The 266,305-nt window shown below is 40.8% G+C and overlaps 26 protein-coding genes across 39 annotated transcripts; 16 read left to right on the top strand and 10 right to left on the bottom strand.

Annotated features, from left to right (window-relative positions):
* Positions 1-4,600: 4,600 nt before the first annotated feature.
* RB195_005120 (uncharacterized protein) lies at positions 4,601-4,954 on the top strand (the record flags this gene model as incomplete). Its single annotated transcript, XM_064177424.1, has 1 exon — positions 4,601-4,954. One exon carries the CDS (start codon positions 4,601-4,603, stop codon positions 4,952-4,954), a length of 354 nt encoding a protein of 117 aa, XP_064034549.1.
* A 12,676-nt stretch (positions 4,955-17,630) lies between these two features.
* RB195_005119 (uncharacterized protein) lies at positions 17,631-17,918 on the top strand (the record flags this gene model as incomplete). Its single annotated transcript, XM_064177423.1, has 1 exon — positions 17,631-17,918. One exon carries the CDS (start codon positions 17,631-17,633, stop codon positions 17,916-17,918), a length of 288 nt encoding a protein of 95 aa, XP_064034548.1.
* Positions 17,919-35,378: 17,460 nt separating this feature from the next.
* Positions 35,379-46,402, top strand: RB195_005117 (uncharacterized protein; the record flags this gene model as incomplete). Of its 2 annotated transcripts, none has more annotated exons than XM_064177420.1 (10): positions 35,379-35,526; positions 36,383-36,457; positions 37,435-37,567; positions 37,631-37,869; positions 41,924-42,105; positions 42,165-42,317; positions 43,555-43,622; positions 44,617-44,788; positions 44,855-44,965; positions 46,313-46,402. In XM_064177420.1, the coding sequence occupies 10 exons, from the start codon at positions 35,379-35,381 to the stop codon at positions 46,400-46,402; spliced, it is 1,371 nt and encodes a 456-aa protein (XP_064034545.1). The 2 variants fall into 2 exon arrangements, with proteins under 2 accessions (XP_064034545.1, XP_064034546.1); XM_064177421.1 differs by having other exon boundaries at positions 35,454-35,526.
* Positions 40,461-40,769, bottom strand: RB195_005118 (uncharacterized protein; the record flags this gene model as incomplete). Its single annotated transcript, XM_064177422.1, has 1 exon — positions 40,461-40,769. One exon carries the CDS (start codon positions 40,767-40,769, stop codon positions 40,461-40,463), a length of 309 nt encoding a protein of 102 aa, XP_064034547.1.
* A 7,059-nt stretch (positions 46,403-53,461) lies between the features above and the next one.
* On the bottom strand, positions 53,462-59,793 carry RB195_005116 (uncharacterized protein; the record flags this gene model as incomplete). The annotated part of the gene is made up of 21 exons (XM_064177419.1): positions 53,462-53,552; positions 53,610-53,743; positions 53,801-53,899; positions 54,007-54,119; positions 54,185-54,287; positions 54,352-54,435; positions 54,504-54,677; positions 55,122-55,256; positions 55,330-55,440; positions 55,497-55,568; positions 55,644-55,784; positions 55,871-55,927; positions 56,000-56,126; positions 56,183-56,261; positions 56,344-56,474; positions 57,101-57,215; positions 58,146-58,263; positions 58,333-58,466; positions 59,302-59,380; positions 59,474-59,579; positions 59,645-59,793. 21 exons carry the CDS (start codon positions 59,791-59,793, stop codon positions 53,462-53,464), a joined length of 2,352 nt encoding a protein of 783 aa, XP_064034544.1.
* Positions 59,794-62,394: 2,601 nt separating this feature from the next.
* On the bottom strand, positions 62,395-66,575 carry RB195_005115 (uncharacterized protein; the record flags this gene model as incomplete). Its single annotated transcript, XM_064177418.1, has 7 exons — positions 62,395-62,458; positions 62,510-62,640; positions 63,715-63,810; positions 63,935-64,083; positions 64,172-64,247; positions 65,185-65,281; positions 66,415-66,575. The coding sequence occupies 7 exons, from the start codon at positions 66,573-66,575 to the stop codon at positions 62,395-62,397; spliced, it is 774 nt and encodes a 257-aa protein (XP_064034543.1).
* Positions 66,576-66,902: 327 nt separating this feature from the next.
* RB195_005114 (uncharacterized protein) lies at positions 66,903-81,131 on the top strand (the record flags this gene model as incomplete). 3 transcript variants are annotated; one of them, XM_064177417.1, is made up of 9 exons in its annotated part: positions 66,903-66,921; positions 68,189-68,346; positions 74,478-74,689; positions 76,447-76,575; positions 77,518-77,731; positions 78,566-78,679; positions 80,304-80,411; positions 80,717-80,827; positions 80,952-81,131. In XM_064177417.1, 9 exons carry the CDS (start codon positions 66,903-66,905, stop codon positions 81,129-81,131), a joined length of 1,245 nt encoding a protein of 414 aa, XP_064034540.1. The 3 variants fall into 3 exon arrangements, with proteins under 3 accessions (XP_064034540.1, XP_064034542.1, XP_064034541.1); XM_064177415.1 differs by lacking the exons at positions 66,903-66,921; positions 68,189-68,346 and having other exon boundaries at positions 74,481-74,689; XM_064177416.1 differs by lacking the exons at positions 66,903-66,921; positions 74,478-74,689; positions 76,447-76,575; ... (3 more) ...; positions 80,717-80,827; positions 80,952-81,131 and adding exons at positions 67,437-67,605; positions 68,400-68,417.
* An 842-nt stretch (positions 81,132-81,973) lies between these two features.
* On the bottom strand, positions 81,974-93,537 carry RB195_005113 (uncharacterized protein; the record flags this gene model as incomplete). 2 transcript variants are annotated; one of them, XM_064177413.1, is made up of 12 exons in its annotated part: positions 81,974-82,044; positions 82,101-82,278; positions 82,401-82,546; positions 82,608-82,687; positions 84,988-85,139; positions 85,352-85,448; positions 85,520-85,670; positions 85,793-85,918; positions 88,385-88,556; positions 88,894-89,039; positions 89,119-89,259; positions 93,489-93,537. In XM_064177413.1, 12 exons carry the CDS (start codon positions 93,535-93,537, stop codon positions 81,974-81,976), a joined length of 1,509 nt encoding a protein of 502 aa, XP_064034538.1. The 2 variants fall into 2 exon arrangements, with proteins under 2 accessions (XP_064034538.1, XP_064034539.1); XM_064177414.1 differs by lacking the exon at positions 93,489-93,537 and having other exon boundaries at positions 89,119-89,257.
* Positions 93,538-97,901: 4,364 nt separating this feature from the next.
* Positions 97,902-107,093, top strand: RB195_005112 (uncharacterized protein; the record flags this gene model as incomplete). 3 transcript variants are annotated; one of them, XM_064177412.1, is made up of 27 exons in its annotated part: positions 97,902-98,028; positions 98,332-98,421; positions 98,709-98,819; positions 98,881-98,992; positions 99,080-99,140; positions 99,775-99,853; positions 99,949-100,085; positions 100,396-100,480; positions 100,572-100,705; positions 101,084-101,203; positions 101,260-101,406; positions 101,482-101,613; positions 102,186-102,295; positions 102,351-102,410; positions 104,104-104,118; positions 104,629-104,785; positions 104,857-104,933; positions 104,997-105,102; positions 105,157-105,276; positions 105,337-105,480; positions 105,917-106,043; positions 106,102-106,220; positions 106,316-106,408; positions 106,511-106,634; positions 106,688-106,785; positions 106,840-106,985; positions 107,048-107,093. In XM_064177412.1, the coding sequence occupies 27 exons, from the start codon at positions 97,902-97,904 to the stop codon at positions 107,091-107,093; spliced, it is 2,877 nt and encodes a 958-aa protein (XP_064034535.1). The 3 variants fall into 3 exon arrangements, with proteins under 3 accessions (XP_064034535.1, XP_064034537.1, XP_064034536.1); XM_064177411.1 differs by lacking the exons at positions 104,104-104,118; positions 104,629-104,785; positions 104,857-104,933; ... (8 more) ...; positions 106,840-106,985; positions 107,048-107,093 and having other exon boundaries at positions 102,351-102,561; XM_064177410.1 differs by lacking the exons at positions 97,902-98,028; positions 98,332-98,421; positions 98,709-98,819; ... (10 more) ...; positions 102,351-102,410; positions 104,104-104,118 and having other exon boundaries at positions 104,594-104,785.
* Positions 107,094-108,402: 1,309 nt separating this feature from the next.
* RB195_005111 (uncharacterized protein) lies at positions 108,403-114,132 on the bottom strand (the record flags this gene model as incomplete). Of its 2 annotated transcripts, XM_064177408.1 has the most annotated exons (10): positions 108,403-108,417; positions 108,474-108,537; positions 108,605-108,757; positions 108,815-108,882; positions 109,956-110,062; positions 110,484-110,561; positions 111,082-111,184; positions 111,353-111,456; positions 113,712-113,798; positions 114,015-114,132. In XM_064177408.1, 10 exons carry the CDS (start codon positions 114,130-114,132, stop codon positions 108,403-108,405), a joined length of 897 nt encoding a protein of 298 aa, XP_064034533.1. The 2 variants fall into 2 exon arrangements, with proteins under 2 accessions (XP_064034533.1, XP_064034534.1); XM_064177409.1 differs by lacking the exon at positions 110,484-110,561.
* A 14,174-nt stretch (positions 114,133-128,306) lies between these two features.
* Positions 128,307-156,974, top strand: RB195_005110 (uncharacterized protein; the record flags this gene model as incomplete). Of its 3 annotated transcripts, XM_064177407.1 has the most annotated exons (82): positions 128,307-128,418; positions 128,475-128,613; positions 130,199-130,279; positions 130,373-130,445; positions 132,373-132,564; positions 132,674-132,784; positions 132,844-132,959; positions 133,027-133,117; positions 133,320-133,437; positions 133,642-133,760; positions 133,999-134,072; positions 134,147-134,237; positions 134,295-134,440; positions 135,476-135,629; positions 135,691-135,849; positions 136,101-136,193; positions 136,323-136,402; positions 136,470-136,598; positions 136,683-136,842; positions 137,392-137,514; positions 137,716-137,779; positions 137,837-137,916; positions 137,974-138,062; positions 138,133-138,292; positions 139,755-139,910; positions 139,970-140,092; positions 140,157-140,252; positions 140,346-140,453; positions 141,147-141,291; positions 141,479-141,678; positions 142,133-142,300; positions 142,445-142,545; positions 142,608-142,728; positions 142,782-142,898; positions 142,972-143,046; positions 143,114-143,188; positions 143,244-143,399; positions 143,455-143,600; positions 143,810-143,836; positions 144,000-144,105; positions 144,163-144,290; positions 144,348-144,431; positions 145,056-145,249; positions 145,310-145,444; positions 145,765-145,868; positions 146,023-146,166; positions 146,374-146,504; positions 146,562-146,672; positions 146,728-146,815; positions 146,889-146,978; positions 147,495-147,589; positions 147,652-147,859; positions 147,911-148,013; positions 148,065-148,193; positions 148,257-148,375; positions 148,788-148,862; positions 148,920-149,075; positions 149,135-149,323; positions 149,381-149,564; positions 149,627-149,778; positions 150,228-150,358; positions 150,424-150,589; positions 150,645-150,755; positions 150,824-151,003; positions 151,966-152,123; positions 152,303-152,417; positions 152,624-152,677; positions 153,238-153,335; positions 153,411-153,508; positions 153,599-153,689; positions 153,745-153,827; positions 154,107-154,187; positions 154,660-154,718; positions 154,791-154,936; positions 155,116-155,239; positions 155,296-155,409; positions 155,474-155,623; positions 155,680-155,788; positions 156,222-156,373; positions 156,443-156,583; positions 156,684-156,771; positions 156,838-156,974. In XM_064177407.1, the coding sequence occupies 82 exons, from the start codon at positions 128,307-128,309 to the stop codon at positions 156,972-156,974; spliced, it is 9,879 nt and encodes a 3,292-aa protein (XP_064034532.1). The 3 variants fall into 3 exon arrangements, with proteins under 3 accessions (XP_064034532.1, XP_064034531.1, XP_064034530.1); XM_064177405.1 differs by lacking the exon at positions 143,810-143,836; XM_064177406.1 differs by lacking the exons at positions 143,810-143,836; positions 154,107-154,187.
* Positions 156,975-168,182: 11,208 nt separating this feature from the next.
* Positions 168,183-170,959, top strand: RB195_005109 (uncharacterized protein; the record flags this gene model as incomplete). The annotated part of the gene is made up of 8 exons (XM_064177404.1): positions 168,183-168,200; positions 168,252-168,288; positions 170,069-170,150; positions 170,210-170,285; positions 170,342-170,479; positions 170,528-170,632; positions 170,707-170,792; positions 170,857-170,959. The coding sequence occupies 8 exons, from the start codon at positions 168,183-168,185 to the stop codon at positions 170,957-170,959; spliced, it is 645 nt and encodes a 214-aa protein (XP_064034529.1).
* Positions 170,960-178,829: 7,870 nt separating this feature from the next.
* Positions 178,830-181,501, bottom strand: RB195_005108 (uncharacterized protein; the record flags this gene model as incomplete). The annotated part of the gene is made up of 7 exons (XM_013448459.2): positions 178,830-178,953; positions 179,970-180,067; positions 180,135-180,282; positions 180,582-180,685; positions 181,131-181,315; positions 181,376-181,412; positions 181,472-181,501. The coding sequence occupies 7 exons, from the start codon at positions 181,499-181,501 to the stop codon at positions 178,830-178,832; spliced, it is 726 nt and encodes a 241-aa protein (XP_013303913.2).
* Positions 181,502-185,778: 4,277 nt separating this feature from the next.
* On the top strand, positions 185,779-188,450 carry RB195_005107 (uncharacterized protein; the record flags this gene model as incomplete). Its single annotated transcript, XM_064177403.1, has 7 exons — positions 185,779-185,808; positions 185,868-185,904; positions 185,965-186,149; positions 186,594-186,697; positions 186,997-187,144; positions 187,212-187,309; positions 188,327-188,450. The coding sequence occupies 7 exons, from the start codon at positions 185,779-185,781 to the stop codon at positions 188,448-188,450; spliced, it is 726 nt and encodes a 241-aa protein (XP_064034528.1).
* A 2,675-nt stretch (positions 188,451-191,125) lies between these two features.
* On the bottom strand, positions 191,126-192,013 carry RB195_005106 (uncharacterized protein; the record flags this gene model as incomplete). The annotated part of the gene is made up of 1 exon (XM_064177402.1): positions 191,126-192,013. One exon carries the CDS (start codon positions 192,011-192,013, stop codon positions 191,126-191,128), a length of 888 nt encoding a protein of 295 aa, XP_064034527.1.
* A 1,163-nt stretch (positions 192,014-193,176) lies between these two features.
* RB195_005105 (uncharacterized protein) lies at positions 193,177-193,722 on the top strand (the record flags this gene model as incomplete). The annotated part of the gene is made up of 1 exon (XM_064177401.1): positions 193,177-193,722. The coding sequence occupies one exon, from the start codon at positions 193,177-193,179 to the stop codon at positions 193,720-193,722; it is 546 nt and encodes a 181-aa protein (XP_064034526.1).
* A 266-nt stretch (positions 193,723-193,988) lies between these two features.
* RB195_005104 (uncharacterized protein) lies at positions 193,989-194,378 on the top strand (the record flags this gene model as incomplete). Its single annotated transcript, XM_064177400.1, has 1 exon — positions 193,989-194,378. The coding sequence occupies one exon, from the start codon at positions 193,989-193,991 to the stop codon at positions 194,376-194,378; it is 390 nt and encodes a 129-aa protein (XP_064034525.1).
* Positions 194,379-195,075: 697 nt separating this feature from the next.
* RB195_005103 (uncharacterized protein) lies at positions 195,076-195,399 on the top strand (the record flags this gene model as incomplete). The annotated part of the gene is made up of 1 exon (XM_064177399.1): positions 195,076-195,399. One exon carries the CDS (start codon positions 195,076-195,078, stop codon positions 195,397-195,399), a length of 324 nt encoding a protein of 107 aa, XP_064034524.1.
* A 72-nt stretch (positions 195,400-195,471) lies between these two features.
* Positions 195,472-196,264, top strand: RB195_005102 (uncharacterized protein; the record flags this gene model as incomplete). Of its 2 annotated transcripts, none has more annotated exons than XM_064177398.1 (2): positions 195,472-195,849; positions 196,076-196,264. In XM_064177398.1, the coding sequence occupies 2 exons, from the start codon at positions 195,472-195,474 to the stop codon at positions 196,262-196,264; spliced, it is 567 nt and encodes a 188-aa protein (XP_064034522.1). The 2 variants fall into 2 exon arrangements, with proteins under 2 accessions (XP_064034522.1, XP_064034523.1); XM_064177397.1 differs by having other exon boundaries at positions 195,472-195,854; positions 196,066-196,264.
* Positions 196,265-197,565: 1,301 nt separating this feature from the next.
* RB195_005101 (uncharacterized protein) lies at positions 197,566-197,989 on the bottom strand (the record flags this gene model as incomplete). The annotated part of the gene is made up of 4 exons (XM_064177396.1): positions 197,566-197,580; positions 197,637-197,709; positions 197,796-197,833; positions 197,900-197,989. The coding sequence occupies 4 exons, from the start codon at positions 197,987-197,989 to the stop codon at positions 197,566-197,568; spliced, it is 216 nt and encodes a 71-aa protein (XP_064034521.1).
* A 1,729-nt stretch (positions 197,990-199,718) lies between these two features.
* RB195_005100 (uncharacterized protein) lies at positions 199,719-200,252 on the top strand (the record flags this gene model as incomplete). Its single annotated transcript, XM_064177395.1, has 1 exon — positions 199,719-200,252. The coding sequence occupies one exon, from the start codon at positions 199,719-199,721 to the stop codon at positions 200,250-200,252; it is 534 nt and encodes a 177-aa protein (XP_064034520.1).
* A 6,112-nt stretch (positions 200,253-206,364) lies between these two features.
* Positions 206,365-229,123, top strand: RB195_005099 (uncharacterized protein; the record flags this gene model as incomplete). 3 transcript variants are annotated; one of them, XM_013442699.2, is made up of 14 exons in its annotated part: positions 206,365-206,424; positions 216,176-216,272; positions 216,388-216,563; positions 217,088-217,173; positions 225,234-225,429; positions 225,523-225,696; positions 225,760-225,957; positions 226,304-226,494; positions 226,561-226,783; positions 226,904-227,055; positions 227,155-227,326; positions 227,397-227,530; positions 228,648-228,892; positions 228,951-229,123. In XM_013442699.2, 14 exons carry the CDS (start codon positions 206,365-206,367, stop codon positions 229,121-229,123), a joined length of 2,277 nt encoding a protein of 758 aa, XP_013298153.2. The 3 variants fall into 3 exon arrangements, with proteins under 3 accessions (XP_013298153.2, XP_064034519.1, XP_064034518.1); XM_064177393.1 differs by lacking the exons at positions 206,365-206,424; positions 216,176-216,272; positions 216,388-216,563; ... (2 more) ...; positions 225,523-225,696; positions 225,760-225,957 and having other exon boundaries at positions 226,331-226,494; XM_064177394.1 differs by lacking the exons at positions 206,365-206,424; positions 225,760-225,957; positions 226,304-226,494; ... (4 more) ...; positions 228,648-228,892; positions 228,951-229,123 and adding an exon at positions 215,246-215,323 and having other exon boundaries at positions 225,234-225,714.
* A 2,303-nt stretch (positions 229,124-231,426) lies between these two features.
* Positions 231,427-237,279, bottom strand: RB195_005098 (uncharacterized protein; the record flags this gene model as incomplete). Of its 2 annotated transcripts, XM_064177392.1 has the most annotated exons (6): positions 231,427-231,561; positions 232,524-232,592; positions 232,662-232,757; positions 232,875-233,000; positions 233,082-233,141; positions 237,226-237,279. In XM_064177392.1, 6 exons carry the CDS (start codon positions 237,277-237,279, stop codon positions 231,427-231,429), a joined length of 540 nt encoding a protein of 179 aa, XP_064034517.1. The 2 variants fall into 2 exon arrangements, with proteins under 2 accessions (XP_064034517.1, XP_013298152.1); XM_013442698.2 differs by lacking the exon at positions 237,226-237,279.
* Positions 237,280-237,357: 78 nt separating this feature from the next.
* On the top strand, positions 237,358-238,494 carry RB195_005097 (uncharacterized protein; the record flags this gene model as incomplete). Its single annotated transcript, XM_013442697.2, has 4 exons — positions 237,358-237,471; positions 237,776-237,880; positions 237,972-238,064; positions 238,429-238,494. 4 exons carry the CDS (start codon positions 237,358-237,360, stop codon positions 238,492-238,494), a joined length of 378 nt encoding a protein of 125 aa, XP_013298151.1.
* A 193-nt stretch (positions 238,495-238,687) lies between these two features.
* RB195_005096 (uncharacterized protein) lies at positions 238,688-244,827 on the top strand (the record flags this gene model as incomplete). Its single annotated transcript, XM_064177391.1, has 15 exons — positions 238,688-238,744; positions 239,657-239,748; positions 240,150-240,273; positions 240,412-240,497; positions 240,557-240,678; positions 240,747-240,848; positions 241,616-241,746; positions 241,808-241,969; positions 242,538-242,609; positions 242,715-242,840; positions 242,897-242,989; positions 244,087-244,173; positions 244,231-244,416; positions 244,513-244,707; positions 244,762-244,827. The coding sequence occupies 15 exons, from the start codon at positions 238,688-238,690 to the stop codon at positions 244,825-244,827; spliced, it is 1,701 nt and encodes a 566-aa protein (XP_064034516.1).
* Positions 244,828-245,594: 767 nt separating this feature from the next.
* On the bottom strand, positions 245,595-265,076 carry RB195_005095 (uncharacterized protein; the record flags this gene model as incomplete). The annotated part of the gene is made up of 35 exons (XM_064177390.1): positions 245,595-245,740; positions 245,900-246,025; positions 246,113-246,188; positions 246,267-246,419; positions 246,538-246,629; positions 247,705-247,816; positions 247,912-248,022; positions 248,172-248,327; positions 248,547-248,651; positions 248,730-248,831; positions 248,910-248,993; positions 249,095-249,201; positions 249,258-249,348; positions 249,672-249,824; positions 249,932-250,028; positions 250,363-250,468; positions 250,557-250,638; positions 251,127-251,225; positions 251,283-251,361; positions 251,457-251,601; positions 251,752-251,816; positions 251,893-252,025; positions 252,621-252,750; positions 252,813-252,879; positions 254,378-254,533; positions 254,616-254,715; positions 255,906-256,019; positions 256,087-256,228; positions 256,299-256,429; positions 256,892-257,021; positions 257,505-257,581; positions 257,665-257,821; positions 259,961-260,154; positions 264,888-264,908; positions 264,977-265,076. 35 exons carry the CDS (start codon positions 265,074-265,076, stop codon positions 245,595-245,597), a joined length of 3,939 nt encoding a protein of 1,312 aa, XP_064034515.1.
* Positions 265,077-266,305: the final 1,229 nt, after the last annotated feature.

Below are 266,305 nucleotides of genomic sequence, written 5' to 3'. Positions count from 1 at the left end.
CCCTGAGCCAATGAGGCTAATGCCAGTCATTTTCCAACAAGTTCAACGAGTTCACCGACATGACCTCCGTCTTTATGAATTACTTGATAAACCTACGTGATAGCTGATGTAAAACAATGCCTCATGCTGGAATCGAACCAGCGACCTTCTGTTTACGAGACAGACGCTCTGCCCCTGAGCCAATGAGGCTAATGCCAGTCATTTTCCAACAAGTTCAGCGAGTTCACCGGCATGACCTCCGTCTTTATGAATTACTTGATAAACCTACGAGATAGCTGATGTAAAACAATGCCTCATGCTGGAATCGAACCAGCGACCTTCTGTTTACTAGACAGACGCTCTGCCCCTGAGCCAATGAGGCTGCTTTGGGATTCTAACCATTTTCCACTAGAAGTTCACCTCGTCTACATAGGGCCTGCAAGTCTTTAACAAATAGTTTGATAAACAGATGACGGTCCACAAAAGGATGCCTCATGCTGGAATCGAACCAGCGACCTTCTGTTTACTAGACAGACGCTCTGCCCCTGAGCCAATGAGGCTGCTTTGGGATTCTAACATATGCCACTAGAATTTCACCTCGTCTACACAGGGTCTGCAAGAACAAATAGTTTGAAGAGAAGATGACGGTCCACAAAAGGATGCCTCATGCTGGAATCGAACCAGCGACCTTCTGTTTACTAGACAGACGCTCTGCCCCTGAGCCAATGAGGCTGCTTTGGGATTCTAACATATGCCACTAGAATTTCACCTCGTCTACACAGGGTCTGCAAGAACAAATAGTTTGAAGAGAAGATGACGGTCCACAAAAGGATGCCTCATGCTGGAATCGAACCAGCGACCTTCTGTTTACAAGACAGACGCTCTGCCCCTGAGCCAATGAGGCTGCTTTGGGATTCTAACATATGCCACTAGAATTTCACCTCGTCTACACAGGGTCTGCAAGAACAAATAGTTTGAAGAGAAGATGACGGTCCACAAAAGGATGCCTCATGCTGGAATCGAACCAGCGACCTTCTGTTTACTAGACAGACGCTCTGCCCCTGAGCCAATGAGGCTAATGCCAGTCATTTTCCAACAAGTTCAACGAGTTCACCGACATGACCTCCGTCTTTATGAATTACTTGATAAACCTACGTGATAGCTGATGTAAAACAATGCCTCATGCTGGAATCGAACCAGCGACCTTCTGTTTACTAGACAGACGCTCTGCCCCTGAGCCAATGAGGCTGCTTTGGGATTCTAACATATGCCACTAGAATTTCACCTCGTCTACACAGGGTCTGCAAGAACAAATAGTTTGAAGAGAAGATGACGGTCCACAAAAGGATGCCTCATGCTGGAATCGAACCAGCGACCTTCTGTTTACTAGACAGACGCTCTGCCCCTGAGCCAATGAGGCTAATCCCAGCCATTTTCCAACAAGTTCAACGAGTTCACCGGAATGACATCCGTCTTTATGAATTACTTGATAAACCTACGAGATAGCTGATGTAAAACAATGCCTCATGCTGGAATCGAACCAGCGGCCTTCTGTTTACTAGACAGACGCTCTGCCCCTGAGCCAATGAGGCTAATGCCAGTCATTTTCCAACAAGTTCAACGAGTTCACCGACATGACCTCCGTCTTTATGAATTACTTGATAAACCTACGTGATAGCTGATGTAAAACCATGCCTCATGCTGGAATCGAACCAGCGACCTTCTGTTTACTAGACAGACGCTCTGCCCCTGAGCCAATGAGGCTGCTTTGGGATTCTAACATATGCCACTAGAATTTCACCTCGTCTACACAGGGTCTGCAAGAACAAATAGTTTGAAGAGAAGATGACGGTCCACAAAAGGATGCCTCATGCTGGAATCGAACCAGCGACCTTCTGTTTACAAGACAGACGCTCTGCCCCTGAGCCAATGAGGCTGCTTTGGGATTCTAACATATGCCACTAGAATTTCACCTCGTCTACACAGGGTCTGCAAGAACAAATAGTTTGAAGAGAAGATGACGGTCCACAAAAGGATGCCTCATGCTGGAATCGAACCAGCGACCTTCTGTTTACAAGACAGACGCTCTGCCCCTGAGCCAATGAGGCTGCTTTGGGATTCTAACATATGCCACTAGAATTTCACCTCGTCTACACAGGGTCTGCAAGAACAAATAGTTTGAAGAGAAGATGACGGTCCACAAAAGGATGCCTCATGCTGGAATCGAACCAGCGACCTTCTGTTTACTAGACAGACGCTCTGCCCCTGAGCCAATGAGGCTAATGCCAGTCATTTTCCAACAAGTTCAACGAGAATTCACCGACATGACCTCCGTCTTTATGAATTACTTGATAAACCTACGAGATAGCTGATGTAAAACAATGCCTCATGCTGGAATCGAACCAGCGACCTTCTGTTTACTAGACAGACGCTCTGCCCCTGAGCCAATGAGGCTAATGCCAGTCATTTTCCAACAAGTTCAACGAGTTCACCGGCATGACCTCCGTCTTTATGAATTACTTGATAAACCTACGAGATAGCTGATGTAAAACCATGCCTCATGCTGGAATCAAACCAGCGACCTTCTGTTTACTAGACAGACGCTCTGCCCCTGAGCCAATGAGGCTGCTTTGGGATTCTAACATATGCCACTAGAATTTCACCTCGTCTACACAGGGTCTGCAAGAACAAATAGTTTGAAGAGAAGATGACGGTCCACAAAAGGATGCCTCATGCTGGAATCGAACCAGCGACCTTCTGTTTACTAGACAGACGCTCTGCCCCTGAGCCAATGAGGCTGCTTTGGGATTCTAACATATGCCACTAGAATTTCACCTCGTCTACACAGGGTCTGCAAGAACAAATAGTTTGAAGAGAAGATGACGGTCCACAAAAGGATGCCTCATGCTGGAATCGAACCAGCGACCTTCTGTTTACTAGACAGACGCTCTGCCCTGAGCCAATGAGGCTACTGCCAAACATATCCACAGTTCACCGTCCACAGGTCTCAATAACAATTAGTTGATAAAGAAGATGACGGTCACACAATGCCTCATGCTGGAATCGAACCAGCGACCTTCTGTTTACAAGACAGACGCTCTGCCCCTGAGCCAATGAGGCTGCTTTGGGATTCTAACATATGCCACTAGAATTTCACCTCGTCTACACAGGGTCTGCAAGAACAAATAGTTTGAAGAGAAGATGACGGTCCACAAAAGGATGCCTCATGCTGGAATCGAACCAGCGACCTTCTGTTTACTAGACAGACGCTCTGCCCCTGAGCCAATGAGGCTAATGCCAGTCATTTTCCAACAAGTTCAACGAGTTCACCGGCATGACCTCCGTCTTTATGAATTACTTGATAAACCTACGAGATAGCTGATGGTAAAACTATGCCTCATGCTGGAATCGAACCAGCGACCTTCTGTTTACGAGACAGACGCTCTGCCCCTGAGCCAATGAGGCTAATGCCAGTCATTTTCCAACAAGTTCAGCGAGTTCACCGGCATGACCTCCGTCTTTATCGATTACTTGATAAACCTACGTGATAGCTGATGTAAAACCATGCCTCATGCTGGAATCGAACCAGCGACCTTCTGTTTACTAGACAGACGCTCTGCCCCTGAGCCAATGAGGCTGCTTTGGGATTCTAACATATGCCACTAGAATTTCACCTCGTCTACACAGGGTCTGCAAGAACAAATAGTTTGAAGAGAAGATGACGGTCCACAAAAGGATGCCTCATGCTGGAATCGAACCAGCGACCTTCTGTTTACTAGACAGACGCTCTGCCCCTGAGCCAATGAGGCTAATGCTTTGTGGATTTTCTAACATATGTCCACTAGAATTTCACCTCGTCATACACAGGGTCTGTCAAGAACAAATAGTTTGAATAGACGAACGATGAGCGGTGCCACTGAAAAGGATGCCTCATGCTTTGGGAATCGAACCAGCGACCTTCTGGATTTCACCTCGTAGACAGACGCTCTGCCCCTGAGCCAATGAGGCTACTGTCGGGCATTTTCCAACAAGTTCAACGAGTTCACCGGGACATGACCTCCGTCTTTATGAATTACTTGATAAACCTACGTGATAGCTGATGTAAAACTATGCCTCATGCTGGAATCGAACCAGCGACCTTCTGTTTACAAGACAGACGCTCTGCCCCTGAGCCAATGAGGCTGCTTTGGGATTCTAACATATGCCACTAGAATTTCACCTCGTCTACACAGGGTCTGCAAGAACAAATAGTTTGAAGAGAAGATGACGGTCCACAAAAGGATGCCTCATGCTGGAATCGAACCAGCGACCTTCTGTTTACTAGACAGACGCTCTGCCCCTGAGCCAATGAGGCTAATGCCAGTCATTTTCCAACAAGTTCAACGAGTTCACCATGACCTCCGTCTTTATAATTACTTGATAAACCTACGTGATAGCTGATGTAAAACGATGCCTCATGCTGGAATCGAACCAGCGACCTTCTGTTTACTAGACAGACGCTCTGCCCCTGAGCCAATGAGGCTAATGCCAGTCATTTTCCAACAAGTTCAACGAGTTCACCGACATGACCTCCGTCTTTATGAATTACTTGATAAACCTACGAGATAGCTGATGTAAAACAATGCCTCATGCTGGAATCGAACCAGCGACCTTCTGTTTACGAGACAGACGCTCTGCCCCTGAGCCAATGGAATGCACATTTCCAACAAGTTCAGCAGTCAAGACTTCAGAAGCTGATCAAAACAATGCCTCATTGGAATCGAACCAGCGGCCTTCTGTTTACAACAGACGCTCTGCCCCTGAGCCAATGAGGCTAATGCTAGCCATTTTCCAACAAGTTCAGCGAGTCTCACCCAACCCAGGGTCTGCAAGAACAAATAGTTGTAAACCAGAAGATGACTGTCCACAAAAGCATGCCTCATGCTGGAATCAAACCAGCGACCTTCTGTTTACTAGACAGACGCTCTGCCCCTGAGCCAATGAGGCTGCTTTGGGATTCTAACATATGCCACTAGAATTTCACCTCGTCTACACAAGGTCTGCAAGAACAAATAGTTTGAAGAGAAGATGACGGTCCACAAAAGGATGCCTCATGCTGGAATCGAACCAGCGACCTTCTGTTTACTAGACAGACGCTCTGCCCCTGAGCCAATGAGGCTGCTTTGGGATTCTAACATTGCCACTAAATTTCACCTCCAACAAGTTCAGCAGAGTTCACCCGCATGACACTCCGTCTTTATGAATTACTTAGTTTGAAAAGAGAACGGTCCACAAACCAAACGATGTAAAACGATGCCTCATGCTGGAATCGAACCAGCGACCTTCTGTTTACTAGACAGACGCTCTGCCCCTGAGCCAATGAGGCTAATGCCAGTCATTTTCCAACAAGTTCAACGAGTTCACCGACATGACCTCCGTCTTTATGAATTACTTGATAAACCTACGTGATAGCTGATGTAAAACTATGCCTCATGCTGGAATCGAACCAGCGACCTTCTGTTTACAAGACAGACGCTCTGCCCCTGAGCCAATGAGGCTGCTTTGGGATTCTAAACATATGCCACTAGAATTTCACCTCGTCTACACAGGCTCTTACAAGAACAAATAGTTTGAAGAGAAGATGACGGTCCACAAAAAGGATGCCTCATGCTGGAATCGAACCAGCGACCTTCTGTTTACTAGACAGACGCTCTGCCCCTGAGCCAATGAGGCTGCTTTGGGATTCTAACATATGCCACTAGAATTTCACCTCGTCTACACAGGGTCTGCAAGAACAAATAGTTTGAAGAGAAGATGACGGTCCACAAAAGGATGCCTCATGCTGGAATCGAACCAGCGACCTTCTGTTTACTAGACAGACGCTCTGCCCCTGAGCCAATGAGGCTAATGCCAGTCATTTTCCAACAAGTTCAACGAGTTCACCGGAATGAACTCCGTCTTTATGAATTACTTGATAAACCTACGAGATGGCTTAGCTGATGTAAAACTATGCCTCATGCTGGAATCGAACCAGCGGCCTTCTGTTTACGAGACAGACGCTCTGCCCCTGAGCCAATGAGGCTAATTGGGATTCTAACAAGTGCCACGAGAATTTCACCGTCATACACTCGGTCTTTGAGAATAGATTGTTTAACCAGAGAAGATCCACGGTAAAAAGGATGCCTCATGCTGGAATCGAACCAGCGACCTTCTGTTTACTAGACAGACGCTCTGCCCCTGAGCCAATGAGGCTAATGCCAGTCATTTTCCAACAAGTTCAACGAGTTCACCGACATGACCTCCGTCTTTATGAATTACTTGATAAACCTACGAGATAGCTGATGTAAAACCATGCCTCATGCTGGAATCGAACCAGCGACCTTCTGTTTACAAGACAGACGCTCTGCCCCTGAGCCAATGAGGCTGCTTTGGGATTCTAACATATGCCACTAGAATTTCACCTCGTCTACACAGGGTCTGCAAGAACAAATAGTTTGAAGAGAAGATGACGGTCCACAAAAGGATGCCTCATGCTGGAATCGAACCAGCGACCTTCTGTTTACAAGACAGACGCTCTGCCCCTGAGCCAATGAGGCTGCTTTGGGATTCTAACATATGCCACTAGAATTTCACCTCGTCTACACAGGGTCTGCAAGAACAAATAGTTTGAAGAGAAGATGACGGTCCACAAAAGGATGCCTCATGCTGGAATCGAACCAGCGACCTTCTGTTTACTAGACAGACGCTCTGCCCCTGAGCCAATGAGGCTAATGCCAGTCATTTTCCAACAAGTTGAGCGAGTTCACCGGCATGACCTCCGTCTTTATGAATTACTTGATAAACCTACGTGATAGCTGATGTAAAACTATGCCTCATGCTGGAATCGAACCAGCGACCTTCTGTTTACTAGACAGACGCTCTGCCCCTGAGCCAATGAGGCTAATGCCAGTCATTTTCCAACAAGTTCAACGAGTTCACCGGCATGACCTCCGTCTTTATGAATTACTTGATAAACCTACGAGATAGCTGATGTAAAACCATGCCTCATGCTGGAATCGAACCAGCGACCTTCTGTTTACAAGACAGACGCTCTGCCCCTGAGCCAATGAGGCTGCTTTGGGATTCTAACATATGCCACTAGAATTTCACCTCGTCTACACAGGGTCTGCAAGAACAAATAGTTTGAAGAGAAGATGACGGTCCACAAAAGGATGCCTCATGCTGGAATCGAACCAGCGACCTTCTGTTTACAAGACAGACGCTCTGCCCCTGAGCCAATGAGGCTAGTGCCAGTCATTTTCCAACAAGTTGAACGAGTTCACCGACATGAGATCTTGGGATTCAACATATGGAATTTACCTCCGTCTCCAGTCTGCAAGAACAATACTTTGGATAAGATGACGGTCCACAAGATCTAGGATACCATCCTCATGCTGGAATCGAACCAGCGACCTTCTGTTTACAGACAGACGCTCTGCCCCTGAGCCAATGAGGCTGCTTTGGGATTCTAACATATGCCACTAGAATTTCACCTCGTCTACACAGGGTCTGCAAGAACAAATAGTTTGAAGAGAAGATGACGGTCCACAAAAGGATGCCTCATGCTGGAATCGAACCAGCGACCTTCTGTTTACAAGACAGACGCTCTGCCCCTGAGCCAATGAGGCTGCTTTGGGATTCTAACATATGCCACTAGAATTTCACCTCGTCTACACAGGGTCTGCAAGAACAAATAGTTGAAGAGAAGATGACGTTTCAAAAAGGATGCCTCATGCTGGAATCGAACCAGCGACCTTCTGTTTACAAGACAGACGCTCTGCCCCTGAGCCAATGAGGCTAGTGCCAGTCATTTTCCAACAAGTTGAACGAGTTCACCGACATGACCTCCGTCTTTATGAATTACTTGATAAACCTACGAGATGGCTTATGTAAAACTATGCCTCATGCTGGAATCGAACCAGCGACCTTCTGTTTACGAGACAGACGCTCTGCCCCTGAGCCAATGAGGCTGCTTTGGGATTCTAACATATGCCACTAGAATTTCACCTCGTCTACACAGGGTCTGCAAGAACAAATAGTTTGAAGAGAAGATGACGGTCCACAAAAGGATGCCTCATGCTGGAATCGAACCAGCGACCTTCTGTTTACAAGACAGACGCTCTGCCCCTGAGCCAATGAGGCTAATGCCAGTCATTTTCCAACAAGTTCAACGAGTTCACCGACATGACCTCCGTCTTTGTGAATTACTTGATAAACCTACGAGATAGCTGATGTAAAACTATGCCTCATGCTGGAATCGAACCAGCGACCTTCTGTTTACGAGAAAGTCGCTCTTCTTGGAAGGCGCGATTGTTCTTCAATTCCCTTTGGTTTTTTCATTGTTTCTACAGTGAGAAAGGTTTGTTGTTGCCGTTCAGTCACCATGTACTCTCTTCTTGAACCCTATTCATTGAGGGCTGTATTTATGCTTTGTTGTGTTGGCGGGTTCTTCGCAAGATGTCTTTCGCAATCTCTGAGTTATTTTTTCGTATCTGAAACATGGTACAGTTCGGCTTGGGAAAACGTAGGTCGTTATTAAAAGCATTGTGAATTATGATTGAATTCGTCTCCCGAAACTTCAGAATTCTGCAGAAAGTCGGGAAACCTGTTTTATCAATGACCTTTTGGTGAAACTTCGTTATTTTCCTTACTTCTCGGCAACCTTGCCTTTTTCAAAGGCCTGAAAATCGTAAGAGGTCTCTAATACTATACATATACCATCAAACGTCTCCTAGGTAGGCCTCGATATTTGTCCGCAGAGACCGCAAGCATCGTTTGTCTTGTCACGCTCGGCTTTCAATAAATGTTTCGTAAGCTTCGAATTCTAACCAGGTTCATCCGTGCGTTGAGATTTTCTCAACAGAGGAACGTGAGAGGGGTGTCGGAGCAGGAGGGGATTATTGTAGCAAGGCTTGCCAGAAAAAGAGGAAAAAATGAAGAGAACCAAGAGAAATAAACGAGTCGATAGTCGATGTTAATTAAATCGTCGTGCATATTAAGGGCTGCAAAATATTAGAAAAAAAGATGACGTGAAGTATTTTTTTTTTAAATTTTGCCGATATGATTTCACAGCTTTTGGTCCAGGAATGGTTTGGGGAAAATTGTAAACCAATGAAAGACACATACGATGCAATGCGTTTTGAACTAGGCCTTGCGGCCTTAGAGGTGAGGAGTTTTGATATTGATTTTGTCCTATTCGATTGACTAAATAGTTTAATAGTATACTTAATAGTATAGTTTAATAGTACTTCAAATTTCAGGCTTCAGACCACATACCAAACTTTTTTTTCTTGAGGATATCAGTAATACATTTTTTTTGTCGACGTCTGTTCACTCTTGAAGGGAAATGCCGAGCATTTTTGTCTTTTCGATGTGATTATATACATAGTTTTCTATAACTTCCTTTTGAACTGGGTCCGTTACAACATGTATGTTCTGTTTGTTCTGTTTATGATGAGAAGTACGGTGACACAGTGATAAAGAATGATGGTTATTGAAAATTAGCTATCGAGATTCCAAAATTCTTAGTTGTGTTTTTTGTACTTAAAATGCTTGTTTGAAAACCGTCGAAATTGTTAACAATACCAATGGATCCCACTTATCAGTGGATATCAATGGAGAAAATTGGTGACTTATACAATCCTCTGTTCTCTATTACCAGATCTCTGAGTGTGATTTATCTGTCAAAAAGTAGAAAGAAAGAATAAAAGGCTCAAGGAATAAATCATCTCCTGTAATAACATGTGAGGCACAATTTTTCCTCGCATTACGGAAAGGGAATCCCGAAATGTTCAAATAACATATAGCAGTGTTTTTTGTCTTCAATTGATCATCAATATCAATTTTGGGATTTCCTGGTATGTACGTGTTCTTCGCTGTCTCATTCTTCTATGGCTCCTGTATTATAATGCTAAAGTAGGCCAAGTTTAGCTAGCATTAAAAGCATATTCAAAAATTGGGCATGTGAACCTGCACATATTTCAAAATTGCGGAAAAGGTTGAGTCTTTACATTTGATAATGGAAAAAGTTGAATTATTTATGATCAATGGAGAGGTGATCTTTGGAATCACAACAAATAGAAGCTTTTTGAACGTTGACATTCTTATGCGGAGGTCCAGTATGACAGTCTTCGTGGAGATTTTGTTCCTTTTTGTTGTCGATATGTCGCCGCCAAGCAAAACTTGGACTTATGACTTTTCTAAAACCGGTTTAATCAACGAGTAAGACTGTTCACTACTACAAGTTCCCTAGAAACGGTTTCATTTAGAATATGTGTGGATGTAAAAAAAGTTGCCTCCAATATAAAAACTAATATAACGACAGCAAATACCATCGAAGCATTGAACATCTTGTTGAACGTTTGGAGAAGTTAAAACAACAACGGCGAACACATTATTGATTAATTTGTTGTTAATTTGTTTTTTATTTTTGCAAAAAGCTAAGCTAAAGAACAGCAGAACTTGTGGGTCAATTCAGTATATTTCATATAATCTGCGAAGAATCTGCAGTCGAAAAAAATGTGCTCCGAATTTACTTCGCTCAATCGGGTGACAGAGAGTGTAGACATGAAGAATTACAAATCTCTTATCTGTTCGTAGTTGAGATCTGTCACTTCGTAATATTTTTTGAATGAAGAGTTCCACGCTACTCTATATTTCGGATTTAACTGCAGATGCTCATGAGACTCCATCTTGTAGTCAGTTTTTGCTATCTCTACAGTCGGATATAATTAGCTTTCCACGGATGAGCAGATTAGTCAGACGTTTACTGTTGGCATCTGTGATAGGGTGACATATCAGAAGGTATGAAAGAACTGGTTCATTAAGTTGATTTACTCGACCTAACCGAAAAGCTGATATTATCGCCTGACGCGATTGCCCACATCTTCGCCGATGTGTTTCGCCTTTGAACACCGCTTCGCCCAGGCTTCTCGACTTTCTGGACAGAATCAATCCATTCGTCGCTATTCCACATCCTGGAAAACCTTACACCCCCCCTGAACTGGCTTTCGACGCCGAGTGTCCTCAGGTCCACTTTCACAGCCTCAGTCCAGAACTTCCCCAACGAACACCTCAGAACCCGTCGAACGAGACTTTCTGCTGGTCCCCTCAATTTATGTCTAAAAGGGTGAAGACAATTTTTTGAAACTACTCTCGATGGCTGCGCAAAATGCTGTTTGCTGATTTTTTCACCGACAGCCAATTCATTGGGAGTATTGAGAAGTGAAGAGCATTTTTTAAAATCTCGCCTGTGTTTTGCTTTAGTGAAGCATGGGCTTTACGCGGGTTCTTGTCCTCCCACTTCTCTTCAAACTCCTTCGCAGTTGACGTCCGCTCGTTCGCGGTATTGTTGTGGTTGACGATGCAACTTCCTTCTCAGATGGTTCCCCTCTTTGAAATCAGCAGTGCTGTGGGCGGCACGTACATAATTGTATTATTGGGTATTGTTTCCGCAGTAGCGAAGGCAAACTTCTGCGGCATTTGAACCAAAAGCGTTTTTCTTGCAGCGTCCTTCATGCTCTTTTCGAAGGAATTCTCATCGGAAAGGTCCTTCTTGGTCCTTATTCCAACATGAACAGACACACTTTAGCGGAATTTTGTTCTGCATTCTTTGTGTTTTAAACGTAGAAGCGACGATAAGGCCCGTCTTTTCACACAACATTGGCATAACAAGAAAACAATTTGTAGTTGTGTCTCTTTCACTGCCTTTGAATCCGAATAGTGCAAAAGATCATTTTTTTTTGGAATTTGCCTAATACTACAGGAAAAGGTGCCGCGTATATTAGTCGATTGCCACCTCCGCACTGTGGCCGTGTCTATACCAAATGGAGCCATGCATTTGAGTATTCGCTCTGGGCACGTATGAGACATACAACTTTCACATGTATGTGGCATATGTGACGCGCTGCGGAGCTATTACAAATAGGTACTGCTGTCCACCACACTGCCAAACGTTACCGAAATTGGTCAGATGCCTGAAGCGAGCGTGGAATCTTTGTTAACAACTCTCCGTTTTGTTACGGTACTCGGACCACCCAATGTCGATAGACAGTTCACGCCAGATGCCACATCTCACAGGATAGTAGAACACTGGTGAATGGATGGATTCTGTGTAAGCCATTACCGTAGATCGAGAAAATCGTTCAGAACTGTGTTCAAGGATGAAACGCCTTGGTATGATGTGAGCAATCGCGCCGAGCATTACCTACCTGCCGATTAAGTCAAGTAAGTCAACTATAAGAACAGGATCTAGATTCTTATCGACGCCTGTCAATCGTATGGATACGTGCATCATTGCGAGACCAAATATCATGTAGAAATCAGATGAACACGAACTTTAAGAATTATTTTTCACTTTTTAGGAGTTTGGATATATCAACTCTTTTTGAGCAGTTCTACTAGTAGCCCCAACAAAAAGTTACTCTGAAAATCATTTATTTTCAGATGAATACAGTTCACTTTTTCAAATTAGTAGCGATAATAGGTGCATCTTATATGACTGCAATCGCCTCCTGGTGGTATAAAACATAATTCAGAGCATCTTCTGCATATCTCAGCACACCCTAGATGAGGGACCGTTGGATTTCAATGATTTAAAAGTGATGGACAAAATAAAATAGACCAACGTCCTACATAGTTATGGGGATCGCGATATAGAGCGATCACACAGGATGATAAGAAGACCAACTGAAATTAGAATGATTAATTTCTAATAAGTAACGAATAAAGATGTAATGAATAGATATTTGAACTCACGAAGACAATTTCAGAGATATAGGCCATGCTAACATAAGTTAAATGAATCAGTGTGGAGAAAGGAGTGTAGTGTCAAATATGGAGACCGCCCTCCAAAGTTCGCCGATTACTCGTAAAAAAAAAACTCGTTAATAAATTATGCATAAATATCGTCATAATTATGCACATTGTAGAGAAAAGTAGAAATTACACAGGGCAAAGCGAAGGAGAGAAAATTTCTTGTTGTTGAAATTAATTTAGAAAAACAGTTGTAAACAAACAGTTTAACTCTGAAGCTTTTCAAACGCATTTTTTTTGACTTTTGAGTCACATGGATGCACGATAGGAGGTTTGCCACAATGTATAGTATGGACTTTTTGTATATTTGTTCCCAAGCAAAAAACAATTTATTTCGGTTTGAAAATAGTGCTAGTATGCGCTGGGGAACCAAAAAAACATTCTCTGCTCTAGGCGGTCCAACGGCCATGGAATACGAATACGAATAGTCTTCCCTTTTTTCTTTTTTCAGCAGTTGGGCTAAAAATGAAGGCATCACCCCACAAATCTGGGGTGATACGGATTTCAGGTGGGTAATGCTTATACGGGGTCGTAGAATGTGTGGAAAAGGGTGATTCTGTTCACCTCTCCCTGTATCATTGTTAACGGACGTCCCCGGGACTGTTTCTTACAATAGCTTCAGTTGCAATACGCAATCGTTGCGCTCCGCCCTTCTGCGACTCGTCCGAAGTGGTTTCCGACGATTGCCCCTCCTGCGACTCGTTGCATTGCAACGGAAGCCATTGTAAGAAAGTCCCGGGGCCGTCCGCTTGCGCTGAAACATGGGGAGATGAACGGAGTCACCCTCTTCCACACAATCTACGACCCCGTGTAGGCATTACCCACTTGAAACCTGTACCACCCCAGATTCGTGGGGTGATGCCTTTAAGCGGAAACCTGCAGAGGATTTTCTACACAGAAATTATCGATGTTTAAATTATTCGATTCTTGATTGCTTGCGAATGTACAGTTTTGTAAACGTGACAGACATTTGACGCAGTTACCAAATTTTCATTTTTCTTTGTTTCCTTGTACTCTTTGTTTTAAAAATGTGTTGAGCAAAAATCACATACAACTAGTTTAGAAATCTAGAGTAGGTGACAAGGCAAGGCAAAATTTTGCAACAACTAAGAACTAGAAATGGAAGAAAAGAAAACGAACATTGCTTGAACATAAGTATGGTACTTGTTTAACATGCAATATACCGAATCAGCACTATAAAAAGTGCAGAAGAGCCTCAAAAACAAATTTTATCATCTCGTATTTAGCAGAAGTAGCAGCATGCATCCACATGGCATGGAAAAAATATAAAAACAATATAATGCATATACAATACAATATAGGAACGATACAAACTGTATACATTGCAACAAGGGTTTTCCAACATCTTTGTCCTCCTAAACGAACACTTCTCACTTGATAAAGTAAAATGACCACCACCACAACTTATAACCTAGAAGATAAACAAAATATGAAAATTGCATTTGCACAGAAAAATCAGGTCGATTTCCAGCAATCATTATGCACAAATTTATCCACGTGTGATTACAATTCATACTGTCGCCTTTCTCTCATTTCATATTCTGGTCACGAAAGTCATTTTTTGTGCGAAAACACGTGACGCTTTTGTTAGACTATTCTATCGATTTTCCGTCTGGTGTTCCTGAGAAAATTTCCATGTTGGTAATTTCGTTTTTCTGTCGTTAATTTAATTAATTTCCTAGTTGTGATAAGATTTGTAGAACGCATTCACTTTTTTCTCAAGTAAGGAGCTGTCCAGTGGTGAAGTCTCATCGATTTTGCAAAGCAATTGCATATTCCTAATCATTATGACCATTCTGGATAAATACGAAATAATTATCTTAGTATGAAATCCAGAAGAAGTGGAGCGAAGATTCTTCTGGAATGGTCATCGCCACAATCAAGCATAACACAGCTATCCTTTGGATGATACAGGATGAAGGATAAAGGGTTTGCCCTTGGTAATCCGTTTTGGGTGCGCCAACACATTCACGTCTGTCTACAATCGTTTGAAGTTTACGAGCGCGTGTCCAGCCCATAAAATAATTATCCGGGGGCTAGCCGATGTATCAAGTCAGTGTTCTTATCCTCCTAGACAATTGTGGTAGCAAATATCGACAACGGAGGAAAGAAGGACCTGAGTGGCACCAGAGGATTCCGAACCATCGATCGATCGGAACCGTTTGCCGTTTGCGCTACATTCGTTCTCTTCGGACGATGCTACGTCCAAATGAACATTCGTCAGCACTTCAGACGCTGTTTACAGTGTCTTACTTCGCCCAGTTTCAAGGTTTCGTAAAACATAACTCAAGAGCCGCGAACAAAAGACAAAAGGGCATCCCTGTCAATGTCTGAAGGAGCCGACCCAAAACCAAATAGCGCCGTGTAAGAAGAATAGCGGAACATTTTATTCACTTCCTCTCAAGACTTCATTATTACAAAACCAATTCAGAATTTTCCGGAGAAGCTGGTGTGGGCCCAGGATAACCCGCCTAGACTATAAGATCAACTTTGTCAGTTCTAAAACCGCTGATATCGCCATCTGTTTTCGTTCCAAAAAAAAACACGAAGGCACGACTCTTACGATGTTTCATGTGAACGCAGTCGCATACATACCGCGAAGGTTACTTCGCTGGGCGCAACAAAATTCTTGTACTACGTTGTGGGTGCAGTATGAGAAAATGAATGGATGATCTTTTGTGAGACATTGCAATGGAACGACAGACATTGGAACGATCTATCGCGAGGGAAATGACGTTGGACGTCTACTGCAAAATGAAGTTGATATATTTGATGGGTTCGCCATCCCAAGAATATTCGATCTAGGGCCTAGATTTGATCTAAACTATGCAAATTTTTCTATTTGGATATCCGAAGGCGGGAAATTCTGAATGTTCCACTAATCGAATTTGATTATAACGATTATTTGATTAAAGTATGATGTAATCGGGTCAAAATGATCTGAAGCTTCTTTTAGTTGCGTAAGCTGCTGTGCTCGAAGCGGAACTAGATCGAGATGGGGCCATTGCTAGCTTCAGTCGGAGTGCAGCAACGAGTTGTGCTGGGGAGGCAGTCTCCTTGTTTCTACCAATCCGCTACGCTCCGCAGTAACTGCACCGAGCTTTGGTTTATTCCGACCCGCTATAGAATGAGAGGAAAATTGTGATTGCATGTAGTAAAAGGTCATGAAACAGGGAACAAACAACTATTCCTCTAGTCTCATCTGCGCGGAGGTAAGTGAGGTATGTAAGATAATGTATTTGGGTCTCAGATTTTTTTAGGATCTTTTAGGATTTTTAGGATTTGAATCTACGTGTACGCTCCTGCACCTGCAAGTTCTTAAAGGCATCACTCCACGAATCTGGTGTGCTGTGTGTTTCAGATGGACAATGCCTAAACAGGGTCGTAGATTATGGGGATGAGGGTGATTCCGCCCATTTCTTCCTAAATGCCATGGCATGAAAAAATGACCTGGAAGATGTGGCTTCGAGAATTTCTGGGCGCCATTTTCTGCTGCGAGTTTGAGTTTTTACGGCAATTAGAAAGAAATGGACGGAATCACCCTCTTCCCCATAATCTACGATCCCGTACAGGCATTGTCCACCTGAAACCCGCGCTACTCCAGATTCGTGGGGTGATGCCTTAAAGGTATCGATTGAAATTTAGTTCTTTTGGGATTTATAGGCGAAGGTATGTACGTCGGTTATGAACATTCTTTGATCACAATGTCTGAAAGGTATGCTAGAGCAGCGTCCAGAAAATGATTCAGCGCACATGATTGCATTGCACAAGTCACCAACATACCAGAATAAATCGTACTGAAGTCACAATCTCTCTATATTTCACTTCTGAGGAAAAGTGATTAGACAATTCTCGAAGAAGAGTCGACAGCCGCTTTGAATGCGCTCCGTCAAATTTAATATATTCGCCTGTCTATGTGCTTATTTTGATATGTTATCGTTCCTGACATTCGTTTATATAAGTGAAATAATACAGCTGCGCTCTCGTGACAATTTGCGCGTCGCGGCTTCTATTCGTTCATTTGTACGATAAGATTGTTGAAGAGACCCTACGACGACTTGTCGCATCAAGTCTACAGAATCGTAGTTACGCCCCGATTTCGTCGTGTTGTCTCATCTGTTCGTGTTATCTCTGTTAGATGTGCAATTTGGCGAAGTCCTGTACTAAAAAAATATTACATCTCAATTGTGAGATAATTGTAGCTACAAATTTCTTGACATCCCATATTTGAGGATCAGTGATCAGTGCAAATCCCTGCCGACACCGACTTAGCACCTTCAGGGTGCCCCTTGACCGAACTTGAATACACCGACTCTGTTATTATATTTGCGGAAAAAAGTACGAGATTTCAACACATTGTCAACATTGTATCGAAGCTGTCTGCAGCCTATGGAGTACCTCTATGGCCTCGCAAATGCAAGCAAATGTGGGTCTCTTCGAGACTTCGAACGAGAATTAAGAAGGACGGAGAGCCGATCGGACTCATCGATGAGTTCTGTTACCTGGGCAGTTTTCAGAAGAACTACAAGGAGGATATTCAAAGATGAGCTAAGGCTATCTCAGCATTTAATTCCTTAACAAAATGCCTTTATTCGACTTCCATCACCAGCGAAGTAAAACTGCGAGTTTACGTACCAGCAATTCGTCCCATCATGATGTACGGATTGGAGACTTAGCAGATAATGGAGAAACTTGATTGCACTGAAAGGAAGCTGCTTAGACGGCTGTTTAGCTATTTTTGACCTAGGGTATGCCAGAATGAAGATCTGTATGCGGAGATCGATGTAGTGTGCCGGCGGATGACACGTGGAAGATACCAACATCTTGCACCGCCATCGAAAATGACTACAGAAAATTATCTTCGCTTCTTTGGACATATACTAGGGAGACCAGCAGATCGCTTCGTTCAACGAGTTCGGAAGAATTCTTCGGGACCAAAAACAGAAAAACAGAAAGAAAAAGACAGAAAAGGCCACCTGGCCGAAAGAGATTTCAAGACTAAGGTGGTGAAAGAGGACTTGAGGACACTCAGCATGGATAAGCAGTTCACGCGAGATGTAATCAGCGTTTTCCAGGATGTGGAATAGAGGCGAATGTATTGATTTTCTCCAAGCTCTCGCGGAAGATCGAGAAGGTTGGGCAGAGCTATGCTCAAGGACGATACATCTTGGCGAAGATGCGGCAACCGCATCAGGCGACAATATCAGCCCGCCGGTTAGGTCAAATAAATCACCCCATATTTTGTGGCTTTTATTAGCGTGGACAAATATCTTCGACAAAACTGGTGCAAGCATAAGGCGAGTGTCACATCTCATAGATCGTGAAAATCAAAAACGTCAGAAGGACCATGCAAAAAATATTAGCTTATTAGGTTAGGAAAGAGCTACATCAATTTTCAGCTTATATTCAGCGTCGTTGAATCAGCTTGGAGAACCGGTTTTTTTTTCGCGGATTCCTTATGGATTGTTTGAGAGTCTTCTATCGAATAGAGATGGACAGCGAGGTTTCCAGTGTAGAAGAGGTGGGTGTAGCGCAATTGGTAAGAAGTTCCACTGTGACTGCACGATCGATCGATGGTTCGAAACGGCCCTGCTGCCATCCAAAGATTTCATTGCTCTTGATAAATTTGGTTCTAGGTTTGTCTGGTAGGATGAAAGTACTGACCTGACATATCGGCTAGCACACGGATGTCATTGTATACGTACGCATTGTAAAACATGCACCAGAGAATCTCTAACAATTCTGAATTGATGTGAACGTGTTGGCGCATCCCAAGCGGATTGATTACCGCCAGTCACTATCATTTAACTACTGAAATCCGCTTGTTCAACGTCTCTCAGGGATGGTTCTTTTTCGAAAATTCTTAGAAGTTTCGTCAACGATTAGTTGGTTCAAAATCGTTTATTGTTACTGAATTTCAAAATTTGTTAGTGCATTCTGCCTAACTCTGACGTAGGTTTTTATAAATCCATTTTATCGGTTGGTACTCAGTATGCCTCTCCAAAAGAAAGCTTCATTCATTTAAATTGTTCGACACCTCAAAAACCATTCATTCACATCGTTCCATGCTTGTTCGACAAAGGATACTCGGACATTAACCTCATCTCATTTTTCTACATTGAGTGAAACCAGAATTGGGTCTTGATGAGTGTTACCACAGTGTCTTTGCTCGTTTTATTGTCCGACGATTGCTGTGCGTTCGTTGGTGAAACTAGTTGCTTATTGACCTCAATGCTGCTCCGTATTCAGTCATTCATAGTGATGTACACCCGTTCTCTTTCTCTTCATTGATTCTTCTTCATTCCATTTTTCCTTCGTTTATTCTCGTTTAGGTGTTTCTGCTCTAAACAACCAAAATGATGTTCAACTACTATAATGCGTCCTTTTTGATAAATACTTCACTTTTGCGCAAACAGAGGTGTCCATTAGGTGTGGTTGTTGCAAGTGGTTTTAGAGTATGGGCGACATAAAGTATGACAAGTTATATAAGCATCGTATAAGAGGGCAATAAAAGGAGTTCCCCTGTGTTTTAATACATATTATTTCGACAGGGAAAGAATCATTCCTTTTCTTGTACGTGAGTGTTCCATTCATTGTGCCGTCGCCTGTCCCCATGCTTTAATGTTGTGGAGAATGCGTTGATTGTCGTAGCAGTTCTGCATTCCTTGCCCGTTTGTTCCTTCGTAGAACTCTCGGTTGTCGCAAATGCGATTTACGCTACCGTCCTAATTTGAAATGGTTAAAAACTCTTCCACCTTCGCCTCTCTGCTGTTGTGAATCGTACGAATTTATTTGTCATCCGAAATAGAAACAGTTGCAAAGAGTTTAATGTCTGATCTATTTTGTAATGCACAGTTTCCCAACGCTTTTATCATAGATTTCCTACATGAAAATGGTTCCGGCAGTAAGAAATTATACACAACCATTCAGACCTCAAAAAAATTCATTTGCGGCCTTTTGCTGCTGTTTGCACGCATCACTCAGTAGAAAATCTTCTCAGCTTTTTTGAGGTTATGAACAATGACAGAGGGGAAGAATCGAGCCAACTGTGAACTTTTTATGTAATTTTTCACATTTGATTTTTATTTCCTCAGCGATGGGTATCGTTGTAATGTTCACATGTCTTTTTTTAAGCAAATTTCCCACATCATCTCTGCTGTGGGAGTGTCCATGAAAACATTGGCGCTCCATTCATTCAAATGTTGTAGGTTTCGGAAGTTTCCATTATTAAGGTAATTTTAATAATTTTTCGAATGTTAAACTTCACTAACTGTTAATACATTCGAATGCACAGAAATAAATGCATTTGATAATAATATTGTTTCTGTGATAGGAAATAGCTAAAAACACTTCGAGGTAATTGAGATTGGGAACTACTTATGCTCACGTCAGTCATTGTTAAAGGCATCACCCCACGAATCTGAGGTGGTACGGATTTCAGTTGGAGTATTCGTATACGGGATGGTAGATTATGGAGAGGGGGGTGATTCCGCCCATTTCTTTGTAATTGCCGTAAAAGCGGCCCGGAAGATACGGCTGACGCACTATTTTCTACAACGAGTTCGATTAGAGCGCGCCAGCCTTGTGCACACGCCGCATCTTCCGGGCCGTTTTTTTCCGCCAATTAGGAAGAAATGGACGGAATCAGCCCCCTCTCCACAATCTATGTACTGTGCCGTATACGAATACTCCACTTGAAATCAGCACCACCTCAGATTCGTGGGGGTGATACCTTTAATATGGTTCCTGAGGCAATCTGGACACGATATATGAGCTGCTGCTCGTCTCTGAACCTGTCCGTCACCATATTTTTGTATCCCACTAATGGCATCAGAAATTTCAACACGGTTCCGTATCGCCCTCGGCCAACTGATCCTCTCGTCTTTTGAGGTCGATGACAGATTTTTTGTGAGAATAACATTGATTTGATACATCTGTTTGCTTCCGCAAGTATTTATATAGGCCGTATACGCATTTAACAACCTCCATGATTCTGAATTCTAGTCTTTGACGCATCTCGAAGAGATTTATGGACGCGTGCCACTTTGCCTCTCACTCTTTTCAGTTTGGGAAGCTCCTCAAACAATGGCATATGTTTTTGTGCGAATAGGCATTAATGCCATCTCCTGAAGCGTGACACATGGGCACAATTTTCGGAGTACAGAGAATATAAGCAGATTCAAGAGATCAAAAATATTGAAATGACTTTTTCTCCACGAATTGGACAGTTTTTTAAATGAAATAAGCAAAAGTAGTTGCTTTTATGCTCTTACTGTTTTGTCCTTTCTTTATGTAATGCAGGCAAAGTGTTTCCTCATAAAAATACCAGATTGCATAAGTGTAGCATAAGATCGACGCAAGTTTTCGGATGCAACAACTAGAAACTGTCTCATTACCTAGGATTTTTTACATTACTTCTGACATCGTTAATGAAATATCTGTCGGCGCTTTTTTTAGTGATTTTTTATGGGAGTTGATTATGAATGCACGTAGAATTTCGATCCCATCATGGTCTTACGAGAGTTAATGTGACAGCGAGAAGGTAACATTGGGACCCTGTGCGCCTTTTCGCCTTTCTCCATCAATTTTCACATGTTCACTTCATATCTAAAATTATTATATGCAATATTTGATCACTCAGTCTAATAAGAGTTCTGTGAGTTCCCAAAAAAAACAAACAACAAACAAAAAACTTTCATCTCTACGTTAAGCATGCTATTTCGGTTTCGCTTACATCATGGTTCCCCATGAACAATACTTTTTCTTTTTTATTTCTTCCTTCTTCCTTTCTGTTTAACATCGTTTTATGAGTGACATGTTGAGATTTATGATCTCTTCTACGAGAACATTCCATTGGATGCACAGTATCTCAGAAGACGATGAAAAAGAGGTCATAAACAATATTTTGCATCGAGTTTCCTGTAACATCTAAATATGATGTTCCATCTTTCTTTTTTTTCTAATTGAGAGCGCACAACGCACTAGTTTAGTTTAGTACCTTACTAGCGCACATGGCGTTAGACGTTCTTGAGGAACCTAAGCGAGGTCGGAAAATTGCATTTTGCCACATTCATTTAGCTTTTACCGTTCTGTTCTATCAGAGGTTTCCAATCTCTCCGAGCTACCCTTAGGACATCAGCATTACCACTTGACAGGACGGGTGAGGGTTTAACTAAGTATCCTCGTTAAACTCTTACCTGACTCTGACGAGGGTCGCAATGCCGCCAGGTGGCTTTACTTAAAGCGAAGAAAAAAAGAACGAGTAATCCAATCCCCTTTTCATCGAATAAGGAAACCAGTAATTCCGAGAACATTTTCAGAAAACGACGTATTTGCCAGTTTAATTCATCAACGATGACTTTCTTGAAGCATTTGTGCGCGTAGGTTTCTGACAGCACAATATCGAGGTTTTACCCACTTAAGGGCGGCGTATCACGATTTTTGATGTGGTGCGGAACAGGCTGGTTAAGCGTAGAATTTCGGTTGTAGATTACCAGTGCGGTTCCGCTCTTCCTCCTTTGATCGCCGCAAAAAACGGTGTGAAGGCGCCATTTTTTTACGATTTCAGTTACAGCACACCACCCTTCTGCACCCGCCGCATTCAAGTGCGACCCGTCAAAGATCAACGAGGTCTTCTCAGCAGCCTGTTCAAATGAGACAAATGAATAAGCTGCTGAGAGACTAGGGAAAGATGAACGAAACCACGTTGGGTTCCACAGCCTACTACTCCGAACTACGCTATCGCTGTGGGCTCTGCACCACATCAAAGTCATCGTGACATGCTGCGTTTAACAACAGCGCCTTTGACCAGAGCACTAAATCCTCGTATCCTGAAAGGAAGAAAAAAAGAAGATAGAAAAGAGTGAAAGAAAATGAAAGGGAGTCGAGCAAATAAAATCAAGAAATGACTTTAAAACAATGCCGTAGTAGGCAAGAGATCTATAGAACGTGCTAAATTTATTCTTTTTTTTTTCACAAAAAGTGATCCACTTCACAACTAACGCAATGTTTGTGTCTTTTGATAATGATAATTTAGCAATGTTTTCTACTTTCTTTCGTTTAAACTGGCTAAAATTAACAACTGTTTACGACTGCAGACATCCACAAAATAGCTGGTTAGAATTATGTGTATAAATTCACAGTATCGCATTGATATTCTGTTCTCCTGCTTACAGTATCTGAGTAATTGCTGAGCGTCAAACCCTGCTTAGCAATTTTTACTTCACACGCCGAAACACTAATATACTGTTGGTAGGACGGTTTCCTTCTCGAGGCCGTAACTAAAGAATACTAAGAAAAATGTCCGCTACAAAAATAACAGAAAACTGCGTTCTTGTTTGAAAAAGGAATATCATAAAATGTTCAATTTTAAAATCTATTTGGAAGAAATCTAGAAATGTAGAAATCTAGAAGTTCCTAAAGCTCAGAAATGTAGGAAACTTCCAGTAAACATTGCACAGAAATACTTTCGTGCTATCATGTTTTCTTTTCTAAGAACTATTTCTGACGGGGTGCGTATTTTCATGCAATACATTCTATTGTTGCAGTGGCTTCAATCTGCAAATTATCCATTATTCACTGCTGTTAATTGCTTGTTTATGACTTTTGTGAATTTGTTTTGTGCTTTTCGTCAGAGTTAATCGTTACAATTTATTCTTTGTCATCACCATAATATGCTGATTTTCGTCAACACAACGCTTCTTCTCATAAATTGTTGTTTTATTTCGGGAAAAACACAGGAAATTACTTTCTTTTCCGTCTATTGGCGTAGTTTCCTGTGTCTGAAAACTCAGTGGTTGAAACGAGTCCCGATTTAGAAGTGCTCCCCCGCGTTTGATCCCAACGTTTGTACGTGTTTTTCGCTGTTGTCTCAAATCTTCCCTTATGACGTGACCCATGACTACTATAGGAGACATTTCTAGGTAAGCTAGTATTTCTGAGGATTATTTTCCACCTAATCAGGTAGTTTTGAGCGTAAAATCAAGGTGTTACATGCTATTATTATTGTTATTTATTATTACTTTCTCTATTTCTAGGAAGTTATTCTTTCATTATTATTCACTAGTCTGAATGTCAGGATATAGCCGGACTTTAGACTGTCTGTAGTGTTCGCTTCGCTCGCCTTCACTGATCAATGAAAGTTAAAAGTAGCGGCATTTTCTGTGAAATTAGAATTTTGTTTTCCTGACATTGCTTTCTTTATCTTTCGTAGTATAAATAGAGGCATAAAATTGCATAGTTTTTTCTCCTAAACGCGTCAGTTCTACATTTGGAGAACACTCAAGCTTCAACTTCAAACACCCCGTACCAATATAATATAGACGTTAACAGATACAGACAGCATTATTCAAAGTATGGGTTTTCCTTCCCCTCCCCGCCTAAAAAAATTCCACATCAGAACCACTAAAATGATGGCTGCTATTCAAACAACAACGTGTTTCCACTTTCTGAAGAAAGCATTTTACCAAGCTGAGGCAACAAATGTCCTAGAAAATAGACACCAGGAGGAGTCATAGAGGTGCAACGCAGCACGTGCAGTGGCCACACAAACTTATCGCGCGGTGTTACTGTACCACGGCACTTCCACGTATTTGGACCCGTGTCACCATGAATTTCATTCCACACACATACATACATACACATGTGACAGAATAAGCCCGTCATAATATAGCGTGACCATGATTATTACTACCATCATTTATTATTATAATTATCAGAGTAAGATTTAATTAAGATATAGTCATTATTATTTCTACTCCTATTATTACTACTGTTGAATTACTTGGAATTAATCAGATGTGACTTAACCTCATCGGCTGACGCGATTACCCGCATCTTTGCCAAGGTATGCCTTCCTTGAACATAGCTCTGCAGAACCTTTTAAATCTTCTGCGAGAGCATGCAGAGAATCAATCTATTCGTTGCTATTCCATATTCTGTGAAACTCTACGTCTCGCCTGAACTGCCTATCCAAGCCGAATGTTCTCAGGTCCTTCCTCACCTCCTTCCTCAGTCTAGTTGTCTACTCAATGAGTTCGGTCGGTTGTCCCTCCATCCTGTTTCTCGTTTGTGGGTCTTTCCCCTTTCACCGAGTCTGGGTCTTTCCTCGTTCATCACTTTAGTCTTGAAATGCCGGCTCTTTCGGCCAGGTGGCCTTTCCAGCTTGGTCCCGACGAATTCCTCAGAAGTCGTTGAACGAAGCGATCTGCTAGTATATGTCCAAAGAAGCGAAGATAATTTTCTGTAGCCATTCTCGATGGCGGTGCAAGATGTTGATATCTTCCATGTGTCATCCGCCGGTGCACTACATCGATCTCCGCGCACAGATCCTCATTGTGGCATACTCTAGGTCAAAAATAGCCAAACAGCCGTCTAAGCAACTTCCTTTCAGTGCAATCAAGTTTCTCCATTATCTGCTAAGTCTCCGATCCGTACATCATGATGGGACGAATTGCGAGTACGTAGACTCGCAGACTGACTTCGTTGGTGATGGGAGTCAATCACGACGCGGCGCGTGCACAAAGCTTTCGCGCCCCAACCGAACTCATTGTAGAAAATAGCGCACCGGGACGCCCTAAGCCGTATCTTCCGGGCCATTTTTGGCGACAATTAAGAAGAAATGGACGGAATCACCCACCTCTCCATAGTCTACCATCTCGTATAAGAATATTCCACCTGAAATCCGTACCACCTTAGATTCGTAGGGTGATGCCTTTAAATCAAGTAATTAAGTCACTACACATTTTTCGACCCACAATTGCTTAGAATGGAATTTTCCCATTGAGAAGGGGGGTGGGGGATGGGGGGAAGGGTGGGGGGTCGTAGTGGGAGGGGTTGCAAGGAAAGGGGGTCGTAAGGGAGTGTGCGTGGGCAGAAGTGAATGGAGAATGGCATGATAACCTCGACAAAATATTACGTAGTATTAGGTATTAGGCAATTCTATACATGATAAAATATTACAATAAATAACATTAATCTATCACACAAATTACGAAATATTGTATTTATTTTTAGGCCTAGGACCGTATGGAAACCACAACATTTTGTTTTCAAAATGTATAACGTGTTGACAATGCAGCAATGAGACCTCTTAGGTTCGACATCCGGCTCAGTCAAGTTTTTGCAAAAGAGTTGAAACTACTTCTAAAAAATGAAGAATTTGATTTTAGGTAGTTTACAGCAGTTTAAAAGTGGATGTACTGGAATCTTATAATTAATTTTCACAAGCAAGCTCAGATTTTGTGTATTGTGTGATTGTTAGGTCTGAAAGATCGCAAATAACTTTGTTACAAGAGAACAAAAGACAGATTCTCGGTAGTTCTTCAGAGAAGAAGACTTGCCCTAAAAACGGTCATACCGCTGCATTCATTCCCACCTGCTAGCCTTTTTGGGATTTTGATAGGACAAAATTCAAAAATTTCCGACCTTATTCGGATTTGTCTCATCTGAATTTCGTGAGAACCAAGCGATCCGGAATGAAGAAATTCTGCACATAAAGATTTTCCCTAGTCCCTCTATCTGAATATATGGGTGATTTTTTTTTGAAACGTTGCTTCGTTTCTCTGGGTGGGGAAAACTTGCCAAAATCATAATTTTTGCTCGCGCGCCGAAAGTCAGCCTCCAATATGTTGTAGTCGAGTATTTTCTCTATAAGATGCCACATCAAACGATTCCATGGGCCTTCCTATTTGCCTAATTTTTTTTTGCCAGTCAGACAGAGATGGGGGAAATGGCATTTTTCCCATCTTTCTCCAATCAAAATTTCAAAAAGACTAGGAGGTTGGAAAAAACAGCGATATGACTGTTTTTTGGGACAGACCTTCTTCTCCGAAAAATACTCAAAAATTTTCATCTGACGAAGTTATTCGCAATCTTCCGGACCTAACAATGTGCGCAGAATCTGAGCTTTTTTGATCATTAAATTCCATTAAATCCACTTTTAAACTGCTAGACACTAGGTAAAATTAATTTTTTTTATTCTTTAAAAGTAATCTCAACTTCCTACCTCTTTTGGGAAAATTTGACTCAGCCGAATGTCGAACCTACGTCGTCCCACTGTCATACTGTAAACAAAGAGGAACAAAATGTTGATTTTCTCGTGCTTTTTTTCGTCGTTCTTCTCTAATTCGGCCTATGCACCTGACTCCTCTTTTTTCTCGTTATTTTATACCAGTCTGAATGTCCGGCTAAAGTCGGACTTCAGACTTTCGGTGATTTTAGCTTCGCTCCCCTTCACTGATCAATGAAAGTTAATAGTAGTGGTGTTTTCTGTAAAATTAGATTTGTGTTTTTTTTAACAACGCCTTCCTTCTCTTCTTTATATTATAAATTAAGGCGAAAGGTTACGGAGTTTTCCTTCCAAACGCGTCAATTCTACATTTGGAGAATATTCGATCATCAGCTACAAACACTCATTCGATGCCAGAATAATATAGATACAATTTGAAAGCATTACTCGAAGTATGGGTGTTCCTCCTGTTTTCACCCAATAGTTATCAAATAATGATGTTTCGGCATAAAATGACGTGAAGGACATCATCTTACTGATAAAGATATCGTTCCACGTCAGATCACATAAACATCTTGCTACTATTTAAGTACCCATTTGCATGCGTGTTTCCACTTTCTGAGAGGGGCATGCTACCAACTTGAGGCGAACGAAGAAGGAAATGAACACACGGAGGAGTCATATAGGGTGTAAAGCAAAGCTCCCGTGGCCACGGCTTTGAAACGGCTGCAACCATCTATCTTTTGCGCCATTCACACGAAGTTATTGCGCACTATTTCGACGCCGGTGGACCTGTCGCACCTCCTTCCATAGGTATCTGGCGCGGGCGCGCCAGTGTAACCCCTGTGGACTGGATTCGTCACACCCCTTCTACAGGTATCTGGCGCCGGCGGACCCGTCGCACCCCTTCTATGGGTATCTGGCGCCGGTGGACCCGCCGCACCCCTTCTATGGGTATCTGGCGCCGGCGCACCAATCCGACCGCAGGACCCGTCGCAACCATAGCGCACCAATCCGACGACTATACCGGGTGGACATACACAAAAAACAAAACACACGCATCCACATACACATTACACATACACATACACATACACACTACACACACACACACACACACACACACACACACACACACACACACACACACACACACACACACACACACACACACACATACACAAAAAAAAAAAAAACACAACACACACACACACACACACACACACACACACACACACACACACACACACACACACACACACACACACACACACACACACACACACACACACACACACACACACACACACACACACACACACACACACACACACACACACACACACACAACACACACACACACACACACACACACACACACACACACACACACACACACACACACACACACACACACACACGGACTAAGCTCGTTATTATATATCATGATTCTCTAATCAGTATTTAATCGTATTCGAATAGTATTATTCGTTTTCGTATTTTTCGTACTTCATATTCATATTATTTGTATTCGAAAAAGTCGACGTCTGAGGCGTGAAATTCCTGAAATTCCTGCTGTCTTTGTCTGCAACCGCGCAACTTCTTCTTAATTTGTTCAGGGCAACACGTACGATCGGTAACGTTTTTCCAACCACTGCTTTTTTGTTCTAGATAAACAAACTCTCTAAAAAAAACAGGTATTTCTCCAAACTGAATAAATGAACAGCAGAACTGTAGAGAAGCAGCAAGAAGCATAGCATATTGAAAGGGAAGTCTCCTGTGCTCCAGTGGATCAATTTGTTCTTTTTTTGGATTATTAACAGGTGTACTACAATAAACAATATGTACTTTTCATATATTTCCAGGTGTAATTGCGTCTACAGTAGAAAAAAGAACTTTCAACTAAAATACCAACTGGAAATTCGCGTAATTATAGAACAAAAAAAGCGTTTGAATTTCAAAAAATCGTTCGTAATAATTAAGTGGTCCTCTCGTCAATTATTACAAGCTGTCAAGTCCATTCAAATGTATCAAATGAAAATATTCACTTCCGCCAGTCAACATTAACATCAAATGTTTACAGTTTATCCATGATAGCGATTGGCTCGTGAGTTTATGGCGGATGAGTGATCAAAACGACTTCGACAAGTACTATTCCCACTTTGGAAGCAAAGCTGTGAAGAGTAGACTTGAAAAGTAATCCCCGGGGTAAAAAAGAGAAGCCACACTTGTTCCTCTTCTCCGAACGATGAGATTAGACTAGATGGAAGATATTTGGTAGTTTCGTTTGTGTACTTAAATTTCTTACCAACTTCTTATTTAGACGCTTGAGAAAACTGTGGATGTTCGCTTCCTGGAAAACTATGGATAAAAAGTACCTCAGATGCCCTTGTTTTTACTTACTTCTTTTCTGAGCTGATGATGATTGTAGAATTTAAAGAACACCAGCGGTGCTTGGTTATGCACTTAGCGCAGACCCTTGAATTGAACACAATTCGCATATTTCAGAATTTTGGAATTAGAGTGAAGTGAACGACGCGAATAGCGGAACTAAAAGAAGTCATTATGTCATGTCGAATGTTTGCGAATAGTCAAACGACCTTCAAAATTTCGTTTGATTTGAATATTTTCTGAATTGTAACTTTCTCCGAGGGCGGGTGTGGGGCAGTCTGTTGGAGGTCCGTTGTAGGCACACGGTCGAGTGCTCGAAACCGCCCTGACGCAAACCAAGCCTTTCATCCCTCTGGGGTCGATAAATTGGTACCGGACTTGTCTGAGACGATAAAACCACTGATTCGATCATCGGCTGACCTCCGCAAGTCATTGTATAGGCCAACACGCGTTCCAAAACCTCATCGATGACGAATTCCAGTAAAACGCGTTGGCGCATCCCAAGTGGATTGATACGCCAGTGACTTTATCCTTTATCCTTTTAACTTCTTCCGTATCTTCCTATCCTTATCATTTTGGCAAATGAAAAAGAAATCGATTTAAAAACACCGTTCTTGGAGATTCTTTACGTTAACTTCTCTTCAATATTTGTATGTAAGTTACCACTCTCGTATTTCGGAAACAAAGGAGGTCCCCTACAAGCGCGGAGAGCAGTCAGATCAGGAAGGTCACCACCTGTCCCACTCATTTGTAGATGGCGTTTTGTGCTTGAGATGTTTGAAAACTGTTTAGTCTACGATCATGTATACGAATACTCCACCTGAAATCCGTACCACATCAGATTCGTGGTGTGATCCCTTTAGGTATTACTGGTGCCCGCTCAAGCAAGTCGATGAACAGGAGCACAGGTGATACAGGTGAAGTAATAGCTCCAGGTTTTTGTTCGTCTTGCATTTTCGCTCTTTTCCAACCGTTTTCATAATAAATAAAAAAGCCAACAAAAGAAAAACACTCTATCATCACCTCGATGATCCTCTTTGCGACCCTTGCCTGTCAAGTAGGCGGTGCCATGACTGCCACCACACAAGTGATTCGATTTAGATTTATCCAGTATATACGGCTGTTACTAGTTTGCGATCTCTTCATATATTCTTTCATGCTCAATAAACAATCTGTTACGTTAAATTCTCTGTTACATTAGAGAAAGGAGAACGATTCCCTCTTTGAAACGTATCCACGGGCGCCTTCTATCGCGTGCCGAAGCCAGTGGCAACCGTTCAATTAAAACTTAGCTGTAAAATTTCTCCGAGTAAAACTCTCTAGGCATCTCTGTACCCCTTCAATAATGAATGTTCTTCCAAGGAACAGCGGCTATTCTTTTTCTAATTTCTACCACTTCTGCGTTAGAGTACTAGAGCAGTGCTTTTAAGATCTACGAGAATGTTTCACTTCATTGTATGTCTGCTCTGGAAAAGAAGAAGTAAAACTTTTGCAATTTCCAGGCAATAGAAATCTTACGTCGAACGGAAGTTGAAAGACTATGTTTAAAAAATAATTAAACACTAGAATATAATCTAGCAAGGCCGTAAAGCCTGAGAACTTCTCATGATGGTTCATAGAGCGAATTGTGTCGACAATGTTGAATTCATAATGTTATGTTCCGTTTTGATTTGTTGGTGTACTTTTTGGCTAAGAAATCCTAATCTTTTACATCTTGAATCCACGAGACATCGAGCTAATTTACACCTGCGAGAATCTTTGTGATAAATCATTTACGGTAACCTCAAACTCATCAACGCTTCAAGGACGTCACCGTCTCATGTTTTTGCATGGATTTCATCTCGTGAATTCATGAATTTTGTACAAAATAGCCAAAAAAAACAGACATGAGAGGAGGGGGCAGAAGTTGTTAAGGATAGATACCGGCATACTTTTCTCATATTTGCGTATGTATATCTTGCAAAAGTGGAGAGTGGTGATCCCATTCCTTCAAAGCATCCGGAATGAAAGCATCCGGCTTATGTTTTGTACATCTATCGTCGATAATAGTAAATGTAAATTGATCTGGTAAAGATTCTGTATTAAGATTGTTGTGAATTTTTCCAAATTGCAATCCTCAGTGTATTGATTATCTCAAGAGTAAAGTTAAAGGATAAAATTCCTGGCGTTAATCAATCCGCTTGGCATGCGCCCCCACGTTCACTTCAATTCAGAATCGTTTGAGGTTTACGAACGTGTAACTGGCCTATACAATGACTTGCAGTGGCTAGCCGATGTGTCAAGTCAATGCTTTTATCCTCCTAGGCAAGTCTGGTACCAATTTATCGGCCCCGGAGGGATGAAAGGCTTGGTGAGCACTAGGGCGGATTCGAACCTCCGGTCGATCGTGCAGGAAGCGGAACCCCTAACCGCTACACCACACTCGCCCCATCTCAAGAGTAAAATCATTAAATGCGAATTTAATCAATGAGAAAAACTTGAGCACATTTCTCCACAGAAGTCATAAGTAATAGATAAAGAGTTTAAGCACGATTGGTTAAGTCTAGGAAGACCAATTCTCTGCATTGCTTTTGCGCTTCCACATCGTTTTCGTGCTCGTAGTAGCACTCTGGAGAAATTTCCTCCACAAACCATACCCTGAGCTGGCATCAGCCTTCAATTCGAACTAGTCAAGCCCAGATTGTAACAAAAACTACAACTTATTAGATGCTAAAGCATTATTAGAACACTATATTTCCAATTGTACCCTGCTATAGGAGCACCTCCTTGAGAAATTCTAAAATGACAGCACAACATCAACAACATCAAATCCTTGCTATGAGAAGAAAGCATGTCCTCGTTGGTTCGTGATCGCCGATTCGATTGGCGGCTGATTACGACTATTTAAAACGCTAATTGCCGAGTGAAATGCACTGAATCACGGAATCATGCGCATATGCCATAAATATTCATTGTATACATTACAGCATATCATTCTTGCACTGACCGAGAATATAATCAACGCAAATGCAACCAGATTATGTTACAAATTTTTTTGAATACCTCTAGTTATCTATTTGTTTATACACATGAAAATTTATCGAGTATGGCGGGCGCGTGTGGCGCAGTTAGCCCGAAGTTCCGCTGCTACCGTACGTTCCGATCGATGTTTCGGAATCGCACTAGTGCCAACTAGGCGTTTTATCCCTTCGCGTTCAAAAAATCTGGTGACGAACTTCCAATTGGTTTATACCGGAAGGAGGAAGGACAAAAGCACTGACTTGATTGATCGGACACCAGGTCCCGTAAGAAATATAAATCTCAAACGATTCTGAATGGAAGTGAATGTGCTGGCGCATCTCAGGCGGGTTGATTAACGTCAGACCATTTATCCTTCTTTCCTTTGTTCTTTATGACAACGTCAAGTTTGTTTACACCTCTACTGAAGGCATCACCCTACGAATCTGAGGTGGTACGGATTTCAGGTGGAGCATTCGTATACGGGATAGTAGACTATGGAGAGGTGAGCGATTCCGTCCATTTTTTCCTAATTGCCGTAAAAAAAAAAACGGCCCGGAAGATGGGGCGAGTGCACACGGCTGGCGCACTCCAAGTGAACTCCTTGTAGAAAGTAGTGCGCCAGAACGCCTGAAGCCGTGTCTTCCCGGCCGTTTTTTACGGCAATTAGGAAGAAATGGACGGAATCACCGTTCTCTCCGTAATCTACTATCTCGTATACGAATACTCCACCTGAAATCCGTACCACCTCAGATTCGTGGAGGAATGCCTTTAAGCAACATCATGCCAGGAACACCACCTTGAAATCCCGCATTAATTATTTGTAATCTAATTTACGCCCATGCTTCACACCTCTCTACCTTCGCCTACAGCTGTTAGATTTGCAGAGAGGAGAGATTGCGTCCGACGCTATCGCTTCATAGAACAAACAACCGATCATAATTTATTGCGATTAGTGAAGCATGTGCTGGCGCTCATCAAGATTCGTCGTAGTCATGAACTCTTTAATTATTTCTCAACCTCTTATTTTTTCTTCTTTAGTTAACGTGTGCCACTTTCCTATAAATTTTCCATCGTCATTTTCGTCTTAGTACCAGAAATAACTAGGAAAACATCTAAAGCAAATGAACCCGTCTTGTCACTTCAGCATTTCTTTCTGTTCCTATCCAACCTACACTTCCGACTCCTCCAAAAATGTGAATAGGGATCCTTGTAAAATAAAAAAACAATGAAAATGAAGCTGTAATTAAATAGTTACAAGAACAACTGAAAAGTAGATGAGAAGCAAATTTTCTTGTTAATGTTTTCTTCGAAATGTTCGGAAAATTCGGGTGAGAGCTGAATATCATATTCATCGCACCTTCTCTGTTTATATGTTTAGATGTACATTTTTTAATTGCATATTTGAATGTGCGCCCCTAGTCTTCCTCCTGATACGCTCATTTTGTTTGGGCCTCCCCTTATGCCATTACACTTTCACTTCTAACTGCAACTGTTTTGTTTTCTTGTTCGTTCTTTATCCATTTCGGTCCCGTTTCCCTTGTTTTTTCCAAATCGCTCTCCAAGTTAGCCTTAAGCAATAAACCTTAAGCGTTAAAAAAACCCCATTAACCTTAAGCGGTTAATATGTAGAACAATGGTGACGGTTCTTACGCGCCCACTACACCCCTACCTTATCTACTCATCAAGAGATCGCAACATCCTAAACATCGTGAAATGGCTTCCTTCAAATCTCATCCACATCTACATCTCTGGACGTTTGCTACTTCATTCATCGTTATAGCAGCTCTATTCTTAGAACTAGCATCTTACAGAAACAGCAAAACTTTCGCCAGCCTACTGGTTCTAGTGATTCGTGTGCTTACACTAGCATTTTTCCGTTGTTTCTTATGCGCTTCCTCATTTGCGTACGTCCCTCTTCTCGTCAATCCACCAACCATTTCTCATCTAGCATCATTCCTTTTCCATTCATCTAGTACACTTTTCTAAATGTTCATGCGTTCATGTTTCTCGCAACCAACTACGCGCGTGAATATGAGATTTCCCTCATTGCTGGTGTCAAACCAACATCATGTCCAGATCACATCATGTAAATAGTCGATCCGTAAAGAAATTAGTAGATATGGGGTTAGGTGGATGACTTGAAACCCAGACAGGAGAAATTTTGCACCATTAAGTTTACATGCTTTCCACAACAATATCGGATACACGTTTGAGAAATAATTAGAGGAATCAAATCATTGATTCGATCCTGATCTATTGAATAGTCTGAATGCTAGGCACCTCCTATATTCAACAATCCAGTGAAAGAATTATCCAGTTGCAATATATATATATATATTTTATATATATATTATATATATAAAATATATATATATATAATTCAATTCAAAACGTACGTCAAAGGAACTGGTTCCGAAACATTTCACACTAAAGCGTCGTTGGAGAGGACCTTTCTGCCATCTGTGGGGTGACTTCTTCTGGCATACTTCCGGAGTTGTCTAGTACCTTTGGGACAACTTTTTGTAGATGCAAAACCATAAGAACCTACAAGAACTGAAGCAATCAAGAAGCGACTGTGATTTTTGCTCAGTGAGAATGACCTTTGCTTAACGGAAATGACTTCAGTCAGAGCGGGGAAAATGGATGGAAATACACGGGAAATGGAACTATATATAGTACTACATATTTATCAGCTAGCTATTCACATAATAGAAATATACCAATCGAATGAGAAAAGGAATGAAAAATGGAAAAGGCGGGTCGTGAAGTGGAATGATTCGTTGAGAAATTAAAACAAGGCTTTTGTGTGAAACACATCTAAAAGGTTAATTCTGACAATTTTGACAATTCTCCAGTAGAAACGAGACTGTTTAAAAAAACCTGTTTGCTGGAATGGTAAAAATAAAAAGCAAAAGAGCACTGAGCAAGAAACAAAGTGTATATTATCTTGTATTCTTCTTTTTCTCTACATTCTCTTCCACTTCGACATATTTGTCTGAAAACCAAAATCCCCTCATTTTCTGGTTTTCTACGTGGAAATTTTGGCCCTCCTCTTCTTCACTGTGCACTCGTTGCTATGTATCGAACGGCAATCTGTGATCAATTAAGCCTTTTGTTTTCAGGCGAGGTATCAGAGCTACTATTTTGAATGATCACTTCAAATCTGAATCAATTGAACGCAATTGTCAGCGTTGCAGTTTGTTTCGTGCAGATTTCTCTGGCCATGGCTGGTATTTTTGGACATTCAGTTATTTTATACGCTACTTACAAAACAAAGGAGATACAAACGAAGTATGGTAGGTTGTTCTTTGAAGAATGTCCTGCTCCTGCTATTATTACTTGATCAAAGTGATGGAAAATGAAAAGTGAAATTCACATCTCATTAAAGGCAGCGTAACATGAGATTAACAAAATTTGGAAACCCGATTTAAAACATAAAGTCTGGAGTGTAGATTACAAATACGAGCATGGATCCGCAAAATTTCCCCTACTGGTTCTAAAAAAATGGCATTTGTTCCTACGTTTTTCCTACGTTCCTAGGTTGGAACGCGTCGCGTTCACGAGCGAGCAGCTGGAGATCAAGGAAGTCCCCTCACCGGCCTATTCAAGTAAAACAAACGAATAGGCCAACGAGAGGAACAGAGTGTGTACAAGAGTACACGTTCTAAGGTGCCTCGTAAGAACAAAACCCGTCTCCACGGTGTATTTTAGAACGATTAAGAGAAACTTATCAGGACCCCGCTCAGTTGGTAAGCTACACTCCGAACTTCATATTTTCCCTGAGGTGTCCTTACTATGTCGGTTTCGTGACACACTGCCCTTAACCTACGAAATCACCCCCAAAACCACTTTAAGTTAGTTAATTAGGCGTTGTTCTGTTCGTAAACAGTGAAAAAAATCTTGCTCTCATGAGCGTTTGTTGTTCCCAACAGAACGGCAACTAGAACGGTTCTCTGTGCGCGTGTCGTTGTGTCACTGACGAGTTCCCTGCCAGAAGATAGTCGGTGTCCAGTGGCGCCCACGTCCATGGCAGATACGCTTGGAACAGACACGGAACGCAGTTCGCAAATTTTTGTCGTACATCACCATTTGGTAGTGGCAGTACTAACGTAGATCCATAAGTGGGTAGAGTTAATCAATAAAACTTTTCAGGACTCCTACTGGTCCAGCTTTCCGTAACACATATCGTCTGCATAGCTGGAGCGCTTGTAAACACCGCTTTCTTAGGTAACCGTTACGATTTCTTCGCTTCTATTTTTTTCTCTTTCTTCTTCTTTCAAAACTCAATCTCCGGCAACAGTTTACATGTGTTAGCAACTGCATTAAAGGCAGCATATAATGAATCTGGCGTGACATGGATTTCTCATTTAAAGCTTCTGTACGAGGCTGTAGATTGTAGTGATCGCCGTAGGAAGGGCATAGGAATTGTACTAGTTCCTGCTAGGTACGTTGGAACGTGCCTCTACGTACATGTTCCGCTTCCCTCAGCAGTGTAGTCATTAGTTTAATTTGAATACGCGGATGAGGAGACCTTATTAATCACCGAACGCTCGCTCGTTGATGCAGTGCGGCACGTGCACAAGGGTGGTCCGTCGCAACGCAAGCCTTCGGACTGTTTTTTACAGCAACTGCGGAGAGACGAGCGGAATCACCCGGTTTTTCGCCATCTAAGACCCTGTGTAGAAGTTTCCGATGGGAAGTCCACACCACATTAGATTTGTGGTATGCTGCCTTTAAGACTATCGTAAGACGAAGAAGAAAGTAGGTCAGACCAAATTGTAACCGGCACTAGATGGTTGTAGACGACAAGATGACCCGGATGAGTAATGGCTGATGAACATTTTGGGTTTCGAATGACCATTCGAAACATAATCCGTTCATTCGTGAGGAGTAGCTGTATGTGGGAACCTTCGTGTCTCATTGCGTACGTAGAGCTCGATCATGTAGTCTAGTCGAACTGGAAAAGAAATATGTTTCACGCCATGTTTGTTTTTATTCTTATCCTCGCGTGCTTGTTTCCACCTACGATTACTAAACCATTCATTGACGCAATGAGGATGATTAGAAAATGCGATAAATTCTATTTCTTCTTTCACTTGCACTTGCATAAGATGAAACACACTGTAACAGCATAAGAATGATGGATTTTATGAAGTGAAATCTCATCATAAGATCTGAAAATGTCTAACAAAAGCTAATTTCAGTCACTGCTCCAGTACTAGATGAACTTACCTGTTTCCAAATATTTGCTCTACCTATTGCGGTCATGCTATGGCAATCAGTGATCATGCTAGTCATATCGGTCGACCTACTCTGTGCTATTGTGATACCTATAATGTAATTCTGATTCCACGTAGTGAGAAATGTCCTGCAAGAAGAAATCTGAGGAAATATTTTCAGTTACCGTGAATGGTCAACGCGTGCGTTTGTGGTGGCGAGTTTGATTTTCTGTGGCATAATGTCTGCGGCGTATACGACCACCATATACGCAACAATACGGTCGCATGAATACAGTGTGTGTAACGCGTACAGTGTACAAAATGATACTGTGGGGCAGTTTGTCGGGATAGTCAATTACATCATTGCAATTCCTCAAGTTCTCATCTATATTACATGTTACACGGTCATGTACATAAGAGGTAAGTCAATGGCTGAGAAAATCAGCCTCACACGTTTTCTTTTCCTTTTCGTTTTATGTTTCTTTCGTGGCGGATCTATATGATGATATTTTTTTGGAGAGATTAAAACACGAGTTCATTATTTCGGTCATATCACGAATCTGACGTGGTGAGGGAATCCGCGAGAAAATCTAGAATTAGTGTTGTAGATTGCGGGATCAGAGGTGGTTTCGCTCATTTTTTCCTAGTTGTCGAAAAAAACGGCGTGAAAGACGCCGCTGTTTCTTATAAAGTTAGTTGCAGCGCGTCACCGGTATTTACCGTCAACGTTATGCACACGCCGCATCCTGTACGTGAGCGAGCGGTCAAAGATCAGTAGAGGTCTCCGGACCCGCCTTTTTAAGTAAAAGCAATGAACAGGCTGTTAAGGGAACCGGAAGGTGTGCATGGAAGAGCTTTCTAGCGTACCTCAAGATAACCAAAGTGGTTCCTACGCCGTTTTTCAAAGAGGTTTTTTTCTAGGGAGAGATGAGTGGAACCACCCTTGATCTCAACTATCTCTAGCTTTCCCTGCGAATTGCCTCACCACGTCAGATTCGTGGTATGCTGCTTTTAAACGACGTTGCCTTTGCTTACGATCCGCACTGTTATGGTCACGAAAGCTCACGTACTGCTTTTCACACAAGTCATGCCAGTCGTTATGTTCAGCGACGTTGACGCTTATTGTGAATCTATCAGAAGCAAATCTTGACCACTGGCCGACTACATAGAGCTTTTGATAGGGCTGTATTGGATCAAACTTCTTAAGTCAATTTCTGTTTTGTTAATTCATTATATTTCTGCAGTCTCAAGCAAGCGTTGATATAAGCTTGTCAAAACGACATGAAGCTCGGTGCAATAGCACAAGCGCTTGCGCTTGAAGCGGTACGGTGCAGCGTAGAATCCAACTGGGATCCTTGCGCGCGCCATTCATCGCTGCAGTTGGTGATGGTCCCACGTCAATCACAACCACTAGCTTCATTGCGTCGCTTCGTGTGCAGCAGCTTACGTCACCTTGATCACCTTGACTCCCGTTAATCTTTGAACTGGTCGTGCGGGAGCCAGTAATTCTTCCGTTTGTCCCGACCGCTTGCCAAAGTCACCCAGTGGTTCCTTTCGCGTGGGACACGAAGAGCATCATAATTTTCTTTGAAGGACTTCGTGAAGAAATCTGACCATTGGGTCGGCGGTCTTCTTGTAATATCGCAGGAAACACAATCTCTCACGGCTCCGGTCCAACGGTTGTCGTTAAAGCGCATCACATGTCCGGCCCAACTTATTTTACTCTCCTTGGCAGACGTGGTGGCGTCTCTAATCTTCGATCGCTGGCGTAAGAGAGAACTTCGGATCCCGTCCCTCACTTGCGTGAAACGGGATACTCCTAGCATCACTCTCTCAATTGCGCGTTCAATGACGCTCACCGCGTTTTCTTCCTGCTTGCGAAATGCCCAGGTTTCCGAAGCATAGGTCAAAGCATGAAGTACGGTGGTGTTGAAGAGGTAAGGTCATCATGTTCAATTCCCGACCTAGAAAAACGTAGCTGGTGCATTCGGATATGTTCGTTCCGTTGAGCGTGAATGGGGCATCCGAGACCCATATGTTCCGCATGAACATCGTCTTGTCTAGATTCAGCTGAAGACCGATGCATCCACATGTTTCGTCGAATTCGATCAGCATTCGTTCCGCTTGGCTGATGCTAGTTGTTATCAGTACGATGTCATCAGCAAAGCGCAAATGGTGTAGCTGCCGACCGTCGATCTTCACTCCCATGTCGTCCCATTCCAACTTTCGCATTGCGTTCTCGAGGGTGGCTGTGAATATTTTGGGTGAGATTGTATCACCCTGTCGGACTCCCGTTTTCACGTCAATGATGATGTTCTTGTAGAATAGCGAAATTCCGGTCGCGAATTTGCTGTACAACTCTCGAAGTACCTTTATATACTTAGTAGGGCCTCTTGGTTGTCCAAGGCTTCCACGACCGCTTCCGTCTCAACTGAGTCGAAGGCCTTCTTTATGTCGATGAAGGTGAGACAGGGCGGCATCTTGTACTCTCGTGATACCTCGATGAGTTTCGAAACAGTGTGAATGTGGTCAATCGTGCTGAATCCTTTTCAAAACCCTGCTTGCTCGCATGGCTGTCCTTCATCCAAGACTTTCAACTCTATTAAGGATCACTCTTGTAAAGAGCTTGTAGATGACGGACAGTAAGCAGATTAGGCGATAGTTGCCGATTTCATGTGGATCTAACTTTTTATACAAAAACACGGTCTTGCTGGTCTTCCACTGTTTAGGAACCTTGCATTCCGACAGATAACGTGTAAAGAGCCTCGCCAGGGTGTTGATGAGTATTGGCGGAAGGTTCTTCAGGTGTTCTGGTCTTATTCTGTTGGGACCGGGTGCCGCACGATTTTTGCCGACATGGTAGCATGTCGTACTTCGGACGGGGGAACCTCTGGAATGACATGTCCGTCTTCCTTAAGATGGTGAGGAGGCGAGTGGACATGGCTGTCGAAGAGATCAGAGTAGAAGTCGTAGATGATTTTCTCCATTTCCCTTCTCGGTGGTTGTTTCCTTCATGTTCCGGAGAGCCGTCTTCCTAGTCTTACGACTGGCGAAATCTCGACGGACATAGCGGATGTTTTTTTCGCCTTCACCTCTGCTCCTTTCTTTTTAAGGTCTTGATTTGTCGCCTTTCTGCAGAGCCTTGCGAGGTCGGACGCGAGTTCTTGGTTCCCTGCGGCTCGTGCTGCTCCACGTTGGAGTATCAGCTCGAGAGTTTCAAGAGACAGGCGTTTCTTGATGGCTTTAAAACCCTCAGCATTCTTCGTGCAGTCGTGAAGGTGTTCAACGAGCCTGTCATTTTTTTCGTCGATGTTTTCCATTGCGAAATCTTCCAAAAGCCGGCTACCGTTGCGAAGAGGTCCGAGTTAATGATAATTCTGGGATTTCGTTCTCTGAACTTGGCAGCTTTCTTTTCTTTCCTTGTGAAGGAAAATCCTCCTTGGAGGAGGCGATGGTCCGATCCCGTGTAGAACTTTGGCACAACAGCGACGTCCGTCAGGCAGAACCTTTCACTGACGATGATGTGGTCTATTTCATTACGGTGGCCTCCACCGAGTGACTCCACGTCCAGCGTAGAGAGGAGGGCTTCTGGAATTGCGAGTTCCGATGGAACTGGAACATGAACTCGGAGAGCCTCTCTCCCTGTTCATTCCATTGTGGACCGTGGGTCCTCGTGTGAAGTTCCTCAGGCGTTCTTGTGCCAATTTTGGCGTTGCAATTTAGCCAATTATGACTACTTGGCAGCCGTAATCTTCTCGGGAGAACTTCTGCAGGTCCATGTAAAAGCAGCTTACGTATAAAGTTAAAAGTTAAAGGGTAAGGTATCTGGTGTCAAGGGATCCGCTTGAGATGCACCACTATTTTCACATTAATTCAGAATCGTTTGAGGTTTATGAACGTGTAACTGAGCTATACAATGACTTGCGGGCCTAGCCGGTGCGTCATGTCAGTGTTTTTATCCTCCCACACAAGTCGTACCAATTATCGACCCCGGATGGATGAAAGGCTAGATGAGCACTAGGGCGGATTCGAACCTCCGATCGATCGTGCAAGAAGCGGAACCTTTAACCAGCTGCAATACACCCGCCCAGCTTACATATAGTTGGGTCAAAAAGACATGAAACGCGGACAGTGGCTAAGCGGCTGCGCTCGAAGCGACGCGGTAGAGTGTAGCAGTTGAGATTGTGCAAGGATTCTCAGTACCGCCACCCATTCAGCAGTTCGCCATGGTTTAGCTCCACCTCGATTCCAACCGTTGTCTCCACCGCACCGCTTCGAGCGCAACCGCTTACGCAAATGCACCATGCTTCATGTCGTTTTGACCCAACTGTAACTCGGCAGTTTAAAATCAGTTTTAAATCGTGCAGTTTTAAACCAACTGTATTGCATCGACATCAAATACAAATATTCAAGAAGTTGAAAAAGCTTCGAATAAACATGAAGTTGTTCTAAACTTCATAGGTCTTTTTTTCAGCCAGGATTTTCATGCACAAAAATATGAATGCATGTTATCGCAACAAACATCGGAAGACAATGCGTACAATATCGGTGCTAATAGTGATCTACATATGCACTTGGGTTCTATCGATCGTTCTTACAAATGTTATCGGCTACATCAATAATGACATGTGGCAGAGATGGTTGCAGATGGTTGTGGTGAGTGTAAAAAACCGCAATATTTTCTACCTATATCCAGATGTTTGCTACGTTTTCAGTGCATTCTACAAATGATGTGTTTCGTACAAACGTTTTATGTGTGTTATCAGCGCAGTTCGGAATATCGAAATATTTTCCGACGACTTTTCAAGTCCGTTCAATTCTCCGAAGATGTCAAAGATCATTTGAAACGAGCATTTCACGGAGAAAAAGTACATGTAAAGTGTGTATCGCTCGTTGTTAGTTAGCATCTCCAAGGAAATGATTATTTCTTGCTTAATGGCGGTGCAACAGTAAGGTGCTAATGAGATCGTGTTACCGAAATTTATCGTCTCTTTTGTACATAGTGAAGATTTCGTTCCAATTTTGGGACGTTGTATTTAATTTGTATTTAATAGAGTTGAATTTTTAAGTGAAATGTAGAATTTCTTGCAAATTTCCGTCTCATATGATGTTGTTTTTAATAGGAATACTTTTGTTGCATATAATTTTTGATTTCCCTCAGTAAACAAGGACGTTTAATGCTTGTTTCTTTGAGCTTTTGCTGAGGAAGAAATACTTTCTAACGGTCCAAATGAAGCTTTCTTAGATGAGAAGGCGGAGAACGGATAAACTAACGGATTACTAATTGCAAGTTACTTTATGAACACGAACACAACTGATGGTGTCTGCAATGTCAAGAACTCCGTAGATGTCTCGGCGTGACTGTCTCCATGACTGCTGCGTGGAGACGTTGACTCCGAAAACTGACAAATGAATCTCAGATAGCAGCTGCTTAATAACATAGCACTCAAGTAACAATCCTTAAAGGCATCACCCCACGAATCTGGGGTGGTACGGTTTTCAGCTGTATTATGCTTATACGGGGCCATAGATTGTGTGGAAGAGAGTGATTCCGTCCGTTTCTCCCTGTATCAGCGGAAACAGACGACACCGGAATGCTGTTTCTTATGACGCTCTTATGACGGCTTATGTTGCAATGCGCAACGTTTGCGCTCCGCCCAATGCCGCCCCGTCTGCGATTCGTCGAAAACCCATTCGGACGAATCGCAAGCGGTTGAGGACATCGTAAGAAACAGCGTTCCAGGATTGTCCGTTTCCACTGATAAAGGGAGAAAAAGACGGAATCACTCCCTCTCCATAATCTGCGACCCCACATACAAATACTCCACCTGAAATCCGTGCCACCTCAGATTCGTGGGGTGATACCTTTAAAGACAGACGATTACCCTACCTAAACACCTTAGCAGCTCAAAGTTCATCTCCGGAATACTGCACTGCTTCTGCAATTTCGGAGACAATCTCAATGTCTTGAAACGATACAACTTCCAAGGAGAGCACACAGTAACACCCTTTACTTGAATTCAAAACCATTCAAAGTGTTATGTGTTAGTGTGATAGTGTTAGCAGCTTATACAATGACCTGCACAAAACACTCGATGATATCAGGTCAGTGATCCTACCCTCCCAGACATGTCCGGTACCACTTTATCGACTCCAGAATCGACTCCAGAAAGGTTTGTTCTTATGTCGACTTTCAACAGTGAATTCACAATGGCAATTGCAGTCACAATGGCATCTCTTACTGTTTCGAGGGGTTTTTACTCATCAATTTGTAAGGTCAAAAATTACGAATCTGCTCTGGTACCACTGTTGAAAGGATCATTCACCCCTTCACAATACTGTATTCATAACTTGATACGAAGTAGTAAAGGATGAAGTGCACATCGTTAATCAACCCCTATGGCGATGCACCTATACGTTCCATTTCAATTGGAACCGTTTAAGATTTCGTAAACGCATGCGAAGTCGCATGCAATGACTAACGGGAGCTGTTATGTCACGTCAAACCAAACAATAGAGGGTAATATCACATATCACATAATATAATAATATATCACAAACTAATAATTGAAGCAATTTTCCATAGAGCCGTCACACATTTTGCTCTCAAAAAATCGACTCGGAGGATTCTTTGTTCCAAGGACGTGACAATCCTGCGAAGTCAAAAAAAGCTATAAACGTTCTTTGGTACCAGTGTTAGTAGTGACGTTCACCTTTGCACAGCACTACAATCACAATGTAAACAATCGATGTAAACCAAAAAAGATTTAAGTCCACGGCGTTAATCATTTTCCCTTAGGAGATGCGTTTATGCGTTCACCATCAATTAAAAAAAAAGGTGGGAAGCTAACCTATGTGTCAACTTCGTACAAACAATGAGGATTAGAACAACAGCAAACTAATAATTCAAACAATTTCAAATATAGCCTTTGTTGCCTCTGTAATCGAAATATCAATATGAAACTTCTTTTCTAACGAAACTTTCTGACTCTTTTCAGAATTACATGCCTACACATTATCATGTTTCCAAATAAAAGCGCCCATCTGTAGTCCACAGGAACACTTCGCGTGGTTTCTGCTGTAGCTTCTTCTATGAATACAAGTCGCATCTTATCGTGTATCATTTGTTAGCTCTAGCTACGTAATTCGAAAGAAAAACGTGTTCAGAACAGAACTTCTCACCAGAAAAATGAGAACTCTATTGTTCTTGGTTGCCGTCGGCACTGCTGTAGTGTTCTGCAACACAGGCGTTCTCGACCATGTCTCTGATTGCGTCATATGTATGAATGTCCTCGTAGCTGCATTGACAGCAAACAGCGCAAAAAACACCTTTGAATATGTGAGTCGCATTGCATCAATTTGTAGAGAAATGAGAAATTTTGAATGTTTTCTCCTTTTTTTGCAGCAGTTCAACTGGTATTGCAACCAGACAAAGTCGTACGTGTTTATGAGACCGGATTGCAACCGAATTGCTTCCGAATTTCTGGCAAGCAGTTCTTTACGGGAGAAATTCAAGGTAATCCTCAATCGGCATTGATTTTACTCTCTTTACAACAGTTTCTACAAAGCTTCGTTAGTACAGTACCTGTTGAAATTTCATTCCCGTCAGTCTTCGGATTACGGCCATTCTGAATGCAGGTGTAACGCTGTACGGTAGTGCTGCGGCTTTTCTATCTACCGCATGTCTACTGTCTCGAAAGACAAGGATTCGGATAGATGTGGTCGAAGCGCGGGTCGAGGCTGAGGACGACAAAAATTTTGGCTGGCGGAGGTCGTACCTAAAAGACAGCGCAGAGCGTTCGTAAGCACCAAATTGTAGAAGTATTCCATGACCTCATTCACCTAAAACGTTCAGCTTCCCATCATACATGTGATAGTTGGAGCCGCTGCTCCGATCTCCTTTGCTTTTGGACGGTTGGCGAAGGGATTCTCACTACTTGAGCTGCACCTCATGAGCCAGACCCCTCCACCTGAGGAGGGTCCAGCCCCTCGCTATCGCTACTGTAATAATCATCACTTGAGCTGGGCCCCGTGACCTTGACACCCTTCACTTAAGGAGGGTCCGGCTCCTCTCTATCGCACCTATGCTTCTCATATTCAAGAAGATAAATGTTATAAAGAAAAATTATCTATCATGAGTTCAAACTAATGTCAGTAGAACAGCCACAACATCATGTGCGATAGTTGTCGGTGAAGATATTGCTAGCAAAACACCGTTTTCAACCCATTGAAGAGGTCATATGCGAAGTAAAACGCTCCATCAAACATCCCGTGAGGTGCGGTGTATCTTCTGTTCTGACGAAAAATCCGAAGCGCCGGAGCTTTCGATTTCGCTTCTCAGCGTACAGAACTCATCAAGCGCCACAGTTTGATCATTTACGGTTTTTCATTCTGTGAATGACCGTGCATACGGTGTCGGCATGATTAGGCGGCTACAAAGCTGGAAAGGAACGCTCACTTGAACCCACAGAAATGGGTAAATGAAACAGAATGCAGTATAATCCACAGGGCGCAGTCATGGAAGATATATAAAGCTCTAGGGAAGGAAGATGCACTCAGAATTCTCTAATATGTATTCCTCTTCACCTACACATCCTAATATAAAAGAGGAGAAATAGTGCATTTCAAAGGATTCTGTGACGAATTTCGAACCGAATAATTTGAGGAATAACTCTAAGTATTTAATCAACAAGTAAGTTTTCAAGAAAAGTATAAAACTGCAGCTTTCGGGCCGTATTTTACAGTGACTACACAAAGATGTGCGGAACCACCTAGTTTTCCGCAATCTACGGCCTTGTATATGTTTTATGACAAATCCATACCACGACAGATTTGTGGTATGCTGCCTTTAATTGATTTTCAGACTCGTACTACACTGACTGTGCGTGAGGGGACCTACATCTGCGAGCATGACTTCCCGCAAAAGTACTGCATGGATGGGAAATTCGTTTGATATTGTTTCTAAAATAACCGATAAATCTTTTCCTGCAAGTTTGGCGTTCACGTACAACAAAACTCAGTGGAAGAAGAATTCAGAATACTGACAAAGTTGCTTTCAGGACTTCTAATGGAAGTTTTTCACCAAATTTCTTGAAGCCTCCCGATTCAAGAACAAAAATTCACCAATTAATATAGGGAAAAGTTCATGAGGATTATAAATTCGTTTTCCATTTTTTCAATTTCAATTTTTTTAAACCAGTCCGATCGTTTCGCTGAGGTGGGACTCTCAGACTTTTACGTGTGCTCGCTTCGTTCGCACAACTGTAACTTTTCAAAGAGAAGGCGAATGAATGTACAGGAATATTCGACTAATCAATATGTTTCTTATTCAACAATTCTCTGAGATTTTTGTAAGTGCACTTAGATCGCAGAATATTAGCAATGTAGCGGAACAATAGGAGAAACAGAAAATCTGATACATTAACATATTTCTCCCAGCATTTCCATCCAATGCACCTGAAAAAACTCTCGAATATCAACAATCTAACGTGAACTAAGAAGAATAGGCAGAAATATCTTCCTATTTTGATTTCTGTGTAGAGATGTTTTTTCGAAAATCTGAGAGCAACAAAGAGAACCCGCTTAAGATCTTTCAATTATGCATATTTCATGGTCAATGAGTGCGGCTTCGGAAAATGTTGGTTCTCGACTGTTTTTAGGACTTTTTTTCGAATTAATATGTAAGCACAAAGAACCAAAAAGCAAACAATTCCAATAGAAATTCTAAGAGCAAAGCGTAAGAAACCTCATTCTAATCATTGCAAATCGTGATCACAACATAGTTATATGCTTACCTTCCCAAGAGATCTGAGAGCAGTAGAACTTTCTCCAACGAAAAATGCAATGCAAAAGTGGAGTGGAACTAAATTAGCAAAAGTAGAGTACAACAAATTATAGCAGCATGTACACTGAAATTTCCCATGCGTCTACAATTTTGGGACCTCATTCATCTTTTTTCTGCCAGTATATACTCCTCGACGTATTTAGGAGAACAAGGAAAAAAGCATTATCTTTGACTTCTAACGAAAAATATCCGGGGTGAAAGTAAATGGAGACGCACACATGCACGTAGGGAATTTCTTACGCGTTCAGCACTCACGAATATTCAGACCTCATTAATTTTTCTCCTTTATCTTCAGACATCTAAAAGCAGTTGTGGTTCTCACAATGAAAATCCCGCTACAACAGCAGAGACGGAGCGATCACAGCCTTAAGATATGTTGACCCACTTATTTTGCTCTTACCAGTGAATACTTCTAGAGGTGTATAAGCACCACGGCTCTTTTCAGCGGAATAACTACGAAGAATCCAACGCGAAAGTTGAGTGAAGCCTTCTCATAACTCTGAAAAGAATTTCTTATGCGATCACAACTTCGTGATATGACGGCCTCACGCATTTCCTTCCTGCCAATGTATGCTTATCGAGGAAAACGGTTTTGGAATATGACGACATTGGTAATTTTTCTAGATCCGGTGTATGGTTCTCAACTTGTCAGTGAGTCTAAGGCGACACGATTTACACCCCCTCCCCTCCCCAAGTATATTTTCTCGAGTCTTGTTTATCCTTAATGCTGATGATGCTGCTAATTTTTTAGTTTAGTTCAGGTCTGTTGTTGAGGAGTATTTTTTATTAGAATACATTATTGCTAAAATTCCGAACTTTTTTTTCCTAACAAGCTTTCAAAAAAAATGAATGTTTCTCTACAAAGCGCGCCCTGACTTATCCTTCTTCGTTTCTTCTCCAGTCCGTTATTCATGTTTATTTCAACCTAACGACATCCGACCAGTCCAAGAGTCCTGAAATTAGCTCTAAATCACAACTAAATGTGGTAAACAATGCTGTAAATACAATTTCAAAAAAAGTGCCGGTAAAATTTTCTTCTAAGTCGTTTATTTCCGTTTTGCAAAAATCAAGATTCCGGTGGAGATCGAACTATCCGCTCGGTAACCACCGTTAATGAGTGAAGTTTTGTGCAGGAAGTAGTAATGTGTGGATGGCTTTAAAATGCTTTCTGCATCGATGTTGGTTGTTTTGTTTTTCCGTATTACAAAAACGGAAAAATTACGATGGAGATCGAACTCTTGACCGTTTTCTTATCAGTGTCGAAGAGTATAACTGTGTGTAAAGAGTAACAAATAAAGTGGGAATAGTTTTAAAACCTTTTCTCAGTATTAATATCGCTATATAATATTATACATTTTTACTTCACTTATACCTCTGTTATCTATTGATAGTTATCATATTATTTTATTTCATTTCAAGCATTTCATTTTTCATTACTACTTACTTACATTACTTACTACTTACTTTTCTTACATTACTACTTACTTTATTTTTCATTACTACTTACTTACATTACTTTCATTACTAAGCGTCAATTTTTTCTTCAATTCTATTTATTACACCTAATCGTTGATTCCTATATGAGCGGCTACGCTAAAAGGGTGAGATAACGGTGCCGTTTTCAGGATGGTTTTTTTTTCTCAACTATACGCTTGATCGTACTGCACCTCGGTCCTAACTGCTCCGCTCTACCACACCGCTCACGCTGCTTACGCTACATCGCAACAGCAACGAACTTCATGTCGTTTTGACCTGACTTTCTATACGTCGCACGTTAGGTTGCAAGCAGAGTTGACAGCGGTGCGATAAGGCGGCTCTGTGGTTTGGAGCTTATTGAACGCTTAAGTGTGAACATTCAATAAATCAGCAAATCCCAGGGCGGCAGGATCGCCCTTCCCGCGCGGCAGTGATTTCTGCTGGCAGGCCTAAGCATACAGTCCGGCATCCCACTGATTTGAGAGCAGCTTCCTGCATGTGTGTGATAGGAGACATCTTCTATTGGCGAACTTTTTATCAAAGGTATATGATCCTGCCAATCACAATAAGCATTACTCTTGCCCAGGGTCAAATGTGTGTTGAGAATTTCTCAACAGGAGGTCGTAAGAGAGGTGTCGGATCAGGGCGGGAGGGGGGGGGGGGAGGTCGTAAGAGGGGGTCGGAAAATCAGAAAAAATTAAAGGAGCAAAGAGAAAAGGAAGACGGAGTTGTCGTTTTCAAACAAACATATATTAAGGTGTACAAAATGAAGTGTAATTTAGGTATGCGACATTCAGCAGAAAAACAGGAGTGAAAACTGTTTCTTTTCAGACGTAGTGCTGAAACTTGAAGGATGATCAGCAGTGAATGGCATGTTTTTATCGCATATCAGAAGATATTCACAACTGAAACGTATTCTAAGGCTTTTTTTTTCAGGTCCCGATGTCTGCGACTAAAAAATGTCTCAAAGGAGAAAAACCGTCAATGATGCATATTCAGTACTTGTGTTTCAATATAAAAATTGTTTAATATAAAAATAAATGATATAGAATAAGTAAATTTTTTTAGTATTCGAACAAACGATTGAAGAAGACTCGCGGTTGCAGTTGATGAAGACTATTGTAGCATAAAAATTTAGGATAAAAAAGAGTACACAAACCAAAAAATGATTTTTAAAAAATTTATTCTCCATAGTTCTGGTAATGAAACTACTGCGCTTTTTGGGCCAATCTTGAAGATGGGCGACTAAGCATTTTTGCTGCTCTAACTGATGCATGACGTCGGAGTCGCTTCGGTGGCACAAACCAAAACAATTGAAATCTTGGATAAATGTGATGCATAATAAATAAAGTGATAATGTTGTGATGTGATAAAATAGGAAACCAATTATTTTAGCACTAAGTAAAAGTGGAAGTATAACTGCAATGAAAAGCAAGTACGCTGGCTCAAGTTGGTAAGTGTAGTGCAGACTTATTTATGCGCGATTACAAAGACTTCGATAAGGACATCTGTTAATCGGCCATTACACGCTCTGTTGAAATAGAGCTGATGCTGGTGATTCGTTAAGATTGGATGGCTCAATGAGATGCCGCGCTATTTTTATTGTGGCGGTCAGGGATTAATCCCTGCAAAGATGCTATTTTTGCATTTGGCGTAAAAGAATTTAGAGGGCACATTCCTCATCCTACAGTAACGAACTTCTTACTTTCAGTCGAAAAAGCAATTCCGATGCTGCTACTGAGCGAAAAAAAGACATCTACAGGCGCAATTAGGGTTAAAATTAGTACAAAATAGGCTCCACGAGTTTCTGAATATCTACGCTCAAAGTGAATTTTATGCAATAAAGCTGGCTGCGATCTGTAGAGAAAAATTTCTTCTATATCTCTACAACGTTTAGTGGCTCTAGCTTTCCTAGTCTTTTTGAAACCTAGTTGAGAAAAATCACAATTTTTGCCTCAAATTTTCGAGTTTTTCTCAACTAGCTTTTGAGAGAACCAGAACACCTACAGAGGCCAAAATTTGCAGTTAAGGATTTTCCTTGGTGCTCTATCCAAATATGGAGTCAAATTTTTCAAAGGCGCTACCGTATCCTCGCAACGGGAAAAAGAGCGAAATGTCAGATTTTCGGCAACGCGTCAAAATCTGTGTGACTTCAAACAAATTTCCATAACTCTGCTCATAGTTTATAAAAACGAATTCGGTTTGAAGTGTGTTGTAGAGGGAGATTTTTGCTATTATAATTTCTTTTTACTTTTTTAAAGGTAGTTTTCGTCTCTGAAAAAGCTAGTTGAGAAAAAGTTGAGAAAAATGCCAAATTTCTCAACTTTTTCTCAACTAGGTTTCAAAAAAACCAGAGGGTCCCTACAAAAGGTTTTTTGACCGTTTTATAGCGCAAGTCTTCCTCTACACAACGCAGCCAGCTTTATCTTCTTATGTCTCTTCGTAAGTGAGTTACTTATGTTTATTTCAAGGTAACAAAATCCGACCTGTCAAGCAGTAATTTCCAATTAAGACCTGGTTTTAATCGCTAAAATAACCTCTATATAACAATTGTGTGTGTCAAAAAATTGCCGGTGAAATGTTCTTCTCAGTGATTTTTTTTTCGGTTCTGCAAAAATGTAGATTCCGGCGGGGATCGAACTCTCATCCGTTCATTTCCATTGTCGATGAGTAAAATTGTTTATTAATAGTTGGAAATGGTGTGAAAATTGTTTTAAAAGGTGTTCTCCTTCTTTTCCAGCTGTTTTTTTCGTTTTGCAAAAATAATGGTTCCGACGGGGATCGAACTTTTGTGTATTGTTTAAAACTTTTATTTTTCTTGATCTTCTTCCATCTGGCACACGTCATTCGGCATCTTGAACATATAATTAACATGAACATATAATTTCCAGTTATTATTTATTCCATTAATATCGCTGCATTACAATATGTATTTTGTTTTACTTGTAGCATTACTATTTTTGTAAAATAATTTATTATTTGTTTATTACATCGTATTGTTTTAATTTATTTATTAAGCGTTTATTTGTTCTTCAAATTTTTTATTATATCCAAATTTTGGTTGCTGTGTGGGCAGCTATACTGGTAGGAACGAGATGAGGGGGTCGTTTTTGGGAGGGTGTGCGATGGGGTGGGGGGGGGGGGTCGTTTTTAGGAGGGATTTTTCCCAACTATACGCTTGACGCTGCTCTTGCCACCCATACATTTCTTAGGTCCACGTGCGAACCTTTTGTGGCCGAGATTTTGCGGCTAGAACACAGCTAGAACCCATAGAACACAGCTTTTGAAAACATAGCTTCGGGCAGTATTGTCTCTCGGAAGCCAATGCTTCCGCTTTTGCAAACTTTACTCACTGGTCTATAAGTCTCAATAAGATCGCCTGGTTTTGCTGACTTCTCTACAAGATGGGTCTACTATATGTAAGGCTCATTTGGGTTGTTGTTGTTTGCTGAAGTCACTTGTTGACTTCTTTTGTTATTCGATTTTGAAATAGAGCGTTGTAGCATTTTGTGACAAGTCCAGAAGTTCTTCGTACCTAAACTTGCAAACGGCAGCGATGGGTCACGCGTTTTGGCTTTACTCTGACATATTCCTGAGCTAAATGCTCACGGTTATATTTCCTACTTCGGCTGTCTTTCGTCCTCTGCACGTAAACCCTGAATGTAGGTCATATTAATCTTCTTTTAGGCTCTTCAGAAGGCACAAGTTAGATGGGATGTATGTGAATTTGAAGGGAAATATCACGCCTGTCGAAACGACATGAAGCACGATGCTGTTGCGGAAGCGGCTGTGTTTGAACCGGTACGGCGGGCGTAGCAGTTAGAATCTAGAGACCAATACCGACACTGTTCCTCCTTGCAGTTCACGATGTCTCCACCTCGATTCCAACCGCTACCACCACCGCGCTGCTTCGAGTGCAGCCGCTTACGCAACTGCATTGTTCTACCTGCCGTTCTGATCCTTACCTTAGTCGAGTAAAAACACCGAATAACTAAGGATGGGTTTAAGATTTCTCGTTTTCAGAGAAAATTTGCTTGAAATTACTATTCATAACATGTTGCCTCACTCACACACATTGCAATGTTAAAATCACTTGAGTTTTTTGGCATTAGATTAGCGTTATTGGACTACTTCAGAACACTTATCAAAACACTGATTTCTTCCGTGGCAGATGTGCGTAAGCGTAGTTCGTAAATGTTAAGCCGAATGTTGTGGGCCGCTCAAATCGTATCAGTTTACGACCGAGCAGATGGAGCCGCTTCACATGTATCTTTTGATCCACAGCCAGTGAAAGTACCTGCTGTATCGAACCTTCGGTTTCTAGGTCTTCTCGGACAGCGAACTCAATAAGGACGGTCATAAAGTAACTTTTAAGGCCGAATTTTTAATTTTGATCGAATCCCGACTTTTTTGTGTATATTCTAGAACTAAAACAGAAACAGAAACGAACAACAAGGAAGACTGTTAGCTCCCAAACTCTGACGATGATGTTCAGAGCACCGCGTGCGGTGGGTGGTCTTTTCTTGTAGTCATTCTGGGTCCATTCTTTTTGGAAGCTAGGAACCCATAATATGACTTGCAACCCGTCGCACGCGGTAGTTCTAGTACCATCGAAATCACAGATATTATTTGCACAAGATCTATACGAATAAAAAGAAGATGATATAAGATCGACTACGGATTCCACAACAATTAACGTGACGTCACACTACTGGCCGAATGTGTGAAACTTGTTGACAACAGTGACATCCCTCCATGTTGACTGCCACTTACGCTTACGGGCCTAAAATCACTCATAGGAACATCCAAACTAAAGCGTCCTCAAGTCTTCGTTTCTTGCCTTGATGACAACGGTGCCGTAAGTTGTGCTGTGTGAGGACGTTGGTCACCCATCATTTGTCGAGCAACTAACGTTGCATAAGTGCCGGGCTGCTTCAAAAGTTCCTCATGTGTGCCAACTTGCTCTACTTTGCCCTGAAATTTATCGATAAAATTCTTTCGCACAGAAATCTGTAATGACTGGTAACTAGCCTTGTTGATCACTATGATCTTATCGGCTTTTTCCACAGTCGATAAACGATGAGCAATCAATATTACACTCTTGCCTTCTAGATTTTTGTAGATGGCTTCCTTTAAAATAGGTTTAGAAAACACTAAAAATAAGAACAAAAAGGGAAGTTTAAAACGAAAGAATAAGGTGGGAATACACGACAAGTCACAACTCTGTAAACGACTACCTGTACTAGATGTTCCGATTCAGTATCCAGAGCAGATGTTGCTTCGTCAAGTAAAAGTATTATTGGTTCTCTGACTAACGCTCGAGCTATGGCAATTCGCTGTTTCTGGCCACCTGCAGCCCCATTCTTTTAGAACTCACCTTTCTTCATACAACAGAAAGGTTCTTGTGCTACTCACCAGACATCTGACTTCCTTTTTCACCGACATTTGTCTCATATTTATGCGTGGTTTGCATTATGAATCCATGAGCATTTGCCATTTCAGCGGCTTTAACTACATCCTACATGCAGAAAATTTTGTCATTTTTGAATTGATGGAACCCACTCGGAGTCAATACGACTTACTGCTTCCATAACATCAACGCCGTATCGGATATTCTCAGTGACTGAACGAGCAAAAAGTACTGGTTCTTGTCCAACAAGGGCTATCTGCATTGCGAAATTGTCATTTCAGATTCTGCGGAACGTTTGACAAAAAAAAAAAGTCATATCTTCACCTTCCTGTGGATAAAATGATGCTCGTACTCCTCCAATGGCACGCCATCAACAAGTACTTGACCCGCATTTGGTTGATAGAAGTTTTCCAGAAGAGCAATACACGATGATTTTCCAGATCCTGACGGACCGACTAGGGCAACCGTTTCGCCCGGTTCAACTGTGAATGACAGATCCTGAAATTTCTTTTCAAGAATTACACGAATAATACGAAGAATGTGAAAGAGCAGACGATTAAAGCACTCCATCCCATGTATCTACCATAACTAGTTCTGGTTCCTCAAAGTTGCTTTCCACATTTCTTCTACTGTGCAACTACCTATATAGTAATGTCAAAACCACTTGAAGCACGGCCCAGTTGCGTAAGCAGCTGCGCTCGCAGCGGCACGGTGGAGCGTTGCGGTTAGAATCGAGTGAGGACCCCTGCTACCACACTGCCTTGATGCAGTTCGTGATGGTGTCACCTCGGTTCCAACCGCTCTCTCTAACGCGTCGCTTCGAGAGCAGTCGCTTCCGCAAACTACATATAGTTGGTTCATAGATCAACTCTACAATAACTTGATTCTCGATGTTACGTGTATGACAAAAGTCAGAATTATGCTTTAATTTCTTTAGTTTACCCTAAGTATCGGCAGGTTGCTCCTGGTCGGATAACTGAAGTGAACGTTTCGGAATTCAATTCGTCCCTTCAACGTTGATGGTTGTGATGTCCCATAGTGAAGAATGGTAGGTTCGCGATCGATGTATTCAAATACCTCAAATGTAAGAACGACAAAAATTACTAGCGAATGCGTTCGAAAGATTATAGCAGGTGTGTTTCAGCAGCACCTTTCTACTTGCTCCAACCGACTGCATCAATCCTGTCCACACCTCACCCATCTGTCGTAAATTGTCGCCAAGCTGCATTTGGTAGAGCAAAAATGAAACAAGCAGGTCAGCCTGTTTATGAAAACAGTTATTCAATGAATAGTTCATGATCGTTTTCCATAACTCACTTTCATTTTGTTACTTAAAACAAGATGGCCACCATACCACAATACAGCGACGATAATAAACGTTTGAAATAACTGAATTGTTGAATTGTTGGTGATTCGATAATGATATAACGGGAAAGAAGCTAGAATAGATGGAAGAGTTCGTACCTCTGACACCCATAAGAAACCGACGTAAGCAATCGCTTTTGTTTTAGTGATGCTGAGAGTTTTGGTTAATTTCAGGTAGAAACGGTCTCCTTCTACGTTTTCACATGCAAATGAACGTACCGTGCGCATGGTAGACAGAACCTAGAAGAGGATACCTTGTCGTCTTGCCTGTCTATCAATCCTTACTTTGGCATACCCGTCCCTCCTCCCCCTCCTGTGGAACTCACCTCTTCGGCAACATCATTTGATTCGGCAACTGCATCCTGTGTCTTTTCGGAAAGGTACTAAAATATCCATCTCCGGTTTCACTAAGAATAATAACACCAATATTTTAGGACACAATGTATTATGCTTACGTCGTAGTAGGTTCCGAAAATTTTCGATGCAACGAATATGATCGGAACCAGAATAAAAGTGATCAACGATAGACGCCATGACAGTGTCATCATAAATATCATGGAGCCGAGAAGCATTACGGTATTTCTGAAGTGGTGAAAACGTGTGGGACTCTAAATGGGGACGGAACTATAAGAAATAACCTCAGAAAAACGTTTACGTTCATCGCGACTGTATCAGACATTGTCTGACAGTCGGCTGCCAGCCGAGACGTGATCTCGCCTGGAAAGTATAGGCGACTGGAAATTCAGAGAGAATGGCAGACAATGAAATGAAGAAATATTTAAGCGAACGGATAGTTTACCGGTTTTGTGAGCGTCATAGAAGGCTACATCTTGCCTCACCAGAGCGGTGAACAGATCATTCCTGATCGCTCTATTGATTCTTGAATAGGCATATTCAAAGGAGCCTCCTCGAAGTCCAGCGGCCATAGCGCTTAAAATCAGATGCATTCAGTTTGTATATTAACAATATATATAACGTTAATAATTCATGAAGAGACAGGAAGAATATGTTAGAATTTGAGGTTAGCGGATCGCCACAGCTACTGTCCATGGATTAATTCGTCTAGCAACTAAGCTACTCGGCTGAACAACTACACCAAAATTTTGTTCGGCTTACACAGCCAATCACGAGTTGCAGTCTTAGTTTCTTGATTGAGAACACACTACCTTTTTTCAGACTTCTCCTTCTGTACTTCTGACAGCATATTGTTGTTATAATAATTACAATTAATGAGTGTTATCGTTATTTCTCATTACTATTGTTGCTACTATTTCCGCAATCACGATGGCAAACAAAATTAGTTCATTTACCTAGATAAAACAGCAAAGTGTTCGAAATCTATTGTACGTTTAAACCGACGAATTGTTCACTACATCCTAAGTCGAATCATAGTGTGTAACTTTTTTGGTTAAAAGAACTGTTAAGTTAAGCGACACTGCGAGATTTTACGGTGGATAATTCGAAAACTACTGTTTTATATTCTCCAAAGTATTAGTACTTTTACGTTTGGAAAGATCAGTCAATGCTATAGTGGAAAAAACCATCAAACAGCCAACCTCACAAAAGAGATGGATGCCATTACATATACAGCAGCGGCCAAAGAAGGATAGGATTTAGTAGCGACCACGGTGGCTATTACCTGACCAGTATAATATGGTACGAAGATGCGAGCTGAAAAATAATGGTTTTATGAACTTTTCTAGGCATAGCTGGTCATCTATAGATGTTTAGCTATCCATCCATAGATGTATACTAATATAAGATAGAACCATCCACCGTTGCTTTTTTTTCTGATCCCATTTAAGAGAAACAGTTTGGAAGAGCAGATATCTAAATGTAAACTAACGTGAGAAGGAGGAAGATAAACTGAAAATGGCTGCACGAAATGAAATTTGTATCAGTCCTTTCAAATATACTTTGTTTCAGAGGTGAAATAGAGTAGCGTTTGGTAATGAACGTGGATGGATCTCAACTTTTCATGTTGCATTTTTATTGAGTACTGGACATTTCGAGTACAGAAATTATTGTCGGGTCAAAACGAGCTGAATCGCAGTGGAACGCCACCTCAAGCGCAGCCGCTTATGAAACTTCGCCGAGCTTTAGGTTGTTTTGATCCGGCCATACCACACTTAAACGTACCACTACTAAGATTCTAACGATACATTCAGCTCGGACCTGCTCAGCGCAAACGTTTTGCCCTAACACCTAAAAAAACGGTTGTCGAAGCGGCCAAATGCTTTATTATGAAATGTGTAGATAAGTTTGCAGCATTATTTTAGTCCACTAGTGCTTGCACAAATCGGAACACACCGATGAGAACATATCACGGGAGGATATGTGATGCGATAGTGCTGTAACCTTGCACACTTGTGAAAATAAAAAGTTATTGTGTCAAATATTTCGATTTCTTACGGGAATATCGCATTTCCCTATTCAATTCCAGTATGCTACGCTTTTCCCCCACCACTCCTAACGATAAGTAGCTCATAAGGCGTGCATTGGCTGATAAGCAGTTTCAAACATAGATCGATGGAAATCTACGCCATTAAAATATAGGAACGAACACGACGGACAAAATCGTTGAAATGGGCTTCCACCTACTTATTGAATAGATGAGCAGCCATGAAAATCCAGAAATATGCCAAATCCACTCCCTTTTGCAATATTGCAGCAAACGGAAAATTAATTCAAAAGTTTCCTTTGGAGCAGCTTCATCATCCTAAACAACAAACAGACAGCATACAGATACTTATCCAGTAGTGTGTCTACAACTCTCTCCTGTTGTCACCTCATCCGTCTCATCAAGAACGACGTAGCTTGATGGTGGGTAGTGGAAATAGTATTTCCATGATATGTCAAGAATTAATGCAGCGACGAAATTCCACACCAGAAAAGAATAATCACCGACAGCAAGGTATTTGCCTGAAATTGTGATTGAAAAGTAAGTGGAAAATGTGCGCCTCAACAGGAAGCTGATAAATGACGCAGCCACGAATCATTCTTGAGGGATTTTCGGTTTCGTTGGAAGTGCTACATGTTATGACTTAGCTATTAAGTTCCCCTCCAAGACCCATGTTTAGGTTTTATAGTCGGGTCAATACGACATGAAACACGGACATTTGCGCAAGCGGCTGCGCTTAAAGCGAAGCGGTGGAGCGTAGCAGTTGGGATTGTGTAAGGATCGACGCTACCGCCACACACCTCTGCAGTTCGTCATGGTCCCACCTCGATTCCAACCGCTGTCTCCACCGCACCGCTTCCGAGCGCGGCCGCTTGCGCAACGGTCCGTGTTTCATGTCGTTTTGACCCAACTATAAGACCCAGACTGACTGTGCTTTTCACTTCCAATGTTGAACTGTCGATTGATCAAATATCGCCTTCTTGAATGGGAAAGACATTCGGCAGTGAAGAGAGGACTTGTGCTCTAAGAACGTTTCTTGCGCTCTAAAGTGCAGTTCGATTAGAGCAGTGTTGAGTGCCCCTCCACAACTATATTTTACTTATTTCTTATGACTTAACCTCCATACAAGACCAACAAAAAGACTTCTCATCACAAAAAGCGGAGCAAGTTGACAGATACCCCGATAGTGTACACTGTTTCACATTTGAGAACTAGTGCTTTTGCAACGTGCTCTGTTGCCAAAAGCTCGTCATCTTCTTACACATTTAATTTTTGCAGTGCTAAGCTAGATTCTGCGATTTTACAACTTAAAGTGGCCTGCGTATTCATTCTTCTACATAAAAGAAGCAGACCTACCAGGTTTAAGTGTCTCCGTAAGTAACAAAAGTTTAGTCGGACTTGTAGCATACATCAATAATGAAGTGCAGAAGATCACCTGAGAATTACATATTTATTGAATAATTTGTGTGATAGTGGAGAAATCTGCGTAGAATTAGCTGCATTTGTTGCTAAGTGGTGGAAATCTTACTTGGGTCAATCGAGGCAAAGTGTCCGCACGTCCCGTTTTGTGAAGAACGGCTGGTAACAGCCACAGAAACACTCTTACAGTACATAAAACAAACAGATCCACAGTACTAAATTAATGCACAGTGTGAGAGTAGCATTAGTAATTTGTTATTCCGCTAATAACAGCGCTTACCAAGTAAAAAATGAAAATGATTTAAACTGCGATGTGATGTTTGACAGTGCAGGTGTAGGTCCATGAAGATAGGAGCAGAGTACGCATACCGCTACGTCCACTATCGACAACGTCACACCCCAGCCAAGTCGGTTCAGTGCCGTTGCCATCGTTGGCAAAGCGTTCTATAGGGTGTAACCTTGAGCAAATTGTTTATCAATCAATTGCACATCTTTTTTAATCGTCTAAACAACTACAACAATTTCTAGTATGCCAACGATTTTACTACAGTACGCTTAGTAATCGCTAGAAAATGAGTCGACCAACTGGCGAAATAGCAACTGTAACCGGATCTGAGCAAGAACCCTTATTTCATAACTAATCGGCTGGGCCAGAACATTTATTATCACACCGAAATTATGTAAATTTTGTTACATCGGGGCTGAACTGTCTCCTGAATCTGACTAAAATTAACCAATTTTTTGTATTTCTTCAAAGATATTTATCAGGTAGATTTTCGGTGCTAAACTCTCCTAATACAATATCAGACAGGGTTCTAGGCGAAGTTTACAAGCATCAGAGACAGCAGCTGATATCGCGAGGCAACTCCTTACACCCACTGGTTGAGGAAACGAAACTGAAATGAGTGAGTGTTAATGTGGAATCAACTACCAAAGGTACTCTTTGCACCCGTACAAATAATGGAATCCTCTTTTCGAGGTTCGATTTCGTCAAGCCCGAGAGTTGCCTCGTTCGGTAAAGTGATGCATCCCATCTGCATTCGCTCTGTGGCATTTGGGAGCTACGTTCCTATCAACCCTTAGTATTGAAGTGCACTCAATATCGAAGACCACCTTGAACGTTACCTTTAGTGGATTGTTGCGCGCATCACTGCAGCTGCTGCAGCATAATGGCTGCTAGAAAAGATGGTAGTTCTAATCTCTAATAAGCGACCATTAAGTTTTTTTTTTTCTAAAACAACTTTAGAGAACACTTCAGGTTTATTTCCTAAATAAATTGATAAGTCAACAAGATCATCACCTTTGCAATTAACAGATAGGGCGCAGACATAAATGGAAGTAAAGATAAGGGGGGAAAAGGCTCTTTCCAAGGAAAATGTTAAGGGAAATTACCTTCGGTAGTCTTGTGTCGATGGTAGTAGCAGAAGAAAATTTTGCTGGGGTGTGAAATTGCTCAAAAACCTATGGAACCATAGTGAAACTAGACCTGCCTCACCAAAAAAGGCAAATGAAAAAAGATAAAGATATCGGCAACCTATGAATCTATAGAAAATAACGGCAACTTATGGTTTTTGGAAGAAAGGAGTTTACTGTGGAACTGATAAAGTAGGGTAAGATCTATGCTACATAACTTCCGTGGAAACAGCACAGACCCCTCAGGCTTTCCGTGTGAGGCGGGCATGTAGTGGCTATGTCGTCAAGCGGTGGGGGTCCGACAATTCATAAAAACTCTTCCGACAGGTTTAAGGACCGCAAAAAGACGAAGCAATTGGACAAACACTGAAAAAGTGGCAATTCAAACGGCTGTCAGTGAATGCGTAAAGAAGCGGTACACTGATGAGGACTGATAATGATAAGCGCATGCTGATATAAAAGAAACGGGGAGGTAGCGGTGGAATAGAGGAGATCACTAGACGCGGAGGATGCCATGCTTCACCTTTTACTAGAAGTAGTTATCTCGGTTTGGCACCGTATCATTAACATTAAAGCTTTATAACATTCTATAACATCTTGGACTTATGTTTGTTATTACTCACTCTGTGGAAGAATGGTACGGATTTTCATTATAAGACTTTACTACTGTAGGTATTAACAAGAAGTACTCTTCAGCTCATTTCCCTAGCGAGGATAATTCGTAATATAATTTAGTGACATCTTCCGCTAGTGTACAATAATGCACCCCAACCTTTCCTTTTGCCTCATACGTTCACATATGGCTAGGTATAGTCGGGTCAGAACGATAAGGTGCAGTTGCGTGAGTGGCTAAGCCTACGCGAAGGAGCTGGGATCGAGGTGGGATCATTGCAAATTGTGCTTGTGCTAATAAGAACCCTCTTTCGATAGCAACCGCTAGGCTTCACCGCACTGCTTCGAGCGCAGCCGCTTACGCGAATGCACCGATCTTTATGCTTTGACCCGACTATAAACTATGAACCTCGATTACTTATTTTCTAAACTTCTCTTGTACAGTATAAGTGCGTTTCTTTGCGAATCTCTTGCGATGCGATTTCACATGGGTGAATCATCTCTTCTCCCCAATTTTTTGTTGCTTGTTCAAAATTTTGCATTTTTTTTACACCTCTTCAGCTTTTTAACACTTTAACCTTCTTTACTTGTGAACAGGATGTGTTAGTTTCGGGTGAATAGTGTCATCCAGTCAGGTTTCCAAAATGAAGAGGTACAAAGCACATTGTGTTAATATCTCACTTATGGTTCTTACATATGTGGTTTTGAGTTTTATATCCAGGAGAATCCATTCTTTATAAGCAGAATGAAAAATGACGAAGTAGCACAGACAAAAAAAGAAAGAAAAAGAAAAAACAGGAACAGTGGAAATAACCATCTCAACTGAATGGTAAGAAAACTGGTATAGCTTTAGTCCTTCGGTCTCTGGATCCCACCTGATCAGAATGGAATCAGTGCAACTATTAGTAACAAGTTTTATAAGTTCCCATAGCAAAAATACAAAAGAAAAGAAGACAGTCAACTTCTACCATCCATGACAGCCAATAGTTACGAATGGCACCTCCCTCACAAAATGCGCAGATATCTCGCGATCTTAACGAGAAGACCTTCGTTTGGTGAAATGTTGTCGCTAGAACAGCAAGACTTTATGAGATTTTTCTAATTTTAACGTTTAACCTACTCTATGATGCGGTCGGTGTGCATGAAAACGTTGACGTCGTTTATGGTCATCATCTGGTTCGACCCGTAACGGCGGCGGTATGCTAACCCTTCTTCATTCTGATAGATGGTTCCGTCAGGAGATTTGCGCACCTGAGATTAACAAACTGTATATTAAAATTAATAACTAGCGAACGAGTAGTTTCTAAGACTACAGTAAATACAGGTCTGAATAAACCTCCAGGAGAAATAAGCAGAGAGAATCATATCCAGAAAAAGAAAGAAAGAGAAGAAAAGAACGTAACAAGATTAATGGACAGAAAAAAGGTTTCTAAACGATTTGAGGCGACCGTATGCACTTCTTAATTTCCGCAGAAAGTAACTAAACATGTCCTTATCTACCGCTAGCAATGTAATCAAACAGAAACAAAAATATTTTTGAAATTGCTTTTCCGTTAGATGTACCAAGAGTCATCTTCAGAGCATATCTATTCCAGGTTATCAGCCGCTGTAAATTCATAGCAGGTCGAAATGAAATGAAACAATGCGCAGTTGCACAAACGACTGCGCTCAATGCGGCGCGGTGGAGAAAGCGGTTGGAATCGAGATGGGACCATCGCAAACTGCAGCGAAGAATTCTGTCAGCAAGGGTCCTCACTCAGTCTTAACTCTTACGCAACTATACCGTGCTTCCTGTCGTTTTGACCCTACTATACCTAGGTGCATTTTGATCAAGTATTAGATTCGAAAAACTTGTATGACTGAATTAGTTGATCTAAAGAGTTGAGAGAGTAAGCAGTAATACCGTCGCATCAGTATTTAGAGCAATCCTTGTCAGAAATAAATTAAGAAAAAAACTCTGAAGTATTGTCACTTCTTCCTAGATATAAAAAAAATCCGAAAGTTATGATTTCTGTATCAATGATGTTCTCTGGGCTCAGCTCTCTTTGAACGTAATCATAAGTGTTAAATGAGTCGGAGATCCATATACTTTTGTTATAATCTAATCGATTTAACAGATCTTTACAACTCTAGAATCCATAGTAAGCCTAATCTTAGGCTTAAAACATCAAAGGTAAGATGGATTTTTTTCATGGATAGCTGTTTTCCATCGGGACAATTACACTGTACACTGTTAGGACTCTTATAGTTAATCGTACGGAAGCAGAAGATTCGCTAGCACTACTTTCCATTTCAAGAAATCCCTTATCTTCTGAGGATACGTACCTCTACGACTACCAGATAGAGTTTTGACTCAAGGATACGTTCGGTGTACTCGCATGGGCACGTAATTTGTCCAATAAAATGGTGGCGAGGTCCTTCCTGAAAAAAAAAATACAGCAGGAACATAATTTTGTAAGAAGCTGTTCAGAACTTATTTCTATAGAAATATTGCATTATAGTGAGGAATAAACAAACAATTTTGCAGTGTACTGGTAGAAACTACCTTGGTGAGCAATCTTTGAAACTCAGCCTCGCTGTTATCGTCACTGCTATCTCCAGGATCGCCAGAGGCAAAGAAAGAGTCAGATGAAGCAGGAGGAGCGGCGTGCGACTTTTTGTTACCGTCCACTTCATCAAGCTCAACAAACTGCACTAAAAAAAGTTAAGAATGAAGCGGAAATCCAGCCAAAAATGAATGCAGATTGCAACAATTCAATAACATGTAAAAAACACAGTGTACCTTGAACAAGCTCTGGTGGGACTGGAGGATTAAACTGTGAAATACAGTGATTTAGAGAGAGAATAAAATGGTCTTTCTGAAATTAAGTTCCTTTCATTAGAAATAGTTTGTTGTGAAGCTACTGAATATGCACACATCACTCGTTTAATCTTTACTCATAAACATAAATGTGCTATTTATTGTTATTACTTACTATTATTAGCAAACTAGTCCAATGTAGCATTTACTACTAGCAAACTAATGCATAATGGTGGTATTGAACAGGGTGTTTCGCTACTGCTATTTTCCACCATCATTGATGACAACGATCAACTTAAAGGCATCACCCCACGAATTTGAGGTGGTACGGATTTCAGGTGGAGTATTCGTATACGGGATAGTAGATTATAGAGAGGGGGGTGATCCCGTCCATTTCTTCCTAACTGCTGTAAAAAACGGCCCGAAAGATGCGGCGCGTGCAAAAGGCTGGCGCGCTCCAGTCGAACTTCTTGTAGAAAATAGTGCGCCAGAACGCCCGAAGCCGTATCTTCCGGGCCGTTTTTCACGGCAATTGGGAAGAAATGGACGGAATCACCCCCCTCTTTAATCTACGATCCCGTATACGAATACTCCACCTGAAATCCGCATCACCTCAGATTCGTGGAGTGATGCCTTTAACTGGCTGAATCAATCAATTCGTTGGAGATGACGTCGACCAAAAAAACGATACCTAACAAAAGAAATAAAATCGAAAGTAGTGGCAAAGTGGGATTAGTAGGAGCGAAAAATCTATGCGGGCGACCCCATCAACTGTAGCACTCACTATTCCACAACTGTTTGCACCACGCAACCATACCACTTCTGTTTGTCCTCTTTTGAAAATGCCACTTCTACTAAGGACAATTGTATCCCAAAACCGAAAATTCATGTTAAGAAAGTAACAAAACTAACATTAGGCTATAATATATTAAAAACTGAAGTAGTTAGATGTTCAATTGTTTTTTTTTAAACAAAAAAAAGCTAAACTGAAGAACCATAGGAGCGGTAAGCCGTATTCCATAGATCACAGCACTGTCACCTATACCAATGTAGATCGTGCCGCCTTCTGTGTTCAGAAAGGCAGAGATTGTTCTGAAATATTCTTGCTTCTTATAGATATGACAACAATACACACAAAATACGGTCTGATGATTTTGATTATGGTTTCTGCGGGTCGGGTGTAGCGCAGTCGCTTAGAGGTTTCGCTGGCTGTACGATAGATCGGAGGTTTGAATCCGCCCTAGTGCTCACCAAACCTTTCATCCCTCTGGGATCTATACATTAGTACCAAAGTTGTCTTGGAGGATAGAAACACTGATTTGACACATCGGCTGGGTCCGCAAGTCATTGTACAGGCCAGTTTCATGTTCGTAAATCTCAAATGACTCTAAATCTCAAATTGAAGTGAACGTGGGAGCGCATCCCAAGCGGACTGATTAACGCCAAACACTTTATCCTTTATGATTACTAAAGGAAACAATTTCGAGTAAGAGCGAACAAAGTCCGACCAAAAGTGGGTGGGCGATGATGTTATTGCAGTTATTGCAAGAGCGTAGCACTGATGGGCGAGTGCTACGCTCTTGCAATAACTGACGCAAGTGCGTCTGCTCGGCTGCAGACAAACGCGCGCCGCGGCCGCACGAGTAAACATAAGTATCGGTTCTCATGAACGCCGAACCTACTTCTCATCACAGTCAAAATAAGCACTTTAAATGTAGAAAGTACTGTTCTACAGTTCTGATTTTTTTGCGGAGAAGTGTCCCCGATATACAACGTGGTGGCGATTCTATCGACTACTAAAATATAACTGCTTAAGATCCCGAAGACAATTCTTTCATGGCACACGTTTCTTGACTATATAAACAAATCAGAAGGAAAGTTACAATCGAACCCTTTTTGGTAGTTTCAGAAGAACACTGTAAGTGTCCCAACTATTTAGGGCAGAAAAAACACTGGCCTTTCTCCTTGGCGACAATATTATATTCCGCAAGACCAACGTAGACAGGCTTATTGACATTGCTGACCAAAACGACATGAAGCCCAGTGCAGTTAAGATAGAGGCGGAACCCTTGCTTGCTGCAGGGACGAGTAATGGTCCTACCTATTTCCGCTGGTTCCACCGCGCTACATCGAGCGCAGCAGCCTACGCAGCTGCACCAGGCTTCAAGTGGTTTTGATTCGATTGTAACAGCTTTGGAAGGGTAGTCAAAGGTGTAGTCACTAACTTGCTTGTTGGCTGCAGCGTACGTACAGGTCGTCCTCGATCATACGCCTGGCATCGAGCTGGAACCTCCCTCAGAGAGTTCTTCATGTGCATCTTGAACTCTGTGTGCATGTCTTCGTCCAGCATACATTGCTCCCCAACACGAATACGTTTCGTCTCCATCTATGAGGTGTAATCAGAAAGTATCACCGAAGAACATGAACACGACCACTGCAAAGATGCGGCTATACGAGGGGTTGCAGGATTGTTAGGTGAAGGTGATGTGAACAAAGTCATTGTTGTAGAGTGCGTCCCGACACGATTATATTCGTTCGCTGGATTAAAGGCGTCGCGGCGCGCTGGATTAAAATACACTGGTGAACATTTCTGCGGGAAACCATGTTTCATTGGCGAGAACGAGGAGGTGGAACGAGGGTCCATAATCTCGCTGTGGATATCCTCACTTTTTTCTTGTTTTTTTTTTTCCTTATGCAAAGGCTCTCTTCCTGAATGCGTGCAGCCGGATCTGGTTTCTTTTTTCAACATTTTCCAACGGATGAGAGATAAGAGATAGATCTTCTGCGATGTAGTCAGGTCAAAATGATATGAAGCACGGTGCAGATGAATAGGACTGCCCGCAGAGTTCACGCCCGCGCGGGTCTGAACTTGATGGCTATTGAGCGCCAGCAATCACGCGCTCAATAACCACCAAACAGCCGACCGAGCGGGCCCCGCCGCCCGTGCGGCTGTGAACTCTGCGCGCAGCGTAAGCGGCTGCGCTCGAAGCGGCGCGGTGGAGATAGCGGCTGGAATCGAGGTGGGACCATCGCGAACTAAGCAATGAACGGTGGTAGAAGGGGTGTTCACTCGATCAGAACCGCTACATTCCACCACACCGTTCCGAGCGCAATCGCTTACGCAACTGCGCCGCGCTTCATGTCGTTTTGACTCCACTTTAACTACTAGGTTCGTAGAATGAGATCTTTGGAAAAAAATTCTAAGACCCAATCTTACGTAGATCGATATCTTTATAGCCATACGGAAATGTCGCGGAAACCGGAGCAAGTTTTCAAGGAATTCTATGTCAGTAGATGTGGCTTTGCAGTTGTGCTTAGAGTGTTTGGAACAAAACTGACGGTCATCCCATCTTTTCGTACATGCAGTCATAGTTTTCCTCCCATACTACAGTTGGATCAAAACGACATGAAACACGGTGCAATTGCGTAAGCGGCTGCGCTCAGAGCGGTGCGGTAGAGCCTACCAGTTGGGGTGTAGAGGAGAGCCTTGCTAACACCATTTACACGCTGCAGTTCACGATAGTCCCAACTCGATCCCAACCGCGCCGCTTCGAGCGCAGCCGCTTACGCAACTGCACCGAGCTTCATGTCGTTGTGACCCGACTATGCATGAGTTGGCTCACACTATTGATTCTCAAAATAAAGGATTCGTTTCATGTTTTCCTTTCTGTAGCTTCTTCTGCTTTTTATAAACGATCCTTCAATTTATATTATTTGCACTCTGGGCCGAAAACTGTGCCGAATACAGCCAGTCCTGATCGACCTCATTTTCTTCGGCTGTTCTGAAAAGACCTACACTGATTTTGCGTCCAACTTAGATATAACAGTTCCAGCTGGTTGCTTTTTCCGACTTTCCATCTTCAATAGCTTACTAAAGAGAAAAAACAACTAATGCATTTGTTTCTAACGTGCTTCACGACTCCATGTAACATTCCGTGCACGTGCAGCGTTTGAATGTTACACTTTGCGCCGTGCCGCGAAGGATTTATTCGTTTTCAGTTCGGACTGGGTCCTCGAGTCCTATCATTCACATCGATCTGTCTCCTCATGCTCTGTACCTTCAACACGCTGCACATGTTCCTTTGGCTTCGGCTGCTGGTGACGATGGAGACGGCAACGATGATACAGACAAAGCAGGGCTTCAACGACTTACTAAGGTAGTCTGTTTTATTCATTTACTTAATTTTTACTAAGATTATCTTAGTCGCAGATATTCTACAACGTCTGATTGCCGACGTGAAGACGTGTCAGTTGTGCTGTGTTGTTGAAAGTGTTCGCTCCCAACAGAGGCCCGAGCTAACGCTGCTGCCGCCAGCCCTGCCACGTCATCACATTCCAGAAAACGGCGGCGATGCATCACGTCAGCATGCTCGTGCCATGGCGTGACAGCTTCACCGTTCCATCACATCGCCGTCCCATGACAATCCTCAATCGTTCCTCGTACCATCGAAACATGTAGTTCTTCTTGTTTTTAATGTCTTCACAATAATTGTGTATTTATATCTAGCACAATGCTTTTTGTGATTGCGACAAAATGATGATCTCCTTTAGCATCCGATTGATTCAAACTAGTAAATATTATACCCGCGTTACTATTATACCCTTGAATGTAGTGGATGTGCTCCTCGCGTATCTACAGCTCTCACCAGCTTAAGTTATTTCATAGATTAATAGGTAACACGATGGTTCAATGCCGGAACACTGAAACATTCCTGAAAGAAGACAATAAATCTTTTCATTTTTCAATAGCTTTTTTTTCCTTTCAAATTAGTGTCTTATGCAGCAACGAGTTTTTCTATTCGAGATCATGTAATAACACCTTGCAACTTTTTATTTCATCTAGCCAAAACAAAGCAATTAAAAAGGTAGTTTGGGGGGGGGAGCACTCAACGCTGCTCTAATCGAACTCTATTTTAGAGCGCAAAGATTGTTCAAAGAACACAAAAGTTGTCCTTAAAGGCATCACCCCACGAATCTGAGATGGTACGGATTTCAGGTGGAGCATTCGTATACGGGATCGTAGATTATTGAGAGAAGGGTGATTCCGTTCATTCCTTCCTAATTGCCGTAGAAAACGGCCCGGAAGGTACGGCTTCGAGCGTTCCGGCGCACTATTTTCTTCAAAGAGTTCGATTGGAGCGCGCCAGCTTTGTGCACGCGCCGCATCTCCTGGGCCATTTTTTACGGTAATTAAGAAGAAATGGACGGAACCACACGCCTCTCCATAATCTACTATCCCGTATACGAATACTCCACCTGAGGTGGTACGGATTTCAATCCGTGCCATCTCAGATCCCTTTGATTGTGTGTGTGTATATGTCTGTATGTGTGTATGTGTATATGTGTGTATGTGTATATATATGTGTGTATGCATGTGTATGTATGTATGTATGTGTGTATGTGTGTATGTATGTATGTGTGTATGTGTGTATGTGTGTATGTATGTATGTATGTGTGTATGTATGTATGTATGTATGTATGTATGTATGTGTGTGTGTGTGTGTGTGTGTGTGTGTGTGTGTGTGTGTGTGTGTGTGTGTGTGTGTGTGTGTGTGTGTGTGTGTGTGTGTGTGTGTGTGTGTGTGTGTGTGTGTGTGTGTGTGTGTGTTTTCGATTAAGGAATTATCCCCTTCCTAAATTGGAGAATCATTTCGCATTCAAGAACGATTTTTGTGCCCTAGGGACGGTTTTCGCGCTTTGGTTGCAGTTCGACTAGAGCTTCGAGTGTCCCCCCCAACTATCTTTTTGCCCAAACCAATAACTTTTAAATAGAATGAGAGGGACACACATTCCTGAAATATCAACCTTAGATTTGATCAGATACAGTTCGATGTAAGATAATGTTTGCCCACGTGGCCTTTTGCTTCATTCTGCGCTTACCGCATCTTCCTTACGTTGAGTTGTTGAGTGTGAACACTATCGTTTGGGGTTTGTGAAGGTGCAGCGTCCAAGTACGGTGAAATGTCCGTGCTCGTAATTCCTTGGTTCGGTATCCGCGACAGCAATCGGTTTATATGCTTATTCTCACGTTGATGTGTTAAATGAATTAACTGATAACTCTTTTTGCGTTTCTGTCACGTACTTGAACGAGGAAACATTTTTTACAGCAAAGTCTTTCTCTCTTACTACCTACTGTTCTTTCATAATCCTTCTAGCGTTGTGTTTACAACGAGTGAACATACCCTGATCAGTTTCCACAATTAAATCATTTCCTCCAGTTCATTGATCATTTTTTTAGCATAAGCTTCATGCATATGCTCATTCCCATCAACTGTCATGTTTTGACTTATTACCGCTTCGCTTTTTCATTGTTTGAAGCTTACTTCCTGCATACCATAGTTCATTCCCTGTGAAAGTTTTTTTTTGAAGTGATCTTTCCATCGAGGGGTTTTTTCTTCATCTCGCAACAACCGCCTCAATCCTGATCTGTCTTTAAAATGCAGCACTTCCTAGTACATGAGAAAGACGGTTTCGAGCTCTTCTAATCATCGTTAAAGACATATTAACGAAGGACAGATGATTGCACCTGTTCTTAGTTAAGTCTTTCAGTAGCAAAGTTCCTCACTTCGTGTTTTATGTGTACTACATAGATTTCTGCTCAAATGAGCGGATGAAATCTCTTTGTTCAAGAAAAAACAACAAAACAAAAAATTAACCTGTCTAAGAAAGAGGGATCAGGTGATGATATGAAATGAGCAAGCAGATATGAGTCTATACGAACATTTTCGAACTATGTAGCTTGGAAATGCCTACTTCACGAATTTCACAGTTGAAGGCAGAGCCTATCACGTAACCAACAATGTTAGGGTCTTTATGGACAACTAGAGGGTTCAGAATGAAGATTACGAGTATGAACATGGCTCCACTCCATTTCTCCTGATCATCCTGAAAAGCGGCGTAAGAAACGTTTGTTTCTACGAGGTACCTTAGAATCCACCACAATTGTACACGCTTCGGTTCCCTCAGCAGCCTATTCATTGATTCTACGTGAATAGTCTGCTGAGAAGACTTCATTGATTTTGACCGCTCGCACGTGGAGGCGGCGCGCACACAAGCATGGTGCGTATTCACTTAACTCGGGACCAATGTGGTTTTACGGGCGATTAGGGGGAATTGAGCTGGACAACGCACACACTCGTAATCTACATGTCGATTTCTATATTTGGCCACAATGACCCCGAATTAACCAGTTTCATGATATCCTGCCTTTAGCTTTAGTGTGCGGGATGTTTGGTTTCAGTCTCGATTGCGTAAAATTCTCTTAGTCTAATTCATTCTTCATTTATTGAGAATTCCCCCTTACATTTTTGCATATATACACTGTCGAAAGTAAGCTCACATTTTTGATTTTAGATTTTGGAACATTTTGGTTTTTCTAGGCTTCTTATGCAGATTACTACTCATACAAAAGACCCGCATTCCATAAAGTTACTGCGGAGCATGTATTTGTTTAGCGCTAAAACTGCATTAGTTAGTCACGTCTGCCTTAGCGAACGCCTCCACGAAAATGCGAAGGACACCAACAGAAGACGGAAATCATGCAGGTTCCATAGCGGTGACAAACTGCTTGTGCGACTTGCTTGTCCACGTTCATTTTGTGCATGAGAATTGCCATGACAATTGGGGAAGCTGCGACAACACATCGATATATGTATAGCAGCAGCTGATGACGTGGTGACCCATGAGGACAGCGGCGGTGATGAGAGATAATGCGAGGTTGCCAGGTGCAATAGGGGAACGCGGTACCGCCCGTGCAGAGAGTGTCGCGAGCATGCCCCGAGCGACGGAGGCAGCCGGGCGTACGGCGTACGAAGAGAGAATGCCGCGAGCGTGCTCTACGCGCGGAGACGTAGGCGTTTTGCGTGACGTGATAGCGTGCGGTCGCCGAGTGTTGTGAGACGTTCAGTGCGTGTCCTGTCGTGTTTGCGCCGCGCCGACGTGATGGGTCGCGGCGCAATCATTTCTCCCTACTCCACGTTCTCTACCGAGGCTAGCGGTATTGTCGGATTGATGTGATGACATCCAAGAGACCTAACCTCGTCCCTTCTGGGATTATTCAGCGTCCCACGCTAATGTAACTGTCATGCAGTCAGCTGTGTGTGCGTGTGTCACCGCGACAGATTCCATTCCTCCATATCTTCGCAAATATTGTGAATGTCGTCATCTCCTCATTTATTAGTCATAGTCTTATTGCGAATCAACCGGAGTTAAGCGCACCATCAGCAAGATTTGTCAAAAACACTACCAAGTTCAACAATCCTATGTAGTCTTCTAATCTTCAACTAATTCATCATGAAGAGACTTTAATTAACTTCTGGCTGTCTGCCTCTGAACATACATACTTTTTCCTTCAAGTTATACTATGTTTCCGTAGGATAATTAGTCATATTTCTGAATTCTACTCCTTTGAATTCTAATTTTGGATCACTAGCTGGAATTCTCCTATTTAACAAAACACTTCAAATCTGATATCTTTATTTGGCGGTATCAGTGCAGTTCTCAAAAAACCTTATCGTTTAGTCCGCTAACATTATGCGCTACTTTGTACAGTTGACTTTTGACCATACTGGAACTGATACGTCTTAACTAATTCATCATCTGCTCATTCCGTCTTGAACTTTGATTCAGTGTGATCTGTGAGCCTTGGAAATGTTCGGAGTGCTCAAGGACTTCCCTAGGAACCCCTAGAAAATAAGAAGAAAGCGATCTAATGCTACCTAACAGGATACTTCGACCACTAGTCAATGGCTTCAATGGTATTGTCGTGCATGTCATTCTCCTGAACTCAAGCCATTCTCTGTGGTGCGGCACCAATCAATGGAGAAAGTGTGATACCATTGAATTGCCTTTGAATCTGCCAACACAACAATTTCGGGAGAATAGCTTATTTCTCGGAAGTATTATCTTACCTCCTCGTTTCGGATATAGACATTTAATGTAATGTGGTGGAAAGTATTCAGTTTAAATGATATAAGAATGCTATGAGAATGAGAATGCGTAAATATGAAAAAAAAAACATGGGGAAATTATACTTCTAACGCGCTGGCACTGTCTTAAGTAACACGTCTTGAAAAGTTACTGAGATGCCGTCGAGATTAGCGTTTTGCTTCAATCTGGCGATTGGACAATCTAACACAATTTATAGTCCTTTATTACAAAAATTTCGACTAAATTACTCGGCTCTTTAATGCGAATTTGTTAAGAGGTGCACTGTTCTGATGTGTATATTACAGGAAGAAGGGAATTTTTGTCAAAACTTTTGGTGTTGGGGTTCGTGCTAGACATGCCGTTGTTTGTACCTGTACAGTAGGTGCGCTAGATTGTGCGGATCTTCATCACCTCCTCAAGGGGGGTTTAACTCATGTGGAGCAGCTCAAGTGATGAAGATCCCCCAATCGTCGGAAGTGAAGGGGGAGGAGCACTGGCTCTGACTAGCGCATCTATTACTTGTACTACTAAGTTCTCTGTTCGTTTTTCTCAATACTGCATGTATTTCCCACATTTACTAATCTCCCTTTGGCCTGAACTGATGAAGAGTACTAATCTTCGCAGCACACACAGCTGCGGTAGGAAACATTTCTGTTGAATCACAAGCACTTGCAAAGATCCATTAATCGTCGATACTTCCGTATATCAACGTGTTCCTCTATACTATATATGTATGTTCCTTTATACTTAGCAAAAAAAAACCTGGATACATCACTCACTATGCATTATTGCTTCGCAAATAGTTGCATCAAACAGCAAGAATCTTGCATTACTCGACCTACAGCATCCAATAACTCTCGGAAATTGAACTGTCAGGATGTGTCATATACGGTGCTAATAACCTTAATGCGGGTGTCACTAAAAACCTAACGAGATGTCGTAATTTACCGGAATTTTACAGGAGAAAGAAATGCATGTTGGACATACCTTTGCCGCGGAAAGTACTTTTTTTAACACGTTGGCTGCGGCACGGGTTTTTGTGCAATTCGCGTTCCTCGAAAATGAAAGTTCCATTCGCGCTCATAAATATTGGAAGACTGATCTCGGCGATTGAACGCGATGAGGATGACAATGTTAGACTAAAGTAAGATGTATACTAACGGAGGGAGGAACGAAGATTCGTTTCACACATTGTAAGCAAAAAACCATCCCCATCAAAACGCCGCTGCTTAAATTTGTGATTAATCACTACTTAGAATTTGTAACTAATTGTTACTTTGTTTGTTTGCATATATTCTCATCTGTGGTTCGTTTATCAAACAGAAAAAAAGATATATCTCATTTTCATATGTTGTTTTAGGACATGACGGAGGACATAAAACCACCTATACATGAACCACAGAATGTCAGCCCGAACGCTTCGGAAAACGGGAGCTTCGTCCATAAAGATGACCACAATGCTCCACGAGTGACAGAGGATCACACACTAGTCATTTGTGAAGAGGTGCTGAAAAGACGCGAGATCCTCCTCGACATGTGCAGCACACGTGAAACTGAGATAAACAGGAAGAGGTAGGCGGTTACGTTATGCGTTATGCTTATAGTTATATTTATCGTTCCTTTATTTTTTGTTTTGTTTTTTTTTTCTTTTGTTATCGTTAATATAATAACGATTTTTTGGGCTCTTAGATGGAGCTTAGATGAAAACTTCTTAAGACCCTGCACTTTCTTCGTAGGATTTCTCTACCGTGAAGTTCAACTTCAATCGTAACCTTCTATGAGTTCGATGTTTTAAAAATTCTTTAGTGATACAAATTGATCTTGTGCATAGTTGAAAGTTGTCGCTGTTGTCGTTGAACAAAATTGCTATATTTTTCGACTCGTGACTAAGCCCCAAGGCATACGACGCTCACCAATTAATTATACAAAAACTTCTTTTGTCCCGTGAAAGCTCTAAAACTACTATGTACTACCGTCCTGAAAAATGTCACAGCTACCTTAACATCAACCTTAAAAGAACGAATATTTTCTAAGGGCATTTACCTTGTGTTACCTTACCCTGCGATTATTCACGTTATTCAGAGACCGAAGATTGCGTTCCTTTTCACAGGGGGTAAGGCCAGAGCAGTTTCTTATGATGTCTTTACAAACCATGAGCGTCCTCATGCATACTTCCCAAGGAATGGACGAGTAATTTGACAAGTTTATAAATCTTGGGAATTTGCTCAAATTGACCAATTCAGCCTGCTTCACTGTTTTTCAAAATTAATTTAAGTGGATTTTGAATATGACTATACCATTGCAGGGCGGGTGTGGCGCAGTCGGTTAGAGGTCCATTGCAGGCACACGGTCAAGCGTTCGAAACCGCCCTAGTGCAAACCAAGCCTTTCATCTCTCCGGGGCGATAAATTGGTAACAGACTCGTCACGAGGATAAAAACAGAATTGATCATCGGCTGGCGCCCGCAAGTCATTGTATAGGCCAACACGCGTTTCAAAACCTCAACGATTACGAATGGCAGTAAAACGCGTTGGCGTATCCCAAGTGGATTGATACTCCTGTGACTTTATCCTTTATCCTTTTTTTATATCATTGCAAGTTGTTGGTTTGTTTCAAATGTCTTCGTAGTACGAAAATGTGAGCTTTTTCTTCTTCACACACTGATGTTTGCAGGAATATGCCTGTGGATAGCCAAAAAAAAGTCAGCGTTGCGTGTCAAAAGACCAGAAATGTAATAGAAATAATCGTTTGCGTGACCGAGTACATATGATAGAGATAAGCTTAAATATCACCTTATGCATAATCTCCCATGGAAACCATCAAAACATTCGTGTGAGAGGCTTGTGAGTGTGATTATTATTGTTGAGTAAGCTTCAGTAAAAGTAAAAAAAAATGTGCAAATCACAATCAGTACATCTTTGGAGTGATCGAAGGATTACACTAACGACGGTTATCTATTTGTGAGCAATTTGTCCTCACTCTTCGTTCATATCTTTAAACTGGGCGATTTCTTTCAGTGAAAAGGGATTCCTTCGTTGAAATTCATTTCCTTTATGTTACGTTCTCGGAGGTTGATGTTCGCACTTGGAATGCTATTTACGTTCTTTGCGCTTTGTTCGAATCACGTCATTCCGCTGATACAGTTTCCCTAACAGAGCGCATGACGTTCGATACGTGTTGGTATTGCAGTTTCTCAATTAATCAAACTTTCGATGTATCACGAGCAGATTTGGCTAGCAGTAGATGTTGCTAAAGTATGTTGATGCTACTGGAGGATGTGTTAATTGTGAATATTTCATTGTGGTATAATTCTTAACATTGTTTTATAGAGCTGAAGCATGGGACGAAGTACATATGGCGACTATGAACCGCTGTCAGCGAAATCTGCGCCTGGAGCAGATCAAAAGAGTATGGCGGCATCAGAAGAATCGAGTGCGACATATACTCAACCTGGAAAAGTGGGTAATCTTACAGTCGGTTTTCATCATCTAGCGATTAGATAATCACCTGTTAGTATAATTATTATAATTATAATTATAGTATAATCAATTATTATAATTATAGTTATAGTATAACTCTTTTTCTGCTTATTTCACACCATTCTATGGTAGGGTCAAAACGACATGAAGCACGATGCAGTGCAAATGCGTTGGCGGCTGCGCTCGAAGCGTAGCGATTAGGATCGAAGGAGGGCCATTTTCCCTACAGTTCGCGATGGTTCCACCTCGATTCCAACCGCTTCCTCCATCGATTGCTTATGCAAGTGCACCTGGTGCGTTGTGGTGGCGCTCATGACTTAGGCATACACTTCTTTTTAGCATGTAGTGTTTCTCCTCGATTCTCTCTCTTAGCCGTGAATGAGTTGCTTCTGTTAAAGGCATCACCCCACGAATTTGAGATGGTACGGATTTCAAGTGGAGTATTCGTATACGGGATCGTAGATTAAGGAGAGGGGGTGACTACGTCCATTTCTTCCTAATTGCCGTAAAAAACGGCCCGGAAGATACGGCTTCAAGCGTTCCGGCACGCTATTTTCTACGAGGAGTTCGACTGGAGCGCGCCAGCCTTGTGCACGCACCGCAAGTTCTGTGCCATTTTTTACGCCAATTAGCAAGAAATGGACGGAATCGTCCACCTCTTCATAATCTACGATCCCGTATACGAATACTCCACATGAAATCCCTACCACCTCAGATTCGTGTGATGATAATTTAAGGGAGCTTCTGAAGTGCAGTCCTTACATATGAAATCAATAACATCTTAGTACTAAGTTAGGAACAGGTGATTGAACAGGAAATGGAAGCTAGTGAACCTGTGAATATAAAAATTAACCTACATTTATTTTGCATGTATATCTGTATATGTGTAAATGTATATGAATGAGTCTTAACTTATTTCAGACTCACATCAGATGTTGAAGTGACCCTTGAAGATGTCATTGCTGCCAGGAAAGGTTTTATGACTGACTACGAGATTGCTATCGCTCGTGCATACCTCGATGTACCTCCACGATCTCACTCACCTGGCAGTAGACGCCTCGAGGAACTTGACCTCTCATTTAGGAAACGTGCCGCTGCTTCTCCCAGCCTTCGCATAGACGACTCAGTGTCAAGCGTGAGTTTTCTTCCTAGATTTGTTAGCGCATACGAAAATTTTACTTTAGTTGTTAGGAATCATTGTTCATGTACGCATATCTTATTTGGAGCGGACAGAATCTCACTTCAGAACTCGCCTCTAAAATTGCGTATATCCAGGCGCCTACTCGAAAGTTTAACTAGAGCAGGCTCACTGGTTTTGAGCAGATTCAGGCCAACTTATACTCAACCCAAATATAATGCTATTTCTTAAGCAAAAAATGCTCATTACCTGGCTTTGTTTTGTAAACTACTGATTTCGTTTAGTTCGAGGCACCAGTCTATTACCTTACAAATGGTTGACAGTTCCGGGCTTCTCGAAATTAAATTCTTGTTTTTAATATCTGGACCTAACCCTTTAGCAAAGAGCGGCAAAAGCACTCAGTACCTCAAACTAAATGCGTAAATTGACTTTTTTCGGAGATACATCAGTTTACAACATCAATTTGTGCTGTTGTAGTTTGTAGGTTGTGACATTTGGCAGATATTAGTTCACTGCCAAGTGCAAAACAATGAAATTGTAGGAGCGGGTTGGGATATTTGATCTTTCCATTAAGAGGGGAATAAGATTAATTTTCTTATCTGATTTTGCTTAAAATTGGGACTTTTTTAAAGCACATTGAAGTTGCACTGGGTGAAGCAGATATATCAACTATGAAAGTGCGCAGATTTATACGCACGAGTTTTCGACATGTTTTTTTTTTAATTCCACGAAATGGTGCAATGGTTTTGGAACCACTAAGAAAAACTATTTCTAGTAATCTGATTCTGTTTTTTTTCGAGAGTGATGCAGAGAGTAAAAATAATTTTTCAGGTACTGGATCGGATCGCTGCTGAATGCGCTGAAGCGCAAACTCATTGTCACACAGATTCACAATATAGTCCATTACCACCCGTCAAATCAGAATTATCTTCACAACAACATGGGGTTGGTACTCCTCTATTTTTCCCAAGTTCCTTTATATTCTTCCTTTCTGATTTAACACGTTGACGACTATGTCGCTCAATGGTGCGCAACAGCTATAGTTGGGTCAAAACGACAAGAAGCACGGACCGTTGCGCAAGCGGCCGCGCTTGAAAGCGGTGCAGTGGAGACAGCGGTTGGAATCGAGGTGAGAGACGAACTGCAGAGGTGTGTGGATCCTTACACAATCCCATCTCCACCGCTCCGCTTTAAGTGCAGCCGCTTGCGCAAATGTCCGTGTTTCATGTAGTTTTAACCCCACTATAGTTTATCTCGTGGGACGACGTCGCGCAATGCTGCGCGACAGTATATTATTCTAGTCAAAATGTGGGCGATTGTTTTGTTTTCTGTTCAAATAATCAGTTTAGACTTAGAAGTATCTTATGTTGGCATCGACCGACTGTCCATTTAATTTCAAGTTTTATTTATATTTATATTTATTTTATTTCTCACCAACAATTACAATCAATTACAAACGACATTCATTACAACAATAAAAAAATTATGGGTTGTTTGGAAACAATCTAAGCAGAAAAAATAGTTGCACTCAATGCATTTAGCCCTAGTTCTCTTAGCCATGTTCCTGAAGTCGATCTGCCTGAAGTTGCAGAGATCGAGTTGTAGCAGTCAGAGCAAAACCGTCCGTCCTTACCCTTTGCAGGTGGATCAGACGCCAGCCTCCGCTTGCGAGATCTTGAACTGCTGATCGAAGGACGAAAGATGCTGATGAAGTAATTGATTCTGATTTTCTTGACCTTCTCGCAATACAAAAATCAAACGTTGACTAAGGCAGTCTGGGTTAGGAAATGAGAAAAACAGCCGAATATACCATTTGGCTGTCCTTACAAACGGAGTGTAGGCAGCCACCTGGTCGCTGAGATCAACGAATCCTTTCATCGTGTTATATTCAGCAACAGCCAAGTGCTTGTCGTTTGGATGAAAGCCGGCATCATGTTTGGTAGATGGCATATGAATGTCCTTCTTGTCCTTCTATTTTGATTAATTTTTTATTTTTTTTTTTTTGGATTTTTCAATTTTAACATATCCTTTCAATTTTAGACCATCTTAATTTTCAAAATATTTTTTAATTATTTGCTTTTTTTAAATTATTCGTTTTTTTAAAATTATTTGTTTAATTATTTTTTGTAATGTTAACTTCAGTTTTTTATTATATATTTTTTAATATCTAATCTAAATTTTTTTGATTTTTTAAACCAATTATTTGATATTTTTGGATTTTCGTTTTTTAATTCTAGTTCTTATAACGTTTATTTAATATTTTTTATCATAATCAATCATTTATTTAAAAGTTGACAAATTTTCAAAAAAGAAAAATGTGTTGTCCCACGGGACGGTCATGAAATAATGGCTCGTCTCCAACGTGCTAAGTACTTTGCATTTCGTTATTTCTGACTGTGTTGGGCAATTTGGGCGATTACAAATGAATCACAAAATTTTCGAACCGACAAATGGGCACCATTCTGCTTTTCAGAAAAATGAATTCTCTGAGGCAGCTATTGACTTGATTTTCATATAATGTATGAGCGTAAATTTGATGAGTATTTTGCAGTGTACTTTATATGTTTAGATGCAGAATTACCAAGAATGCAGTAATATCCTTAATATTCACCGTCTTCTTTCATCCATGGGACCCAACTCTTCAACGCATGAAAAATCGTCTTCGAAGCATGATAATGTAAGGTCTTGCATTTTGTAATTTTTTCTCTTTTGTTAATATCCGTTAGAGTTTGGGAATTTGTTTCTTTAAGTGTATTTGTCTCCTTAACCTTTATCTTGTCTAATCAGTGAATTTTTTTCTCTCTCTCTCTCAAAAAAAAAAAAAAACGCAAATTGCAAGCGCATTAGCTGCAATTATATCGTTTTCAGATAGTGATGTTAAGTACTTGTCTTTTAAAGGGGCGAATTCAGTTTCTTTATACTAAACTTTTATCTTTCCCGGAAGGAAGTTCTACAACTAATTTAGTCGATACATTTCTTTAGATCGACAGCGACGACTCTTCTTGCACATCTGAACAGACCAGACCAGTTAAAAGAAAAAAGTCGAGCCGTCGCAGAGCATCCATTTTGGAGGAACAATTTGAGATGATTAAGGTAAAACGCATGCTTATTTGTTAGCACTTTCTGATTCGTTGAAATGACTTTCTGGATGGTTGTGCTCTCAGCTGTTTTGCTATGATACCACTCGACCTAAGCCAAAAGACAAGATATTCTTTAGGCTCAACGCATCGCCTTCGAGGAACAGGCTCGAATGTATCAGTCGATGAGGTCCTTCATTGAAGAATCGACACGTACAATCCGTGACTTAGCGGGACGAGTGAACACCGATCGATCATCAGCTGTGGACTCCTCCCCGAGTGAAAGTAACTTAGAGTTCACTCCAAATAATCACGTTTAGAAGCATAATGTTACTTCAGGGATGATTAACTGTCTATTTATTTTTATTCCTCTATTTATTTTTCCAAACTTTAGTTTTATCTTTTCCCTCCTATAGTCAACAACGATCTGAGTCGAAAATGTGAAACGGGTACAAAATGTTGTGAGAGTACACAGATTCCTCGTCAATAAATAAGCATATTTTTCACCACTAGTATTATTTAATAGTGATCTATTAACTAACGAGATTGTAAAAGAAAGTCGTTATTCTTGGAGCAGTGATAAACGTATGTGGAACTTATGTTCTGTACCATTCGATGCTTATTGAAGCAAAATTTTTGGAATAATTCAAGACTAAAGCAAACATAATTTTCCAGCCATTTTCTTTTATTTACATGAATCATATGAGTGATTTCTCAGAGAATCAAATATCTATGATACGGCAATGATAAGTTAACGAAACGATAATTCCGCATTGTTCCTCCAGAAGCGAGTACCTCGTATTATATCGAGGGAGAGAAAAAGAAATATCAACAGGCAGGGAAAAGGTGACAGTATAGATAGGGTAGATTTGTAAAACAGAAAGGCAGAATGAAAATATGTGTTTACAATGAGGTAAACCCGACCATGTATAAGTTAATTAGATCTACAAATGGAAGATGAGCTCGCAGCACCAGCGTCCTCTTTGCTTTAGGACAAAAAAAGAACTAGTTTTCTTTCCTGATTGTGGGCGACCCTTAATCATCGTGGTCGAACTTAAACGCCTAGAAGTGATGCCTAAAAGTCACGATTGGGTCGCTCCTACCATAAATCATGTAATAACAACATAAATATCAAAACTATTAAAAATCTGCAAATTTCGAACTATTCCAACAACTTCTCTTCGCATTCGGGTACACAGTACAACATCTTTTGGATACAGTGAGTGAGCCAAGCTGCAAAGCGACACATAAGTAAATAAGTCACACTATCAGAGTGTAGCGCTACTTACTCCAAGGGATACAAATGATATCTGGTTTCTTTGTGCTCTTCACAAACAAAAAGTAGACTGGCACACCAGACAGGATGATTGCCACGCCTACCATTAATTCTACAGGTTGCGATAAGAATGGTAGCACCAGAAATAGGCAGCATAATAACAGGAACGCCACTGGGATGAGGATATTCACCTGGAAGCAGACAAAATCCTCTTGTATCTAGCTAGAAATGGCTGTTAACAACTGGTAATGAGTTGCTGGTCTTTTGAGACATCCTTGCCTGTCTGACACTGGAAAACCAACAAGATTCGCACCTTGATCGGCGCCTCTGCCTTAGGTTGTGTCCACCTCAGCTTAATCAAGCCGGCCACGGAAACTGCCACTACTAGACTTTCCGAGAAAGCACAATAATTAATCAATACGAAAACATCTGTCACAAAAAGCATAGCGACCGATGCTGCTAAAACAATGATTACTCAAATCCAACTCTAAAAGTATAGCAGTCCAGAATTTTACTAAACCTCCCAGGAAGAGTAGCGATGGAAGCGGTGTGAAGTAATTGAGAGAGATCATTGATAACATTTCGGGTAGTTGTCCTTCTCTGAAAAAAACACCAATAATAACGGGTCGTTTATCCACTTTTTGTTTCCGACACGCTGTCTGTCCTTGAAATTCGCATTTGTCCATCTTAATGGAAAGTGCTATCTCTGGTGTGATCAATACATTGGTGATTTCGTTACTAGCGAATAAAGGATAAAGTTTCTGGCGTAGATCAATCCGCTTGGGATGCGCCTCCACGTTCAGTTCAATTCAGAATCGTTTGAGGTTTTACGAACGTGTAACTGGCCTACACAATGACTTGCGGTGGCTAGCCGATGTGTCAAGTCAGTGCTTTTATCCTCCCAGGCAAGTCTGGTACCGATTTGTCGACCCGGAGGGATGAAAGGCTTGGTGAGCCCTAGGGCGGATTCGAACCTCCGATCGATCGTGCAGGAAGCGGAACCTCTTACCGCTACACCGCACCCGCCCTACTAGCGAATAAGCTGGAGAATTCCCAATTGAGCTGTAGTGGAATAGTACATTCTCTAGGACTGCTGACAGCAGTGATCTGTTCGTTCTGAGTTTCAGAATATTCTCGGTGAATGCCATCAGCTCTACGCAGAGTGAACTTAGTTATAAGAATATAGCGGGCAGTTCTAAATTGTTGGAACTATGCCGCAGAAACGTCATTACTTCTATATCTTTTTTTAACTGGTTTTTCTATAATACCACTTTGTTCAGCATGGTTTTTTTTTCAAATTTAATTACCTTTCATATGAACACGAATTTCCCAGCGTACCAGACTTATGAATTTCTTTCGCACAAATTGTAACTTCAAATGAGGTGTTTTTGATGGGGCCAAAGGATAAAGTGTCCGGCGGTGACGAACAGCTGACGCTGTCTCTCTAACCTGTGCCATGCGGGGACAAGTCGATGTGTTAAAGGGATGTCGCCCTACGAATCTGCGGTGGTACTGGTTTCACGTCGGTTATGCCTATACGGGGTCGTAGATCGTGGGGAAGAGGGTGATTCTGTTAATCTCTATCGAATGGATTTTCGACGAATCCCAGGCGGGGGTGGGGCGCAAACGTGGCGCATTGCAATAGAAGCCGTCAGGAAAGGAACAGCATTCCGGGGTCGTCCGTTTCCACTGATACAGGTAGAAATGGACGGAATCACCCCCTTTCCTAATCTACGATCCCGTATAGGCATAACCCACCTGAGAGCCGTACCACCCCAGATTCGTGGGGTGATGCCTTTAAGTCAGGATTTTTCCTCCCAAACAAGTCGGGTACCAGTTCATCGACCCCAGAGAAATGAAAAGCTTCATTGGCACTTGGGCGGATTCGAACCTCGTGCAGACATAGCGGAACCTCTTAGTGAGTGTGCTACACTTGCGTATTCAATGAGGTTACACATGGATTTTTCTGGATTATGAGTTGTGTTACGAAAACGTTCCTTGTGTAGAAGATTGCAGCAGGAAACGTAAAGATCTGTGGATTAGCCCCGATGCCAAAGCATGTTCCCGTTGTTATCCTTGAGAAGCATGTTCCTGTCATATGAATAGGTGTTGTCGTGAACACAGAACGTATTTAATGGCGAAATGGACGACGGTGAGGTGTAAAACTTGCCTGCTTCTGTTGATTAATAGTGTTGAGGAATCTGTCAATCTGCTATATTTAGAAGATCTGGTGTAGGAATGTTGTGGAATTTCACGGGAAAAATAACATTTAAATTGCAATAGGAATCAGATGATATATCGTATTGAACGTCTTCGTATACTCGAAGTTGATTTTCGGAAAGGAGTCAAATCCGAGCGATCTAGCGAGAGGAGAACCCATTGTGTCGAATGCGACCTCAGTACTACATGCATAGCCTGCACCCCGAAGCGCTTGCTAATGAATGGTTTTCTTAAACTTCGACAACTCTGTTATTATATACTTCTACCAATTTGTACTACAAATAACAAAGTTATCGCTGCGGGCAACGAGCGGATGTGGCGCAGTCGGTAAGAGGTTTGATTGTGACTAGATGGCCGATGCTTCGACGCTTTCCTAGGCCCAAACCAAAACTTTCATCCTTTCGAACTCGACAAATCGATACCATAATTGTATGGGAGGAAAAAAACACTGGCTTGATAGATCAATTGGCCCGACAAGTCATTGCATAAGCTGCACACCCCTTTATAAACCTCAAACAATTCTGAACTGAGGTGGAACGCGTAGGGGCATCCCCACGTGGATTGGTCAAAGCTGTCCTTATCCTTATCCTTTTCATTGGTTAATATAATATAATTTCTTATTGATTATTATTAATTAATACAGGAAGAATGTCTTCTATGGTAGAGAAGAAAGCTCTCACCTCGCTCCTGCAAAAAACATTCTTGATGAGGTGAAGAGTATGCCGTTCAGACTTCCGATGCATGAACAGGCGACGAACAGTGGCATTAGCGGAGCGAATGGTCCCATCACTTTCGCGGCAAACGTTACCGCCACAGCATCCGACTCAAGGATCTGCAAAATTTCCGAAAAGTTTTTCTACAGTAGAGAGCGGAAGAAAATTAACAGCCTATCCGAGAATCGAATACTGTCATATATTAATTAACCTGCATCATCAAACAACTCAAAAATATGGGACCCACAAAACTTTTTTTCTGTCATTCAGGTGGCCCACACTACTGCTATTTATAGTAGTTTCCAAAAATAATCCATAGATCTATTCGCACCTCATCAACTGACAGCACAGCAAAATAAGCCAAATTGACGAACATATAGATCAAAGTGACAGCCGGAAGTGAGATATAAATCGCTCGTGGCAAATTTCTGAAAAAAAAGCGTTTAAATCAAGATCTGTTATAACTATGTTATGGTTTGCAATAGAACAGTTCGTCCACCTGTACGGATCCTTAAGCTCTTCGGTTACAAAGTTAAGATAACTGAAGCCTGTGTACGAGAAAACGCCGGAATAAAAGGCCAAAGTTAGTGTAGAAGGTTCTACTTGACTTCCATCCAGCAAATCCGGCATTTGAAAATATTCAGTGTGTCCTGGAAATAATGATATGACAGTGGGAAAGGGAATGAAAACAATTTGCAGTATGAGAAAAAAAAAGAGAAATTGCCGATCAACGACTGATCGCGCGGCAGAAGTAAATTACTGATCAACTCACCCATGGCTAACCATGCGAACCCGGCTAATACCACACAGCCTAGCGCCGCCACCTTCGCTACCGTAAAAATGTCATTGAATCGGGTCGCTAATCTCACGTTGTAGCAGTTAATGAAGGTGAGAAGCGCTGAAAAGGACAAAGAAGTTGAAAAAGCTGCACGTCTGAGCTCTCTGAATTTTTTAGTCGGCATGCGGTGAAGTCCCAACAGTGGGTTCTTTTCTTTAAGTATTTACGTCTTATTTTGTTTTGCACTTACTTACTAATTTTTTATTTTAGTTTAATTTTAATTTTCATTTCACTCCTTCGTTAATCTGACTGACTGTCGTTTTAGCTAGTGACCGAACTTTCTCCCACTTAAAAATGACAAAAATTGTGACAGGCGCTGGAACAGAACAAAAGAAGAAAAATTCTCAATCGATTCATCGAAAATGTTACACTTGTGAGGAGCAGCAGTGATGGCAAAGTTCGTTACTACTGTTTGAAATCAGGGATTCCTTCAATTCTGGATCGTGCACCTAAACTCAAAGAGTGCTTTTCTCTTAATGTTTCGAGTTTTCACTTCTAATAAAATGAATTTATGGTTGCAATTTTACCTTTAATTTTACTTCAGTTGATTATTTATTATCAGTCTGAATGTCCGACCAACGCCGGGCATCAGAATTTTTGTGGTGCTCGCTTTGTTCGTTCTTTTACTTTTTAATACAAATTAAAAACGGTGACATTTTTAAAATAAAAAATAAAAAAAAATATAAATATAAATTAAATTTTAATATAATTTTTTTGTAAAATTAAATTTGTATTTTCTCTAACGACAAATTCTTCGTTATTTTCTCCTAAAAATTTAAATATGAAATGAAATGAAACAATAATGAAACGATGACGAAATGAAATGATTTCGTAGTTTTCTTCTAGAATGCGTCATTCATAGAGTATTCAAACTTGATTTCACTCCTATAATCCTTTGGTATTGCCACAATTTGGAAATATCATTGGAAGTATGAGTTTTTCTCCTCCATTTCCTCGAAAATTACCACAGGATCATATGCTCACACAGGAAATGACGTGAAAGTCATCGTCGTAGTGATAAGGATGGTGTTGACGCTTAGCGGTGCCGCGTAATAATCCGACGCCATGGGACCCGTATTACGGATTTCTGGAATTTCCTTATACACATACACACACGTGACAGAATAAGCTTGTTATTATATGGCAGGATGATTATTACCTTTATTAAATACTACGTCATCTTCATCTATCTACTAATACTCATCTCGCCATGGCAATATTGTTTTTACGGACTTATACATTCATTTCAATTTTGTGAACAAAGGTCATCATGTTTTTCCTTCAGATCCGTTATCTTTGAGCTTACAATCCTGAAAAATTCCCGAGAATATTTGCTTCCATCTAGCTATAAATCCAATTGCATTCGGCTGCCCTTTTTACCAAGTAGTTTCTGCTCCTGAGAAACAATCAGTGTCTCAAATAAATAAATCATGAGAAATTGATACCCAGATGTTCATTTGATCCCCGCCAGAATCAACACACCTATGTTTGAACGAGCCGCCACCGGATGCGAACAAACACTATAATACTCCCAGAGCTGGATGGGCAAGATATTGTAAAAAGTTTCCATCGATCAATAATTCTACACCTGCGGTCATAGAAAAGGAGTTAAGTACGTCAGACACGGCGAAGTTTGAAATTAAAGGAATAAAAAGGAAAAGTGTTGTTCGTTGGCGGCACCAAATACAAAAAAAACTAAGGGAACGGGATGCAGAGAAAAGTTAAAAGGAAAGAGAGATAACATATGGAAAGACAAATGAGGAGATGGATGAAAGGCAATCTTGTTTCACGCACAAAAAAAAAAAACATAAATAGAGGAAAACGAGGGAACGAAAGAGCGTTCTAAGAGAAATCAGACGTAGTGATTAGTTACTTTTTCCATGGAAATATAATAAATAGCGATAATCGGTGCGTAGAATTCTCAGAGATAATCGCAAGATGAAGTAGCGGTGCTCAGATCGTCATTTCTTTTTTTTCGTTGTTTCTTTTGATGCAACTCTTTCTCTCTTCTTTTTTTCTCTTTTCACTCCACCTCTTCACATTTTTTTTCATTTGGAGATTCACACTTTGGCTGAGTGGACGGTTTCGGTTTCAAAGCAATTAAAATAACCCCAAAAACTTCAAAAAAACTTCTAAAACCAGAAATGTGGTAGTGTGGCAAAATACTAAAACAAAAAACCGATAATGCATAATAAGAGAACAATATTGTATTAGGAATAACTGTTCAATTAAATCAAATAAAGTCTAATTATTAATTTAATCTGTTTCTCCTGTAATAGTAATGTAGTGTTCTGTAATAGTTGCGTAGGATATTTGCTCAGCATCGGAGAGCTCCTAATAAGTATTATCTTTTTTAAGAGTCAATGACTCAATCAAGAAGAAAAGGATTTTATTAGATAATGCCACTTGTCTATGTATTCGTTTTAAAGTTTACTTATGTTTAAGCCACTTACTATGCGTATTAAAACAATAATTAAAAAGAAAACGAAGAAGCTTCCTCAAATCAATTTCTTAACCCGATCATACCTATTGCACATGCAGCCAGTAGTGTCACAGCTACTACTGGGACCTCACAGTTCGGAAATAATGGCTTTAGCGTGTAGTTAGCAAAAGTGAGCGCTATAATAGCGTTCGATGTCGGATTGATGATCACAAGAGCCATCCATAAGAACAAAAAAGCTGGCAATGGGCCAAATGCCTGAAATTACGGAAGGTAAAAGAAAAACGCGCATGTCAAACGTCACCATACCGCAACAGCGCCCTCCGCTGTCGGGTGCAAGTTTCCGGCGGATCTGTCGCAAGCTTTTTCGTGTCCAAATTAGGGTCGAGACCAGGCTCACGAGGTCATTCACCAGTTTACAAGGTAAAAAATTTTCCATTTTCTACGTTACCGCTCTCTTCGCAATTCAAAATTTAGTTTTAAAGGTTTTAGATGGTTGAATGGATCAGAAAATGTGAAGCAGGAGTAAAAATGGCTGTTGTTTATCACTAAGGAACTCCTTAAACATCACTGAGTGCGTAGATCTGTGACATACCTCATAGATATAGGCATAGTCACCTCCACTTTTTGGTATAGCAGTACCTAACTCAGCATAACATAAAGCTCCAAGCATGGAGAACATTCCGGAAAGAAGCCAAACAATTAAGGATAACCCAACGCTTCCTGCTTCTCGAAGCACACCTATAAAGACAAACATTTATAGTTTAGCAGATAAAAAATCACAATAACAAGACGTATCAGTTTCGCATATTCCGCTCACCTTTAGGGCTGACAAAAATACCCGAACCAACGATGACTCCGACAATGATAGTGCATCCGTTGAACAGGGATATCCGTGGTTTCAGCTTCACTGCGGTTGATGGGGAGCCCAATTTTTGAGACTCCTCATTTTGACCCATGTCTGGAAAGAATTTGTCTATCTTTAGTTCAGGTTAGAGGAGAAATTAAGCGAATACGATTATACGATAGAAATAATACAGCTGGATTTATTTGTTCACTTACTCACTTGTGCACGGATATTCGAAAAGTTCAAGAATTACATGACACGTACGCCTAGTTTTAGGTTAGCAGAAGACACTGAGCGTATTGTGTCCGCCTGACGCATTACGTACTTGGCAGAGGTGAGAACTCTCTCTCCGTACCCGTCGATCGATAGCGCGATAATCGATACGCGTGCGTGTTGCGTGCGTATCCACGTGCTTTTCTCTAGTGCTCCTGGAGTTGCTGTTGAAGTAAACTCTTCTATCGAGCTCTACATTGATTTAGAAGCAGCCGTAAGCCTCTCTTCAACCTATGTTCCAAAATTCACCATAGTCCACAGATATCAGCGACATAAACAAAGGATAGTGTTTGAAAGAAGCCAAGGCCTGTGAGGTGCTTTTTTTTGTGATCCTTGGGATTTCAGAGCTTGTTATTTAGCGCTATGCTTAACTTTAACGCTATGTTTTTCTAACATTAACTTTTTTTGTTTCTTTTACATTGATTTTCTTCTAACGATATGTTGTTAAAAAGAAAAAGAAAACAAGCTGACTTTGTTTTGTTTTCGACCACATCCAGAAAACAGCGCAATTTCGTACTAGTTTTACTTAGACAAACATGATTTTTATATCCAACAGATATCCGGACGCGAAGGAATATATTCGGTAGGATATTTTATCGCTGGTTTGGGGAATACAGTCCTCTAGTAATTGTGATCGTAATCGTCGAGTGAGAAAAATGGAACGTTTTTGAGAAGAAGATAGTGGAAATGTAGTTGTGGAACACCTGTGCAGACAAAAATTATCTTTTCTCTTTCTTTTACCCTATATAAATTCGCTCCGTATATGTACGTATCACTGTTTTGAAAACTTTGAATGACGATGGTACGATTTGATGGATACGGTTGATACGAATGAAGCAATGAGGTTGGATACGAACAGCTTAGCTCTTTTTCTCACACCACGCTACGATGTTTCGATATTTTTAGTGCCGCTGCAAGCACTCAGAGCCTCTGGGCAGTCGTGTAGTAAAAATAGGAAAAGAGCTCGGAAACAGCATGCTAAATTCTAGCCTATTCCACAACTGAACAAATATTAGAGGGGGAATGAATACCTGTTATATGATGACATGCGATAGAATTATGCATCAAAATACGAATCTTCTACAGTAAATTGGTGCGCATATAAATGAAAACCTTCATCTTCATGGATCTAAGTGAACTATCATCGTCGTAATGAACTAAATGCGAACCAGAAATGATCTAAGCTCAGAAAAGCCATACAATTTCAAGTGCATTACCATAAATAAAGGATCATGTCCTCTGGAAAAAAGAGACAAAAAAAACAGACTATTACTCCACCTTAACAGGAAAAATGAAGAAATTTTCGGATCCGGAACGCGCAAGGGAAAGAAGGTCTCAAAAGTTTTTTCTTTGAAGCACAGTCAGATCGTTACCGATAATGATCATTTCGTTCCTCAAATCTAGGTCTGATCATCCCTGACAAATAGGCGGAATTATATGCTCGCTCGAAAGATCTTAATGGATGAGTTACTTTAAAAACTTATCGGAGGATTCATTTATAATTCGAAAAAAGCACCAAAAATAAAATTCGGGGATTTTGAACAAGTTATGTGACCAAAGAAGCAAAATTTACCAAATGGGAAGTAGAAGAAGATGTCTGGAAGCAGAGGAAAAATTAAAAACATGAAGTGCAAAGGTGTATCTAGTTCCATCAATGTGGATTTTTTTAAGAAAAAAAAAGACGAGAAATTGTGGGGTATTCATAGACGGAAATCTACACCCAGTCGACTTGTCAGTGAAGACAAAATTGACCTAGCGAAAATGAATCACAAGCGATTCTTCCGAGATTTCGAGCAGAATTAAACAGCGTCAGCATTGAAGCAACAATTCAGAATTCAGAAAGAAAAGTCTAGGGGGAATATGATGGAATTTTTGGTCGGAAGTAGAACTTCTGTAGTGACCAGAAAGTGGACGAGTTCTCGACCTCGACATTAGTTGCAAAAAGAGCTGGCAGCTGTTCATCTGCGAGCGCTATCGACGACACTACGGCTTGCACACATAGTAAAAAGGCGGGGCGGCTAAGCGGGCCACACACACTGAGGAGGGGAGATGAGGAGGCGGCTGAGGGCAGAACACATATACACGAATACGCGGAACAAGCACTTATGCACTGTTAAGCACATCAACGTAGCAAATACCGAGAAACCGGACGAAACGAGCAGTTGAGGGCACTATTTGCCAAAATCGCGCACCTCCACGAAGTACAAGGAACTATTATGAAGTATAAGCTCTACTCCAGGAGTTTACTGGGATCTTCTCCAAAGGAACTGACAACCAGACAATCAGAGATGGGTCCGTAAGCTTCTATATCGAAATATCCACTGTCCAGGCTGATTGCTGAAGATTTGACCAGAGCTCAGTCGGGGCTCCGCCTTCATGAGCCAGACGCGTGCAATTTGCATCAGAATGATGCAATCTTGTCCGCACGTCATTTTTGCGAGGAAAAGTGCATTGCGCAGTTTGCAGCAAAAATTTTAGTCTCCTCAAGCATCAGAGTAATGCAAAAGAGTTTAAAATCAAGTTCTGCCCTTTTTGGGAAAAATTTCGAAAATGTTCATGTAATTTTGTCCGTATTATTTTTGGATTTCTCCGAAGCTTATCGATTAGAACAAAGAAGTTCTTCGCTGCAATTACGACTGGGAAGAAATTACAATCGTGCAGGCCTTACGAAAAAAAGACACGAAAAACAATCCGTGAACACGAAAGAAAAGCCCCATGAATCCGTTCGACGACACAACAATATCGATCGGTCGTCCCATCGATCGGCGTATACAGAAAGGAAAGGCGCTATCGCTCGCCTATGCCGAAGACGTAACGCTCCAAGCCGAGAGAGCACGATCGGCAGTGCGTGTTCAGTTCCTAATCTGATGAGACTATGATATTTGCAAACACTTTTCCCTTGATTAATGCTATGGCGTACAGTTTCACTTTCGCTGCGCGAAATGTTTTTTTTTTTTTAATTTCCTCGGATTTTCCTCCGCTCTTCGTATCCCAGTTCGAATAGAGGAGGAAACAAAGGATACGGTCGAACTCGGCTCTAAGTCCGCTTTTCGTGATCAGGAATGTATATGTTCTTGTACGTAGGAGATACGGATCTACACCCTTCCCCTGTTCTATCCAGACACCGCCGCATTTTCCTTCCACTGGATTCGTCATTGGACACGATAGCCTAGCTGCTAATTAATATCTTAATTAAAATTCTATTTTGGGGAAAGAACTTCTGAGAAACACTTCTCGATATTTTGATCTATTAGATTGAGTCATAAATAATTTCCGTTCTGTTTCTTCTATATTTACTGTGATTGTGACGTACTGAGCTTCTCTGCCAACTCTCTCGGTGTTTGACGTGAATTTTGTTCCAATATTGTCCCCAAAATACCGTCCTCGACGTCTGAAGGACGACCTCATGCCTCGTTTCGTCTTTCAAGGTCACATCTCCAGAACGAAATTCGACAAATTACTTTCTAGCCGCCCACCGGTTATCACTCCTTCGTCATACACGCTGCATAAATTCTGAGCCGTTATTAAATTCTGTTAGCTTAATTAACGTGTTTAACTTAAGAACTTCATTAACTTGTTTAAATTCCAAAAGCATCACATGGTTTTAGTGTATTTCTTGATTCTCCATTTGTTTTCTAAATAATTAACATTAGAGCGCTAAATTATGTCAATGCCACATAGATCTTAAATAGTAAAATATTTGGTCTTGCAGTGAATCCACCGGCTAAAAACGGTTGAAAAAAAGGATCTTAGCGTCGGTCCCCCCGAAAATTGGTCTAATTATTTATTTTTAGCGGTAAAGAAACATATATTTATTTACTGTGGTTTTTTTCCATACGCAAATGCTGACAACGGTGAATTTTACCAAGCATTTGGTAAGGGATTATCCACTAGCCAACTGACGAGAAAGGAACTAAACGAACTAGGGCGACGGTAGCAGATGAGTGAGACCGTTTTTCTCTGGTTGTTTTCATGGTGAACAAAAAAAATTGTAAGGTTTAGTGCATAGACACTAGAATACTGTCTAAAAAGTGCGAGAAGTTTTGCCTCCCTAGCGATAACAAAAATACCTTGTTTGGGTAACCCATCATATGCGTAAACAATAACAATAGATGCCATGCACCTGAACATAACTTATCTATGACTAAACCTAACAGTATTAATAGTCTGTAATCTTTGTCTTCTTCTCGTCTGCCTTCTAGTTACAGAATTTGTTTTTGCTTGTTCTTGAGTGTTTTTTTCGACACACCTTTCAGAGCGTAGAAAATAAATGAACAACGATCGTTTCGATATTGAACATACCATCATTGATCTTTGATCATCCTATCCTCTGGCATCGACTTATTCATTCGCTACAGCCCTACCCACAAGTGATTTCTGTCCATTGTTCCTTGTTCTTAGAAATGATATCTCGGCATTCTCCTTAGCGTTGAAGAGATCATCTATGACCGCACAAAGACGATGAACTTTTTCTAGAACTTTAATCTACATAGGATGCTTCAGGATTAGAGTCCATCCTTAATAACATACGATTATTCATCGAACCACTTTAGACCCTTCTAGAAGAGAAAACATACCATAAAGTTTCCAAAATAGTTCCATTGTTGTTCCTACAGTGCAGCTCCGCCGCGTCGCTTCAAGCGCACTCGCGTACGCAACTGCACCAAACTTCATCTCCGAGGTTTTGACCGAAATAAACTATTCATCAGAAATTCATCGTCCAAAGACTTGAAGCTGCAGTTTAACGAGAGTAAATCCACGATACGTAAGGGGATTTTCTAAAGAGAAGCTGGACACAGGTTCTCAAAAAAAAAAAGAAGAAAATTCCAACCATCTTTCACCGTCACCCTAGTTAGTTCAGGTTTTCTTTTTCCTCAGTTGGCTAGTGGTAACCCCTTACCAAATCTCACTCTGCACTCTGCTAAGATTCACCGTTGTCAACATTTACTTATGGAAAAAAAAACCACACTAAATATGCTTCTTTACTGCAAAAAAAAAATTATTACGACCAATCGTCGGACAGATCGACGCTGAAATCCCTTTTTTCCGGATGATTCAACCGTTGGTGGCGCGGGGAACCACCGCAAGACCCAGAAATTCCACTATGTCGAGGATAACGTCTATGTGACACTGTCACAATTTCGTGCTCTAATGTTAATTCCACGCCCATCGGGTTCCATCGGCTGCGTCGCGGTGGGGCGGAATCCACGCAAACGTGGAGTGGAATCAAATTTAGTGCCATTATTCCACGTTGGACGTCACCGTGTTCGTCACTTGTTTTGATTTTGTGATTGGCCGCGGAGGAAATCATTAATTTGAGCTTAAATTGGTATTGGATCGGTTCTTTCTTCATCTAGTCGTTTATTTCTACCTTTTTTTCTGTTCTGTTGTCAAATTACAGTACTTGTTCGGTGGGGAGTTTTTCTCTGGCGATTGGAATCTGCGATGTTTCGCTCCAAAGTTCATTCGTAGTACCCCTAAACCAACCGGTTTCAGTGTTCATTGAACTTTTTGAGCTATGAACTATTTATTCCCTAATCAATCATTTGAACACAAGCAAAACCCTGGGCCGTAGTGGATTAAATGTCCTCAAACAGATTTGGGACAACGCTATGGAGTTCATTTTGTTGCCCGGTTTTTATCTTTCCTTGGAATGAACGGAAAGAAACCATAGTGAAGATACCGAACATTATAATTGAGATTTTTTGAGACTCTGGAGCGGGGGGGAACTTAGCAGGTCATCTGCTAGGACTGGCTGCTTACATCTGGTAAATTTGCTAAGCTATGAACATGGTTTTTTTTCGAAGACTCTCGTTCCAGTTCCTAGGAACTCCATTAATATGGCCGGTTCGCCAATACAACGTTTTTCATCCGTGTTTCCCATTAGTGTTTGATTCATTTGAGTTCATCATTAGTTCTACGGTCATCTTCTTCGTCCCCATTCATCACAGCGCGCCCGCCTGGGATCTATTGCACAAATGATGCGTTCTGGATTTTTATTTTTGGATTTCTCCACTATTTTCCTTTTCTAGAATTCATATTTTAAAAATATCGGTCGATTTGATGAAAGATATAAATTCATCCCAGCTCACTTCTTGGTCGAGTCTTAAGATTTTCTGGGAAGAAAATTCGCATAGAGCGAAGGGATTCTACGGAGTTTCTTCCGTTCTCTCACCTTCGCCGATTTGGGACAGGTGACTAACCTATGCACTGAAAACACGAGAAAAAATTGCGACGATCTCAAATTGAGATTTTTTTTGTTTCTTCCTTCCACATCTGCTAATAAAGCCATCATCTACTTGTAAATTGGTGTCCCAGACGAATTTATCAATCTGTGCAATCAGCGCGGATGTTATTAAGGGCAACAAAATTATTATTCGGTCTCTAATTGACTAACATTCTCTTGCGCTATTGAAATGCAGTGCTTTTTAAACGCTATGAGCATCTTTTTGCGATCTTTAAATCTGAAACCGTTTTGGTCTAAGGATTCATGCGAATTCTTGGCTCGCAAGAAGAGCTTCCTACTTGATTTGATTCATGTTTTGTGCATTTTAATACTGTGGCAGCTACAATGAGATATTCTGGATACTCATTTTTCCTGTAGAGAGCTTTAAAAATTTTTAAATGAGTGAAACTGCAGAAATTCAGAGCAAGAAATATTTCATCTGTGGCTCATTTCAAACTTCTGATGTCAAGGTTTTCTGAAACCTTTCCAATATACACGGAGTCGCGCATACAAGTCTGATTTCTACCTGCTTGCGGCGGCCTTACTTGTACTAAATGTCATCAGACGTTTGAGTGTACGCTCTGGGAAAGTACGAATTTTGTAACTTGCGCAGTTATATTGCTGAAGTTACACAAATATTGCAAAAAAGTGCTATTGCCCACCACACCGCTGGTGCCCAAAACAAAAAGGTCAGATATCTAGGCGTAACATCGAATCTTTGATAGCAGCACTTCGTTTCGTTGCGATAAACCGCCGAAAATTATTGACCTGGTGTGCTGGAGTCGGGAGATCATCCCTGCGATTGAAGGCATCACCCCACCAATCTGGCTTGGTATGAATTTCGTTCGAGTATACCTATATCGGGTCGTAGATAATGAATATAGGCGTGGTTTCGCTCATCTCTTCCTGCACCACTGTAAACAGACGAGTTCGCAATGCGGTTCTTTACGAGGTCCTTCATTGCATTGCTCCGCCCCCGCCTGGGATTCGTCGAAAATCCATTCGGACGCCCCGATAGGCAGTTCATTTCATTGGACGAATCGCAGGCGGGGAGTCGGCGCAAACGTGGCGCGTTGCAATGAAGGACCTCGTAAGGAGTCGCATTCGGAAGCCGTCTGTTTACAGTGATGCAGGGAGAGATAGGCAGAACCACCCCTATATTCACAATCTACGATCTATAGGTATACTCCAACGAAAATCCATACCACGCCAGATTCGTGGGGTGATGCTTTTGAGCTGAGTAACTACATGTGTGTCTTTGTGAATCACCTATCACATAGGTCAGTTGATGTTGTTGTCGTACGCGGTTACACAGTGATGCTCCGCATTTTGCCGTATTTACTACCTTTTCCGATTTTTGGTAGTAAATCAATGAGAAGCAATCTTTGGATGACAGAATACTCTCTTTACGTCATCGCCACGTATGTGATGATGCCTGTGCTGCCAATAACCATTGATTTGCCCGCAACTTTTTGCCATCTGAGCTTTCATAAAAGGCTACAGCCCATGAGAACATAAAACATGCCTCGTAGTTACCTATTTCTGTGTTTCACACAAAATACAGAAAAAAATGTGAGTAATAGCTATTAGGGGAAAATCAGGTATGTTAATACCTAAAGATAAGTGCAAAAATTGAAATATCATCATTGTAAGCATCTAATTTTATAGTACACAGTTCGAAACACCAAAACCTTCGTCTAGAGTGAACAGTGAGTGGACCTTTTTTGACGAAAAAAACTAACTCTTTTTTTAAAGTCTATCTTCAGTGTGACTTATAGTGTGTAAGCCATTCCCACGTATTTGGATCGCAATTCCTTGCCAGGAACTTTTCCATGAATATTCTAAGTCCGTTTTGAAAGCCACCATGAATGTCATGAAAAAAAAAACATTATTTCACATTTTTATGTATGCACCACCATCTGAAGCTCATTATGGACATGTTTTGTATTCTAATTAATGTGTAGGTGATGTAACTGCTTGTTCGAAACCCTGTCATTGGTAATCCAGCGACTTTCACACCTCCATCTGATTTTTGTCTTCTATATGTTCTGTTCTTATTTTGGAGAACTATATGTTTTTTTTTGTTATTGATTGTTATTGTTTCGTGTGTACTCCGAAAAGGATTGTTATTATTACACTTTATTTCAACTACTGAACGAATGTATCAGCTTATGATGACATTCTTTTCAGGCGCGTTCTTCGTGTTCTGGGTATGACCTAGACGACCGGTAATACGAGGTAGTATTTGATGGTTCGCATGACTTCACGTGTACTTTGCTTTGTGCTTATTGCCATCGTCTGTATCCCGCTATTTTTGATTTTAAATCACTCCGACCATGGCAGTACGATTAGCAACTATCTGCAAGGAAACGGGCATACAGAAGGTACACTTTGTTTGACATTTAGGGAAAAGTAGAGATAGTTTGTTTATATCTCGCCATATATCTTTCGTTATTTGACCCAACACTCGCTGTTCACTGTCTGCATTCACGCCCAGATGACAGGAATTTCTTTTGTTCCTTGACTGTTATTTGCTGTTAGATTGACAACGATTACATGAAGACATCGAACCTAGCACTTCCTGTTCTAGAAGAAGAAGTTATCTCGTTTCCATGCACCTAACCTTTTTGGATTGATCATAGCCAATCAAATGTTTTGATATTGCTTTATCTTATTATATTATTCAGATGAAAAGAATGAAAAATCCTATGGTGTTATTATGGATGCAGGTTCCACCGGCACGAGACTTTTCCTCTACACTTGGACTAGTCGATCAGGTACAGTCCTCTTTAGGGTTTTGTGCAACATTATTTTTGAATGATCACTCTCAATTTTCTGTATTTTTTCTTCTACAATAATTTCACTTCTACTTCTATTAGTTCCTTTCATTTTTGTCAAGCAAAGTGCAGTTTTTTTATTTGCTACTTGCTTTGTATTTCTGGATTTCTTCTTTTTTTTCTTCGAAGTGTACCAAACTTTCCTGTGAAACTTGCCGATTTGTCCTATCTCGTGGTCCACAGACTGTCTGAATTTTAATTTCTTTTTGTATGTTGATTGCTTATAGATAAGGAGCTTATCAATATAACTCCTGCTCTCGATCACCTAAATAATCCTGTTGTTAAAAAGGTCTATCCGGGACTGAGCTCATTTCAAGATCGCCCTCACAAAGCAGCTGGTGAATGGACTACTTATTAACGTTTTTATTCAAAAAATATCGTCTAAATGTTGTATTTCAGAATACGTTAAACCACTGTTGGACTACGCATCACAGTTTATACCACACGATAAGTTACCATTTACACCATTGTTCCTGCTGGCAACAGCTGGAATGCGGCTTGTTCCCGAGAAGTGAGTATATCTCCCCTCTCATTCTAGTGTGCAAATTATTTCTTCATCACACTGCCTGCCTTTTTCTCGTAATTCTTGATGTTCTAGGGAACAAAATGCTATTCTTAACGATCTTCACACTAAGCTTCCTCAAATGACTTCAATGCAGGTAGGCGTGGAAGGCTCAAATTGTTTTTTGTTTTTATTTACACAAATTGATGTATGCAAAAACTGAGATCTGTGGATGAAGTCATTAATACTTGGCAGCGATTGGGACAGGGATTAACTAGTTCTTACTAAGAAACTAAGAACTTCTTAGTTTTCTTGGTAGTCCACCCAAGTTTGGGATTGGCTACTACGGGTGTATTGCTATATTGCTTTGTGTGTTCGCAATATTGTGAGAACTTCGTAGGATACGGCAATGCGTGTGATTATGGTATTTAGCAGACTAGCCACTTTTCTTGAAGAAATGAAAATTGGGGAAATCATCCATTGCTAGTATTTTTTTCCAACTTGTGTGAAGACAGCCTTTCATGGGTGTCATAAGGACCCACTAGACTGTTTTCTGCTAGGGTTTGATTGCAATTGTCATTTTCCGGTACGCTTAAAAACACTAGAAAATGACAGGGATTAACTAGTTTATTCTCTCAAGATAGTCGTGATATGAGGGACCTATGTTTTCTTTTCTTGTATTGAGGATTTGAGGATTTCATTTTACCCATTATCCTTCTTTATTGTCGTTTGATTGCAGTTCTTGCTTTGTACAGAAAGCATCATTCGTTTTATTATTTTCTGCTTTTCAGGTAATGAAAGAGCACATACGAGTGATTGAAGGCAAATGGGAAGGAATATACAGTTGGGTAGCGGTCAACTATATTTTAGGTTGTGCAGTTTCCTCTTATTTCAACTTTTTCCCGCATTTGTGCTACTTTTTTATCTTAAAGATATTCAACCTTCAATTGTATTGTCCTCTTAAGATAAGTTCAAAGCCGTGAATGCTTCTATTTCTTCGCGTCCTGAAACAGTGGGTATGATTGACATGGGTGGAGCTAGTATGCAAATCGCATTTGAAATGGACCCTAAAGACGAGTTCAGGAGCGAGAATGTAGAACACGTTCGTTTTTTGTTTATGGTGTTTTTGTTTTAACAGTGATAGAATCATCCCACATACATTTACACTCCATATTCGGGTCAGGACGACCTGATGCCAGGTGCAGTTGCGTAAGCGACTGCGCTGGAAATGGTTATCAGTTATGATCGAGGTGGGTCCCTTGCTAATTCCACTCATCTCCTCGTGGAACTAGCGATAGTTCTACCTCTATTATAACCTCTAGTTCCGCAGTCTCTTCGAGGACAGCTGCTTACGCAACTGCATCAGGCTTCAGGCCATTTTTACCCGACTACATTTCATCAAATGTGTTTAGGTCAATCTAGGTTGTCGTGATGATGATGATAGTTACAAATACAAGCTCTTTGTTACTACATTTCTAGGATATGGTGTGAACGAAGGTTTGTTTCACGTCATCTTATCTTTTGATGTTTCCAGTATTTGTTAACTCAGCGCCTGTTGTGGCGTACTTCCTGCATAGTTGTGGTTAAGGTTTACGAAGGTACGAACAAGAGCTGAGCGATCGATTGCTACACACCAAAGAATCATACGTTCGGGATGAATGTATGCCGGTGAACCTTCAAAAAGTCATCAATAGAAGCGACGGGACTATGTTTGTTAGAAAGGTATTTGCTTAACATTATTTTTGATTCGCTTTCATCTATGTTTTTCACTTTTTAAAATTCATATCATTTATTCATCAACTGTTCTCTTATGGAAATTGTGTATATAACGAGGCAAGAAGTAATCATAGCCCTCAACTCTCTTCGCTATAAACTTTCTGCTAAAGATTGCTTGAAGTAATCGTCGCTGCTTTTCGTAGCTCTACTATGGTTTGGAAGTTTAATTCGTATTATTTGTAAGGTTACTTTACCATAATACTCAACTGCTTTTCAATTATCGCAGATTTCGTACACGTCTAGCATGATTATCCTATTATATACGTCGACAACTAGTCGTTCCTGTCGTTCTTTTTCGTCGTTTACTATTGTGATTATTTGTAGGGTATAGGAGACTGGGACGGATGTGTAAAACAATTGGCTGAGTTACTTCACAAACCTTCAGTCCATCCAAAGCATATCTGCGAGCCCAAATGCTTCTTTGGATCCGTGGCGGCTCCACTGGTACGCAGCCGAGCAAATCTTTTTCTTCCTAAAAAAATTCTTCTCCTTTGTAATAGGTCTCCCTGTCGAAAATGAGGATATATGGGTTTTCTGAGTACTGGTATTCTCTAGACGAAGTACTATCACTTGGGGGCCAGTACAGTCACTCAGTGATCGCCGAAAAGTCGAAGCAGTACTGCTCGCAGCGATGGTCGCAGATTCAGGTTTTTATGTAATTTCTCACATAATAAGTGTGCTGATTAAAAATAACTTTGGAAGAAACAAACTTTGTGTTTGAGACTGCAGCGCGACGGAAACTTTATCCAAAATCCAACGAGGACCGGTTGAAGAGTCAGTGCTTCAAATCTGCGTGGATAACGGCAATTCTTCACGATGGGTTCGAAGTAGATCGGGAACACAATAATTTTCAGGTGTCTATCATGAACTAGTATTTATCCTTGTTTTCTGCCTATCATTTCAGTTGTTTAAATTCAAGATCCTTACTAGTGTTCACTAGAGCGTCAGAGTGTTTTTTGACATGTATTTTTCTTCAAACGAAATGGCAGTCTATTTTCAAAATCTTCGAGACTGTTCAGAGATTTGTATCGATCCTGTCATAGAATCCGGATTTTTGGCGAGATCACTATCTTTGACTCGTTGGACAAGATCTGCGCGAAGTGCATTCTGTTGAACAGACCATTCGTGAAGTTTTGTTTGCACCATAGTTGTTGACCACAACCCAAGAAATGTCCGGAATTGGAGAGCGCCAAAAGTGCGGAAATCTTGAGACAAGGATAGATAGGGTGGATGAAATTAGTAACAGTGAAATGACATACTTTAACATGAGCATGCCTAAACTCCTTCCCTCTTCCTAATTCAAATAAGGAGTTGTGAAAATTGGAAATATTCGATGAACTGACACGCTTGGGAATCCTAGCCAATATTAGGTTTGAACCGCATGATGGCAATGTAAAGAAAAAAGAAACAAACTTATCTTTTCCAGACTGCATTTACAATAGCAGGACAGGAAGTTCAGTGGGCGCTAGGAGCAATGATCTACCATATGCGATATTTCCCTCTCAGAAACAGTGCCACTAACCTGGTCGTTAACAAGTAAGCGATCTCTTTACGTTTCATTACAATGAATGTTTCCTTTTATTTTCTGTAGGCATCCGCACGACACATCGTTACCATCATCATTTTCCTTATGGTTGCTCATGTTTGCGATGTTGGCATTAGTCGCATTGTTCGCATTTGTGACCCTCAAGGAGGATTTGTCCAGCAGCCTAAGGCGGAATAAATCTATGTGGAGTTATATGATGCTCAATACAAGTGATTCGTCGAGTCTTTCCTCCTTTCGTTCGGTTAGTTATGCGTAACATGAGTGACCATGGAAACCCTCGTTTTAGGTTATCTACTTTTGTTTTTCTTTTGAACTGTTCTTCACCTTAGGGACGGTTGTCTAGGATCATGTTTCCTATATATTTGTCCGTGTTTTTGTATCATGGACCATAGCGTTCTAAATAATAAGTGGCAGTTCAGTCGTTTCCATTGTTAACTGAATTATCGCGATTTCTTCCGATTTCACATTCCACCGTCACTGAATCAGATCATTCATATAATCTCCTTTCCAATCAACGAAAAGGAGATGCATGCTTGCTCGCTTTTTGCCTAATTAAAGAGTTAACTGATGGACACTGTTCATCACAGAAGCTTCACACACATCACAGAAGCAGAGCTACCTCTCTTATTTCATTCCGTTTGTACGTAACATATTTCTTTCGACGGTATATAACGTGAAGTTGGCTAACAAATGAGCTATGCTCTCTTCTCTAAGTTAAATCATGTCATATTCACGTTCTCAATCTTCATCTATATCGAACTCTTTTTTGGACATTAGTCTTTTTGGAAATGTCAAGAGTAATTCTCGAATCAATAACGTTCTTGTTTTTGTTATTATCAATAGAAGCATATAATTAATGTTACATTAATTTATTGAGAATCCTGCATTATTATGTACTTGTATAAGGGCCCTTTTGAGGTAGAGCGTTCATTGTATCAGTGTGTGATTGTAACTGTGCCTATGTCAACTAGATTGCTTTCAAGTGCAGTAGATTTTCAGTGGTGATACGGGTATAACTGTGATATGTTATTCCTTAATTGTTTGTTAAATAAGAGTCAATAAATGGCTTGATGTCAATTTTTTAATGGTAGATTGACTCGTATTCATCGTTAATACTCGTTGTCTCCTTTCAGCTACAGGGCAACTGTACTAGTTCTTATTGGTTAAGTACTAACAGTACCAGTTCTCTTCCGTAATCTTATGCTTGGAGTATTGCGATTTTTGTGCAAAATTTCATTGTATTTGAACGATTCTTTTCAGTAATTCTAGTAGAAAATAATTTCATGTAAGAAATGAGGTATCTGTATTGCATAAGGAGGTTAGTGCTCTTGATTTCTCCGAATTTGGAGCGATGTGCGTACTTCTCAATATTTCCATTTCTTGGCGCCGTTCGAGAATTTAAGAACATTCTCGATGGTTAGGTTCATAAAGGGGCACGTTGACCCACGTCCAAACATGTTAGTTCAATCAAAATCCGAGTCTACGATAAACAGTCTTTGGTACCGTGTTAGCTCTATTAGCTGTTAAATATTACGGGTTAAACTGCCCGCAAACCGCTGAACTCGCTTGATCGATCGATGATCACCAAGTGCCGCCACCGCTTCTGCAGACTCAACGGGCAGCCCTATACTTTCAACACAATATAAATATAATAAGCATATACATATAATATAACAAACAACAAAACAAGTGTTTACAGAAGTTCTTTACTTCAGAATAAGGCCTTCTGAATTACGGTCCGCATTGCGGCTCGGCGTGTGTACCGTATTTTGCCAACTGTTTGACTGCTGAACAACAGCTGGGAACGGAATTGGTTTGTGCAGTATCATATACTAGGTGGCCGTATGATTCGGAATCGCCATACTCAAGTTGTTTTTATTTTCCTTGTGTGGCTCGTGGGTTTGTACAAAAAGTACGATCTCGTCTTTGCAAATGTGTTTTCGTTTGATTCACAGTCATTTCACAAAATAAACTGTCCGTGGAGTTTGTTTTTATTGAAATCTTAATCAAGCATAATGTGAAATCAACGGCAGAAGAAAATGCAGAACATTTTTTTAAAATATAATGCCGTGTTTAACCTTAAAACAAGCATTGTTTCTGTGCGAGAACTTACCTGGCCGCCGTCTTCACATTTTTATTGTCTCTTATTATTATTCGTACTCTGTCTTATTTTATCTCACCTACATCAAATTCATGAAAAGCATAAAACTACATTTTGCGAAGTCGGCATCACATGTGATTTTGAACAGTACTTCTCTGCTATAACATTGTCAGTAAAGTTACCTCTAATGTCAGTTAAACATAAAAATGAATCCCAATGTAGGATGACGATCTATTTGATTGTGGACGGACACCTGAACATCTTGTCTAAGCCGGAGAACACAGACGAAAAGGAGAAAAGAAATTCTATCTATGTTTCAATTGTCAAGGAATTTCTTGATGAGATGGCAAGCCGGCAACCAGACCTTGAAATTGAAGTTGTGAGTTCCGAGATTTTAGTTTTTGTTCTTTCAAACTTTAATTGTAATCGTCAAAAATTGATACTTTGCAGTACTGGGGCAATACTAGTTGTGTCCGGTCGAAGATTTCGAGCGATCAAATTATGTCTTCTCTGGAAGATGCTATTTCGTACGTTTTAAAATACTTTTGGTTTGTTAGGTTAGTGTTTAGGAGTCATAATCAGCATTGCAGAAAAAATAAGGGGAATCTCCATCTTGGACACCTATTTGACGAAATTCGTCCAAATATGAACCGTGATGATGCAGTGGTACTACTTACTGATGGTTCGGTTTTCAAGGTACTCCAATATTTTTTCGAAAAGCAGCTTTCAACGCTTCAAACAAGCACTCAGGCTGATATTACATCTTATCCGCGTGGTTTGATGTTCTCCATCGTCGTGGATATTGGACCAACTGATTCGGATCAAATGGCTGAACTAAACGAGCTTTCAGCAACTTGCAATAGTGAAACTGTAGGGATTTGTTGGAATTTTCCCTGTTCTGTTGTGTATTTGGAATTTGCACAAGTTTAGCAGTCTGAGGGCAACCCAAAAAACTGGGTTTTACGATATTCTGAATACAGTGGTGTGAACGCTTTGGTTGCGGAATTGATGAATAGCCTGTTGGAGCCAGATTTCACCACTTTATACATTGGAAATCTTTCAGCGTCGATAAAGGTGACTATTACATCCTATGACATTACATTGAGAGTAGAGGTAATCTTTTGATCCTGAAAGGCAGATCCATCTTAAAAATTTCGGACGTTCCGGATTTTTACTTCTACTTCGGTTTACATTATAGTGACGGTATAGTAGGGTCAAAACGATGTAAAGGATGGTGCAATTGCGTAAGCGGCTGCGCTCGAAGTGGTGCGGTGGAGCGTAGATGTAATGGTAGGGTAGGGGCCTTTGCTAGCATTCTTCGCACTTCGCCACTGCGAGCGCAGCCGCTTACGCATTTCCACTCAGCTTCAAGTCATTTTGATCCGACCATCCCCACCCCAAACCATGGTGGGATTTATGAAATCGTTCTGTATATGGAGATCTAAAGTTCGTATCTTGCATACCTTAACTCTCACAGTTAATGAAAATTATCTTGATAGAATTTTTGCAGCTTCACCCATCCACCGAAAAACATCTCCCCGAGAGCATAGAAGTAATTGGATTTGTTCGATCAGCTAATATGGTGAATATCCCTGTTGATGGAGTGCAGTTCATCACGCCATATCCTCATTCACAGCGTAAGAAGTTGCGAGTTTGTTTGGTATTCAGTTTTATTTTACAAAAAAAAAATCTCAGGCAAAATGAGTGCTGAGAACCGTCCTCCAGAAAATGAGGATTCATTGGATTTTGTTTGCACCGACGAACAAGATAGCGAGGATCTTCTTGGGATATTAGGTCCTGCACTGATTGAAGCGGTAAGATATCATAACAAGTTCCCCATTAATTTGCGATGGGCTCAGAATAAGGGCTCTTTCCATTCAAGTAAATAGATATAAATAAAAAGTTTAAGGAGAGCGTGGCCTTGGTGCTCATCAATGAAGGGGACTACGGATGCATCACTTCTGAGAAAGTAGGAGATAACTTCTGCTTAATATTGAATAAGGTCAGCGCCAGTGTCTCCGCTCGATTGATTGCTATTTTCTCTGAAATTTGGAAATTCTCAGTCGAAGCCCAGTCAGAAATCCAGATTTTCCTAACATTCCAGCTCCCAGAAGACCTGCCGGATTTTATTCCGAATTTTTCAACTCTAGAATCTGGTCCAGACGAGCAAGCAGGACCTTTACATTTCACTACATTACAAGGCACAGCCCCCAGTTATAACCCCGTTGGTTAGTCTCAATGAGCACAAGTGGTTAGTTAGGTTTCGCTGTTCTCGTTTCAGTTCAATCATGGGTTACCGAACATGGGTTCAACATGGACTTCCAAAAAATGTTCAGATTGTTAAGGAAGCTACCTGACAGGCCGCATTTATTCTATCAGGTAATTGTACTGTTGAACTGAAGAGTTTCCTAATTGAATCCAACATTATTCCAGGAGGTAAACCGATTCCGTAAGTATGCTTTAGCTATCGGAATGGATCATGTACTGCATGAAGCAGCAAAAATTATTCGGGAGGAGATTGTTCAGCTGAATGCCACAGCCCAAACACATGGCGCATACGTGGCGACAGCATTTGAAAAGTACCAGTTGGAAAATATTCTAGAAGCTTCCTAGTTTTGTAATCTTCTCACAATTATTCCAGAGAAAATCCAAGGTCCATCCCGGAAATAGTTCAATGGGGTGCATAAGTACTGCCGGTAAACGAGCATCACACTGGGACACAAGTTTCTTTCTCTATATCTTCAATGTTTTCACTTGTTGCAATTTACTGCAACAGTCCACTCGGAAGATTTTGATACGTGGTACTAAGAGAATAGTAATGATATAAATAGTACTGTCTTTTATCACCTTGCAAGTGTCTATTCATGATATTTTATCCGTTTGGTTGATATTGGGAGCGAAAATAGAGTTGGCTAGGAATGATTCTTCCTCGCAAACACATGTGGTCAGCACCGGATGTGTTGAACCATCCGAATGCATTTCTTCTCCTGATTGAACATATTCGGTGACGGCTGTCGCATCGCTCGCTCTTCTTTTTTTTAACACTTTCTCTCTTCTCCCTCTGCCTTAGTCATAGACACTTGGCTGTAACTATTTCGCATCCAGCTATAAGTGCCTAAAATTTATCTGACCTAAAAACTTCACATAGAGCTATGGTTGACGTGAACGGCTGCGTCAACCATAACTCTATGTGAAGTTTGAATGTGAAGAATCTTCAGAATTTCTTTCTTCTGTTGGCAAGATTTAATGGCTGTGTTATATTGTCTCTTTTGATCTTCATCATTTGTTTCTTATTTGGCATCATTGTGATAGAGATAGTCGATCTCCATTGGTCTCCGTTGAAATTTAGCCTCAATTTCTGATATCTTATTTTCGTTCAAGGTTATTATTCCGTTAAAAAATTACATACCAATGAATATGTTGCTTCCTCGACTGTCTGAATTAACTGCTTAGTATCACGTTCGTTTAGATGCTAGTGCACAGGTGAGATATACAAACAGGAGATAAGGAGGGATGGCCATGATCAGTGGTGAAATAAAAAACAACACACTTCTCTGAAGCTTGACATTCATATTCATCAAAAAAATTTATAAAATCTCTCTAATCTGATGTATCAGCCGATTAAACGTGTTTATCTGCATTTGTCTTATCGGTCAATGCATGTTTTTGATTAGCGTGCAGACAAACTGATTTTCTTTCGACCAAAGGAACAACAGATGATTACAGTGGAACAACAATTGTAGGATTACATTTCTGTTTACTCATGACACTCACTTAACAACATTAGATAAACTTATCAATAAATCTTACATTTGTTGTCTGAAGAAAAATAATGACTGTTTTGACATGTTTCATAAAGGAGCAGAGGAAGGATTTTGTGCAAAGAAAAATATCGGACAATTATACGCTACAGAAAGCTAGATTTGTAATATAAGATGGCTTAGCACATGGCTACACGTTGTGGGGAAACTTCAGCGATAACTTCTCGACTCGAATTCACCAGTTTCTTGGCTTCAAAGAAAAAAGAATGCAATTAATTCTAAATGATTACGAAAGCGTTACCCAACCTGCTGCCCCTGTTGAGGGTACTGCAGAACGGCAGTGTTGTCGACATACTGATATGGTCTCTCACTGTAAAAATAGCTTGTTTTAAATCAATTTTTTGCCGCCTTCAATACATATTAAATTTCTAATTCACCCATTTTTTCTCTGCTCAGAATTATATTGTGGAACCGAAAACACAGGTGGATTGAAGCTTGGAAGAGCTTCTAATGGTCCGCTTCGTGCCATTCTGCTAATAATGTAGTCGCGGAATACCTCTGCGGTCATTTCACTACCGTACGACGGTGCCCTACTATTTGCTTTGCTCAAATTAGAAGGTTCTCTAGAGCGTTTAGGACATACTCACAAGCCATCAACTCCGGTCACATTCTCACCGCTTTGTGGAACCAACGAATTGTCTGTATTTGCAGCTACCTGAAAAAGGGCCGATTTGGCTTGATCCGAAGGAAAGTAATTTATTAGAACAAAATTCTTCATTTATTTTCAGTTGCACTGGAAATAAATGAAAAAGAGGATGTAGTTTGTGTATATTTTCAAGGCAAAAGATAAAGACGTCAGTACTTATTTTTGCCCCAGCGAGAATCAGAGTAAAGGCAGCGTCTCGAAATCTCGAAATATCTCGAAAGTGGCGATGTTGGTGTCTCTGTGGCCAGGTAGCACAGTCAAGGGTGCGTGGCTCCCCTCAATTCCCTTTTCCATTTCCTGAAAAAGGCGGTGGGAACCGCTTTAGTTCCCACGAGGTGCATTAAAACGCGCCACCCTTGTACATGCTACTGTTTCCTCAGTAGCCTATTCACTCGTTTTATTTGAATAGGCTGTTGAGGAGATCCCATTGATTTTTGATTGGTTGCTCGCGATGCGGTGTGTATTCACGAACCTCGTAAGAACCAACGCCGTTCTTCAGGACGATTAAGAGGAAAGCCATATTGTTTATATTCGCAATAAAAAGTAAAAGTCACTGGCTTATCAGTCCACTCGGGAAGCAACGCGCTCTACTGTAATTCGTACCAGTTAGGGTTTTGGAACGCGGGTTTGCCTATAAAATGACTTGTGAGCCAGCCAGTGATCACGACAGTGTCCTTCCAGATGAGTCTGGTATCAATTTATCAACCCCGGAGGGGTGAAAGGTTTGGGAGACACTATGGCGGTTTCCAACCATCGGCCATGTGGCTACAGCGGACTTCTAACCGACTGCGCTACACCCGCCCCTATATTCGCAATCTGCACCTTAAACTCTATGTTTATTCTCAGAGACCCCAACATCTTCAGTTTTGTGATAGCTGCCTTTGATTCAAGACAAGGCGCAGAAGAAGTAAATGTTAAGTGGAGGAAGCGCGTAAGTTGCGGAAAGCATCACGCTCACTTGCGCAGAGATATGTACCGAAATCGTATGATCTAATCGAAGGAAATCTTTTAATGATCAAACCGATGAAGAAAACTGCTTCAAATGATTCTGAGTCATAAGCACTTTACAATGATTGACCGACCGGGGACATGGAAGCAGCAACATCCGAATGTCCAGCATCCGAAGGCGATGGGGGCTGCACAACTGGCGATTCCGAAGGATCACGAACGATGTGATTTAGGTAAGCAGCTAAATGAAAAAAGGAACTGTTAACTGTCCTTCAGCAAAACGAAACAACAGATGTTCTTAAACACCACTAGTAAAAGGATCAAAAGGAATCGAAGGGACTCAAAGTGGACCAGATGCATCTTTTTTTCCTATACTAATGAGTTTAGAAAGATGGTTTTCTCAATTTTCAAAATAAGTTTATAACATCGTCGTAAACCGCAATGAATTATAAGTTAGAGGAAAGATTCTAAAAAGCCAGGATCCATCTCTTTCATTACATGAAGGCAGAGTCCCACTTGTTTTAAAGTAAGAAAGTAAAGCCTAGGGCAAGATGAACGCAGTAAGAGAAGTTACGGATCATAACAGTGTTGTTTTTAGAAGATGAAAGAGTGGAGGAAGCTGAAGTTCACCGAAAGGTGAGCCACTTCAGAACTTGTCTCACCCTCTTCAATCTGTGAGCCACAGAAAGGACAAAGTTGGTACTGAGGACGTTGCTGGGAAATCTCGTACATACAATCTCCTGAAAAACGTATTTTCAGAGATTTTTCCAGTGTTTTACGTGTATTTTTGGGGAAACCTCTTTGTGAATATTTAAAATATGCCAAAATCTGATGCAAAAACGAGCTGGGACTCTGCGTTAAACTACGAGGAAACGAATACTCCTTTTTGGTGTTCGAATGTCAAAACCTCTTCCCTCTCTCTCATCAGAGTTTCAAGATATTGGCATATTGGTATTTCGAAATTCCCAAATAATGGAAAATTGCGTAGATGGAATCTTTGCGTAAGTACGCAAATTTCATTGTGCTTTCTTAGTGATTAGGACATGCAATCCAGGAATATTTCATAGCTTAATACAAATAGTTGAACAGTACTGAAATGTCATATAGTTTTCTGAGGTCCTTACAAAGTATTCTTTGGCAATTTTGCTATATTTACGCTACATCTCCATTCCCCAAAAACCTAATTATGACTCTAATCTGAAACTGTTACAATAACACAGACAGTTTGCGGAACCAATCAAAAATGAGCAAAAAGAAAACCTCCGTCAATGAGGGACATCTTGCACTCAGCATCATCTTCACCTTCACGAGGTAGTTCATTATTATAAGCCTTCACCTCTGCATCAATATAATAAAGACCTCTCTGAAATAAGTGGATAACTGTCGATAACTATTTGTGAGAAGCTTCAACACTTTACCAGACGCCTGGTACTCATTATTCATACTCTTACAGATTTCCCTTGGTTTGGAACCAGTGAAGACCTACACCTGAAGAGAACCGCCACAAAAACAGTTCACTAGGAATACTTACTTGAACAATGCTGACTAGCGATCCGGAAGGAACTTCTGACGACACAATAGCTGAGCCGTTCAATTCCGACTCGTGACCGAACACGAATGCAGTGTGTTCGAAACCTGCAGAGAACTTTTTTTTATTGTAAAATTATATATATTCGTACTTACGCCGCAATGACGCGCATTCACAGTCATCTGCGAATGGTTGAAAACCGTGCCGCTGACTACGAGCGGACTTGAGGCAGACGCGTCGCTGTTATCCGGGCAAATATAAACATAAAATAATCGAAAAGTGGATCCCAGTACCACTTGACAGTAATTTTTAATACGAGTTCTGTTATGCATGACAGAATTGTTCTAAATATCCTTATTTCCTCTTATTGTTGACCTTGTTTTTTTACCTGAAAAGTTGACGTTTAGAAGCTATGATACGCCTTTTCTTCCTGGGACTCAGATAAAACCTGGGTGTTCTAGAAGTCCTAACTAGAGGTATATAAGAATGCCGCATCTCTGTTGTGCCACCGTTGCGATGCAAATGGATAGACGTCATCTCCGAGTAGTCGTCTACGAGTGGAAGCAACGCCGTACGGCAGGTCAAGCAGTCGCCAACTTCAACGAGGGGACCACCACCCAAACTACCCTCAGCAATTTGTTCCACCGCATCGACGAGGAAAGCTTCTCTTTCGACCACTTGCCACACTCGAGACATCCGTATCGAACTCGCTGGGAATGCTGTGGTAGAGCTGCTACTCAACAACTAGACGTTCGCTGCTAAAGTTTACTCATGGGAGTTTCAGCGGTCACAGCGAACGAGACGTCCCCCGTTCACCTTCTCCACTACAACGCGCACTCGCATGTCGCTCCGGCTACTCACCGCCAACTTGAGCTTTAGGGTTGGAAAACGCTCCTCCAACCTCTTTATTCCCCAGACCTCACTCCGCCAGACTAGCAATTGTTCCTCAAACACAGCATGCCACGAATCTGAAGTGGTGCGAATTTCAGGTGGAGTATCCGTACACGGACGGGGTCGTAGATTATGGGGCGGGTAGTTCCGCTCATCTCTCCCTGCATCACTGCAAACAGCCGCCTCCAGAATGCTGTTTTGAACGACGCCATCTATTGCAACGCTCCACCCCCTGCGCCGCCTCCGCCCTGCGATTCGTCGAAAATCAATTCTGACTGTCCCGATTGGCAGTAAGGGACGCTACGCGTGCAAGAGGGGCGCGCTGCAATAGAAGGCATCGTACAAAACAGCATTCAGGGGCGGCTGCTTGCAGTGATTCCGGGAGAGATGGGCGGAACCACCCCGGTCTCCATAATCTACGACCCCGTAAACGGATATTCCACCTGAAATCCGTACCACCTCAGACTGGTATGCTGCCTTTAAGCATTTCTTGAGATCTTGAGATTTCTTAAAATCCGCTGTAGGGTTCTTTTTTGATCTCATCCCCTCAGTGTCTGGTCCAAGGGATAAACATTAAGAGTGAGTACATCGACAGATAATCATTAATTTGTAATTAAGAAATCATTAAATTATAAAGAGTATGCATGTGTAAAAAAAAAATAGGTTTTCATTATATAGAACGTAGTTGTGAGGATCTTTTTCTTTCTGTTTTTCCATTTCTGAGGACATTCCTTGATCCACAACTTAATTCTATGTTGTTGTTTCTAGTCGTCCAGAAACGCGCGTGGTGCATGTCATGTCACCCGCACGCACTATTAGGAGGGTCCCAGTGCATCGTGGATCCGGCAAGCAGCCAGAAGAAGTCAATCACGGTTCCTTCGATATTTAGATGTCGTAGGTTTGGGAAATTCCCTAAGAAGAAGCGTGCACCCTTACTTTTTTTAAATTGGCTCCTAAGAGCACGAAAAGAATGGTCCTTCTCCCAAACGGTGTTTTTAGCTCAACCAATGAGACAACAACATTCCTACACTGGCTTTTTTTAGTGTTGGCCTTGCGAATTATTACTGAATCCGTTATAGACTACATTTTAGTGAGCAGGATTTATTACTTCTTACTTAATGTATATAGAATTGTGTAGGTAGATATGAGGTGGTTATAGCTCAGTCGGTAAGAGGTGTCAGCAAGATCGATCTGAGGCTCGGAACCGCCCTGGTGCCAACCAATCCCCTCACCTCTCCGGAGTCGAAAAATTAGTACCAGACTTCTCTGCGAGGACAAAAACATTCACTTGGGACATCGGTTAGCCCCGACAAGTCATTGCATAGGGTAAATAAGCGTTCGTAGGCCTCAAATGATTCTGAATTGATGTGAACGCGGTGGCGCATCCCATGCATATTGATTAAATGCCAGATCCCTTATTCTTAATCCATTTTTACTTTTAGATATTACTCGATATTTAGAAAATAATTACCAGATTCATGCAGATATCTCCAAACAAGATAGTTGAGCTCATTGCTTGTGAATGACATCGTCACGGCGAAATGTCTGGGTCCGATCACTGAAAAAGTGGAAAATTCTCAGAATCGGCAGAAGACACAAACAAAGAGGACCTCGTTATCGGAAAAAAGCGGTAACCGTTCGGTGCGGAGCGAAAACAATTAGTGACTCAGTGGCGCTCCACACTTGTTGAAACGCGATCATTGCTGTCAACTTAAGTTAGGACAGGTAATGGTCCTGTCATAAATCAATAAATTCGATCGTGTGCACACATTACCATAAACAGAGAAGTACTTGTCAATGTTGACAGCGATCCAATTCTTTTCAGGACCCAATAAAGTGGTCGATGTAGGAGGGTGCGAAGCAGAGACGAGAACGAGGCAACGACGAAGCATAATCACATTCGATTTGAAATAAACGTATGTACATGGTCATAGTCTGATCAGTTCGAGGTTTTTAGCAAGCTATCGGTTGTTCTCGTATGTTTATTGATCTGAATTCCTAAGAACTACTGGAAGCTTCTATGATGGCCGGATATTTAAACAAAATTTGAGGAAATTGAAGGAAGATTGATAAGCCGGGCGCTCGTCTAAAAAGAAAAGCAATTAGCATGGTTTCTACAAAATATTTTTCTTTCAATTTTTTTTTCTCTTGAGTTCTCGAAGAAGAAGAACAACGCCTAAAAAATGCTTAGCTTATTTTAAGGATGAATGAGAATTTTTTGGACGTCTGTTGCATAAAAAATTGTCAGTGGAAATTATCGACATCATAATTCAGAGAGGGGATCTATTTTGAAGGAGGAATCTATTCTGAAGAAAACAAAAATATCACAATTTCATTATTAATACAGTAATGAGCGTCGAAACAATCGATTTTGGACAAATTCGGACAAAATCAGGGAGTACTAAGTATTTGGCTGAACTGTGATAAGACTGCGTTCAAATACATCTACATATTTATTTATTTACAACAAATCTGTGTCTATACTGGAAAACGAGGATCGAATAAAGAAAAAGGTTACAGACAGCGTTGCGTGATTCCAGACGCACCGCACTGCAATCATCGTTCGCAGATCAAGCGGCGTACATTGCGATCAACCTTTGCTGTAAAAAAAAACGGCGCAGAACTTGGTGTATCTGTATCCGGGTTTATCAGAATCCAGGAACTTCTGGACGAAGAAAAGTCTGCCACCTAATCATTGGGATTTTCAAAAAAAAAAAAAACCCAGTGGATCCGAGCGCCCACAAAAGGAGTGTTGCGGGTCACCAACAATCAGCTGCTTTCGATCTATGGCTACGCTCCGTTGAGGATCGATCAATCATCATAATTTGCTCGACTGTTATCCTGATCTCTGCTCTACCACACAACTTATGGATAACGGTATTAAGGCCTTTAGCCTTTTCTGCGTGTTGTATTGAAAAGGACAATGTCGTATTGTGGTCAGTTTATTGTAGATTCCAAAACTACGTTGCCGCATTGGATTTCCTACGGAAACACATATTTATTGATGGAAAATTTCTTGCCGCATTGGATTTCCTACGGAAACACATACTTATTGATCGAAAATTTCAACGAAAACATCTATAACAGAATTAGCCTTAAAATACTGCGCGTTAGTTACAAGAATGATTGTGGAATTCTCGGATACACCCTCATGTTACTGTAGCTGTATCTATCACGTTTTTTATTTACTGGAAATATTATTCAGCTAAAATTTCGTCTTTATTACAAGGAAAAAAGGACTGCTGCTATACATAGAATTCCGTCTGCGAAAAAAGACAACCACTGAAGCAACGAAGTTCATATCCGGTACAAAATTGTGCAAGAAAGGCACAAAAGATTCCCAGATGAATACAGACAAAAAAATAAATAGGGGATAAAAATTGAATTGCTTTCCAGTTTGGGGAAACGACGTTTATGCCATCCGCGTGTCGCGCTCGTTGCACACATAAGGAATAAGTGTTGCACTTTTCTAGAAATAACTTTTTAGATTTCCTTGAAATCTTCTGAGAGGGGGGGGGGGGAGAGTGGAACGTTATTTCACTTCAAAAAAGTTCTTGAATCACTTTTTAAAATCAATTGCAATTCTCAACCCTTTCAACCCCCAAGAATTCGGCAAGAGATTCACTGATTTCTTTTCCGTAGAATATTGTTCTACTTTTTGTATGGAATCCCTGGAACTAACACAAATAATCTTCTTTAAGAACTGTTACTTTATTTTTTAATCGACTTAATTGGAAGTTTGTCACTGCAGATTCCATACACGTTCTCTTTGACTCTCTCTAGCTGTATGTCTGCCTATCTGTCTATTTTTCTGTCATCGGGTCGCCATCCCTCCACCAATCCATGACTTCCAGTCACGCTTAGAAGTGTCTAACGGCGCCTGGTTTCTGTCCGGGTTCTTTCATCATCTTCCATTCGCTTTTCACGGCGGTGCCATCTGTGGTTGCGTCGCGCCACAAAGAAGAGCAAACCAGCTGCACCGTCTATCATTTCACGTCCCTAATTGCCGCTTTTACTTTGCAGTTATACTTCCGAATATATTGATTGATTCACATATCTTGAACGCTTACCGTTATGTAGTTGAACTGTTATAAACACGGATTAACCATGGACAAGGGTTCCAAACCCACTATCTTACTAAAATTAGTAGATCAATGAGTACTCGTTAGTGTAGTTATTGATACTCACCAAATTTACAACTCAAACTTCACTCACAGTAGTAGGAACAGTTCAATTGCTATGTTTACTGCCTCACAAAGTAGTAACATTCTCTTCTACCTTACTAAAGAGTTACAGAGGAAAACTACACTTTTTTTTGTTCTCCTATAAGATCCGCGCACAAAAGAGAAACTTAGGTGCTCATTTTGATATTTCATGATATATTGTCTATACTTATATACGTTTTATAGTCTTATTTTTTTTTGTTTTATAGTCTAGGAGAGGATTAGTTTTGAAAAAAGGATGGTAATTAGCTAAATGTGTTGTACATGTAATTTTTTTCTTGAAATTTAATTTTACTAATTACACAAGTGCCCAAAGTTTAATTACCCAAGTTTGAAGTACTTCCTCGATCATACGCTTCCATCACTCCAGAAATCAATGGAATTTAAATGAACTGTACTAGTCTGATAAACGCAGTGAAAAGTAAAGAACTAAAGCTGTCTGAAAGTTCGTTGCTTGGTTCATGAATGATCATCGAAGGAGACGAAATATTATTAGAAAAAAATCCTGAAAGGAACATTTATTGTATTATTATCAATATTTATTGTAGCATTATCAGTATACATTATCAGTACTATTATTTATCGTTTATTTATCGTTTTTTATCATTATTTTAACGTTTATTATTTAGCATATCTAACTCTACAGTTGTTGTAAACAAACATTTTCATAAATCAAAACAATTTTACATATGTACACTTCCACTAAAAAGGGTATTAGTGATAGAATAGAAGAGCAGCCTGTCATGCTCCCATTATAACTTCCCTCGTCTTGGCAAACATTCAATAATTAAGAAGAAAAGTCTCAATGAATTTTTAACTTCACAGAAACACCTCGGCTTCATCATCTTCAGAGCTATGCACTATAGAATCGGGATAATCTGTTGACTAAAAATTTAGTGAAATGAGAAATAGGCATGTTGTAGAGATATTAAATAAAATAAGTCAGAACTGATCTTTCGCATACATTATTGTTTCACCCTGCAAGTACTAACAGCGACTGAATCCAGTTCTTCATGAAATCACCTAGTTTTTGAACATCACAGCATTACTAAACAATTTTCCATAGAAATATATATATATTATATTAATTGACAATTTCAATGCAAACCTTAACAGAAATTCGCCTCGAAATTCTGTGCTTGAGTCCAATGTCGGGATATGGAAGGATATTTTTTGTAGATTTATGGAATTGTCGAGCATTTTTGAGCTCCCACTAAAATATTCGTTGATTTTCAATTCTTTGTCTCTTTTAGTTTCGGATCTCAAGTCGAATAGGTCAAAGATCTATCGAATTGCAATTAAATATGAATAGTAACGCAAAAACTAATGTAACCTATGTAACCATTAACTTATGTGAATTTTTTTTGTTTCAGACCACTGGATTTCTTGTCGGTTGAGATGAGGAATTTTCTATTCTTAAATAGAATTCCTGAAAAATGTTCTTTTACCGAACAATTGTTGATCTATCGAATCTGAAAGGAATTTATTATGAGAATTTGGGAAGTAACTCCATTCCTTTTACTTTTTCCAGTGACTCAAATTCGTTCCTTAGTTTACTTCCTAGTTTTATCCTTAGATCCTTAGATATTAGCCCAGGATCATATTGTAGAATCGGAATTTTGCGACGATTGGCCCGTTTTTCTTGTAGACTTACTAGATAATTCACTCCTATGGTTAAGATGTGGCGTGATGTTTTTCTCCCAAACATTTGCGAACGTTGAGTTTATGTGCTTCCGTGGCGCAATCGGCAGCGCGTTCGGCTGTTAACCGAAAGGTTGGTGGTTCGAGCCCACCCGGGAGCGAAATCTTTTGAATTTAAGTTGCATGTTGTGATTTGTCAAGCGTTTCTGCTGTCTTAATCGCCGTTATCTCGAAGTTTGAGTGTACTGGGTTTTTTTTTTGAAATAGCTGACTCCGAAAATGTGGAAATTATAATAAAGAAAAATTAACGTAAATCACATCGGCACAGTTTTTAAGTTTTTGCCTCGAAATAACAACAAGATTTTTTCCACTTACAAAAAAATCTCACTTCAAATACGGGTTTAGGAGAATGTTAACTGACCGCAGGAGGTCTCCTCTCTTCAGCGTTCTTTCTTCAAATTTTTATGTTGAAAAAAATATACAATTTGGAAATTTACACACCTGATGTCTCCTTAGTCGTGGGCTGATCGCTTTAAAGGCATCACCCCACGAATCTGAGGTGGTGCAGATTTTAGGTGGAGTATTCGTATACGGGATGGGAGACTACTGAGAGGGGGGTGATTCCGTCCATTTCTTCCTAATTGCCGTAAAAAACGGCCCGGAAGATACGGCTTCGGGCGTTCTGGCGCACTATTTTCTACAAGGAGTTCGATTGGAGTGCGCCAGTCTTGTGCGGCGCCGCATCTTCCAGGCCGTTTTTTACGGCAATTAGGAAGAAATGGACGCAATCACCCCCTTCTCCGTAGTCTCCCATCCCGTATAGGAATACTCCACCTGAAATCAGCACCACCTAAGATTCGTGGGGTGATGCCTTTAAAGTGGTAAGAATCCGTGTTGTGCTAAGGTTTTTTTTTTCGGGAACATAGTAGATTTTTATTTGAAAGGAGATAAAGCATGAGTTTTTTTCTTTTGGAATTGAAACATGGGCAATTTTTCGGTGTAGATAACAGCACGTGCTACCTATCGTGGTTCGCAAACAATCTTGGAAATTGTCCACTCTCGTTCTTTTGTTGCTCTCATTTTTTCAAATTTTAAAATATAAGTTTCTACTTTTTAATATGCGATAATGCATGTTTTCTTTAATGGGCTGCTGTAAAAGTTGTACTCTTTATCATTTACAGGAGACATTCATCAAGATATTTGCCTCCAGTTTTCAGAAACTCCGTTTTTTTCCTAACTATTTTGTCTCTGGAGCATTTACTCTATTTTTTTCAAGATTTTTTTCTTTTACCAGCTTTCCTTCAATGTACTTTGGACCATAGAGAAAAATAAGAGAGCATGAGTCTTACCGAAGCTCGAATAACTGATCTCTTTTACTGATGTGTAAACAATAAGTGCATATTTCTAGTAGAATAAATACGTACTTATCGCTCATAGAACAGTGAATTTTTCTAAGTTATTCAAAATGACTTTTACAACCGTACACGGCAATTCTCTAAGAAATGCATCCTCTCAAAAATGGGCGGAGTCAGAGTCGTCATCTTCATGATTAGGGTCTTCAAGGTCGAAATCCCTTTATTTGCTTGTAGAGTAAATAGTTTGGGATTTTATTTGATTTCGCATAAATCTTTCGGTATCGTACGATACGAGATACGTTAGCAGATAGTTAGAATTCACTAGCAACGTGCCGCTCGACAAAAGTGCATCTAGCGTTCATCGTTTGCATTCCGTCATCGGCGAAAGCGTAACCTTGAGCAGCGAGCTCAACGTTTCCATCTCTTCACCTATGTTATCACACTTATCGATAATACGATTATATCGCTTTTGTGCTTGCCGCCGCAACGTTCAACAGCGCTAATTCTGTGAGAGGTTCGATCAGAGTCCTTGCACTCATGGATCAGTAGATCAGTAGTGCTTCGTGTGTTTTGTGGACAACAGTAGCTCAACATACAACCTTAAGTTTCGTCTGACGGTTGAATCAATCCTGATACTATCCTGCTTGACCGTGCTCACCAAAGATGCAAAATACGCAAAATCCACCAATTCTTCATATTCTGCCAGTAGTGATGTTCATTTTCAATTATTTGCCCGAGTATGAAAATCCCTTTCCCTCATCCTTTTCCGAAGCCAGAATTTCCCTCAATCGCTTGATCTTCTGCTGGTAGAAAATCTGATATCTTATAAAGATGAAGAATTAAAGTCGGGAGGATTTGTGGCGTATGAACTCGCTCGGAAAAAATATCCAAAAAATGAATAATCTCATAACATTGTTAGGTACTTTTCTTTACCATGCTTTTTACTTTACATATTTTTAAAGGCACAAGATATTTTCGTTTTCGAGATTTTTGTTGATCTGTTGGAAACTTTCTTTTTTAATATTCCTTTAATGATGCTTTTAGGCAACTGGAACTCGAAAAATGTCGTCAGAAAATGGCTGCAAAACCTGTTTTCCTCTTGTTTTTCTTCTAGAAAATTTCAAAAAATAGTTCTTTTTTTCCTACGGAACTGGCTAATTGGTAAGGGTTTTCTTGAATTTTCTGGAATTGAAGTGAAAGCGAGAGTGAGATTAACGGGAATGTTTCCTTTTTTTTCCTACAAATTGAATAGTTTGCTTCAATTTTAGATATGATATGATTATGCTGATTTTTTTTACTTAGTCTCCTGAAATTTTCGCCACACAATTCGCAATTTTTGGATTTGTTTCCAGTTTACTAGTTTTTAGCAATATTTTCCGTCGTACTCTCATCACTACATCGCGGGAATCCGTTGACGAAGTCAATTTCTTCCTCACATTCATCGTCAGTTGAAGTGTTCCTTTTTAGTGGTAGGTGTACGTGACTGTACACAGTTGCAGGTAGTCCTGGATGATTCACACTTAGGATTCCGGAAAGTAACCACTAAAGCGCCTTATACTTCGTCTAATCTAACACTTTACTGAATTTTAAGGAGAGGTGCTTGGAGAGAGAGAGCAGAGCGTCTAAAGCTGTAGTTATGAAGTTCTTTTGCTCTCGTCGCGTAGTGTGAACAGTACGTTATGATTGCTGACCGATCGTAAAGTGAACGGGCGGAGTTCGCCCGTCCGCTGGGTCACCTGGGCCATGCGCACCTTTTACGCTCTCTGCGTTATAGGTCCATAGGTCATGCGCCTCATGCCTTGCTACAGTAAACCACAAAAACAAATAGCTCCTCTTTTTCTACGGCCTTAAGTTGGATGGAAATACGAAGAGCAATTTTATACTTTTTTTCAGCGACGTGGTGTGATTGTCCTTTTTTGATCGTATATCTATCTTCTGATATTATCAGGTTATTGTCATCTAGGTTTTGAAGTTTTCTTCCTTTCTTGGTGGATAGATATGATATCGTAAACTTTAGAACTTTTAGAGAACCTGTAGAACGTGAATTTATCGTACATGAATAGTATCTACACTCTAACCGCCTGTGCCTCTCTACAAACTTGCAAACAATTTTTTTTGCCACTTACCCCATCCGTGTATTTGCATAACCTAGCATCGGCCAGCAGCAAACCACAAGGATTCGCCTACCGTCTGGTTGTCGCAACAACTAAGACGCCGCTTTTTCTTTCGATGGATTCCCTAACGATTCCTCCTTAAATAACGTTATTTTTTTCTGGAACGTTGCCGAAAAAACCAAGTATTCTCTTTCTCTGAGCCGCTACTTTGTTTTGACTTTTAGTATCTACTTCTCATGTAGTGATAAGGATATGTACATATTTCTCTACTGCTTAGCATAAAGTTTAATTTCTTGAAAAAAACTTGAAGTTCCTTTTCATCCAGAACTGCTCCAAATGTTCGAACATATTTCGTTAACTCCTAACACATCTGTCACTTTCTTCCTTTTATTGTAATTCGCAAGTTCATTTGAGTGAAAAATTCCTCCTACTCTCAGGTCAAAGTCAAAATCGCATCGAAGAAGGGGAAATTATGACGTTTCTTTTCATAAGCTTAGGTTATCTATTTTAATTAATAGAAGTGAGCTTGGCCAGCTTAAATGGGTCAAAAAGGACAGATTGCTTCAATGAGTTAGCTGGAACCTTCACAGATTGCTTGCTTATCTCTAAAAAAATATGGAACCCTTAACTCCTCATTTTTTTTAAAAGCACTTGCACTATCTTGCGCGCAATTCGTACTACACTAGGTTTTTTTTTAGAAGTTATTACTATTATTACCATTAAAATATGTATGAATGATTCATGATGCTTTCATTAGAGAACTATTAATTTCGAATCAATGCTTGGATGTTTAGAAATTCTGCGGTATTCGGCTATTCGAATATTCGAGTATTCATGAATGTGCAATACCACCTATGCGTTGATGATTATAAAAAAATTACTTCTATCTTCTGGTTTTTTTTTGCGCTAGAAGCATAGGGCTTAATTGCAAGCCTTCTTATTTTGCGCTCTAAATGTGCCCGTTTATAAAATCAATCAATAACACCATATCCTACAATCCATCAGATCTTTCGATCGATAAGCATTTTTGTGGATGTGTTATCAGATGTGGTTAATACGGTCGCCGACCGTAATTATACGAAAGAGTGATGAATGGATGGATGGGCGTTGTACATATCTTCCGAACGTTCCTGATGGTGTTCGGGTTCCTCATTGATTGAAACTCGGAATCATTTGCATCTATAGAGTTTTTTTTTTCGAAGTGGTGAGAATGAGCAGAAAGGGAGCAATTTTCCCCTTTTTATTGATTAGTTATCGATTGAGTTATTGACCAGTTTTATTGATTTTTGTTGAACAGTCTTACCGTAAACCCAAAAATCGCCTATAAATAATGTCCAGATTTTTTTTCATAATAACGACCAGCGATAGAGTGAGCTATGCTTTGTCTGGAGCCCTTTTGGGTCCAACAAAGGAAGGTAAGTGTCAAAAAATCACCGAATCAAAAAAACTTTAAGTAAAAGAAAACCAGAGAAAAAAAGAAATACTTAAAAAGAACCACATTTAACATCACTAAACGTAAAGCATCAGTAAAGCGAAAATGATTAAATTTTTTTTGATAAAAACTAATAAATAAACCAAATTTGAAGTTACTATGTACTACTCTATAAATATGTCGATGCCATGCATGAGTACAGTAAGGTTCAACACCTCCTGTTCAGATGATCCATTACCGTAATCTGCTTATGGTCGGCAAGCACTTGACATCGGCTCAGCATGTGGTCAACATTCATTCAGCAGGTGGTTGGCGCACTATGCGTCCACACCTTACATTCATACCTTCTTATTCTTCTTTTCTATTCCTTCTTCTTGTTATTCTTCTTATTCTATATCCCAATTTTTCCACCTTTTTGATTTACTGTAGTCTTTCTTATTGTATTCAAGAATTTCCTAAGAGGGTGCGAGAAATGGTGATTAGCTTTGACTCCTAAGAAAGCTGTACTTACGAAAATATCTGTAAATTTGATAGATCCCGAAGAAGTAAAAATTTTTGGAATAGTTGGAACTGCACAAGTAAAATTAGGTGTTTTTTCTACAATGGATGAGTCTTATGACAGGCAAAATTTAATTATACGGAGAATCACAGCAATAATTTCTATTTTCTTCGATCTACGCGTGGGTGACTACCTTTTTTCACGAATCTTTTATTTTCTTTGCAGTTGTTTTTAGCGTACACTAGCGTTTCACCGGCTAACTACAATTACATACAGTACCTATACTTTGCGCCATACAGCCGGGAGCACTTATGCTCACCTACGCGACCGCAACGCGTCTGCCGCAACGCAAACGACTTCCTTGCTTGACAGAAGCAGTCTCTCCTCCTACAATACTTCATCTAAGGAATTTCCCACTAATTCTTCATCTCCATAGTGATTCGTACCTGTGAGAGTGACGGAGCGAACATCTGGATCTCGGCGATAGCCGTTAACGTGATAGCTGTGTGTAGTGTGGAAAAAAAGCGTTTAACACACCACCGTCAAATGGTTATTCCAGTGAAAATCCACACTATACACGCGTGAAAGACATAAACACGGACATGGATCGTTCGCTGTGTTCGTTCGTCGGAGATCTTCCGCGTTTCAAGCGTATTCTGATCTGATTCATACGTCAATAAACGTAGCAATCCACATCCATGACTCAAACGTGTACCATTCCCATTTTTGCAGCAATACGAAGCGATCAATAAATCAATAAGACCTCATTTATGTCGGCGAATTCAGTTGAGTTGGTGACTTCCTTTGACAGAAGACTTTCCAGCTCTAGGTAAGCCGACTGACAACATTTCTAGGATCAAATTTATTTACTGTACTTACGTTTGACAGCCCCACTAGAGTAATTATCGATTGATCCTCTTCTCTAATTACCCCAATTAGCAGCGGCCTAAGAAGTGCATATGTTGTTGTGGGTGTAAGCCTTTATTACAGCACAGGAATAATGAGATCGCTGCGCACTGATCGAGTGTCCCGTTAACCTCCACTTATGGAATACCGGCGTTGCTGTTCTTCTCCTCATTCGTATCGATTGATTTCATCGATTAAAATTGCCTCTGCGGGAACGATCCATGCAATGTTCCTGACCAAAAATGTCATGGCATTTGTTGTTTAATAGCAGCAAATCGCATGTGACTCATTCGATGTAGCACTAAACAGAAATGTTGAAGCGTTGCGGTGCCTCTCTGCACTCGGAAATGAAATGTAGTCACATTTCATTTTCGAGTTTTTCGAATATTCGAAAAGTTTGTTTTTTTGAACATGGTCGCGTGGTCCGTAAATGTACAAGAATTGTATTCATGTAAATTTTCCTCGGGTTATTTTTGTGTCTTAAGAGTGATCATGTGTTTTCCGTGACGTTTTCCGTTACTAATGGAAGGATTTTTCAGAAAATCCTTTTTTTTATTGATTTTTCATCCTATCTTTTCTTTTTTTTTTTGTAATTTTCTGAATTTCGTAGTTAGCAGCCGTAACGACTTAAAATCTTTATTCTTTACTCTACTTTCCCCTTCAAGTTCACTTCGGTATCCAACTGTTTTCATTTTCTTCTTGCATCTGAGAGCTAGGAGATATAATAAGATATTCAAATCTGGTCTTATTTCGCAAAAAATTTCATCTTTATTTCATATCATCTTTAAGTTCCTGTCTTATTTTCCTTATTTTTAAAACTTTCTTGAAATGGACCATCCAGATGTCTTTGATCAACTAATAAGCTGTCTGGATGGCTACATAGAGTGGCATTACCACCCTCACAACCTCACACTTGTTTCTTTTTTGGATAATTTTTCGAAGGATTTCACAAAGTCCATGAGGACCGGTAATATTCATAAGAAATATGGTTTTCTATTTGCTATTTCTTTAAAATCACCTACTTAAACACAATTCTCTAGTATTTGATCTTTTTTATATTGTTAATTATTTTTCGAAACACATCCACAACTTTTTCACTCAGCGCTCTTTCTTATGCGTTCTTCTCTTCCAGAAAACAAATTTCAGTAGTTGAGGAAATTACAATAGGTATGCTAATTTTTTTTTTGTTTTCTTGATTCCGAATTCTTTTTTAAGTGCGATGGTGAGTAATGTATTTGTACTATGTAAGGGTATTTTTTTACCATTCACTCTCTTAAAAAATGGGACTACTTCCGTCCGCAACTGCAGAATCATCAGCAAACGTTAGTTCTTATATTGTCAAATCATCGTTGGAAGAGTGTCGTGCGTCGACGACCGTTTGCGCCACTTTTTCCCCCTTCATTGACGGGGCTCGTACTATCAACGCGCCATATCGTTTGTACGTGTAATGGCGCACGCAGACCAGAAGAAACATTTTTCTACCCTGAAGACGTTCACCATTATATTATTTTAGTAGAGTATTTTAGAGTATATTTGCAGACTACAGCTACATATTTGTAGCTGTAGTCTGCAAATATACTTGTTTTTCTTTATTAGTTCCAGAGAAAACCGTCTTATGGATCGATTCGTTTTCGCTAGTAGCGGAACAGTTCTATCCTGTTCGTGTTTACTTGTAGCTCAACTGCTTATCATAACTCATCTACATTTTTATGTTATGTTCCGCTAGTAGCGTCACAAAAAAGTTCGGGGACACGTCGAACCGACGATTTGCAGAAAATGAATGATTTGAGAGAAATACAATTAGATATGGCGAGAGTACCTGCAGGATTTTTAACTCAGCAGCGACTTGATTCATGGGGTTCGGCACCAGACCAAGCGCCAAAAGTAACGGATAAAGTAGTTTGACACTCCACTGATCAATTCCCCCAAGATTTGCCTACTATTTTCGGTTCAATTCGGAATCGTTTAAGTTTTGAGGTCAAAATCGTTTTGAGGTTTTTATGAACGGGGTCTCTGACCTATACGACGTGAGTTGCACGTCCCAGCTGAGTTTGTTCTTCTCCCTTTCAAGACCAGTCCTGTAGCGATTTGTCAACGTCAACGAAGTTAGGGATTTAGCTGGTCTACGGCGGCTTCGAACCATCGGCTATTAGAACCTAGATTTTCGGATGTCTGAAAAATTGAATTTTTTCGAACCATACAATCTCAATGTTACTCTCAATTCCTCTCCATGAGGTTCCTTTTTTTCTACGATGCTTCATATCTTTGTACCTTATAAATTCTTTTAACTATCGAAGTATTAAAGACCAATTTTTCCCGTATAAGTCCTAAAAAATTCCATGGATACCGACAAATTTCAGGTGTCTCGCGGTTTGGACTTTTCACTTTTTCAACTTTTATTGTTTTTTTTTTCGTCTTCAGTTGATCGATGACTTCCGATTTCTCTCATCTGCAATATCGTTCAAGCCAATACTCTTATGCTGGGATTTTTCCGCTGCTAAACGAATGAGAAACGTAGAAAAGTTATTTCAAACATCAGCTGTCTTCGCTGTTTTCTTTTTACTTGTAATTACTTCCAAACTCTGCTGTCCATCATCTTTTTATGCTGACTATTACATTTCTACCTCTTTAGAACTGGTTTTCGTTGAAAATGCAACAAAAAATCGTTCGAAACACAACTGCAATTTGATTGATACTGTTTTTTTTTGTTACACTATCAGTGGCGCCGTGATTCTATTTCCTGTCATTGTGGCGGACTCGGTGGAATTTAAAGCCATGGGACATTTTTTTTTCGTTTTTTCCCCTTCTTCGCTATTAGCGCGCAACAGCAGCGCAGTAACTGTCCGAAGAGCAACCTACTAAACTATACTTGTAGACTTATTTTCTTATTTCATTTTTCTTTAAGTTTCCTTTTGACAATCTGAAACAGATTTCCGCATGCCTAACCTTGTAGGTGATTCATTGAATTCCAGTTTGACCGGATTTTTTCCAAAGCGGTTGATAATCGACCAAAAAAAGAAGAGGTCCAGCATAAAGTGCTCATTTTCCACAAGTATATTCCTGCTTGCTAGCAGTTGAATTGATATAAACTTCAACGGAATGTCCTTGCATACGTCCTGCTATAGGATAAACGTTCCACGGAACGTTAATATAAGGTCTTTAGAATTTCGGAATGACTCAGATTCCCTCAAACTAATTGGAAATTCCCGTTCTTCTCATGGTCGAATTGTTTGTGGGCGGAGCTCGTGCTCACTGTGAAGTGGTAACCACACCTTAAATGCTAGGAATGGTGTTCCTAGGAATTTTTTTCTCCAGTCAGATGCAGTCAAATGCTCATTTATTGTTAGTTTTCAATGTCCATTTTCATTGTGTGGTGTGAAAGGTTATTCGAGACATGATATCATTTGTTTTTTCCGCTTCTCTGTAAACACTTGAAAATATTTTTCATAGCTTTTCTTTGCAACATTTAGGAATAAAACTGTCGTATTTATAATAACTTTATAACTTCTTGTATCTGAAAACTTGAGAAGAAAAATTCGACGTTATTTTTTGAAGCATGAACAATTGAAGATGCTTCATTCCTATTTTTTTTAACGAACAGGATGGAAATGGAATAATTTTTATTAGTCTTGCACCAAATATCTATGAAGCATGCTTAACGATTGTAACGCTTCGAGGCGATCGTTTTCAAAAACCTCGAATATTCCGAAATATTTTTGATTCCTATTGGTTTTTTTTTTCGTGTCAAAGAGAAAAGAGCAGACGTGAAAGTACCAGCATTGCCGGAATTTCTCCTGTCGATTGTGTCAGGATCTCCGTCGTTTCGAAGTCGGTGCTCGTTCCTAATTTCATATCCTGCCGTGTTGCAGCCGTGTTCGATCGCACTTCCACGCACGATGCAGTTACTCAGTCCGTTGGACTGGATTGCTGCCATCGTGCTGCTGGTCGCCTACACGAATTGCCAGGACGACTACGATCCATATCAGGAGTTTATCACAACCGAAAGCGGTAACTGGTGAAATTTGTAAGTTTTCCGAGAAAAGAGGCGATGTCCGCAATTACAGAACGCGGTCTCTTCCCCAGCATTTTCAATCTGGCAACAAACTCCTTGATTAACGCTACTGCCACTTGTGGATATTCAAAACGGGAGGAGTACTGTAAATTGGTAGAGCACGTGTTATTACGGAAAACAGCAACCGGAGGGTAAGTGTTCTCAGTTCGGTGGCGGTGATTTGGAATCTGGTCAACTTATGTCCCAACTGTTGTTGTACCACAGTGCGGATATTGTTGGACCCCAAAAAGAAAACAGTAGACATTGTTCGCGTTATTTTGCGACCTTTTGCGGAATTCTTTTGGTTTAGAGCAGTTTCGTCATGTCATCCTAGTTATATTCGTTAGCTTCAGTTCGCAGGAATTGCTTCTAACGTTCTGATTTTTCCCGTGGGGTTTATACCTTCATCTAAGCACCTTGAGAAGAGTCTTTAAGGGGATTTGCATAACTCTCGGTTGTTTGTTGTTCGGTTGAACCGCAGTAGCTGAGTTATAGGAGGGTCACGCGTCAGATATGGAGGAGGAGCTGTAATTTGGCTTTAAATAGAATAACTGTAATCGGCTACTGTCTCTCTTCAATCGCAGGTGTCTGAAAGTTCTTTTTTCTCATGGTTGCACACCCCAGGTACTTTGTGTGTGTGTGTGTGTGTGTGTGTGTGTGTGTGTGTGTGTGTGTGTGTGTGTGTGTGTGTGTGTGTGTGTGTGTGTGTGTGTGTGTGTGTGTGTGTGTGTGTGTGTGTGTGTGTGTGTGTGTGTGTGTGTGTGTGTGTGTGTGTGTGTGTGTGTGTGTGTGTGTGTGTGTGTGTGTGTGTGTGTGTGTGTGTGTGTGTGTGTGTGTGTGTGTGTGTGTGTGTGTGTGTGTGTGTGTGTGTGTGTGTGTGTGTGTGTGTGTGTGTGTGTGTGTGTGTGTGTGTGTGTGTGTGTGTGTGTGTGTGTGTGTGTGAAGGTTATTTTTGATATTTCTGGATATTTTCCGCAGAGTTATTGGTCTGCTTCACACCCATTCTGACCCTTTCTGGCCAGTGATCAATGATTAACCTCTCATTGATTACGTTGATTCAATCATTCGGAAAATAAAGAATAAAGAGAAGGATAAGAATGTATTTTTTCTGCGTATCTTATTTACTGAAGCTAAAAAAACTATTTTGTAAAGGTACATATTTTGATGTACGCTTAAAGGCAGCGTGTCATGAAATTGACGAGGCACAGAAATTCAAGGAAAACCGTAGAGTTCGGGTTGTAGATTATGGAAACTAGCGTGGCTCCGCTCATCTTTTCCTACCCGTCGTAGAAAATGGTATGGAAGACGCCATTCTTTCCTACGAAATCAGCTGCAACGCGCCATTTTTGTGCATGTGCCGTCCTATTCAAGGGAAACAAATGAATAGGAAGCTGAGTGAACTGAAACATGCACAATTGTTCGTTTCGTTCTAACGTAACTCGTAGGACCTAAAGCGGTTCCCATGCCGTTTTAAGGATGAGTAGGGGAACTGAGCGGGGCCAAATTCATTTCCGTCATCGGCAACCCGAACTCCTCGTTCTCCCGGGGTTTCTGTACCACGTCAATTTCGTGATACGCTGCCGTTAAATGATTTTCGATCACTAAAAAAATCTTTCTTGTTTGTATTGTATTGGAGTCCTTGTCGAATCTTTATTTCTGTTGGATAACTCACCTAAGAGTAGGGAAAGGGCTAAATTTGGTTTTTTTCCCATCTTAGGAAAATAAATTATATCACAGATCGCCCCAATGTGACATCTGTGACGCGAACGATGCTCGTCATCGACATCCGATAGAATTCGCCATAGATGGCACGAAAAGGTGAGTAATTAATGTAGATCACTGCTGATCTTTTTGATCTACTAGATAGATTACTGAGCTACTTCTTGATCTCTCGATCGATCAACATTCCAGGTGGTGGCAATCGCCATCTTTGGCGAATGGATTGGAGTATGAGCGGGTCAACATCACGATCGATCTGCGACAGGTATTCTTCTTTCTCTCCCTTTTTTTTTATTTCTACGTTTTTGCTTTAACTTTTCTTCGTACTCTCTTCATACCACGTTCTCCTTCTCTCAAACTGTTCTATTATCGCAAAAGCATATTGACCCTAAGTCTCTGCGGTGTTTGACTTTGGTTGCGCCATACAAGCATCGTAAAGGAAGTTTGCCAGCGCTCTTAAAGGTGATGGTCTACCAGGGGTCAGTGAGAACACGGTACCGTAATCGTATGTCCTGCTCGTTGGTTTATGCAATATATGGAAAAGAGTAAATGATTAAAATACATGAATGCATATTTATTTATTCATATCGAAATTCGTGAATGATGCTCCTCGAATTTTCTTCGAATTCTTGTGACAGGGCTACTGTACTTCTTATACATGGATTAGCAGATGCTGAAAAGAACTTTTCCCTTCTCGAAACTGTTGCAGTTTCTGCTATTACCTTTTTGATCCGGGTATCTTCCGATTTCTGAGTGTTTCCATCGTTTTTATACTGCTACGTCAAAAATTGCACTTTCTGTGAACATTCTGGTAAGTTTCTTGAGGTTGCAACCAGAGTCACCAACCAGAGGTGAATGCTGGATGAACCGTCATCAACCAGAGGCATTGGTTGCGCTTCCTGGCATTTTTGCAATGAAAGTATTATTATAGAATAGAAAAAATAAGAGTAGAGGAAAAGGGATCTTAAGATCTACGTTTTGTCTCTATCCTTAGACGAAGGGAAGAATAGACGTGTTAATAGGATATATGAGAAGAATTTATCGCTGAGGTAGCGGGATTCTTCACAACATTTAGTAGTATTTATTTTTTCATCAAGGAAAGAGCAGAAAAAAATATTCTTCGCACGAAGCGTGGTCCCGCTTAAAAGAGGAGAAGGTAGTGAGCGCATCTTCATGCGTCATTGCAACTCTTTTGTTTTTGTAATCTAATTTTTTATGTTCTCAACGCTTAGGTAAATGCTTGTGAATTTTTTGTAGTTACGTTTTTTATGTTTTGTAATCCTTTTCTCTCTCAACGCTTAGATATACGGCTGTGTGTGTTGCAAACGTTTCTTCGATTATGTAACAATTATTGCGCTGTTATGTAACGTATAGATATTTATATTCATGGGTTTAAAGGCATCACCCCACGAATCTGAGGTGGTGCAGATTTCAGGTGGAGTATTCTTATAAGGGATAGTAGATTATGGAGAGGTAAGTGATTCCGTCCATTTCTTCCTAATCGCCTTAAAAAACGGCCCAGAAGATGCGGCGCCGCACAAGGCTGGCGCGCTCCAGTCGAACTCCTTGTAGAAAAAAGTGCGCCAGGACGCCCGACACCGTATCTTCCGGGCCGTTTTTTAAGGCAATTAGGAAGAATGGACGGAATCACCCTCCTCTCCACAATCTACTATCCCTTATAAGAATACTCCTAGTGAAATCCGTATCACCTCAGATTCGTGGAGTGATGCCTTTGATTACGCAAGTTTGAGGTAAATGCTTTCCATTTCTGAACCTCCATACAAGCGAAAGTTTACATTTAGAATTCACTCTCGAGGCTCTTCAGTAGGGAGGATTATGGATATGAATAAGGTGGCAAGGATGGCTAGCTACTTACGGCTGCACTAAGGGGGGAAGAGGGATCACATGTATTGGAGTGGGTACGGTAAATATAAGTTGAGGAGATCACACAGACAGACTAGATACCAATAGCTTAAGTTAATTTGGTGGTTGTTGACTGCCACTAGCCTAAAAAATGCGGCTAATCGCCTCCGATCTCGGTAGAAACATCAGAAAGGTCCGGCAGCCGCTCCACAAGCCCTGCTGGCAGCCTGACGAGTAAGCATCGTCAGTACAGTAGAGTACATCTTAAGCGAAATCATCGAAAATTCCCATGAAAAATTTTTGCGAATGCATAAAAAAAAATCCTTCAGGAGTACCAAGTCGCATATGTGATCATCAAGATGGGGAACGCTCCCCGTCCGGGGACATGGGTTTTGGAGAAATCGTTGGACGGTGTCAACTATGAACCATGGCAGTACTACGCGATGTCGGATGCAGAATGCATGCGACAATTTGGTGTCCCTGCAACGACTGGAGTGCCGAAATTTCAGCGGGATGACGAGGTACTGTAGCATCCCACTTCCCTAATTTTGCTCAAAATTAGCATCCTACCACTTTGTGAATTATCCAACATTTTGAGGCAACTCGATCAATAAAGTTCATTTTGTTCAGGTTCACTGTACTAGTGAGTATTCAAAGATCACACCGTTGGAAGGTGGTGAAATTCACACATCACTCGTTAACGGCCGTCCCGGAGTGGAAAAACCGTCACTGGAACTGCAGGTATCCGACCACACCAAATCGATGTCGATCAATACCATAATTATTGATCGTTTGTTCAGAAATTCACCCGTGCACGATATGTACGATTGCGACTTATCTCACCGCGCACTTTGAACGCAGATTTGATGATCATCAATAGACAAACTCATCGGATCGATAAATCAGTAACGATGAGGTAATTTGAGGATGTTTATCGATCGATTGCATAGTAGGTGATTAAGTATTAATCTCTGATCTTTCAGATATTTCTATTCAATCTCGGACATATCGATAGGTGGACAATGTATTTGCTATGGACACGCTGAGAGTTGCCCGAGTGATCCAGTTACGGGGGTAAGCAGAAGAGATCGATATTATTGATCGATCAGATGGGTTACTAAACTTTTCTTGTTCTTCTTGTTCTTTTCTATTGAGAGGGGTAATCTGGAATCTTTATACGCATTTATTTTAGGACATTTTTGTATTATTTTGATAGCCAAGTCGTATCAAACAGTCGTATCGACCAAGATTATTGATTGATCGATTTTGATTTCAGCAATTCAAATGCGAATGCCGACATAACACCTGCGGCGAGTCCTGCAACAGATGCTGTCCTATGTTCAATCAACTGCCTTGGAAACCAGGAACGAACGCACACCCGAATATATGTCAACGTATGTGCTTTTAAATCGTGAATGATCGACCAATCAATAAATAGGATCCGCGTTTGTGCCCACTGATCATCGTTGAAATTCATTTTCGAGTTAGATTAATTTTATTGCCTTCGTGGAAAAAGCAAGGAATTCTGCTAAAAAGTACGGAAGAATTTTTGGAAGCTATGAACTGTTTGTTGCTAAGATCAACGTCGAATTTTCCAGAATGCCAATGTTTCAATCATGCGGACTCTTGCGTCTATGACGAAGAATTGGACAACAATAAATGGTCGATAACACCTGAAGGGGTTTACGAAGGTGGAGGACGATGCCTGGATTGCAAGGTGATTGCATGTACTCTTGGTGAGGGCGGGGCCTCTCTTCTAAGCCGTTCCCATTCAAATTTTCTTGTATCCTTTAACGGTTTTGACGATAGTTTTCAAATCATTTTACCCACAGCAATTCATCTTGTTTTGGGTGCTCATAAATAAATACATAAATAAACAAAACGTACATAAACAAAAGGTTTTTATGTTTTGCTTGTCTTGATTTATTGGAGGTTCTGGATGAGGCCAATTTCAGCACAACACCGAGGGATTCAACTGTGAAAGATGTAAGGATGGCTACTATCGACCGAGTGGACTCTCACACTATAGGTAGGAACCTAAGAATAGGGCCAGAACATTCGGCATGGGACTGCTCCGCCCACAATCATCATCCTTATTTTCAGAGAGGACGCTTGTCGAACATGTGACTGTGATTTGACTGGATCCATTAGTGACGTGTGTATTCGGGATGATCAAAGCGCTCTCTCCGGACAGGTTCGTAGATCAGCAATCGATTGATGAGGAATATTTGGCGTAGTTCCGCAATTTCAGCATCCTGGTGATTGTGTATGTAAGCCGGGATTCGGAGGAAGGCGCTGTGAACGTTGCGCACGTGGCTACCGTAATTATCCAAAATGTGAACCGTGTCCGTGTAACCAAGCCGGCTCAGTGAATTTTGACACATGCGAGGAGGAGAAGTTGGTATTTTATAAAGTCTTTAGTTGGTTCTAGTTCCTAATAATTTTTCTTCCACAAAGTTGGAGGAAATGATTGTCAACCAAAAAAAAAACTCCAATCAATCAATATTTGATTGATTGGACTTTTTTGGTACATACTAGGCAATGGTTCTTCAGTTCTTTTTTTGGAACGAATATGGAACAGGAAAAAATTTGTTGTCTTGTCCCAAATAAATAAAAAATAAAGTAATTTCTGGAAATTGAAACAGAATAAGATTGAAACGGCAGTATTTTGTAGCGAAAACAGCTTATTGTTGGTTTTACATGGGAACGGAATAATAACCTACAGTTGGTCTGTATTCTTCTGGACTTCTTTTAAAAATTAATTTTGCCAACTCTGAGCATATCCTCCTGCAAACTCGTTTGTTTGTTTTGAATTGATCCGGAATGATAAAGCATTGCCATTCGTTTTGCCCGAAGATCACACGAGTTATTTATTTTAGTTTTTAGTTATTTACATTTATTAGTGTTTATCAATTATCTATTTAATTGTTTATTTGTTTCTTTGAAACACCCTCAGACCCTGTGCCATAATACAGAAACAAGAAGTAACAGAGCTCACTAGAATATCACTCAAATTTTATTCAGCAAAGTTGGACCTTCATAGCACTTGTGTGATGAGTTGACGGGTCATCCTCCTGGTACAGAAGGTGAGGAATCCTCACGGGACTCCTTTTCCCAAACCTAGAACAACTACTGCAGTAGAAGAACGCTTACCTAGGTCTGGATGACCAACTGAACCCAAAACGGATGACGTCAAGGGGCCTGGGCGAACTAGTGTGGGGACCTCAGGCGGGCTCACTAACTTTGTTATCCTTGAACGGTTAATCACCACTAGAAGAGAATAAAAACCAAGGAAAGGGGAAGATATAGGGGCGAACTTGAAAAAGAGCATGTCAAGGCAGAATTCCAACCAGCTAGTGTCATAAAAGAACTTGAAAATTGGAAAATTCATCAAAATTATTGATTATTGGAGAAATTATTGATTATTTCCAGGTGCAAATGTAAAACAAATGTCGAAGGCCTATACTGCGACCGATGTCGCCCAGGAACAATTCATTTGGATGCTGAAAATCCGTTAGGATGTCAGGCATGCTTTTGTTTTGGGATGACGGACAAATGTCGTGAAATCGCGTGGACTACGGCTGTGGTAGGTCAACTGTCGCCAACGATTAGATGACGGATAACGGATAAGTAGCGTGGAATTGCAGATCTCGAACAATGTCGGTTGGAATTTGACGGATCTTAGCGGTGGGCGAGACGTACGACCGGAAGTCGAGAATCGTGAAGTGCTAATGTTCAACGCTAATCAGAACAAGGATCGATCATTGTTCTACTGGAAGGCGCCGGACACATTTACTGGAAATATGGTAGGTGTGGGCGCAGTTTCACGTGGATTACTTAGGAAGGGGTCTGCATATATTGCTTTTAAAACGGTGCGGTGAAGCTTCAACCTTACCCGCCAATCACAATCTGTTTGATTAAGTGGGCGTTGCATCCGAGTTATGATTGGACGAAGGCCTTGCATGTAGCCAATCACGGATGTATGTATGTAAAAGTGTTAATGTAAAATATATGTAAAGATGTATGTAAAAGTGGAAATTTTGTTATTTTGTTCCAGCTCAATAGTTACGGTGGACATCTGCATTATTTTGTCTACTATGTACCGATGGAACAAGGGAACAGTGTCCCAGTTGCTGACCTCGTTATAGAGGTGAGCTTCCTTAGTTCTGAAATAAATCCTCGAAAAAGGAGAGGAAAACGAGAGCAAACTCGGCTGAAGACGAAAGCGATCCTAAGCGCAGCACTATTTTAGTCTCACCAATTATAGTATTTTTTTCAGGGAAACGGTATCAAAATCGAATATTACACCCGAATGGACTTTTTCCCACGCGAAAACATGACCGTTCAGATCCCTATAAGGTAATTGACTACCTATTTTATTACTCTAGACAATGATTACATCACGAATTCGTGAAAATTTTTCCAGAGAAGGTCCCGGCTGGTATAATTCCGTCACAAGAACCCCGGCGGATAAAGCGGACATGCTGAGGGCGCTGGCGGGTGTGGAGCGATTCCTTGTAAGAGCCATGTATCAACAGCAACAACTGCAAAGCAGGTGGGACCGGGGTTACTCCTGCGGTAGTCCCGAATTCTTGCAATGATGATCTTACATGAGAAAATAGAAACGTCACATTTCCAGTATCTTTGGGCTTACATTGGATACGGCAGTACCGCCACCTGAAGGAAGTCCTGTGGATCAAATGGATGAAGACGTACTACATCCAGCACATCCGGACACCCGAATGCGAGGAGTGGAAGTGTGTGAATGTCCGGAGAATTTCGCAGGGAATAGTTGTGAGGTAAGAATTAAAATTAAAGAGTAGTTGGAGTTACAGCCAATGTAGAACTCTGTGATTGGTCAACCAATCATGAACTACGGTCAAGAAACTATACACAATCGAAGTCTCGTTTTCTTTGCGCCAATCCTGTGAATAATCGGAACTAGCCTCCACAGTCCCTCAAATAGTTCAAATGAAACAGGGTTCCTTTTGAAAATTCTTTTTACTGAGTTTTTTTTAAAGTTTAGATCCCTGGAATTTCAAGTTTCCAAAGCTATACCCGTGAAAATACGTTCACTCGCAGTTTTTTTGCAATTACAAAATCTAAGATAAGTAATATGAATGGCATTTGTATGAAAAGGAATCATTCAGGTTTAAATCAACATAATCCAGAAGTATTGTTCATCCTTTTAGTCGCTTATCTAGAGCGATTCCTGTTTTTCCCTTCTGAGATTGACATCTTGGAAGTGAAAATTCCTTCTGAAATGAAGATTTTTTGCTGAAAATAGATTGAAAATCGTTCAAAATTTAGCCATTCTTTGACCAAAGATTTTTCGACATTTTTTCCAGTCATGTGCTCCTGGATATCGCCGTGTAAACAACCAGCTATACGGTGGACGTTGTGAGAAATGCAGCTGCCAGGGACACACGGACAGTTGTGACCCATTCACAGGAGAATGTACCAATTGCAAGGTTTGTTCACGCCACGCCCGCTGGGGACACGTCACGCCCACAAGTTCTCATACGTTTATTCGGGTGGTATCGTGTGCTAAGTTACCGGGAGAATAAAAAGAGGAATTTCTTCCTCTTTAAAGATCCAATAATTCCACACAGCGTTTCGATAACTACCCTCTCCATTCATCATCCAGAAAGTATGGAAATTCAATTTTGCAGCATAACACCACTGGAGTACGCTGCGAACTCTGTTTACCTGGTCATTATGGAAATCCATCCCTAGGTATGACCTTTGAAAATCAAGAACGAATACAACAGATATGAAGTGGTACCTTTTTAGGAGGAGAGCTCGGTGCATGTAGACCATGCGCGTGTCCAACAGCCGAGAATAGTCGCTCAGCGGAATGCGTAATGACGCAGGTATCTAGTCAATATTTTCAATCAATAATGCACTCCTAGCCTGGGGATTGTTTTCAGCTTGTCGTGGCGGGACCTGCAGCTTCACAAGAAGATGCGTACGTGTGCACAGCATGTGAGAGAGGATATGAAGGCAATAAATGTGAAGTGTGAGTCTTCTTTACGTCTTTCTTGTCTTTCTTATGATCTCTTCGCCTTCCAAGAAATTCTGGGTTTCAGGTGTGCTGACGGTTTCTTTGGAAACCCTCTGGAAAAGAATGGAACATGTAAGGAATGTGAATGCAATGGAAATATCGATTTGATGGCTATTGGCAATTGCGACTCGGAGACCGGGAAATGTTTGAAGTGTATCGGAGATACGACTGGCGAGCACTGCGAGGTGGGTGGGACAGTCCCAGTCTTCCCTTTCTCACGAATCTTAGTCAAGAATTTCCGCTCCTGTAAAATGAAGCGAGAACATCCAAAAAAATAGATAATCAGATGTGTTTTATAGGGATGTTAGGATTAAAAGTAGAAAAATTATATAAGCACATAATTATAGTAAGGTCAAAACAACATGAAGCACGTACGCAATTGCGTACACGGCTTTTCTCCAGGCGCTTCGGTGGAGCGTCGCAGCCAGGAGGGGTGAAACCCTTGCTGGCACCACTCATCGCTGCAATTTGCGACGGCCCCAACTCGGTTCCAACAGCTGCCTCCACCTCGCCGTTTCGGGCGCGTACGCAAATGCACCGCAACTACACTTGTGATTCATGTCGTTTGGACCCGACTGTAGTCGTCATACGGTATAGTTGGTCCTATGCAGAATAGCTAATTAACAGGCAACGAAATTTTGAACGTTATGAGGAAGCACTTATGAGTAGATGAAAGAATGCCTGTTAGCGGAGAGTGTATATTCATTGAAAGATAGATGACGCCTTTAGAATCACTCACTGAGACTTATGTATATGTGGAAAAAATGCATTGTAAGAAAATACGAGAAAATCAGGGGGTGAATCTATGAATCTCCTTAGTTTCCCTATTTGGAAGGAATTTCTTCTTAGCGTTGTTCGGAATTCGAAATTTTCCAGCACATATCTAAGATTTAAACCGGTTGTCCTGTAAAGGAACAGTAGCGCAAGTAGACAGACAAACAAACAGACTCGGACAAACGCAGACAGTAAAAAGGCCAATTGGGAGCGAGATACGAGGAAGAATGGAAAGGAGCATATGGAAAGACCGACAAGCTAATACAAAAAATACTGCCAAGTAAGAATCGGATAATAAAGTAGAATGGGGTTAACTATGAATGGTAAGGAAATAATTAAAAGCAGCATACCAGGGATTTGGGGTGGTACGGATTTCAGGTGGAGCATCCGTATACGAGGTCGTAGACTATGGAGACTGGGGTGGTTCCGCTCATCTCTTCCTGAATCACTGCAAGCAGCCGGCTCCTGAATGGTGTTTTGCACGATGCCTTCTGTAGCAGCGCGCCACCCTTGCACGCGTAGCGCCCTTTAATGCCTATCGAGGTAGCCCGGATTGATTTTCGACGAATCGCAGGGCGGAGGCGGTGCAAGGGGTGGAGCGTTGCAATAGATGGCTTTTTACAATGCAGCATTCTGGAGGCGGCTGTTTGCAGTGATGCAAGGAGAGATGAGCGGAACTACCCCCGTCTCTATAATCTACGACCCCGTTTACGGATACTCCACCTGAAATCCGCACCACTTCAGATTCGTGGTATGCTGCCTTTAAGTTATATACCAAACTGTCCAGTCACAAACAGGCAGAAAAACGCATTCAGATATGGAAATACATCGACCTCTGGAGATACCAGAAATGAGAAACCAGCATTTTTACAGCTATGCAAGGAAAATCACTGGGGATCCGCGTTGGAGCACACGTGCCGCCCATGCGGATGTCATCATGTTGGATCAGATTCACCTCAGTGTAGTAATGTGGACGGCGAATGTACGTGTAAGGAGAATTACATCGGAAAACAATGCGATCGTTGTATGGTACGTTAATGTTGATCCATCTAATTTTTATTTTTGTAAGATCCTTACCGTATTTAAAGGACGGTCACGGTGACATCGAAAACGGTTGTCCGGCTTGTGAATGTGACATCGTCGGCAGCATTGGAGATCAATGTGATGCAGTAAGTGGCCAATGCACATGTAAACAAGGTGTCTTCGGCAAGGTAGGTATCGACTGTTATCGATTGGCCTGCGAGTTCATTGATCGGCTGATGCATGTGCGTTCAGCGATGCGATCAATGCCGACCGTCGTACTTCAATTTCACTGACGCCGGTTGCCAATTCTGCCACTGTAATATCTATGGATCCATAGAGGATGGCAAGGTTTGATCGGATCAATACGTTGATTTGCTTGGGCTGAGCGTGGACAGTGCTTTCCTTGTACGGCGATTTTTCATTTTAACAATGTGGATTCAGTGCAACAATGTGACCGGTAAATGTGAATGTCGTGACAATGTTGACGGGACAATGTGCGAAAAATGCGCTGATGGATTCTTCAATATTACCAGTGGAACAGGGTGTCAGGTATTTTTTTAAATTTCTTTCAGAAAAAATTTCCCGTTTCATGAAAAGATTTTGAATGCTTTGGTGGCTGTGTTTCTTCTTGTGTTGGAACTGTACACGGTAACATGCACGGCCATCTGGTAGGAGTATTTCCGAGCATCTCCGCCTGTTCGTAGTGTGTTCCGTTACTTTGTGTATGTGTTTCTTGGAAGTGTTGGTAAACAGTTCCAAAATTTCTCCAGAGAACTTGGACCACTCTTTTTTTTTGGAAAGAAATGTAATTTGAATGTTTTATTATGAGGAAAATTTCTTTTGGAACTCATAATTTAATGTGAACTACACTCTCCGTCAGTGAGGACACTAACATCAACATAAAACCATTTACAAAGTAAAGCAGTCCTTTAAATAACAGCTAAGGCTTGCTCTCCATCTCTGTTGCGTCAGATTTTTTCTCTTCTAATTTGGTAGCAGAAAGGAGCGTATTAGGCACTAGTCCTATGGAAATGAATAGCAGATTTTTTCCCAGAGTCAAGGGAAATCGTAGATGACACTAACTCAATATTTTGTTTTTTTTTCTGTTTTCTAACAAGTCCTTCAAAAACATTTCACATATCATTTAGAAAATAAGTAAATTTCTTGACATATCATCTGAAAGTGCCATTTAAAATCTTCACAACTACTATCTGTATTTGGTTCACATACTATCCGATCTAGGCTTGCGAATGTGATCCACTGGGATCGGATGGCGATATTTGTGATCTGCATTCCGGACAATGCGTATGCAAACCTGGTGTCACTGGTCTAAAATGTGACCAATGTCAACCGAATCACTACGGGTTGGATGAGGAAGGGTGCAAAGGTAAGTCAGCTATCGGTGAGGTGCAAACAGCACCCATTTCAACAATTGTGATTTTTCTTTTCTCTTGTCTTACTTATGTGTAATTCTTCTTATTTTATTTATATCTGTTTTAATTCAAAAGAAAACACTTGAATGAAAAAGTCGAATGAATTCAACAAAGAAAGGACTGGAGCTGATCCTGTTGCAGAATGCCAAGCTTGCCCCGCCCCCGGCCAAGTGTGCGATCCAATCACAGGCGAATGCGTATGTCCGCCGAATACTGTAGGAGCGATGTGCGAGAATTGCACGGAAAACGCTTGGGACTATCATCCGCTACAAGGATGCAAGCTTTGCCAATGCTCAGAAGTGGGCAGCAGCAATGGAAAGTGCGATTTTCGCACCGGACAGGTTTGTACATCGACTGATCAGTCAATAAGGGATGAATAAGTAAACAAATCAACAGATACTGTAGCATGAGACACACTTTTTCGAAATGAGCAGGAATAAGTCTATAATTTGGCTCTCTGTAGACTGACGGTCAATTGCTTTTTTCGGCTTTGAGGTTGCTCTGTCATTTGATCGATAATTATACCGCATTGCCAGCTGGATTATTGATTAGCGAGCAAAATCTGGAAGAAGTGCTGAACTATAGAACGGTTGCACGGGATCTGCTCTTTGTTCAATGATATCAAAGATTTATTAGTTTGGAAACGAATTCTTAACTTTGACAATCAATAGACCTATGCGTGACTTATGGGGCACATCGAATGCACCTAACGCCACAGTCTAATACGTCACTTTCTTTAAAAAAAAACTCGTGCAATTGTAATTCGAGTACGTGATCTAGTTTTCTTTTATTTAGTGCAAGTGCCGAAACGAATACGTTGGCCTGCGGTGCGACCGATGCACTCATGGATTCTATGGTTTCCCGGAGTGCCATGCCTGCGACTGCGAACCAGCTGGTACGGATCCGCTACAGTGCAAGGACGGGTTGTGCCTGTGCAGTGAAGAAGGAGAATGTCCCTGTAAGGTGGGGATCGATTATCGATCGGCAGTCTATTCGCATTCATTGAATGGACATTCATTGTTGCTCTTTTATTGATTTGCTTGAGCTGTACCCTAGATTGGTATTTATCTTTATTGACGACTAATATTCATTGGTTTCTGCCTCCAGAAGAACGTTATCGGCGAGAAATGCGATCGATGCAAGGACGGGACCTTCAGCTTGGATTCATCAAATAGGCTCGGTTGCACAGAATGCTTCTGCTTTAACAGGTATTTTCTTGGGATACGGTAACGTGATGCGATCTGATTTAATATCCGAATATTATTTGCAGGAGCAGTACTTGTGAACAGAGCGCATTATTTTGGGCGCAAACGTACGCAGAGGATCGAAGAGCTGTGTTCGAGGAGCCTTGGGAGTACTACACCAAAAAGCATAATTTGAACTTACTGAAGGTAGGATTTTTATGCTTATTAATCACTTCACGGGGGATATTGATTGATTCTAGGAGTACCCAGCGAAATATAACAGTTACCCAACAGATGCTGTTCCGTTATATTGGCCTCTTCCTAAGTCCATGCTCGGCGATAGAACTGGCAGTTACAACGGATTTCTAAGATTTACGGTAGCGAACTTACTACCATCTAATCTACTGTTCTTAGCCTAGTCTTCAGAGTTAGAGTAAAATTGATTTCCAGATCTGGAACGAAGATAATCGTCGTGGAGTTGAGGGAGTTCGACCAGATAATCAATACTTCCGATATTTCCCGCAGGTGTGTTTTCTACGAGACGTGAAGAGCCTTGATTCTCTACTCCCCTCCATCGTAATGATATTTCCAGGTCGTATTGGTCGGAAACAATAGGATTGAGCTTGAGCATATTCCGATGACTATAGCGGAGGATGGGAAATACAAGGTGAATGAATTCCCTCGTTTCTGATCTAAATTCGAAGGGATAAACTTCGATTCAGGTCCGCCTTCATGAATCCGAGTGGCGCTCACGTCAAAGTCCCGAATTGCCGGTTACCCGAAAACAGATGATGATAGCGCTGCAGAATCTCCAAGGTATCTACGTCCGTGGCACGTACAACTATCCTGCGAGAGGTGATGCCATAACGATGAGTGAGGTAGGTGATCGGTGGAGATGACGTCATCCATATGGGAAATATAGAGAACACTTAGGTATCGCTCGACGTCGCCGTGCCAGAATCTTCCGGAGCGTCCGGTTCCACTGCGATAGGAGTGGAGCAATGTCTGAACTGTCCACAAGGCTTCACAGGAGCATCATGTCAAAATCCAGCCCAGGGATACTGTAGGAAGAAGCAGAGGTCAGCGTGAAGCTCAGATGGTGATCGTCTAGAAGCAAAAAATAAGGAGATTGATAAATACTTCGTGTTATATGGGATTCTGCAAAAGAATCCCTGATAAGAGTTGTAGGAGTAGTTTGTAGTTAGGATAATCGGAGACAAGCTACATTTTATCGTTGTGCTTATGGAGATGTTTATATTTAAAAAAAGCCTCCAGAGTTTGATTCCAGGTCAAACCGCATCGAAAGATGTCGTGGGTATGTTTAGAAGCGAAATTGATCTCTGCTGAAAGATCTGTTTTCACTGCATCGAAGCTGTCGTTCTTTTTTTTCGAGTCGCTTATAGCGCCATGTCGATTGCCAACGGGAAGCTTGGGCCTGTCCAAGCCACACTGGATCTGAAAATTCTGATCTCTTTCAGGGACTATCTCAATTCTCCGGACGACATGTCTCTGATAGGTTGGTCAGAACCATGTGCATGCAATGGACATTCGATCACCTGCCATCCAGAGACATGTATTTGTACGGTAGGTTCGACCGTCGCTTGTGGGCGTGGTTTATTCCGAAACAGTGAGCGTTTTCAGGACTGTGAACACAACACTTTCGGCGATCACTGTGATCAGTGTAAGAGCGGCTATATTGGAGATGCACGAGAGGGTGGTGTCAATGCTTGCACCAAATGCGCTTGCCCGCTGGTGGAGAACTCGTTCAGGTTCGTGGAAATCGATTTATTGATTTTTACATTGTTGCCTTAAGTGGGTATTTTCAGCGACACTTGTGTGGCAGTGGATCATGGTAGAGGATATGTATGTAACGCTTGCAAACCAGGTTACACTGGGCAATACTGTGAAAGGTGAGCTCCAGCGCTGAGAAATACTCAGTAGTATTCGTCCTTGTATTAATACTAATCAATACATATTCTTTTCAAGGAGAAATGCTATGCATTTTATGTTATAATTACAAAGATGGTGTTCTTTTATTGGGAACAAAGAAAGCGTCATTTCCCACAGTTTCCTCGTTAGCTTCTGTGAAACAGTTTTGTATGATATTATCGTGCACTATATCCATTATTTACGATATTTACGATCCTATACATATATCTGTATACAGGAACAGTTTCCCGAGAACAGTATTAATCAGACAGCAGACAGAAAAACCAGAAAAAGCGAGGACACTCACTAAAACTTGTAATGTAACTGAGCTAGGGACTGTTTTGACATTAGACCTCGCGCCCTTTGTAACCTCGTGATTTTTCCTCGCAATTATTTCCGCATTCTTTTAAACTTCAGCTTTTCTCCGTTATAGTGGGTTTTAAATCATCCATGAGTGTTTTGATTAGTGCTATTCGGCCAACTTTTCATTCATAATATCATCTGGCATTATATCCATTACTTATGATCCTATTTACTTTTTTTTACTAACAATATTTTATAGCTACTTATTTTTGCATGGTGGTTTAATTTTCTTTGGGTCTCAGCTGTGTGGCTGGCTTCTTCGGCGAACCATCAGCGCCCGGCGGCTTCTGTCAATCCTGTGATTGCCACCCGGACGGTTCACTTCATGGCGCCTGCAATCCCCTCACTGGCGAATGCGAATGCCGTCCCGGGGTGACTGGACGAGATTGCAGCCGCTGCCAGCATCGCCACGCCTTCATTGGAGGTGTCTGCACGTGTAAGTGATATCTGAGGACGAGATGTGCGGCTGAAAATTCTTTTCTCTTTCAATTTTCAGCTTGTGACCAGGGTTGCTATTTACCACTGATGACTATGGTAGATGAATTGGAAGTTACTCTAGCGAACCAGAATTTCTCGAACCTTCGACCAATCCCTTGGAAGAGGCTGTCCAGGATAGGAAACAATACAGAATGTTGGTGTATTTAACAAAAAATTTCATTTACTTAATGACCAATTTATAGAATCGCAGCGCAGTTAGGGGTACATTTGAATGTAGAGATCCAGGTTTCTGCAAAAAGCGAAAACTGGTCCCCATTAGATTTATCCAATTTCTCTGGTTGTGTTTCAGCGGTTTTTCAAAACAATAATAAATGAGAAACTTACAAACACGAAACAAAAATACATTTTTTCACCGGCATTCATTAAAATTATCTGTGCTTTTTATTGATCAGTATTGATTGTTTCATTCGAAATTCTTTGCTCTATTTCTTTGAGCGAATTACTCTTTTCAAGTGATCGCTGAGTTTATGCGAGGACTTGGTGCTGGTGAAGGTGAAATGGGCGAAATTGTGAAAGACAGCAAATACGCCAAGGAAGCTTTCGCCGTTGTTGAAGGGGTAAGCCACGCCCATTCCGATGAATAGTTGAACTTCACTTAGCTAAAAATTCTTCGTTTTTTTTTATGTTTTTCAACTGGAGTCAATTCTGAGTCGAGCGTGAGGATTCCTCACTATTTCTCAAGAGGTCAATTATCGGTTTTTTTCTTCTCAGGCGCGCTTCCAAGCCGACCGAATGAACAAAGGAGCTGTGTCATTGGAGCAATTCACAGACATGGCAGAAGACATTATTAGCGAATCACAGCTGACCTATGCTACCGTATTTAATACGACACAGTTTCTGAAACATTTTCACACGGTAAGTTAGTTTATTTTCATGCGTTCATAATTGTTCTTAATATTTGAATGTATTATTATATTTTTTTTGTACTTGTGCTTGTTGTCCCATCGTCTGAGGAGAGTTCAAGTTGGCTTCCTTCTCTGGCACAGTCTTATCGACTGATATTGATTGACAAAAGAGAAAGAGAGAGGCATAGCAGTTTTACACGACAACTGTTATATTTAGCACGGTGGGACGTCAGTGGGTGGCGCCACATTGGATGCTTGGGCTCTTGAAGCGGAAGCGCACTACAATGCCACACTAGATCGTGGTGAATACATCGAAAAGCGGCACAACAGAGCTGAGCAGGAACACAAGTATTGACTACATGTTTATTGATTGATTTGCGCTACAATAGCATTAACTGTTTGCAGAAAAACCGAGGAGCTCTTGAAGAAAGTTTTGGCAAATAAACTCAATGACACATCGTTTGAAAATCTGCTCAATCGACTGGAGGAATTCGATCAATGGCTGGAAGATTTTAGGTACTGATTGTAATTGATTTTCTGACAGGGCGTTATTGATCTTGGGAATTTTCAGAGCGACTATCTATGATAGTGCCAGACGGGACACCACAGAGGCAGAGCGAATGAGCGCTGTAGTAGCAAAGCGAATTGATCGATATAAGGTAATCCGATCAGTCTGGATTCGATCCGATGTATTGATTTATTGGTTGGAGTTACGCCTTATATTATGTCCAGGAGGTCAGCAATGAGATTGAAAAGTTGCGCGCTGAAGCAGAGGATGATCTGGCCACGGCGAGAAATTCTGTGGATCAAGCGAAAGGGCAGGTAAGCGTGGCTGTATCAGCATTATTCAAATAAACTCATCAGCAGTAATAGTAATGTAAGCAGTAATATATGACGAAATAAACATTTAGTGTGTTTTTTCACAAAAACCACCAACAACATTTGAAAATTTGAATTGAACTTCTATCTACATCAAAATGTCACACATAAGCGGAGGAGAGCTCTGAAATAACGAGTATAAATTATGGTGGCGATGAATGCATTGAAAAAATTTGGGAAATCTACGGAATCTGAATTTGATTTGATTAGCACTTGCGGCGGTAGCGAAATTTGTTGCAGTATACAGTGATGACACCGCTACAAAAGTATAAACGGACAAGGGTTCCTACAACATAGCGATTTACCTCGAATCCATGCAAAAGCAGTAGAAATCTTCATGATGTATTGTTGAAGCCGTTTTGGTGATCCCTAATGATTCTAGGAAGAAATATTAATGGCAACAATAACAACAAACAAACAAACAAACAGGAACAGCGTCAAATTATACGCAACATTTAGGAACTCTTAAATTTATTCGATGATAGCCGTGCGATCAACGAAACCCTTGAGACAGCGGCCGAGTTGTCGCTTGAATGCCGTAACACTTCCATGATGTGAGTTCTGGCGTTTATCGATTGAAGTCATCCAATGTCACGTTGGGAATTATCGATTTTAGGTACGCACAGCTGATCGACGAATACGACGACATTTTTGTGCAAAGCGCCGCTGAACATGCTGAGAAACTTGAGAGAACTGCAGATGTTTTGAAGAACTCATTCAAGGATACTCGTACGGAAGCAGAGGATCCTCTGAAAGCGTCTCAAGCTTACGAAGAGATTGCCTCTGCGTTGAAAAACGCAACAAATGCCGCTGATGATGCAGTGGTGAGTGCTTCGTTGCACGCGCGCGGTTCACGACGTAATGCACTTCTTCAGAAAGCCGCCGAGGATGCTTACGCTGAAGCTGACGGAGACTCGGAAACCTCCATGGTCAAGAAGGTTGACGAATCCAAGAAAGCTAGCCAAGCACTAGCTGAAGGTATTCAATCACATGCAAAATATGCATATCGATCAGCTGATCGTGCTTCAGAAGCTCGCGGAATTCGAAAACAATGGGAAGATTCTGGCATGGAGGCGGAACGTGAACAGCTGGATGAACGACTGGCGTATGTTAACGAGCAAAACATCGATATGATCAAACGGAATGATGTTATTAAAAGTTGGTGAAGTCGATAATCGATAACTCTTGCAAATGTATCAATTGTAACGTATTGGCTTGCAGATCAATGGTCCAAATTCGATGATCACCATGATCGTACCATTGGACTGCAGTCGGTGGCTCGTGATGCAGATAAAAGGGCAGAGATAGCTAGGAAAACTATAGATGCTCTCGTAAAAGAGGTAGGTCATCCGAGGGCGGAGGTTATCCCATTTTTCACATATAGTGATGCTCTCACAATAAAATTGTTTGTTTAAAACGACTTTTTTTCCTGGATCACGTATCTGGATGAATATATGGAAGTGAAAATTAACATAACATGATAACGTCTTCTGGTTCGCCTTGTTACGTGGGCGGGACTTACGTCTCATAACTTTTTGACATTTGTAATGGGGTAAATGAATGTGTGAAAATGAATGATGCTTTCCTACAAGAATATTTTTTGCCACCTTTACTCGAAGCGAATTTAAACCTCTTAAGTAGTTAATGGACGAAATCGTTTTTTTTTGTCATTACTTCATAATTAATTTTTCACTTTTCGGTGGTTATCCTATAATTTTGGAAAATATACAGCTGAACAAACCAATATTCCAGGTCAAAGACGTTGAGGAACGAACCAGCAAACTATTGAACAGCACTGGCCAAGGTATTCGAGAGGATATTGAAAAGGTTTCAAAGCTTATTTGAATTTTCTCATATTATTTAAAAACAATTCCATATTTAAAGGTTCGTAAAGCGCGCATGGATCTCGAAAAAAGTCGTGAAATTCTGGAAAAAGTAGGCGGAGTCAGTGCAGCGAATCGGAATCGAGCGGATGAGATGCAGAAGCAGCTCGCGTTGCTGAAAGATAAGATCAATGAGGCTCGCGAAAAAGCGCAGCAGGTATCTTTGCTCTCTCCGTCGATCGATCGATAATTGGCCGCTATCGATCATTCTTTCAGGTTCGCTTGTCGCTTCGTTCGGATGAGCGAGGCGTTTGCCAACGTTCATTCACATCTCCAGCACATCCATCCCCGTCGAACTCGTTCTCCATACGGTACCGTCCTTTGAGAAATGTGCCTGACAGTGCAGTTTTCATCACCAGAACGAAGCCCAGGAGAACTCAGCCAAGCGAATTTATAGCTGTTGAGGTAGGTTCACTTTAAATAAAGGAATCACGCCCACTTCCCGAAACAAAGCAATAATAGATCCGAGACAAACGTGTGGTGGCTCATTGGAACATTGGAGGTGGAGCAAAAATGGCAACGAATAGTCATTCCATCCTGTATGTACCAAATACGGATCGATCGCATTGGTATCATATCGATGTGACACGCATCGGCAACGCTTTAAACCTTACCGTAGCGTTGAAAGAGACGATAACCGGCGCGCGTAAGTCATGCCATGTACTTTTACGCGAAATTACGGACCTACTGGATTAACCAGTGATTTAGCCGATCGTCTTCGAACTGATGCCGTAAGTGTGTTCGTCGGTGATGGAGAATGGGATGGTGAAGTGGTGTTTAACACTATTCCCGGGGAGACACAAGTATCGATGGGAACAGATGCGGAAAGTGCGGAAGAGATGGGTCTTGCGACGAACAAGGTATAAATTGTATTCTACCGCATTCACGTCATTAAGCTGTTGTCCTTTCTTGTGCAATGAAATATTGCTTTTTAGATTACTTAACAATTTTAAAAATTCTCTTACTTTCGATATTATGCAGTCATTCGGAAACATGCCTGATATTTTCCTCGCTTTTTCTGAACACACTACAGTTCTGTTTGTGTAAATATAACAAATGATCATTTTCTGGAAGATTTCGTCATATTTGTCGTGGAATCACGGCTTTGTTGTGATGTTTGAAAGCCACTATTTATTTTCTACCTTAAAAGGAAGAGTTTTTTCTATTGATTTCCTGGAAAATATATTTCCACTAATCGAGAAAAACAAGCAAACAGCCAGACAATTAGAGGAACCAACTAAGCACACAAATAAAACGAGAATACAAAGTCTTCTGTACTATGTTCATATATGAACTATTGATTTTTCAGTTCTATGGTGTGATTGGTGGAATAACCGTCGACGACGTATCGATTCCCCTGTGGGCATTTTCAAGCAGTTCACCGGAGTGTGAAGGCGCTCCAGCACCGCCGCAGCCTACCGTACGAGGTTATATGTTCCGGTAGGTTATCGGTTATTGATTTTTTGACTCGCGCATTCACGTCACTTACCCAAATCATTGTTCAGTGATGGTTTTGCGCAAGTGGAACTGGCAACATTTGAACGTACCGTATCCTCATTATCTGTGATATTTAACGCCTATTCACCTAATGGGTTATTGTACTTCCGTGGATCTGAGACTAGCGGAGATTTCATTGCGCTCCAACTTAAGGACGGTTATGTGGTGTTTAAGGTTTGTTCGTTCGTCTAAATGTCTGTGGTCTATTCATTTCGCATTATATTTCCAGATCCATCTTGGCGGTTCCTCTTATGCTGAGCTCACATCCAAGAATACATATGCGGATGGACGTGAACATACGGTGAAGGCAATACGAAGTGGATTAGAAATTCACCTCCAGGTAGGGGACCTGTTTTGGTCGGAGGCGGCGTCGGGTCCCACTTCATCTTAACTATGTCCCATTTACAGGTGGACAGCGATGCCGATCGATTCTCGACCACTATTCCTGGTGAGAACACTGCTCTGAACATCGAGACCGACATGCACTTCGTGGCAGGAGTGCCGTCCTCTTTCAAAGTCGACCGATTCAAGGCAGATATCGAATGGAAGGGTTTCTTCGGTTGTATTCTCAGCGTGAAACCGTCACAGGTTTGTGGTTATTGTGTCCCAGAAATTCTGCATAATCATTCCATGGTGATTTTTGGGGAAACGAAAACAAAAAGCCCTCACCTCCGCTAATGTTTTTCTAAGCAGACCTGAAACAGGGATTTCTCGAGAAGAAACGAAATTGGGAATGTTACACAACTGAAATAATGTAATTGGACCAATAATGTCCCAAATATCGCGCATGGAGAGATCATTCAACATTTTATTGTGTTCTTCTAATGGAAGACAAGATTTATTGAGTACTTCTTAAAAGCTATGTTTTTAGGAACTTCAGATTTCTGTAATATTCTAGTTAGTTGGTTGAGATTTGTACAGTACACTATCCCAAATTACATGGATTTTGAGTACCATTAGTGTTTTTTGTATAAATTCTAGTTTATGGTACTCACCGAAGACCCATTTTTCTTTCTTTTTTTTCCATGAGAAGTCACAAAAATCAGTCGCTTTACCATTTTTTTGATTTTTCTTTTGTCAAAATACAACGTGAAAATACGGTTGACTTAATTTCACTACAATTGAATTTTGTGCCATAAGAAAATAAACACTAAACATACATAATAACCCTGCACTAAACATACACTAAACAATCCTAACCACGTGCAGATTGTCTCAAGCGTAGTTCCATGTAAACTCGAAAATTTCGATTATCGTTCCTGGGCGTTTTTCACATGAGGGCTACTGAGTGCTCAAAATCTACTAATCGCCTTGAATGTCTCTTGAAATGTTCCATCCTGGTTTGTTAGATTTTTAGTTTCAAAACTGGTTTTACTTTTGAAGCTTTTGAAAGTTGAAGGCATTGATCATAATAACAAATAATAGAGAAAAATAAATACTAATTTTTCTTACAATGAAAATCTGAGCAGTAAAATTCCTATCTAACAACTCGTTAATACTGCGTTTGCGCAGCATTTGGGGAGTATTTCATTTTTTTTTTATTTCTTTAGGCATCTGACCTAAACCTTGACCATCCGGTGCGTTGGCAACGACGGGAACCTGGTTGTCAATTCACGGATGCGAAACTGATGCCCACCGATCGATTGGTCGGCTTCTCTCGACCTGGTTTCCTGCTTCAGAAAGGCGTCATCATGGATAATAACTCAACGTGAGGACTTTGTGCTCGTTTTCTCGTTGAATGCCACTTCAAAATGGGAAATTGGTTAATCGACTACTTTTGGATTCGAAGCTTTCCAGCTTTAGCTCTGTTTATTTAACCACAATTCATTTATTTACTTCCTTTGATTCTTCTTGTTTATTTCTTCTTAATCGCATAAGTAATTTTAGATTCGCATTCGGCTTCCGTACAAAAGAAGAGAATGGGACGCTCATCTTCCAGTCATCGAGACTGGCAGCATTCCGGCGAAAGCAAAGAGACGCCGACGAAGATAGTAGCGGAAAGGTATGTAGGCTGCCTTGTGGAATTGGGGAACTCGGGAATATTTTGCTTCAATTCATAGATTTATCAGTCTTGGAAATTGTCAACAACTTCCTTGAAGAACATCTCGACAGAGTTTCGTTTCAAGCTAGTTTTTGTTTTGTTCCGACACAAAAACCGTACCATTTCAGAGTTTTGTTCCCTCATTGTGAAATAAAATTATATTACAGGGCTATTTGGCATTCTACTTATTCCGCGGCTATTTGGTGCTACATTTCGGCAAGGTTGGTTCCTTCTTCTCTCAGTCTTTTTTTGGAGTTATAAAAATTTTAGAGGTTTCCACTATGAACTAGAAAAAGGACAACAAGGGGCACACCTTTAGGAATTTCTATACTTTTGATGCCTGCAATAAAAACGACCTAGCTCTTCTATTGATCGATCACAATTTTTTTTTGCACCCAAACACAAACGATGTAGATGGACCTAACTATATAATTTCACCAAAACTACATATAGTCAGTCATGAACGTGTTCAACCGAGCTAACGCGACGCGCCCGCGATGGACAATAGTACTCTAAAGTGCCAATCAATGCAGCGAACAACGTCATCGATCGGTGGGGAGGGGGGAGGGGGGTCAGAGAGACAGAGCACCAGTACCTGGACTTTGCCGCGGACGCGTCGCCTCAACCCGGTTGAACAAGCTTGTCATTGACTACATCCTGTTGATTTTTCTGCGTCAGCTCTAGTTCTCACTCCACTTTTTTCCATTAGGAGGGAATGATCGAATTTATTTCCTGTTCGCATATTTCTGTAATATTTCTTCCTAATGTTTTTATTTTTTAGGATGCCTCATTCAGGAGAAATGTAGTAACTATACGATCAGGTCAAATGTATAACGACGGTCAACTGCATTCAGTGTTTATGAGCAGAAAAGGGAAATTGTATGGTATTACTGATCCCAACGCATGGGACACTACATCGTTGCCTTCATCACGAACATATCTGCAATATTTCAGCGTTCGCCTGCGCGTGGATGATAAGGAAGTCGGTGAAAAGTATGAACTCAGTGATGAATCGCCGATTGGAACTGCGACAAGTCAAATGTACATTGGAGGTACGGTAATGGATTGTGTTGCAGTAGCTTACCTAAATATTTACATGTCGCGTATATCTATTGTATCGTTGCCATCCGAGTTATTGTTAGGTTTTGCTGAACGCTCCAAACCACCAAATAATGAAATCCCAACCACTGTACCTCTTATCGGATGTATCTCTGACATGTACCACAATTACAAGTAAGTTGCGCCCACCTCCAGCGACGAGCTTCAAATTCGAATTCGGCCGTTCCAGAAAAATCCCTATTGTTCCCGACGAGCATAATGCACAAATCGGCACATGTGCTATCGAATCGCCAAACTTCGCAATTCCAATCGGTTCGTTTTCTACCATATGGGCCCGATTTCCTATCGTAATGCGTCGATTCATTGCTTTCTACTGTAATCGCTTTCTCTGCTCCCATTGAGATCCGAAAACCTCCTCAGTGTGTCACATTGTCATTGTCATTCGGTCATTTTCGACCAGCTTCAATCCGAATGTGGCATGTTCTGTTTCCTGAACGCCTACTATGCAAATATTTCACAAGATTTCCAGGATTAGTGTGTGCTATTCAATGATCAACGATTCGATCTTTCTTAAATAAATTTTTCGTGCAGATGAACCAATGGATATGGATAACATCGGGGGTCATCGCAAAGATTCACGTTTGAATCATCACATGGAACGAATTTTCTACGGTATTTTACGTAAAATCGGCTTATGGCGCATGATACTGGTTACTAGCAGCTACTGTAGTTGTAGAAATATACACTTGCATGTTTGTGACTAACTATTTGTCTTTTTTTTGTGGGTTTTTTGTTGTGTACGGCTGCATGTGCGTACAGTTTAGCGTATCGATTGCATGTTTTTTTTTGTTGCTCTTCACTTATGAGGTCTTGACGTCGATATCGTCCCCATAGATCAGTAGAACCGGCGTACTTATCTGGATTCTCTAGTGGCGTATTACAGAAAAAAAATTCACCAGCGAAGTAAACAAACAGCGAAACAAACATATTTTCGCAAGCAAAATCATGACAAACCCACCGTAATCCTACGAAATCGATGTCGTCCTCATTTTATGTGGTTGTATGCACTTTTATCAGATTAACATGCATTTTGGTTGTTTTTTAAGAGAGATTTGTTCCTCAAAAAAAGGAAAATTTGTTTCAGAAGCGGAAAAACTAGTTGCGCCTGTGGATAATAAGCCATCCAAAGAATCAATGAAAACTGTAAGCATCACATCACTACCGTAGACCGTACTAAATTACCGTGGTAAAAATTCGTTGATTCGGGCATTTTAGTGTGGTGGTGGATTCAGTTCGTCGGTACGTGACGCTACAAACGCTGACGATTCGTCGAATCCTAGCAACGCTGTGAGATACGGTATCTCAAAGAGTTCACATAGCCGTGTGAATTTTGAGGGAAAACAGTATCCAAATATTTCCGAGTAGGTTTCGATGTGTTATCGTAACCGTAACCTTATCATTAGAAGAACATTGTAGTATTTGAATGGGATATAAATTTATTTTATTGTACTAGAAAAATTCTTTCCAACTGGTTTTTCTTTCTGAACTATTTTTCTTATGACCCCGTGCCTTCAAACCTTATACCCCTGCACTTTTTTAGTTTCCAAGTGTCGTTCTCAATGCGCACAGACCAACCTACTGGAATGCTTTGGGTTTGGGCTAACTACAAAAACTTCACTCGATACTTTTACCTCAATCTTATCGAAGGATTCCTAACTATCGAGGTGAAGCGATCGATATCGATTAGCGTTGTGCATTTGAGAAATCGTGTGCGTTACAGGTGAAGGGACGACATCCAGAGCCGAAAATCCTCGAATGTAAGGAGCGTCGGCTCGACGACGGCCATTGGCATGATGTGGTCATTATTAAGAAAGAGCGAGAATTAGTGCTAATGGTGAGTATTTTGCTGACTTCTGGTCATAGTACGAGATTTCCGACTGAACCGCTATTATATGAAGGTGGACGAGTTGCTGCCCACCTCCATCGTCGACTGCCCTACACCAAAAGTGATGCGACGTCGTATGTATATTGGTGGAGTGATCTCTAAACATCGTTCAACGTTCAACCTACAAACACCAGGATATGACGGTTGCATTAGGGATTTTAAGGTGCGGATATAAATCCTAAGCTCCGTCCACTGCCGAGTAACTAATTTCGATTCCAGGTGAACAACGTTGTGCAAAGCTTGGAGGGCGAGTCATCACGTGATATCATACCGTGTGCCCGCCCTACAAAGGGAATGTACGCTCATGAAGGAGGATTTGCAGTGTTTGGTTGGTGATTTGTTCCGTGGCTTCTTCGAATGTAGATTTAACGTCAATTGCTCATCTCAGAGAGCTTTTACCGCTAAAAAGTTGCTTTAGAAAAAACTGCAAAATATAGTTAAAACATTAAATTAACTTAGCTGATTGCCGTCACAATGTTCTTATCGATCATTGGTTAGGAATGGTACAGGGCAGTTGCTCCAAATATGTAGGAGTTTAGTATTTATTTATTTACTACATTGTAATGATCAGATACAACCTCGACGCTCTCATATTTTTTTTAAATAAATGGCTAACAACCGATGAATCCTTTCGTTTGCTTGTTTCAGTGTTTAAATTACTTTCAATATTGCTGCGCGAGTAGCGAACTCTGAGGAGGATTCAGAAGATACTAGATTGATTGTAAACGCTCGCGCTAGTAACTAACGCTTTATGATTTCAGATGGGCTTCAAAAATCGATCAAAGACGGATCTCGGAATATTAATATCGCTTTGAGTTTCCGACCAATAGTGAATGAGGGCACGATTTTCGCGCTGTTGACGAATAGTAATCCGGAAACTGCACGTCTTAGCATCGAGATCATGCAGGACAAGGTACGTGTGCTAAATGTTTTTTTTCACATTGTTGTGATGTGAATTTTTGTAAATGCGGCTCTCTTACAGGTGCTTGTTACCGTAATCCACGAGGCTAGTGGACTTGAGATTCGCGACGCTATACCAACAATTCGCCCATTATGTGATGGACGCTGGCATACGATCCATTTGCTAATTGGAGAAAAGATTATGGAAATAAAAATTGATGAAGTATGAATTTCATACTTGAATTTCTTTTATCTCACTTGGATTTTATACTTAAATAAATAAACACTTAAATATTGAGTACTAATCGATTTTCTTTCTATAGGAACGTAACGAACTCCCTGTCGAACATATGTCACAAAATGCACGTGATCTTTTGCTTAACCTACCTCTGAATATAGCTGGAGTTTCAGGTAAGATTCAGTTACATAAATACTGATTTGTATAATTATATATTTGTTTAATCATTTATTTATCAGCACCAGTTGCGGAGAAACTTTCGATGACATCATTGGTTGGATGTTACAAGGATTTGAAGTTGGCTGGCCATCCGAAATACTTCGAAAGTGCACAGAAAAACAACAAAGTCGCCGTAGATGGATGTCCCTTCCATTAGATAGTAATCCGTCCGTATCTCTCTTGGTATTCGCATCGGAAACCAGAAATATCGTCTGCCTTTCCACCATTCACTTCCTAGTTTAGCGACTTCCCTCCCTTTTTTGTTTCTCCTTAATTTCCCCTTACACTAGGACGGGCTTGATGATCACTGCCATTCGTACCGCAAATAACGGACTGCCTTAAAAGATATTCTAATTGGTTAATTGATTAACTAACTAAATTATATTATAACACTGTCAAAATTCCCTCTCTTATCGTCGCTGATTTGTTATTCTCTGAATATAGAAATAAATGTAAGAGACCCATATTGTTTCTACAATCTGACCACCAGATCGATTAAAAACCTTGTGAAAATCTTGATGATATTGTGACGTTTAGAACTGCAAAGAACGGTAGTCATAGGGCAAATAATAGGAAAGACAAGAAAAAAGTAAAGCATTTGATACTGGAAGCCGATATGGTCGATAATCTGATAGGAGAAATGGACAACGTTGATCCATTGGATATTGGAAGTTGCAATCGATGATATTGACCGTCCAATATCGACAAACTGACATATCGGATATCGATAAATCCGATACGATTGATTGTGCGCGGTCTCACACCGCACTGTTGCTTCGCTTATCGGACACTCCGCGACGCCGCGCAAAAAGTCGTATTATTGATGATATTGTAGAGCTACAGTGTTGAGCTTTCGCCGTTTTGATGCTATTTGATCCGACATGTAATAAAATATTGATTGACCAACTTCCTTTCAGGGGCTTCAATGTTTTGGCGAGCTCCCAGCGACTTTCTAATGAAAACCGCAAATCAATCGTCGCAATCGCAAAGAATCGCCAAGCAGATTTGTTGCGCCATGCGCGAAATCGGAAGTCGCTGTGCGACGTCGTCAAACCGATAGGCGAATTCCGCGAGTGATGCGCGAAATCGCGCGCGGAATGCGGCGCGGAGAACGATGCGGGATGTCATGAAGAATCAACTACAACACGGCTACGTTACGCGTCATGCGAAAAGAGAGGAAGGCGATGCGGCGGCTGTGCGGCGCGAGGCTGGAACGTGGAGGGAGGTGCGACGAAGAGGGCGGTTGCACGCCGCGGTGTGGCCGCAGCAGAACGACGAGACAGCGCAGCGTCCAAAGTTGCGCAATCAATAATATCGACTCCATCGATATCTGATATGTCGATTTATCGACACTGGATACCGATTTCGTCAAAATCGACTTCCAATACAACTTAGGTCTACCTTGAGCTATTCTCTACATCTGTCGATATTGAATACCTATGAGCCCACATCGACTTTCAATATCAAATTTCCTCAGCACATAGGGAATTTATATATCACAAAATCTAAAAAATGTAGAGAGAAAGCATATTAACCAAGTTTAATTCCACAGACAAAACTAGTTCCTTGTTATGCACCTCAAATTTAGCCGAATTTCCCACTTAGAACAAAAAAAAAAACCAACTACCTATTATTTTAAGTAAAACTTCTCGTTGTTCGATTCGATGATTCTATGCTAACGCTACATATGTTAAATAAAATCACTATATAAACCAAAGAAACCATTTTTTTTACAAATAGATTTAAACTGAACGGATTTGTAATGTAAAGCTGGAGTCAAATTCTACCAATTTTTAGAATGCAGTCGTGACTCATGAAGCAAAATCTGGAAATATCAAAGAAAGAATGAGTAGTTTCATATAAAATGATCAGATTTGTGCATTTCATCACGTCTTCCATGATCAGAAATAGGTTTCTTCGTCCCAACAGCACCTAGGAAAGAGGTCTTAGGGCAAATAGAGAAGAACTGATGCTCGAATAAGTATTGTCCTTATCAATCTATTAGATCGAGTCATAAATAACCACCGCGGTACATGGTACCAATTTTTATAGTTCATGGATACAGTGTGTTACCCAAACAAAGGATTTTTGTTATCGCAACGCAGCCAGAACTTCGTTTAGTCTTTAGAAAGTAGTCTATCGTTTTGCGCGGTACGTTTAATTTTTTGTTCACCTTGATTAAAAGGGAAATCAAAAAATACATTGCGCCATGTGTTGCTTTGGGAATTTAAACGAGGTAATAAAAACGGGTCAGAAATTATGCAGCGCCTAGGGTGAAAGAGTGATAACCGATCGGGCGGCTAGAAATTGGTTTGTCAACTTCCGTTCCGAAGATGTATCATTGATAAACGAACCAGCAGAGGTTCGCCAACGACATTTTGAAGACAATCACCTTGATCACCTTGACTCCCGTTGATCTTCGAGCTGGTCGAGCGGGCGCAAGTAATTCTTCCATTTGTCCGGATCGCGTGCCGGAGTCGCCCAGTGGTTCCTCCTCTCGTGTGGGACACGAAAAACATCATAATTTTCTTTGAAGGAAAGAATTTGAATTTTCGTGAAGAAATCTGACCATCGGATCGGCGGTCTTCCTATAGTGAGCTTAATATCTACGTGAAACACCGAGAGAGCTAGCAGAGAAGCTAAATACGTCACAATTAATTGCCTGCCGCCATCTATGTAGATGTGCGAAAAACAAAAGAGAAGTCATTTATAATTCAACCCAATAGTTGTCATATTTTCATCTTGAATGTGAGCCAAACTTACAATTAGGCCAATTTTGCTGCCTTCGACCGGAAGTGATTGTAATGTCAGTGTGGATACATTATCTACAGTGATTCCGATTAAAACTTTGGAAACTTAGGTAAAATAAAAAGACAGTGCTATGTAAAGGTAATTAGTACTAGTAGATTGTGACCGATGAGTCAATACTGTTGGATGCCACGTGTCGTGCCAGTCCTTCCTTTCTTTGCTTTATCATGTCAGCTGGGGTGATTCGTGCCTGTAACTAGTGGATTGATCCTACGTTTACCCCTTGCCTCATTCAAACGGAGTTGCGGTTTCAGTTTCCGCGATCTGGTGGCCGCTGAACCAGATATCGGACCTGGAAACCACGGATTGTTCTTGTGGGCGTGTGGCCTGTGCTGTACTGCGTACGCGCTTCTCCTCCGCTTACAAGTGGCTACAAATGTATTATTGGAACGTGTAAAGTCATAGGGGGCTCATCCTATTCTTGATGTGTTCGGGGAGTTCAAACATATATTATAATTATTTATTGTTACTTGTTTAAGACATCAAAAGAAGGGAGGGGGAAAGAGGGGCTCGCACCAGCCGGGTGGCATGGCCGAGGAGACGAAACTGCTCTCTCGTTGGCGGACTGCCTCTGACAACAGCTGATGCATGTCAGTACTCAGCGGCTGCATCCCGACCTCTCCATTCCTTCAGTAAGCTCGTCCTCGAGCTGTATAAGACACGATGTAGAGAAGTAGTTGTTTCGACGAGTCGTACGACGACATTTCGTAAGTAGTCGTATTTGACGTAGTAGACATCGGTGAACATGATGTTTAAATGGGTAAATGAGCTGACATGTCCCAGGGAGAGGATCCAGTGAAATTGGGTTAGTTTCGATTGTCACCTGCGAGACTGCTGTCTCGTTGGCGGACTGCCTCTGACAACACCTGATGCATGTCAGTAGTCAACGGCTGCATCCCGACAAACACAGGCTTGCATGCCGGCTCGAAGATTTCCATACTTGCGTGACCTCATGACGTTTTCAAAGCTACGAAATTCCACTATTTCAAATTCTCCAGGGGTACAATGCACTTCAATATTTTCGATGGTGATTAAATTATTCGCAGTTATGAAAGAACCCGTTGTGCACAATTTAACACTATTCTACATGGTTGTAATTTTTTCGAAAAAAAAGAGGAAGTAACACAATGTGCAGTGCACTTTGTTGCCACGTAGATAATCCACAGTCCTAACACGAGCATTGTGTCACTGTCTACTGAAAAAAATGTGAAAGCCAACGTGGTACCAATGTAAAATGCGCATTGTTGTATTACTGTGTTATACTGGATTGCACTTTTTAGTCTGCCCTCTGCAAATTTTCCCCATCGCGCAAAAGAGGCCTAGCGTCGTTAGTACCGATGTGAGTACACCCGTGGAAACTTTCAACGTCTTGTCCTCGTACAGAGCACATCACGTCATTTGTCCAGTCTTATTATCGAGAAAACAAAATGCTTTTTGTAAGGGAATGAGGCGCATGACACGAGCATTGTGTCACTGCCATTGATGGCTATAATTTCCCAAGCTCTGACGAAGCCGCTAACGCCGAAACGTTAGCTGTTGATAAAGATCAATATCAATCTTGGCTACAACTCAACAAACCCATAGGAGCGCTACGTACTCAACATGCCAAGGTTGAAGAACAGTCGAACATGGGCAAGACTACAAGTGTGTCACTGGAACGCAGCTGTTAACTGGTTGCATGCCACAGCCTAGGAGTCACTTCTTCCTCGCCATCATTAGATCTTGAGAGCTAAGGTCCTTACAAAAACCCCAGTATTGCAAATTCTTTAGGGATACGTTGCATTTCAAGATTTTAAAGATTGATGAAGTAATTCGTAACTGTGATAGAAATAGTTAAGCAAGATTTGAATTTACACTTCAACACTGTTCTGCATGGTTGTAATTCCTCGGAAAAAAAGAGGAACTAGCGTGATGTGAATGTGCTTTGGTTGCCACGTATGTAGATAATCCACAGTCCTAACACGAGCATTGCGTCACTGCCTACTGGAAAAAAGGTGAAAGCCAACGTGGTACAAGTGTAAAGGTGTAAAAACGCACATATTTAGTTGTTCTTCTGTGTTAATGAACCATTTTATACTATATTGCATTTTTCAACCTACCTTCTGCAAAAAGCCTCAGTCTCATCGCTGGAGCTCGCAGTGTCCTACCTCGATTTCACTGCTATTCTTACAGCGTTGGTTGGAGCACAGCCGTTTACGCAACTACACCGTTCTTTCAATAATGCTTTATCCGTAAAAAACACTCAGCCCGACCTAATTAACTGCCGGTGAAATTTCATGAGATTTTGAAAGCTACAATCCCTACAGTGTTGCAAATTCTTAAGGGGCAAAATGCACTTCAAAAATTTCGGTACTGACGAAATTATTCGTGAGCCCGTTGTGCACGATTTGCACAGTTTAACACTGCGTGGTTGAAATCCCTTTAGAAAAGTGGAACTAGCACAGTGTGCAGTGTACTTTGTTTGCCATGTAGAAAACGACGAGAACTAACGTGTGCATTGTGTCATTGTCTAGTTGAAAAAAGTGAAAGTCAACGTGGTACCAGTGTGAAAAGATGCATTGTTGTATTACTGTGCTATACTGTATTGTACTTCTCGGTCTGCCCTCTGCAAATTCTGCAAATCGTGCAAAAGCGGATTAGCCTCAACAGCGCCAATGTTAATGCATCTGTTGATTACATGCGGAAAATATCAGTGTATTGTCGCCGTTTAGAACAAGTCACCTCATCCCTTTCGTCTGTCTAACTGTCAAGGAAGAAAAAAAAAGAAAGTAGGCGAATCTCGCATTCGGCGTGTTTTCGGGATTCTCTTGCATCCAAGTTCTAGAAGGAAAAAAGTGCCCCTAGAACGGAAGACATGAGTTGTTTCTCTAGGAAGAGGAACAGCGGCGACTGGATTGATTCTGTGAGATAATCTTGCTGGATATTGCTTGGCTCTTGCACCGTCATCTTCAATAACGAAACGGTTTGTCGAAGATGTGGGCTATCGTGTTTAGCAGGATTAATTTGAGTAATTCAAATTCCACTCACATGCTTTTGCTGTAGCGAAGCAATGGTGAGCGAACGTCGTAGATGTTACCATTTATGATTCAGCAGGTAGTAAGTAGTGTAAGGGTCAGACACAGTGGAATCGGCACACCCACAGTAATAAGAAATCAATTCACTTGTATCACCTGTGCTCAAGCCTTTCATCGGATTGCTCGAACAGGCACTAGTAATACTTCCATTTGTTCCCGTTGCGCACAAAGGTTGCTCAGTGCTCAGTGGCGTGGTTTTGATGTCACGGTATCCAGTCGCTCACGGCTTTCGTCCGACGATTTTGATTGAAACGCATCACGTGTCCGGCTCACCAAATTTTATTTTCCTTGGGATATGCGGCAGCGTCACTGATCTTGTCTCGATGCCACAGGAGTGAACTTCAAATCTCTTCTTTCAGTTGCGTAGTTGCGTAAAGCGAGATACTCCTAGCTTCGGTTGTGCGTTCAATGACGTTCTACGCATTTTCTTTTTGCTTGCGAAGTGCCCAGGTTTCTAAAACATAGTTCAAAGCATTTAGTGTGGTGGTGTTAAAGTCGTGAGCACGGAGGTGTAGCTGGAGCATTCGGATATATTCATTTCGTTAGGCCTGAATGGGGCACATAAACTACCCATTCTTTGCGAAAATCGTCCTGTCCATCTCCAGCTGAAGACCGACCATTTTACACGTTCCACCAAATTCGACCAGCATTCGTTTCCCCTGAACGATGTTTGATGATATCAAAACGATGTTATCAGCGAAACGAAGATGGTGTGAATGCCGGTCGGCAACTTTCATTCCCACCTTATTCCATTCCAATCCTCGGATCGCGTTCTCGAAAGTGACACTGAATATTTTGACTGTCACCCTGACAAACCCCTCTTTTCACATCGATTGTGAATACAACTCAAGAAGTGTCTTTATGGAGGGGTAGGATCGCCTTGAAAGGCCTTCACGACCTCTTCAGTCTCAACTGAATTGAAAGCTTTTTCAAGTTAATGAAGGTGAGGCAACAGCGGCATCTTGTACTCTCGCGATACTTGTATGAGTTTTGAAACGGTGTGCATGAGGTTACCCGTACTGAAGCTTTTTCGAAGCCCTGCTTGCTCACATTGCTGTCCATCATCTAATGTTCTTTCTATTCTGTTTAGGATCACTCTTGTTAAGAGCTTATAGATGACAAACAGTAAGCAGATTGGGCGGAATCTAGCTTCTTATGCAACGACACAACGGTCTCGACGATCTATCGTTGTTCAGGAACCTTGCATTCCGACAGATAACGAGTGAAGAGCCTCCCCAGTGTGTTGATAAGGACTGGTAGTTCGTTATTTAGATGTCCAGACTTTATTCTCAAGGTACCGGGTAAAGAACGATCTGATGGGAGGATCTCTGAAATGACATGTCCATCTCACCTCAGATGGTGAGTAGGCAAGTGGATGCGACTGCCGAAGTGTACTGAATAGAAGTAATAAATGGTTGTCTCTATCCCCTTTCTCTACGCTGTAGTTGTTCCGATTGGCGAAGTCTCGACGGGCATGGCCGCTGCTCCTTCCCACCTCTGAAGCTTCAGCCAACACTTTTGCTCTTCCCTCTTTAAGATCTTTTTAATCGATTTTTTGCGAAGTCTTACGAGTTTGGATGTGAGCCTTTTGAGTTTTGGATGCCTGGGGCTAGTGCAGCTCTACGCTGACGTTTTAGCCCCAGAGTTTCCGGACATAGACGTTTCTTGGTGGTTTTGAAACTCTTCGTTTTTCTCGTACAGTCGTAAAAATTTTCTATAAACCAATCATATTCGTCGTCGATATTGTACCTGGCAGTATGTTCCCGATAGCCGACTAATTAGGCGAAGAGGTTGCAGTCGATGATGGTTCTGGGAGTTAGCCTTGTGGACTACCCGACTTTCACTCTTCTCCGTGTAGAAAAAAAACTCTTAAAGGCATCACTCCACGAATCTGAGGTGGTACGGATTTCGGGTTGAGTATTCGTATATGAGATAATAGATTATGAGGAGGGGCTGAATTCGTCCATTTCTTCCTAATTGCCGCAAAAAACGGCCCGGAAGATACGGCTTCGGGCGTTCTGGCGCACTGTTTTCCACAAGGAGTTCGACCGGAGCGCGCAAGCTTTGTGCGGCGCCGCATCTTCCGGGCCGTTTTTTAAGGCAATTAGGGAGAAATGGGCGGAATCACCCTCCTCTCCATAATCTACTACCCCCTATAAGAATATTCCAACTGAAATCTGCACCACCTCTGATTCGTGGGGAGATGCCTTTAAAGAAGGCGATGGTCTGATCCCGTATAGAACTTTGGTACAACAGCGACATCCGTTAGGCAAAACGTTTTAATGACGGAAATGTGGTCAATTTTATTATGATACCCTCCATCGGGTGACTCATCAGCGAAATTATTGCATTTGACTTTGGCTCGGAGCAACGATTGAGATTCGATAATTCTTCTACCGTCTACAAGTTAGCTGCTTTTCTTCTGGACTTCTCATCACCAATAATTTCTTTTTTCAAAAGTTTTGCACATACACTTGCCATAATGACCCCTGATATGTCCTCGTTAATTCACTCACAGTTACTCGATTCAACTGGATGTGAATGCGATTCTTATGTAACGTATTATTGTTGGTTTGACTTCAATTAATTCTGCCCAACACGATTGTCCACATTTTCGACACAGTGTTTCGTACTTGAAGATGGCGGTGCAAGAACAATGCAATCTTCAGCAAGATGATCGCACAGAATCAATCCAATCGCCGCTGTTCCTCATCCTAGGAAACAACTCCTGTCTTCCGTTCTAAGAGCACTTTTTTGTTTCTAGAACTTAGATGCGAGAGCATCCCGAAAACAAGCCGAATGCGAGTTTCGCCTACTTTCTTGACAGTAAGACAGACGAAAGGGATGACGTGGCTTGTTCTAAACGGCGACAAGACACTGATATTTTCCGCGTGTAATCCACAGATGCATTAACATTAGCGCTGTTGAGGCTAATCCGCTTTTGCACGATTTGCAGAATTTGCAGAGGGCAGACCGAGAAGTACAATCTAGTATAATACAGTAATACAACAATGCATCTTTTCACAATGGTACCACGTTGCTTTTCACTTTTTTTTTCAACTAGTCAGCGACACAATGCACTCGTTAGTTCTCGTCGTTTTCTACATGGCAACCAAATTACACTGCACATTGTGCTAGTTTCCCTTTTTTTCGGAGTACAACCACGCAGTGTTAAACTATTCAAATTGTGCACAACGGATCTTTCTTCGAATAATTTCATCACTATCGAAAATTTTGAACTGCAGTGTGTCCCTATAGAATTTGCAATACTGGAATTATTGTGGGGATCGTAGTTTTCAAAATCTCATGAAACTACATTTGCAGTTAGTTAGGTCGGGTTTACCGTTCATTACGGATAAAGCATTATTGAAAGCACGGTGCAGTTGCACCAAATTCCAAGTCTTTTTTACCTCACTGCAGTGCATATTTCGATATGTGTTAGATTCGTCACCTACACATAGCATACAGAGTTTTGTACATGAGGTTTAAAGATACCACTTGTCACCTGACGTTGGCTAGAATGCTCGGAGTTGTTCCAAAGAATCTGTCACGTAACTAAAGTGATATTTTCGTAGGATTTTTCCCTGACCGCGCCTAGCCTGTCTGTACAGTCGATGCGAAGCGCTGTGAAGCGTGTAGGATGTGGTGACGCATTGCAAACTCAATGAAAACGTTGGCTGGCCGGTATCCACAGTTGCCGATTCACAGTCGTAATGCTGAGAAAACCTTTTCTTTTTGCAGGAAAACACGGAAGAGGAATTTGATTCCTACGAGATAACCTCTTAGATATACCTTAAAAGCGAAACAAACAGCAATAGTAATGGAAGATGGCTTAGTTAAAACTTCACAAGCCAGTTCAATAATCTTTATACAAAAAAAAATTGAAGAACAGGAAGAAAACAGATCCGAGGTGCTTGACGCGCTCTGTGGAGAGAAACCAAATCGCCTTCGTCGTGAACGCAGGCAACTAATCCCAGTACATACTAGATATTCGCGCCCGATCCAAAGATAAATTTCATCGGGTGGAATTTTAAAGGACACTGTTTTATTGATCGAGGTGATAGTCTCCATTGCTGTTTACAATTGTCTTCTAGGGAGGTACAAGCTTCACAGGCGGTTCCATTTTTGTAGAAAAACTCCTTCTTTTTGGGATTGTTTTTTCTCGAAAAAAAAGTTTATGAGGTAGTTTTGAACAGTTTCTTCGGACATCAGATTTTTGCCACTCAAACTATTTTGCAATGATCGGAGGAAATAATAATTGAAGGGTGCAAGAATATTGTGCGTGCTGGAGAATTTCCCATTGCAACTAATGAAATCAAGAACACGATCCAAGTAAACGTCGGAAATGTTTCTTTTCCAGACCCAAAACTCATTCTCAAAACTCATTCCTTTCCGAAATTCATATGATACTATATGCCGCAGCTGCACGTTTTCATGCTTCATTTGGAAGGGGTTCACTGAAGCACAAATTGAGTTATTTGTGCGATCATAAGGTGATACAAGATACTTCTACCGTGTCTGTGCATGCAATAAAAAAGCGAACCAAAAATGCCGGAGTCTAACCACTCAATGCATTATTCTGCCGTCTATGAAAGTCTGGCTCGAACGTGATCATTCAGAATTGCATCGACAGTAGGTTTTTTGCGCATGTAAAAAATATGTTCGTTGCTAAGTTATTCATTTTTGTTGAAATTTTAGATGTGGTGGCAACTAATGTCAAATTTGATGGCAACAGTGGCATTTATTTTATGCTGGTATAAAAGACCATCCGGAAAACGTTAGAGTCAGTGTTTGATTCAATGAAGAACCCTGTCTGCCTTTTCCCCTCCAGTGGTCCTCTTATTCTTTGTGTAGTATGTTCTTCGGGATTTCTCTTCTTCCACTTACTGTTGTCAGTTGGTCTGATGACCTAAAAAGCAGCGCTCTTTGAAGACTGAAATTGGTTTAGTACTTATTTATTCACGCATGGGAACCAATAAGCACTAAACTAAACAAATGACACTAAAAAAATAGAGCATTCTCTTCATTGCACCTCTCGAGTCTCTTCATTGCACCTCTCGAGAGCGGCTGAAGCTAGTGAACTAATCACAAGTAGGTTGTCCGGTCACGTATCAAGATACAATATAAACGGCCTTTTTTCAAATACGTCTTCAAGCAACCCTATGTATAGTAAGGTTCCTTTAGTGTAATTAACAGCGATAACACACCGGTAATACCTGGCACGAAAGAAATTGCCATCCTTTGCTGTGGAGACACCGGTCGCTTAATACCTTAAATCTAATTCCCAAGGATTATTGGCTTGTACTCTTAAATTAACCTTTCCCATCCAATACTTGCCTAATTTGTTGCCCTGTCTGTTTCTCTTTTACGGACTTTGTTTTCTTGTTTTTTTTTTCATGTATGGAGCACTTTAAGTGAATTTCATGAACAAAAAACATAAATAAAAGAAGTTCCAGAGAGAATCCTGGTGTGTAGAGGAAACAATGAATTTCTATATTGTGGTGAGTTTTCTTGTTGTTTGCACATGCAGTAAGTTAACATGGGATCTTCAGGTAGTGTCGGCGTTCTTCGGCGCTATCGGCATAGCTGGTGGGTTTTTTTCTCCCAAGGTATTCGAATGCTTCATCTAATTGAAAATAAACAGAATATTAGTAGAAATACCCCTCAACTACTCATAGGTACCAGGAGTAGTTAAAAATTTGAATAATGAGTAAATATTAAATCGTATTAAATATCAGTGAGTAGTCGTTATAAAAGTTCCTTTCTTTGACAAAAATGCTGCTCTCTTAGTGTCTCTTAGTGCACGAGTAGATAGCTACTGGGCTAAGTATAGTCAAATTGCCGGTGCTATTGCAAACTCATTGCAAATTCATTGCAACTCTTCAAAGTCAGTGTGGACTTTTTTTTAAATGTTAGCCGCAAATGACCAGCGTCATTGCTCTATGAATTCCATGCTGTTTTGAGATTTCACTGAGCTACTTACTTGAAATATGTCCTGGACAAAATCAACATCCAATATCTTTTCTAATACGCTATGACTTTCTGATCGCGGTTATTGCCATGGACGAAGCGAACTGCACCTACAAAGATGATTTCAGGGGCAAAGCGAAGTTTTGATTTGTTTTTCCTTTAAACATGAGAAAGAACAATTATGTATGTACATTAGTTAGATGCTCCGACTTCAGCCGTTTTAAGGAAGCGATCTAGAGAGGATGGAATCTTTGCATGAGGATAAAGGATAAGGGTAAAGTGTCTGGCGTTAATCAATCCGCTTGGGTATGCGCCACCACGTTCACTTCAATTCAGAATCGTTTGAGGTTTATGAACGTGTAACTGGCTTATACAATGACTTGCCATGGCTAGCCGGGCTGAGTCAAATCAGTGTTTTTTTATCCTCCCTCCGTCCGGTACCAATTTATCGACCTCGTAGTGATGAAGGGGTTGGTGAGCACCAAGGCGTATTCGAACTTCCGATCGATCATGCAGACAGTGGAACCTCTTACCGACTGCGCTGCAACCGCCCCTTCTTGCATGGGGATGTGGAAGTAATAGGGACATAGTTTATCAGTATGGGAAATATCACGCTGCCTTTAATTCACCAAATATAAACAACAAAAAGCGCCTTGAGCGTATTGTCTTGCCTCCTCAGCGTTGTATGTAACTAACTAAGGGAATACGGGAAATCTGCAGTGCGACCGCGGTAGAGCAAAGCAAACCATTCCTATCTGAGTTCTATAAAGCGAATTACGATTCAAGGATTCAAGGACGACGGAATTGAAGAGACTCTATAGCGTACATTCAGGCGACAGAGAGCGGCCAACTAATAATAATAACAACTAACAATACGTAATAATGTCGAATTATGTCGAATAATGTCGAATACGCGTACTTCTTAATTTTTAGGAAAATTGGACGTATTCTCTGTCATACTCCTGAGCTACGCGTTCACTCCTACTTAGTTGTCCGGAGATCCTAGCATCAAGAATTGTTGTGATTAACGGTCCGCTGTCTATAAGGTTCTTATATCAATGAAAAGTACTGGTTCTGGTCTTGATGAATTTATCAAAAGTACGCCGCACTCAAATTTTTAAAGTGAAAAATGGTGCGAGAGGTTACTAAGAAACCTAGACGATTCCTATAATCACATTGTTATCTAGGTCGATTGTTTCTTCGTTTGCCTTTGCTCATAACTTCGTGTTATCCTAGAAAAATCTGGTAGTGGAAACCCATTGATGGCACCCACGTGATTCAAACTCGTACACACTCATTTGACAACGACGAAAATATTTCTATACAGTAGTACACCTTATTAATAAACACAAAAATGTGTATGTGGTGGAAATAATAACGAAGCAGTCGAATTTTTAAGGTCAGAACACACTATGTCCTCAAAATCAAGTGATAAATGACACTTTGAGGATTTTGGCCGTAAAAAGACATAATCAAATAAGGTTGGTGGTTGTCGTAATCTTTAACGTTTCGAGCAGTGAAGAACCTTTGAGTGTTACAGATCACGAGTTGCTGGAGGGCGTTTCTTCTCTTCATCACAGGTTTACGCGCGTCAAGCATCGAAAATGATAAGACTTGTGGGTGAATTGGTGGTATATCGGGGAATTCCATCAGAGCTTCCTCATGCGTTTAGAGCTACGGCTGTGATGCAGAAGCGAGCGCTCACAGAGCGGCTCAGAGTTGCTCCACCTCGAATTCTGGAACGACTACCGCTGAAGCTCGATATGCCTACCAAGGCGTAGATGTTATTTATGAAACCGCTTTAAGAACGGTAAGACTCCTTGATGTTCACTTACATATCTCTTACGCTGTGTTTTAGGCTATAGCCAATTGGAGGGATGAGATTAACACCGGGAGACTACCGCAACGTTCTACGGAAACGAACATCTATCAAACAAATCTTGGGATACCAAACCTAGCGATGGTGTGATTATATTTCCTCAGAAAAAATCTAAGTACGATAGACGCGCAATTTAATAAATAATCTATTGCGCTTAGATGATTTGGGACACTCATGTATATGTTGGCTGCTCCATTGTAAGGTGTACTACATTCACTAACGTTGTTTGCCACTATACTCCTGCGTAAGTGAAATTTTGACAAATAATTTTGGGAAGATCAGAGGAAATTAAATGGTCTGATTTTCAGAGGGGGTGCTCCAGGTTCGCAAATATACAAACCAGGGCCCAGTTGTAGACGCTGCTCCAGCATTGGAATGTCGACGTGCGCCGGCGGATTGTGTAGCCCATAAACAAAGTGCTGGAAATGGTGTTTGAAGTGCCTATTAAATCTTTACAGTATGAATAAACTTTTTGCCTTGGGGAAGAGTGTGGTACATCATTTAAAGAGTAGATAGTTCCACCAACTACTCACATATAAACTAAAACTTGAGGAAGAAAACGATGCTTTTAAGAGTGACTGCAACTACTTTTGAAACGTAGTTACGCCGGTGTCCCACAGTTCTTAACGCTGTTTCAAAAGTAGTTGCAGTGCCTACAGTATCTGTGTAGTTTCTGGAAGATTTTGTATATGGATTTATTGAAGGAAACTCAACGCTCTTTGATGAATCACAGCTTCGTATCATTTGGAAAGTTTGTTAAATCAAATTTACAGTTCACATTTAAATGACGGTTCTTAATTATTTCGCTTACCGGTATCTTCATAAACGAAAAGTTTGGAGCAAAAATATATATGATGATGATAATATTTTATTGAAGATGATATTATTTTCATTTTTAAATGACGTATTGTTCTCTTGCGACAACACTTTCACTCTAATTTTTCTCGGAACCTTTACTGGTTTTTTTTCCAGATAACCATACTAATAACACATGACCAATTGTTCAGCTCTCGTCTTTCATCAATCAATCAAGGTACATGTATCTGCGCAGTACTTGCCGCTCTTCTGCGGTTTTACATGATCACCATCTGCCGACGCGTATGCGCGTTTTTCTAGGAGCTGCAAAAAAAAGTATCTGCGAAACCCGATCGAATAACTTCTAATTGAACTGATTCTACGTTGCGTTCGCGAATTTATATTACTGGAAATAATGTAGGTCATGCGATTTGCTCATATAAGTAGGTGTTGGTAAAAAAATGCAGTTATGTGGGCATCGGAGGTGATGCAGCACCCGTCATCTCATAATAAGCAAAAAAGCAAGTTTTTTTTGTGCGGTAGCAGAAGAAAATCCATCCTTCTAATAAAAATTGGTAAAAGTGTTAATCTTTGCTGCAAGAGACGATATTATGTTGTCAATCGTCCTTGTCCGGTGTGTTACTTTTCTTTATTTCTCCCCTTTTTTCTATTTCCTTAAAGGTTCCTTTCATTTACAAAGAGGTATTGTTTCATATTTTGCTAGCAAACAGTGGAAGAAACATCATCAGACATAAGAATGTGTGCAGTTTGCATTCACATTCTTGAAATAACACCTGCTGCTTCCATAATGAATACCACTTATCCATTCAGTTAGTCATCTTCGTGGGTTTCGTTGTACTGTTTTGTACAGCCGTCATGAACACATGGAAGGTATTACTACAACGCGTTCAGTTTTAGAAATCCGCAATTATGTTCCCTATAAAATATATAAAATATAAAACAATATGTAACAATAATTTCAAGTCTGCTACACAATTCCTTCAAATCACCTTTTCAATCAGATAATTGAAACGCTGTTGGAGAAAATATTCCAAAAATTAAGAAAGATTGCCAAGAAATGAATTGTTTCAGGATCAACCTATTCATAAAATGTCAACTACATCCTCATAACTTATCATCAGAGTCAAGAGTGTGGTACAGGGTGAAAGATGGTCGTCATATCCAATGTTGTAATGTCGTGGTGCAGACCCTACCTCCAAACTCCGCGAGCCTCGCAACTGTCCGTAGTTGCGAAAATACGTTAGACAGCGCAACAAACGTCACAGTGACAACGACGATGAACGTACAGGAACAATCCAATCGTCGTTACTCCCCATCTTGCGAAACATGGCTTCTGGTCCCACAACTACAACTCAGCTTTCCTAAAGGGACCTATACTCGAAGGTTTCTGTAGCTTTAATGCAAGAGCATCTCGAAATCAATGTGAATGCAAGCATTGCCTGCTTTCTCAATAACGAGACGGTGGAAAAGTGACGTGATGTCGTCTAAATGACGACAAGACGATATTTTCCACAGATGCATTAACATCGGCGCTATTGCGGCTAATCCAGTTTTGTAGGAATTGCAGAATTTGCAGAGGACAGACTGAGAAGAGCAATCCAGTATAACACAGCAATACAATAATGCGCGTTTTTACACTGGTACCACTTTGGCTTTCACCTTTTTTCCAGTAGACAGTGATATAATGTACAAGTGTTAGTTATCTACGTGGCAACCAAAGTACACTGCACATTGTGCTAGTTCCTCTTTTTTTCGGAGAAATAATCAACACAAAGACAGTGTTAAACTGTTCAAGTTGTGCATCCTTTCATAACTACGAATAATTTCACCACTATTGAAAATCTTGAAGTGCAATATACCCTTAGAGGATGCATGCATGCATATGGATTATTGGAATTATTGTAAAGACCGTAGGTTTCGAAATCTCACAAGATCACGCAAGAAGTGCAACTCTTCGGCTCTCGCGTGGAAGCCAGTGTATAGCTGTGTTCCAGTGAAACACGAAGTTTTGCCCATGTTCGGCTGTTCTTGAACCTTGGCATGTCGAATGTGTAACGCCCTCATTGACTAGGTTGACCTGTAGGCAAGATTGGTACTGATCTTTATCAACATCTAACGTTTCGGCGTCATCACCTTCGTCGGAGTCTGGAAAATCGAAGTTATGGTCTATCCTCCCATGCGCTTCATCACCTTACAGAAGTCATTCAAACGAAACGAATTTTCATTCCGGTCCCCTAGCCCAAATCTTCCAATCCTGTATTTCTCTTCTGCGGCCTTTCCTAGTTTTGCGTTGAAGTCTCCGAATTTGTAGAAGGACTTCTCATTGCGGATTACTTCCTCCAGCTTCTCGTAAAGTCTAATTCGGATTTATCAGCTGCTGATGTAGGTGAGTAGCAGTTGATGATACTGATGAGTTTTTGGCGCATAGGGCGGAGGCGAAGAACGGCCAGACGAGGTGACAAGATCTCGTGAGGATCGACAAGATGGACGACAGATGGGTGCACAACAAAACCAACAGAGCCTACATTTAGCGACGGAACCAAATGATGAGGCAGCTTTCAACTTCTATTTGAGGACACAATTCTTCTATTGACAGTGATTACAAACAATGTTTTTCAGAAACCAAAAAAACATTATTGAGAAGAAAATTTCACCGGCAGTTTTCCTCAAACACTATTTATGGCTTTGAGTTTTCCAGGCTCTGACGAAGGCGATATCGCCGAAACGTTAGCCGCTGTTTAATAAAGATCGATACCAATCTTGGCTACAGCTCAAGGAAATCAGTTAAAACTACGTTTCAACATGCCGAGATTCAAAGACAGTCGAACATGGGCAACACTATTTAGGGCATTGTTCACCGTACATGTGTCAGTTAGATGTAGATTTTAGCGATTAGCTCAACCTCTGATTGGAGATTACTGTTGGACTTGTCGGATTTTGTAATCGTGAAATAAACATGAATAACAGACTGAAAAAGGAACGGAGAAGGAGAATTGTGTCGGCTTTCTGTGAAGGAGGATTTTCGCTACAAAAGTGTTAGAATATCTTTTTCTCTGGTTTTTCATTTGAAAGCTAGTTGCTAAAAACTTGGGAAATTTAGCATTTTTCTCAACTTCTTCTGAACTAACAATTGAGAGAACGAGAACCACGTATAAGAAAGTAGAAATATGATATGATATATGTGTGCGATAACAAAAGTCGTCTTCTACAAAATACTTGAACTTGAACCCAAAATACACTTTCAAACAAAGAGCTGAGTTATCAGACCTTGTTCGAAGTCAATCTGATTCTGACGCGGAGCCGAAAATCTGAGATTTCGCACATTTTTCCGTTGCCTGATTACGGTGGCGCGGTCGGGGCTATGTTTTGATAGAGCAGCAAGGAAAAGAGTCAACTGCAAATCTGAGTGTCTGTAAGTATTCTGGTTCTCTCAGAAGCTAGTTGAAAAGAACTAAAAAATTTTAGAAGAAATTTAGAATTTTTCTCAACTAGGTTTAAAAAAAACAGGGAAAGTTAGAAGCACCAAACTATGTTGGGATATAGAAGAAATCTTCCTTTACAAATCTTTTCCGGCATGAGCAGTATTGTCATGAGTATAATTCACTTTGACGTCTTTATTCAGAAACTCGTAGAGCCTACTTTGTATTAATTTTATCCATAACTGCGGTTGTAGATAATTTTTTTCGCTCGGTAACAGCATCCACCGAAATTCATTTTTTATAGAGAAAATAAGGGAACCCGTCATTCCGGGTGAGAAACGTGTTCTTCAAATTCTTTCACGCTAAAATCGCACTTTTGACGGACTGTTCCAGATTATTACAATAAAGAAAACGGGACGTCGCATTGCGCTGTCTCTTTAGTGCATCGATGGGATTTTTTTGTAGAGTACGTAGAAAATTTAGTTGCTTGTAATGAAGCAGTCCCGAAGCAATGTTCAAGCTATGAAAGAAATGAAGTTTGTGTCCTCTGTCCTCTTAGTGCCCAATACGAAGTTTCTGATCGGTTACACTTTGTTTATATAAAATAATAATACAGAAAATCGTAATGCTTAGACTTGATGGTTATGACAGCAAGTTAAATTCTTAGAACGATCGAGATTTTTATTGAGCCACGTGTATTTAAAACATTGTTTTCCATTCTATTACCTTCACAACCTCTATTATTTTCAATTTAGTCAGCATACTGTATATGGTATACATCCTTTCTGATACTAGTGATTTGGTCAATTTCTCCTGAAAAAAAGAAGCGGAAAAGTCGCTCGAACATTTAGGTGTTTAAATAGCTTACTCCAAATGGATTTATGCATTCAAAATAAGGTCTTTCTCGAAAATCTCGATTCTCTGCTCTTTCTATACTGTCACACCTTTTTCTTTCGTGGGTCTCCTACGCGAACTACAGATTAGTGATCCGAAAGTGAAGGTGAACGAAAGTGAAGTGAAGGTGACTCTGGGCTATGAATTAAGATGCCCGGCGGAGGCAAGTCTTTCGGCAACGTGTTCCAAGCTGAGAAGGTGTTAGACACATCCGACATTCCGACTTATCGGAATCGGAAGCCTCGGTAAGAGTAAATTACTGCTAACATTCTCCACCGAATTAGCAAAATGTCGCTAGGTTCCTGATTCATATAGGTTCAAGGATGAACTGTGGCGAGAGCTAAGCTCGCCATGGCAAGGTTGCTTGGTTTAGGAAAAAGTCTTCTTGCCTTTCCAGCAAATACTGCCACAGTACCTAGCAGCTGTGTTCTGCCTCGCAGAACACAGCTGCTAGGTACTGTGGCATCTCGCAAAGAGAAGAACTGCGAAACTTCAGAATTCCGGCTACGCGCCAAAGTCTGTGTTGCTTTGAAGAATATCCAATAAGTGAGCTCGTGCTCTACAAAAATAAATTCGGTTTAAAGTCCGTCGTAGAGGAGGAATTTCGCTATCAGAGTTCCTTTTAACTTTTCCTCAAATGGTTTCGTTTCTCTCAAAAGCTACTTGGGAAGAAGTTGGAAAATTTACTAAACTTCTCAACTTTTTCACAACTTTGGGCTTCAATTCGAAAAGCCAGAGAGCCCCTTCAAAGGGTGTTTAGACCGAAAAGCGGAAATCTTCTTTTACAAAAAGGAGACACAGTTTTCCTTCTCCTTTCTCTTTTCAGTCAAGTTTTCATGTTTACTTCAACCTGACAAATCCGACCAGTCCTTCAGCAATTTCCACTCAGGGCTAGGGTAATCGTTAAAAAGACATCTAACTAACATACATATGTGCTGAACAACGCTCTTAATACAAATTCAGTGAAATGTTCTTCTCAGCAATTTTTTCCGGTCTTGGAAAAATCAAGAACCCAGCGATGGTAGAACTACATATTCAACGTCTGTTATCACAGTGAATGAGCTAAATTATTCTAGAAAGTAGAAAACAGAGAGATAATCCTTTTAAAATGCGTTCTGCTTTGGTATTAGTTATATAGTTATATTAGTTATTAGTTATTAGTATTAGTATTAGTTATTAATTTTTTCCACTTTATAAAAATTGAAAATTTCCGGCGGGATCAAACACTTGATCGTCCGTTTTCTTTGTCGGTGAGTAAGATTGTTTAGAAATAGTAGTAAATGGGAAGAAAATGGTCCTAACAGGTGTTTCCAGCTATTTTTTTTAATTTTGCGGAAATAATGGTTCAGTAATGGTTCCTTAAACAGAGCTATCAGTGACGTCCATATTATATTATATATTTTTATTTTACTCGTGGCAGTTTATATTAACATCCATTACAGCACTATTTATCAAAATTTACTATATTTTTATCATTTCAATGTACTTATTGAGCGTCCAATCTGTTTCATTAATTCTGTTCACAATAACTAATTTTCCATTGCTATATGTATTGGAGGATCGTTTTCAGAAGAGTTTCTTCCCAATTACCACTTTGACCTTGTACGTAACAAGGTACCATTGGGCTTCTTAGGCCTCAGAAGCTTGAAGCCAGGAGAGATTAGCAGAGATGAATTCACTGCCTGAACTTTCACCATGTACCTTAACGCATATGTGTGTTGCTAAAATCATGTTCAGTCATCAGAAATGCATTTATTTAATCAAACATATTCAACGTCAATGTCAACGTTGCTAATGCCATGTCAACGTTCTACAAAATTTCCACCCACGTTGAAGCGAAACACAATAGAGCACAAGCCGATCAGATTCAACGCGTTTGAATCAATGATACAGAAATCAAGAACAGATATTAATTAATAGTAGACAAAATGTACAGACAATCAAGTTCAGCCTTTCAAATTAATGTTCGCATTCTATATAACGGGTGGGTCATGCATTCAGTCATGCTCGTCGTCTGCACTATTGTCATCGGGATAGGTTGTCTGTTGCCTTATAGTGTTATCTCAACTATACAAATCAGATTTTTCGAGTACAGCTTTTTACCCGACTCTTCCTTAAAATGACGCTTGGTGTAGCTTTCTCTTCCGTCTCAGTGATAATCCGTCGAATCTATAATAGAATATCTATTTCACTAAGCACGAAATAGATGCGCTAAGGTAGCAAGTAGGATGAGAAGTACGTTCGTGGCAAGGTTGTGACAATTATCAACTAACGTTGCACTGATGTGCTGTCGCGATGGGGAATAAATAGACTATGGAACGAGAAAGGATATGGAAAGTACCTCCCAGAGAGAGAAAGGGAGGCTATGAAGTAAACGACAAGTTGAAGCTGGATAAAACATCGGATTTATCAAGAACACCCGCTGCTCCGGTCGACCATAACACGACTCCTTGTAGCAGTTCGGTTGTGATTGTCATAAAATTTTCGCTTGCCCAACTCATATTTGCAGACCAAGTAGAACAAGCTGTGGTCCCAATCCGATGGTAGCCGGCGGCTCTACTCCGTCGCTTCAGGCGCTTCCGCAAATTCAGGTGTTTAGGCCTGACAATGCAATGCATGTTTGATTATGCTGGCTATCTTAGAATCAGCACAGCGATAATTATAGTACACATCGTATAGAGCATCGAAGACCAATTCGTCATATTCCCCTTTAAAGAAGAGAGTCATGTCCTTTTTGCTAGCGAAGGAGCTTCAAGGAAATTAACGAGAAGGACCATGGCAGAGGTTTGAGATAACGTTGCCTCTTCGAACAGATCAGAGAACTCCTCAAAACTGCCTAATGTCTTCACTGGGTTCTTAACCGTAGAGGAATTCGGTTATTACCTGTTCGCAGACGTGGTTGCAATCTTTTCACAACGTGCTCGTTCAAGACACTCAATACACCGTCTCTCTCTGTAGATGAGTTTCTTATGAAGCAGGATTTGGTCGCTAACTATGTATTCCACTGAGGTTCTGCTGTGAAATTTTAGGAAGACTATAAAAAAATTAAAGATAGCCCATAGAAGAAAAATTAGAAGAAATCCTTTATTTGATCGAATTATCCAAGAAGGTTCTGATGGATATTAGTTTATGAGAAATTGTGTTTTCTGACTTCAACGAGCCTGTTTGCTCAAATCACAAAATCCAGACTGATCGCAGACCCCATTTGGGCACGTCTCGCCCTTATTGCAACCGCCTAATCCAATTTTGTAGACGACAGCACCATTCTTGAGGGGACTGAAAGAGAACAGTCTTGACTACTTCATCTAAAAAAGCCGCACTCATTCTTCTTCATACCTATTTGTTTCAATTTATTATTATTATTTTGTTCGATCGAAAGTACTATTAGTGTGAAAATTGGAGGATCATCGTCCCCAATATCTTGCGTTTAACAACAAAAAAAACCATAAACATTCAAGGCCCAGTAAGTGAAACCAACTGATACTGTTCATAGAAACTCCGGCCATAGGACTTATCGTGCAATGAGATTTTGCAAATGTGCGTTTTGGGGAAAACTTGCTATTTTGAAGAGTCTTTGCACTGCAATGTGTACTTTTGGAGCGACAAGCAAACAATTACTGCTTATTCACTATTGTTTGTAACAAGGAACTGCAGGTTTGACAGATAACACAAATCGACGGTGATCTGTGAATTGTCCTAGATTGCTCTTTTTTTTATAGGGCGGGTGTACTGTAGCGGTTAGAGGTTCCGCTTTCTGCACGACCGATCGGGGTTTCGAGTCCGCCCTAGTGCTCACCAAGCCTTCCATCCCTGCGGTGTCAATAAATTGGTACCAGACTTCTCTGGTACCAATGTATTGACAAAATAAAAAAAAAGTCGTCGTCTGGGCGGATAAAAACACTGACTTGACACATCGGCTAGCCACCGCAAGTCATTGTACAGACCAGTTACACGTTCGTAAACCACGAACGATTCTTAATTAAAGTGAACGCGGGGACGCATTCTAAGCGGATTGATTAACGCCAGACACGTTATATTTTATCCTTTACTATTGCTCTTTTTTTTGCTACAATGCTACATTTTTAGTTTATGTACCTGCTTTATCTGTTTTTAATTAAATAATTAAATAGACAAGTAGGACAGATGAGCTCCTTCTTAAACACTCAACTAAATAAACAATCAAATTATATTGCGACCTTGACTTTTTTTCCACCTCGTTTCCAGATAAAACCGAAGTCTTACTCAAAGCTCTCAGATTCGGAGGAGTTGAGCAAATAGGAGTAATAACTTACTTCCTATTGAGCAGGCAAACTGCCCTATATTTTCTCAAGTCTCCATCTCTGCAAGTTATATCTGCGCATCCAATTTTAGTGGTGACGGCTCTCATTAGCTGGAAAAAATTTCCTATTATCTTTCAAATGGATACGTGCGGCTTTGGGAAACAATGCTAAACATACGTTCAAATACTCATACAAATTCCGATCCTGGTCCTTGTATACAACTTGTTTGTTGGTAATAGCAACATCGCTGACCGCAAACTTATTAATCTGTTTAGCCCAATCCCAAACAGCTGAGAACAGCTCAGGGTCAAAGTCCACATCAATGCTGAAAAATTTTCTATTCATCTTAGATACTTTCGCCCAAATTTAGTTTTCCTTAAATATTTCTGAAGATGATCAGCACGTCTTCATCCTCTTGAACCACTTTTGTACCTTGTGAAAAACGTTCCTTTAATACGTGGGTGAACTTTTAGAAATATATCTTCCGCTAATTTCCCTATTTTGATTCGCGGTGATTCCAAAAACTGTAGAAAGGAGAAGAAAAGGAATTTAGAAAAGAGTGCATTGAGTGCATTGAGTACTTATACCCTTTATGGTCTATCATTAAGGTCAATATAGACGTACTGGAAGAATAAGGCCGTTGTTCCATCTGGACCGGTAGGAGCGTTCGTTGAACACGACTGATCCAAAAGAGCAAAAGCCTTCTTTTCAAGGTTGCAGTTGTACTCCTGAATTTGCACACCCTTAACTTAATCTTCTTTCTCTTTTATCTGCTCTTATAATAAGACAGCAATTGAATTTCCTATCTCATTCAGTGCTTTTTACATAACCGTTCAAAAGGCAAATTCAAATGGCAGCTGGTGAAGCTCAAAAATAAATCCTTCTGCGATTTTCGCTCTGTTGATTGTAAGCAGCATAGTGAAACATCTATTGCATAGTTAGGTCGAAAACTATTGCAGTTGCACAAGCTGCGGAAGCGACGGAGAAGAATGAGCGGCTGCCCGCAACACGACCAGATCATATATGACAGAACAAGTTGAGTCGATTCCCACGCCATCTTCCCGGATTCCGCACGAGACAGTCAAAGAAAAAAAAGTTGCATTAAACTACATAGTCCACCGCAGCTGCCTCCAGTTTCTGAGACATTAAATATTTCACCCGGTTCCAACTTACTAATTTATTCATAGTCTTTGGTAGTGGGAGATCCTTTCCATATCCTGTTCCATTCCACTGTCCATTTGGTTCAAATCCTCTTAACAATACTTGGCGGTGATTGTTGATGGTTTGGACAACGTAGACACGAATGTATTCCTCATCATATGTGCCGCCTTTACAAAGCGGTTTCGGCGTAGACTCTTCTGAAATATAGTGTAGAATTGGTGCGATTCCTCTCATACGAAGGACAACGCTGTACTAACCAACATCTTGAGAAAAAGTAGAAGGAAGAAGGAATACCTAAAATATCTGATTCATATCGTTAAAATGAGACACTATGAAGAAACCGACAACTCTACCCCAATTGCAATATAGAAGATGACGAGCATGACTGAATGTGAATATCAATGGCACACTTCTTTTATAGAGATCGAATGTGAGTTTCAAGTGCTGAAAATGATCGTTTGCACATGTGATCTTTTATGGATTAATATTTGCCTATATCTTTTGTATCCTTGGTTTAAACCCATTAAATCTGGTCTATATCTTGAATAGTCGGCTTGCGCTCCATTGTGTTTTTCCTTTCTATATGGCTGAAAAATCCGAAAAAAGTTGACTTCTATGTGGCATTAGCTTTCGATTGTTTGATCCAACAATGCATTCGTATAACTGGAAATTTGAACTTTGAAATTCACGTAAAGTAAGCCATGCTCAATACGATGCATTCTAATACGAGTTGGTGCATTCATGTGGTTTCATGTTTTTGTTTCAAGGCTGGAATTGGTTTTTTTTATGAAATTAAGAAGTTTTGACGTTAATTTTATAGAAACATCCGCAGGCATATGGTCTGCATTTGAGAATACGCCTATCGGATGCGCTCAAATAATGTGCTCCGAGATATCTACATGATAGATTCGGGATTCCATCTAAGGAATTTCCACCTAAGGAAGGAAAGGAAATACAGAAGCTGTAACGTTAACATTGAATCAGACTAAGCAAAGTGCACAAACATTGAGGTTGGCTTGATGAGACCCATGCTCCTTCTGTAAAGAGAGAACGTTCCATTTTAATTTGCGCCTGCAGTCACTGTGAGATGTTTTGATACTTCACAGTGAAGGATTATTTGGAAGCGATAAAATTCAATTAAATTAATATTCTCCCATTAACGGCAACTTACAACATATGTAAGAAGCAAGATGAAAGGAAAAGAACTTATACAAGAGAGATTTTCTACCCTTGTAAAAATGATACTTCTGCCCACATACTGTGGGATCTCAAGCGCTGCAGTGTAACCAAAGTTCAAGATCTGATGACTCGAAATGGTTTGTGCACCTAGCACCAGTCTGATAGTCCTGCTAAAACCGGGCTCTCAGACTTTCCTATGTGCTCGTTTTGCACGATCCAATGTATGTTTGTGACGAATTACAAACATTTGAGAAAGAACAGGAAGGCAACACTTAGAATTAGAAATCCGATCAGAGTTTTTCTCTTATAGAAGTTGTTCTCCTCACATAAAATAAGAATCAACATTTCAGCATCGATGGCCCACCGTTCTTAAAGTATTTTAATTTAAAAAAAAATAAGCACACGATAAAACTGTCCCAATCGGCACATCATCGGAGTTAGGTTGGTAGTACGTCGGAATTTGTCTGAGATCTCCGCGTCTAATGCCAAAATAAGAGGAAGGGGAATCAAACCTGTAGCAACATAGTGCTCTAGAGCAGTAATTGTTGGACGTTGCTCAGAGGGGTACCGAGCTGCTCCACCTATAATACAATGGCAAACAAATGTTGCCTAAATTTGCGGTGTTCAAGAATTGTAACGGAAAAAACACTGACCAAAAACACACTAAAACAGCAAAATTCCACTGATAGCTGCGTCTACACTAAGAGAGGTGTGGACGTGCATTCGAAGGAAAACGTAAACAGAAGGAATCAACCTAAACAATAAATATAACAAAAACGTAAACGCAACAAAACAACATAAAAGGTTCAAAGGGAATATGATAGTGCGCAAATTGAAGTAAGAAAGTAGTTGTACAATGAAAGCTCCTTAACTAAATACTTTGAACCCGCATAAAGAAAAAAAAAACATTAATAACAGTACTTCAAGCTCGTATAGTAAAATTCCTGGAGGTGTGAAAATTTCAATATTGATTTCGAGGTGCTCTTTAATATAGGAACTTACCTCATGCCTCGCTTGAATATTCTCAACATGAACATAGCCTAAAACACCTTAGCAGAGACGATGTTGAAGATGAGGATTCGTGGTCGGATTTCCGTCTTCCACAGAAGTTAGTACTTCAGTTAGTATTTTGCAGATGAGGGTTTTTTCAGCAGAATAATCATTGTAAGCAAGACGAATGGAAAGAAAAGATTAAACCGAAATGTTCCGTTAATGTCTATTATTTCTGGATTCTTACTTCATGGCCATGATTATACACCGAGGCGATTAGAGTACAGATGAAAGCGAAGGGTACCTACTCGGAAGAATTTCGATCGTACAAATGGAATGGAGAGGCGAAGTGGGCGAAGTCTCTCAGCACGTAGGAAACGTCGTCGACAAAGAAGTGTGTCGACAAAGAACAAATGTGTGTCTGTCGAGAATCTTCGAAAGCACAGAAGTATTACCTCTCTATGAAAAATATTAAAGGTGTCTCATCTGAGCTCTTACTTTTCGTCTGTTGCATAAAGTTTTGTACTCTTGTACTTTACAGAAAACCCAGAATTCATTTTTGTTAATGATCGTGCCTAATTTTTTTCGAATTACTGTGGAAGACGGAAATCCGACCACGAATCCTCATCTTCAACATCGTCTCTGCTAAGGTGTTTTAGGCTATGTTCATGTTGAGAATATTCAAGCGAGACATGAGGTAAGTTCCTATATTAAAGAGCACCTCGAAATCAATATTGAAATTTTCACACCTCCAGGAATTTTACTATACGAGCTTGAAGTACTGTTATTAATGTTTTTTTTTCTTTATGCAGGTTCAAAGTATTTAGTTAAGGAGCTTTCATTGTACAACTACTTTCTTACTTCAATTTGCGCACTATCATATTCCCTTCGAACCTTTTATGTTGTTTTGTTGCGTTTACGTTTTTGTTATATTTATTGTTTGGGTTGATTCCTTCTGTTTACGTTTTCCTTCGAATGCACGTCCACACCTCTCTTAGTGTAGACGCAGCTATCAGTGGAATTTTGCTGTTTTAATGTGTTTTTGGTCAGTGTTTTTTCCGTTACAATTCTTGAACACTGCAAATTTAGGCAACATTTGTTTGCCATTGTATTATAAGTGGAACAGCTCGGTACCCCTCTGAGCAACGTCCAACAATTACTGCTCTAGAGCACTATGTTGCTACAGGTTTGATTCCCCTTCCTCTTATTTTGGCATTAGACGCGGAGATCTCAGACAAATTCCGACGTACTACCAACCTAACTCCGATGATGTGCCGATTGGGACAGTTTTATCGTGTGCTTATTTTTTTAAATTAAAATACTTTAAGAACGGTGGGCCATCGATGCTGAAATGTTGATTCTTATTTTATGTGAGGAGAACAACTTCTATAAGAGAAAAACTCTGATCGGATTTCTAATTCTAAGTGTTGCCTTCCTGTTCTTTCTCAAATGTTTGTAATTCGTCACAAACATACATTGGATCGTGCGAAAGAGCACATAGGAAAGTCTGAGAGCCCGGTTTTACAGGACTATCAGACTGGTGCTAGGTGCACAAACCATTTCGAGTCATCAGATCTTGAACTTTGGTTACACTGCAGCGCTTGAGATCCCACAGTATGTGGGCAGAAGTATCATTTTTACAAGGGTAGAAAATCTCTCTTGTATAAGTTCTTTTCCTTTCATCTTGCTTCTTACATATGTTGTCAGTTGCCGTTAATGGGAGAATATTAATTTAATTGAATTTTATCGCTTCCAAATAATCCTTCACTGTGAAGTATCAAAACATCTCACAGTGACTGCAGGCGCAAATTAAAATGGAACGTTCTCTCTTTACAGAAGGAGCATGGACCTCATCAAGCCAACCTCAATGTTTGTGCACTTTGCTTAGTCTGATTCAATGTTAACGTTACAGCTTCTGTATTTCCTTTCCTTCCTTAGGTGGAAATTCCTTAGATGGAATCCCGAATCTATCATGTAGATATCTCGGAGCACATTATTTGAGCGCATCCGATAGGCGTATTCTCAAATGCAGACCATATGCCTGCGGATGTTTCTATAAAATTAACGTCAAAACTTGTTAATTTCATAAAAAAAAACCAATTCCAGCCTTGAAACAAAAACATGAAACCACATGAATGCAGCAACTCGTATTAGAATGCATCGTATTGAGCATGGCTTACTTTACGTGAATTTCAAAGTTCAAATTTCCAGTTATACGAATGCATTGTTGGATCAAACAATCGAAAGCTAATGCCACATAGAAGTCAACTTTTTTCGGATTTTTCAGCCATATAGAAAGGAAAAACACAATGGAGCGCAAGCCGACTATTCAAGATATAGACCAGATTTAATGGGTTTAAACCAAGGATACAAAAGATATAGGCAAATATTAATCCATAAAAGATCACATGTGCAAACGATCATTTTCAGCACTTGAAACTCACATTCGATCTCTATAAAAGAAGTGTGCCATTGATATTCACATTCAGTCATGCTCGTCATCTTCTATATTGCAATTGGGGTAGAGTTGTCGGTTTCTTCATAGTGTCTCATTTTAACGATATGAATCAGATATTTTAGGTATTCCTTCTTCCTTCTACTTTTTCTCAAGATGTTGGTTAGTACAGCGTTGTCCTTCGTATGAGAGGAATCGCACCAATTCTACACTATATTTCAGAAGAGTCTACGCCGAAACCGCTTTGTAAAGGCGGCACATATGATGAGGAATACATTCGTGTCTACGTTGTCCAAACCATCAACAATCACCGCCAAGTATTGTTAAGAGGATTTGAACCAAATGGACAGTGGAATGGAACAGGATATGGAAAGGATCTCCCACTACCAAAGACTATGAATAAATTAGTAAGTTGGAACCGGGTGAAATATTTAATGTCTCAGAAACTGGAGGCAGCTGCGGTGGACTATGTAGTTTAATGCAACTTTTTTTCTTTGACTGTCTCGTGCGGAATCCGGGAAGATGGCGTGGGAATCGACTCAACTTGTTCTGTCATATATGATCTGGTCGTGTTGCGGGCAGCCGCTCATTCTTCTCCGTCGCTTCCGCAGCTTGTGCAACTGCAATAGTTTTCGACCTAACTATGCAATAGATGTTTCACTATGCTGCTTACAATCAACAGAGCGAAAATCGCAGAAGGATTTATTTTTGAGCTTCACCAGCTGCCATTTGAATTTGCCTTTTGAACGGTTATGTAAAAAGCACTGAATGAGATAGGAAAGTCAATTGCTGTCTTATTATAAGAGCAGATAAAAGAGAAAGAAGATTAAGTTAAAGGTGTGCAAATTCAGGAGTACAACTGCAACCTTGAAAAGAAGGCTTTTGCTCTTTTGGATCAGTCGTGTTCAACGAACGCTCCTACCGGTCCAGATGGAACAACGGCCTTATTCTTCCAGTACGTCTATATTGACCTTAATGATAGACCATAAAGGGTATAAGTACTCAATGCACTCAATGCACTCTTTTCTAAATTCCTTTTCTTCTCCTTTCTACAGTTTTTGGAATCACCGCGAATCAAAATAGGGAAATTAGCGGAAGATATATTTCTAAAAGTTCACCCACGTATTAAAGGAACGTTTTTCACAAGGTACAAAAGTGGTTCAAGAGGATGAAGACGTGCTGATCATCTTTAGAAATATTTAAGGAGAACTAAATTTGGGCGAAAGTCTCTAAGATGAATAGAAGATTTTTCAGCATTGATGTGGACTTTGACCCTGAGCTGTTCTCAGCTGTTTGGGATTGGGCTAAACAGATTAATAAGTTTGCGGTCAGCGATGTTGCTATTACCAACAAACAAGTTGTATACAAGGACCAGGATCGGAATTTGTATGAGTATTTGAACGTATGTTTAGCATTGTTTCCCAAAGCCGCACGTATCCATTTGAAAGATAATAGGAAATTTTTTCCAGCTAATGAGAGCCGTCACCACTAAAATTGGATGCGCAGATATAACTTGCAGAGATGGAGACTTGAGAAAATATAGGGCAGTTTGCCTGCTCAATAGGAAGTAAGTTATTACTCCTATTTGCTCAACTCCTCCGAATCTGAGAGCTTTGAGTAAGACTTCGGTTTTATCTGGAAACGAGGTGGAAAAAAAGTCAAGGTCGCAATATAATTTGATTGTTTATTTAGTTGAGTGTTTAAGAAGGAGCTCATCTGTCCTACTTGTCTATTTAATTATTTAATTAAAAACAGATAAAGCAGGTACATAAACTAAAAATGTAGCATTGTAGCAAAAAAAAGAGCAATAGTAAAGGATAAAATATAACGTGTCTGGCGTTAATCAATCCGCTTAGAATGCGTCCCCGCGTTCACTTTAATTAAGAATCGTTCGTGGTTTACGAACGTGTAACTGGTCTGTACAATGACTTGCGGTGGCTAGCCGATGTGTCAAGTCAGTGTTTTTATCCGCCCAGACGACGACTTTTTTTTATTTATTTTGTCAATACATTGGTACCAGAGAAGTCTGGTACCAATTTATTGACACCGCAGGGATGGAAGGCTTGGTGAGCACTAGGGCGGACTCGAAACCCCGATCGGTCGTGCAGAAAGCGGAACCTCTAACCGCTACAGTACACCCGCCCTATAAAAAAAAAACAATCTAGGACAATTCACAGATCACCGTCGATTTGTGTTATCTGTCAAACCCGCAGTTCCTTGTTACAAACAATAGTGAATAAGCAGTAATTGTTTGCTTGTCGCTCCAAAAGTACACATTGCAGTGCAAAGACTCTTCAAAATAGCAAGTTTTCCCCAAAACGCACATTTGCAAAATCTCATTGCACGATAAGTCCTATGGCCGGAGTTTCTATGAACAGTATCAGTTGGTTTCACTTACTGGGCCTTGAATGTTTATGGTTTTTTTGTTGTTAAACGGAAGATATTGGGGACGATGATCCTCCAATTTTCACACTAATAGTACTTTCGATCGAACAAAATAATAATAATAAATTGAAACAAATAGGTATGAAGAAGAATGAGTGCGGCTTTTTTAGATGAAGTAGTCAAGACTGTTCTCTTTCAGTCCCCTCAAGAATGGTGCTGTCGTCTACAAAATTGGATTAGGCGGTTGCAATAAGGGCGAGACGTGCCCAAATGGGGTCTGCGATCAGTCTGGATTTTGTGATTTGAGCAAACAGGCTCGTTGAAGTCAGAAAACACAATTTCTCATATACTAATATCCATCAGAACCTTCTTGGATAATTCGATCAAATAAAAGATTTCTTCTAATTTTTCTTCTATGGGCTATCTTTAATTTTTTTATAGTCTTCCTAAAATTTCACAGCAGAACCTCAGTGGAATACATAGTTAGCGACCAAATCCTGCTTCATAAGAAACTCATCTACAGAGAGAGACGGTGTGTTGAGTCTTAAACGAGCACGTTGTGAAAAGATTACAACCACGTCTGTGAACAGGTAATAACCGAATTTCTCTACGGTTAAGAACCCAGTGAAGACATTAGGCAGTTTTGAGGAGTTCTCTGATCTGTTCGAAGAGGCAACGTTATCTCAAACCTCTGCCATGGTCCTCCTCGTTAATTTCCTTGAAGCTCCTTCGCTAGCAAAAAGGACATGACTCTCTTCTTTAAAGGGGAATATGACGAATTAGTCTTCGATGCTCTATACGATGTGTACTATAATTATCGCTGTGCTGATTCTAAGATAGCCAGCATAATCAGACATGCATTGCATTGTCAGGCCTAAACACCTGAATTTGCGGAAGCGCCTGAAGCGACGGAGTAGAGCCGCCGGCTACCATCGGATTGGGACCACAGCTTGTTCTACTTGGTCTGCAAATATGAGTTGGGCAAGCGAAAATTTTATGACAATCACAACCGAACTGCTACAAGGAGTCGTGTTATGGTCGACCGGAGCAGCGGGTGTTCTTGATAAATCCGATGTTTTATCCAGCTTCAACTTGTCGTTTACTTCATAGCCTCCCTTTCTCTCTCTGGGAGGTACTTTCCATATCCTTTCTCGTTCCATAGTCTATTTATTCCCCATCGCGACAGCACATCAGTGCAACGTTAGTTGATAATTGTCACAACCTTGCCACGAACGTACTTCTCATCCTACTTGCTACCTTAGCGCATCTATTTCGTGCTTAGTGAAATAGATATTCTATTATAGATTCGACGGATTATCACTGAGACGGAAGAGAAAGCTACACCAAGCGTCATTTTAAGGAAGAGTCGGGTAAAAAGCTGTACTCGAAAAATCTGATTTGTATAGTTGAGATAACACTATAAGGCAACAGACAACCTATCCCGATGACAATAGTGCAGACGACGAGCATGACTGAATGCATGACCCACCCGTTATATAGAATGCGAACATTAATTTGAAAGGCTGAACTTGATTGTCTGTACATTTTGTCTACTATTAATTAATATCTGTTCTTGATTTCTGTATCATTGATTCAAACGCGTTGAATCTGATCGGCTTGTGCTCTATTGTGTTTCGCTTCAACGTGGGTGGAAATTTTGTAAAACGTTGACATGGCATTAGCAACGTTGACATTGACGTTGAATATGTTTGATTAAATAAATGCATTTCTGATGACTAAACATGATTTTAGCAACACACACATGCGTTAAGGTACATGGTGAAAGTTCAGGCAGTGAATTCATCTCTGCTAATCTCTCCTGGCTTCAAGCTTCTGAGGCCTGAGAAGCCCAATGGTACCTTGTTACGTACAAGGTCAAAGTGGTAATTGAGAAGAAACTCTTCTGAAAACGATCCTCCAATACATATAGCAATGGAAAATTAGTTATTGTGAACAGAATTAATGAAACAAATTGGACGCTCAATAAGTACATTGAAATGATACAAATATAGTAAATTTTAATAAATAGTGCTGTAATGGATATTAAAGGGGTTTCTACGGTTCCTTCACATGTCTATTTCCCAGCATGTCCCTCTAACGCTGCTAACATTCTTTTTCAAAAGGAACACACGTGCGAACGGCTGCTTAAATACAATACATAGTAGCAACGGTTTACGCGATCTGGCGTAGAACTTTATTTTTATCACTACGATAGTGATATTCACGTCTTCATGTTAGCATATTGTCCTTTACTAGTAGTTGAAAACGAAAGTAACTCGTACTTCCAACAATGTTACCAACTTGTGGAGTTTTGAGAGGAACATAGATGTAAAATCAAGTTTGATTGTTCTCCAAATATAGAACTGAGCGTTTAGGGAAAACCATAAAACCTTGCTTAAATTTATGGGTAAAAAAATTGAAGAAAACGTTGATAGAAAAAGCAAATCTAATTTTACAAAAATGTCGCTTCTGTCATTTCTTATTGATCGGTGAAGGCGAGCAAAGCGAACACCAAAAAAAAGCCTGACCTACATACATAAACAGCAGAGTATTCACGCACATATAGACATAAACACATACAATGATGTTCACACGTACACACATGCTTATATACGTAAGTATTGCTGTTGTGGATGGATACGTCCAGGAGAATTAGCCAACTTGACGAATAATAGAGTTTAGCACTAGTGCACATGAAGAGCATCCCAGTATTTGGCGAAATAGTGCAACGCTGTAGTACCCAGTTAGTCAGACGGCACCGGTCAGCATGGTCACCTTTTCAGTCTCTGAAGAAGGCGATATTGCCCAAACGTCAGCCACGAATAAACGATAGTAACAACCTCGTTTACGGCTCAATCAAAGAAGCCAATTATTGAAGACAAAATAATTTCTTTCCTTAAGACGTCAGTATTACATTTGGCAGAGGTTGTAACTTGATTTCACACCTCTCCTTATCTTTTCCCCAACAATCATAACAGCATCACCTTGATCACCTTGATCACCTTGACTCCCGTTGATCTTCGAACTGGTCGAGCGGGCGCCAGTAATTCTTCCATTTGTCCCGATCGCATGCCAGAGTAGCCCAGTGGTTCCTCCTTTCGCGTGGGGCACGAAGAGCATCATATTTTTCTTTCAAGGACTTCGTGAAGAAATCTGACCATCGGGTCGGCGGTCTTCCTGTAGTGCGCTTAATATCGCGGGGAACCCAGTCGCTCACGGCTCTGGTCCAACGGTTGTCATTAAAGCGCATCACGTGTCCGGCCCACCTTATTTTACTTTGCTTGGCAGACGCGGCGGCGTCTCTAACCTTCGATCGCTGACGTAGGAGAGAACTTCGAATCCCGTCCCTCACTTGCGTGAAACGGGATACTCCTAGCATCACTCTCTCAATTGCGCGTTCAATGACGCTCACTGCGTTTTCTTTCTGCTTGCGAAATGCCCAGGTTTCCGAAGCATAAGTCAAAGCAGGAAGTACGGTGGTGTTGAAGAGGTGAGCACGGAGCCGGGTGTTCCTGGTCTTCTTCACTACATCCTCGATGCTCTTGTACGCTCCCCAAGCCGCTCGTCTCCTCCTGCCCAGCTCGGGGGTCAGGTCGTTCATCATGTTCAGTTCCCGACCCAGATAAACGTAGCTGGTGCACTCGGATATGTTCGTTCCGTTGAGCGTGAATGGGGCATCCGAGACCCATCCGTTCCGCATGAACATCGTCTTTTGTAGATTCAGCTGAAGACCGATGCAACCACATGTTTCGTCGAATTCGGTCAGCATTCGTTCCGCTTGGCTGATGCTAGGTGTTACCAGTACGATGTCATCAGCAAAGCGCAAATGGTGTAGCTGCCGACCATCAACCTTCACTCCCATGTCGTCCCATTCCAACTTTCGCATTGCGTTCTCGAGGGTGGCTGTGAATATTTTGGGTGAAATTGTATCACCCTGTCGGACCCCCCCTCTTCACGTCAATGATGATGTTCTTGTAAAATGGCGAAATTCCGGTCGTGAAGTTACTGTACAACTCTCGAAGTACCTTTATATATTGAGTAGGGACGCCTTGGTTGTCCAAGGCTTCCACGACCGCTTCCGTCTCAACCGAGTCGAAAGCCTTCTTTAAGTCGATGAAGGTGAGACAGAGCGAATGAACAGTCGTTTGCTTGGATGTTTTTTGTTGTGTGAAGAAAACATGCCACCGTTGGACCCCGTGTTCTGGAATTTCGTAACACTCACGTACACACAAACAAACAAACACATACGTGACGGAATAAGCCCATCATTATATAGCATGCTAAAGCGCTATGTTTACTTCGTTATTTGATGGTTCGTCCTCAAATTAATAGCTGATTGTGGATACCGGATACTCACTCGTTTTTGATTCTTTCTCTCATACCCAATATTTTCCATTTTATTGATAAAGCTCTCTTGAAGAATTTACTTCGAAGCAAGTCTACAAAGGGTTACTTAGGATTCAAATTCAGATTCGCACTGTATAATTTACACTCTTTTTCTTGGTTCCGTACTCATTACCCTCTCATTTATACTAATCTCACTGTCTCTCATTTGTTTTATATTTTCCAAACTAGTTCCCGAGCGTTGCCGCGTATACGAGTCTGACTGCGAAAGATTCCCATACATTGCAAAAAGGAGCTGGCGTCCAGCACATCGCCAAAGCCCATAACCTGAAAGGTGTCAACTGCCTGAAGGGAGCATGGAATATTTGGTAACAACCATTCGTTTCGTCACGCTGAACTGCCGAACCCTGTCGATTGAACTCCAACGAACCGCCCTGTCTAGGCTTTTGTGGTATATCTCTGTGTCGTTTGCTGCACTGCAGGAAACACGCATGAGAGACAGACCTGTTATCATCATCGAAAATTACACCATACATATACTGCGGCGATGCTGATGACAACAAAGTAGGTGGCTGCGCGATAGCTGTGAGGGACGATTAGAAGAACCTAGTGGAGGAATTTGGCTCAACGTCGTCTAGATGCGCCTTTCTACAAATGCGGGACCGCAGAGGGCGTAAACTCTTAATCGTAAGTGCTCACGCACCTATGGAAACCGCTAAGGACTACAGTAAGGACGCCTTCCATGATGAATTCAATGCACTGATGTCTAAAATACCAAGCCAGCAGGTGGTCATTGTCGGAATCGAGGCGAATGCGAAGATGGGACTCGAGCAGCAATCCGATGTGCTAGGAAAATGGTATTATCCAGCGGAGCGCACGTCGGACAACGGTGACCGTCTGGTCTACTTGTGCGAACAGACGGGCCTCATCATCGCTTCCACGTTTAAGAGGAATCATCGACACAATCAGCTCACGTGGCAGGGGCCAACACTTCTAACGCCTGAAGAGCAGCTCAAGCGGAAGATGAGGACTCTTAAGCTTCAGCTCGACTACGTTCTGGCGAGGAACATTCCTCAGTCAGATATCCGAAAATCTAGAGCTGTTTGGGACGTGGCGTTCGACTCTGACCACCGTCCAGTTCTTCCCAGCTTCAAGATACGGTTAAACAAGAGAAATCGAGGAGTTCCTCTTCAACCGAAAATCGACATGGCAGGCCTGAAAGACGATGAATGCAGAACAAAATTCCGCTAACGTGTGTCTATTCATGTTGGAGTACGGACCAGGAAGAAGCTTTACGGTGCGGATTCCTTCACAAAGTGCATGCAGGACGCTGCAAAGGAAACGCTCCCGGTTCTATTGCCGCGGAAGAAGTTTGCCTTTGCATCTGCGGAAACAAAATCCACATACAATTCTGCATGTGTTGCGCGCAGCACTGGTGACATCAGGAAAAACGTCTTAGAAGGAAACTGCGTCGTCAGCTGCAACAAGACCGCAATAACGAGTGGACGTCAAGAGCGATGGAGTATGAGAAGGTGTGGGAGGACAAAAACTCGCGGAAAGCCTATACTCTACTAAAGCAGTATAGCGGCAAAATGAAAAGATGTTCTCCTGTTCTCAACACTGCCAATGGAGTAGCTGTCAGTGAAGCAACCCTTCCAATTTGGAGGGAACACTTCAAGATCTTGTTGAGCCGGATAGCACCGTCAGCTCCTGAACTCGAGCACGTTCATAGACCGACATATGCGGTTAACGAGCAGCCACCGACCGAGTCGGAGGTTCTACTCTTAATTCAAAAAATGAAGAATAGAAAATCTGGTGGAGACGATGGGATTAGCGCAGAAATGCTAAAATATCTTCCTTCGTCTGCGATTCATGAGATGACAAAGATCATCTGTACGTCCATCTAATATGGATAGACGAAAGGATACCTCACTCGTGGAGATACGCTATCATAATTTCCCTCCACAAGAAGTTATCCGTCACGGACCCTAGGAATTATCGAGGAATCTCTTTGCTGCGTGTTATGTACAAGGTACTGGAGCGCATTATCGTGGACCGACTCATTAACATCGCGAAGAAACAACGCACGACGAGCAAACTGGCATTCGTCCTGGCCGATCTACGATTGACCAGGTGTTCATCGTGAGGAGAGTAATCGAAATTTGGCAGCGGTATTCGTAGCCAATGCAACTAGCGTTTCCGGACTTTGAAGTCGCGTTCGGCTCTCCCCACCGAGGCCGTCTTCTCGACGCACTCCGCGCCGATGGAATACCAGGAAAGTTCGTTGGCTTGCTTGATGACATGAATCAACGAGCAGCTGCTGCAATTCGAACCGTTTGAGGTGGTAATTGGAGTAAGACAAGGGGCAGTGGCAGGGCCCTTTCTGTTCAATTCCGCCATCGACGACATTATGCGAAGAACAGTCGACCAGTGCCCTGCCGACATCGTCTTAGCACCATCAGGGTGCCCCTTGACTGATCTCGAGTACGCCGACGACGTTGTTATATTGCGGAAAGCAGTACGAAACTTCAGCATGTTGTCAACTTTGTATCGAAGCTGGCTGCAGCCTATGGACTACGTCTACGCCCTGATAAATGTAAGCAGATGGGGATCTCTTCGAGACCTCGAACGGAAATCAGGATGGACGGACAACCGATAGAACCCGTCGATGAGTTCTGTTACCTGGGCTGTACGCTGAACAACAGCGGCAGCTACGAGAGAGATGTTCAGCAAAGATGCGCTAAGGTCACTTCTGCATTTAACTCCTTAACGAAATGCCTGTGGTCGACCCCCATCACCAACGACGTCAAGCCGCGAGTTTACCTATCCGCAACTCGCCCCATCATGATGTACGGATCGGAGACTTGGGCAGCACCATCAACAGTTATGGAGAGGCTTGACTGCACGGAACGAAAGCTGCTCAGATGACTACTTATCTACTTTTGGCCTAGGGGCCACAATGAAGATCTTTATGCAGAAATTGATGTACTATACTGGCGGATGACACGTGGAAGATATCAACATCTCGCACTGCCATCGAAAGTGGCTGAAGTAAATCGTCTTCGCTTCTTTGTTCATATATTAAGGAGACCGGCAGATCGCCTTGCACAACGAATTCTGAGGAGTTTGTCGGGTTCGAGCCGGAAGAAGCCACCTGGCCGAAAACGAAAGTTCTGGACTGAGGTGGTGAAAGAGGACTTGAGGCATAGGCAGTTCAGGCGAGACGTAAGGTTTCCCAAAATGTGGAATAGCGACGAATGGATTGATTCTGTGCAAGCTCTCGCAGAAGATCGAGAAGGTTGGGCAGAGCTGTGTTCAAGGACGATACACCTTGGCGAAGATGCGGCAACCGCATCAGGCGACAATATCAGCCCGCCGGTTAGGTCAAATAAATCACTCCTTATTTTGTGGCTTTTATTAGCGTGGACAAACACAAGTAAGTCAAGTCCCCGAGCGAAAGGTGTGAAATTATATCAATAAAATCTTTTAAAAATACTTCTGACTGACAAGCCCTATGACCTCCTTCCTGCTCCGATACCCCTCTTACGACCCCCTATTGAGAAATTTTCGTCGCACGCCTGATCCTGCTTTCAGCGCATTTCAGCAAAAGCAAGGAATCCGTTATAAACAACCGTTCTTGCACAAACAAATTGTGCATAGAAGCCCCAATGCGGCCGAACTCAGCCTCGATCATCTTATGCCTCCTGTTCGTTATGACTGGTCGTGCTTTCAAATATGTGGCAAGCCCAACACGAAACAGCAAACTGCAGAGATCGATGAGCTTGGACAATGACTTTATGCTGTTTGCAGCTTGGTGAACTAATAAGATTGTACCCCATGCAGTTCCTCAATCTCCTGTACTTAAGAATATAGCAGGGATTTAGATCTTTGTGGCAATCTAAGAACGTGGTGGTTTACTAACACCTTTCCATGGTGTGACTGATCAGTTCGTTTTCCTGTTTGCAGCTCTCACGTAGCGGGGCTAGAACCATATCATGGCTCTGCAAGAAGAGAGGAGGTTGATGAAAAATATGCATAGCATTACAAATCTTGAGCCAGATTAGAGTCTGGTGCTCTACTGACTGAGCTGACCGGACTTAGAATAGTGAAAATAGTAGCATTTTGAATATAATCATTGAAATCTTTTTCCCAAAAAAATTGTAGGTCTGTGTTTCTACTGTTGAAAATTCACCACCCGCGAAACGGAAGCAGCATGAGGGGTTCGAACACGCGACAGCCAGGTTAAGAGTTTGCTTCTCCACCTAGTGAACTGATCGGGTTTGCTTTTTAGATAATAATACAAATACAATATACAAATGGAATACAATGGAAATACAGAATGTATCTAATGGTTTCCTAAATAATAAAATAGAAGTGTTCTAGAAAGTATTCCATGACTATCATATTCCAGCGACTATCGTACGACAGTGTTGATTTCCCAATTCTGTTTCTCTTTTACAACTTACAGATTTTTCCGCTCAATGTTATCGGCTTTTGTGGATTTTTGAATGAAGCTGCTTCGTTCCTGAGATCATTTCTAAGATTCCTAACAAGATTTCGTGCATGTGAATGTCCTGCTTGAAAAATCCAGAGCAGTTTTTGACAACTTTTCAAGTACTGACATTCACATTCATTTCATTCAGTACATTCACAAACAAACAATTGGCGCTAACGGACATTGCCAAGGGAACGTCTGCCGCTAAATGCTCGGTCGTCACACTGATAAAATGTTTTTGATATTTTTCTGTAAGCTACATCCGTTCATAACATTTCAACACTTATGTCCTGCCCATAACCGTAGTGACAAGTCATCATTAACAGGCACTGTATGGCATGGCACGGCATCAAACCATGTATCGGACATTTAATTTATTTCCACTCAAAATCGTTCTTTAAATGATTGCTCACAATGTTCACTTGACAGAAGTAATATGCACGTGAAAATGACTGGAGAAGAAAGGAAGAGAGTGATTTAAACTCTGTAGATTTTTTCTAGCCAGTACCACAGTACTTATGTACACATTTGAAGACACAAATGATGTATGCTTTCATGATGCTCCGCTTCTCTTTGTAGCGCACAAACACTGAAGTTGATCACAGAACAGGCGACTGAACAATATAGGGATTAGCCTGGAAAAATAGCACGGAGAAAAATCATATTTTACCCTCGTGTGCTTAAATGTTTCACTGTTTCTTACGCATCCACGATGTTTGATAGTTGGAAGATGAGCGTTGTTTCTGCACGTTATTCCCATTTTGTAGCGTTTTTACGTTGAAAAAAAATGAAAGGAAACAAGGACCAGAGCTTGATTGATGGCGCTTACGCAACCCTTGGCAACACGACGTTGAGAAATGGAAGTTGCTTGAACATTCGATTTAAAAGAATTAAAATTTTTAATTAAGAATTGAAATTTAAAAGGATTCATACCTGTGCAAAAAGATTGACGTGAATATGAAACTTCGCTAGTTGAGCGTGTGATTGCGTTGATCTTGAGCACAGCAACACCTGGTGATACATAATTTTAAATGTTGTTTGAAGGTTAAATAATCAAAATTAGCAACGGTTCTGTTATAGTCGATATATTTGAATAGCTAAGATGTGGTAGAATCCTAAATCGACGTTCTGCTCCTGCGGTAATTTTGAACTTATTTTGCAGTTTTAGGCCTCTTTATTCATTTGTAGGTCGGGTATAGCGCAGTCGATAAGAGGTTCTGCTGTCCACACTATCGGTCGGAGGTTCGAGTCCGCTATAGTGCTCAACAAGCTTTTCATTCCTTCGGGGTCAACAAATTGGTACCAGAATAGTCTGAGAGGACAGAATTACTGACTTGACACGACTAAAGCAAGAGATGTTAACCTTTATCTTTTACATACCTTTGTACCACGGATCTCCCTCACTAAAAGGGTTACAGCCGATTAATCACAACGCAACGTGGCGCATCCGTGGTGGCGGATAGGGGACCAGGAGCATAACAAAAACGATCTTGTGCCTGCTTTGAGACACAGATCGATTCAGGAGATTGATTCCCTGAATGATGGAGACTGGTCAAGAAATAAGCTCTATATGTCCACTCCATGAGGACGCAAAGCTCTTTCACAATCCCGTGGAACTGGATTTCAAATTTTTATGCACAATACAGTAATAGAAAAGTCCTCTGACTCCGGAGGAAACCCTGGTACCGCCAGGGAGGACAGGGTCATCTAGACTGCAAGAATGGAATTAGGATGACGATCTTTACATGAAACGTACGACTACATGGGAAACGGTCGTTGAAGAGTTGACAACCCAAGTCAGAAAGATTAAGTACGACGCCATCGGACTGACCGAAACGAGATGGCGCTACGCAATAAATGCCTTTTATGATACTAGAGAAGAACTGTTCTTAGGAACATGCGACAAAGAGTTGGGTCCTCGTCGACATGAGTGCATCACGAAACATCGCCTTTTTCTAATAACGTACGCCCGTTGCGGACAAGATGATGCGGTTCAACTCCAGCTTTACCCATCTTCGCCGCTTACGCTTTAACATCAAGCAACGAAGAAAGAGAAGTTAAAGCTTTATATATGGACCTAGAGAAGTTCCATACAAAAGAACGTACCTTCTACAAGTTCATTATTGGTGATTTCAATGTTAAAATTGGTACCAGAAGAACGCATGAACCCCACGTCGGGAATCATGGTCTACAGCGGAACGGGAGGAGGAGATCCATTTCGAGGTTATCATGGCGTCTTTGTAGAGACCGACAGAATAAGATCCGAACATCTGAAGAATCTCCGTCCTCTTCCTATCAAGGCTTTTACGAGGATCTTCACGCGTAGCTTGTGGAAATGCAAAGTTTCTGAACAGTGGAAGACCAGCAAGACCGTGTTGTTGCATACGTAGGAGTCCACATGACATCGGCAATCATCTATAAGCTTTTCACAAGACTAATCCTTAACAAGATTCAAAACTTCTAAATGAACGTCAGCCACGCGAGTGAGTATGGTTTCGAGAAGGATTCAGGACGATTGACCACATTCACATTGTTTTGAAACTCACTGAGCTATTGTGAGAGTACAAAATGCCGTTACTTACCTTATTCATCGAATTGAAGAAGGCCATGATCACTTGAGAATCGGCGATGGAAATTTTGGACAACCAAGGCGGATCTACTTACTAAATAAGGGTACTTCGAGAGTTGTAAAGCAAACTCACGATCGAGATTTCGAAATTCTGCAAGAATTTCATCATCAACGTAAAAAGAGATGTCCGACAGGGTAACGACTTCACCGAAAATATTCACTGCCACTCTCGATGACACAATGCTAAAGCTGAAATGGGACGACATGAGAGTGAAAGTTGATGGTCGGCAACTACATCATCTGCGCTTTGATGATGACATCGTACTTAGAACATCTAGCATCAATCAAGCAGAACGAATGCTGGCCGAATTCGAAGAAACATGTGGAAGCATCGACCTTCAGCTGACTCTGAAGAGTCTGAGAAACATGCAAGTTTCAGATGCCTCTTTAACGCTCAACAGAACCAAAATAACCGAATGCAACAGGTATCTGTGCCCGAAAATGAACATGAAGGAGTGCTTGACCCTCGACTTGAGAGAGAGAAAGCGAGCGGCTTGGGTAACGCATAAGACCATCGGGTGCAATGAAGAAGACCAGGAACACCCGGCTTCAATCCCACCTTCTAGCACCTGCTTTGACCTATACTTCAGAAACCTGGACACATTGCAAGCAAGAAGAAATTTTGGTGAGCGTCATTGCACGCTCGATCGAAGCTAGCAGTATCCTACTTCATACGAGTGAAAGACGGATTCAAAGTTCCGTCCTATGTTAGTGATCAAAAGTTAGAGATGCCGCCGCATTTGCCAAGGAAAGCATAATGAGGTATGACAGAAACATGTTGCGTCTCAGGCTACCTAACGGTCAGATTTCTTCACAAAGTCCTCTTAAAAACTTATGCTCTTCGTGGCTCGTACGAAATTGGAAACTATTGGATGACTCTCGCACGCGATCAAAACAAATGGAGGGTTTACTAAGCCCGCTCGACCAATTCGAAGAGCAACAGTAGTAAAGGTGATCACGGTGATATTTTTTTCTTGGTGATACTTATTTATTTGTTCAAAAACACTCACAGGTGTGCTATAACCCAAGTAGGAAGACAGTTCTCACGATTTCGCATGAACTTTATGATGCAAACATATCTTCCTTCCTGTAAATTCCAGTGGTGAGTTGCCAGATCATTCTCTTGTCGCAAAAGGTAAAAAATTCCCACACAAGAAACTCTAGTGTGGAACGACAGCCATAGCTGTGTCAAAACGACCTGATGTGCTGTTCAGTTACGTAAGCAGCAGCGCTAAAATTAGAACCGTAGCCAGCAGTTACAATTCATTGCCGGTTTGGGCCGCTATTTAACCCAGGACAAACGAGTTGTCTCTTTAAGAAATCCTGTCACTTCAGTTCGAATGTTCTTTTGTCTTGAAACCTCGGCATATTCTGTCTGTGTTTTGCTATAGTGTGCCTACGAGGTTTTTAGATGGAACCTTCATTTGCCTGACGTTTCGGCTTTTTCGCCGTCTTCAGAGGCCTAAATAGAGGATGACTGGAACAATGCTACGTTTATCCCGTCAAGTGCCACACCACCCTGGGTCAGTGTTTCGATAATCGTCCAGGGTAGTGAAAACAGAAACCTATCTACATTGAAAATGCTCCACCGGATGTGGCGCGCAATGCTGGTTGCAAGCACTTGTCACTCAGTGTACCAGCGAATGAGTATTACTGCGTGTAGATCACCAGCGACGTAGATTATTTGATCTACACACAGAATATCAGACGGTTATAGGTCACAGAGCGGTACAAGTGGCAAGAACTCATTCGTTATCGACAAGCATTCATTCCTATTATTCATTGAAGGGTTTCTTTTAAGAATAAAAAACGCCTCCAACGTCTTTTACTCGTCTGACACTGTCAGAGATAAAAGGAAGACAAAATTTCTCTTTGTCTTCCTTTTATCTCTGACAGTGTCAGTGCCGCTGTTCAGCGCAGCATTATCCAAGCACAATTACAAAATGACGTGATCTTGGTAAATATCCCAAGCACAAACATCAAAAGCCAGCTTGTTAGAAACAGACTATATGATAGATACTGCATCTGTGAAAGATGTGTTATTTGTCCTTACGGAAAAACAGGCGACTGCGCAAAAAGGGGGGTAATATATGAGATTGAGTGCTTGATATGCAATGCAACTTACGTTGGGGAGACCGGTAGGAATCTTGGAGTGAGGATTAATGAACACATGGCCGGAAAACGACGGAAAAGTTTGATAACACCACTAGGAAGGCACAGACATGAGGCCCACCACGGAAACGATTACGATGTGAAATGCGTTATACTGGCTCACGAAACAGAAATATCGGCAAGAAAGACGTTGGAGGCGTTTTTTATTCCTATAGTGAAGTAGATCTGAATTATGCATGTTGTAAACAACTAGGGCAACCTATAAATTTACACCACAGTGATAAGCGATTAAGAAAGGACGAATGAGCGAATGAATGAATGAATGAATGAACGAATGAATAGATGAAAGAATGAATGATGAATGAATGAATAAATAAATAAATAAATAAATAAATAAATAAATGAGAAGAATTGCTTGCAGCTGGACGCGAACTCGAGAACGATTCAAGAACTCGGCCAATTTAAGATTCCAATATATGCTGTGAACGCACTGGTAACGTTATATTGTCGATAATATGGATAAAACTGATCTGCCCTTCTCATCATCATATGAACTCGGGAAATGATAAAAGAGGGTTTTTCTATAAGTTCTTCTCGTATGATAAGTAATTGTAGGTATTATGGGCCTCCAGCTATGAAAGTAGTTTTGATTTTGTCTAGTTATTCTACCGGGATGAGTACAACTTGAATTTATGGAAGTGCATCCGATAGAGAGTAATACCACAGGATCGGAACCGAACTTTATTCATAAAAAATGCTTTAGGAAACTAACCAGCACATAGAGCTGCAATAAAAGAAAGACAGAGAAATTACTACACACTGCAGTAAGCAACACGTAAGGTGCTATGATGACATGCATAAATGATACATTACAGACTCGCGAAAATATTCCCAATATATCAATTACACTGTAATGTTACCTTACAAATAACAAGTAAGTAACGATAATTTTAAGAAGGTCATTTCCAGGACTCGTCTTCGAGTCAAAGCAAATACAACGCCTAGTTCCTGAATCAGATCAAAAAACGATTGCACAAATCTGCTGGAATATACGCTGTTCTCAAAATTCGCTGTAGCTTAGATATGAGACGAGTTCGAACACAACCACCAAACCTCTTTCGAACAAAGTGCACTGTAATCCTAAATATTTCCACCTCAGGTAGATTTAGTACACATTTACGACCTAACACCTCTCTCCTCTCAAGCCAGTCTTAATCAGGAAATAGTTTAACAAAAATAATCTTTCTTAAGATAGCACTAACAACTTAAGCTTCTTTTTTATTTGACTGGGGCTGTTGAAGTGCAGTGTAGGTAAGAGGTCCGCTGTAGTCACACTGCATGTGGTTCGAATCCGCCGTACTATCTACCAAGCCTTTCGTCCCTTCGGGGTCGAGAAACTGAAGCAGATATATCTGGAAAGATAAAAACAGTGATTTGATTCTCGGTTGGTCCCCAACCCTAAGCAATCGTATAATGTGTTCCAAAACCAACTTTACGAGACAGGTTGGCGGATCCCTAGCGGATTGATACGCCAGAGATTCTACAATTTATCTTTTATTCATCTTCATTGTGAGAACATATGAAAACAACAATCTCAAATAGCGTTATAATATTCATTTTCGGAAAATTCGTCCACTCCAGTATAAGACCGATGCTGGGCGCGAACCCAAGACAGCCAGATTGAAAGTCTGGTGCTGTACCGACTGAGCTAACCGGGCTAGGCACAATGAAATAGTGGCACCTCAAAGAGCGTTTCTGGATTCTTTTCCCAAGAATTCCGGCAATCCAACTGCAAAGAATAGTGCTCCTACAAAAGGTAAGCCCGATGCGGGGCTCGAACCCGCGACAGCCAGATTAAGAGTCTGGTGCTCTACCGACTGAGCTAACCGGGTTTGCCAGAAGGAAATAGTGGTGTCTCAAAGAGCGTTTCTGGATTCCTTTCCCAAGAATTCCGGCAATCCAGTTGCAAAGAATAGTGCTCCTACAAAAGGAAAGCCCGATGCGGGGCTCGAACCCGCGACAGCCAGATTAAGAGTCTGGTGCTCTACCGACTGAGCTAACCGGGCTTGAGGTAATAAAACAGTGGCATCTCAAAGAGCGTTTCTGGATTCTTTTCCCAAGAATTCCGGCAATCCAGTTGCAAAGAATAGTGCTCCTACAAAAGGAAAGCCCGATGCGGGGCTCGAACCCGCGACAGCCAGATTAAGAGTCTGGTGCTCTGCCGACTGAGCTAACCGGGTTTGCCAGAAGGAAATAGTGGTGTCTCAAAGAGCGTTTCTGGATTCCTTTCCCAAGAATTCCGGCAATCCAGTTGCAAAGAATAGTGCTCCTACAAAAGGAAAGCCCGATGCGGGGCTCGAACCCGCGACAGCCAGATTAAGAGTCTGGTGCTCTACCGACTGAGCTAACCGGGCTTGAGGTAGTAAAACAGTGGCATCTCAAAGAGCGTTTCTGGATTCCTTTCCCAAGAATTCCGGCAATCCAGTTGCAAAGAATAGTGCTCCTACAAAAGGAAAGCCCGATGCGGGGCTCGAACCCGCGACAGCCAGATTAAGAGTCTGGTGCTCTGCCGACTGAGCTAACCGGGTTTGCCAGAAGGAAATAGTGGTGTCTCAAAGAGCGTTTCTGGATTCTTTTCCCAAGAATTCCGGCAATCCAGTTGCAAAGAATAGTGCTCCTACAAAAGGAAAGCCCGATGCGGGGCTCGAACCCGCGACAGCCAGATTAAGAGTCTGGTGCTCTACCGACTGAGCTAACCGGGCTTGAGGTAATAAAACAGTGGCATCTCAAAGAGCGTTTCTGGATTCTTTTCCCAAGAATTCCGGCAATCCAGTTGCAAAGAATAGTGCTCCTACAAAAGGAAAGCCCGATGCGGGGCTCGAACCCGCGACAGCCAGATTAAGAGTCTGGTGCTCTGCCGACTGAGCTAACCGGGTTTGCCAGAAGGAAATAGTGGTGTCTCAAAGAGCGTTTCTGGATTCTTTTCCCAAGAATTCCGGCAATCCAGTTGCAAAGAATAGTGCTCCTACAAAAGGTAAGCCCGATGCGGGGCTCGAACCCGCGACAGCCAGATTAAGAGTCTGGTGCTCTACCGACTGAGCTAACCGGGCTTGCCAGAAGGAAATAGTGGTGTCTCAAAGAGCGTTTCTGGATTCTTTTCCCAAGAATTCCGGCAATCCAGTTGCAAAGAATAGTGCTCCTACAAAAGGTAAGCCCGATGCGGGGCTCGAACCCGCGACAGCCAGATTAAGAGTCTGGTGCTCTACCGACTGAGCTAACCGGGCTTGCCAGAAGGAAATAGTGGTGTCTCAAAGAGCGTTTCTGGATTCTTTTCCCAAGAATTCCGGCAATCCAGTTGCAAAGAATAGTGCTCCTACAAAAGGTAAGCCCGATGCGGGGCTCGAACCCGCGACAGCCAGATTAAGAGTCTGGTGCTCTACCGACTGAGCTAACCGGGCTTGCCAGAAGGAAATAGTGGTGTCTCAAAGAGCGTTTCTGGATTCTTTTCCCAAGAATTCCGGCGATCCAGTTGCAAAGAATAGTGCTCCTACAAAAGGTAAGCCCGATGCGGGGCTCGAACCCGCGACAGCCAGATTAAGAGTCTGGTGCTCTACCGACTGAGCTAACCGGGCTTGCCAGAAGGAAATAGTGGTGTCTCAAAGAGCGTTTCTGGATTCTTTTCCCAAGAATTCCGGCAATCCAGTTGCAAAGAATAGTGCTCCTACAAAAGGTAAGCCCGATGCGGGGCTCGAACCCGCGACAGCCAGATTAAGAGTCTGGTGCTCTACCGACTGAGCTAACCGGGCTTGAGATAGTAAAATACTGGCATCTCAAAGAGCGTTTCTGGATTCTTCTCTCATGAATTATTACCAGTATTCTAGTTGCAAAGAATACTCCGCCTAAACAATGAATAGGGTCCTGAAAGAGTAGTCCACCTGCAAAAGGAGGAAGAAGTGTCATAGATGACGACGGTTTCCTACGTCGACTTCAGATGTAACCCGCCACCCTTGCGTACGTCCAGCATCCGATTACGAATGCGGTAGAAGACGTAGAATAGTGTCTCTGCGGCAGCCTGTTCAAGTGAAACCAGTGAATAGGCTTCTTAGGGGACCGGAACGTGTACATAGAAGAGCGTTCTAACTTACCTCATAGAAACTGAAGCTTTTTCCGCGCGGTTTTTTACGACGATTAGAATAACATGAGCGGAATCATATCTACCACGTGTATTTTCCGTTTATTTGTGGGCAGCTCGTCATAATCTTGATGTGTTGCCTTTAATTACATGTTTCTCTTGCATAGAGCAGCCGAAAGAACAGTTTCCGTGCAGGAAAACAACGGTATATACCTGTTCACACTTCTGCGAATTTATTCCGTCACACGGATTTTACTTCCATCTGTCTCGAGTCCTTCAAAGTTCTTCTTAAACATACGATTAGTTATTCTTTTATTTTCTTTGAACACTCTATGCTTGATTTGACTTCCTTGTGTTATACATTTATGTGGACCATGCTTCTGACAGCTGCGGCAACTACTTTCATTCGGTTTCTTTTGAACTGACTTTAGTCTAGGTTCTGCTATGATTCTATAGGGAACAATTTGCTCAGTCGTAGTAGTTTTGTCAACTCATCAAATTCATTGGAAGATACTTCTAGATAAAATGGCTGTCACATCGTTCAATTTCGATGATGAAATGATTGCGGGTGTTGGTACAGCTTTGGTAAGTTCTTAAATAATTTATGTAATATTTATTTATAGAGTTTACTATGTTCCAAGGAAATATTGATGTCAAATTTACTGGTTCAGATTGGCATCTTGGGTTATCTGGTGAGCTTAACACTGTTGGTCCTAATTTATAATTCGCACGTTTTTCATAATTCTTTTGGTTATTTGTGTATTTCACGTTTGATTGCACATATCGGAGTCTACAGATTTGATATATACTGCGCTGCACCAACCTTAATATTGTGAGATTTATTATAAGGAAAGATATATTATTTGCATATCCCATGGTTTAATATTCTAATATTTCAGAAAACTTGACGAATCCACTGCTAGCTCATATTTTGGTGCTCGTTTAGGACAAATATCTAACATTTTCTGGTATGCTTCTCTATATAGCTTACTCCAAATAGCTATAAACCGACTTGTTAGTGTTACGTCACCGTTTTTATACAGGTAAGCTAATTTAAAGGAATTGATTATCGACACTGCGTACGTGTCACGTTGTCAGGTGGCTAGTAGGAAGAATCGATCGGTAAGGCCGTTTTCTAAATCGATTTTTCTTGGGAACAATTCCGAAAATTGGGCACAATTGTCAATTTCGTATGCTGCCTTTAGAGACGATTGATAAGAGCTCTTGATAATTTGCATTTTTACCTATTCCTGATACTCCTGTTTACGATGATAAGGAGGAAGTGTCCTTTAAGAGACGAATTTTCTAGAGAAACTTCTATAAATGTGTTGTATTTTAAATACTTATTATCTTGTAAATAAGAGTCAAAACTTTCTGTTCCTCGACTACTTTTCCTTGGTCTTTCTACCGTTTACAGGTGGTAAAATAACGTTACCGTTACGATGAAAATGTATTAGGAAAACGGAGTTTTTCCCCAATCAAATGGATTTCATGAGATTTGTGCTTACTATTTAACAGCTAGCAGAAAACAGTATTGGAATACCTTTCAACGATTTGGTTATAAATTTCAAAACAGTCCGTTGCCAGAGCCTTTATGCCTGACATTTGAGTAGTCGAAATCCACTTCAAGTTCCTTGAAGTTATTTTTCCAACTAATCAACGGATCCGAGTGTCGGAGACTTGGATGGTAGTCGGTGGTTTGATGTTAGTAGTAGATAGTTGCCAATGGATTTCCATCATGCAGGCCTCATGTTCACGTTTTTTTTTAATTTTAAAATTGGTCTTGGCTTAGAACTACGTGCAAATCAGACTCATTTCACGATGCAATTTTTCAACTGAACTCTACTTGGATTTCCTCGGGACATATCTAAAAATTTCTCAATACCGTAGCAGGTTCTTTGTCCTCTTTTATAAGAATTCATTCTATACTTGGCTTTGTTTCTAAGATCAGTGCTCATCTTTGATTCCGGTTTTTTTTTTGTAGTGGAGATACCTAGAGTGTGTAGGATACTGGCGGCTTTGAATTGGGAGATTTCTATTTATTATTTATCATTTCAGCAAAGTTTTTTTCGAATCAAAACTTAATTTATTTCATTGCTTTCTTCTGGATCCTCTCCATTGTTCAGTGTATCCCTTTTTCATGGGGTATGACCGTTACTTTAAATAAATAGAAGTGCAAAAAAGAAAGAAATGCGAACGCTTGTAGAGGAATGCGGTTACGTATTTTCTGTTTCACAATTCATTTTTGTTAATGATCGTGCCTAATTTTTTTCGAAATACTAACTTCGCATGGCTTTATTCAGCCATAGAGTGCGGAGAGTTTATGACCCTTTATCAGGATATTGGATTTTCTGTTTCTCTTATAATTATTGTAATTGTCATTGATACCACTACGTTTTTCCTTATTCGGAGACGTATGAAGGTGAGGATATCGGAATGTGAAATAGATATGGTTAGCTATGTTACAAATACGAAGGTGAGAAGAGGAAATCGTTGTGCACGCGCGTATGCGCAGCGAGCTCCATGAACGGCGTGAGGAAAAATTGAAGTGACAGGAACCTTTATTTGCCTGACGTTTCGGCTTTTTCGCCGTCTTCAGAGGCCTAAATAGAGGCCAGTTGCAAAGAAGAGTCCGCCCACAAAAGGTAAGCCCGATGCGGGGCTCGAACCCGCGACAGCCAGATTAAGAGTCTGGTGCTCTACCGACTGAGCTAACCGGGCTTGAGGTAGTAAAACAGTGGCATCTCAAAGAGCGTTTCTGGATTCTTTTCCCAAGAATTCCGGCAATCCAGTTGCAAAGAAGAGTCCGCCCACAAAAGGTAAGCCCGATGCGGGGCTCGAACCCGCGACAGCCAGATTAAGAGTCTGGTGCTCTACCGACTGAGCTAACCGGGCTTGAGGTAATAAAACAGTGGCATCTCAAAGAGCGTTTCTGGATTCTTTTCCCAAGAATTCCGGCAATCCAGTTGCAAAGAAGAGTCCGCCCACAAAAGGTAAGCCCGATGCGGGGCTCGAACCCGCGACAGCCAGATTAAGAGTCTGGTGCTCTACCGACTGAGCTAACCGGGCTTGAGGTAATAAAACAGTGGCATCTCAAAGAGCGTTTCTGGATTCTTTTCCCAAGAATTCCGGCAATCCAGTTGCAAAGAAGAGTCCGCCCACAAAAGGTAAGCCCGATGCGGTGCTCGAACCCGCGACAGCCAGATTAAGAGTCTGGTGCTCTACCGACTGAGCTAACCGGGCTTGGCAGAAGGAAATAGTGGCATTTCAAAGAGCGTTTCTGGATTCCTTTCCCAAGAATTCCGGCAATCCAGTTGCAAAGAAGAGTCCGCCCACAAAAGCTAAGCCCGATGCGGGGCTCGAACCCGCGACAGCCAGATTAAGAGTCTGGTGCTCTACCGACTGAGCTAACCGGGCTTGGCAGAAGGAAATAGTGGCATCTCAAAGAGCGTTTCTGGATTCCTTTCCCAAGAATTCCGGCAATCCAGTTGCAAAGAAGAGTCCGCCCACAAAAGCTAAGCCCGATGCGGGGCTCGAACCCGCGACAGCCAGATTAAGAGTCTGGTGCTCTACCGACTGAGCTAACCGGGCTTGGCAGAAGGAAATAGTGGCATCTCAAAGAGCGTTTCTGGATTCCTTTCCCAAGAATTCCGGCAATCCAGTTGCAAAGAAGAGTCCGCCCACAAAAGCTAAGCCCGATGCGGGGCTCGAACCCGCGACAGCCAGATTAAGAGTCTGGTGCTCTACCGACTGAGCTAACCGGGCTTGAGGTAATAAAACAGTGGCATCTCAAAGAGCGTTTCTGGATTCTTTTCCCAAGAATTCCGGCAATCCAGTTGCAAAGAAGAGTCCGCCCACAAAAGGTAAGCCCGATGCGGGGCTCGAACCCGCGACAGCCAGATTAAGAGTCTGGTGCTCTACCGACTGAGCTAACCGGGCTTGAGGTAGTAAAACAGTGGCATCTCAAAGAGCGTTTCTGGATTCTTTTCCCAAGAATTCCGGCAATCCAGTTGCAAAGAAGAGTCCGCCCACAAAAGGAAGCCCGATGCGGGGCTCGAACCCGGGACAGCCAGATTAAGAGTCTGGTGCTCTACCGACTGAGCTAACCGGGCTTGGCAGAAGGAAATAGTGGCATCTCAAAGAGCGTTTCTGGATTCCTTTCCCAAGAATTCCGGCAATCCAGTTGCAAAGAAGAGTCCGCCCACAAAAGCTAAGCCCGATGCGGGGCTCGAACCCGCGACAGCCAGATTAAGAGTCTGGTGCTCTACCGACTGAGCTAACCGGGCTTGAGGTAATAAAACAGTGGCATCTCAAAGAGCGTTTCTGGATTCTTTTCCCAAGAATTCCGGCAATCCAGTTGCAAAGAAGAGTCCGCCCACAAAAGGTAAGCCCGATGCGGGGCTCGAACCCGCGACAGCCAGATTAAGAGTCTGGTGCTCTACCGACTGAGCTAACCGGGCTTGAGGTAGTAAAACAGTGGCATCTCAAAGAGCGTTTCTGGATTCTTTTCCCAAGAATTCCGGCAATCCAGTTGCAAAGAAGAGTCCGCCCACAAAAGGTAAGCCCGATGCGGGGCTCGAACCCGGGACAGCCAGATTAAGAGTCTGGTGCTCTACCGACTGAGCTAACCGGGCTTGGCAGAAGGAAATAGTGGCATCTCAAAGAGCGTTTCTGGATTCCTTTCCCAAGAATTCCGGCAATCCAGTTGCAAGGAAGAGTCCGCCCACAAAAGCTAAGCCCGATGCGGTGCTCGAACCCGCGACAGCCAGATTAAGAGTCTGGTGCTCTACCGACTGAGCTAACCGGGCTTGGCAGAAAGAAATAGTGGCATTTCAAAGAGCGTTTCTGGATTCCTTTCCCAAGAATTCCGGCAATCCAGTTGCAAAGAAGAGTCCGCCCACAAAAGCTAAGCCCGATGCGGGGCTCGAACCCGCGACAGCCAGATTAAGAGTCTGGTGCTCTACCGACTGAGCTAACCGGGCTTGGCAGAAGGAAATAGTGGCATCTCAAAGAGCGTTTCTGGATTCCTTTCCCAAGAATTCCGGCAATCCAGTTGCAAAGAAGAGTCCGCCCACAAAAGCTAAGCCCGATGCGGGGCTCGAACCCGCGACAGCCAGATTAAGAGTCTGGTGCTCTACCGACTGAGCTAACCGGGCTTGAGGTAATAAAACAGTGGCATCTCAAAGAGCGTTTCTGGATTCTTTTCCCAAGAATTCCGGCAATCCAGTTGCAAAGAAGAGTCCGCCCACAAAAGGTAAGCCCGATGCGGGGCTCGAACCCGCGACAGCCAGATTAAGAGTCTGGTGCTCTACCGACTGAGCTAACCGGGCTTGGCAGAAGGAAATAGTGGCATTTCAAAGAGCGTTTCTGGATTCCTTTCCCAAGAATTCCGGCAATCCAGTTGCAAAGAAGAGTCCGCCCACAAAAGCTAAGCCCGATGCGGGGCTCGAACCCGCGACAGCCAGATTAAGAGTCTGGTGCTCTACCGACTGAGCTAACCGGGCTTGAGGTAATAAAACAGTGGCATCTCAAAGAGCGTTTCTGGATTCCTTTCCCAAGAATTCCGGCAATCCAGTTGCAAAGAAGAGTCCGCCCACAAAAGCTAAGCCCGATGCGGGGCTCGAACCCGCGACAGCCAGATTAAGAGTCTGGTGCTCTACCGACTGAGCTAACCGGGCTTGAGGTAATAAAACAATGGCATCTCAAAGAGCGTTTCTGGATTCTTTTCCCAAGAATTCCGGCAATCCAGTTGCAAAGAAGAGTCCGCCCACAAAAGGTAAGCCCGATGCGGGGCTCGAACCCGCGACAGCCAGATTAAGAGTCTGGTGCTCTACCGACTGAGCTAACCGGGCTTGAGGTAATAAAACAGTGGCATCTCAAAGAGCGTTTCTGGATTCCTTTCCCAAGAATTCCGGCAATCCAGTTGCAAAGAAGAGTCCGCCCACAAAAGCTAAGCCCGATGCGGGGCTCGAACCCGCGACAGCCAGATTAAGAGTCTGGTGCTCTACCGACTGAGCTAACCGGGCTTGGCAGAAGGAAATAGTGGCATCTCAAAGAGCGTTTCTGGATTCCTTTCCCAAGAATTCCGGCAATCCAGTTGCAAGGAAGAGTCCGCCCACAAAAGCTAAGCCCGATGCGGGGCTCGAACCCGCGACAGCCAGATTAAGAGTCTGGTGCTCTACCGACTGAGCTAACCGGGCTTGGCAGAAGGAAATAGTGGCATCTCAAAGAGCGTTTCTCTATTCTTTTCCCAAGAATACAAGCAATCCAGTATTCTAGTTCCATTTTCACCTTGAAAGAGTGTTGTACAATTTCCTTTCATAGAAGTAATTTTGCACTAATGATGTTAATGTCACTGATGGAGTTATCTGTATACGTCCTTTTTTTTTTTGTAATCTGTGTACAACATTAGTGTCCTGTATCTAAAGAAAATTCCGCACACTTTGATAGTTGCTTAAGCCTTAACCATCTTTCGTAGTTAATTGAAATAACATGATATGAGGTTGGACCGGCGAGGTCTTTCGTTCTAGGTCCACCTACCTCTTTCACCGGCAATTTCACCCGTCGCTATTCGTCCCGTCGATGTTTGGTTGTCTTTGCATTCAAGGACTCGTCGTCAATTGTGTGGTCCGTTCAAGGTAAGTGGCCGCTGCTGACAACTCGTGTCATTCATGCACGTCAATTTGTTCGTTCATCCGACTTTCTTTTCTTGTTCACTTCATTCATACGAAATATGCACAACTTCCTAAAACCGCTTTTGCTATCTTGACTTTCCCGAAAAAGGTTCTTTGCTGAAGAAATCCTTCGCTTTTCTTATCCCAACAGCATTTCTTATTTGTTGACGCTTTGCAATGCACAACTCTCCATTGTTCCTGAACACTCTTGACCCGTCGTCACTCATTTCGGCAGCGCTGGCGTTCCCTTAGCACCCTCTCTCTAACAAAGTATGCGGGACATCTCTTCCGTAGCACTTTGTGTTGGCTCTAGTAAAGGCAATGCTTGTAAGTTTCCGTTCACATTCTGTTTCAACATTTCTGTTCCAAATTTGGAGCGCTTTTTCTTACTTCTTTCAAAAAAAATTTATGCTGTGTAACTATGGACAATCAGTTTTTCTGTGATCCATGTAAAATTTGGAACCTGACTCAAGGATTAATTCATTTTTGCTGTTCATTTTAGAAAATTGATAGAATTTTCAGCATGCTACCCTCATCATGCAAAAATACTAAATTTACTGGAAGTTACGTTCTCGAATTCGGGGCTCAAGATCCAAAAAAATTGGAAAAATTTTACATAAGAACCTAAATGAAACAAATTAAACTCGTATTCACTACTATCACTGCGTTGCTGTTTCCACTATGAGGAAAAATTTTTCGCTTTTTAACTTTTTTTTAGTTCGAAATTTTTCGTCCTATCTCAAGTCGATAATATCATAGACGTAAAACTTGAAGATTGTTTTCATTCATGATTCAAACAAATGAAAAATACGTTAAACTGTTAAGAAGAGCTTCGAACTGTAGAATATTTTTTGTGCATGCGGGAAATTGTACTAAAGCCAAGGTCAATTGAGATCAAGGGCATTCCGATTTTATTGGGCTCTGAAGAGAAGAAAACAAAAAAAACGGACATGAAATATAAAATAAAACAAATTTTGCATGCATGTAGCAATCTCCGCTGTTGAATTCACGCTGGATTTGTCTCGAATACACATACACATCACCGTCCAATCGTGCTTAATTGTTTTGAGGACGTGTCTCATTGTGCTAACTCAATTCTGTTGAGCCTCCTCCCATCACCCTAGCTACTGGGCCTCAATTGCTTGTCCCATTTGCATAGTCATCCATAAATAGTGGGTTCCTAATCAGACGACACGCCTCTACAATATAACACATAACCGTCAGTTTTATGAATCTTCCTCAGTCGCACGCGCTCAATCACTCTGCAGTTCAGTCACTCTGAGTATCGTGAAAAATATGTTTTCATCCACACGTCTTAATTTATTACTCTCATTAATAATTAATATATTATGTGTGAGAAATGGTTATAATTGCTTCAAGACGCTTTTTACGTCCCATACTACTCTGTCACACTATTACATAGCCAGTTGAGCAAGTCAGAACTGCGCTAAATCGTCCATTTCCGGCCACATCAACAACGATTTGACTAGCATCTCGTAGCAACATTTTCATATATGTAGAATTCGTTCAGAAAACAAATATGGGCACGGTGCGGAGCCTTTTTGTGGGCGAAACGCTCCAGAGCACTGTTGACAGACAGTGTTGGACGATTCGCACCGTCTTCCTACCGAAGTGACCTTGGCGCATTTGAATCTCGTTGTGCTATGTCGAGGCTAGAGGGTGCGAAATTCTCCTCGAGACAAGCGCTCCGTTTACGAATTTTTTCATGATAGAGAAATATTCTAGTTGTTTTCATCATATAAATATATCTCTATCCTATGGGACAGATGGACGGTATATTCTGTTTCTATTTATCTACATTTGTCTCCATTTGTCCATATTTTATTTATTACTTCATTTTTATTTTTTTACTTCTTCAAACCTCTAATAAGGCTCTTTTTTCTCTCAAACAGAATTTTAATTCGCATCGAGATTTTGGTGTTACTTATTACTTGTTGAACACTTCTTTCTAATTCTTAGTATCAAAAATAAGTATCATATTCTTTAATAACAACTAGATTTAATTACATTAAAAAGCCCCAACTCAATTAATCTAACCAATAATCTTAGAATAGTATGATGAAAATAAAACCAGATAATTAAATTAACAGTAAACATGCAACTTAAGCCTGACGATTAATTGAAATAGAGGAAATTTTTCACTTTTTCGGATAATATTCAAAAAATAATTTGTCTTGCCTTGAATATTTCAAAATCCATACTTCATTTAAAAATAACACCACTAAGTGAACTAAAAATTTTTCCTCCTAACGAGTTGCACCTAATATTGCTGCTACTTCATTTATTTACTGGGGAACGCATGTTTCTGAAATCAAGGACCGTCTTCAGATTGCATTAGCGTTTGGGATTTTTTTCTATAAAAAAGCGGAAAATTCCAATTGTTAACATTTAATCGGCGGAAGATATCAGTTAAGATCTGGAGACCACGAGAACATTCCCCATTCTCCTTTAACCCCATGACCAATGCTATTTTCCCCTTCATTCCTTCTTTCGCTCGAGCAGCCGTCTATCCGTGAAATCTGCGATTCTCTGTCGGCACGGGCCACATTTCCTGCTCTTTGTCATCGCTATTCATGAGCGACGACGGGTAGAGATGCTGCCAATCTCGTCGTTGTCAACACCGCCCTTTGACGACATCTTGCACAGCCAGCTGGTCACACTTATTACGCAATATTGCACTAGTACAAGCTAAGTGCAAATAACTAGCGCATATGCATACGAAATCGGATCCTTCTGAAAGTCCTCCAGAAGAGGGACGAGGAGGAGGAGGAGGAGTGCGGTGGTGGTCGGTCAGCTGTGCGCTCCGCCTGCTGCTAATCCCTGCCATCGGCCATCGCCACACAGATGGACGTTGGCGATTAGAAGAATGAGATCTTCAAATTTCGTATCATTATCATCGACTATTTCCGTCTAAACTCCACCACTACCTAAACTTCTGCACGATGTTATGAATTCCACAGTCTCTTTTCCTTTCTGGGGAATTCTCTTTCAGTTTTCTCTTATTTTTTTAGGACTGCTCATTCCCACCTTTCTTACTTCACTTTAAAATGAGAGATTTGTGGATCTATACGAGATTCTGATGAATGAACCTCTCAACTCACTCTTCTGCCCTCTCTTCTCACCTGCCCAGATTAACTCTATGAATATTCAATCCACTACTACTAATACGCATCGGATTACCACATAACCACGGCTATGGACAAGGACGGTGACGACACCCGCTGAGGTCTTTTGCTGAATCTTCTTGCAGCTTGCATTATGAGCAAGGAAGTATTGTATCTTAGATTTTTTGTTCTTTTTTCTTTTCAGTATCACTTGTAACAGCATACACTAATCTATATCACCGCAAATTTTAGAATTTCTAGTGTGACCCGTTTTACAAATATCAGACAGAGATATTGGTCAAGATTCAGGAGATTGATGTGTTTAGAGAAGGCGGACACAATGAGAAATGCCTCACACTCATGCTATCAAATAGCTTTGCCCTCTCTTAGGCTGAGTTCCTTGAAGATGGCTGAAAATTCCAAAATATTTTCTCGACATCTTTCGTCTCTTTGTTTTTCTTTTTCATGCGCGCAAATTTACGTGTATATTTAGATTAGCAGATAAATCTTATATTCACTGTAGGTTTCTCTTTCCAGAACCGTATCAAACTCCGAACACAAAGGTTTTACTATGGTCAGCTGGAAATGAAACGACCTAAGCTGAAAACACGGCGACGAGAGTTCGGTGGCGCAGGTGAGCAAAACGATTTGTTTACGAGTTTTTCTGCATGATTTCACAGATTGCTCTGCATTAAGCAGCCCTTTTCTGGCACTCGGTCACTCCAAAATCCTCCGAATAATCGTTTTAGAATCTCCGCTCAAGGACCGCTATAACGCATGGAACCCGGATTGGCATAAACTGCTCATAGTTGCCGGTTTAGCCGCGATTCCATACATTCCGTCACTCGACGGTGATTTTGTTTTTGACGACTCGGCTACCATCCTCAACAATCCCATTGTTACTGGAAAAAGCCAATTGAAGCAGGTTTGTTCAGGATTCCTAGTTCTAAACCGGATTTTCTGGTAGGATGCGCTGCTTTATGTTTATCACCAAGAAATTATTGGAGAAAGAGGAAAGTATGACAAAGAAGGGGATTGAGTGAAAGGGCTGGGATATTGTTGCTCTTTTTTTTGTACAACATATTGACACACATGAGTTCTATGTCATCAAGAGTTTTTTCTTGATGGAATATACTAAAATTTGTGGACGCTTTAACAACAAAGAAATTTGCATCCTGGCTGTTAGCGAAAGATTTTCAGATTAACACTAACCCTTATTTTTTGACTTTTTTATTCTTTAACAACTTACTCCACCCAGTAGCAGTTTTGTTTGTTTTCTTTTCTAAATAAGCCCAACAACGATAATGTTTTGCTTTCTGGGAACCCTAAATGGGCCAAAAAAAGTAAAAAGAATGACCATTTCCTCTGATTAACTTGTTCTACTTATTTCGACTGATCTTTGATCTTCATCAATAAAAAACACTTTTCAAAAAATTCTCATTATTCCAGGTTTTCGTCACTGACTACTGGGGATATCCTATAGCGTCACCACATAGTCATAAAAGCTACCGTCCAATAACAACGTTGACATTTTGGTGGGATTTTCTAACCAACTTATTTTTCGTTCGTTTATGTATTCGGTTTCGCTTCATTTATATTTTTATTTTTCCATCTTTATTGTGAGCAAAGTCTTCTACCGCTCCAAACTTTATTACATTTCTTCGTTTGAATCGTGACAAAGCCTTCCGCGTTGTTTCCAGATTACCGTATCTCAAAAAAAGCTAGGGTTTTTCTGGTTTTTTTTTATATTATTATTTTATATTATATTTTTTTATTTTTTTTATATTATATTTATACTGTTGTTAATTTATTTGTATTTTCCAATTGACCCATCTCTCATTTGTTTACTCATCCACACATTCACTGTTGAATTCACTTAATCGTTCATCCTTTCCTGTACTTGCACATATACATACATACATACATATGTATGTATAGTCATTCGGTGCAACATTCGTTCATTCATTCAATATTTGCTCATTCATTCATCCATTAATTCGCCCACCACCCCAATACTCATTTATTTATCCACTTACTCTCTCATTCTTACGTTGGTCCATTTGTCTCAAAAAAAGAAAAGATAAACCAAAATTTAGTGATGACACAACTTTTGAACTGAAAAAGTATGTAATGTCCCTTCTCGAAATATTCGTGAAATACTGCAGGATATAGAAGGAAAAACTAATAGATATCTTATATAAAAAAAAGGAATAAAAAGAAAAATATGGCTGCTAAATGCATTCAAATTCTGGATCTTGAAGGAGTCTGCACTGTTCTGCCTATTTCGTCATAGAGAAGAATTTGAAGTAGGATTTAATTCCCAATATGCGAGTAAAGGATCGCTAAAAATATCATATTCTAGAGGTGACATAAGTTAAGCTGTATATTATGTTTACTCTCTTATTTAGTACGTAAATACGCTACGCACCATGGCTACAGTATCCCAAAGGGCGTTATTATTCGGAAGCATTTTATGTCTCGCATCGCAAATTGTCCGGGAGGAGACGAGTTTTTGGCTGCAATCCAGAATGTCGTTTGCAGAGTGCAATGCAACAATGGCTCTCATTTTACGAAAAGAAACTTTAACTGCTCCATGGGTTCGAAAAATTTCCCTCCGTATTGTATGTTTTGGACGCAATTACAGATTACTTCAGAAAAGTTCTGCGCGCGCTGTCTTCTTAGCTAATTGCGCGTGAACTCGTCCTCTCCAAAAATTACCAAACGCATGAATCGCTGCGATGGCGAGTTTTTCATTTGCGAGGACGTTTTTAATAGGCCACTAAAGGCGTCTGTGACGGCGCAGTTTCAAATTGGATATGTGACGAGTTTAATTTTGGCGATTGAGGCGTTTGGAGGATTCAATTTTCCTCGCATTCGTTTGGCATCTCAGGAAACGTTCGTTAAAATTGCCTACCGGAACCATATGACACGGCACTTGGAAGGGAAATTTTCTTGGAATTCAATTGAAAATCTTTTGGTAGCACTCCGTTAAACATTACTACTTTAATTCGGAAAAAAAATCCTTCAAAAAGACCTCTGAAAGAAGGATTGGAGAACAGAAAAACGTCGTGGCAACAAATTTGAGGTAGCTTTTCAATATCATTTTGCCTTTCCTGAATCACAAATCGCCACGAGGATATTTTTCGTCGCTGATGAGCGTGTTTCCGCCTCATTGCTCACGCCCAATGGCGGTAGAAATGGACGACATATGAAAAGACAAGCAGAACGCAGAAGTGGAGGTCTTGCAAAGCGTGACGATCTAACATCCCCTCCCCAGTAATCATAGAAGAACTTTCCAGAAGAAAAATTCTCTTGATGACAACTCTATCCATCTCTTCATTACTCCTTTTCTGTAACACATTGTAGGAGCTGGAAGAATTCTCAGGAATTTCCGCAACAAAAAATTCCACATATTTCAAACATCAAACACACTTTAAGGTTTCTGAATGGAAAGAGATTGAAGGAAGTGTGAGTCCAGAAAAATATTTGAACAGCTTTCAATGTTTCCACGAAAAAAAAAAGTTTGTTCTCTTCTCAAATCTATCCGCAGCTTCAAAATCGAGACAAGAGTCTCCAGCGACTACGGCGTTGGAATCGGCTTTCTGTCGGAAATGGCTTAAGTCTCAAGAGAATGCTTGTCAACGGCTAATTTGCTGACAGCAGGAATCCAGAAAACGTTCCCTGGCATCCAGACCTTACTGAATAGACATGAATGATCGATCAAACAGTTGCTGTCACTAAATAATGGCCAACCTTACCCAAAACTACTAGAAAAATATTTCTTTCCACCATGCAATAACATTTGTAAGGAAACGAGTCTATTTTTCTTACTCCTCCTGACGAGGATAAACGTGTTACAGTAGAAAAATTTTAGGTTTTTTTTTTGTTGTTCCTGCTGGACCACAAAGTAGACGCTCCCTTCTGCCCCTGGCTAACATGATACCAATTAGTCCGTCCTTCTATCCACCGTAATCCTGCTAAATTTCTGCAAATATCGATTAGACGGGAAAATCGGAGACAAAAATCCGCACTTCACCTTCTGATCCTTCCTTAAAATTTTCGAAATCAACTATTTGAAAACTTGTCCTTTTCGTAAGGGGCAAATATACATACTAATGCGTATGGAGTCAGAAGAGTAAAAGGTTTCTGACTACGAACATCGGAGCTCAAATCCGTATAAATAAATAACTTGGACCTAACCAAAAAAAATGAAATGGTAAGTCAAACGTCAAATATAAATCAGAAATAAATCCTTAAACTAGCATAAGTATTGCCTCAAACGAATTCTTTTTAATGCTTACCAAATTTTTGAAGGTAATTAAGGTAACCAAGAAATCATTTCTACTATGACTTTTGGCTTAATAACGATGATAGGCGAACACAGAACCATCTAATCATTTTTGATAGGTTTCTTTCTTTTATATCCGGAACCAAATCTTTATGTACGGATAAGAACAACCCAATCTCCAACTTATACGCCACAAAACTTATTCCTAATACGGTTTTCACCGTTTCTAATTTATCCATTCTGTGTCACTCAAAGAAAAAGGATAAAAATGAGTAAATCTGAGGAATTTGAAGGTCTGTACCGTACTGGAGTGGGGTTCAATAATGAAATATTGGAACAGGGTCACAGTGAAATGCCTAGTGTGGTACATTCTCCTGTTGATCCGTTGAACATTCATTTCCATTCAATTAGGTGCCAAGCTCTTCCTGCTAATGACGATCCATGGATTACGATGCCAATTACATATATTGCAATTCCTTGCGCATCCAATAATGTACTACTGGCCTCATTTCGGCTGCTTGCAAACAGCAAACACTTGAGATGCGCGCACTACGCTGATCTCGATAATTTGATGATCCAGAAAGTACAAAAAAGAAGGGAACTAATGGTTCGTCTCCGGAACCCCGAGACTCACCAGTCTCGCCTATTGATCCAGCCAATCAGCGCGTCGTGCTGATTGCTTGAGTTTCAAATTTCGCCCTGCGTGCTCTTAAGCGCTTGGCTGCCGTTGTCGTGCTTAATCGGCATTTAGCGCCTTTGCGCTCTATTTGCACAGATGATTTATGATCCCAAAAGCAGGCATGGAGATCGAACTGGGTCGCATATGGAAATGAGACCATCACTCATAGTCTGTCATACCACACACTAAGGGGTCACCAGGGGATTTTTGTCAGCTGATGCGTCATGGATTGAACATGAACAAACGGCACTGGAATGGAGAGGGTAGAGGCTCGTTACGACACTAAATTAATTTCAAAGTAGTTTGAAGTTAAAATTGTTGAAATTGTTTAAAAAAGCAGACGGGAAACTTCCACAGCACCTTCTTTACAGACTGGTTACTTAACGATGACTCTGTTTCATGTTGCAACTCAAAGGAGTATTTCAACTCTTGAAACGATTTGTTGGATTTATTTTCCTTAAATTAACATTTTTCGACCTCTCCATTTTGCGATTTTTCTAGATATTACAATTAGGCGACATTACGGTAGATTTACTAAAGTAGCAGATATGAAGTGTAAATTGATTCGAGTACAGAATTATTTATTACTTAATATTCAATATTCTATTACTTTATTTATATTTTATTATTTGTAAGGTCCAGAATTATTTAGATTGTATCCAACGAGTACATACTAAATGGATAGTTTACACCTTTCTTAAAATCGATAAAGAACTCCAAGAACACAACATTTGCTTCTAGTTACTGTAGACAAGCGAGAAAGGTGTCTATTGATCGGTATGAGGTGCTAGAGTAGCCGCTTGACAAAAAAAAACCCTTTTTTCCCGCTTGCAAACTTTTTTTTTCAACCAAATCATTGATTTAAAAAACCTTGAAAATCATATCATGATTTAAAAAAAGTGAATGACTAGGAAAAACAGGAAGAATGATAAGAAAAATTTAACCTGGTTGCGAAATTTAAACAAAAAATCATCCATAGTGTACATTTTTTCCTTTTTCTCTGCAAATGATTCATTCTCCATCGGGACCGCTAATGGTAGAATCACGATTTTACGGAGGTCCATGACTTCAAGGAGGTCTATGATTTCACGGTTTCTCATACCATTACGTCCTTCACATCCATCACACTACCTCAACCCCATATTCGTTGTGACAAGCACGACGGGGCCTTGGCGCCTTCGAGACCAGCACATGTCCTTCAGCACACATCAAAGCAGATGTTATTTGTACCGTAAATCATAAGCGTTCGTTCAAATTTAATCACCATCATAAATATTCATATTTATTGTGCTTTATTGTACTGCTTATACATCACATAATAGATGTTCGGCGGATGACAAAAAAAGCAGCATCTAGACTAATTTCAGTAATAATTCATGGTCGTTAACATGTCCGTATTTGCGGAATATCTCCTAGAGATTTGAAGTCACTGAGCTCGGATCGCATTCTCTTATTTGTGCACTTAAATAGAAGCATCTATGCAAATTGCCGACGTACAAGTAATTCGATTCGCACATATGTACATCAGCAGAGAAATTAATCCCCAAGGAATTTCGTGTCGGATGCGTTGAACGCCGAAAGGGCATCATTGCGAAACGGGACCCACTGGTACATATTTGAATTAGTCGCTCGTTATGAGGAATTTCCTGGAAACTTCTAGAAATCGTGACTAAAACTCTTCACCAAATCATTCATCGCTATAAATTAAAAAAAGAAGTATAAGAGTTGTTTGCTTCATATTTCATATTTTATCTATAGTCTATATTTATTATTTAGTATTTTTATTATTTATTATTTATTTTATATTTTATATTTCATTTATATTTCGTGTTTATTCTTATATTTTAATACTTTTATTACTATTATTAGTCATACTCTGGCGAATTTTCGCCAACTATAAATGCGGATCAAAAGAGTTTAATCTTAAAACATTGTTTAGTTTGAAAAGGACAAAATTGCAGAGAGAATAGAATGCTTCCCTTTCTACAATCCTTGCTCCGAGAAATAATGACAGAAAATTCTTCAAAGAAAATGAAAACGGTACATTTCCACGTAATTTTAGTCAACAAATTTGTGACACAATCGAGCTAAAAAAAGAGCTGAAGCAAGGTGGAAGTGCACAAAGCGTTGCGCTTGAGGTGAGACCTTGGCTAGTTCCACTCAGAGTCCAGAGATGAGCAAAGGTCCCACTGCGTTACTTCGAGCGCAGCCGTTTACGCAATCTTACCAAGTTTCAAGTTGTTTTGACAAGAAAGGGAGTAAATCGCTCAAAGATACGTCAAATCCCGGGCGGCGGGGACTTTATCCAGAAAAATTAGGAATCAATTGTAGATGAGAATACTGCTTGGAAACCAAAAAGAAATATTTGATGGAAAATACGAATACGAATACTTTTGCTACAATTGTATCCAAGCATACGTGAAAAAATTAATGTATCTTGACATGACAAGCATGAATGTGTGCACAATTCAAAAAAAAGATATAGCGCTTTCATTCTTCAGATTTTCATTGTTTTTTTTTTCAAAAACAGTACAACTTGCACTTTCTTCTATGTATCCTTTAGAAAAACTTCACATGTTTCTTTTAAAAAAAATAACATGGTGGTAAGAGAAAAAAATGTGCAAAATTAATAAGAAAAAAAGAACAAATAATTGACATAAAAATAACACACATCGTCGACGTCACGTAACAGTTTTTATAGATTATTTAAAGATTGTTGCTTGGATATGTGTATATTTATCGGTTTGAGGGAAAAACAGTATGGGTCCCATCGTTATCGTTAACATGAGTTGTTCATGTCAAATTTTCGTAATGATGCTTCGTCCGAAACTTCTCACGTTTAGTAACGACGTGAATCTTCATATCTGTGGAAAACTTCAAAATAATAAAATATGAAAAAATATGGAAGACACATAAAAGATAGAAAAAAGTTTATTTGGGAACAATAACAACAATTTAATCGATAATGCATTCACCACTCTTTTTTGCAACTTTTTTCCCAATTCGAACCTTAGATTATTCCGGAAGTTTTTCTCTTCAAATGCTCAGTTGACATCCAAAAGATCGAATTATTGATTGAAAGTCGATCGACTGGATTTCCTGTCTTCAGACCTCATCGTTCTATTGAAAAGCGAAAAAAAAAAGAGAAAGAAGAAAAGAGCCCTAAATCCCTCGCTCCACTTGACCCGCACCTCCATACCAACCACAGTGATAAACATTCTCCACAAATGTACTCAGTAATTAATTACACTCAATGTTCTGCGCAGATTGTTCAGTGTTGCGCATCCTATAGAGAAACTCGTCCGTAAGTAGACATAATCACTCGAGCATCTGTCGCTTGCGCTTCCACTGTACGTTCGTGTGGTAAACGGACAATTAGCACCTTGGCGGGGGCTAATTGTACATCCCATAATCCCGAATAATCCTTAGATGGTCGACGATGGCTCGATACGATGAGGCCTTCTTAACGGGGAAGTATGAGAAGGAATGAAGAGCCTTTTTCGAGTATAAAAATAAAAATGTGTTCTTAAAATGAGGAAAAAATTAACATGAAATAAAATAAAAGATTGAATTCAAAGTGACTTCAAAAATCTGTATAAAAAAGTAACTTTTAGTTTTCAATTTAAAAAATGATTGGTGAACTTCCAAATGAATTTCCTCAAAAATCCAGCTGCATTTGTATTGTAAAGGAAATTTTTTAAGAATTGACTAAAAAATTGAAAATAAGTTATTATAAGCTTATAAAAATGCTATATAAAAGCAATCAAACTTTTTTTTAAAATTGGTGTTTTGAATTGTTCTCTGCTCAGATCCTCCTTTCAAAAAAAAACTAGGATGAAAGATGTGAGATTTAAAATTATATTTTCGCAAAAATTTTCAGATAAAAGAGGAACGAAACGGTTGAAACTTGACTATGATGAGAAGTTTACCAAGAAGGTTGTATTTGTAGCAGTTCTAGCCCTGGATAAGCTTCTAGTGAAGGACAAATCCTTTACTCCGTCGTTGCATTTCTTTCTGTAATAAAAGACCAAGGAAGTGTCTGGCGTAATCAATCCGTTTGGGTTTCGCCCACACGTCGATTTTAATTCAGAATCGTATGAAATTTACAAACATATATGCATATGGTCTAAATAGTGACCTACGGAGGCTAGCCGATGTGTTACGTCAGTGTTTTTATCCTCCCAGACAAGTCTGGTACCAATTCATCGACCCTGCAGGGATGAAAGGTAGGTTTGGTTCGCACTAGTGCGGATTTGAACCTCCGATCAACCATGTTGCAGCCACAGCGGAACCTCTCACCCACTCCGCTACAACTCTCATATTAGGACCGTACGCTGCACGAGTCAAATTCCTACCTTCACTTAATTCAAGTTCATGACAATCCACAACATTCGAGTGAAAACATGAAATCACCGAAAGTTTCTCACATAAATTCTGTAGATGACAATAGTTACTTTGCTATCGAGGTCACAACAGAAACAGTCATCTTACCGAAGGATACGGTACATCTGGAAGTCCGCAATAAACTATCTATTTAGTTTTCCCTGCTTCAAAGTACGATGCTGGACTGTTTTAGCGTATGATCAGCAACTCCGTTTGTGCATATGAATATGTAATACCTATTTCAGGCTAAACTACTGTCTCTACGGTGAATGGACGCTACCGTACCACCTGGTCAACATCGCCTTACACGTTTTAGCATCGTTGCTAGTCTTCCAATTTGTCAGAGGGTTACGGAGCACCAGCATAGATAGCCAAGTCATCTGGGATGATGCTTTCGTTGCTGCTTCGTTGTTTGCTACTCACCCTGTTCATACTGAAGCGGTAAGCGAGCGACTGACGTGTTGCGGCGACAATACGCCACAACGGAACGCAGCACGCAACACGCCACAGCAAAAACGAAACCGTTCATTGCAGGTGGCGAACATCTCCGGTCGAGCAGAGTTATTGATGAGCGTTTTTGCGTTAACTGCACTTATTCACTATCATCACTGCATCCGAACCGATAACATCACCCTATGCAATGCAGCAGCATATGCTGCTATGGTGCTGCTGTCGGTATTCAGCAAGGAGCAAGGAATTACCGTATTGGTACGAATTCGGGAGTAGTTTTGCTTTGTTAAGTGAAATTTCTCATAGAAACGTCGGTTGCAGCCAGTTTCCCTGTTTCTGGACATCCTACACACACTGCGTCGGGAACAGCACTACAAGGCCGCAATTTCTCGATCTGTGCTACTCATCGTTTCTACATCACTACTAATACTAATACGTCTCTATATTAATAATTTCACTGCACCAAAATTTACGGAGTTGGACAATCCAGCAGCGTTTGTAAAGGATCCGTTTTTTAAGGTGAGTACATGTAGATCCAGTTGGTGTTTTTCACGTACAACCAACCAGATGAGCACAAAATTTCTATTTTGGCTTTAAAAAAACCAAAAATTTTGAAACAGCGCAGGAATTCCTACGAAATGATGAAAAAAAATCCTCGAAAAAATACTGTTAGCGATAGAAAGAAAATGGCAGGAGAAGTCATACGATCATGGACTTAGATCGTATGTAAGGTCACCTCACATAATCCGGGATTAACCCTTTAGATTAGATTTTTTCGACGGATATTTCGAAAAATTGGGATAAGGATTAATGCAAATATTTGTGATCTGGTTTTGCGGTATATTTTGATCCAAAAATGATTTAGCTAGCCTCCTACTCCCACATCTGGTTAATGAATCTTCGCCTCCTCTTGCTACCGTACTCACTCTGCTTCGACTACAGTATGGGCTGTGTGCCACCAATTGTGCAATGGACTGATTATCATATTCTATGTCTTCCTACGGTAGCACTTTTGCTAGTAGTTGTTCCTTATGCACTCTATAAATTCAAAAACAGGTACGATTTGGTCACTTTGTCCCAAAAATGACGCATGGACATAAATCAATAGTATACCTCATGCAGATGGTGCGTTTTTGGCGCTGTCTTCGCTGTTGTTGCATTCCTACCAGCCAGCAATCTACTGGTTACTGTTGGTTTTACGGTGGCCGAAAGAGTACTGTATCTGCCTTCAGTTGGTCTATGTATCATGGTTGGAGTGCTGTCTGAACGTGCGCTTCGGTACTCCCGCAACATGGACAAAATTGCCATAGCAGTGGTTGCCATCGCTATGACAATGACATATCAGGTAAATGTCACATGGTCTCATAATTGTTATGTTGAAAATACATAATAAAATATAAAAATACATAATAGAAGTTTTAAATGAATAAAAACATTACAAAAATATATCGCGCTGTCTTTCCAGAGATCCGAGGAATGGCATAGCGAGTTAGATCTCTACACCAGCGGCCTTAAAGTATGCCCACAAAATGCTAAGATACATTATAATCTGGGGAAGGTCCTGAGCAGAATTGGTAATGTTGAAGCGGCAGAGCATAATTACTGGAATGCCCTACGGTGACCTTTTTTCTCTTCATTCATTTAATTTTTCAATTTCTTTTTGATCCAAATTGGAACCTTATATTTCCTCTATAACAAAAAATATACTGAATTCAGATTAAATCCTAACTATGAACATGCTATGAACAATCTGGCGAATATTCTGGAAGCAAAGGGTTATAGCCAGGACGCTGAACGATTGCTCAGGAAAGCTCTACGTAGTAGACCCACGTTCGCCGTAGCTTGGATGAATCTTGGTATCACGTTGATGAACCAACATAAGTATGAGGTACAGGAAAAGAGAATGAAGCGTATTTCTCTGGGAAAAAAATCAATTGTTTGAAAATGGAAATTTTCAGGATTCACTACAAGCATACCAGAAATCGTTACGATTACGACCAACAAGTGCCGACTGCCTATTCAATCTTGGAAATCTTTTCCAGAAAATGGGAAAACCATTGAATGCTTTAGATGCGTGGAAAAATGCAACTAGGTGTGCTCCCGAAGACTTTTCTATTTTTTTAATGTTTTTTTTGTTGATTAATAAGTAGAAATGTTCTGGTTTGAAATGATAGAGTGGAAATTTTGGAAGTCATCGGAAGGAAAATAGAAAAAAAACCTGGATTCATTGTGTAAAAGTAGGAAAATCAGATGAGAAAATCAGAAAATGAAAGATACACAATTTAGCACAATGCGAACATAGCCAAAAATAAGTGAATTGACCTCATATACAACATTTTTTGTGAATTTCAATTCGAGAATTAAAAGGCGTTTTCAAACCAACCAATCAACTTTTTCTACGTTTTCAAACCTTGTGATTTTAAATCATTCTCCTTGCTTCTTTCTTTCAAATCAGACCACCACTAGACATTCTAGGTGATTTCTTTTTCACTTTTCCATCACTTTCTTTTTTTACGACCTTCAATTTTTCCCTTTGAAAATATGAGTGTATTTATTTACTAGAAATACGAGTATATTTAAATAGAAAATATTGCGAAATGAGCATTAAAATATTACAAAAATAAAAGAATGTGTACGTAAATAAAAAACAATATAAAAATAAAGGAATGTGTACGTAAATGAAAAACAATATAATAATACATAAATGAAAATGTTATTGAGTATAACAACAGTCCGCTCGTGATTGGTGCAAGCATTGTGGGTGGAGCGAACTGCAAATCTCGGCACAGATAGTCGGGAACACGGAATCACTTGCTGTACTATTAATGCATTATGTCATGACGATAGTCGTGACAAAATTTGACTCGAGATCGGAATCTGTGGTCAGTTCAGAACGAAATGAAGCGCGCTGCAACTACGTAAGCGGTTGCGCTCGAAGCGGTGCGGTGGAACGTAGCGGTTAGGGTTTAGCGATGACCCCTGCTCCCACCGTTCCTTGCTGCGGTTCGCGATGGTCCCAACTCAATCCCAACCGCTATCTCTACCCCGACGCCTCGAGCACAACCGCTTACGCAAGTGCATCGTGCTTAATGTCGTTTCGACTCTACTATAGACATTGTACCGACCAAACGACATCCTCTTCAGACTGTATCGAAAACCTCTCCCTCATTCCATAGGAAATCTTAATTGACTCCTCATTATCTTTCCAGGCTCGATCCTACCCACACCCACGCTTTAACCAACATGTTTGTGGTTCTGGACGAGTTGAATCAATGCGATGAAGTCTTAGAAATAGCAAGAAATATTCCCGATTCCACTATCAACAATGTGGCCTCCATTGCCTTCCAAATCGGTACCTGTCTTGGGAAGAACGGGAAATTCTTAGAAGCGGAGCGTCGTCTGAAGGCAGCGCTACGACTCAACCCACAAAATGCAATGTATCATGCAAATTTGGGTGAGTTTACCATAACCATGTAAGTTTGTTTGACTAGCTTACAAACACCGTGTTGAAGGTGTACTGTATCAACGATGGGCACGTTATGAGCAAGCCGAGAACTCGTACCGCAACGCATTGGCTCTCGGTGACGATCCGGGATTGATTCTATGGAATCTGAGGATAGTACAGGAGAAATTGAACAGGACAAGGATCGAGGTGGAGCGGCACTCTAGGCTTTTCGATCTCTGAAGATGTAGTTGTATGCTGCGCCAGAATTCTGCCCAGAAGAAAAAAGGAGCTTTGAATCTGCCTACACTTTGATCTGATAGCGTAATCCCACAATGATCCAAAGAGTTTCTTTGGAAAGCGACCCCGTGATTATTCCCCTTCTCCTTTCTTGTTCTTGCTCATACTGTACAATTTCTATCATAGCTCATCTCTCTGTAATATTACCGGTAATTCTAAGAAAATCATGACTATGCGATGTATTTATTGATGCTTTATAATTTATTTGTTGAGTTTCCTTAGTAAATAACGTGAAATACGGTTCAGATTTCTAGTTTAGATATAGTAATAGCAGCGTATGATCTCTGGTATTCTATAGTCGGGTCAAAACGACAAGAAGCACGGTGCGATTGCGTAAGCAGTTGCGCTCGAAGCGGTGCGGTGGAGCGGAGCGGTTAGGATCGAGTGCCTCTGCTGTCACCACTCGTTGTTGCAGTTCGTGATGGTCCCAAGCCGACTCTAACCGCTATCTCCACCGCGCAGCTTAGAGCGCAGCCGCTTGCGCAACAGCACCGTGTTTCATGTCGTTTTAACCCGACTGTAGCAATTTCCACTAGATTTTGTGTAATTGCACTCAATGATTCATAAAATAAAAACTTCCTACGAAGCGTTGTGTTATTGCTCTTTTGACGAGAAATTGTGAATATACGAGTCAATTAGCTCATGTGAACATTGTACTGACATACTGTTATGCCACATATCAACAATGGAGAAAGACGAACCGTATTGCACCAAAAGGAAGGAGGTTTGTTTACTAACACCCCGATATTATGCCGCTCTTACCTCATAGGTCGATAGCTCTATACAGTGCAGAACTCTTATAATTTATTGATTAGACTCAAAATAAATTAAAAAAAAAATCAAAAGAGAACTATCTAAAAGTCCTTTCTTATCGAAACCTCGATATTCCATTAGGGCGGTACTAAAATGAGGAACATGATGGACATGGATTTGAAATAAAATATACGATATTAGCGAGAAGGAAATATCTGCTAGGAAAACATTGGAATCATTCTGGATTTCCGTCAGGAATTCATCCATGAATGAGTAAAATAAGAACTTATATATTATTTATGACTGTATGCGGTTAGTAAGACTGTGAACTATAGGATTGTAACACATGCAATTCCTTAACACTATTCAGACAGTATATAAACAGTATATGAACATCAGTACATAGATACTGCATAGGGCGCAGATCTCATTCGCCTTGGGTGACAATCTGTGAGAAAGCGGTGGTTCACCAGCCCAGGTGGCTAGGTAAGACTGGCCACTTTGTTTTGTTCTGGAGTTCTTGTGTAGTGTAGATATCGAGGCTTGGCAAGGAGAGAGCAGTTTGATGGGATAAGCAAAGCGTCAAAAACCTCGAACCATTTTCAGCTAAGGAAAGACGAAGTTGTCGAAACATCAGGCCACTAAAAAAGTTCCACCAAAACTTCGTTGTTGTTGTTGTTGTTTCCTCGTTTTCACAACGAAAAAACATGGATCCAAAAAAAAGACTCTACTATAACTAACTAACCATAAATGATGCCATTGAAGCTTTGCCTCATGTGATTTGCCTCATTCATGCTCACAGAAGTGAATTCACCTCCGTTTTGCTCACCGCTCTACTAACGACAAATAACTATTGGGATTCAACGGAGTAAAAAAGGATCATGCAGAACCGCAAACTCTATCTCTACCTGATATCGCCGCATCTCACTTGTTTTCACGTCAACCGAAAAAAAACTGACAGTCGATACGTATCGATTTCAGCTTCGCTCGCCACTGCGTATTTTCGTCGGTTCATTTTGTACTACTAAGCGCTGGAGCTTCTTAGCTCAATACTCAATAAGCACTCGTCCATTCTGAAGCATCAGTGAGCCTTGAGAACATCTGAATTGAGTGCATAGACCTCAATTCTATGAAATCAAGTGTCCTTCAATGAAAAAAAAACCGATAAAGCAACAGTAACACAGAAATAGGCAATTTAGTGTAAAAAAACAGTAATTTCTCAGACTTGTAAATCCCATGAAATTTATTCACCGGGTACACAAAAAAGTAAGAAATCTGCAGTAGTATCATTGGAATCCAGGGAAAGCCTCAAAACAATTTGGCACTGTTAAAGGCAGACATGTTAGATCACTAGTACTATCAGCATAATCACTGGGACAAAGAAGATGGCTACAACAAAAAAAAAACGGAATCGATCCGATCCCTATTTTGGAGTTGAAATGTTCAAGTAAAAAGATATCTACAAGTACTACGTTAATGATTAGAAATGGAGCTTATTCCTGCTCCAATTCAATTAGGACACCTCCGCAATCCTTCGGATGTAGAAAGATCACATCCTTGCCATGGGCGCCGATTTTTGGTTTCTCCCCAAGTGTGCGGATCCCTTTGGATTTCACAGTTTCCATGGCCTAAAATGTACTATCAAATAATTATGTGTCATTTCATTTTCCAATGGTATACTTTACATAAACTACCACATTCCGAACAAAAATTGAACTTTTTATTCATCAAACAGAATCTTGACAAGTATATAAATCAACAAATTCAAAAAAAAAAAAAAACTAAAATCACCACTTATAGACCCAAAATCTCACATCAAAGAAAAACTCCAGCCTCACTTATTTCTCTCAACGTGAATTTGCGGAAAAACTGCACGTTTTGATTGCACAGATCAATTAAAAAGATAATTCATGGAATAGAATATCAATCCGATCACATGAAATTATATGATTCTTAAACCTCGACTTAATTTAAAAGATTTAAGTGTGTAGTTTACCGAATAAATGTCAGCATTCATATTTTTCCAGTCAGCTCTCTATTAAAAATGACGCTGAGGTGACGGTTCTCTGTCAATAGAGGTCCTCCTTTATCGAGACACCGTCGTCAACACTTGTTCGAAAGGCAAAAACGTAAGGTATAATAGACAATTGTGAACTGTCATGCTAGTTTTCTGCTTCTACCCCCGTCACCGACGGTACGGTAATCCTCTCTAACTTCATTCTATCACATCTTTTCCCGTTCTTTCCCAAACTAACTTGCATAACTTTTCTCATTCATATACTTGTGTTGTTCTCTGCAATTTACCGTGAATAAACCAAACAGCGAGCGATGTACTATCCAAACAACTGTAATATGGAACGGCAAGATGTCTATAACAAAAAGCGACAACTGATAAGCGCTGTAATTTCCTGAGGTCCTATAGGTTCTGACAATGCAAGGATTCGTGTTCTAGTTGTGCAGCCATATGTTCAGGATTTGCTTGTTGTTTTTTATAGATAAAAACATAAGGACTAATTGCAAACTTCAAATTGGACATATAAAAAACATTCATGAATATAAAATAACAAATATCAAGAAAGTGAGTGCTGACCTTCGCTATGTTGCTGACTTCAATGCAGATGTGGTGCATGCCGCCGCCCTTGTTTTTGTCCAGAAAGCCCTAAAAGAAAGAAATTCACTATAAATTGAGATAGCGCTTGACAAATCTTTGTCGGATCTCGATAACTACCTGAATTGGAGACTTATCACCATACGGATGGAGAAGCTCGAGCTTGGCATTTGGTAGTTCGACGAACACGGTATATACACCATGTTCTTTTTGAGGCTAGAAAATACTCATGCTATCGTTGTAAACGTTATAAAAACTTCATCTAGTGATTCATTGAAAAAGGAGAGTTGGGAACGCTATAAAATATAAATGTTCAAAATATCCAGCACTTACCACAGCTTCGCTAACTTTAGCACCAAGATTCTTGTAGAATTGGGAAGCCTTCTTTAGGTCTGGTGTTGCTATAGCCACATGATTGAGTCGTCCAAGAAGGTCCGCAAGCGGATGTGAAGCGAATGTCTGAAAATATGAAAATGCTTCGAGGAAAAAAACATCCTCGAAGGGATCCTGCGCAGGTCGACTAGTATAGAACTTACTTACCCTAGAAGCAATTGAATTGTAAATGGGACGAGTTAAACCTAGGACTTTCAGCGAGTTCATCTGAACAGGAATTAATTATGAATCTCACCGGGCAAGAGAAATCTTATCAGCAGTGATAGCACAGTGCTTAAAAAAAAACGAAACGAAAACTAACGAGAAGCCTCACGTATCACAAAAGCCACGTACAATACATACAATCAATAACAGATGGATATTTCCGTGTAAATATGTGCTCAAATCAGTTGGAACAAACAAAATGTCATGCGTACACAACCTTGAGAAACACAGGAAACAATCATTTCAAAAAAAGATGTCAGTACAATTATAGACCGTTGCAGTTGTCTTTCAAAGGAAAACAGTGTTGACAAGGTCGATCAGGGTAATGAGATGATCGAACATTGAATGAGAGAGATATGCACAAGATAGAGGAGTTTGTCCAGAAAGTCAACAGATTCCTGGAGCTAACGGTAGGAGGAGATGGGAAGAAAAGAGGTGAAGAACAACGATAAGAGCTCGGTCTTTGAAAAATCAACAAGTTAAGTTGGAAATAATTTGAAAAACTGGGAACAAACATTTAACATATTTAAAAAAAGTGTGGTAAAATATGGCTCATAAATAAGTTTTAGCTACCACAATTGACCATCGGAGAGTTGGAGCACTAAGAAGTCCAGTAGCATTTGTTTTCTATGATGAACGTTGTATATTTTTAGATAGAGCACCGCTGGCAACTGGAACACAACGTTTGACATTCGAGTGCACTCGAAAGTCCACCGTTGTGACGCATGTACCGCTGAATTTTTTTCAAAGGTGGAGACGAACAAACAATCTGAACAATCTAGTGTCAACTGACGGAGGAATTTAATAAGTCAATTTAATAAGCTTAAAATAATCAAACCTTGAAATACGAATGTTAATCATGCGTGGATTAAATACTAATCGTTTCAGAATATTAAATATGAAGGCAGTACCCACCTTCTTTTCGCTTATTTCTTCCTGCAATAAAAACAGTACTAGTACACAAGAAACTAAAACTTTTCAAAACCACTATAACGCGGAAATGTACATCCGAATCAAGACCAATCCGGAAATGCGGAAACAACACCATTTTGAACATAGTAATTCTTCCCGGTGAAACTGTATTATCTCGAACTAATCTACATAAAGTAGTGTATATGTGACTAACTAGCATGAGCTAGCAATCTGGTACTTTATTCAGTAACGAGAAATCCACGTGCGCTGCAATTTGAAACAGAGAGGACTGATAGGCAAAAACCCCTCACTTCATGTATTCTCCACAAATAAATGCTATATCAGGTAGAGAGAAACTGTAGACATTCAATCAAAGATAGTTATCTCGGAAAGTAAAAAAAGAAATGTAAACAGGACATACGGCCGAAAAACTGGAATTATCCTTTGAAATGAGCGCTATTTTTGGAATAGGGTTTCTATTACAAGCAACTGTACTTTGGAAATCTGTGGATGATGCATCAGCTAAGTGAATAGCGGCAACGACAACACTCACAAGATCTTCTCAGGGACTCCTTCAATCCTCTTTTCCGAAAAGAAAAGCTTCAAATTGTGGCAGATGGGAGACTTGTTCGTCTGTCTTGAAAACGCAACTGAACACAACTCACTGAATGCTCAACATTGTTTTTATCAAGAACGCCATGACTTTGAAGATACGACAAAAAGTTCTCTGAAGGGGACACGTTGTTAATGTGGAGATGGTGAAACAAAGAAGGACAAAAGCAATAAAAAGCATCAACACAGCTAGTTCAAAGATCTTTTGAGCACTGGAAAAATGCACCAATAGATGAACAGCATTAAAAGTCGGCGAGCACGTAGAAAAAAAAACAGCGAGGAAAATGACGCTTACTGTTTTCGTTCGTTGCGCAGCTTAAATCCCACGAGGAATAGAATCAGCATGAAATCAACCACTCAGATCAAACTGTGGACCAATACCTTAGGCCAAAGACGGTGTGCTTATCCCAATCACTGTTTATGATCATTTGGTCAATTGGTGTGATATTAGTAAGAGATGGTTCAAACTTTTGAATAGGATAAGATTTCATTCTCAGAACCATCCAGTTTTTCGTAACTCAACAAAGTTACATTTATTGCATGCTGATTGATCGCAAGGACTGTCATCTTGCCCTGAATGAGTCTTTCTCAGTAACATAATGGCCGTAAAAAAACAGGAAATAATTGCAATTGCATATCGTTGGGCTATACTATTCTGGTATGGACAATAGAAAAACTAACAGCCATACAAAAAAGAATGAAAAAATAATAGGAGACAAGACGAAACAGCCCAAATAAATAGATTGCTTCTTCCCTTCCGCAGATGAACCGCCCGCAGTGAAGCTCGTAAGTAGGCAAAAATGTTCGTACTGTGATCACTCAGCCGTAAACTGGTTTAAGAGATCGTATAAATGGTGTACGGTGAATAGGTTAAAAAGGCTATGACAATCGAAGAAAATTCAACCTATCAAAAGTAAAGAAATAAGAGTAGAAGGATATAGCGAATTTCTTCCTTCTTCAATAAATGACTGTGGATTAAAATGTGACAGATAAATTCAAAATTAAATATGACGTGTCTTGCATACCAGTGCTCAAAGAACGATGAGAAACATAAAGAGTTTTGGGATTAGAAGAAGGGATCCTGCTTCTAATGGAAAACTCAGAATAATTGCGATAAAAAGAAGTCTAGATAGAAACAAAGAAACCAGCTCCTTTAAGCCGGGGAGAAAACAATTACGTTATTTAAAAATCATCAGATCCGGAGGTTCTTGTTTTTCAAATAACAAACAGAAAAACTATCTGGAAATAGAAGTTAAACTAGTGAACCAGTCATGCCACCATGTCATAAATCAGGAAGAAAAGATGCAGACATTTTCTGTCCACACAGAAAAACTTCACTAGGATCATTGATCACTCGACACACAATTGTTGCCTCACACTAGGTGAAATCGGCCATGATTGATTCGTCGAATTTTACAACGAGAGCGTAGGGCGGTTCATGTGAACAAGGAACGGTGCTCTCAAAACATTTTACAACACGATCCCGTAACTATGTTCAGAGTCGAAAAGAGTTAAATTGCTCTATGAACTAATTAGTTCTGCGTAATGCAGAGCAATGTTTGAGTACGCTGATCTCACCAAGAATCTTCAACTAAAACTGGAAGCTCTATCTTCCTTTCTTCTCTAATTAGCTTCAGCATACATGTTATAAATCCTCTAAGACTAATGATTAAGTTTTAGGGCTCCGAATGAATTAGTTGTTCACTTCCACAAATAAGAATGCGGTTGAGTGATCCCCCCCCCCCCTCCCACCTCCCCTGAAGTGAACTAAGAATCAAGGAATTCCATCTTCGATCTCCCCAAGTTCACAACTAGCTAAAAAATATTCAAACTCGAATAAATTCCATGCTACGAGGCAATGCAACACACAAACAGCCGTCACGATGACTAGCGATTCTCTGCGGTGCGTCGTCGACCAAATCACAGCGGAGTTTTGTTTTTCAATTTACATTGTGTTTTAATCAAGAAGTACTTGTTTAAATCGATCTTAAGCCTCTACATCCACCAAGATTTAAGTCATATTAAGTCCAGTGGGGAGTATTGTTCGTTGATTGGATTGTTTTTGGAGCGGGAGGACTTTTTATCTGTTCTCATTCCAGCTTAAACTACTGATTTGATCATTTGTTCTGTAATCTCCGGTCAGGAATCTCAACCAAGATCCTAACTTGTTATCTTAACATATCTGAATTCCCAAGAATATTTCATCTTGATCGTGGAGCATGTAACTAAAATAAACTGAAGAGGAATAACAGAATAAGCTGGAATAAAAAATAAGCCTTTAGTAGAAATATACACGAGCTTCAATACCAAGTCAGTTACCAGATATCGACTAGAGAACAGTTTTATTAAGTGATTTCCAATCGACAAGTTAAAAATCGACTTTTCTGTTAACTGAGTCCCTTGCCACGAAGTTAGGATAACAATCGGAGTGAAAATATTTTTCAAATATTATGGTCATAATGTAGAATATTATGACTGTACCTACAACAGTTAAACTCCTAGATTTTCATGAAACGAACCGAAATAGGTTGCGAACAGTAGAACGTAGAAAAATTTATTTTACCTGTAGATTTGTGTCGTCTTGCTTTTTCTTTGACTCGACATCATTTCCCAGCATTTGTAATAGGTTATGAAATCTGTGAAACGGAACGTTAGTGAAAAGATATAAGGAAAAGAAGTGTTTTGCAGGTAAACGATGGGGACAAAATTGTCTGTGTCGATCGAGGGCACCACTAAGCCCGAAATCGCACCGCGGGTCGATCGTCCGCCTACGTTTGATCCACAAGCAGGCTTTCCGAAGCCCAGAAAGGTGTGCACTTATACAGATGGCTATTTTTGGACAGTTTAAAGTGTTTGGGTGTGGCAAGCAGCTCCAATGAGCACAAGGAGGGCTTTTTTTCCCTATTTTTAGCATCGGTACTTTATTTTGTATTGAGTCGGCCCAAATTTTTACATTGGTTATCGTGAAGTAAAGAATTCCAATGTTAAGCTTATGGTAAAACAGCCACATATGGAACTTTTGTTCTGTTTGGCCAATGACAACTGCGAAGGTTAAAAATCGAAACAAAATCCATTTTGAGATTTTTGAGATCTCGAAATATTGCATTGTTTAGGTCAGAGAGATGAAGGTATCCTGGGAAGAGATGGACCAGTTTCACCTGAAACCTGGTCAACGGGATTACTGTGCTCATCTGTTAATTCCTCTCATAAAATGCCAGGTAAATTTCTTTAAACGAATCACCCTTTGTAGCCTCATACGTATTCAGTCGTTTTGGTGATCCGCAAAAGACATGGGTGAATTTCTTTTAGAGAGCAAACGCTCCCTTCGCCGGTCACATGTGTGATTCTGAGCGAGGTGCATGGGACAAATGCGAATACGAGGACTATATCATGCGCATCAAGGTCTTTGCTTTTTTCCTATAAGTTGTTATTTGATTGCTCTTGTTTTAAAACTCATCTCTGCAAATTTTGGTCATAGATTCCAAGTCTGCAGAGATGAGCAGTGTACTACTTATAAGTTTGTTTTTCTTAGTATTTTTTCTTAAACAAATCGGTTTGGTTTTGAACTCTTAGCGTTCATTTTCAAAAAGGATTTTGTATGCGTTATTTTTAATCCTGCCTGCGTTATTTTTAATCGCTTTCCGACCGATTCATGCGTTCTACACTTTTTCGCAGCTGTAGTGAGATGACACCGTTCCTTTATACATGTCCTCTTTCTTACTCTCTTATGAGATTTCGAATAATTCATACAACGTATCCTTTCTAGGAATTTGAACGTGAACGACGTCTTCTAATGCGAAAACAACGCAAGGAAGCTATGGCTGCCGCTTAGATAGAACATATGTACTAAGAATAGACGTAGAAGATTTTTTATAAGTTTTCTATGGATCGGTTGTAATTGTATTTAGAGAATAAAGATTGTTCCTCTCTTAGCTTGTACATCTTGGTTGGTTTTAAGTCAGCATCTATCCATTTTTTGTCATTGCGAAGCTTCGTTGAATGTCAGATGAGAGCGTTCAAGAATCATGGAAAGATTGGTGGAGGAGTGTGAGCTGAACTGTCCTGAGGAGAAGCAGATTCAGGTGCTTTATTCAGTTTCAATCACACAAATGAGCTGGTACTGTCAAAGCTAATCACACTCGCTTCGACTTTTTGACGGCTTACTGTCATGGTTTTGAGAGTAGCATTTTCAGTCCACATTTTCTCTTTTTTTTGGGATTTAGTGTTCGAACTAGTGCAAGTCGAGGGATTGTTCGGCTTTCACTCTCATACTTTCTCTTTTTTTCTGACAATTGTGCAGCAGATAGATGAACTCATCCTTCTCCGATATATTCGCTCAAAATAATAATCAGGATATCCCGTATAAGCAAGTAGTGGATAAGGCTGATATCGCCAATCCAAATGTCTACATTGTTAGGCTGTCCACAGAGCTCAAAGCCGCGCGGGAGCGCAGTTTGACGTCTCTGTTGTTTTGATGGTTCTTGAGCGCACTGTTATGAATAGTCAATAACCAGCAAAACCCCAGGCTGCCAAACCGCGGGCCTGTGCGGTTCTGAACTCTGCGGGCAGCCTTACCTGTAGACTCAGGTATTTGTGGTGTCGTTGTCGATTTCACACATGACTACACCTCTATACATCGACATCTTGCGTAACGTATTCTTCACATGGAGGTGTCGCCATGGCAGAAAAACGGGCAGTCGCTCCTCGCAATAATAAGAATAGTGATCTTATTCCATTCTCATAAGAATGTCTGTGTTACTCCAGAGTCCCGGTTGAACTGAATTAATACTCAGTTCATTACTTTGCTTTGGTTACTTTCAGTCGAATTATGTCTATGATAATGTGATACGATAACTATGTCATTAAACACTATACTATTCGAAATTTTTTTCTTTTTTCTGTGGCTACTCACTTATCACCCCTCTGCACTGCCACGGTTCAGATCACAGTTTCTCTTTTCGCGCTCGCTCAACATGCTTAACCATAAATTTCAGATTTTGGAGAAATGCCTGCCGCTTCTTCGTGCAGATCGCGAAGTAGACGTTAGATCTGTCGGATTTCTACTGCTTGCGAGGATACTAGAAAAGTGAGATTTTTTATGTAATGGAGTCAAAGTGACCTGAAGCCTAGTGTAAACGCGTAAGCGGCTGCGCTCCTAGTGGCGCGGCGGAACTTGCGATCGAGGTGGGATCTTACTCAGTTCTGTAGTCCGATTGCAGGGAGCGGGAATCCCTACCCGATCGCAACCGCTAGCCCACCTACGCCACTTCGAGCGTAACCGCTTACGAAATCCTATCGAGCTCGAGGTCTTTTTGACCCGACTCGTTTTATCTTGTAGTGTAATATTTCAATTTTATTTTGATATATTTTATTTTAATATATTTTGATTCTGTGTGATTCATGAATGACTACCTAATTATTGTATAACTCACTTTGGGACTACGGACTTTTTCAGTCTCCTTGAAGTGTTCACTTGTTGTATTACAGATGTAGCGCGCAATGTCTCCGAGCAGCCCAGTCTCGGTTAGGAAAGAAACTAGTTGACATTAAAAACGACCCAACTATTTATGGAGGAATCTTCCTTAGACAGCTGCTTATACGAAATCCCCAGGTAGTTATCGCTTTCTCCCATTACTTTCCGTTTATTTTCGATTTGTTCTTACATGTGTCGTTTGTTTCTCATAATCTTTTCCGGCCGATTATTGTCATTTTGGTATTTTTGGCGTTTTATGCATTCTTACCTTTCTAGGTAGGGAACCTCCACGCTGATATTATTATGAGTATCATTATGCACTTCATCGACATGACAGTGAATAGCAGCGATCCAACTCTAAGGTAGTGATCCCTCGCTTCAGTAAAGAAATCTGGACCAAATGCTCCAAGTATAATTTAAGGGACTTATCCGTTGAACTTTATTCGATTCGATACGGTTGTGATGCGCAAATGTCGGAGAGACTTTTGGCTACCTTAGCAGCTTCAATTACTTCAAGATTGATGTCCCAGGAAGAACGAGTGGGTACGTGAATGTTTTCGCTTGAATAAATTAAAGTTGTATCATTTCCACTTTCAAAGTTAGTTTCTTAGGGATGTTACCGCTGAAATCTTTTTGCGTTCCATCATTACGTGAAGATCTGTGTAAGCTCCTCTTCGATATCTATTCGTCGACGTTAGGCTATGCAAAGCAAGGTTAGTATTCGAGGAACTTCTTCCGCTCATTTCTTCTCACTTCGGATAATTCATTTGGAACGTCGTCTTGGAACTTCTGATATATATATATTTATATAATATTATATTACTACATTATACATGTATAAATTTCAGACGCTTAGTTTTGTAGAAAGGTTATATGTTTATCTCAGTTAGGTCATGTTTATTTAAAAGTAGTGTATCGCGAAATAGTGGAAAACATAGAGTTTGGGGTGTAGATAGCAAGTGTGAGGCTCCTCTCAATTTTCCCAATCGTCCCTAAAAAAGGCATGGGAACGGCGTTTGTTCCTACAAGGTACGTTGGAAGTCTTTGTACTCGTTCCGGTCCCCTTAGCAGCCTACTCGTTGGTTTTACTTGAGTAGGCTGCTGAGGTTGGTTTTCATTGGTTTTCGATCGCTCGCACATAGATCCAGCGCATTCCATCTTACCTTGTCGGAACCATCGCAGTTTCCCTCGTCCTCCATCCCCCATCCCTCTCGTTTTTAGGACGACTAGGGGAAATTGAGCAGGGCTAAGTCATATCCAATAATAGACCCTTCGTGTTCTATGTTTTTCATCAGGTTTCCACATTACGTCAATATCGTGGTACACTGCCTTTGAAGGTGTGTAGTTCTTTTATTCCATGCAGGATGTTAGAGACTCGCTGATCGAACTCATAGATGTGATCTATTTACATTATAATTCAAGTGTAAAATTCGGATGTTATAAATTCTGTGGATTCGCAGCTTGAGAGTACATTGTTCAGGACAATACCTTTCACGGGATATGGTTATGTCAGTTCTTGAAAGTGGTTTAAATGATTCTGTACTACGCAGTTCCGCACTAGGGACTATTCGTTCGCTTTGCAGTAATGGCAGAAGCACTTTTTTGCCATTGGTGAGGAAATATTATTTCGCCTAACCAAGCCATTCATCGCGAAATGAATTATTCCTATCAGATACCTCGAGTAGTCATGTTGCTTATTTCAAAGCTAGATGGACCGAGTGATGCATTATTCGACACATTAGCACACATAAGTCAAATCTATGGCAGTGGTTCAACCTTGTTTCGCCATTTCTACATTGTGTTCAGTTCTATGAAACATCCATTAGATGAGCAGGTATGTTAAAAACAGTTGCTTTGATGTAAACTTTGTTTTTATTTACATTTGTTCTTCACGTCTTCATTTTTTTTCTTTCTTTGTGGACATATTCTGAATTCACTCTTTGCCATAGGTACGATAGGGAAGAGCCGGACCCTCCTCAGGTGAAGGGGGCCTATCTCATTTAGTGCAGCTCAAGTGATGGGGATCGCTTCACCAACCATCCAAAAGCGAAAGGGGTTCCTTCTGTAACCTGTAGCGAAAGGGGTTCTAAAAGTGAAGGGGTCCCTCCGCCAGTCGTCCAAAAGTGAAGGGGCTCGGAGCACCTGCTCCGATTATCGCATCTATACTCCTTGCCACCTTCACTGCACAGTTTCATATGGTGAAGGATACTAAAATGACAGTGGTGAGCAGGTCACCGAAAGCCGCCTTTAATATTTTACGAAAAGCTTTCTTGACACATATTCAGATGTCCATCAACGGAGTAGTTACGCGTAGTGTTGATGCAGAAAAACAATAGATATAAGTCAACGTTTGTGTTTCTAAAATTTTTCGGATTTATATTGTCTGCTGCTATTTGTTTTAGTTGTACGGACCGTCTGCAGCTCGGCTTATATCCTCGGTTATTGAAACGTCGGCATTCTTAATAAAACCTGAGGTAAGCGAACTGTCTGAACTGTTCTTGCCCCAATTCAGTTCAGTTATTTCACTGTTTGATTTCAATAATTAGAAATGTTTCTCCTCGTCTTTTTGCACTTTTCAGGTCCTGTTGTCCATTCAGCGCAAGATATGCGAAGAAATTATACGAAACCCAAATTCTACAGTGTATCGTGAGATTTTAACTTCATTCTTGAGTTGTACACATGAACTTGTGCCACCTCCTATACATGTAAGGTTTCAGAAAAATTATTTTCTAATCGAATTGATACATAATTGAAGATTCAGATTGCAAGGACAATTTTGTCGAGATGTGCCGATTCCTGTGGCTTGAAGGAATTACAGGCTCTCTGTGACGTTATCGCCAGGCCACGAATACAAGTATTCACATTTCTTCACTTTTCGCAATCGGAAGTTCACTAGTTCCCACTAGAAATTGTTCCTAACTTTTGATGAAACTCTATATTGCCACAATCCTCGGAAGACCTAGGTTCATCAGTGAATTGTTTTGACTTCAACGCTATGGGATGTCTGCAAGGTCCCACTAGCGCCGGCGAAACTCGCACTAGCGTCCAAGAATTGTCGTCGGTGCGAAGCCCGACTAGTGCATCTTTTAATATCAACCTTTGGATAATCGCAGCAAGGTCGCTCTATTCGTAACTTCCAGTCCCATCGTCCTTCGTTGCTGTATTTATGGACGTCTGGAAAATCACCGTTTTGCGGATACTGAAAAGGCATTGGCCCCATGCGATATCAATCAGTTAGAAGCGCGCGTTCTACTGGCACTAGTGGAGCTTTCCGGGCAACCATAGGCTGGCCGCATAGTTCCATTTACGGCAGCAGCGAGAAAAGAGCAATTTAATAGTTATCGGCAGAGTTAGTTAAGTACGTGTTAAAGAAGAAATGTCCTTGTGTCCTAAAACTTCCTTTTCGATCGCCTTTCGTTACTTTTCCTATGGACAGCTGCAAATTCGTCCTCCTGTGGTTCTTTTAAATTGGACAGTCGAACGTTGCAATACCATAGCGAGTATAGTTGAGTCGAAACGACATGGATCACGGACAGTTGCGGTCGAAGCGGCGCGGTAGAGCGTAGCAGTTGGGATCGTGTAAGGATCCTCGCTACCGCCACCCATCTCTGCAATTCGCCATGGTCCCACCTCGATTCCAGCCGCTGTCTCCACCGCACCGTTTCGAGCGCAGCCGCTTGCGCCAATCGTCTATGCTCCATGTCGTCTTGACCCAAGTATAATCGATAGTCACCAATTTGCCGCAGTTGCGCGGTGTGGCATCCCGTTTGCTAACTCTCCAGGCAGCAATGGAAAAGAATATGTGTTCGTTTTCTTTGCTCCAGATTTTTACACGCGGCCTTTATTTCCTTCACCTGATTCATTTCTTTAGTTCTTTTGGTTTCGTCACATAAAACATAAAGAAATGCAAAGTTTTGCTGGAGTTAATATTGAAGAATAAGGTGTATTTAGATCTTGGCTTGTCACGAAGTTATTCGACGTAAAGCCGTTAGAATAGAACAGCCACGTGATGGGTTTGAGGAAGAGTTTAGAAGTCAGGTGGGTTTTTATCTGACGGAGCTTCCCTGTTACTGTTCAACCTTGAACAAGTTTCAGAATTCGACAGTATCGTTAGAAGATTCATTCAAAGAAAATATGGACTGCTCTCACAAGGATGAAGAAACAGTACAGGAGGCAGTTGCATCTATAGAAAGTATGGCAATTACGAGCAAAACAGCAGCACTAGTAGACAGCACAGCTGCAACAGAAGTCATGGATGAATGTGGGGCTTGCACAAATCTCGTAAGTATTTGTGGATCAGAACTCTGCTCTGCAAAAGCATGAGCTGGTTCTTGGAGAAAAAACTGCTATTTCTTTTCCCAAGACATATACTTTTAGTCGAGCGCAGCATCGCCAGTATCTAAATGTGCTGAAGACAAGAACTCCTCTATTGTGAAGTTTGAATCACCTTCCTCCTCGAAACGAAATGTTGCCTTAGCAGCGGAAAGACAATCTAAAATCAGCACAGAAAGTGAACAACCGGTCCCTAAAAAGGCGAAGTTCTTAAAGTCGAAGAAAGAGAAGCCTGTCGAGGTGGTGTAGTCTCTCATTTTTATTTTTGTTCATTGCGACAAGGACATTTTCTAGAGAACAACTCTGATGGATGGTGAAGCTTCAGTTGAAGAAATCCTTGAGATGTTCTGTCCAGAGTAACTTCTTGATGTTGTTAATTGTTATTACTTTTCCACAGATATTGCTGTTTTGCTGTTGAAAATATTTGTTGCTTCATGCGATAGAGATATAAAAATGAAAAACAGAGGTATTACCAGAACAGAAGAAGCCCATTTTCTATTTCTGAGGCGTAATTCTATTGAAAATTATGACTTGAAACAAACAAAATTTGTACAAAGCAAATCTTACTTAGAAAATCACATAGATATGTGTTTACACCCGATTATTAGCACAAAATTAGCTCTTTAAGGAGATACAATTAGTCAATAGCTCAGTATAATAATAGAAATGATACCGGGTGCTTGAGGAACACTGATGGATACAGGATTAAACCAAAATAAAACATAAAGGTAACACCAGCGTAGGCAAAATAAAAAATTAAGATCACGCAACAAATGGGGAGAACAAGGTTGACACAGCTGTACAACTAAGCTTTCTTTTGTAATGTTTTGTACAGAAGCAATTCCTATCTTTGTCCTATAGAAATACGGGCTACATAGTAGAGATCATGAGAACTACAAACAAGTTGAAACTTAAGTTTTTTGAAACATACTCGACGATCAAGGCCGGAGTTTTTGGAATCATAAAGCGAAAGTTTATCGACCGCAGTGTAAAATCAAAATATTATCAACGCTCTTTCAAAGGTGATTTTTGGCTGCTACCGTCATTTCGCATACTCTCACTCTGCGAATAATCATATTTGGTGTATAATAGGATATGTAATAATTCACATTTGTAGAGTTTGAATATCATAAACAGCTCTCCTTCTCAGCATCTTCTAAGTTCTCCTCTTTGATCTGTACCAGCTGCTCTGATGGTCGAATACCAACCACGTCGTTGTAATAATCCGATTTGCCTTTAGCCTCATTGTAGTAGTCATGACTGTTTACCAACTCTGAAACAGTGCATTTTTCCAATGATTTTCGTGCCTCCTGGCTTATCACGTAGTAGATGGGAGGTGGTTCACTCTTGAATAAGGAGCGAAAAAGGACAGAGAAAGTCAAATACATTTCTAGATGGAAACTTGGTGATCAAAGTACCTCGAAAAACACACCTGTTGCTCCATTTTCGTTCACTACAACGGGCGTATACAAAGTTGCATGTTGCTCATTCATTAATTTTGCATTTGGTATTAAGTAATTTCCATCATCCATACCAAGCTCGGTCGCTCGCACAGTCGCTTAAGTTTATTTTTCAAGGAAAAAACACCAAAAATATTCAGGAAAGTAGAAAAAAAGACGACGGAAAACCTCTAGAAAGAACTCACGTCGAATCATCGGATCCGTCTGATACCTATGCGAACTTGTTGACTGTAATCGTAGTACATTTCGTGGTGCAAACGGCTGAAAGTGCTAATCACATGTTATAGTACGGACCTCAGCATAAAAATGCTCAATAAGTCAAATGAGTGACACACTTACCCCTTCAAAATCACTTGTCGGCGTTTCAGGATTTTCACATGTTTCAAAGTAGTTCAACGGATCTGTGAAATCATTCTCCGAATCGTTCAGCAGTTCTCGCAATAAATCTCGTTGGCTTTCCGTCTCGATGAAAGCTTGAGGCGTAGTTTGGTCCTGAAAGTTTGAGTAGTTTATAGCTACTGTTCAGCTATTGTTATAGCTATTGTTATAGCTATTGTTCAAATCTCACTTAACAAAAACTTTCGCACCATTAAACATTCTCAAAACTAACCACAACGTAAAGATGAGGAATTCGACAGAAATTCTGGAAACGCTCGTGCAACATTGTGAAGGTTGGTCTCGAGTCTGGATTTGCCATCCAACCTGGAGTGAGTTTTTCGTGGTGTATTCGGTAAGTTACCTTGATAAGTATACGGATTTCTAATAATGTATAGGGATCTCAGTGCTTGAAAATCAATCATCCTGTTTAGGACCTATGTACCACTGCTGAAAATTCAGTTACCAGTCAGTCGGGTAAAAACAACCTGAAGACAAGTACACTTGCTTAGGTGGTTGAAATTCCAGGTGACATCCTAGTTATCTTAAAGGCATCACCCCACAAATCTGAGGTGGTGCAGATTTCAGGTGGAGTACTCGTATACGGGATGGGAGACTATGGAGAGGGGGATGATTCTGTTCATTTCTTCCTGAATGCCGTAAAAACGGCCCGGAAGATGCGGCGCCGCACAAGGCTGGCGCGCTCCAGTCGAAGTCCCTGTAGAAAATAGTGCGCCAGAACGCCTGAAGCCGTATCTTCCGGACCGTTTTTTACGGCAATTAGGAAGAAATTGACGGAATCACCCCCTCTCCATAGTCTCCTATTCCGTATACGAATACTCCACCTGAAATCCGTACAACCTCAGATTCGTGGAGTGATGCCTTTAAGTGGCGCTGCAGAAATAAGTAAATTTCCAAAGCAACAACAACAACAGTATGATTGTAATCGCTTACGCAATTGTACCGGATTTCAGAACGTTTTAGTCCGACTTAACAACCCATGCTTTGGTTTTTTTTTAATTCCATTTACTATTGAAGTAGCTATCTTAATTATGCTTATCAGAAAAGAAGCTTGAAATATTCTCATTAATTTGTTTTCTTTCCTTTCATGTGAATCAGGAAATTCTAAGCTCTCAACTTCACATCCAGTTATTACAAGAACAATACGGCAGTACTTACTTAGTTACTGGATCTTGTTGCATTTTTAGTTCAGACTAGTAAAAGTTGTACCTTTCAGGTTGTTTCAAACTTGTTTAGAAGTTTAATATAATAACTGGAAGGAGAAAAACGCATTCATCCCACAATAAACGATAACCAAAGCTCACGAGTGAACAGAAAAATCCAAAAAAAAGGATGGAACACCTACGTGAATAACCTAAAAAACCAAAAAAACCGAACGTACACTGCAATAACACTTGATAAAGTTCGGATGAGCAGTTGTTTGGTTGCGACAGACGATTGCCTTCCTTGAGGAAGTTCTTGATCGAACATATATCCATCCCTTGATAAGGACTCTAGAATTAAAAATCATATAAGTCAATTAATTCGTGCAAATGGTAAAATCTCCGAAAGAAACAAGATCATTTCGTGTAAAATCCAAAGAGTTCACCTGGCCAAACGTAAGAATCTCCCAGCATGTTACACCGAAAGCCCATACATCTGTACGATGTGTGTAACTCTGATCTCTCAATGACTCCAGTGCTAGCCATTTAATTGCTACCTGAAATGGAAAGAAATCAATAAATGCAGCAATATATAATGAAATCACAAGACAATACAAACATGGAAAGAAATCAATAAATGCAACAATATATAATAAACTCGCAAGATAATACAAACAAATAGAACAACTAGACATCCAACACTTACTTTGCCTTCCATCACTTTCACCTTTTCCTGACCATAGTCGAGAAGCTTCGCCAAACCGAAGTCAGTTACTTCCACGTGATTGTGCCTCTTCACAAGAACATTTCTTGCAGCCAAATCACGGTGGATCACGCGATGTTCGTAGAGATATTTCATTGCCTACAGAGGAAATTTTAAGTAAATAGGAAAAGAAGAAACAATACAGCCGAAGTTGTCAGCTACATCACATATAAGTGGTTGACAACCGCCTGCCCTAACAGCTATCCTATCCACTAAAAAAGATGTGTGCAAAATGATTAAATGTATCTCTCATCTTTTCAGTTTCAGATTAAGGTAGAATTAAGAATGAAAGAAAAAAAAAGGAGAAAACCTGCTCACAGAAGATATTTGATAACAGTATAACAGTAAATCTTTTCCGCAAAGATGAGCCTTGTGTTTTTTGAGGAAATTCAGCAGATTTCCTAGTGGACGAAGAAGTGTCACCTTGAAAAATTAAAGGTAGAATTAAATCAACAAACAGATAGAATTGACAATATAATACCATATTAGTTAAAATCATACCAATTGTATTCCTTCCTCCTGAAGACAAATTCCTACTAGTCTCAAAAGATGTTCATGACGTAGTGAGGACATCTGCATTGCTTCGTTCAGCATTTCTGACTCCTGGAACGAAATCGTTCATATTCCTGTTCCTCTATACCGAATCGAATGGGACAAACGTAAGAACACTTTATAACTCACTTCTTTTCCCGTACAGGTGCCTTTGACCAGTTTTATTGCAACCGGAACTTTAATCTTGCCTTTTCCTTTTGGGAACCAAAAGCCCTTAAAATATAGTAAATCTTTTCACATCGATGGTAGTAGGACAGAGAGCTATTTTATCAAGACAGCTTCTGAGTAACAAATATAAGCAGTAGTGAACATACTGCATAAACAACTCCAAATGCACCAGCCCCCAGCTGTGCTCCTTTTGTCTGCAACTCTCCTGCAGTGATCAAATTCACACGACTCATATTGGAGCGGATAGAAGGATCTAAATCCTTAAATGTTACTTAGGACGAAAACTCCATTTATATTCAAATCACCAACCAATGGGAGTCATCTCTGGTATGTCGACGTAATTGCTGATTTGTTCCTTGAGCAATTTCCGCTTGAATGTGCGACAACGCATGCAGACGATCTGGAAATGGTAGAATGCATTGGAATGATAAAAGAATTTTAGTATCCTGATTTTCCTTTCCTACAAACTATTACTTAATGGAAAATGATTGAGTAAGAGGTTTTTGAAAATCTGTGTACAGTTGGTGCCGAAGACGCTCAATCAGTCTAGATCACCACCACGAAGTTGAAAATTGTCCAAATTTTTAACAATTCCTCAACCGTAAAACTAAAGATAATTCAAAAACTGCGGAGCAACAGGCAAGACACGCATGTGTTTGAGACATAAGCAGCACACAGAAAACAGAAAAAAAACAAAAACAAATAAACAACATTAAAACTTACAAGCATTGCAATTACTAGCACTGTGAATACAATAACAAGAACGGTTGCAATTATCTTTGAGCGTCTCTCACGCTCCTTTTTCAAGTCAACTTTATGGCACATCTTGAAATCATCTATGAACGGAAATTCTTCCGGACATTCAGTCACGCATTCCTAAAATAAACAATTCTATTACGATAAATAAACGATTCTATAACGTGAAACGAATCGAAAGTGTTTCGTTTGTTATGATTTCTTTCAGTTCTAAGTATAAGACTCACATTAGGTTCTCCAGGTATAGTAGCATGCATGCACAAAGTGCACTCAGCTGCTGATGGTCCTGTGCAACCATGGCCACGATCGCATAGATGATGACAACTGCAAAAGTATATTTAGAAATTACTTATTAATAAAAGTTGCTCTGTAATAATCCACTGGAGTGGAAGTATCTGGAAATAAATCCATAAAAGAAGACCAGTTTCAAATAATATCTGAATGTATTTTAAAAGTTCATTCGATGATCGCAAACGATAACAATGAGGCAGCTTAGTGGAGAAAGCCATTTCAATTGATGTAACACTTGTAGTCGTTTCAAATGAACCAATAATGAGGCTGGTCAGTAGAGAATTGAGGTGGTTGCAGCGGACTCATATTCTTCAGTTACTTGATTTCTCCATTCCCATCACCTTCCTTCATGACCGATTACGCTCACCTGCTACATACTCCAGGGCGTGTTCCATTTCGTGGTTGCGCCATGTAATGTGACTCGAAGCATCTGTCGAAACATATCGAATCCCTCATCATCTCATTAGCGTAACCTGTAGAAGTTATGCTTCTCATTAATACGAAGAGCATCTTTCCTTTCAACTACGCTTCAATTATCGAAGTAAAAACAGTTGGGGTAACCTTTGCAAACACATCCATTAGCAATGGCGTTTCGTCCAGATGAAGTACATGAAGCGCATTGGTCATCGCATGGATCGCAATGCTGAACAAGTTGCTAATTATTTCATACAGTAGCTAGAGTTGCTGAATTTTGTCTACTAAGAAAACATAATACAAAGTGCACGGAAAAATTGCACCGCAACATTCATGTGTGCCTTCTAACGTGAGAAATTACTTTTTGTTTTCATCAAAGAAAGTCAAAAATCTCTTCGCTCGTTTTTGAAATGAAAGGTTGAGAGAGGGAGAAAAGAGAAGAAGACGTGAAGAACTAGCAATGTAGAACATAGGGAGGAATGTTCGAAACTTTGTTCATGAAAGTAATAGATCAATAACGAAATCTCGTACGTCTCCACATTACCATTCTTCTTATACTGGAAATATTTACTAGAAGTAGCTAGAAACATTCAGGGAGGGAAGGGCTAAGCGACTGCTATTTGCATTAATGCTGAATTCTACGAGTCAAAAGAAAAAAAAAACAATAGAAGAAGAAGAGATAGGATAGTCAGAAATGAAACTGGAGAAATGCAATACCACTAGTCTAATTCCTTTTATCGGTTGTGTAGATGGATAATGTCCTGGAACGTTGAGACACGCTTCCTGCATTGAAGGAGCAGCAATACATCGAATGACCTAAAATGTACGTATCAATTACTCTCTATTCCTTCCAATTTGTCCCACTATTCATACCTCATGTTCTTCCGATACCTGCGCGTAAAGACACTCCATGCAACCATCGTCTCCAAGGTGATCTCCAGGACCAGTACATCTACACAGATTTGCTTGGTGCTTTTTACTCTTACTCTTACTTTTACTTTTTACTAATACTCTCAAATGCTTGATGTTTTTTTAATGGACACTCACGTGAGGTTGGAACAGCTTTTGTGACATGGCTTGCATTCGTCCCCATCCTGGTAATGGGTGATAGCACATTCAGTCAGACAGGTCAATTCGTCGTCTGTGACCAACTGAACGTGCCGACACGTGAGACAGTCATGTTCAGATGGACCTGAACAATTATTTTTATTTTATTTTATTTATTTCAACTATTTTTCTATTTTCGCACATCTACAGTAGAACGCGTGAAAAAAAATCATGAGAGGTCAGATTAATGCCCTTCTATTGATTTTTTTCTGCAAAACTAAGCAGAATTACTCACCATTACAAGTAAGGCATTCTTCATAACAAGGTAAACATTTCTTTGTGGTGCGATCTTGGTAGTATCTGGAATGTTGGTACTTTTTTTTCTGTCGCCACTCAAAATTCACTAATCATCCTGCTAAATATATTTGTTGTTTACCCTTCTTTTGGACACTCTTTAACACATGTGTCATTCAGCTGCCAATACCGACACTTGGTACACATTGTTGGACCTCGTCCCCAACATCCTAATGCTGGATCACATGTCGGATCACAAACCCTTTCACGTTGCTCTGAAAGTATTTACAAGTTGCTACTAAGAAAACAAAACTGTGCTTCGCAAATATATGTATATTCACTAGAAAAACGTTTTCAAGAGGTATCTGCATCTTATGTTCAAAATACTTGACCAATTCTAGCTGACCAAGGTCACTAAAGTCCCACGCGACGGTATTCAAGGTTCTGACGAAATAGAATAAGCCAGAGGGTTTGTCGAACAAAGCGTATCAACAATTCTGGGTTGGGATCCTATTAAAATGGACGAGGTACTACAGTACAGTCAAAACGACACGAACCTCAGTGTAATTGCGTAAGTGGCTGCGCTAGAAGCGGTGGGGTGGAGCGTAGCGGTTAAAATCCAAGGCTCCTTCGCTAGCACCATTTCTTGCTGCAGTTCATGACCTCACCCCAACGCAGGCTTCACAGCGTCGTTTCGAGCACAGTCGCTCACATAACTGCGCCAAACATCGTGTCCGGGATGTATTTACCCGACTTTACTCACCATTACGCGATTTTTGACGGCCAAACATGAATAGTTCAAACAGACCCATCCCTTCTTGTATAATAACACCCATTATCTTAAGATCACAATGACTTTTGGTTTCTTACCACACTTTCGGTCCATATTCTTAGTGATGAGTGCTTGAGCAGTGGAAGCAATGATCCGTTCCCATTTGATCGTTTGTGCATAACACAATCCATGGTTTTCGGTGATGATAACGCTTCCAGCTTTGATTTTCTGAAAATATATAATTGAAGTATAACACATGGATGAATAATATTAGATTTCCATTAGCCGACCTTCAGCTTACGTAACCCGAGTTGTTCGAGATTGTCGTTTTTGTTGATCGCAAGTGCAAATTTGGACCTAAAAAAGTGCATTCAGGGTGTCCTAAAGCAAGAACTAGAAGACATCCTTAATTCTATAGGTGGTTTAAATTATATATTCCCATTGTATCCTTATCTATAGATACTAAGAAACAGAGTTATCCCTTTACAGGTGCTCCCAACTTTTTTTGATGATTTCTCAGCTCTAGAGACTTTTCTTGTAATCGGGCAGTCCTTTAAGAGAGTTGTTCCACACTGGGAAAACAAATATTTGGTGTAGGGTTTTGTAAGAAAGAAAGAAGGATATCTTTGGCTAACAAAGCGTACTTCATGCGTGACCGCGTGACATGAAACCTCCTCGGATTCACTGAGTGTGACAAATACTGTTCTATGTAGCAATAATAAGTCTTCGAAGCCGCCTTTTTTAAATCGTTCTCCTGCAAAGCGCTCTAAACTTATCAGTTACGCGTGTTTATTCGAAGTGTTCGGCGCAGCGCTAAATCTAAAGAGCGAGCAGCAGCGATATTTTGGAAGTCACTGGGCTAATTTTAAATTTTATTTCATGCTTTGTCGTTCTGTCATACGTCTTTACGCTTAAAATCCTACATAGCGCTTTATTATTTCTTTTCGGCTATATATACTCATTATAATTTGATCGTTTATAGGGTTAAAACCTAACCTTTCAGTTATTTTTAGCAATAAATCGACTTAAAAACTGCGTATCTCGACACCGGCGTAGTTGGGGAACCTATGGGAAAATATAGAGTTCAGGGTGTAGAATACGAACATGAAAGTGACCCCGCTCAATTCCCCCTAATTATCGTGAAAAACGGCATATGGGAACCGCTACATTAGATCGTGCCACCCGTCACTTCGTTTTCCTAAGCAGCGTGGTTGGTTTTATTAGTTGATTTTACTTGAATAGGCTGCTGAGGAGCCCTCATTGATTTTCGGCTACTGACACGTAGAAGTGGCGACTGCACAGTGGTGGCGCATTCCAACTTACCTCGAAGTAAACTGGAATTGTTATTGGGGGGGGGGGATCATTAGAGGATGATGAGTTCATTTTCAGGGACTTCTAAATGATCTTAAACTATCGTTACAAATCGGAGGGTGGTTTTCTCTTCTTCCGCCACCTGATTAACCACAAAAAAGTCAAAATCGTTTCCCACGCAGTTTTTAAAACGATTATGGGGAGTTGAATCATGTCACAGATATTCGTAATCCACACCTCAAACTCTATGTCTTCCTACAGATCTCCCAACCACCTCAGCTTCGCGATACACTGCCTTTGAAAAATGCTTTTTCTTCACTAGCTCCATAGGTGAAACCGCTCAAATTTTAAATTTCTAAATTACTAGAAGGCTTCGTTCTTTCTGTCGTATTTTAAATGACAGTTTAATAATAATAATGGGTATGTTGAATATGTTTAATATGTTTATATGTTTAATTGTCATAGATGTGTTGAAGACATTTGGGCAACATATATCTTCACGTTTTAATTATTTGTATGGAGAAAAAAAAGGAAAACATCTAACGTCACTAGGCTTCGGCCTTCGATGAACTCAAGGTTCTCAAGGAATGACAAATTTCGTGGCGAAACCGTCTGTGTCGCCATTTGTACATACTCCGAAATCATACGAACGGACTTCAGCGCTTTCAGATCGTCGGTGGTAAAACCGTCTATACTCGACCTAGAAAGAGTTTGTTTCGGCGGACTGACCAATTATGTAGCTAATATGTAGATGCAAAATACTACTTTGCTTTACTCTTTACCTCATCTTCGAGTCTTGAATATCAATGAATCCGTCAATTTCTTCACATCCAGTAAGATTGCGTAGAATTGAACCAGTTAACGCTTTTGTTACTTGGCATACTAGAATAATATTGTTGCTTCTATGCTAAACTCGTATGGAACTATACACATACGATCCATCAAGCTTTATTATGATGGATGAATCATCTTAGAACAACAAAATGAAATCATTGGAGTTAATAAGAAAATTGTATTCTCAAGTAGACTCTACTCAAACGTAAGAAGAAAAATCCGCACAAAACTAGGGGAACACAAGGACTACCTCAACCTAGAAAACAAGAAAAATAAGGTGAAACGCTGTAAGAACCCGTTTGAGTTCTGTTCAACTAGTACCATTTTGGTTTAACCATCTCTTTTTTGGCTAATTAACCACTGGAATCAATATTTTCTTCATCTTGTTCAGAAGTTTTTTTTTTTTGTTGGAGAAGAGAACGAGAGGTTGGAAGGAGGGGAGGGAAGGCTCAAAACTAAATTTAAGATACCCTCACTTCTGTTAACCTACGCATTAATGAAAACTACTGCAGAGTAATATTAATGTCCCAAGAGTAAACAAACTGGTGTTTGTTTTGTGTGAAACTGGAATTTTGCTTCGGGGAGTTTATAGGCAATAAAATGGGAGTTTAACTAAGATTGTGCCGTCCAACAATTTGATGCCAGAGATATTTTCCTCGCTTTTGCAGAATTTATGTGGAACAGAGAACAACAGAAAAGAACAAACAACAATCATGAGTATTGGATAGAAATTATAGAAGAGTGGCTCTCAAGTCAAAGGATATTGTCTTGGAATCCTTCTAAAGCTCTTATGATTAATATTCACGCAAGAGATCAAATACCAAAGCAAATTCTTACATCTGTAGTATAACCAGAGTGATGAACTGGGAGAGAGAGAATGAAGCAGAAATAGCCGTTTAGAAAAAAAGAAAAGAAATTGTATCTCGATTATTAGCTGCACTTGCTTCATTTACTGACAATAGTTCAGGTTAGAAACTGTTCTCGCATGCTTGGATTGATTGCTCCAATTGTTGTGCAGCTGTTATTAACAGAAATACATGGATGAAGAGGTTTTACCAATAAGCTAAGCGTAAAGGGGAGGCACAACGTTTGTATGCGGCTGATTTCCTTCAGTAGTTTGTTGGGAACCACTGGCACCCGGATTTGTGGAAAACCCCAGAATATCCACGAATTCGTTTGTTGGTTACCGAGGACAAATTGTGACCATCAACCATGTTGACAGCAAAGTATGCACTCACCTTTTGGACAGACTCCTTTACATGGTTCACACCTTCTTGAATCCTTTGTCATATCATGATGTGATCCTTCGGAACAATGACGAACACAAGCATCTCTTTCTACCAACAGTTCTTCTACAATGAAATACATACAACGTACAGAACAACACTTTTTCTACGACTACAGTACGATATAACCAACTGGGACACTCTTCCACACAATATCGATCGTAAACGTAACGTCCTTTAGGGTTCGGGATAAGCATGCCTCTCTTTGGATCGTGTACCATCATAGGCGGACACTGGTGGACGCATGCACCATCCAAGCTTAACTCTCGACAAGCCTACAAAACACCTTTTCAAATTTTAAAATCCCACTCCAAGATCGACTAAATCATGACGTCATCGACTCACCACACACTGATGAGCACCACGTCCTGTACAACCACCAGTACAAGCTTCGTGGCAACATTCGTAGTCGCTGGAGTTAGCCGGTAGATAGCATTGACGAGAAGCACATTTATCACCGCAAACGGATCGATACTCTAAGAATGGAACGATATTGATTTGTAAATTCTTTATGGTACTGTAGGTACTGCATTTTCTTTCATATATAAACGGAAATAACGAGGAAGCTCGTAATCCAATAAGTTAGTGTGGGTCTATAATTACGAAAAAAAAAGGTAGCGATGCGATTCTCGGAAAAATCTCGATAATTCTGTTAAATTAGAAGTGAAATTGAAGCGCTGTCGTAAAACCAAAGTATCCATGTTTACGCTAAGTCTGGGCTGAATATTACTTTGCTTCATCTGATAGTATCCACTGCTGAAAAATAAAGTTTTGAAAAAAGACGATTAAAACGGAAGAGTAACAGAGAATAATGACAATAAAGACACCAGCAAGCTTCGCAACTACAGATTTCTTAACTGTAAAAAATAATTTGCATTTACAATTTAAAAAAAGAGATAATCGAATTGAATGGAAGTTGTGTAACATGGAAAATTTACCTTCTTGGCAATATTTCTGCTTCCCACTCCAACAATGTTCACAGCCCGTACATTTCATCAAAGATGGGTTGCATTGTCGAAACGCCGAATCGGAAGTAAACATGCGGTTAGCAGCATCATCTTCGAGCAGCTATAAAAAAATGATTAGCAAACCTTGCGAGCAATCGCGCGTTCGATTGACTTCGAATAAAATGCTGGAGCAAGAGTAGGACTAGACTAGACATGAGCAGTCGCAGATGTCCCGCATGGATTAACAGCTTGTAATAGAATATTGGGATGGAACTGAGCAATTATAGTAGGGTTAGAACGACATGAAGCATGGTGCAGTTGCGTAAGCGCTGCGTTGCGCTCGAAGCGGTGCGGTTGAGCGTAGCGGTTAAGATCGAGTGTGGCCCCTTGTACCATCGTTTGTTGTTGCACTTCGCGATGGTCCCACCTCGATTCCAACCGCTGTCTCTGAGTCGGTGCCGAATGTCTTCAATCGTACGAGTACAATGGATGGAAGGAAGAATAACTGTATTTTTTTTTAGCAGAAAAGGGACGTGGGTTGCGACAGGCGCGCAGCACAGGGTTAAACATATCCGCCATCGGCTATGGGAAGTGTGCTACTCACCTCATTCCAGTTAACTCTTGACTGAAGATAACACAAGAAAGTGCTGTTTTCGATGCGTACATTCCCTTTATGAATCGCTGAAATAACAAAAACTCTACAGAGACAGAATGATTTTCTTTTTCCGAAGTGAACCCATTTTTTATAGGTAGTATCTACCTACCTCGTAATTTTGGCATTCGCAGCTCCTTCAGCTCAAGGTTGCTACTCAAAGTTAGAGCGCTGCTATCATCCAACAAATCATCACCCCAAATAATTTTCAAGTTTGGAAAATCAATGCTTCGAATATCGACGTTGTAGATCAAAAGGTATCCCTTGATCTGAAATCGATGTTTTCCTTCATTCTCTGGAACACTGTTATTTTTGATCTGTATGAACAACGATGCTCACATGACAGCAAAGCGCGGACGGCTATTATATTTCAAAACATTGCGGGCGCATTGCGTTGCGAAGAAAACAACACAATCAGATGACTAATTTTCTTGTCTAACATTGAGAAAAATGAAGAAAAATGAATGAATGAATATTCGATGATTGACTAGTCGAATTTGGCAACAGCTCAAATGACCGAGAACACGCGATATTCCTTCCATTCGTTAAAAATTTTGACCCCAAGGTCTTGCCCGAGATGGTGTATACTTTTCTCTTATAGATAGAAAGACTTTTGTAAGACTCAATTATAATTATATTCAATTATAATGGTCAAGCTCCATTCTGTTCATAAGGAACGTTACCAACACCATATTGATGCGGATAAAATATTTTTTCAACAGCTATCTTCAACCGAACAGAACTAAAGATTTTAGTTACTTCGACAACACTGTTATCCAGTACTATTTTGGTGATTTGTTAACGGAAACTTGGTGTAATTACACTACAATGTTAACCCTAGCCGTTGTTGGTCTGATTCAGACAAACAAGACTCCATCGTATCACCTTTTTCGAGGTTTAAATAGAATTAAAAATAATAAATAGAAGTAAGATCTGAAAGAGCTGTTCAGCACAGAGATTTGAATTAGATGTGACAAAGACCTCATGAAGAGTTCAGCGCCGGATTTCTGGACAAATGCGCGATTTGTGAGGAGGAGAGGAAAATATGCGGACGAAATATCTCTGATGAGATTTTATTTCTTAATTGGTCTAACTGCTTAATTAATATCTACTCAATTGATTTTGACGATGACGAAGCGAGTTTTCCCGTTCAATTTTATAAAATCGTACTTTGTTGAGGTTGAAACACGGAATTCTGGAACTTCATACCAGAATGCTTATCTTTGGAATAATAAACTTTTCATTTTAAACAAAAGTCTGTGCTTCGATCTTTTTCATGAAGTTCTGCATTTATTCACTCCGGCTGCTTGTCAGTCCCTCCCTCACAAGCGAGACTCTTCCATGTCTAGTGAATCAAACTAAGCACAATTTGTCACAAAAAAAGCATATGAACCCCTATACAATACATTTTTCCTCTTGAGGACAAATACAATAGAAATAAAGCCATATGTGGATTTTTCCCCAACTTTTCCTTTCCACTATTATTTTGGACAATTGTCGAAGGAAACACTGTTAAGCTACACAACGCCTAACCTAGACTACTTTGTTGGACAAACATTTCCATCGATACAACGACTGGATATGGAATTCCACATCAACCGTAAAAGGGAATTTTGATTGGATAGCAATGTATCCAATCTAGGTCTATTTATCCGCGTTCATGAAGTTCGATAGACCATGTTAGATACAATATCATGCTATCTGCGGCATCACTTCCAGACGAGTTACTCAACTGTGACCCCACAAAGAGATTCAATCCGCGACTAACAGTGCACAGCTTTACCTATTTATCTCTAATTATTATATCCATAAGTTAGCACATACTAGTAAAAAAAAATGTGGAACAAAGCTGTAACACTAATCACTAGTTAAACGCATTACCCCACGAATATGGGGCGGTGCGGGTTTCAAGTGGGTTATGCGTATACTTGGTCGTAGATTATGGAGATGAGGGTGATTCCGTGCATTTCTTCCTAATTGTCCTAAAAAAACGGCCTGGAAGATGAGGCGCGTGCACGAGGCTGGAGCGCTCCAATCGAACTCGTTGTAGAAAATAGCGCCCCGGAACGCTCGAAGCCGCATTTTCCGGATCATTTTTTACGTCAATTAGGAAGAAATGGACGGAATCACCCTCCTCTCGATAACCTACGACCCCGTATAGGCATAACCCATCTGATACCCACACCCACCCTGAAATTTGGAATTGTTGAGATATAGGAGATTAGCATTGAATCCCTAGCTTTACATCTGTTTTTATCAAATTTGGTTGGCACTTTTACGATAATTGGAGCACATACTTTATTGATTGTAGACTTTTTATCTACTGTCAAGTATTATGTATGTAATAATTCATGCGAAAATTCTTTTCCAAGTATTTTATCAAAAGAAAAAAACCGTTCTTTTCGAACCTCTTGTATATGTTCGAATATCTTCATTTTCCGGCTAAAATCGGCATCTGTCCAATTTGTCAACGTCGTCTTTGTTAGATGAGTGATTTCGACGTTACCGTAGACTCGTGTGCAATTTTCGTACATCGTTGTGAGATCCTGTATACGATTTTCAGACCCGGCTAATGAGCGGCCATTGTTCGTGCCGGAACAGACTGAAAAGAGGTTCTTAAATAGATTAAAGAAAATTTAATCCAGACGTGGATTTCTACGGTTTAGATTCCCAAAGGAAATAAACTGCTGGGACAGCGGGCTGACGAAAGCTGTGTACACTCGCCATATGCGACAGTAGGATTTTAAGGATTTCTCAACGTTGTCCAATGAACAGAGGATAAATGGAGATTTACTGTGTAGTTCGCATCGAACCCTAGGCATTTTTGACGGTAGTGAATAACATTTCTCACACGGATTCGAAACACCTACAAATGGCAAGACAAATGGCAAACAATTACAATTGATTGGATATTGAAGGAACAGGGATTCCACTCGTAACGGATTCTTACTCTGGATTCAATGAATACAGATTGCTTTTGATAGCCGGCTTAAAGTTAACAGGGCTCAATATATAATAAAAATAGTTACATTGCTAATTACCGTGAATTCAATGTATTATATATTACGCAGAGCACGTGGTTACCGTACTCTTTAACCAATATACAGAAACTATATATATATATATATATATATATTTATTTATTTATTTATTTATTTATTTATTTGTATTTATATATTTATATGTGATAGATTTAAACCTGTAAATTTTTGAACATGAATCAAATGGTTGAAGCGATTTAAGGTGTAAGACGCCAAAAGGTCCCAGATGCATTGACTCTTGTATTAACTCGACCCAGCGCCTTTACATATGCATAACTTCTTAGTTTTTCTCTTAAAAACTCGTTTTATTTCCTGGTTTCCCACAAAAGGATCCCTTTTTTTCTGAATATCCAGAGAAAGCTGGCCAGCCAGACAGATTTTTCCACTCCCTTTCTTCTTCGTATGAAAGTCACAATTCTACACAATGTGCTCACACTAATTCCGAATTTCTGAATCGGAGAAAAAAACCTCTACAAATACCGCAATGAACAGTCCTTATCGGAATCTTCGATATCAGTTACAATCGATTGATGATGGCGCAACACTTACAGCATTCGGAATCCGAAGAAACGTTCTGTCGGCATCCGTTCGACCTCCAGTAATACCTAGCAGTTACAGTAACACGTAGGTTCACAGCAAATAGGACATATATGGCTACAGTATACGTACGCATGAAAATTACGTGTGTGCCGAACACGTTGCAGAACGCCGTGGGCCCGTGGGCGTGGCCGAGAAGTAATTTCGCAAAATGGCCCCGGGCAGCATGAAAATGCATTATATCGTCGGATTCAACGGTTCGATTGAGTGGATAAAGTAATCTTGACTGATGTAAGTGCATCTAATTGGGGCATTACAGTAATTTGAAGATGCAGCACATAGCAGAAATCCATCCGGAATTTTCAGGGGTCTTTGCAGTAATGCTTGATTAGTCATAGGGTCCTGAGGGGTGAAAAGGAGAGGCAATGAGTCTTTCTTTTTAAAAACGTGACTGCAAAATTCATTGAAATGAACGGAAGTATTACTCAGTGTGCTCCAAAGTAGCAAGAACTCTCTTTTCTCGCCTCTCTCTCTCTCTCTCTCTCTCTCTCTCTCTCTCTCTCTCTCTCTCTCTCTCTCTTTTCTCCATGTCTTCACCTTTATTGAGAACACTCCGCAATGCTGTGCAGAGTCCGAAGAATCCTTGTGTTTCAATCATTACGAGCTTGGTGCCTCGAAGAAAAGGACTTTGCCTATCAGCACCATTGTTTTGCAAGTTTTTCTTCATTAAATTACGGCCATAAAGTAGCAAAATTATTTGAGAGACCACTCCATGTGAGCGCTCTATCCAAATGCGACACAATGTGAAAAATTCCACAAAAAAAAAAACAAGCAAACCAAAGTAGGAGCCCTTTGTTCAAATTCTTTCAGGCAGAAGAAGAAGTGAATTTTGAAAAACCTTTTGTGGAGCTCAGCAATAAGGAAAAAACTAAAATGACTTATTCCTAACTGCGAGAAAAACCCCTGAACAAAATCCAGCTTAGTTACGATATTTTAATATGTTCCAGGAAACCTGACCTCTAGTACTTACTAATTTAATTACTTTCTTTATTACCCTTTCTCTACACGTACTCTTTCACTTCTGGGGCCAACGTGCCGCATTTGGTAAAAAGTTCCGCTACGATTGTACGCTCTATGTTTTGAAATCGCCCAAGAGACAATCAAGCCTTTCATTCCTCCGGGGTCAATAAGTTGGTACGAGTTGTCTGGGATGATAAAAACACAGGCTTGAAACAGAGGCTGACCCCCACAAGTCATTGTACAGGCTAAATACACGGCCGTGAACCCCAAACTGAATCATATTGAAGGGAACGCGCTGGCGCACTCCAATCCGAGGATTGATTAACAGCGGACAATTTATCCCTTTATCCTCTACTAATATGTATGGTTATGAATTACTGATTCCGGCTCGAAGAAATTCAAATAATGATCCTGTTGCATGTTTAATTATAGCGTCATTTTTACCTTTCTACCTTTTCTTCTAGAACACTGCGCGATGTGATGCGCCATTTCAAGGATTTTTATAACTTCAGTGTTTCAGTCATGCAGATACGCAGCATAACTGTTAGTCACATTGTTTTATAGTTATAGTGGGACCAAAGCAACACGGTCCTGTATGCTTCATGTCGTTTTGCCACGACTATTTATATATATGGGATTTTTAATCATGCCCAATCCGCGCAACTTAGGACAATCCTTTCCAAGCACAACCTTTTGATTGTCACGTGCCGCTATAAAATCAACGAAAGCCACATGCTGCCAGTTTTGTGATGATCGGTGCGATTTATTGCTGACAGCAGCAAATTACACAGAGAAGTTGCTTTTTCATATTCTTCGCTGAAATTCAGCGAAAATTTTAGCTGTCTAAATTATTTCATAGCTCGAGCCGAGAAACCTCAAGAGGAAATCCTCGCCTAAGAGAGCAACTTACAAGATACATCATAAAAAGAGTTGTGATATAGCCTTTTACCATCTATTACTCTGGATAACTTTCAATTACGTTAGGTCATGCACATGAGGTCTGATAAGAATTATTAAACCAATCATGTAATACCCTCCTCCTTTTTGTGACTCATATGTAGCTCCCGAACATATTCTAGGAGTTTTTAGTTGCAATTAATTTGGGAATAGGAGACGCTTTAAAGGCAGTGTATCGCGTGGCGTGGTACCCCGGATGAAACGAACAATTTGGGTCGTAGATTACGGAAATGACCGCGCCTCTGCTTATCCTTCCCTAAGTCGAAAAAAAAAGCGACGTAAAAGGTAGTGTTCTTTCCTACGAATTCAGTTGCAACGCGCCACCTTTGTACACGCGCTGCATCCACAAGAGAGCGGTGGAAGATTATTGAAGTCTCCTCACAAGTAAAACCAATGAATAAGCTGCTGATAGGACCGAGGCATGCGCAAGAGTGTGCATTCTAACGCACCTCGTAGGAACTAATGTTGTTCCCACACCGTTTTTTAGGACGACTGGAAGAAATTGACCGGGTCAACGCTCGTTTCCATAATCTACAATCCGAGGTCTAAGTTTCTCCTGAGATTTCCGAACTGCGTCAATTTCGTGATACGCTGCTTTTAATGAAGAAGGGTGCATAGCATTGATGGGGTATTTTGACACGGAAAAACATTTGCCACGTTTAAAAAAAACAATTAAAATAGATGCCTCGAAATTTTCACAAAAGGAAGTTGGATTTTCCATTGTACGATCAATACATGCCAGAGAAAAGCAATATCAGTGGCATTTCTAATTTAGCTCTTTTTTTTCTTGAGCAAAATGCATTTCTCGGAAATTTATCAAACAAAATGAAAGAGAAGAACAACTACGGATGCTTAATTACAAAATACATAAAAATAAATACAAAAAACATGAATAAACAGAATACATTAATACAAAAATCCAAAAAGTACTAACGTTTGGAATGTTGGACGCATAAGTACGCAACTACGTAACTAGCACGGCTATGTAATTTTAGAGTTTTTTACCCTTCAACATTTGTTACTCATTCGCTATTCTTGCTTACTTAGATACTCAGATGACCTGCCTTCACTGGACGTGTGGGTCCCAGCATTTCATCCACTCGTTTCGTTCCCATCCCATTTTCATGCAAGATATTCTCAACTATTCGTTAGTATCCACAAATACCAATACATCCCAAGCTTGGAACGGCACTAACAGAGTACGGCTCTTCTTCTATCCTGATCAATTTTTAAAAAAATGTATGGTGATCACTGCGAGAATATCAGTTTATGGTGCGGGTCTGCTCAGATTCTCACCACGCAGTCACGGATTTCAAGAATAGTTGTGGTTTTGTTCCACAAATCGCTTCATATTACACGACTTCCTCGCTCTGATGGAATTTCATGCGAGGAAGTTCCACCAGGAAACGATGAGAATCATGGAGCAGCGATAAAAGTATTCAGGTCATAGGCGGAAACGCACCCTTAACATGTGCATTTTCTCATGCACAACTAGGAAAGGAATATCGTAAGTTATGGAAAAAACTCTCGACATCACTTACACAGATTACAGCTATGCCATTAGCGCATGTGTTTTTGTTAGATTAAATTTAATCGAGGGATTTCGTACAATCTGTGCATCCCATCAAGGACATGTTACCGCCCTTCAGCAACAACTCAAAAAGCTGTTGTTTCATTACTCAAACGAGAACGTATACGACTAAAAGAGGATCCAGACAACGAAGGAAGGACAACGAAGGGTAGGGGAAATTTCATGAAAAATACGTGGATAAGAACTTACCGCCAGTATCACCTAATTTCCCTGAAGAAATGAAAAAATAACTATTTAAAATTCAAAAAAAACTGACTATATGGGAAAAATTAACTTACAGCTTCTAAGTTTTGGAGACTTCCCTGAGGGTACAGTTCGAGAATGCCGTAACAATAGGAATATAAATAGCAAAAATATTTGACGCTGATGTAGCGTCATCGTCGATGGGGAATTCTGGAAAAAAAAAGTTCAAGGATTATTAAATATGCAGGAAAAAATGAAAATCGTGTCTAATGACTCGTGTTGAGGAGAAAAGCAGCAACGTGCATTTCATATTGTGTGATTCCAGCAAAACTCAGTTTCATCTGAAGTGAACCATGATATTTCAATAAATGTTCCAATCGAAACGTCGTTCACTCAAGTTACATTGTTATGAGATAAAAAAACGGTAGAACTCCTTTTAAAATTGTTCTGGATGCGCGAAATTCAAAACTGTTCCGTGAAGATTGTTCAGCAGCGTTTAGATTTGTTGGCCGTCAGCCAACATGCGATTTCCGATCGCGATAAACCATACGCGTGTCAGTTTTTCGACGCGTGAAGTTTTTGCAGTTGCGCCTAATGCTAAATTGCCCCTACTCTTACAGTGTTCGAATACCGAACTACTGTAGTCGTTCAGCTAAAAATTTGAAATCAAACTTATATGTTTCTGAAGGTACGCTTTCTTAAGTGCACCGATAGACCTATGTTTGTTGTTTTTTTTTTTGAACGTTGACATCACAACTGTTAAAGATATGAAAGCATTTAAGCTATAAACCTTATCTCTATCATTCCTTAACTCCCAAAACAGATATAATCTGACGCTCTTATATTCATTACACGGTTTGTTTGCTTGACATCACAACAAGTTCAGATGGCTGAAATACACGTTGATGACTGGATTTCTCACCATTCCTTGGATCACAGCGTATGCTGCCTCTAAGCGCAAGTAGCAGTGAATCAGAATTTTTTTCGCTATTCGATATCTACGTTGAATCAGCAATATACTACAAAAAAAGAATCAGTAGTACACCTAGCCATTTCTGGTTTAGGTGTAACTCATTAAGATGACCGGTGGTGATTTCTTACTGTGTTTAATTTTGGTGAGAGGGTTCTAGAATGTAGAAATGACTATTAGTAAATCCTCAAAGCAACTAATAATTCCTAACTCGTTATCATAACTCAGTAATTATCCCGAAAAAAAAAGATAGGTGGTCTGAAAATATGTCACGTGCAGATTTCGACGACATCGACTTTTTTCTTCCTCTTTTTTTTCTTTTTTCATAATTCTGATTCACTATTATTTGCATTTGGGAACGACGTGCACGCTGCTTCAAGTAATTAGGAAAACTTTAGTCATCAACAGATTTTTAAAGTTGTCTCGAACTTAATACGCTCCAGTGACAAGCATT

This window comes from Necator americanus, chromosome I (assembly GCF_031761385.1).
Source record: "Necator americanus strain Aroian chromosome I, whole genome shotgun sequence".
NCBI lineage: Eukaryota > Metazoa > Nematoda > Chromadorea > Rhabditida > Ancylostomatidae > Necator > Necator americanus.
The sequence above is the reverse complement of the archived record's forward strand: the minus strand, read 5'-3'. Positions and strand labels throughout refer to the sequence as shown.